This window comes from Hydractinia symbiolongicarpus, chromosome 8 (assembly GCF_029227915.1).
Source record: "Hydractinia symbiolongicarpus strain clone_291-10 chromosome 8, HSymV2.1, whole genome shotgun sequence".
NCBI lineage: Eukaryota > Metazoa > Cnidaria > Hydrozoa > Anthoathecata > Hydractiniidae > Hydractinia > Hydractinia symbiolongicarpus.
Window position 1 is genome coordinate 22,035,825 of NC_079882.1, and position 225,700 is coordinate 22,261,524.

Sequence of the window (225,700 nt, forward strand, 5' to 3'; positions counted from 1 at the left end):
ACGTCCTCTATATAGCGGGAAAGAGGATCAATATACTACGTCGATCGGTACATAACGGGCGTACCAAGGTGGTGACCCTACTGCACATCACCGATGATGAAAAGACCCACTATACGGCGTTCAAAAGCATTATAGATATTGCATCGATCATGAGGCAGTCAAGATCACAATGCCAACGGAGGCTGAAAAATGGCTATAGTATAAGGATGGCCAACAGCAATTCAAGGTACCCTTTGCCATCTATGCGGATTTCGAGAGCCTGCTAGTACCGGTAGAGGATGCAAGGGACACCAAGACGAAAAGGCTAAGCAAGCACATACCGTCCGGCTGGTGTACCTATAGTACATTTGCCTACGGCGACGTACCAGATCCCCTAACAGTATACAGGGGTGGGGACTGCGTAACGAAGTTCGTGAACCACCTAGAGGATGAGGTGAAACGTCTATACAATACCTACACGCAGCAGGACATGAAGCCCCTAACAGGGGTCCTAAAAAGAGAACATGACAAGGCATCGAAATGTCATCTATGTTTGAAACACTTCGATGACAGCAAGAATAACGGTAAAGTCAGGAACAATTGCCACTATAGGGCAATATAGAAGTGCAGCGCATAACAGCTGTAACCTCAATTACAAGATACCAAGTCACATCCCCGTCATATTCCACAACTCTTTGGGGTATGATGCTCACCTGTTTATCCGGGAACTGGGTGCAAAATACGACACCCAGGACATCGGCTGCATAGCGGAAAATGTTGAAAAATATATCAGTTTCGTGAAAATCAAGATACCCCTTTGAGCCATGGGATATGGTGATAGTGACACCTATAAGATCATAGAGATTAGGTTCATCGATTCCTGTCGACTCATGCCCTCAAGCCTGGATAAGTTGGCAAGCAACCTCATTGGTATAAACGCTGCAGATATGAAATGTAAGCAGTGTGCAGATACATGTCTGGAATTCCATGGCATAGACGCTGAGTATATCGCAAGATTTTGGTGTAAAAATTGTGAATTGACGAGTACCACCAAGCAGCTTAATTGAGATCGGGTAAAGGCAAACGTACTGTCAATGGCCAATTTCATCGACAAAGATGATACCTTCAGGCTGATGCTTCGAAAAGGTGTGTATCCGTATGAATACATTGATGGATGGTAGCGATTTGAGGAGTTGGAGCTACCTTCCAAAAACGCCTTTTACAGCAAGCTGAATATGAATGGCATAAGTGACAGGGACTATGCATGTGCGAAAGAGGTATAGAATGTCATCCCAGAGGGTGATATCGTCACCATAGACGTACTGCTATAATTATAAGCTTGATCCTGCCCATTTTTACAGTGCACCTGGATTAGCTTGAAAGGCAGCCCTGAAATTAACAGGTAAAAAATTAGAGCTCCTTACGGACCCCGACATGCTCCTCATGTTCAAAAAAGGCATCCGTGGAGGTATAACCCAGGCTGTACACCGGTATGCCAAGGCCAATAACAAGTATATGGGGGATCAGTATAACCGGGATGAGGAGTCCTCCTACCTGCAATTTCTGAATGGTAACAACCTATACGGCTGGGCAATGCGTCAAGATCTCCCAACGGATGGTTTCAAATGGGTGCGGAATGTTGAGGCCTTTGCGGAAAGGCTGATCAGGAAGCTCGTTGAGGATAATAAGCATGGGTACGTTTTTGAGGTTGATATTAACTATCCCAAGGAGCTACACGACGAACATAACGAGCTGCCATTCTTGCCCGAACAAAGGACGGTCCACAAGGTAGAGAAATTAGTACCAAATTTGGAGGACAAGCTTAAATATGTGGTACACATTAGAGCCCTTCATGAGGCCATAAAACATGGGCTTGAGCTCAAGAAAGTGCGCAGGGTGATCCGATTCAACTAAAAGGCATGGTTGAGGGGGTACATTGATCACAACACGGGGCTGAGAACATACGCGAAGAACGAGTTGAGAAGGATTTCTACAAGCTCATGAACCTGTTGGTGTTCGGTAAGACTATGGAGAATATCAGAAACCAGCGCAGCATCCAATTGGTTACGAACGAGGACAAGTGTACGAAACTTGTGATGAAACCGAATTTCAAGGCTGGAAGCAGGTTCAGCAAAAGCCTGGTAGATGTATACATTGGTCAGGCCATCCTGAATATGTCAAAAATAATCATGTACGAGTTTCACTACGATTTCATGCAACCTAAATACGGTAGCAAATTGCAACTCTGCTACATGTCCATGTAGCAGAGTTGCAATTTGGACACGGACTCCTTTGTGTACCATATAAGGACGCATGATTTCTATGATGATATAGCCGACGATGTTGAGGCACGCTTGGACACAAGTGCCTATAATCCTAATGAAAGGCCCCTTCCTACAGGGAAAAACAAAAGGTGGTAGGACTCATGAAGGATGAGCTGGGTGGCAAAATTATGACTGAATTTATCACCCTGAGGGCCAAGCTATATGCCTATGAGAGCTTTACAAAGGAGGGCAGTGATTGCAAAGCAAAGGGCGTGAAAAAGTGCGTTACGAAGAAGTCGATCGCTTTTGACGACTATCAACGGTGCCTGGAAGAGGGCGTTCACAAATACAAAAGCCAGGTGTTCATTCGAAATATATACGCAAGAGGTTAACAAGTTGGCACTCAAAAGGGCGGATGACAAACGGATTGTATAACCCGATCAAATTACGACGCTTGCCAGAGGCCATTAACGCCTAGCGCCTACTTGTGAATAAAATGGAGGTGTACACACTAGTCGCTATAATCCTATCCTATGCCCTGATAAATAATAAAAAGAATGTTTGATATTGCACAAGTAAGGGCAAGGGACACCTTTTACCAAAGGAGTGCACGGAAGGGTTTGTCGATAAAGCCCCAGAGGAGGCCATCGAAAAGGTCCATGCCGAGTATGTGCTACGGAAAATTCAGGAGAAGGGGGAGAAGACCGCAAAGAGCACTGTCTACCCATGTTATAAGTCTCTATGCCGGCATGGTATCGAACTTCGTGGATATCGACAGCGTTGACGAGTTACGCAGAGATATCGAGGAAGACCCAATTATCAGGGACCCTATGACAGATTTGGGAATTCTCGTATACTGCACCATTGGGTGCCTAGCCCCCCCCCCCCTACTTGTAGCGGATCATACAGCCCGGCATATGAGCAAAAAGAAAAAGAACGCGGAGAAGGCCGAAGAAAAGAAAGATGAGCAGTGCGTGTAGCATTATCATCAATCAACAGCAGCCTGAGGCCGCAGAAAAAGTTGTTGAGGTACACAAAAAGCATCCAGGAAGGGTTGCTGCCGGCAAGAGGCTTGCCGAATGGAACCGGCTTCGGAAGCCGCAAAAGAATGAACCCATGACGTTTAGGGAGTTCTTGAGATATTTCGAGAGAGATTTAAGCACCTCCGAAGCCATAATCAGGGGGATAAAAGAGACCACGGAGATCCTTGAGGACCAGGGCCTTACTATCTCTCTTGTAGTAAAAAAAAAGTAATTTGTTGTAAGTTTTAGGACTTATAACAAATGAGTGAAGGGGAAAAACAAGAAGAAAGAGTCATTACTAAACCACCAAAGCATCTGGGGAGGGTTGCACAGGGGCATAAGTTTGTGGCACTGATGAAGAAGAGGAAGGAAGAAATGAAGCAACAAGAGGGTACTGTAGAGCCCGCGGTCAATGCCTCTTCTGGGGACAGTACCGTACGGCCGATGGACAGTGTCCACATCTATCGAATTGGAGCGATAGCTGTGGTTTCTATAGGAGTAGGCGTCTGGTATATGTTTAGCAGGGGTGAAAACAAACCCCAAAACCCCGCACCGGAGCCTCAGCAACAGGGCAAAACCCAGCCAAATATCGATTTTTCCAAAATGCTGTAATATAATAAATGGCCACAAGCAACGTAACACCGAAGGAAAATGAGATTTTGGATATGCTGTACGAGACAGTCGTGGACCTTGGTTTCACTTTTGCCTATGCTATGGCAGGTAAAAATGTTTTGAATATAACAAGGCCCTCTACAAAAATGGATACCGAAGACGTTCTCAAAATGGTTGCGTACTTCGCAGCAGGGAGAGCAAGTCGTGAAATGGCCGTCTCCAAAGGATGGTTGCCGGCAAGTATCGTGCCGAAGCCTAAATAGACTGTTCGATAATATTTATACTTGCCCCCGGGGCAAATAGAAATAGGGAAGAGAAAAAATGTTCTGGATGTTCAAAGTCCGTCCTATTGAATCAGTTTAAGGCAAAGGGTAAAGGTCAACTAACAAAAACATGCATTCCCTGCCTTGATCTTAGGAAAATTTCAAAGGGCCACACCGAACGTCGTATCTACATGCAGCCCCTATACGAGTTGATAATCATTCTCCAGGACCATATTCAGGCTCAGTTTTCTGATGGGTACACGTGGGAGAACTTCGAGAGGCATGTAAATAACAGGATACGATTCAGATACAACGAAACGTTTATTTCTCCGACGCTTGCTAAGGTGACCAATGCATTACGGCGGGCTCAGTATGCTATAACAAATGGAGATCAGATATTGTAGGACATGCAGGGAGATATTGCCACCACATAAGTTTAAAATCAGAGGTAATACCCTAACGAAAAGTTGCATGGCCTGCTTGGCTAAGGCGAAGGAGAGGCGGGCTGTAGCAAATAGAGATACCGAAGACGTTGAAATAGACCCCCTTACTATTGATGGTGAGATTCGAGGTGCTCAACAGGATGAAAACTACCTAATCCTGTATGACCTACTCACAAACAAAATTATAAAACAATATATCGAATTCATTGTGGATAGCCCTGAGAAGGAACTACTTGTTAAAAGGTACTGCAAGGCATTGCAGTGTCTTCAGGGCAAATTAATATACGCCCCGCTACCCCTCGAAAACAAGGCTCGAAATACTAAGCTCTGCCATGCATGTCGTGGGCCCTTGGTGAATAACCATGGGGTGTGTTACTGTGTTCGGCATGTGCGGCAATATACCCCAAAATTCACAATCGAAAGTGGTCGAATTATTGAAATAAAATGTTAGACATTGTGGGTGACCCTCACACAGCAATTTCCACAGGGCCTAAAAGCTGTGAAAAAACACAACGTGTATTGGAACTACTGGAAAATGAGTATAAGAAGCACTTCCATAATAATGTCATCCTATGTCCTACCTTGGGGTGGAACAGTACCTATCTCGAAAGGGCACTGCTATGGAAGGACCCTTACGTGGGTTACGTAGACCCAGGAAATGCTGTTTGAATGGATCCAAAAACTATCCTCGTTTCTGGCAGGGGAGGACACGTTGTTTGTCGTGGACGACGTCATAGCTGACGAGAGCCTCGATAAAAAAGGCAGCCCTTGCTTGAATTAGCTATTTCAGGTAGGCATCGCAAACACAGCTTGTGGCTACTCACGCAGTCGTATACTGCCCTCCCTAAAAATTTGAGGAGGCAGAAAAAAGCCCTTTTTTTATGGTATCCCCATGAGAAGAGTGGAATTTGATCAATGATTGGGACGATATCAAGGCTGAGCTGAAAAAATCCAAGCATGCACGTCTATACGTAAGCCTTGAGCACCCCAGAACTTTTAAGGTTCTCGAATGAGCATACAAACAATCTACTTGAATAAATGACGAAAAAAGATGTCATCTCAAAAGATTGTTATGGTGCTTCCCCCACATGTAGAAATTATATACGACAATTGTGAGGCTCCATGGTTTAAAAGAGCTGATCTTGCTAGGTTTTTGGGTATTGCAAATGTTAGGCAGTATGGCCTTGATCGCCATATGACAATATCAAGGGCGGAAATAGAGGGTATGCTGGGGATCATCGCCGACCGCACACACCAGGGAATGGTAGGAGGAGGGAAAAATGGGCATGATATATTTATTTCCGCCGAGGCTGTCACGGAAATGGTTCGATTTTAATGGATGCCATTAAAATTGCTGAGCGTTGTGGTATGGAAATCACAAACATAAAGCTTTTATCCAAGGAGGAGGGCACCCTTTGTAACATCCGCACCGCTTTTGATGGTGAAATATGGTGACGCAGATATAAGATCGACCTGTACTTTCCAAGGTACAGATTGGCTATCGAATGCGATGAGTTTGACATGCCGATAGGGATATAGGCTATGAGGTAAGGAGACAAAAACAAATTGAGCAAGCCTTGCGATGCACCTTTATACCATATAACCCCGGTGCCCCAAACTTCTTCATCTTTCGCGTCATTAACAAGATTTATCGCCATGTGTTTGCTGAAATTAACCTAGAGGACTATGACTTAAACAGGCACTAATTTTAATACTCCACGTGAGTTATAAGATGAGCACGTTGAAATCCTCCGGCCAAGCATTAGTATATAGAAAGATGTCGTCGCATATTAAGTTCAACGCAGAGACTATCGAAACCCTGTTCGGCAATCAAAATCAACCTATGTTTAAACGTGCCGATATTGGACGTTTTTTAGGCATTGTTGACATAGTGCGCAGATTTCAATATTTGGCTGGAGAAACCATAACAAGGCAAGAAATTGCGGGTCTGAAGGCCCAGGGTGCTACCCTGGGCCTTGGAAGAGGGAAAAATCCGCATGATGTATTTGTAACATTAAATCAAGCATTAGAAATCATACGTCGTTCCCGAAAACTAAAGGCTGAAGGGCTAATCAAATGGCTTGCCAGGGCAGGCGTGAAGAGCTACAAGGCGTGGACAGATTTTTACTACCAGCAGATAGTAAAAATTATATGCAAAAGTGGTGGGTTCCCAACCACTTCTATGAAATATACCTTTTGGACCCTTTCTGCTGTATGTTAAAAGGTACTGAAATATCAAAAAAAAAAAATGGAAGCCTATCTACAAAAAAAGCAAGTAAGGGATTATGATATTCGGGTACCTGTGCTGCATTGTTGTATAAAGGCAGGATCAGTAACTGGTTATTGTCCTGCTTGCTTTGAAAATTTTAGGTATCGAGGCGGGGTATACTACGAAGGTTTTGAATACCCCAGCGAACCGGACTTTTTACACAGGGTAGCGTCGGGCAGGAAAGCGTGGGCACATTTGCAAGGAGCGAGGTCGATGATGATCTCGAGGATGATATTGAACGTCTAGGGCTCCATATCGTCTCGGTTAAAGAGAATAAGTATGGGGCACTCTGTTATAATGTTATCAAGGATAGGGCGTTGAAGTTGTCGGATTTGGCTGATATAGAAACAATAAGCAATATCCTCAATTTTCCTATACCAGATAGACGTCTATTTGATATTGATTTGGGTATTGAGCATGATGTCATCAAAGGTATCGTTTATGGGTACCCATTCTATACCGAGCTTCCTTTGCTGTATATAAAAAATCCGAGTAAAGAGTTGGAAGATGAACCTTTAGACGTACTTCTGAAAATACTCTTTACCAATCCTTCACATGTTCCAGTGGTGCCTGAACATCGTCTGGAATAAGCATGAGTTTTCCGAAACAAAGCTGCGATCGGGACCATCCTTTAAATAGTATAAAATAAGACTACCCGCTACAATATGATCCAACCTGTAAGTATGTTTGCTGTAAAAGGCGTCAGTTGCGCGTCTTTTAGAGTCACCATGCTCTTCCCCGGGTTGTAGCAGATACAAGTACAGCCCATCCTCGGGTAATGGTTTCTCCTCGGAATATCTTTTTGCGAGTGGTACCTCCTCCAATTTGATCGCCTTGTTAGGTTTCATACAAATCATGGTAGTCTTGGTATTGTTGAGACCCTTCACGATGGTATACAAATGCTTGACCCAAGTGCTACTAGTCTTATCAAAAGCCAACTCTTGGGTATCTTGAGAAGAGTCTCTCCGCAAGGACCTTATTGTACGATTCGACGAAGGCCGTGAATGTATGATATTTGGTAGTAGCCCGTTTTATCTCAACCCCTTTCCCTTCTAAGAGCTTAGTTACATCCGATTTGATCTCAGAGCCATTGTCACATTGGAAGGTTTTTAGGATATCGTAAAGGTCCCGCCTTGTAGATATCTTGGATCATACTCGCGACTTTGCTAGCTTTCTTTGTGCGCAAGGGTCTCGCTACTTTGTAAGGTGAGGCTACATCAATGCCTGTCAGGATATATTTATAGGTGTTTCCATATACTCTGTTGTGAGGCATGTACAGTAGATCGAATTGGGGCATCTCATTCGGTGTCGTAATGGCAAAATGCGGATAATCGATCTTTTTAGGACCTCGAATGTGCCTGAGCTAGAGCAGCTGCCTACTAAGCCAATGAGTAACCTTCCTTTTGGATAAACTGCTCTCATTAGCAAGGCCACGAATCCCAGCAGGGATAAGGAGCCAAGAATTAACGTCAACTCACCATCTTGTTGGGTTTTTGAAGGGGTATAAAAATCCTTCAATTGTGGTGCCTCCTTCTCTGAGGCAATGTAATACTGATACATAGTATCGTCCAATTCTCTGAAGCTTTTTCCGGCTTTGAGCGGCATCTCCCACTGTTCAGCGAACCAGTCCACTTTAGCCTGCCTTTTTCTAACCAATTGGGCCTGAGCTTCATTTAGTCGTTCTATCGCACAGCCATGACGCCTGCGATCGGTCTCCCCGTGTCCCGAAATTTTGCTGAATAGATAATTTGATCCGGATAAAGCGTTGATTGCCGCGCCTCCCACGATCACGGCTATGGTTGCCATGTCTCTTTATTCTGAGACATATCGGTTACCCTGGGCTATATTTTCGCCTGCCCACATATGTTGTGTGTTGGTGTAGTGTAGTCTTTTCGCTACCTCGGCAAGCAATGGGGCAACGCCATTCTCTCGATACCGGAGCGGGATTTTGTGATCGATATGTCACTCTCCATAATTGTCCCAGGTAATACCCACGGAAAACTGGGCTTTAATATGGGCCCACAGCGTAGGCATATCACACCCGATATACTCCTGGGAGCTGAGCTCCTTGTTTCCCTTCAGCTGAGCTCCTTGTTTCCCTACATTCGTTACAGCAGGCCCTCAGTTTTTCATGGTGACAAATCTGACTGCCTTTGCACTCTTAACAGGAGGACCTCAACCTTTCATGTCCACAGATTTCAACTCCCCCACAGTCCCTGCAGCGAGATCTCTGCCTTTGATGGGGGCACATTTGACTCCACTTGCAGTCCTTACAGTAAGCCCTCTGTATCTCATAGGGACAAATCTGACCGCCCTTACATTTGATACACGTTGATCTTTTTTTTCATGCGGGCACCTATTACAGGCATTTTATGCACCATTTCGTTCGTTGACCGTTTCCTTTGATTCTAAAATTGTCCAAAGATAAAAAGTGTTTACAGTTTAAACACTTACATTTCCCTTGCATGTTGACTCGCTTTTGTCCTTAGGGACAAACATGAGTTGTGGTCATTTAATACTCCACAGAATGGAACCTACCGTCCAAGATGTTCAACTGGGCATCCTGTAAGAGGTAGACGTAAGCCCTGAAATCTCCGGTTTTGTCTGCTTTTTTGTGATATGTAGGGTAATCCCATCGGATAGACGTTGTGGAGGCCTTCCCCTACCATGTAGCGCATTATCGTTGGCTACTCTGAAGTCGATGAACAACGCGTACCGTTCGTTAAAGAATTGGCCAATCGTGACATTTGAGTCGTGGCTTCCAAAGATGTTGGAGCATCGCGTGAGTGTATAACTCATTAGGCTCTCCCTTTACAGTGACGCTGATCTTCTCAATTTTTGTATTGTAAAAGACCTTGTTAACACCAGCGTAAGCATTCACTTTCTCGGGGACCATGAAGCGTATTAAGATACCCGTAAAGGACTTCGAGGGAGTATCAATCTGTAAATTGTATGAGGTATCAGCCTTTTTTATAGTGATAACCTTGCTACAGAGTATACGTTCGTAAAGCAAAGCGAGTCTTGAATACTTTGACATCATAGCGCTCGCGAGACCTTCGTGAGTGATCTTGTCAAATTCTAGCCTAATGTTGTTAATCTTATAGGTGGCATCAGCTGCCTTGGCTGCTGCGGACCCCGAGGCTGCTGTCCCGGCATCCTTGATGACGTGACTATACGCCGCAAAATGTATTATGAATTGGAGGCGGTCATATAAACCCGCCGCATAAAAAGGTAAATCTCTCGTCAACTCGAACATTTTTCCTAATGGAATGCAGAAGGTGTTACCATACGCCGCAACAATCGCCTTTTCTTCATCGGTACCCACGTGATTGCTGGCACTGACCTGCAGGGCCCTGATGACCCCGTTGTTGAGATTGATGCCTTCAAGAATAAGGTTGTTGTCCCTATCAAATTTTGGTAGCCAGAGGTCTCTATACACCGCCAGGGTATTGTAGTCGCCTATATTCTGAATTGCGTTACCCTTTACAGTGATGCGTAGGCTTCGTACCAGGCTTTTGCCAATATTCGACACGATCGTACGTTTTGTATTGGTCCCCGTCAGCGTCAGGTCAAATAAGAGTTTGATGGATCCTGAAAAGATGACATCATTCTGCGGCATATTAGGCACATCCACATACAGATCCTCGTTTTTTTGCCTTTCACTATCTCCTTAACGATTAGTTGATTCCTCTTGTCTTCCTTCAGGGAAGACAAGAGGAATCAACTAATCGTTAAGGAGATAGTGAAAGACAAAAAAACGTTCAAGGAAATAGTTGTCACAAATCAAGATGGTAGCCTTAAAGCCGTTGGTCAGATACAAACGCTACTGGGTAGTAATCAACTGCAGGCCCTGGGTTTTGTCGACTATGTTACACCCAACAAAGGTGGTAAATTCAGGGCCCAGAACTTCTTGAAAAGGTATAATAAAATAAAGGAGGAGGCCGAGGCTGAACATATTGGGATGGAATCGTTGCAGGAGATCGATGAATTTGTATATGCCATGGAGAGGTGGCATCACCCCCCGTGAAAGAAGAGGACTTGACCTCGAACTTCAGACATTAAGGGGCAATTTGAAAAGCCTGAAAAATAAGATGATCCTATACGACAGCGAGATTAACAAGGCAGAAGGCAGGGTGAAAGAACTTGAGAAGCAGAAGGTTGGGGCAGACGAAGGACAGCAAGCTAACCTTGAAAGTGAAATAGAAAAGGCAAAGAAAGATATTAAGTATTTGAATGATAAAAAAAAGGCTATAGGGGAAGCTCATGGCCTATTATCCACCGACATACCCCCAACTTAGACACATTAAAGACACGCTGCTTAAAATCGCCAAAGATAACACAACTCTGCTTGAAAAGCTAAGGATACTCTTCAAGGAGCAGGGTATAACTATAGTGAGCATCGTCTCGACTATTGATCTATTGATAAGCGCCATTGTACTCTCCGTTACAGGGGGAAGCGCCGGGAGGAGGCTTTGTGGAGAAGCAGCTGGAAAGGCTCGAAAATTTTCTCAAATACCTAGCAGGCAAGGCAGGTGTTGCGTTACCCGGGATCATCGGTACGGTAGTCTTGTTCTTTCTTAGGGTAGCGTCAACCATCGTGAAATATACGGCAAAACATCGTACATGGCCATCACGGGACCTGCCGGGCTTGTCGTGCTTTACGTGAAATAGTAGGCTTATTTCAACCATATATAGGCCAGGATGATACCTACTCCTATGGTGATTAATGAGGCCTTGCCTAGGGGGTGATTTGGCAAATGCCAAATGCCTGGTAGCATGCTTTGGGGGTGTAGGTGGTATGGTATATATAGGAGGTGTGGCATGCCGCACGATAGGCTTGTTATTCAGATCAAGCCGTATGCCGATCATTGCATTGGCCGGCTCAATCAAAATATTGTTGTTATGGCAGCATATACACGTGGTGCATGACGGCAAAGTTTACTGGGAACCGCGCATAATGAAGTACTTTTTGGAACTCCGCAATATCCCGACTTACATTTTCCTGACGTTCTACCATAGCCTCAAATTTCTGTACTAGAATTTGCCTTGCTGTGTAGTTGTCCGCACTGGTCCCTAGAAAGGATACTTTGGCACCTGCCTGGAACCCCGGCAATAGAACCATGTAAACCCGGATACTGTCGTTTAGCTTGGCCAGACCCTCCGACGTTAAGCCTTGGCTTGTTGGCATGATGAATTTGGCTCAATCCCGATCAACCTGCGGCCACTATCTACCATCCGTCAACGACGACATGACTGCCTTGAATTTATACAGGGCATTAGCATCTGCACCGTACTCGCGGCATACCTGTGCATGCCCGGAGCTCGAGTATGGGTTTTTATACTGTGAGAAGCCATCATGGTAAGGCATGGGTGCCTTCATTCTTGCCAGAATACGACGCATGTAGTAATAGACGTGGAATTTAAAAATTATAGTTTATAAGGGGTACCGAACCCGTCATTAGCTTGGTACAGATGCCTAATGCCGTGGTCGCACAATGGGTGGCAAAATTTACCTGAATGTTCCAGTAGTCCAACGCTTGCCCTTTCCAATTCACACTAACGGGGTCATCAAGGTATGTTGTTGGAACCCTCATTGCATATTTGGCGAACTCGGGGAATACCACAGAAATATGTGATTCTGTAGACACGTAGAGGTCCTAGTGCTCCAAGTTGGTTACACCAAGTGCCCATTCCCCCCTGTTACTTTTATACTTTGCCTTGGGGTTGTATTGGTAGATGTTCATTTCTTAAAACAAAAGGATATGAAACAACTGTACATCACCGATATCGATAAACCTGCCATATTCGAAGACTATCTTGGGCAAGACACTCGAATTGATCTGAATTGATCTGAAATCGATATCTATTAAGCCCGGATGGCTGAATCTATATAGCAACAATGACATTACGATCAGGAAAGTGGGACCCGATTAGAGGGTGACTCGTATCGATATTATGAATGGTTTGTAAAAGATCGAGGACATCGCGGCCATTGTCAACAGCCAAGCAGAGGACAAGATTAAACTCTTCATATTGAAAAAATGGATATTGTAGGCTTCGTCAGTGACGGGTACTCGGTGGTGATTCATCGACCATTGCAGGAGGTGTTGGGGCTGCCCTACGACCCTTTTAAAAAGTATTATATGAAGGGCGACTACGACAGTTTATATAGGACCGATACATACCACAAATTGAGACTTATTTGTCTGCAATTGGATAAAGACGACTACCTTTTGGGTGGCAAAAAATCTAAGGTTCCGCCTTGCTTCCTACCAAAGAACTGAATGCTTGGGGAGATATGTTGACTGGAGTTTTGATAGCTCTGTATACTTTCTACTGAAGGGCTCCACGGACTGTCTAGAGTTTATGCTAACGGACGTCTACCATCACGAGAAGAACATCACATTTTTCAATATAACCATGTGCATTCTGATAAAATAAAGATGAGCGATAAACTTTACCTGAGTTTGCCTTGTGCACCCGCGCAAGGCTCTAATCAGGATAAGGGACAGGTCTTCAGACTCAACAAGATTGAGGAAATAGAACAATATCTCCGGGATGAAATAAAGAAACGGAATAGATTGGAAAAAAATTCAAGATGCACTACACGTGGGTACGCTTTTGTGACCATGGACTGCTTGGCATTGGCGTAATCATGCCGGGGCTTCGCATTGGAGCTATGGCCTCGGATTTGGGGGTTCCTTGGCCTGTGCCATGGGAGGACTCACGATTGCCGCCTGATTAGGTCAGGCCGGTCTCCGGAACGCCTCCAAACGGCTACGTGTCAAATCCAAGAAGCATAAAGGTATAAGGCTGCTCGCGGAAGCGAAATTAAACCTGATCAGCAAGGCAATGGAGAATGGTGTTATCAGCGACTACGAGTATAGCTTAACCAGCAGGGAGAAGGAGAAGTATATGTTGTTAAAGGAACAAATGCGACAGCAATTCAATAGGATCGTGAACAGTATTAACGAGCAAGAGCGTAGCCAGCTAGCTGCCAGGGGCAGGGAAGAAGGGAGACAGGACGTTTTAAAAAAAACTTCATTCTGTGCAATATGCAAGCACTATGTAGACACACCTCCTGCTTACAGGCCTTAATTTGTATTATATTTTATAGGCCTTTTGGACCTATAAAATATTATATGGTTTTTTAATCCTCGCTTAGCAACCATTCTTTCTTAAAGTCCTTATATCGGCATTCCGTTAAATGTACCTGTGGGTAGTAGTTTTTACCTTGTACATATACTCCTGAAATGGCCAGAATTGCAATCTTGCCAGGGTTCATCATATGGTACCGGCATACCATAAAATTTGGTGGTAATTGCATCCTTGTAGTATTTGAGTTTGGCGTTCACGTAACAGTCCTTTTTCATAGGTCCTGTCGTCAATTTCTCGGATATTAACTCTTCGATTTTTTGCCATATTTGTCGATACTTTTCAACCCAAATTAGTATTCCTCAAAATCGAGACTCATTGCCGGTACTGCATTGGCGTTATACCGGATCACCCCATGTGCGGACCTTATTTTTGGTGTTTTTACTCTAAGAGCCACCACGAGATCTCGTGTATGGTACATTACTTTATAACGATTATCCTTACCCCCATTAGCAGGGATAGGATATGAGACTCTTATATAATCTACATTGATATCATCGATATCTGTGAAGGTGGCGGCAAATGAATAGAATAGTTTAGTGCTAACAAGCTCATTCTCAAATTTCAGCATCTTGTTTATTGTATTTTGAAAGACTGCAGAGAATTGCATGTCATCGTACATACGCAACCTCCTCCGTTATATGTGATATGTTCATTGTGGTAATACTAACATAACTATATACCCCTACCACAAACCTCATTCATTTATTAAAACGTCAAGACGGTCCTACAGGTCCTCTGTTCATGGGACCCCTCCTTCTCCGATTCTTGTACTAATGCCAGGGCCATGAGAGGTAAGAAGCCAGCCATAAATGCAATCAATGTTGCGGTTCTGAAGATATCGAATTTTGATTGACAGTTAACGCACATTTATTATGGTATCTTACAACCATGTTGTAAGATAACGTTTCACACCAACCCCAAAAATTAGACTAGGTCTTGGCCATGCTGTGATTATTAGGGATATAACATCACCAAACACTGCATGGTATTGCATATTGGGGATTTGTTGTGTTTGAACGTGGGCGTGCGCGTGCGCGTTTTAGGGGCTGCGCCAGAAGGAACATTTCTCTATCTCTTGGTGGAATTTTTGTTGAATTGAAATAGTGAAACTCCTCCAGGAACTGATTGTCATCAACCACCTCCATAATATTTTTTTAAGATGATATTTATCAAAAAATAACATTTTGTAAACATTTTATTAAATTTCAATGCGCTATCCGAAAATGTACAATCCTGTTCATAATTTTTTTTGGACAATGACAGTTTTGGCTATTTCCTGAATTGGTAAAACGTCATCGCCTGACGAATGCTTCGTGGCCGAAAGACGTAGGATGGGTGAGAAAAATTAGCCGCAGTTTCTGTAATGTTCGCATTATGGAACATTTATGCTTGGTGTTCCGCGGAGGTCAAGGAAATGGAGAAAATAGACGATGCTGACGTTAGCAAGAAATATTAAGTTTGAGTTTTCACATTTAACCAAATAACGCAGTGTTTATTCCAATAATTTTTGAAACACGATTGCAGATGTGTAATTTTCAAGATCTCAACCTCGGTCAAAACCGGTTTTCCCAAATAGAGACAATAAATTTAAGATATCTCCCTGCTTGACACGACGCTGATATTCTATGGCAAAAAAACTGTACCTAAAATTATTGTAGTTTTAGTTGTTGTCTTTTTCGTGATGGCCAGCATAACACAATACATGGAAACTGATTTGTTTCTTTACATTTCTACGGAAGAAAATTTTTCTTTGGAATCTTTAAAGTATAAATCTTTTCAATAAACAATATGGTGCCCATCGATATGTTTTTAAAAATTTGCCATCAAATACGATGAACACACTATGCTAACACTTGGAGGAAGTTAGGACAATTTTAATACAGTTTCACCTAAAAATTATGTTTCTACAAATTTTCTTCAAATTGGTATTTAAATTTAGTATTAAAAAGTTAAACTTTCAATGTAACGTGATGTTTTTTTGTTCACTGTCTGCAGTGCTCTTCCACGCGTAATGTATTTTTAACAATATAAGTCAGTGTTACTTTTGGACCCTCCCAAAAACATCTGTATTGGAGTAATTTGGTATCCTAGTGGTATATTGGTATATGGTGGAGTGGTACATCGCATGACATATTTTATGAAACAAATTTCATATTCATCAAATATCCTTCTATTAGACATCAACCGGGTTGTGATCAGCAACTGGAATAAAAACTTTCTCAGTATCCACGGCAAAATGTGGATTTCATCTTTTCTACGTAGATCCTGACAAAGAAAACTGTGAAGCTGGTCGCTGTACAGTTTGTCGATGTTCGTCTGTTTTTCTCACACAAACATTTTCTTGATATTTGCGCCGTTGAGGTACATAAAACAAAAATTACAGTTCCACACGACCAAAGACCAAGACCAACCAAAGCTTGCCCGAGGTTACGACGCGTGCATCTATTCTAATGCGCATGCGCATTATCCAAAAAGTCGTGTTACATTATAGTGCAGAATCTGAAAAGAAACTGCGTTCCCGACTTATCGCAGAACGCCGGAAAAAGCGCGTCTCATGGAAATTTTGATTTCCACCATTGACGTGGTAAAGTTTTTTGGCCAAATTTTAGCTATTGCTAAGTCACTTTTTATCTTGTTCTGAAGTTAAAAACTAATAGGAAGAATTAGTATTATAGAAATAAAATAAAAGCTATAGCTAATTATCTAATAGTGTTAACAATATCGTGCCTGTTTTCTTTCGCCTTATTCCTGCCATCTAAACTTTCAATAGATGGTAGATCCCAGGTTGGCATGTTGTCCCCAAAACTGTACTCATTGTCAACTTCCCCGTTTTTTTGCAGTATTTTTAAGTACTGGCTTGTCACCATGTTTATAGGAGCAACTTAAGAGATATTCCATGTCAAATTAAAAACGTTTCGCTTTTTGTACGAATATCTATTTTTTTTTCAAATAGAGACAACAATGCCACGCAACGCTTCACCCTCTATTGTGTTATTGTAGCTCCAGTTGATTCTCGATACCATTTTCGTTTGAGTGATGACACACCATATGGAATCGATCACGTTATTCGCAGCATCATTCTTAAATATGACATTAAAAATAAAGGGCTGTGGATTTAGATGACACCCCTCTCGTTATATAAAAAGAAACAATCTTTCTATCATCTCAAAGACGTGCTGTTGATCACGGAAAAAGGGCCATTGATGGAATGTTTAGTTTTATTCTACGAAAAGATATTGTAACAAATAACATATTTTTTAATAAAAGTGAAGATTTTGTAGATTATCTTGTAATAAAATGACCACAGTTTATTTATAGCCATTTGCCAAGAAAGGATATAGTCAAGTAAGCTGCGCAAGTGAATTTAATGGTTGTCCTACTGCATGTTGATTTTCACACCAAATGAACCAGTAGTTTGCATGCAATGCCTGTGTTAATGCTTGCAATTTTACTTTAAAGAATGCTTGGGAGGGAATGCTGAATAACAATGTGACGATAGTATTGAGGGTGATGATGGCGATGATCACAGTAATAAAAATACAAAATAGATATAAATATTATGTAGTTCTTAATCTCACGGTCACACAACCGTAACGAAACTCAAGTTTTGATACATTTTTAAATTTTACTAGATCCTAATGCAATTAAACAAGCTAATCGCCAACAACATCAATTATTCCCCTTCACCTGCTTATTGTTATCGAATCTTATGAAATTTATCACGTCTTAAGATGCAAGACCCTCCAAGAAGACCTGAGAAAGAAATAGAAAAGAGGCGCCTATTCAATAAAAAGAAGGACAAAAAAATCGTAATTTCACGAGAACTTTCTGATTTTCTAAAATGTATTGAAAATAAATAATATGGGGGAAGGGGGTGAATGGAAACAATGGTTTGGAAAATAGAAAGAATGAATGTTTCAAAAAAAACCTTTGTGGTTGCTCAACTCAGTTAAATGACATTTCACTGCATTTTTTTTAAATTTCTTGCATCACACCTTGGAGGATTACACTGAGGCAAAACTTACCAGCCGCAATACTTTGCTCATATTAATTAAATAAATTAATTGGGGATTGGATTGACTGCGAGAGGGGGCAGGGTGGAATAAAATCCTCAAACTAACAATCAGGAGGGGAGGGGGGTTATTTAACCCTATTCGGTCCGGGGTTTTTCGAACATACTATGACCGGGGGGGCGGATTCCACCCCCCCTCAATAACTTTTCATAGGATTGTTCAAATTGAATCAAACTTGGCACACTTATAGTACGTCATAAAAGGAACAAAATGGTGGCAATAAATTTTTGCTTGCGTCAGCACATTTCTGTGACGTCATCAGAAGCTTGAAAATAGTTAGAAATGCCACTATCTGCTTAAAATATAATTACTTTTGTTCTAGAGCGAATTTTTACATTCTGCTTGAAGTTTCTGAAAGCTAAATAAAATTTTTTTAACATATCTTCCGGTTTTCACATGGATCGAATAAAAAATCGCCAAAAATTGCCCGCAAAATCTTTTTTTTCCCGATTTTCGGGTAAAATCCGACAAAATCGGGAAATCGGATTAGTCACGTGTCAAAAATTTTCAAAATGATTTTTCTTGATGAAACAAAGTTGTGTTGCAAGTTTCAAGTTCTAAGGATAATCCTAACAGGAGTTATTATATTTTCCCCATTATAAGGATTTCATAGAGATTTTAGGGGTAGTTTCGAGTAATGACCAATATCAAAGCCTCTGAAAGGTATGGAACCTAAAAATTTAGCATGCAGGTGTCTGATAGATAAATGTTGAAACTCAGTAAGTATCATAGCCATATAAGAAAGCAATCAGGAGTTATTATAAAAAAACCGTCAGGGGGGGGGCGGAATCCGCCCCCCCCCCGGACCGAATAGGGTTAATACTCTAAAGTAGTATGTATTAAATGAATTTTAATTCAAATATTACCTAATTACACGCTTACCGACTATTCCTTTAAGTAAAATTATTTCCTTACACTTTTTCAAAGTGTAATGATTCATTCGAACCTTATGGCAAGTAATATGTTATAAATTTCACTTGTAAAATGTTGTAAAAATGTTACTGTAACGATTCGATCAAACGCCCTTCCTTTCAATGACCTTTTCTAATTAACTAATAACGCAGATGTTGAGTTGCACCGATAAAGATCTTCATAAATACCCATACGAAATATGAGAAAAGTATATGGTCGACGCTGTATTATATCTTAATATAATTGACGATGACAACGTTGATGATGATGTACATACTATGTGAAAATATATGTATTAGATCGGCAAAAAAAAATAGAAAAAAATCAAAAAATCATTGAATGCCCCCCCCCCCCTCCTTTAAACGCCTCCCTTACTAGACGCCCTAGGTATCTAAAGAAATAATAAACACCTTGGAGGTCTCTAAGGTGCACCAAAATAAGAAAAATAACTGTTCTAGGCTTTCATCGAAGTAGTACCGTAGCTGCATAAACATGAGTGTTTTTATTAACAATATCTAAAGTCCCAATCCTGATAAAAGAAAAGGTATCTTATTCTTCTACTAAATCTTTAAATGTCTTTATATGAAAGTAAAAGTAGCCAAAATGTTCAAAAAAGACAAGATTGTCTTCTGGCGCATTAAACTCACCCGGTGGGCCATCTTACGTACCGTAAAATTATACACAACTCCTTCCCGATTTTTATTACTGTTAACGCCACTGTAGTTATTCTGCATCTATATTATAATACCCGTATACGTCTGTCCGTTTGTCACGCAAAATGGTAGCTTAGCTGTGCAAGTAGCGAGACGCTCACAGTACGGTATAAAATAGGCGGGCGAACCCGTGGATTTTTCCACGGGCTAACGACTAGTCTACTTAAATAGGTGCTCCGGCGAGAGAAAAACTCCTAGTTAAAAGAGTGCCATAACTTTTTCTCCTTTATTAACCTTTTAAATTCACTCTTTTCTTTGACGTTCAAAATCAAAAAAATTCTTCTATATCATACATAAGACCTACATGGAAAAGCTGTTAGGAATAGAAACTTTTCGAATATTTAAGCTCTACCTTGTTGCTACTCGAAACACGGTAAAGTAAATGTTTGAATGGCAACTAAACACAAAAGCTCTATTTTGACATGTTGTTAAAAATGGGTGCTAAATTATAAAAAATGAAGAAACGCATATTAACTACGGCTCTTTCATTATATGAACAACAGCTATTTCTTTACTAAGAAATGCTTTCTTTCAACAGGCTGCGTAGAAAACAAAAGAGACTTAGTCTAGTGATAAAAATAACATTGCAAATTGCGCAAGTAGGCAAACAAAAGCGAGAAGTAACAACATTATAGCTTTGTTAAGTTTGTTACCTTGGGCCCACTTAGTAAATGCGACTAGAAGATTTTAAATGCTGACGTATTGGCAAAAGTATCGACTTTATAGTCTGTCGGCTGTAGATTATTGACCATATGACGCGTTATAAGTTCAGCCTTATTTGTAAAATGACCAAAAATGTCGTCATTTCAATACTGTTGATTAAAATTAGTTACATTTGTTTATTTTTTATTCATACTTGTAATGATGTTTCCTAAGCTATATGTTTCTTGTTACATATTCTAGTCATTTACTTCAAATGTTAGGTGCTATGAATTTACTCTGTGAAGTCGGAATAAACAAATAAATAAATAAATAAATTTCTCTGTACACAAGAAGTTTTATTCTCGTTTATCTAATTAATATATACTTAAAAATAGTTTAGTTTTGCATTACTGTTTCCGTGTAATTTTCACTGCATGTGAATTTTTGTCGTTTTAAAAATTTAAATCTATCGGATTATGACATTTAGGTTACTATAAAATTAGTCAGTAAATCGTTGTTGATTAGTCCTCATCTAATGCAGTGTTAACAATACCGTGCCCGTTTTCTTTTGACTTATTCTTGGCATCTGGACTTTCAATAGGTGGTAGATCCCAGGCTAGCATGTCGTCACCAAAACTGTACTCATTGTGAACTTTCCCGTTTGGTTCTGCAGCATTTTTAAGTACTGGCTCATCACCATACATATTAACAATCTTGGCACGTGGAAGGGATTGAAAATTTCCGAGCTCATAATCCAAATCTGATGATAATTTAAACTTGCCGGTTGTTTCGTTCCGCCGGCAACCGACGATAATAACAGCAATTATGACGATGATAACGAACCCAACGACACTAAATATAGTGACATATAAAATCAAAAGACTTTTCTTTTTAGGCTCTGCTGTTGTAGTTGTAGTTGGAGTGGATGGAAGGTCTGTTGTCGGAGTGGCAGTAATAATTCTGGTTGTCGTCGATGTTATTGTCGATACTGTAGCTGGAGGAACTGTGATCGATTTGAACGATTTAGCTTGGAAGGTAGTACCATTTACAGTGAAATTTCCACCATCTGCTTTTATCGAGTTGTTCAATTTTGTCACTATTTGTTCATCTGAGAGGGACGATTTAATGGTGTACTTCACAATGATGGAGCCACACGAAATCGGATTCTCTGGGTAGGATATAACAGATTTATCAATTTCAAGTGTGTTGGCGAGAAACTCAGTATGTTTATCTAGAAATAACTTTTGCAAAGTTGTATTTGACAGAAGTATACTACAGTTTCCTCCTTCGAATGTAGATTGGCCATTGTGTTTCCTTTGGATGCCGATGGATGACGAACTCGGTACTGAGGAAGGACTCGCCTTTATTTGTGTACTTAGTGCCGTGAACACACTTGTACTAACTGTAGATATAAGAGTTGGGCTAAAAGTGATCAAGGTTATAAGTTCTGACGATTTAGAAACATGGGGAGAAAGAGAGGAGGTTTTGCTTGACAGAACATTAAACGAGCTAGATGGTGTAACCATCGTTTTTACAGAAATTGTAGATGTAGTCTTGTGCAAACCAATAGATGTAAAAGATGAAGTTTTACTTGTCTGTGGACCTATTTCCGATGTGGATACCAACATTGTTGAACTTTCTTTCGTTGATGAAGGTATAAGAGAGGATGTTTTGCTTGACAAAACATTAAACGAGCTAGATAATGTAACCATAGTTTTCACAGAAGTTGTAGAAATGGTGTGTAAATAAATAGAGGTAAAAGATGAAGTCTGTGATTTTATTTCAGATAACACCATTGTTGCAGTATCTTTCGTTGATGAAGGTATTTTTGTGTTTGTCCGATAAGGAAGTGATTTTGTTGCTGATACAGAAGAGATAGATGGTTTTAACGTTTTAGAGGCAGAATTTACCAATGTTGTTGTTATTGATACAGAAGGAAAGGTAGCGGTAGGGAAGGTAGTGTTTGCTGTTTTGCTTTTCGTTGCTGAAGTCGGCGACAATTTGAACGTCGCGGTATTAGATTTTGTTGGATTAGTGGATGATGTTGCAGAAGGTATTGTTTGAGTAATTATTAGACTGGTTGCTTTTTCCACTATTGAAGTTAAAGTTGAAGTTGAATTTTGGGTAATACGTAATGTGAACGTATTGGGGACACTTATTACAGTCGACATTTTTTTCGTTTGACCTGTATTTAAGGAACTGTGATAATTTGTTGTATGAGTTGTTGGTGACATTAGAGGTTTTGTAAATGAACCTGAGGAATTTACAGAAAGTGTACTGAGTTGAGTCGTTAATGCTAATGACCATATTGAACTCGATGCAATCGTTTCGTTCTTGTTCGAAGTTTCATTGTCGTACATTATCGCCCTTCTCTTCACGGAGTGGTGCTGACAATACTTTTGAACGAGTTCAGATTCATCATTTGTTGGATCCTGCAAATAAAAAGCTTTTTTTACTGAACAGCAGACTTGATAAAGTATAAGAAATAACAATTTCTTTTAAATAATTATAGAACAAAAGTGATAAATATTTAATTAATAAATATCACTTTTAACTAAGTTGTTCAAAAGTACAGTTTGGTTTTTAAATGAATTATCTCTTATTATTATCAAGGCTGGCCGCTCAGCATGTTGAATCTTTTATTGCACAAACCATACTTTATAGAATTTTGATTGCTTTTCGAAAAAATATTGTTCATCGCAAACGCTTTAAACGCTAAATTGTTTTAATTTTCAAGGCTGCGACCGGAAAAAATCATCTAATTTGCCATGCAGAATTAGTGTAACAATTCAAAAGAAATATATTTTCCGATTACAAACCTCCCTTATATATGCAAATTGTATCTGCGCAGTGGATCATTATTGATATTGTTCGTTTAATTGTCTTAAGTTTTTTTGGATTAGGAGTACGGCACGTAAGGCAGCGTGTCCCATCCAAGACATCATTGTTGAATGTCAATAGAGAAAAGTTTACAAACTTGCTGCAAGCTAAAGACTGTGGCATGCTTTTTTAATGCATATTTCTTTCGCCTTATTTTTTTTTATTGTATGCAAAATGATGATTTTAAAAAAAAAACGGATGTTGATTATGGACATCTTTTATGCTTATTATTGAAAAGAAAAACATTATAACAACATGGCATGCTTATTTCATCTTTAACTTTCATCTCTTTATTTTCTAGGGCGTTCTTTTGACCTATCCTCTGAAATCGAATGACATAGGTAACCAAAGGTTACAAATGTTACAGCCTTCTGGACTTTTTTGACAAGCTGTCATTATCCAGTGCATTTTCCTGACTGTAGCCAACGCCCACATTCCTAGTTTTCCAACGTACTTTCTTTTAGTTTTCCCATATACAGCCTCCTATTATTCACAGCTCCTCAAATGTTCTTATTTGTGTTCTTTCGAGAAATAAGGAAGTCATCTAATTGACACAGAACTGAAATTATTTTTTTTCACTATGACGAGCTACGTTTTTGTAATCTGTCGTCCTTCTCCTAGGCCAAGCTAGCCATAGAAAAACATAAATAATAGGGCTATTATCTAGCTGATCACAGAGTAGAACAATTTCAACCTATAGTGGTTCATTGGCGAGTGCAAATCAGATATGTACAGTGCATTTATATAATCATTCAGTGAATGTATATTACTTTTCTTGTTATAATTTGATTGGTTCTTTCAATTTATCTTACCTGTCCAGCTCTTGTTAATACGTTTAGTAATCTTTCATACTCTTCTTGATCTAAATAATATTTGCAAACAAAATTAAAAAACACAAACAGCACTCAACAAAGAAGTTGTTAAACCTTTACCTTGTGCTGGTGTGTTGAAAGTGTCATCATCGCTACGAAAAAATTGGAAAGATATATGCGACACGCAACAGATGTATGGCATGAGACGGAAAACTAATTTAACAACCAGGAAACTGTGCACTAACAGTTTTCTTAACCTGAATTAAGCAATTTTTGATTATGATGGCGAGACAATATATCGACATTTAAAGGAATAATCTGAAAGGCTAATGTACTTTGTACGTGTTTTAGTTGTTTAAAAAAGCACTATTTTTGCTAATTATTAATTTATTTTACGTTGTGGTTTAAGTTGTACGAGGTATTTATGAAGAGTTTGTTACAGAAATTAGCATGCTATTTTGGTTTCGCTATCACATCATCAGTAAGATATTCGATGACATCCAAAAAGCACTTCGCAGTTTAAAGAAGGTTTAAACAGCGTGAAAAAACATAAGGAGATTAACCACTTCACATTGTGAGAAAATCAGATCCAAAATAATTATTTTGAAATTTGTATGTTTACTATATATATATTTATATGTATATATATGGTATAGTTTTCTACCCTAAAAAGTAGTTCTTTGCTTAAGGTCATTTGTTATTTAGGTGTTGGGGTTTTTATGTGCATCGTCGCAATGGTGATAAATACGAAACAATACAATGAAAAAAATTGAAAGAAATAACCATACTTTACTTCTGTATCTAGGAGACGTTGCAAACATTCTAAATGTTCATCAAGACATCGTATCTCTAAAAACACACGTGGTTATCATAAATAAAATATTGTGAATGCACAGAAGTAAATCTAAAACTCACGATAGACAAGTCGAATTTTGTTCTTCAAGAACCATTACTTTCGGCAACCGTAACTCTCGAAGACCAAATTTAAATCCCACAATCGAAAGCTAAATCGGTAGATCCGAAAAATACTTTTTTCTTGTCGACTAAATTTTAAGAGTAAGAAAAAAGAGGTCTAAATATTGGATATTCTTAGCTTATAATTTTAGTTAAAATTTGTTAAATTCCTTGGTTATATTTTATATTTATACCTCTTTTTATAAAAAAGTATTTTTAAAAATTAGTCGGTAAAACTTGACCGACGTTTTTTTTTACCGATAAGCAACAAGAAAAATTGCCGTCTTTCAAAATCGAAAGAGACCTGAAAGAATAAAGCTGAAGGCCGATTGTCTGATGGCATTTATAGGATAGAACATCTCGTTAGTTGACATTTAAATACTTATTAATGTTATGATAAATGTGTAATTTTAGCTATAGATTCCAGCTCACGTGTTTTACTTTGCAAGCAACAACACAAAAACTAAAATAAAATGTCATGCAAGCAAAAAACAACAACAATAAAAAAAAACTTACCCGCGATGAGTAAACAAAACAGAAATAGTTTGGTGACCATGTTTTCTAATTTTCTTTATGTTGCGTCGTTGAAAGAAATTCTCTTGTAACTTTAGTTGTATTTGAGAAGAGAACTCTGAATAAACTTTGGCGTATCAAAAATTCAAAAAATAATAAACAAGAAAGGCTTTGTTGATTTTACAAGATGGTAGAATTTTAACCTCAATACACGCACTTCATATGAACTAATCTTTTCTCAGTATAAACATAATGTTATTTTTGTGTTACGTTATTGACACGGTTTTAAAGTTATATTATCACCTCTCTGTTTCTAGCATTCCATTTCTCATATCGTTAAAAATACTTTGTTAGCAACATTTCATATACGTAATTGTTTACAAAATCTTCTCAAATATTTATTAGTGTTATTAAAATTCATATTTTCTTATTAGATTTTTTTCACCTAGTATGATATAATGAAGAATATATGTCTAGTTTTGTCTTCTTTATGAGAAATATTGTCGTAGGTCAAAAGCATAAATCGAGCTTAATACTATATTGTAGACTATCGCTGTTACGAAACAACATTTCAAAATGTTACTTTGCAGTTTTTTAATATACTAACCCATTCTACGGCATCGCTGTTCGGATGTCAGAAAGATACAAGATACCCTGGGGACGAGGTTGAATTCTTTTTATCATGACTGCTATATAGCATCTAAATACTTCTAGTATCGCAATAAATTCCCAGTTTTTACACGGGCGTTTGTTAGAGGGGCGTACGTTCAGGGGTCATAGAGAGGCGTATATACCAAACCGTAACTGTACACTCCTGCTCATTCAAAAAATGTATTTTCATTTTTTTTTTATTTCAAGTGGACACTTATGAAAACATCTATATATATATGAAAAAGGGATGTGATTTTTTGATTCCATAGTCTAAAATGGAAGCTAGTAAGACCACAGACCAAAATTTTTATATGTGGTCGGTTTTGATAGCATTTAAAATAGACATGTTGTCAAAAAAAATATTTAGGGGACCTTCTTAACTTAGTTTCAAGGGTGTTTTGCCGACGCTGTGCTTGTTGACAGCTTATATTTCGTCGGTGAGAGACAGTCTTGGAAAAATGTTGATTCCTTTGCCAAGTATGTTCAACTTCTCTTGTGAATATACAATGTCTGTCCGCAGGGGTTCTTTCGCTGTCTATTATGTGGCTGTCGCGACATTTGAATAATGCAGTAAAGCTGAGGTTCGGCAAGTCAATGATATAATCTAACTTATGACAAGAATCAATTATGCTTATTCCGATCTTAACTTTAAACTCATGCCAGATGACTATATCTTTGAATTGCTTTTATTACTCTTGGTCCAGAGAATACACAAGCTTGGTCTGTAGCTTTAGTTGTGTAGATAATTTGCTCTTAAATAGTAGTTTCCCTTGTTATATACCAACGCTTCTTCGTCATCTTCAGCACAATCTTTATATTTTATACATCACTTACCAAAAATACTAAGTTGCTCGCCGCCAATGTTTAACGTGATTAATATATACGTCGCTGAAATGCCTTGTAAACAGGAATCGGTACAGGTGGAGAGTCTTGAAAGCAGGCAGGGAGCGCGAGGAAATCAAATAAAGGGTCTCGCATGCTAGGCACTAACTTCGTGAGTTACCACCATCACTGGTGTCCAATGAATAATTTTGTAATTTGCAGTCAATATATTGTAGGAAAAAGCTTTTCCCGAATAAATCTATCCTATGCATAAATTCACAACACAGTTTTGCTAAATATCTATAAGCTTATGAACACATTACTATATATTTGAAAAATGCAAAAGAGCTAAAAATTGAGCTTCACAACCACGTACCCAAGATCTTTTTTTCCTTTTGAAGATACGGAAGGGCGCGACTTTTTACTTGAGAAACATCGATTATTTGTGAAGGTACGGGGTAAGTACCAAGTCTACGGGCTTCTGTATACTAGGCACCTTAACTATCATTATTTAAAAAAGTGGCACTTATGTTGGTTAGCTATATTGGCTATACAATTTTTATTTATTTAGTACAATTATTTACCCAAGATAAACTTTTTAATTCCTATTGGTACTGTTATCAACGAGGTTCCTCTCATTTTCAGTTATATTTGGATGTATGATATTTAAGATGATTTAAATTGTTGTTTTTGGCCTCCTTTTCCACCGCCATCACCCCCACTTTCGTGTATGTCACTAAAATCTATAGCAGTCGTTTTGTATTCACATCAACATTTTTCAATTCTATCCTTAAAAACTTATTTATAGTAGACTTTAGTGTGAATAGTTGATGTGGATACTGTGTATATTTTTTAAGATAAATTTTAATCTGTTTTTATTTATTTTAGCTGATAATGATTTATGTTGAATCGAAATATATTCTGAAATTAATTAATATAATCCATTGTTGTATGAAAAAAAAAAACGTCAGCACATTTCGCTGCATACCAGTTTATTGAATAAAAAATAACTACTACTCTAAATTATGATGCAGATTTGGGAGAGAAATGGAATAACAAAAAAGTCTGCTTATTTACAATTGATCAGAGTTAACTTCATTTGAGATGTTGTTGCGAGGCTGGAAGTGCGTCTGCTGTATAGAATGTTTGGTTTATACTGATAGGTTTTCTTTAGTTGTTATTATATTCGATTCTGTTAGTCCCCAGTCCTCTTCACGTTTCTCACGCCTTAAGCTTTCTTGTGGCAGTTCGTTCTTAACTTTTATCGCAATCAGTCGTTTTTCTGTGCAAAGGACAGAAAAATACGCCCTTCAAGGGTAAAAGAAGTCCGCTTTTAAAAGATGAGAATATACTGTTTTTTTAGAAACCTCCCATTCAAGAGGATTCATCAGATATTGTTATTTTTTGTCGCGTGTGCTCTTAACGAAATATTTAAGACCGACCAAATTTTGTTGTTGCATTGAAGAAAAAGTAGCATTATACAAAAGAGCCTGGTTGCTTGCGAATAATTGAAGAAAGGATAAACTGCAATGCCGGACAATCTGTTTTGGAAGTTAGGGGGTGGGGCAACATTTAAAATAAAGTACAACATTATCAATCTGCGTTGTTCTTATAGGTCCAAAGTTATTTCAAGGAAAAGTCTGCGTGTAGTGGAAGGGGGGGGGGGATCCCGATGACAAGGGCGAAGAAATTGCTTAAACTAAAACTACATGACACATATCTTTACATTGGAGTTAAACCAGGACAATGTGAAGATGAGGCCATTATTTTAAAAAGTAAAGGTTGACAAAAGTCAACACCATAACATTATTTTATCGGTAAACAAAAAGTCGATAAAAAAAAGTCGGCAAAAAATAAAAGTCAGCAAAAATTTTTTTGAATTTAGTAATTTTTTTTAAGGACCACAAGAGTTTGAATTTTCAACTGCAACAAAAAGACAAAGAAAACTTTAAAAACTGGTCAATTTCAACGATTATATTTTCTTTCTCTTTCATTTGAACATTTTCTCTGCTTTGGTTCTTCACCTCATGCGTCTCGTTCTTTTCTTCTCAGCTCTCCTTTTCCTCTGTTGCGCTTACTTGAATAGCCCAGTTAACTAAGCTTTCTTCGAGGACATCAAAATTCAGTTTTTTTATACTAAAGCTTAGACGCAAACAATGTGTCAGAGCAAACCACCAAGTAACACAAAATAATTAATTATATTTTTTCGGGTAAATTAGGCCATTTTGTTTTTCATTTATTTATTTATTTATTTTTATTCATTTATTTCACGAATATTTTACAAGGTAGCTATTTTAAATTTATGCAAATCTGTTATAAAAATATTACGGTATGAAAATTTTCTATACATAAAATTTAGTAAAAACAGTGAGCATGGTTTGAGATGATCAAAGCTAAAAAAAACATGAAAAGTCTAGTGAAAACGTACTAAGAAGACTAAAGAGGTCAGAAGCGATTACAAGACACCAAATTACAAAATACTAAATGAAACAAGTTCTCAAAACTAAAAATAATAAATGTTATTATAATAAAATGTGTATATCAACAAACAACGAAAAACAAAAAACAAACAAAAGGCTGTAAAAACGCAAGCCCAGAACGTTAAACAGGTGAAGAAGACGTAGCACAGAAAACAATCTCGTGCCCAGAGCTCTGAAGTTTAAGATTGCAAAGAATCAATTGAAAAAGATCCTCGTGATGATAATAAGTTATATTCCAGTGGAAGTTTATTGTACATCGCTTCAATATATGAAAACGATCCACGAACATATTCCAAACGAGGGTGGGGTAATTTCAAGCAGTTGTGATTGCGAGATGTACAAATGCACATTAGGTTAAAACTGGTTAGATCTTTGTTTGGAAAATAGGCAATGTAGCTCTATATGCAATGAAAGGTGTAGGTGACGTAGTAAATTCAACATTCCAGATGCTCTGCGATAGGTTAAATCGAAATTACTATTCAGATTTAACGACGGTTCGATGAGTAAACCAAGATACAGTTTGGAAGCACAGGTTATATTCAATAAGCTGCTCCTGTTTTAAAAGATTATTTCTAAACCAAACAACATAGCTATAGTTTTTCAGGCTTCAAGATTTAAAATTAGTTCCTCCTCTATACGCCATTTTAAAATACAATTCATTTCAGATAAGAGACGAGTTTCAATGATACACGAGTCTCTCCCAGCAACAAATAATACGATATCGTCTGTGTACTTTACTGCTTCAGAATATTTTACAATGGTAGAAAGATCATAGAAGAATATTATAAACAGCAGCGGGCCTAAAATTGACCCCTGTGGTATTCCACTAATGATTGGCTATTCATTAGATGAAATTACTATTACTATTATTACCGTATGGTTTTGAATTAAAAAAAGAAGAAAAAGTCAGCAAAAATATTTAATCGGATAAAAAAACGTTAGTCAGCAAAAAATATTAATCACTTAACAAAAATTTTCACTTTTTGCCCAAAGACCAAAAGAAAAAAAGGCCACAGCCATAACATATAAATTGCCCAACTTTATCCAGACCCAAATAAAAGTCAATGCAGTTTGAACTTCTATCACATTGAGGAAAAAAAGGCCTGGGACCAAGGTTATACAGTGTTTTTTCAAGGAAAAGAAAGTTTAATGTTATTTGTAAAATCAGAAAAATTATTTGTTTGTTTATTTGCAGATAAACTGCTGGGCAATGTTGTCATCAGTTAAAAGAAAAATTTATATTTATATTTTAAAAACCACGGGTTTATGTTAACACGTTGATGCTAAACACGGCTACTACTGAAATCATTTGTAACAAAAGAAAATCCTGATAGGTTTGGCAGTAAATATAATCCAAATTGTATCTTTTTTTTAAATTTATGATAATGAAAATATAGCTAATGAAATATCATTCTTTATTTAAGATCATGATTCGTCCTCATATAGTTTGACAAAACACGGTTATTTCTAAATTATAATTCCTCGCAATACAGTTTCTTATATATTCTTAACCAAAACACGGTCATTTCCAAATTATGATTCACCCCGGTATGATTACAATGCATTTGTTGACGATGTCAGCAGATTCGTCATTTATCACTCATTCTCATGACAACACTGTAATTAAAAATTTTGTCAGCAAATGATGATGTAACTTAGATGACGTAATTAAGCTGACGCAGACAAAATTCTCTTAAAACCTCTTCCCTTTTATCTGATAAGGTTCTTAACAGTTTTTTAACTCGAGGCTGAGATTATAATAGGTACCTGATAAAATATTGAGAAGATTAAACAAGTGTAGACAAGGATCTTTCTAAAAAGCATCTTAAAAATATAAAACAGGAAATCTGACCCTGAACCCTGTTTCTAAATTGTTTAAAAAATCCCTAAGTTAAAAAACACGCATGCAAAACCTCCAAAGTGTGGTTCCTATAAAAAAACGTGTTTTTAAGCTTAAATGGAATAGCTTAGGGGAAACAAGAATATTTGACAAATCTAAATTTTATTCAGATCGATTTTATTACAACTCTTGTACGATTTTTAAGAAACATGTATTCTTGCGACCACAAAAAATCACGCTCTATTTGAGCATTATTATCATTACTATATTTACCCAGGATAGCGTCTTTAAATTCTATAGGTACTGTTACGGAAGGCGTGCAAGCACCACAACCGCTTAACTAGACAACCACCTAAGATATCAATCCTATTTTCATGTTGAACGTTAAGCAGAAAGAATCGATTCGCACTTTTATCGCCTCTGGCATGACTCGTAGGGGTATGAACCCAAGATCTTCCGCACTGGAGGCGAAAGAACTACCACAAGGCCGCCAGTCCACCACAAAAAAACAAACAAAAATAAACAACATATACGACATAAGAGTTTTTTTCATCATCCATCAATTTACATTTAATAAGTTCATAAAAGTAGTGGTAATGATGTCATTAAAAGCTAACGAACACAACAAAGTATCACATATTACTTCAGGTTAGAATCATCAAATTTTAAGAAACTTTTTAATTTTTTTTTTTTAAGTCGTCATGTCAGTAAAACTAAGAGTTCTTCCTCCATCACCATTATACAGTTCTGCTAAGAACTCCTTTATAAAAATATGCGAGCTATTTACAAAGTCTTTTATTTTCTATTTTCTTATTTCTTCTTTTTTTAACGGAACAGTGACGGTGTTTACAAGTTATTCCGGATCTTTATAAATCTGGAATCGAGTGGTCCATCTTCTTTTTGACAAGACTGTCTGACATGCTAAAAAAAATTGAAATATTTCCTTTAGAACACAATTCGTTTGGAAACAAAGGTTTAAACTTCCTTAATTTAAACCTTGATTGACACAAGGACATTTAACAATAAAGGAAATGAAAGTTCATACCATTTGACCATATGTTCATAAATGAATGATGGCATAATAGTAATAGTTATTGTGCGATCGCTGCTTTTAAGGATTTCTGATATTTCTTTGTCCTGTGAAAGTCAGATTCAGATAATATAATGATAATATTTTATTAAAAAGGGGACCAATCTTTATATTTGTGATAACTAACCTTTAATCCAACAACGTTTTGACCATGAACTTCAAGCAGATTGTGCTCGATCAACAGTCCATTTCTAGAGAAAAAACAAAAAACTTGTTTATAACAAACTCAGTTCTCCTACTTGCAATAATGTTTATTTTCAAATTTGTTCTATTTTTTTTTACTTGCTATTATTTACCTGGCTGCAGATGAGTCTTTCACAATAGAAGTGATTTTTCCATTCTTAAATACAAAACCAACATGACCAGCACTGTCCTTTTGTAGTGTGATAGCTCTTTCAAAAGGCCTAAAAAAACAGTGACAATAGAAGGTAAAAAAAAGCCAGCATAAGCTTGGAGTTAATTGCATATATTTAATTGTATGTTACCGATCCCTAACAGCTATCTCAATTCGTTCAGGAGATGATTTCTTGATCAAATTCATAACCTTTTCACGATCAAATCCAGCAATTGTTGTACCATTGATTTGCAAAATTTGATCACCGAAGCGGAGGCCTAATATTAAACATGAATTGTGACTTACAGATAGATTCAAACTATTAATGAGACAAAGTAAGCTCAAGAAAAACTTACCAGCCAAAGCAGCAGGTGAATCTCTTTGTACAAATGATACAAAAACTCCTTTGTTGATGTGTTGAACACGAAGACCAAGTTTTCCCTTAGCATCTTTACATGTAACAACTGGTCGAATACCTTGTTTGATTTCTGAACGCATTAATCCAACATTTTGTTGGCCCGTTACAGGTGCAACCATAGAACTAGATGCCGGTTGATATTGAACAACTTGCTAAATTGATTTTAAAAATCATTTACATTATGTGACCTGCACATTTCATTCTTATGATATTTTTTTACTTTACAAAGGTCAGCTACACACAAAACTAATGGTAAAGAATTAACTTGTCTTCATCTAGAAACAGCCTATACAAAACCACAGTAAGCAATCCACAATTTTGAGTTCTCTATATCAAACTGTACTTCATCATGCCATGTTAGACTAAATATTTGTTCTTTGTTGATTCTCAACAGGTAACACAACAACTTGCGATATAACAAAATATAAGCAAGAAATATATATACCTGTCCAGTTTCTGGCATGTGTGATCTAATACTTTCTTGTGTAAGTTGCAGACCCATAAAATCGTTAAGAGAAGGATATAACCCACCAGATGGCATTGGCTACACAGAATAAATATATACCATATATTTATATATGTATTATTTTCGTTACTAATGAATTATAAATATATACAACTTTTACATAAACAATGCTAAATTTAAACAATTTAACAATTTAAACAGTTCTTCCCTAAGTACCTAAACAATGTTTGAATAAACAAAATGTGTAAATTTTTGTGAAAACTGACATTGTACCTATTCGCATAAATTAGTCTTTGCAAAATCATGAAAAAATTCCTTTAATCTGTATGGTACTCGTACTGGTAATCTGTATGAGGCCAGAAAAAGCAAAAATCATATAAAAATGCATTTGGTCAATTTACCTTAATTTATGGATTTTTTAGGAATACAGAACATTGAAATTAATTTCTTAGCTGTTTTCTTCTCTTTTTAAGAACGAGTTTCAGGAATTTTAGCACAGCCTTTTTTTCATTAGATTTCCTCGATTAGGGTAGTCAATATTTTCTGCCCCCTGTGTATGTGCACTAATGCCTATTGTTCTCAACGGAAATTCACAGAAACTTGTCTACAGCTACCTAGCTATACAACCTTATCAGTAAAACGTTTAGTAGTCAGTCTTTTGTAAAAGTTGATTATGAAATGTAGCTAGAAGAAAAGAAGAATTATAAAATGTAGCTAGCTAGAAGGAACCAAAAACATTTTTAAAAAAGTCTTACCATAGCCTGTGCCTGTGCTCCTGGTTGTGCTGCTATAGCATGCTGTTGTTGCTGTTGCTGTTGGGCAACATGCGCCTGGGCCTAAATGTTAAATTTTAAGTAATATATTTAGCTAAGTTTTCTTAAAGCACTACTAACTGGTTACCTTAAAAACGAAAGTCCAACCAGAATAAAAAGTACATATAAAAAAGCACACTTACCTTAGCCATATGATCAACTTTCATATCTTCAAGAGAAGGATAAAGAGACATTTTGTTAAGTTGTTTATAAAATAATTGTTAGAATTTAAGAAATATTATAAAACTTTAACTGCCCTTTAGTTGTAGCTACAAACTTCCAGCTATATTTGATTGGAAGAAAAAGTTCGTCTTGTTTTGTTGATTTTTCTCAAAAGAGACTGGGAAACAGTCATGTGATTCTAAAAAAAGTAACATTACGACATTATAACACACGGCATATTTCCCTCGGTCCTGACTCACGTCACACGAGAAAAATAAAATTGCTGACTTATCAAAACAATGATTACAAATGAACGCACAAATCCAGTGAAGGCTTGTCAACAGGCAACTGAAAACAAACAGTATGCCACGCGTTTTAAAGGAACTGTATATTCGTACGCACTTTAATATGACATAAAGTGCGTATTAATAGTGCGTAGCGCTATTCATACGTAGAAAAAAGGAAAAAGAATCCTAACCCTAACCCTAAAGCACTTTACGTACGAATAGCGGATGAACATATACATACGCAAAAATGGGCAAAAGTGCGTACGAATATACACTACGCGTTTTAAAAGAAGCATTATGGAAGATAAATTTAGTAAACTCATGTGTAACTAGCTGACACATGTCCATAGTCTCATACTGTGAGCTATAACGATCCCCAAAGTTAAAGCTTGCAATTAGTAGCTGACTGAATAACCTGTCTGTACTAATTATTTATAGCGTAGTTACAAGCTATCTAGAGATACATAGCTTATTATGGTTTTCATTTACAGTCTTTTAGTAAAATATTGTAGACCTCTTGAGGGATACACATTCAAAATATATCAATGCATAGATTTATTATAAAGTTGATTTGAATAACATAAATGTTTTAGCCAAAATGACACTCGTTTGCTTGTGCCAGGCCTCCTAATTTTTTGACCAAATAACTCAGGATCTGTAACCTGGTTTTCAATGAGATTTTCTGGGTAAGCTTGTATTAGCTCTGTATGCTTACTCTACCATAACTCCCCATAAATAAGAAACTCTTTGTTTAAATCCATAAATTACACATCCTTTACCATGTTTACAACCATCCACCTTACCCTCTGTAAAAACTAAATGTTTATTGATTTTTCGCTAGGAGCTTTTAATTTTAGAGGCATTTGAACTACACTGTAGAAAACAATTTCTTTTTTTCGTAGTTATATTGTCAGCTTTTTTTTTGAGTCTTCATTCATTGTTTTTCGTCTTCATTCCAATGTTTTGCGTCTTCATTCCTTGCACATAAGAAGTTCTATATGTGGGCAATTACATATGAAAATGCCGATTGTCCTTGTAAAGGCCATATATACAATGTTATATTAAAAAATTTGCAGAATTCCAGATTTGTCAATAAAATGTCAGACTCAACAGTATTAAACGCTTCTGCAGTCTAAAAAAATTTCAAAGCAAACAATCTAAAAAGCTCTCAGCATTTGCAATTAAATTTACAACTGATTAATATGCTTTTTATTTTAAAAATTGTCTGATATATTAAATAAAACATTTCTCTGTTTTTTTTTTTCATTTTTAGCAAGAGCTTTAGCATTTAAAGTGCAGGTACAGTTTTATGTAAAGAAATATTTGGTTATTAGCAACTTGTCATGGTGATTTGTGATGTTCACTGTGGCCCATTAACCTTTTCATCAAATTTTGACTCTGGAAATTTGGCATTTGTTGAACAGGTATATCTTTAAATCAGTTTAACTAGTCCTTCTTAATAAAGGTTTCTATATGACATTACTAGGAAGTCAATCCCTGTCCAAAACATTCTCTGCTTGTAATGTAAATACAAATGTGTGCAATGAAGGGTAGTAAACTAAAAGTAGCCAGCTTTTCACTATTTTTTCGTGGCATTTAGGGTTGTGGATAACCGTTTTCTTAAAAGTATACAGAAACTTAATATTTTACAAACAGCAATGTGGTGGTAAATACAAGATTGCAGCAAAACATATTTGTAAAACATTGAACCAAATTTTGTACAGATGTGGTATATTCTGCCCTACCTGGTTAAAGATGCACTGCATCTTTATCCAGAAAATTGCCAAATATTTTCTGGTTGCATTTCTGGGGTATGCAATAAAAAAGTGATACCATTGGAGCTTTTTCTCACTGCTATGAAACTGTTATATATTGTCAGCACAATTTATATACATTTTATAGGATGTAGAAGAGATGGGTCAAAAATCAAACTACTGACTTTAAGTTATGTTTCTGGTTAAAGTATAATACCATACAATATAAGGATTTTAAATACTTTTACTGTTACTTGGGTTCTAAAAAACAATGACAACTAGTTATTTGAAAGCCGTGAAAGAACCCACTAAAATGTGCTTATCACAAACGGGTTTGTTGTTTCATTTAATAATTAAAATGATTTAAACAGAATTGGCAACAACAATAACAATGTTTAATTGCCAATGACTTCGCGCGTACATTAATTTATAACAAAATAATTTTATTCTCCCTCAGTTTTTAAACTCTTGTGGTAAACTTTAATTAGAATACAATTGAATGAAAATACAGAACAATTTTTTTAAGAATGTTTTATAGACACTTTTAAATAAAATTGCGCACAATATAGCCAGCACAGTTACATGTATTTTTTTTTTGATTTTTTTAATACTGAATATATATACCATTTTGTACTCAAATTGTTTCATGCTTTTCTATGAATTTGCAGGTTATTAAACCAAATGAGGACACAAAAGAAAATGGATATGCTGGTTCTGAATTGGCAGATTATGATTACAAACTATGGACATCTCCAGATGCTGCTGGAACAAGTTATGAAAGTGGCAATCGTACGTGGTTTCATTTCTCTGTAAAAGGCCACATATCAGGAAAAACTGTCAAATTTCACATTATGAACATGAACAAACAAAACAAATTATATAACCAAGGAATGAGTCCTGTCTTTAAAGTTGTTCCTGGAAAAAATTCTTGGAAAAGGATAAAAGAGAAGCCTGCGTTTGAGGTAGGATAGACAACTGATTTTTTTTGTTTTGTTTGTAATTTTTATTAGCATCTTGAATCATTTCTATTTCAGCAAAATTACATGATTTAAATTTTTACCTAGTTTGTGGAAGGTCAATTTATATTGTCTTTTATGCATCGTTTTGACGAGGTGACAAAACATACAACAACATATTTCGCTTTTTGTTATCCATTCTCCTATCAAGAATGTCAGGATTCGTTGGAAAAGCTTGAAGTTCAATTTGGAAGCTCAATAGACCACCCACATCCGTCAGGTAAAGTTTTACTGCTCTCTTTCAGTGTTAGAATACGAGAAAGAATTTTACTTATGATTGTAAATGTTAATTGTGGCATGTACTGTTGGATGACAGGTGTACCTTATTATAAAAAATTACCGCGGTTGGCGAAAAGGTTACGTAAGAAGAGGGTAGGAAATGATAAAAATAACGAAAACACAACCATAAAAGTCAACTTTTTTATGTGCATTTGTCGAACAGGTTAGACTAAGAAGGTTGCCAGTTCAAACAGTTCATGCAAGAGAAAGTAAAAACACATTTTTTGTATATATTTTTGTGTTTGAATGTTCTTTTGTAGTGTGGGGATAGGTAGGTAGTGAAGAGTATTGACATGCAAGCATCATTTTAAAGGCGCTTTTTAGTTTCTTAGTGAATTTTAGGTGTTTTATCATTGTAGGCATCTATTTTCATCGCGACACATTATGTTTTTCGAACGATGGATTAAAAGTTGATTTAATAACAATTTCCTCAATGAAAGGAATCACAGATAGCGAAGAAGAGAATATAAAAAACCTTTTTCCGGATAAAACAAAGAGAAGAGCTTTACAGTTCACTAAAAAGAAGGTACTGGTAATTTTAAGATGCCATTTTTGCAAATGGTTTTTAGTCGGATAATTAAAAAATCTATTATGCTTTCTCTCATTTAGATCTTTTTCTTAACAAGTCGTGTCCATCCTGGTGAAACACCGTCAAGCTTCGTATTTAACGGTTTTCTTGAGTTTGTTCTTCGCACAGGTGACGAAAGAGCAGCTGTTCTGCGAGATATGTTCGTGTTCAAAATGGTACCAATGTTAAATCCAGACGGAGTAAAACGCGGCCATTATCGTACTGACGTGTTTGGACTTAATCTAAATCGAACGTATTTAACTCCTGATCCTATACTGCAGCCGTCTATTTACGCTATCAAGAAGTTGATGTTGTATCATCACTTTTACGATGAAATCAAACCAGAAAACCGGGATGAAATGTTATCCAGGCTCACCTCTGAAGTTAACCAATCACAAACTCCGTCACAAAGTGAAATAAAAAAACTAGATTGCTCCTTAAGAAAAAGCTTTACAATGCCAAATATTCGTCTTACATTTTCTAAAACTGAGACCAGTTGTAAAAAATGTTGTGATGATCTTGTTTTGGAAAAAAGATTTTCAGACGAAGTTTCTAAGACAGGTTTTTCTTTCGGCAAAGATTTTGATACAATGAAGAATGTTGTAAAAGAAAACTGCGCTCGTAATATGAACAGAACAAAATCAGAAACTATCATTGGTGAATTTTTTAAATCTGACTCCAGTTGTGTACAAACCGAAAATCGATTAGCTTCTCCCGTTACGTGCAATCAACAGAAACAGCCGACAGAAGGTGGCGTTTCAATATATGTTGATTTACATGCTCATGCATCGAAACGAGGCTGTTTTATGTATGGAAATTATTTTGAAACAGAGCAGAAGATGATTGATTGCATGTTATTTCCTAAATTAATCTCAATGAATTCATCACATTTTGATTTCCTAGCCTGCAATTTCAGTGAGAAAAATATGTACCATAAAGACAAGAGAGGTGGATTCTCGAAAGAAGGTAGCGGAAGAGTGGCAATGTTCAAAAGTATGGGAATCGTACAGTGGTATGTGGTGTTTTGTTATTTTTTTTTATAATTCATTCTTATTTCTTTTCCCTATATTTTAACTCTAGCCATTTTTTTTATGTAAAACATCAATTTTGAGCCTGGTAACGTTTCCATTAAATATTTTTAGATTATTTTGTCGACAAATAAATAAATATTAACAATTTATATGATTATTTCCAACTCGCGAAAGCTTAGGCCGGGGAATTATTTCATTTTCTTTTATTCGCAAAAGTTTGTTTTCTTAAAATAAACGAAATTGATTTCTTTCATTTTAACAGTCGACTGTGCTTTGATAGTTAATAGATTAGTAGTGAGACACTTAATCAACCATTACCGTAATTTTTAAATTATATGAGATATATCCGTGATTTTTCTTCATCATCTTTATTCTAGCTACACTTTAGAATGCAATTACAACAGTGGTAGATGTACAAATTCAATTGCGACCGCAACATGTGATGATGGCCGCGCTACACCACCACCTTTACCAGGTTTCCCGCCAAAATATACACCAGAACATTACGAAGAGGTTAATTTATTATTATTTTTCCCGCTATGTCTATATCTTTGACACAATATTTTTAGGAGCGTTTCCAATGACGCATAAATTGATTATCACACAAGAAATTTTGAATTTTAGGTTGGAAGAGCTCTCGCTGTATCAATTCTTGACATGTATCAAAACAATCCTTGGTCTCGCTTGCCTCTGTCTGAGCATAAATCGCTTCATGGTGTTCGCGATTGGCTTTTAAAGTTTTTGAAAAATTCACGTAAAAAGCTACCCCGCTCTCCAAACGGAAAAATTGAAAAATGTAATATTGACAAAAGTAACAGGTATAAAAAATTTAATCATAAGAAGGCGTAAGTGTATTACCCATAATACAGTTCGTCATCATCGAATTAAATTATATTAATTTTTTTAAAGGAGAAAAGAGTCACTTGCGAAAAGCAGCAAGGTAACTATGGCAACGACTAAAAATGCGTCCAGAATTACAGTCAACTATTTTAAAGACGTTTCAGAGAAGAATCCTAAGTTGACATATAAAAAACAAACATCTGACGAATCTCCGATAAGCCTGGTTCCGGCATCATGTGATTCGAACAATAACATGTCACGGGTTAATGGTGTAAGAATTAAAAGTTGTTTCGTCAAAAAGAACAAACCAATAAAAAGTAAGCACACGTTTTTGCGGACGTACGAGAGATCACCTGGTTGAATTTACTCTTTTAATATTCGTTCTTCTGTGTTTTTTTTTTTTTTTTTTGACAGAAAAAGTAATGGCGCAAGATCAAGTTGAAAATTATTCACATGTAGGCGTGATCAAATCGTTGAAAACAAAATCTTTACTTAAGGAAGAAATCAATTCCAATCGAAAATCTTGCAAGAACAAGGCTCCTGGGCAAATTGACGCAAAGAAACTTGTATGTAATAATTTTTATTGTTTTATGTATCAGTATAATACAGGATATTTTTCTTGTGTACTTGACATTTTAAACGACACAATGTTAATTCATGGACCGCATTTTTGACGTAGGAATAATTTCAAACTGATTCTTTTATTTAAAGGGAAGAAACTTAAGGTTTTTGTCCTAATGTAATGGTAGATATTCAAAGTTTTCCAGCAGGGTAGATACTTGTTTAATTTTTTTATGTCAGGTCAATATGCACATGTGGACATTGTGACAGTTAGAATGCGCATGCGCGTCAAAACTATGTAGCTGTTAAAAATTATTTTTATTTTATTTCCAGGGCACTGTTTTATTTACTAAAATAACCGATATTTGTAATTTCGTTTAGCCTTTACCATTCATGAAAGTATCACATTTAAAACAAAAATCTTCTCACAACACGGCAGAGGAGGGAAAGAGGTATTTTTATTTATGTGGAAATAAAACGAAAACAAATTCGATTTTGATACTACCTTCAAGAAGTAATTTTTGCGATATTTTTTGATGAATAAGAAGAAGGAAAGATGACGAATGATACAAAGTAGCATAAACAAAAGTTTAACAGTGTAAACAGTGCTTGAATTATTTTACACGAGCGGCTAATTTTGTTCGCGCGAGAAATTTTCGCGGATCGAAACAGAATTATATTTCCGTAAAAATTACCTGAAATACTTTGTTTTTAGACTGGTCGATTTAAAATCAAGAAAATTTGGCGCTGGCGCTCGTAAGTTTCTTTTTAAAAAGATAAATAAAAAGAAAACACCATCAGGCAAGAATTTCTGAAAATAACTTGCGTAAAAAATCCCACAAAGTTATAAGTTTTGAAACATTTGAAACTTTACAGAGTAGTAGAGTACAAAACTTTTTTAGTGTCGATTTTCTTTTTACTTTTTTGGTTTCAAAATAATTTTTAGACGTTTTCTGCATAGGTTGGTACCATCGAGGTAGTCCCATTTTCAAAAATTGTTGTTTTTTATTTTTTCCTGTAGCACTGTTATTTTCGCTTTAGTTTGAAAGCATACACGTTAAATCAGGTTACCGCTATTCGATGTCAAACTTTAATTTATCGCCGTCAATTTTCTATAGTCAAATTATTACAAAATATAATGCAGTGACTGCGTGTTTGCAACGTCATTTTAAATATTTTATTTTTAGCCGATTCTCTTTCCACGAAGACCGCTAAGACGATCTCCAATAGAAAATGTCAGCACCTGACAACCGAGGTTGTGACAGTTAACGTAGAAAGTATTTGATGTTTTTGTTGAATGCACATGTTGTCGAGTGCACATAATAAACCTTGTGAGGAGACCTGGCATTACCATGGCGTTCTTCTAATGAAAATAAAAATTTTAAACAAACATGAGTTTGATTGAAGAAGTCCAGGTTTAGATCTTGAACGCACTAATTTTTTTTTCTAAATCAATCAAATTCCACTCGCCAAATTAAATACACGCCAAATATTACTCCTAGGCTCCTTCGAAACGTCCATTAACCCGTTTCGCCCCTATTAAAACAGGCAAGCAAACTCAAGAAATTAATTTCTATACAAATCTGTTAATTTTTAACACGTCACGGTTGTGTATATTATTTTAATAAATTATTTGGAAAAAAAATATGTGGTGTAGAGAAAATTTTAGAAAACTTTTTAAATATAGTTTAGGATATTTTTGATAAGCTGAATAGATATGTAATATATGTTTCCAAACAATACAAGCGAAATATTTTTGTCTAAATACGAATTGCTCAACGCTATCAGTAACTAAAAATATATTAAATCGTATGTACAATTATAAAAAGGTGATCAGATGCGTTGATATGACACAGCTTCTGGCGACCCTGATGTCATTAACTGACCAGGATTGTGCATCAAATCAACCACAAAGATCTTCGGTGGAAAAATTATTTCACCATTCTAAAAAAAAGAATATGTTTAAAAATATATAAAAGTTGACCTCGACTCAAGGGGGGTGAGGTGAAGCAATGTTGACGCAGATGGAGGGGCGAGGGTAAAAAACCTTGAAAAAAGGGTTGACGTCATTGATACACAATCGTACGCACTTCTTCTCAAATAATTTGCATCAATTATTTTGTTGGTAACCATTTTGGTAGACAATGTAATCATGGCAACAATGTAATGTTACTCTTACACAAACAAATTATTCATTCAGCTTGTCAATAAAAAATTCTGTTTTAGATGAAAGTTTATTGTCCCCATGCGATTAATTATCTGTTAAAACTGATGTGTGAATAATTGAGATGAGAAAGAAATTATTAGTTTTGAGAATAAAAAAATAAGAAATTATCGAACGATTAATGGTTATGTTGACAAGTATGTCAAGTTTAAAACGTAGTAATTTTTATTGACGTAACTTTGACAGGCAGGTGAGAAAGCAAAGCCGTGCTTTAATGTTTTGAAGGCTCGCGTTAATATCAACAGAAAGGCCACCTCCCCATTAAGGTAACTAAAATGACCTCTGAAAGGTATGGAGCGAACGAGTTTGAAATTATTTCATTTGTGGAGAACGGTGTTGGGAGCAAGATATACGATGTTGTTCAAAAACGAAAAGGACGCAAGTTCAACATGGAGGTGGCAGCACGCAAACCGCTACACAACGAAATTACAAACACGAAGCTAAAAAAACACAAAACAGAAGAAAAACCATTTCTTGTGTGTTTAAAGTATTCTTTTCAAACGAAAAGTCGAAATTATATCATTCTTACGCATCATAATCAATGCACCAGCTTCGTTTCCATGTTGTCCAACGATGTAGTTTTAGATGAAGACGAGGTTCGATTTATCCTAGCGGAGTTAGTGGTTGCATTATCAAGCTTGCATAGTATGGCAGTGTCTTACAATGGCGTGTCTATGAAAGATATCTCATTTGACAATTCCGGTCATGTACTTTTGAGAAGAACATTTTATGGCCAGACTTACTGGAGCAAAGATGAAATACCGGTGTTTGACCAACACAATCGAGTTACGAAAAAACCGTCAGCCGACGATAAGAAAAATGACTGGCTCAGTTTATCAAGACTTTTAGTAACTTTATCAACGAATGAAAATTGTCGCCAACAAAATCTTGGATTACATACCATGTCAAAAGCTGCCACGGATTTCGCGCTCAATTCTACATACGGTAAAGATTGTGAAGTTAGCATAAAAACACACCCATTTTTCGCAAAAATAAATTGGGATGAAGTCAAAAATAAACAACTTGCTGTACCCAACAGAATCGTACATTTTGTAACAGAATCTTTAAAAATCAATCGAGACATAAAACCTGTTAACATCGAGAAAACAACTGAAACTTTATTCAGTACATACCAAAGACCTTCAGCTATGAGAAGATCGAGCGAATCCTTCGAAATAACAGATCGCGTGGAAGGAATTCGAAAAAGCAGACGGTTCCTAAACAGATCAGTATCAGGTTTTGCGCACTGTCTCGAGCCCGTATCGCAACCAGCAGTTTCTCGTACGTTATCCGCTGGTTCAATTTTCCTAAAATCTTACAGTAATGGTATAAGCCCGCCACCTGAGATCACTGGATTATCTTTTAACCGGAGATCAAGCATTGAACTGTACAGAAAGCGTTTGGATGAAATTACAAAAGTGTTGGACAATAATAAGAACATGATGGAAAATTTCAAAAAAAAAGATGCAGTAACCGATAGTGCAGCATTTCCTAGCAACCACGACGACGTACACAAACAGAAAAAAGTAACGAATAAAATTTATGCCGAAAACGATTTAATAAGAAATATATTATCAAAGTACGGTTTACTAAGGGACAATGTCGTGTCGATGTCGCAATGTAACAATGTTGTGTCGGCATCGCAAAGTAACAATGTCCTGCCGACTTCGCAAAGTGGCAATGTCGTGTCGACGTCGCAAAGTAATGATGTCGTGCTGACGTCGCGCAGTCATAACAGTGTCGTGCCGACGTCGCGCAGTCATGACAATAAGGAAGATACCAGGAACAGCACTAATTTAAAACAAATAAAACACACAGACAGAGCGCCGACAAAGTTACCAAACAAACCAAACGGTGTTCTAAGTCCTCAAATACAGCTAAATGGGGCTGATTTGGCGAAAGATGGCGACGAAATACAGGGCTTAGTTTTGAATGTTAAAGCAAAACTGTTTCAGAACGAAAAACTACAAACCAAAGAAGCGCCTCAGAACGATACCACAGAGCTTGAGATCGCTGACAAGCACGAAGCGAGAGTTGTAAGTTAATTATGTGCAGATTTTTGATTCTTTGTTTTGCTATTTTATTTGTCTTTATCTTTGAGTTGTTTACTTAGCATGCAGGTAATAATGAAGAGCATGAAACAGACGAAGGGAGTAAAATATCTGCGGTCACACCACCTAAGAAAACCAGCATCGCAGGTATTCTTATGAACAAGCTAAACGATATAAGCACTAAAAACAGTCACAAGAATAAAGCACTTCAGCAATTCAATAGTCAAGTGATACGGCACAATTCTGAAATCACAGTAGCTCGACACTCGACAATAAGAAGAGAGCGTGGTTACACTCTCCCAATTAACTTACATAGATCCTCCACAGCACCTGCTGTCACTCATACGAAATATAGCAGTGGCTCCAGGTCATTTGAAGATATTAACTGGATACAAGACTCCACCAGTGTGTGTGATGAGTACAACTCACATTTACACACGGAAGATGATGGTTTTAACGAAGATCGTGCTTCATGGCCGCAAGAACAGGAGGATGAGAGGGAAAACCTTGCCCGTGTGTGGAAACCAGGAAAACCAAATAAACAATTCTTAGCAGAAGAAGAACTAAAAATGAGTTTAAACACGGCTGAAAATTGTGATGATTGCGGAAAGAATATTTCTACAGAAACGCGTCAAAACGAGAACATTTGCTTAAGCTGTTTGAGATCAAGGAACGAAAGAAAAGAGGCAATTATCGAACTTATCGAGACAGAAGTGAATTACGGAAACGACCTACGCATACTGAAAGAAGAGTTTTACGCGCCTATCAAAGGGAATGGTATATGCACGCAGGATGAATTATCAAAGGTTTTTTTGAACTTACAAGAATTAGTAGATGCCAACTCAAAATTATGCACTGCTTTAAAAGAAGGATTACAAGCAAGTTTAGAACAAGATGATAATGATTTTATTTACTTATCAGTGGGTGAAGTTTTTTCGAACTGTGTCGAGTTTTTCGACGCTTACGATGTATTCTGCGCGCAGCAGCGCTACTCTTTGGAGCTCCTGGAAAATTTGATAAAGAAAAACGACATGTTACGAATCTTTTTGAACGTGTCCAGAGAAGAAAATAATAAGCTTCGTAAGTTGGACTTGAAATCTTTTCTAGTAATGCCAGTCCAACGCATAATGAAGTATCCATTACTACTACACAGAATTTACAAAACCACACCGAAAAGCAACTACGACAAACAACACATTAAAGAAGCGTTAAATAAAATCGAAAAGCAGATTTACAATATCAACTTGAGCTCAAGAAAAGATGATACATCCAATTGGGAAATTCGTCCTCGGGCAAGCACCAGCTTTTTATCTTTACATAATATTGATACCAGCAACAAAGGTGACTTGAAACTAGTAGCAAACCTGTTAAACTGGAAATATGAGGATACCTTGTTACTTTTAAATGATGACTTTAAGTTAGCTAATGAAGATTTGGTTGGTTTAACAGAGTGGGACATGAAAAACTACAAAAAACATGTGCAAGTGATTCTATGCGTGAATGGCGCCTCAGATGATTTCGAAAGAGAGGCTCGAAAGGTTGATTTTAACAGGATTGATTGCGATGTAAACGAGGCTATGATTATAATGCTGAAAAAGAAATCTTTTGAAAAGCGTTTACTTTTCAAGAAACCGCTTGATTTAAAACAACTCGTTACGACAAATTTGGGTGTTTCGATAGCTTTTCAACTGACGGAAATGTATGGCGACACGTTTGCGCTCATCGCAAATAACGAAACAAAACGTAACGTGTGGATATCGTATCTTAATTTCACGTTGAAATGTTTAAAAACAAAATGGCGCAGAAGACGTTACGGTATGTCCAATATCATGATAACTACATTGGTGTAAAATAATGATGCGATAACAAAAGACAAATTTAAGTTGTTAAGTTAAAAAAATAAAAGTTCTTTTATGTGAATTGATATTTTGATTGGACAAAAAGATTAATCTTATACCTATTTTTAACTTGAAACCACCCCTCTGGCGACACGCCTACATAACTTGATGTAAAAAATTACCTCATCTACGTCAAATATTTGCACTTCATTCCATGCCCTTCCATAGTCACCGCGTACTAGCGAACAAGGCAGCGATATCTTGTCAGCGAGGACCTAAAATTGGTAATTTTAGTTGTTGAGAATTTTCAAGCTTTTTTGAGAAGTCGATATTTTCATAAAAAAAAATGAAGAGATTTGAGATTTTAAAGATAACGCCACGAGGAAAAAACAAATTATTTTTACGCCCAATTGCATTTCTATGTATTTTGAAGGAAACACATGACAGACAATACAGATTTGTAAAAGGAAAAATGAGGAGATTTAAGAAGAAAGTTGTGAAAACATCTTGTGCAGAAGATTTGAGGAGTTTTAAAGACTTTTCAAAATTTAAGACAATTTTAGGACGTTCTTACTTAATCTAATTCGGGTTATTAATTTAAAGGAAATCTTCCCTTTTGTCAGGAGAAATAGATGACCACGGAGAAGCCGAAAACTGTAATTTTTCCCTACAATAGAATCATGTGGTAAAAAAGTATTTTGATATCGCCGTCATGTTTACCTTTTTTGTTTTGTCTTTGTGACGATTTTATCAAAAATATATTTGTCAACAAAGTTACATTTTAACGTCTGACATTGACACGTCAATTTATGCAATAAGTGACCAAAGACGCAAAAACAATCAAAACAACTCACTTTAAACAACAAGGCACGATGGTAATATATTCCATGTTCGATTTTTCCAATCGGAATGATGTTTGAGTCGAATTCAGTTTTCAACTCACTAATGTGATGTTCGTAAAAAAAATTGGTGATGTCAACTTTACCAATCGGTCCACCCATTTTGTCGCATACATAACTGAATTGGAAATATATTTTTACAGATTTTCGTTAAGGAAGAAGGTAGCTAATTACTAACATATTAAAAAAACTGTAATTGGATATAAGAGATATAAAGTGTTTAATATATTTGGTGAAGAATTAATATGAATACAAGAAGTTGTTACCATGCCAACTCTTGTGCTTGTTCTTCGGCAGACAAACTGCGTTTTATAGTTAACCTCGTCTCTTTAACATAAGATATGAACGTTTTGTCTACCGGTAATTTATATCTTGTTAAACGACTTTTTGATTGTTTGTCAACAGATTCAACGAACTCTTTCGATGCAGGTTCGCTCTGACTAAAATATATATACAAAATATTTCCAAAAAAGCTTTTATTAATTGTACACAATGCAAGGGAAAACGAAACGAGCTGTTGGTTTTTGATTTCAATGGCTTACACAATAGCCGAACGGTAAAAAAATATATATTAAATGTCACACTGGAGAACCATCGCGAATTGCCCAATTTGAGAAAAATTCCGTCTGTTAAAATTTCTGCACCTACAGTATATTTAAAACGTTTTTTAAATTTGGAGAATGAAAAATGCTTTTTACATTGTTAGGGATTTTAGCCTACATCTTGCGTCCCTATCTTATGTCAGATCTACATTTTGACAGCATTACATTTTCCAGCACCTTAGAATGCACGTAGAAGAGGTGTTGACAGCTTTGGAAGAGAAGAGGAGCTTTTTTCCATAGTGTTCACAGCGAACATCTTTTTTAACAACCAAACAAATTTCCGAAAACGTTGCCATTTAAGTATCACGGAGAAATATTGACTCTATATGAGACATGCGGATACCAATGGCAAAACTTTGGATGCAATGTCCAAGAAGCTTTAAGGTCGGTTTACATTAAACATAAAAAGTGTTGAGCAATTGTTATACAACAGTCACTGTTACGACTTTATTGGAAACACATGTAAAGTAGATCTCTATAACATGTACAACAAAGCGATGTAAGGAATGTTATAAAGATCTATTTTAATACGTGATTGTTTACTACGTAACTACCTTGTGTCTTCGCGTGATTTCTCTTTTATCATTTTTTCCGCCTGATCTTGTTGATGCGTTGGCTTCATTCTGAAGTAAAATAAAAAAAAGTCTTCACTTTTCTACTTTTCCGATCAAAGTAAAGAAATAGAAAAAATAGAAAATCAATTTCTGCAACTGACAAAAAGGAAATGAAATAACGAAGAGTGTTATACAATTTTTATTTTAAAAAACATCTATATTATTGCTGTTTGTCTGTGTGTGAGCCAAGATGGTAGCTGCAGCTTGCGTTGGGCAAATTTTTTTCGATGGGTGAATTTTCCTGGATTTTTTTCACAAGCTTACTGATGCTTGAAAAAATTGTATTGTTTAATTGTCACTTCGACAATTATTTAAATGCAAAGTTGGGTTAGAGATAAATTTTTCAAAACATAAAAAACTCACCGAACACTATGCGTGTTGAAATTGATCAACAGAATAGGTCTACTTTGATCAATCGGTCGATTCTGTAATTTGTTAAGCGAGGGAAATGTCTCTCCTGGTGCAATCTAGAAATATGTTTTTAATATGAATTTTTTTTTCACGATTCTTAAATTTGCTAAAATAAATGAAAGCACATGTTTCTTACGCGTAAGCACGCGTACGAAACATGTACGTGTTCAGACTTCCTTTCCTTGGTTAAAACATGACACAAAGATAATACAATCTTTTACACGATGTAACCTGCACTGAATATGATCATACATCGTTTTTGAATTTTGTCGATAAATTTAGAATTTTCGCGAAAATTTAGAATTTTCGTGAATTTCGCGAATTTTATCCATATCCACAAAATTTCGTAAAGTTTCTTACAAAAAAAGGATATTATCGGTTTATTTTCGGAAATTGCCGCACACTTCATGAGCTTTAAGTCTATTCACATTCGTTTTTGTAGTTTATAGAAATAAATGCCAGCCCTGATAGTTGCAAGTTCAACGGCTGCTCTATCCATCTTCCATATTCTCTATAATAGCCGTATTCTGTCTGTCTCCGCGCGGACCCCCGCTGAGTTAGGAAATCATGCTACACAAACACGAATATCAAATGCGATATATAAATAATAGCCGCATTCTGTCTGTGTGTCCGCGAAAGCCGCGTCCCGTAACGGAAACACAAATTTTTTGAAATGCACACCAATACCAAATTCGATATATTTTTGTCCACTTTGTTGCGACGGGTAAATTTAAAGGACGGGTGATCCCGTGCATTTATCCACGGGCCACCGGCTAGTCACCTTAATAATTGCCGTATTCCGCTTGTTTGTGCTCCAGAAAGACCTTGTGCTACGGAAACACGAAGTGCGATATATAAAAAACGAGCGGGCTACCGACTAGTCTTAATAAATAGACCCGTAATTAAGTTAATATGAGACGTCTTATTCGCAAAATTTAATCTTCGCGAAATGGTTTTTTTTTTCTCTTGCAAAAATAATTCTTTAAGTAAGTTAAAATAAGTCATTTATGTTAAGGAAATTTGATAAACATTGCGGTCTGCGGTTTTGGTATAGTTAGAGTCACAATTTACATCTGTTATTACAACCAGTGATGACGAAAAAACAATTTTTTTGCCACGACCAAATGTTTGTCACACCGACTTCGGCCAACACAGATTTTGTAAGATTTGAACTTTCAATCAATTAAAACATCTTACCCTTCCGGTGTCGTAAAATACGTCATTTATTTTGTTATCAAAGTCCAGTTTCCCCATCAAAGCATATTTAGCAGGTAAATTGGAATTAAGGAGTCGTTCGAACGCTGTTACAGTAAATTTGCTGCGCCTTGAGGATAAGTTGATATTTTGTAAAACCATTAACCCTCTAAAATTGTAGAACAGATTTAAAATTCTGTCTGACGAAACCAAACACGTTGATATTTTAACAAAAACAAACCCGCATCGTGTGACTTCTTCGGCTACTGCTTGATCGACCGCGCATAACACGATAACCCAGGATGCATTTCTTCGAACTTGCTCATTATTGGATTGGATAAGCGAGACAAGTTGATTAATAGCGTCCTCTTCTTCTAACAACTACAAATTTACAAAATGCGTTTGTGAATTATCTGTGATAGCTTATCGGGAGAAAAGAGAAATAGTTAGAGTCGCTGATTAAGTTTTCTCCAACAAACTTTAATCCGAATAAAAATCCTCTAAAACTGGTCTATTTTCTTATAAAATATCCCAATTTTGTTTCCACTTGGAATTAATCAAACACTTTTTTCATACAAACTAATGATCTTTGATGATTACAAAGGAGAGTAAAAGATAACAAGGAAAAGAAGATATATTTATTTTTTACCTGAGATTCAACTTTAGCACGTGAAAGCAACTCATTTTATCCATTAATAAGTGAAATTTTTACCAACTATTACCTCTTATCTCCCCCGACTAACCTAAACCCCGTTTTTTCCCCGATAAGGTATCCAAATTTTGAGTGTCACTCACACTTTTTAAACATTTTTATATTTTAACAGTTCCTTCTAACTTTTCGATGAAAAAGCAAAAAAAGAAGAAATATGCAAACGTGAATAAACGAATGTCAGCCAAAATTTTAGAAGTGTTGTTGAACCATTAAAAGTGTATACAAACTTATTTGAATGGAAACATAATGATTTCATCTTTTTTTTAAGTTCTTGCTTAAACGAAAAAGCAAGGAAACTTCATTGTTGTGATAAAAAAATACAATTTGTGCGAGATACCTGCGCTCTGGATTGCTGGTCGTATAAATATGAAGCCAATGCTTGACACCCATGTATCTGTACATTCGTATCTCTAAAAATAATCAAATGTGTTAACAGAAATCATCCATGTGGAAAAGAACAAACAAAAAAATTCGGCCTACTCGGATTTGATAGCACATGTAAGACCTTTAATAACACCATGTTGGATGATCTCTGTTCTCAAAGTTTCTAAAACAAAAAGATTTCTTACTATAAGAATAAACGCGAAAAATATAATCAACAATAAGAAAAACACAATAACATACCATTCATAGAGAGGTTGGACAAACATATTGCTGTATTTGATTGCGTCTCAAAGTTTGCATCTGAAAGCAAGTCAATCAAAATATCAATCGTATTTTTCTCCATCACAATAGCACAGTTGGATGGGTTATTTTTAGTAAAATTAGCTAAAGCTAAGCTAGCAGTTTGTCTCGCTTCTTCGTTTTCGTTCTTTAATAATTGAACAATCGGTGGAATCCCGTCTAAAAAAAAGTACGGGGAAATTACACCGCATACAACATCATGACATCATGATCAAAAAAGAACTATATTTACTCTTTTTTTTCTTCATAACTTACCTAATTTTCCAATTTTATCACGACTTGTTAAGTTTTCTGAAATTGCAGCTAATCCTTTCGCAGCAGCAGTAACAACAAGGACGTTCTAAAGGATAATGGTACAAAGAGTTTGAAAAATAATCTTGCATAACCACAGTGGTGGCCTTGTGGTTATTGAGTTCGCTTCGTAATCAAAAGGTCCGTGGTTCGGTCCACAGCGCGGACATGTTCAGCAATTGTCTTTACCACAGCTACAGGTCAACCCATGTCATGTGACGGAAATTGGGTGGGCAATGATGGTGTAAACCTAATGTATACATTCAGAACGCAGGAGCCACATTGATAACAGTATAAATATTCGGAATAATAATAATAATATTCAATATTAATTCAGCCAGCTTGCAAAGAGGACAAGGACATAGAAACTAGCTACTTACGTCACTGCTCAGCAATGTAATCAATGTTTTCTCAGTATCCTGTTCACTGAATATTTGACGATTTTCATCTACCAAAGAAAAAATATAATATAAAACAGATTAATATTGCCTTAAATAATAAAAATATCACATTTCAAACCATCCCCAAAACTATTACTGCCAGATGAATACAAAATATTTTATTGTTAACTAAATTAATTGTTAACTAAGTTAAAAAAAATACAAAATCCATTAGAAGGAAAATTTTTTTAAACAGAAGTAAATTGAAATGCAAGTCATTTTTTCATGCATTTTTTACAAAAATTTATATCTTTTGTGTAAAAAAAAAAATACTTACCAATCCTGCAAGCAACAGAAATTACTGTGGCCTAAAATAAAAAATGTGTAAGGTATCATGCACAAAAAAATCGTTCGAATAGAAAGATAGCTATAAGGACTTTTACCGTGAACTGTTGCATTTCGGGATTACTTGATTCAGCAACAAAAGCCAGAAGTTTTTGGAAAACACCACTGCTTTGTATTTGCTAAAATAATAAATAAAAAAGTGTTTTCAGAAAGAACCTGCAAATAATTATTTAGAAACAAAAACTTCCAACTAAATAAAGAACAAGAATTAACTATTAAACTGAGTATTTCATCGATCTACGAAGAGTGCACTCTGTGCTCCCCCACCCTCGACCTATACCAAAAAATATATTTTAATGCTTTGTACAACTTCGAAATGACTGGACACAATATTTGACTGTTAAAAAATATTAAATATTAAAAAGAAATATTTTTTTTAAAATTAGCATTGTGTTGGCAAATTTCCATTCCTAACTATTCTCAATTCCTAACTATTCTCAATTCCTAAACATCACCAATTCCTAAATATCCCAAATTCCTAAATATTTAGCGAGCACATAATTTTTAAAACTTGTGCAGTACTACCCTTTTAAATCTCTCTTACATCATTTAGTAGCAGTACATACATCCTATTTGCTATAACAAAAACAACAGCTTACCTTTAAACTATCAATATCTTCCAAACAGTTAGCGAGACATTTCAAACAAGGTAAATGCAAATCACTCATACTCTGGAAATAAAATAAGTTCGCAAAGATGTACAAGCAGAATAGAAAAATGGTAAAAGGTATAAACTTCAGTAGAATACCTCTGCACCAATAATATCAACAAGTTTTGCCAGTCCATTTAATTCTCGTATCGCACTTCTGTTTTCAGCTAAAATAATTACATAGGTATGCAAGAAATACTATTGTGCTTTTAAGCATATCTGGCAAAATTTATGATTATTAAAATCACGCCTCTTAAAAATATATTTGTCACTTGCACATTTATTATTTTCTAAGAATTTTTTTAAAAATAAAATTTAATTTTCGCGAAGTTGGCAAGTTCTAATATTTGGCAAGGATTTCGTAAAAAAAAGAATTTAATGACAAATTTGTTTTTTAAAAATTAATCCCTTAAAGCAGTCAACCATTTCTTCAAAAGGGTGGAAAACTGACATTTCTCTTAATATTCACATATCGTAAGAGGAAAGAAGATGACGAAAAAGAAGAAATTATGAACATACGATCTTGAGAGCAGATGATCAAAGCAGTCAGCGAAAGTCTTTGTATTGCTGGATAGTCCGAATCCAAAAGTTTTAATAATGGTTCAACACCTGAAGAAAATAAAATAAAATTTATTTAAATGACACAGATGTGATGATAGAAAAGTTTGAAATTACTCCTACCATTAAGTTCTTTAAACGCAGCTCTACATTGAAAATCTTCCAATAGAAGACCAATCGCGCGGGCTGAATTATGCTACAACATGAAAATTATTTATAAAGTGGTGGTGGTTAATAACAGTGCCACTTTTCCAGTTTACTTCATTGTGCTGACTTAACAAAGAAAAATATTCAGGAGACATAAAGATATTCACTTGGTAACACTTTCTTACCTGCACATCACAATCTGGTGACATCAAATGATTTATAAGAAGTGGGAGTCCTTGATTTTCAAATATTTCCACTTTGCTGGTATACTCCTCTAAACATATAACATAGGCTTTTTTACAAATTCTCCCATTAAGTTTTATTAGTTCATGTGTCTGTCTTTTGCATATAAAGGCAAATAATGCACCAAAATTATTTCCTTTAATTTTATACTCCATTCCTCCATTCCTATTTCAACCTAGTCATAAAAGAATTGATTGTTTTATAGCTTTGTAGAAGATTTTGTAGAAGATAGAGACGTCAAATATTTTTTAAAGTTGTTGTATTTTGTTATTTGGTTTTTAGTTTAAATTGTTTAACTGTTTGTAATTTCGATTTTAGACGGACTTGAAGTTTTTCAAAAATTGTCAAAAGATTTTCATTAAAACAGAAATTTTTGTATTAACTTTAAACAATTATTCTTGTGATGGTGTTTTCACCATATACAAGATGACTTTTTATACAAAGAGAGTAAACCAAAAACTACTGTAAATTAAATGAAAATCACTATACCATGAAAAATATTATTATTTGAAGAGTATGGGTTTTAAGGGGGATGGAAACCCTGCTTAAGATGAAAAATTATTTCATCTTACCTGCCAGCCAGGACAAAGCTAGACTTCCAAATTCATGACAAACCATTTCCTCTACAAATATAAATACAATATAGATACACATAGTAACACAATCTTATTTAGTAGAAAAATTCACGCATGAATGTGCTATGACAAATTTTCGTTTACCCAAACAAATGGATATCATTGTTGAAAATAACAGCCATAGTATTAATTAAAAAAAATGAAAAACAAGGTTAGAAAAGTGAAAATATTTATCAGTTAAGCTTTCTGTACACTAAGTAAATCATCAGACTTTAAGGTTTTGAAAAAAGCACGAGAGGCCCCACGTTACACCATTTCCAAATAAGCATAAAAACTTAATATTTAATTCATCGTTAATTGTAGGTGTGAACTGGATATCAAAACGAATGAGGTGGATATCAACAGTATTAAATTATACAACTAACCTTCAGGAGATAATAATGTCAGCAGTGGTACAACACATCCTAGTTTTCTCATCAACCTTCGTGCCGTTGCTATGAAAAAATTTCGTATTATATATATATATATATATAAAATATATGACATAGAAAGGGACAGACTTGATACAGAGGAAGTTGAGTTTAGATCTAACATATTCTAGATCCGATTGGAAGAAGGTCATTAATATACCCTGTCCAACCCATGCTAGCATGAAAAACAGAAATTAAGCTAAGAATGATGACAGAAAAGACTTTGATGTTTGTATTATTCTAACTTCAGATTAGAGGAACATACACACCTTCGCTTGCAACTGTTCCAATACACATCACTGCATTCCTCCTAACAAGTTTATTTTCATGGCCAATTAATTTTATCAAATAATCCAATGCACCAAAATTTAACAGCTGAAGTTTGTTCTCTGGTGCTAAAGTAGAAACATTAACGAATAATATTGTATTATGTTTAAAATTAGCAAAACAATGTAAAAAATCAACTAATTTTATATGTTCCTTACATTTGTCAGCAAATTTGTATAAGGCTTCACAAACTTTTTGTAACACAGTTTCTTCATCAGATTGCAGAACAAGAACAACTGTCTGAGGTCTTTTTGAGATTAATTCCACAGCATCAAACTTAATGTAAAATGAAATTATCAGCCAACAATTCAGTGATGTATGCAGTGATAAATCAACAACAGTACAATAGTGTGAACTCTTAATCCTGGTGCTTGAAATTATAACTTTTTCCACTTGTGCAACTTCTACATCCATCAGAGATTCATGGTTTTTATAATATTAGGATTTTTCAATGTTTCTTAGGTTCGGCAAATTTTCAGTTTCTCTGCAGTTTTAAGAAAGATCTGAATTTTTTTCTTATTTAAGCATTCTGATAAAAGAATGAATGTCCTGGCAATAGTTGCAAAATGTAAACCATACCTCTTCCTTAGGTAAGAATTCTGATAAAAGAATGAGTGTCCTGACAATAGTTGCAAAATGTAAACCATACCTCTTCCTTAGGTGGAACATCAGGTGTTTTTGTTTTCTTTTTACCCATGTTTTAATGATCTAGGATTTTTTATTTAAGCGTAATTCATCATAGGGTAGGTTTATTCTAGTAAAAATGCATTTTTTAACAATGAAATTACATAATTAAATATTATTACAAGTACAGTGCATTATTATTATTATTATTATTATTATTATTATTATTATTATTATTATTATTATTATTATTATTATTACTATTATTATTATTATTATTATTATTATTCCGAATATTTATACAGGATACAGCCACAGTGCACAGCTATAAATTTCCACCTTTATATGTTGGCACTTAACAATTGCCAACACAGATACCAAAATGGTAACAAAACAGGCATACAAATAAAAAGATTAAATGAACAAATTAAAAAGATTAAATTAAAAAGGGCCAAATTTATCATACTTACTGTGATTGCAATTGCGATGTTTTTAATAAAAAGCCAAATAGGAAGAGGACCTTGTTTCATAGAGTCTAAAGTTATGTTTTGTTGCCATTATATATATACAATATCTTACAACACATAGAGAATATGGCATTTTGTGGCAAAAACCACACATTTTTATTCTCTTTGTTTCAGTTAAATCGAAAAATAAAATTGTTTTGGTAACAAGCCTTTTTAAAAACACAGCATATTTTACTTAAAAAATTCTATTTTTATTTACGCAGAAAATTTTACCTTTGACATACACGCACCCACGTTAGGATTAAATTGGACTAAAAACAACTTTTTTTTATAGATGTATACTTAGGTAGCAAAAATGTGTTGGTTACAATTTTAAATATGGAAATATTATCTTTTAGTGTATATACCAAAACATATATAAAATCTTGCAATAACACGATCTTATATGTATCTATATATATCTTATGCTTTGCAAATGTAATTTTTATCTTGTCTCAGCAACTTTCTTTGTAGAATGAATTTAAAATCAAATTTTGTTATTGTTGGACATGGAATATGGGATTAACTGACATTTTACAAAGGGAAGCTAAAGAGAAATTTTAGGCTTAACCGAGTTATTGTGTATTTCAAGGAATCAAAATTTTCGATCCTCAGATGCAACCAAATTTGAATCATTACAAAAACTAAATGTACTCATTTATTTATTTATAATGAATATTTATACAGGAAAAAAAATTATCAGTAATAAATTACTGCTATTAAAAGTGGCCTGTAAATATTAGTAAAATTAGTAAATATACAAATATGATACAAAAAGTAAAATATTTAAAAACAGCAAACGCAATGCAAGAAATATAAAAGTTTACAAAGAATAAAAAGCAAAATCACCACAGCAAGAGCAAACAAAAAAAAGAAGAAGTTGACTACAAGGTAAGAAAACCTCAGAAAGGAACACTAAAATTGATTTTTACACAATCTTGTGTTCTTCGCTGTATCTGTTATATTTTCTGTTTAAATTTGTACCCTGGAAAATCACTCAGGCCACCCTTAAGAAATTGTTTGCTTGTTGTAACCCGACTCGAAAAAAATAACTCAAGTCGGTGGTCGGGGAAATTATTTTTGTTGGTCCTCTTTCCAGACAACAAAATTTCCTAAAAGTCCCCATCAAAGCAAAATTTTGTCCAATTTGGATGTAATAGAGTTACTAACAGTTTTTCTTAGTTGTTCATGTTCCCCAAACCTACTCGAAACCACTTTTTTAAGATAACATAGTACAAAAGTAGTTCGCATACCCTATTAGTGTTGCACAAGACATCTGTAAACGAATGAAGATATTTCGTGTAAGTATACCTCAAGCATAACAACAACGGCAAAAAAACAAAAAAATCAGTCGACAATTTACGTAAAATCGACTTGGGGGTCGGTTAAAAGGTCTAAAAAACCCCGCAAACTCATCTATTCTTCTTATCCAAGAATTATTAATAATTATGCAACCATAAAGTATAGCTATTTTACCCCTTTATCTACATTTACTGATGCGAGACGATATAATTTTAGCCAGCTAGCTACCGAATAAAAATGTTAATAATGTGGTAAAATGTGTAGCAAATCCCCGCTTAGAACTTCTATTTTGTATTTCCACTTCTACGTCCACCATTTACTGTAAACATTGCTGTTGTCAAAAAGATCATTCGGCAATTTATACAAAATGTATTATAAGAACTGATATGTACAAGCTTCTTCGGTACGCTTATCGCACGGAACTGTTACTGAATAAACCCTCCTGTTGATAGCAATTTCACATGTTACACTTTCGATTTTAAAGGGCCATTTTTTACTCTTTTTAAGATACATAGGTGGACGTTGAATTGCGCTTGGTTTTACTTTGTTTTAGACCTCTGAAATCTTTGCTTATCCCCATTATTGCCTGACTATCCTCATTGCCTGGTTATCCCCATAAAATTGATTGTTAGCTAATTTACTTGATTTTAGGAATCTTTGTTTTTGCATTAAACCATAAAAACACCATTGCTATAAGAAACACAGAACTTTGAAAGAGAATTTCTTAAATAACAACAATGGTGGCCAATTGCAGTCCCATCTTAAGCATTTTGAGCAATGACTAGAAGGAAATGAAGAAATTTTACACTAAATATGTGCATTTAGTAGCTCCATATTGCATGTACTCATTGAAGGTTTGCTGCAAAGGTTTCACATTGTAGCATGCTGTGCTGAACTGAAATTAACTAGCTGGCTATAGGCATGATTTTCTGTGTGTGACAATGTTTAGATTTGCGTTGAGAATAAACAAGGACAAATTAATCTATATTATAATACCTGTATACGTTTGTCTGTCACGCAAAATGGTAGCTTAGCTGCGTAAGTAGCGAGACGCACGCAATGCGGTATAAAAAGGACGGGCGAACCCATGGATTTTTCCATGGGCTAACAACTAAAACAATATATACTGTGTAATTAAACCATTACAGTGATGTTTTAATAATCTGTGGAATATGGCTATTATTATAGAGATCAGTAATATAACAAGTAATATAATTTATAACATTCAACTAGAATTTTATTTTAGCAGATAGATGAGATATAAATTTGTGGATTGATTTTGTGTAGCAGTGAAATATATTTTAAAGATATTATACCAACAACGTTACTTTGTAACAGGTGCTCTGAATTATACTAATTATATAATTTGCTAAAAATGAAAGATAGAAATATATACAATATAGTTCTATAATGGAAGATTGGGATGCTGAAATAGAAGGTAATGCAACACCAAAGCTTAACTGCTTAAATATAAACACGGACAGTAACTCCCCTGCATCAAAATATTTTGATGATGATTACAACGATAAAGATGACTCTGCAAAAGGATTTCGAAGTACCAGAGGATATGGTGGACCAGGAAGAAGTAGAAACCACAGAGGTTTTGGCAGGTTAGTAGGAATGCTTTTGTTTTTAAATTTTGACTTTGGTTTTAGTATAAATTAAGTCTGTTGATTTGTACAAAAATTAATGTGTGCAAGGTTTTACTAAAGGCCTGTTGCACAAAATATTAATATGCATAATGTTACAAAAAATAATATGCATAAGGTAAGCACCATATTTATATAAATATATATACAGGCCTGGTCAGGAGACGCGTGTGTCACACGCGCACACGGCCACACACGCGCAAAAAAATTTACACGAGCAATTTATCGCTCACGTAAGAGAATTTATCAGAATTTTATAGAGATCCTACGATATATTTTTCTCACATTTTAAGAGAATCTACTAAATAAGCACCACCAAAAACGCAAAGCTTGTGAAGAACAATCGTGTTATTATGAAGAACATGAGCTAAAGAGAACATTAAGGTCGGCCCCTTTTATTCATGCTGACACTCTTATGCTTGGCTGGTGCATTACACTGAGACTCGAACGAAAGACGGAAGACCATTTGGAACCATGCCACAAGTCATTCCGACCTTCATCATCACAGAAAATACTGCGAGAAAAGTGCGCACCCATGCAAGTTAAATATAACCACAACATGGGAGAGGTTAGGTGCCCTGTACTTTAATACAGCCTTCAGACGAATGTTCTCGTGATGTAATACCAAAGAAAAAACATGTTTAATAAAGTTTTAAAAATATAGCAAATCTGCCAACACATTGTCGCGTTCTATTCGATTCGTAATAATAATAAAAAAAATTGTATATTGTATTAAAAAGAAGTCCAGAAGTTCTTTCTCCCACACGACACAGCAGGCAATAAGTCAGCCCTACCCTCGGTTTTGTAAGAAAAGATGTTCTGGAAAGACTCTAACAATTGAGTCTCCTGTACAGTTTTTCTTCATGTTAAACTGTACTGCTGGCAAGCATTTTCGAAGCATGCCACCTGCGACTTCTGTGATATACAACCTAATGATGCCCTAATCTAATAAGTTCATCTAGAAACAAAAAAGCCAGTTGGCAGTGAACTATTAACCTAACGAAGTTCACCATCCAGAAGGTATGTCAATAAGACTTGCACTCCATTTTCATTTGTCATCGTCTTAGGAGATCAGTGCATCGAATTTATAAGAGGTCTAGCCCTGATAAAAGGTGAATGACGAAAGATATTGCCAGCTGAACAATTTCACTACAAAAAAATATTGCCGAAACAATGCCAACGCAAATCAGTTGTAAAAAAATTCTAATTTTAAGGGCTCGATCAAGCATTTTCGTAGATTTTTTTGATCAGTGACGACTGGATTATTTTAAGTTTTATTTTACAGATCAAGCATGTGCATGTCATAACTTTTTGTTTCATTGACCACTCACTCAAACTAATTTGCACGAGCTTTTGTGATCGCACGTGGATCGCTCACGCAGATTAATATACGTGAACGATTTAGCGCTCGCGGGGGTACATTTTCCCGACCGGGCCTGTATATATATAACTTTATTAACGGAAATGTAAAAAAATTACTATGTTGCCTTATTGACTGTGTGTGTGTATAGTTACATATGCCTTACAGTTAGCCAATCACATATAATATTTTTAACAATATAGCATTTTGAAATAATGTTTTAATCAAGTCATAAGTCAGGCTGATAAAAATATTTATACCCTTTTATCTTCACAGAGGGAGAGGAGCAAATTTAGATTGGAGAGCAAATAACTCAAATAGCACTTACAGTCCTGAAAGTCAAAGCTTCAATAGTTCACTGAGAAGCAGAAGAGAAAACGGATTTGATCGTCAGACAGAAACTAAGCAAGGTTTTAACTCCTCAAATAGCAGAAGAAATGATGTATTACGAATTGAAGTCTTAAACGATAATGTTGGGAAAATGATAGGTGATACAATGTTCTGATTTTATGCTATTATGTAAATCATAGTCATTAGGCCATGAAAAAATCCTAAAGTAAATATACCAGGCATTTTAAAAAAATTGTAGTTTAAATTGATAATGAATATGCGTTAAATATTATTATTTTTTTGTAGGTAGAGGTGGTTGTAAAATAAAAGAGATTCAAGCAACAAGTGGCGCTAGAGTTCGAGTATATACATTTTGTAGTTTGTTCAAAAATTATATTTTAATAAGTGAGATGAGCCTTCACTGGGATTTTTCTAATGTGGTTTATACCTGATAAAATTCACCTTTTTTTACTGTACGCCTTGCCTGTGAGTAAAATCTATGCAAAAAGCAAGTGAGAGAGTTATCTCATTAGTTTAAACTTGGCTGTATGATCTTCAAGCTCTCATACCTACGTATACATTTATTTATTGTAATAGGTCTTACAAGATGAAGCTTCATTATCTGTCACACCTGTTGAGATTACTGGCACTACAGAGCAAAAAACTAAAGCGAAACAACTAATTGAAGACTGTACTATATCAGCCGGTGATATACAATCTTGGGCAGACAGAGAAAATAGAAATTTTGAACAAAAGTCTTTGTCAACGCCGAAGATTGACTGGGCTATGTTAAAAAAGAAGGCAGAAACTTTTGAAAAAATGAAATGGGCTGATTGCCCAGATGTCAAGAAAAACTTTTATACAGAGAAGAAAAAAATTGCTAATATGGATCCATTAGAAGTAGCAGAGATAAGGTGAAGGTAGAATAGTTTGTGTGCTACAAACCATTCATTTATTTATTCAAAGAGTAAATAGAAAAATAGGTGTGGTAGCATTTTAGTTTGACTTTGTTAAAGGAAAGATCTTTTTCTATTATCAGCATGTTCTTAAATTTCGACAAAATCAAGAGAAGGAAGTCTTTCTAAAAATAGCTTTAAACAAAGATGAGCCAAAATGTAATTTTTTTATTTGTCAGTTTATATTTTTATTTTTTCTCAATGCATACAATTCTGTTTAGGAAAAATAAGAACAGTATAACGGTGCAAGATCTTAGTAAAGAACAGAATCAAAAGATACCTAATCCTGTGTTGTCGTTTGAAGATGCATTTGATCCTTTTCGTAAGTTGTAACTGCTTCTAATGTTTCTGCTATATAATTTTTTTCTTTTAACTTTTTCTTATTTTCCACAATACCAGGTATGTTGATGTGTATGCTTGTAAATTTTTTGTAACTTTTTAGCGGAAATATTAGAGACCATTAGAGCTAATAAATTTACCGAACCGTCGCCAATTCAGGTAGATGGAATAATGTTTGCTTGCTTTTATGTTACACCCTCTCCTGATGACAATGTTATGTTAACAAAATTTCATTGTAGTGTCAAGCTTGGCCTGTCCTTCTCTCAGGTTCAGACTGTATTGGAATCGCACAGGTAATTGAAATTATTCCAAGTTTAGTTACTCTTTTTTGTTTTCTTTATTTTATTGGGCAAACAACGTTCGGAAACTTTTCAACAAACATCTGTTTAGACTGGAACTGGAAAGACACTCGCCTTTCTTCTACCAGCATTCATACATATTGACCAACAACCAGTGTGAGTAAAATGTATTATTGTGATGGCACGGTAATATAGGTGAAAACAAGAATTGTATAAGACCTATTTTTGCTTTATATAGGGAAAGAAATGCTCGAGGTGGGCCATCCTGCTTGGTTTTATCACCCACGCGAGAGTTGGCACAACAAATCGAAATGGAGGTGAAAAAGTTTCATTATCGTGGAATTAAAAGGTTTGTTCTAAAGCGTTTCGTCTTTCTTTATTAAGATTATGTTTAAAACATGTTAATACATCTTTTTGTAGTGTTTGTATATATGGTGGTGGTGATCGTAACTCTCAGATCAGTCAGATTAAAAAAGGAGTTGAGATTGTCATCGGTAAGTCGCTAGTTATCGTCGAACTGTTAAATTGCTTACAAGAATTATCTCCCTCACAGTGCTGATATTTTTTTTTGTTAAGGTACTCCTGGTAGACTGAATGATTTACTTATGAACAATTTTTTTTCTGTAAAAAGTGTCACATATTTGGTAAGTGTAGCAATTTATTGTTATTGTTTTTTTTATTGTTGATTGTGATGATGATTTCGCTTGTTTTCTTTTTTGTAAATTCTTTTTGATAATTTTGTCACTTAATTACTCTACCAGGTTCTCGACGAGGCAGACCGTATGTTGGACATGGGGTTCGAGCCTGAAATAAAAAAGATATTACTTGACATTCGACCAGACCGTCAGACTGTCATGACAAGGTATACAACTCGCTTACCACCTTTCTTTTCATGATCCTGGGAACGAAATGTTAATGGTGTATTTTTTTTTTATTTGCAGTGCCACTTGGCCATCTGATGTCCAAAGAATGGCGGATAAATACCTGCGAAATCCAATACGTGTAAATGTCGGTTCATTAGATTTGCAAGCTTGTCATTCCGTCACGCAACTGATCGAATTTATCAACACTGAAGATAAACAAGAACGAGTATGAAATTTTCCATTTTATTTTTCTTGTGTTACACTTTTTTTTGAGCTAATTTAAAATTTAGAATGATCCCTGTGTAAGGAAACAATCATACTAAGGGTGTCGAACACTTTCGAAGCACATGGGAAACGGCTAAAATAGGGAAGACGTAATTTAGGATGTAATTTTCCATTTCTTTTCAAAACATTATTCGATGTGGTAGGTACTACAGTTTATAACATCAATGGACAAAGATGACAAACTTCTTATTTTCGTTGGCCGTAAAATCACAGCTGATGATATTTCATCAAACTTTGCCATGCGTGAAGATCTCGATATAGGTATACAATGTATCCATGGCGACAGAGACCAATCAGATCGTGAACAAGCGTTGGAGGATATGAAGACAGGTAGAGCGCGTGTGTTGATTGCAACTGATGTCGCCTCAAGAGGTCTGGATATAAAGGATTTGACGTAAGTAGTACGACCTGTTCAAACAATGTACAAATTTTAATTTTGTTCTGTAATGTACTATTATTGCTTAAATTTCTTTCAATGTATTTGGCATGTTCCTGACTTTATGTAATATGTACCTGGCTTTATTCTGACTTTATTGTATGTGTCGGAACTAACTTAGTGCGTTTCTGGCTTTATATGGTATATCTCTGATTTCATTTGCCTGAAATTCTACATTTATTTTTATAGACATGTATTAAATTATGATTTTCCTCGCCACATCGAAGATTATGTTCATCGAATCGGTCGAACTGGCCGTGCGGGCCGATCAGGCTGCGCACTGACGTTTGTCACGCGTGAAGACTGGATGCACGTGGGCAAGCTAATTCCAATCATGGAGGAAGCAGGGCAGGACATACCTGATGAATTAGTTGAGATGGCTGAACGTTGGCAGAAAAATCGAGATAGAATGGCAGAAGAGAGAAACGCATGCGGTATGTCTTGTTTTATAGTTGCGAAGGGTTGGTTAATTGGTTGATATTAACTGCCTTGTTTTTCTTTTAGGTGGTGGGCGTGGTGGTGATGGAAGAGGTTGTTTTAAATGTGGCAAAGAAGGTCATTTTTCTCGTGAATGTCCTGAAGGTGGTGGATTTGGTGGCAGAGGACGGAGAGGTGGTGGAAGAGGGAGGAGAGATCGTGGTGGGATAACCATTCCTTTGTATGGTGCAATATAAATATGTTTTATCAAGTTTAATGCTAGTCTGGAATGTCTGAAATGGAAATGTCTGGAATGGAATGGAAGTTTAAAGTTTGGCGTTTCGGAGATTTCATGTGGCCGTACCACTGTATCGGCTAAAGTTTTATTTAAAGAGAAGGCCATACAGTTTTATATTTTGTTAATTTTCGAGTTTTTTAAAAAAGAAAATTTCGTTTAACAAAGTTGTGTTTTTTTCGGAAGAATTTATTTTTGTAATTACTTCTTTTCCGCGTAAAAACGAGAATAAGTCACCCTGTGACCTCTTCAAAAATATTTATAAAGTGCTCTTAATAAAAAGCACATTTTTAAAACGATTTCTTGACAGGAAGATGCTAATTACCCTTGCTATTATTTTTAGGTCTCGGGTGTCGCTCTGTATGTGTGAAAGTAAGACTAACCACCTCAACTCTATACTTCAAGGCACCAAAATCATGTTTGGGTAAACCTTCGCCGTTAAATCTTTTGACAATTTTTCGAAATTATAAACTTTGCGAATTCGAGATTTTTATTTATTTCGCAGGAATAAACTTTCGCGTTCCCATACAATATTTTGAGCATATTACCTTTTCGTTGCTGTCAAATTAATCAAATCGATTATTTATTTGCGTTGGACACTAAAAGAATTCTCGTGTAGTTCCAGAGCCAATTTCCTGGTCGACCAGCAAAGTAAAATAAATCTGGCGAGATGGTTTTTAACGGAGACAGGGCATATTCTAAGCAAACAAAAAACGATCAAAAACAAAACAATATATAGTTTTCGGGGTGATGTTACTATGGATCAGCAGTCATAAGAACCGGTAATAGTCTGAAAGCGCGGCCCGATTGGATCGCTGTTTCACGTGAACTTCAACATAAGCGACCCTTGTAAAAGAGAAATGACTAAATTACCGTGTTTTGCGGAAGAAATTTTTGCGTAAATCGAGGTTAAATTACCGCAACAGTTAACAGCGAATACTCCACAGTAGCACATTACCAACCTCCCTGTACAATCCTGAATTATTTAAGTCATCATTGTGGTGATTAAAATAGCTACGACGTCAATGTGACATGAAATTAAACGAACGAGGACACCAAATGAATCCCTTGTGTATAAACGTCACCAAGAGTATACCTACCTATTTCCCATACCACATAAGAATGTAAGCTCAAGGGTGTACTGTTGATAAATCTAGTTTTTCTGAAATTACACGGTACTTCAACTTCTTGTCCGGGAAGCATGATACTGACGAGAAGCGAATCTGAATGAGCTGGTAGCCAAATACGTCAGAAAAAAACACTTGCGCTATACTCAGTTGGATCATCGCGCAATAATTACAAATAAATTTCGACTCATATCGTCTGCAGTTGATTACTAGGATCTCTTTATGAGAATCTTCTACGCCAATGATATTCTGACGGGACGTGTCCGTAATATTACAGGCGTAGGGGACAAAGGTTGAATACCACCCTAGACACGATACGATCACTTCTCCATGTGCACAGTGGATTAGGACTTAGGTTATTTGGTTACATCCTAATTCCTACATACGGTTCTAATTTTTGTGTGACCTGTCCACCTGCCGTGGAACGCATTTAAAGGGCAGTCACAGTGCATTGTTGACGATGTTTACTTGTCCTGAAACATTGTTAAAATGAAACTCTTGGGGTCAATTCCAGGAATAGCTAACTAAAAAAAAAACTTCCAAAAATGTTTTTTGGATATAGGAAATAAAACAGCGATGTTAATTTAAAAAATGACCTATTTATTTCTAGCAATTACGTATCTATAGTAATTAATTTTTAATTATGTGTGGAAAGGTTGGAAAAAATGATGACGAACGTAGCAGTTCGAAAAGCTTTTGTATGTTGTTTCGTAATTAATTTTGGTAAAGTAGTTAAGACGCTGCTTTTGAGGATAAGCCAAATGCTATATACTAAAGTGAAAAATTAAAGAAGAAACACTGCAATGAGCGCGCATGCTTATTGTCTGGTCTCTATCCCTGCAAGTGGCACCTCTGCAGCCTGTCGGTTGAAAATTTTAAGTCAATAACTGTCGTATCTCCATTTTGCAAAGTAACCGGAAATGTCAAATTATTTTGTTTTCAGGCCAAGATGAGTTGCGCAAGCAATAGACATTCTATTCCCATTCGAATTAAAAATCTATTATTTTAATCTGCTAAGTTATTGTGGAAACACTACAATAATTTGGAAAAGAAAAGAAAACACCAGTTGGATCACTGAAAAATGTGAAAATAATAAGAGCAACCTCGTCACCAGGGCCTCTTTTCGCTTTTTTGATACGGGTGTGCAGTAGGCATATTTTTCCTCGTATCATAAGCCCTCAAACCCATTCACCGGACTTCTTGCTTCTCAGCAGCATCAGCTTACACTTTCGAGTCATCGCTAGTTATAAACCGCATGTGTAATGGTGTTGTTCTTCTCCACCACGACGTCTAAGCTACCAAAGCACCAAAAGAACCTTTCTGGAAGGAATTTGTTCGTTGATTAACCACTTACTCCTTCTTTGAAACAACAGAGATAAATGAGACAAAATTTTATTTGTTAAATTATATTTTCAATTCTTATTTCCCTAAATGTTTACAAATATTTACACAACACAAACACAAATATTACAAAAAAAACAGATTCTTTTTTTCCTATCCTAATTTCTAAGAACCCTATATTAAAACGAGGCTAAACAGGCCAAGATGTAATATATAAAAAGCCTCGCTTTCAAGTAACATTTCAAAAGACTTATACAGGCCATGATAAATCTCCTAAAATGTTACTTTCCTGAAGAATGACTTCAACACAGGCCGAATTGAAGTCACTCTAAAGTTTGTTATTTTAATAGGGTTTGTCCGTACAAAAAAACATAAAGAAATTCCACGTGCGTATCGTTGTGAAGTCTATCGAAAAATAAGTTATTAAAGTTACAGATAGACAAGCGTAGATAAGGTGCATCATTTACAATGTAGGCATCCATAAAAGTGCTGACTATATACAAAAAAAAGTACAAAAGTTAATAAATTGTCAAAAAAATAATTTTACGAAATTGTAAACAACTAAATTTGAAACACAACGTAAGTATGAACTAACAGAATTTTTTCATTCATGGCGACCAAGGATTGGCTGCACTTTTGTTTGTTTTAAAAAAAACTAAATTGAAATCTGTTTCAAAGACTAAGTTTTAAAAATATCCTAAGAAGTTACAAATGAATGTAAATTTCGTTTATAATATTGTTATTTTTTGTTGTCTTTTAATGTTTATTTTCGTCCTTCTTTTTCTTCAGAAAGACTCGTTTAGTTTTGTAGCGCGTTTACGTAACTCGCGCGTTCACGTAACTTGCGAATCTATTTTTTGGTCGACGTCCTTCTCTTCGTTGCTCCGTCTGTTTTTGTGGAAGCGTCAGTTCCTTTCTTCGCTACTCCTTTCTTGGTGGCTGTACCTTGAGTGGTTAACCGTTCGAAAACACCTCCTGTACGGGGTTTGGTGGTTGCACCTTTTGGTGGACTAGAAGAACCATCTGTTCCTGTCACGGAGACACGTGGTACAGCTGGTTCCTTGGTGGAAGTGCTTTTCTTGGTTTCTTTGTCAGTACTAGAAGATGACGTTCTTCTTGGGACAGCGGATTTTGTAGGCGTTTTTGCACTAGAAGTTCTTGGGGTAGCGCTTTTTGATGCGGTACTGGTAGAGGTTCGAGGCGTGGCTGTAGTTTTTCCTGCTGTTGTTTTGGGTGTTCCATACAACCTAGAGTAGACGTCACCAGATCGTTCACGACTGATTTTAGGTTGTGAAGGTGTTCTAGTCATAGGCGAATCTGCACTTGGACTCTTTTTCTTTGGAGACGTGCCATATCCACTACCTCTCACACCAGAGTAATCCTTAGATTTGTAAGTTGGTATATTCCTGCCTTCCCTATCTAAATCAGATTTCTTTCTCGTCATGCCTGGTACAGAAAGACGACCACCTTTTATATCACCACCAGATTTCTCTCGGGTAATTCTTCTAGGAATACCTGAGCTTGAGCCCTCTCTTGATACGGAAGGACGATCTCGTGTCATGGAAGGTTCTTTCTTTCCGAAATTTGATTTGAAGGCTTGCATACCCTGACTGGCGTGCTCAGGCATGATAAATTTCTCTCGAAGCTCGTAGTTTGTTCGTCCTTCAGCTACAAAAACAAAAGAGGGATAACATATGAAAATACAATTAAGTTTTTTAATGCTTACCTTAGAAAGCAAAAAAGAATAAGAAAACATACCTCTGCAGGGATCATTTTTATCTAAGAATTCAGCTAGGGTTTCCCATCCACCGCCAACACGAACCATCACCACACTTCGCAATATACGTACCAAACGTAATTTCTGCATGTCTCCAAACTTGTATTTTCCTTCTCCAACCTTTTCCATCTTGTACATCTCCGCGCAACAACATTTGGAGACTTCTGCGCCAATGATGTCGTGAATTTGTTCAGCTTCAGTCAGCGGTTTATCAGGCTTGCGTTTTCGTCCTTTCAGAGCATCCATGAAGTCTTGATACGTAATGAGAATATGACGTTTGTGTTGATCGAACACAAGTTCAATCTCCCATCGTTCCGCAGGGAAAGAAGTATCGTCTATTGCATGCACAAACTGATCGCGAGTAAGTTTGTTATCCTTATCGTTGTCATTCTTTCGCCACATGTCAAGAACTCTTGATTTAGATTCACGCAACCAGCCATTAAAGCGGTCTTTCCATTCATCCCAGCTAAACTCCGCAGCGGCTTTGCGAATGCGGATTTGGTCTAGTTTTTCTTGAAGACGTCTGTTGCGGTCCATAAGCACTAACCAATAGCGTTGCAACCTTTCGACAGCTGTGAAACCATTGGGTTGAAAAAATCTCTCTTTGAAGCATTTGGATCTTGTCGTCCACGAGAAGCAGCTGACATTGCTCGACGTTGACGGTCAGTTAACGGTTTTCTTCTGGCGTTTTTAGTGATCTTGTTGTAGTCTGGTTGTTTCTGCTCAGCACCATCTTGAGTTAACTTATGTTCTTCAAGCAGTTCTGTGAGTACATTATAATCATCAGGAAGTGGAATTTTTTCCCGCTGATCTAAAATATCCTCCTGTTCAGTAAGCCATTCTAAAAGCAACGCCGACAACTTCTCCTCTTCCAGTAGTTGCTCAAGAGCTTCATCGAGTCTAGTTTTGCGTTGTTTCGCCCAACCAGATATGTCATTCCATCGCTTTTTAACAACTGCTATGTGATGTCGAATTGTGGTTAATGCTGACGGGTGACAGAACCTGAGAATAACTTCTCCTTTCTTTAACAAAGTATTAACACGCACTTCTTCTTCTTCCAATGTTTCCATAAAAACAATAAATTCTTCTTGCTGCTTCTTAATGCCAGGAGCATCTTCTGCAATAGGACCTTGTCCCTTTAGTTCATCTTCCAAAGAATTTATGTTATCTAAGCATGATTTTGCACCAGTTTGGAATTCCTTCGCAAGAGTGAAAGCGTTTTGCAAGCGCTCCTGTTTAGTTACAGAAGCTTGTCCTACATTTTCCCATCGGTTCTTTAGATTGTCTAGTTCCTCCTTTAAAGCTTCAACATCATCGACTTTTCCTTCCTCCAACATCGCTTCTCCAGTCTTTACAATAGACTCATAGTTCTTCTCTCGTTTTGCAAGATCACGTTGGAAAGCTTTGTGGTTATCGATTAACAACTTTACGGTGTTAACATCTCCCATAACAGCTGTCTCGCTAAGCAAACTTGGCTCGACTGTGTCGATCCAATCCACAAGGGCTTGCACAGCGTCGTGAAACATTCCATGGAAGAGCAATGCTTCTTCAAGTTGATGTTGCCTATCGACAGAAACATGACACACAACGTCCCAGCGAGAAGATAAAACAGTGATTTTTTCTTCAATGATGGTCACTTCATGCGGTTGACTCTTATCAACAAGAGTTTTGCCGGCTTTAACAGTTGCGTTAAATTTGGATTGTTTCTTTCCAAGCTCGTTTTGATATTCCTTGTGTTTTCTCATCTGAGCTTTTACGGATGGAGCATCTTTTCCGACTGATAAATCGCTATTGATCTTATTCTCAACGTCATCAAGGAACGTCATTAATTGTTCGTGACCTTCAAAGAATATTTTAGATTCGTTGTAGTTATCGTCCAAAATCTTCTTGCGCGTCTTGAGTTTACCGTTGACCCCCTTCCATTTCTCAGTGAGGTCATCGATCTCGTGGTTGACCTCCTTCGCTTCTTCTGCTGTACAATTCTCAATCACCTTATCAGCTGTTTTTCTGACGGTACGGAAATCTTCTCGTTTGTCTGAAACTTCCTGGTAAATCTCGTCAAAATCTTTCATTTCCACAACGATGGTTTCATAGATGGTGCTGACATCAGAAAACAAGGTTATATTTCCTTCCACCCTCACAACCCATACCTCCAGTTCTGAAATCAAACTTTCCAAAAGACGAGAATTTTCAAGTGCGTCTTCAAGTTTGTCCGACTTCTCTTGAGACAATTTTGAGACAACAGACCATGATGTTTTACTCTCCTCTTGGGCTTTCTCCAGAACTCGTGCGCCACTGATGTCGCTAGATTTAATAAGGATTTCAAATGTCTCGATGATATATATGTACACCTCTTCTCGTACCTCAATAACTTTTACAAACTCCCTATGTTTATCCAGTTGTTTTTCCACGGTTTCGGATTTCGCGCCGATCGGAGCTTTTGATTTCAAGAAGGTTTTAGCTTCACTTAACCAGATGTTTAACTCACGAACTTGTCCTTGGAACTTTCTCGATTCATCAAAAGCATTTTGAAGGCCATCTTCTTTTTCTTTTAACAATTCTTGGATTTCATCCCAACCTTTAGTCAGGTCTTCAAGTTTGGATTTTAGTTCAGGTTGAGCCTTGTCTTCGTCTACCAACTTTTGTGCGGCTTCTTGACAACTGGTCACACTGGGTTTATGCGACTTGACATCGTTTGCAATTATCTTCAGTTTCGACAGTTCGACTTCAATCAACTTCTTGTCTTTTGGTACTTCTTCTTCTGAGGTCAGGTTTGTTTTTGTCTCATCAACCCAGACTAACAGTTCGTCAATAGCAACACCGAATTGACCACGCTCGATTAAAGCGTCTTCAAGTTTCTGTTGTTCATCATATGACTTATCGAGTAAATCTTCCCAACGTTTCTCAATTTCATCTACCTTGTCACGAACATTCTGTGAATCGTCTTCGTTGACTTTCTCAGCCAAAGTTTCACCTTTCTGGTTTAATTTTGTGATCTCGTGCTGAACAATTTCACTACAAAAAAATATTGCCGAAACAATGCCAACGCAAATCAGTTGTAAAAAAATTCTAATTTTAAGGGGTCGATCAAGCATTTTTGTAGATATTTTTGATCAGTGACCGGGCCTGTATATATATAACTTTATTAACGGAAATGTAAAAAAATAACTATGTTGCCTTATTGACTGTGTGTGTGTATAGTTACATATGCCTTACAGTTAGCCAATCACATATAATATTTTTAACAATATAGCATTTTGAAATAATGTTTTAATCAAGTCATAAGTCAGGCTGATAAAAATATTTATACCCTTTTATCTTCACAGAGGGAGAGGAGCAAATTTAGATTGGAGAGCAAATAACTCAAATAGCACTTACAGTCCTGAAAGTCAAAGCTTCAATAGTTCACTGAGAAGCAGAAGAGAAAACGGATTTGATCGTCAGACAGAAACTAAGCAAGGTTTTAACTCCTCAAATAGCAGAAGAAATGATGTATTACGAATTGAAGTCTTAAACGATAATGTTGGGAAAATGATAGGTGATACAATGTTCTGATTTTATGCTATTATATAAATCATAGTCATTAGGCCATGAAAAAATCCTAAAGTAAATATACCAGGCATTTTAAAAAAATTGTAGTTAAAATTGATAATGAATATGCGTTAAATTATTATTTTTTTGTAGGTAGAGGTGGTTGTAAAATAAAAGAGATTCAAGCAACAAGTGGCGCTAGAGTTCGAGTATATACATTTTGTAGTTTGTTCAAAAATTATATTTTAATAAGTGAGATGAGCCTTCACTGGGATTTTTCTAATGTGGTTTATACCTGATAAAATTCACCTTTTTTTACTGTACGCCTTGCCTGTGAGTAAAATCTATGCAAAAAGCAAGTGAGAGAGTTATCTCATTAGTTTAAACTTGGCTGTATGATCTTCAAGCTCTCATACCTACGTATACATTTATTTATTGTAATAGGTCTTACAAGATGAAGCTTCATTATCTGTCACACCTGTTGAGATTACTGGCACTACAGAGCAAAAAACTAAAGCGAAACAACTAATTGAAGACTGTACTATATCAGCCGGTGATATACAATCTTGGGCAGACAGAGAAAATAGAAATTTTGAACAAAAGTCTTTGTCAACGCCGAAGATTGACTGGGCTATGTTAAAAAAGAAGGCAGAAACTTTTGAAAAAATGAAATGGGCTGATTGCCCAGATGTCAAGAAAAACTTTTATACAGAGAAGAAAAAAATTGCTAATATGGATCCATTAGAAGTAGCAGAGATAAGGTGAAGGTAGAATAGTTTGTGTGCTACAAACCATTCATTTATTTATTCAAAGAGTAAATAGAAAAATAGGTGTGGTAGCATTTTAGTTTGACTTTGTTAAAGGAAAGATCTTTTTCTATTATCAGCATGTTCTTAAATTTCGACAAAATCAAGAGAAGGAAGTCTTTCTAAAAATAGCTTTAAACAAAGATGAGCCAAAATGTAATTTTTTTATTTGTCAGTTTATATTTTTATTTTTTCTCAATGCATACAATTCTGTTTAGGAAAAATAAGAACAGTATAACGGTGCAAGATCTTAGTAAAGAACAGAATCAAAAGATACCTAATCCTGTGTTGTCGTTTGAAGATGCATTTGATCCTTTTCGTAAGTTGTAACTGCTTCTAATGTTTCTGCTATATAATTTTTTTCTTTTAACTTTTTCTTATTTTCCACAATACCAGGTATGTTGATGTGTATGCTTGTAAATTTTTTGTAACTTTTTAGCGGAAATATTAGAGACCATTAGAGCTAATAAATTTACCGAACCGTCGCCAATTCAGGTAGATGGAATAATGTTTGCTTGCTTTTATGTTACACCCTCTCCTGATGACAATGTTATGTTAACAAAATTTCATTGTAGTGTCAAGCTTGGCCTGTCCTTCTCTCAGGTTCAGACTGTATTGGAATCGCACAGGTAATTGAAATTATTCCAAGTTTAGTTACTCTTTTTTGTTTTCTTTATTTTATTGGGCAAACAACGTTCGGAAACTTTTCAACAAACATCTGTTTAGACTGGAACTGGAAAGACACTCGCCTTTCTTCTACCAGCATTCATACATATTGACCAACAACCAGTGTGAGTAAAATGTATTATTGTGATGGCACGGTAATATAGGTGAAAACAAGAATTGTATAAGACCTATTTTTGCTTTATATAGGGAAAGAAATGCTCGAGGTGGGCCATCCTGCTTGGTTTTATCACCCACGCGAGAGTTGGCACAACAAATCGAAATGGAGGTGAAAAAGTTTCATTATCGTGGAATTAAAAGGTTTGTTCTAAAGCGTTTCGTCTTTCTTTATTAAGATTATGTTTAAAACATGTTAATACATCTTTTTGTAGTGTTTGTATATATGGTGGTGGTGATCGTAACTCTCAGATCAGTCAGATTAAAAAAGGAGTTGAGATTGTCATCGGTAAGTCGCTAGTTATCGTCGAACTGTTAAATTGCTTACAAGAATTATCTCCCTCACAGTGCTGATATTTTTTTTTGTTAAGGTACTCCTGGTAGACTGAATGATTTACTTATGAACAATTTTTTTTCTGTAAAAAGTGTCACATATTTGGTAAGTGTAGCAATTTATTGTTATTGTTGTTTTTATTGTTGATTGTGATGATGATTTCGCTTGTTTTCTTTTTTGTAAATTCTTTTTGATAATTTTGTCACTTAATTACTCTACCAGGTTTTCGACGAGGCAGACCGTATGTTGGACATGGGGTTCGAGCCTGAAATAAAAAAGATATTACTTGACATTCGACCAGACCGTCAGACTGTCATGACAAGGTATACAACTCGCTTACCACCTTTCTTTTCATGATCCTGGGAACGAAATGTTAATGGTGTATTTTTTTTTTATTTGCAGTGCCACTTGGCCATCTGATGTCCAAAGAATGGCGGATAAATACCTGCGAAATCCAATACGTGTAAATGTCGGTTCATTAGATTTGCAAGCTTGTCATTCCGTCACGCAACTGATCGAATTTATCAACACTGAAGATAAACAAGAACGAGTATGAAATTTTCCATTTTATTTTTCTTGTGTTACACTTTTTTTTGAGCTAATTTAAAATTTAGAATGATCCCTGTGTAAGGAAACAATCATACTAAGGGTGTCGAACACTTTCGAAGCACATGGGAAACGGCTAAAATAGGGAAGACGTAATTTAGGATGTAATTTTCCATTTCTTTTCAAAACATTATTCGATGTGGTAGGTACTACAGTTTATAACATCAATGGACAAAGATGACAAACTTCTTATTTTCGTTGGCCGTAAAATCACAGCTGATGATATTTCATCAAACTTTGCCATGCGTGAAGATCTCGATATAGGTATACAATGTATCCATGGCGACAGAGACCAATCAGATCGTGAACAAGCGTTGGAGGATATGAAGACAGGTAGAGCGCGTGTGTTGATTGCAACTGATGTCGCCTCAAGAGGTCTGGATATAAAGGATTTGACGTAAGTAGTACGACCTGTTCAAACAATGTACAAATTTTAATTTTGTTCTGTAATGTACTATTATTGCTTAAATTTCTTTCAATGTATTTGGCATGTTCCTGACTTTATGTAATATGTACCTGGCTTTATTCTGACTTTATTGTATGTGTCGGAACTAACTTAGTGCGTTTCTGGCTTTATATGGTATATCTCTGATTTCATTTGCCTGAAATTCTACATTTATTTTTATAGACATGTATTAAATTATGATTTTCCTCGCCACATCGAAGATTATGTTCATCGAATCGGTCGAACTGGCCGTGCGGGCCGATCAGGCTGCGCACTGACGTTTGTCACGCGTGAAGACTGGATGCACGTGGGCAAGCTAATTCCAATCATGGAGGAAGCAGGGCAGGACATACCTGATGAATTAGTTGAGATGGCTGAACGTTGGCAGAAAAATCGAGATAGAATGGCAGAAGAGAGAAACGCATGCGGTATGTCTTGTTTTATAGTTGCGAAGGGTTGGTTAATTGGTTGATATTAACTGCCTTGTTTTTCTTTTAGGTGGTGGGCGTGGTGGTGATGGAAGAGGTTGTTTTAAATGTGGCAAAGAAGGTCATTTTTCTCGTGAATGTCCTGAAGGTGGTGGATTTGGTGGCAGAGGACGGAGAGGTGGTGGAAGAGGGAGGAGAGATCGTGGTGGGATAACCATTCCTTTGTATGGTGCAATATAAATATGTTTTATCAAGTTTAATGCTAGTCTGGAATGTCTGAAATGGAAATGTCTGGAATGGAATGGAAGTTTAAAGTTTGGCGTTTCGGAGATTTCATGTGGCCGTACCACTGTATCGGCTAAAGTTTTATTTAAAGAGAAGGCCATACAGTTTTATATTTTGTTAATTTTCGAGTTTTTTAAAAAAGAAAATTTCGTTTAACAAAGTTGTGTTTTTTTCGGAAGAATTTATTTTTGTAATTACTTCTTTTCCGCGTAAAAACGAGAATAAGTCACCCTGTGACCTCTTCAAAAATATTTATAAAGTGCTCTTAATAAAAAGCACATTTTTAAAACGATTTCTTGACAGGAAGATGCTAATTACCCTTGCTATTATTTTTAGGTCTCGGGTGTCGCTCTGTATGTGTGAAAGTAAGACTAACCACCTCAACTCTATACTTCAAGGCACCAAAATCATGTTTGGGTAAACCTTCGCCGTTAAATCTTTTGACAATTTTTCGAAATTATAAACTTTGCGAATTCGAGATTTTTATTTATTTCGCAGGAATAAACTTTCGCGTTCCCATACAATATTTTGAGCATATTACCTTTTTGTTGCTGTCAAATTAATCAAATCGATTATTTATTTGCGTTGGACACTAAAAGAATTCTCGTGTAGTTCCAGAGCCAATTTCCTGGTCGACCAGCAAAGTAAAATAAATCTGGCGAGATGGTTTTTAACGGAGACAGGGCATATTCTAAGCAAACAAAAAACGATCAAAAACAAAACAATATATAGTTTTCGGGGTGATGTTACTATGGATCAGCAGTCATAAGAACCGGTAATAGTCTGAAAGCGCGGCCCGATTGGATCGCTGTTTCACGTGAACTTCAACATAAGCGACCCTTGTAAAAGAGAAATGACTAAATTACCGTGTTTTGCGGAAGAAATTTTTGCGTAAATCGAGGTTAAATTACCGCAACAGTTAACAGCGAATACTCCACAGTAGCACATTACCAACCTCCCTGTACAATCCTGAATTATTTAAGTCATCATTGTGGTGATTAAAATAGCTACGACGTCAATGTGACATGAAATTAAACGAACGAGGACACCAAATGAATCCCTTGTGTATAAACGTCACCAAGAGTATACCTACCTATTTCCCATACCACATAAGAATGTAAGCTCAAGGGTGTACTGTTGATAAATCTAGTTTTTCTGAAATTACACGGTACTTCAACTTCTTGTCCGGGAAGCATGATACTGACGAGAAGCGAATCTGAATGAGCTGGTAGCCAAATACGTCAGAAAAAAACACTTGCGCTATACTCAGTTGGATCATCGCGCAATAATTACAAATAAATTTCGACTCATATCGTCTGCAGTTGATTACTAGGATCTCTTTATGAGAATCTTCTACGCCAATGATATTCTGACGGGACGTGTCCGTAATATTACAGGCGTAGGGGACAAAGGTTGAATACCACCCTAGACACGATACGATCACTTCTCCATGTGCACAGTGGATTAGGACTTAGGTTATTTGGTTACATCCTAATTCCTACATACGGTTCTAATTTTTGTGTGACCTGTCCACCTGCCGTGGAACGCATTTAAAGGGCAGTCACAGTGCATTGTTGACGATGTTTACTTGTCCTGAAACATTGTTAAAATGAAACTCTTGGGGTCAATTCCAGGAATAGCTAACTAAAAAAAAAACTTCCAAAAATGTTTTTTGGATATAGGAAATAAAACAGCGATGTTAATTTAAAAAATGACCTATTTATTTCTAGCAATTACGTATCTATAGTAATTAATTTTTAATTATGTGTGGAAAGGTTGGAAAAAATGATGACGAACGTAGCAGTTCGAAAAGCTTTTGTATGTTGTTTCGTAATTAATTTTGGTAAAGTAGTTAAGACGCTGCTTTTGAGGATAAGCCAAATGCTATATACTAAAGTGAAAAATTAAAGAAGAAACACTGCAATGAGCGCGCATGCTTATTGTCTGGTCTCTATCCCTGCAAGTGGCACCTCTGCAGCCTGTCGGTTGAAAATTTTAAGTCAATAACTGTCGTATCTCCATTTTGCAAAGTAACCGGAAATGTCAAATTATTTTGTTTTCAGGCCAAGATGAGTTGCGCAAGCAATAGACATTCTATTCCCATTCGAATTAAAAATCTATTATTTTAATCTGCTAAGTTATTGTGGAAACACTACAATAATTTGGAAAAGAAAAGAAAACACCAGTTGGATCACTGAAAAATGTGAAAATAATAAGAGCAACCTCGTCACCAGGGCCTCTTTTCGCTTTTTTGATACGGGTGTGCAGTAGGCATATTTTTCCTCGTATCATAAGCCCTCAAACCCATTCACCGGACTTCTTGCTTCTCAGCAGCATCAGCTTACACTTTCGAGTCATCGCTAGTTATAAACCGCATGTGTAATGGTGTTGTTCTTCTCCACCACGACGTCTAAGCTACCAAAGCACCAAAAGAACCTTTCTGGAAGGAATTTGTTCGTTGATTAACCACTTACTCCTTCTTTGAAACAACAGAGATAAATGAGACAAAATTTTATTTGTTAAATTATATTTTCAATTCTTATTTCCCTAAATGTTTACAAATATTTACACAACACAAACACAAATATTACAAAAAAAACAGATTCTTTTTTTCCTATCCTAATTTCTAAGAACCCTATATTAAAACGAGGCTAAACAGGCCAAGATGTAATATATAAAAAGCCTCGCTTTCAAGTAACATTTCAAAAGACTCATACAGGCCATGATAAATCTCCTAAAATGTTACTTTCCTGAAGAATGACTTCAACACAGGCCGAATTGAAGTCACTCTAAAGTTTGTTATTTTAATAGGGTTTGTCCGTACAAAAAAACATAAAGAAATTCCACGTGCGTATCGTTGTGAAGTCTATCGAAAAATAAGTTATTAAAGTTACAGATAGACAAGCGTAGATAAGGTGCATCATTTACAATGTAGGCATCCATAAAAGTGCTGACTATATACAAAAAAAAGTACAAAAGTTAATAAATTGTCAAAAAAATAATTTTACGAAATTGTAAACAACTAAATTTGAAACACAACGTAAGTATGAACTAACAGAATTTTTTCATTCATGGCGACCAAGGATTGGCTGCACTTTTGTTTGTTTTAAAAAAAACTAAATTGAAATCTGTTTCAAAGACTAAGTTTTAAAAATATCCTAAGAAGTTACAAATGAATGTAAATTTCGTTTATAATATTGTTATTTTTTGTTGTCTTTTAATGTTTATTTTCGTCCTTCTTTTTCTTCAGAAAGACTCGTTTAGTTTTGTAGCGCGTTTACGTAACTCGCGCGTTCACGTAACTCGCGAATCTATTTTTTGGTCGACGTCCTTCTCTTCGTTGCTCCGTCTGTTTTTGTGGAAGCGTCAGTTCCTTTCTTCGCTACTCCTTTCTTGGTGGCTGTACCTTGAGTGGTTAACCGTTCGAAAACACCTCCTGTACGGGGTTTGGTGGTTGCACCTTTTGGTGGACTAGAAGAACCATCTGTTCCTGTCACGGAGACACGTGGTACAGCTGGTTCCTTGGTGGAAGTGCTTTTCTTGGTTTCTTTGTCAGTACTAGAAGATGACGTTCTTCTTGGGACAGCGGATTTTGTAGGCGTTTTTGCACTAGAAGTTCTTGGGGTAGCGCTTTTTGATGCGGTACTGGTAGAGGTTCGAGGCGTGGCTGTAGTTTTTCCTGCTGTTGTTTTGGGTGTTCCATACAACCTAGAGTAGACGTCACCAGATCGTTCACGACTGATTTTAGGTTGTGAAGGTGTTCTAGTCATAGGCGAATCTGCACTTGGACTCTTTTTCTTTGGAGACGTGCCATATCCACTACCTCTCACACCAGAGTAATCCTTAGATTTGTAAGTTGGTATATTCCTGCCTTCCCTATCTAAATCAGATTTCTTTCTCGTCATGCCTGGTACAGAAAGACGACCACCTTTTATATCACCACCAGATTTCTCTCGGGTAATTCTTCTAGGAATACCTGAGCTTGAGCCCTCTCTTGATACGGAAGGACGATCTCGTGTCATGGAAGGTTCTTTCTTTCCGAAATTTGATTTGAAGGCTTGCATACCCTGACTGGCGTGCTCAGGCATGATAAATTTCTCTCGAAGCTCGTAGTTTGTTCGTCCTTCAGCTACAAAAACAAAAGAGGGATAACATATGAAAATACAATTAAGTTTTTTAATGCTTACCTTAGAAAGCAAAAAAGAATAAGAAAACATACCTCTGCAGGGATCATTTTTATCTAAGAATTCAGCTAGGGTTTCCCATCCACCGCCAACACGAACCATCACCACACTTCGCAATATACGTACCAAACGTAATTTCTGCATGTCTCCAAACTTGTATTTTCCTTCTCCAACCTTTTCCATCTTGTACATCTCCGCGCAACAACATTTGGAGACTTCTGCGCCAATGATGTCGTGAATTTGTTCAGCTTCAGTCAGCGGTTTATCAGGCTTGCGTTTTCGTCCTTTCAGAGCATCCATGAAGTCTTGATACGTAATGAGAATATGACGTTTGTGTTGATCGAACACAAGTTCAATCTCCCATCGTTCCGCAGTGAAAGAAGTATCGTCTATTGCATGCACAAACTGATCGCGAGTAAGTTTGTTATCCTTATCGTTGTCATTCTTTCGCCACATGTCAAGAACTCTTGATTTAGATTCACGCAACCAGCCATTAAAGCGGTCTTTCCATTCATCCCAGCTAAACTCCGCAGCGGCTTTGCGAATGCGGATTTGGTCTAGTTTTTCTTGAAGACGTCTGTTGCGGTCCATAAGCACTAACCAATAGCGTTGCCAACCTTTCGACAGCTGTGAAACCATTGGGTTGAAAAAATCTCTCTTTGAAGCATTTGGATCTTGTCGTCCACGAGAAGCAGCTGACATTGCTCGACGTTGACGGTCAGTTAACGGTTTTCTTCTGGCGTTTTTAGTGATCTTGTTGTAGTCTGGTTGTTTCTGCTCAGCACCATCTTGAGTTAACTTATGTTCTTCAAGCAGTTCTGTGAGTACATTATAATCATCAGGAAGTGGAATTTTTTCCCGCTGATCTAAAATATCCTCCTGTTCAGTAAGCCATTCTAAAAGCAACGCCGACAACTTCTCCTCTTCCAGTAGTTGCTCAAGAGCTTCATCGAGTCTAGTTTTGCGTTGTTTCGCCCAACCAGATATGTCATTCCATCGCTTTTTAACAACTGCTATGTGATGTCGAATTGTGGTTAATGCTGACGGGTGACAGAACCTGAGAATAACTTCTCCTTTCTTTAACAAAGTATTAACACGCACTTCTTCTTCTTCCAATGTTTCCATAAAAACAATAAATTCTTCTTGCTGCTTCTTAATGCCAGGAGCATCTTCTGCAATAGGACCTTGTCCCTTTAGTTCATCTTCCAAAGAATTTATGTTATCTAAGCATGATTTTGCACCAGTTTGGAATTCCTTCGCAAGAGTGAAAGCGTTTTGCAAGCGCTCCTGTTTAGTTACAGAAGCTTGTCCTACATTTTCCCATCGGTTCTTTAGATTGTCTAGTTCCTCCTTTAAAGCTTCAACATCATCGACTTTTCCTTCCTCCAACATCGCTTCTCCAGTCTTTACAATAGACTCATAGTTCTTCTCTCGTTTTGCAAGATCACGTTGGAAAGCTTTGTGGTAATCGATTAACAACTTTACGGTGTTAACATCTCCCATAACAGCTGTCTCGCTAAGCAAACTTGGCTCGACTGTGTCGATCCAATCCACAAGGGCTTGCACAGCGTCGTGAAACATTCCATGGAAGAGCAATGCTTCTTCAAGTTGATGTTGCCTATCGACAGAAACATGACACACAACGTCCCAGCGAGAAGATAAAACAGTGATTTTTTCTTCAATGATGGTCACTTCATGCGGTTGACTCTTATCAACAAGAGTTTTGCCGGCTTTAACAGTTGCGTTAAATTTGGATTGTTTCTTTCCAAGCTCGTTTTGATATTCCTTGTGTTTTCTCATCTGAGCTTTTACGGATGGAGCATCTTTTCCGACTGATAAATCGCTATTGATCTTATTCTCAACGTCATCAAGGAACGTCATTAATTGTTCGTGACCTTCAAAGAATATTTTAGATTCGTTGTAGTTATCGTCCAAAATCTTCTTGCGCGTCTTGAGTTTACCGTTGACCCCCTTCCATTTCTCAGTGAGGTCATCGATCTCGTGGTTGACCTCCTTCGCTTCTTCTGCTGTACAATTCTCAATCACCTTATCAGCTGTTTTTCTGACGGTACGGAAATCTTCTCGTTTGTCTGAAACTTCCTGGTAAATCTCGTCAAAATCTTTCATTTCCACAACGATGGTTTCATAGATGGTGCTGACATCAGAAAACAAGGTTATATTTCCTTCCACCCTCACAACCCATACCTCCAGTTCTGAAATCAAACTTTCCAAAAGACGAGAATTTTCAAGTGCGTCTTCAAGTTTGTCCGACTTCTCTTGAGACAATTTTGAGACAACAGACCATGATGTTTTAATCTCCTCTTGGGCTTTCTCCAGAACTCGTGCGCCACTGATGTCGCTAGATTTAATAAGGATTTCAAATGTCTCGATGATATATATGTACACCTCTTCTCGTACCTCAATAACTTTTACAAACTCCCTATGTTTATCCAGTTGTTTTTCCACGGTTTCGGATTTCGCGCCGATCGGAGCTTTTGATTTCAAGAAGGTTTTAGCTTCACTTAACCAGATGTTTAACTCACGAACTTGTCCTTGGAACTTTCTCGATTCATCAAAAGCATTTTGAAGGCCATCTTCTTTTTCTTTTAACAATTCTTGGATTTCATCCCAACCTTTAGTCAGGTCTTCAAGTTTGGATTTTAGTTCAGGTTGAGCCTTGTCTTCGTCTACCAACTTTTGTGCGGCTTCTTGACAACTGGTCACACTGGGTTTATGCGACTTGACATCGTTTGCAATTATCTTCAGTTTCGACAGTTCGACTTCAATCAACTTCTTGTCTTTTGGTAATTCTTCTTCTGAGGTCAGGTTTGTTTTTGTCTCATCAACCCAGACTAACAGTTCGTCAATAGCAACACCGAATTGACCACGCTCGATTAAAGCGTCTTCAAGTTTCTGTTGTTCATCATATGACTTATCGAGTAAATCTTCCCAACGTTTCTCAATTTCATCTACCTTGTCACGAACATTCTGTGAATCGTCTTCGTTGACTTTCTCAGCCAAAGTTTCACCTTTCTGGTTTAATTTTGTGATCTCGTGCTGAACAATTTCACTACAAAAAAATATTGCCGAAACAATGCCAACGCAAATCAGTTGTAAAAAAATTCTAATTTTAAGGGGTCGATCAAGCATTTTTGTAGATATTTTTGATCAGTGACCGGGCCTGTATATATATAACTTTATTAACGGAAATGTAAAAAAATAACTATGTTGCCTTATTGACTGTGTGTGTGTATAGTTACATATGCCTTACAGTTAGCCAATCACATATAATATTTTTAACAATATAGCATTTTGAAATAATGTTTTAATCAAGTCATAAGTCAGGCTGATAAAAATATTTATACCCTTTTATCTTCACAGAGGGAGAGGAGCAAATTTAGATTGGAGAGCAAATAACTCAAATAGCACTTACAGTCCTGAAAGTCAAAGCTTCAATAGTTCACTGAGAAGCAGAAGAGAAAACGGATTTGATCGTCAGACAGAAACTAAGCAAGGTTTTAACTCCTCAAATAGCAGAAGAAATGATGTATTACGAATTGAAGTCTTAAACGATAATGTTGGGAAAATGATAGGTGATACAATGTTCTGATTTTATGCTATTATATAAATCATAGTCATTAGGCCATGAAAAAATCCTAAAGTAAATATACCAGGCATTTTAAAAAAATTGTAGTTAAAATTGATAATGAATATGCGTTAAATTATTATTTTTTTGTAGGTAGAGGTGGTTGTAAAATAAAAGAGATTCAAGCAACAAGTGGCGCTAGAGTTCGAGTATATACATTTTGTAGTTTGTTCAAAAATTATATTTTAATAAGTGAGATGAGCCTTCACTGGGATTTTTCTAATGTGGTTTATACCTGATAAAATTCACCTTTTTTTACTGTACGCCTTGCCTGTGAGTAAAATCTATGCAAAAAGCAAGTGAGAGAGTTATCTCATTAGTTTAAACTTGGCAGTATGATCTTCAAGCTCTCATACCTACGTATAAATTTATTTATTGTAATAGGTCTTACAAGATGAAGCTTCATTATCTGTCACACCTGTTGAGATTACTGGCACTACAGAGCAAAAAACTAAAGCGAAACAACTAATTGAAGACTGTACTATATCAGCCGGTGATATACAATCTTGGGCAGACAGAGAAAATAGAAATTTTGAACAAAAGTCTTTGTCAACGCCGAAGATTGACTGGGCTATGTTAAAAAAGAAGGCAGAAACTTTTGAAAAAATGAAATGGGCTGATTGCCCAGATGTCAAGAAAAACTTTTATACAGAGAAGAAAAAAATTGCTAATATGGATCCATTAGAAGTAGCAGAGATAAGGTGAAGGTAGAATAGTTTGTGTGCTACAAACCATTCATTTATTTATTCAAAGAGTAAATAGAAAAATAGGTGTGGTAGCATTTTAGTTTGACTTTGTTAAAGGAAAGATCTTTTTCTATTATCAGCATGTTCTTAAATTTCGACAAAATCAAGAGAAGGAAGTCTTTCTAAAAATAGCTTGAAGATGAGCCAAAATGTAATTTTTTTATTTGTCAGTTTATATTTTTATTTTTTCTCAATGCATACAATTATGTTTAGGAAAAATAAGAACAGTATAACGGTGCAAGATCTTAGTAAAGAACAGAATCAAAAGATACCTAATCCTGTGTTGTCGTTTGAAGATGCATTTGATCCTTTTCGTAAGTTGTAACTGCTTCTAATGTTTCTGCTATATAATTTTTTTCTTTTAACTTTTTCTTATTTTCCACAATACCAGGTATGTTGATGTGTATGCTTGTAAATTTTTTGTAACTTTTTAGCGGAAATATTAGAGACCATTAGAGCTAATAAATTTACCGAACCGTCGCCAATTCAGGTAGATGGAATAATGTTTGCTTGCTTTTATGTTACACCCTCTCCTGATGACAATGTTATGTTAACAAAATTTCATTGTAGTGTCAAGCTTGGCCTGTCCTTCTCTCAGGTTCAGACTGTATTGGAATCGCACAGGTAATTGAAATTATTCCAAGTTTAGTTACTCTTTTTTGTTTTCTTTATTTTATTGGGCAAACAACGTTCGGAAACTTTTCAACAAACATCTGTTTAGACTGGAACTGGAAAGACACTCGCCTTTCTTCTACCAGCATTCATACATATTGACCAACAACCAGTGTGAGTAAAATGTATTATTGTGATGGCACGGTAATATAGGTGAAAACAAGAATTGTATAAGACCTATTTTTGCTTTATATAGGGAAAGAAATGCTCGAGGTGGGCCATCCTGCTTGGTTTTATCACCCACGCGAGAGTTGGCACAACAAATCGAAATGGAGGTGAAAAAGTTTCATTATCGTGGAATTAAAAGGTTTGTTCTAAAGCGTTTCGTCTTTCTTTATTAAGATTATGTTTAAAACATGTTAATACATCTTTTTGTAGTGTTTGTATATATGGTGGTGGTGATCGTAACTCTCAGATCAGTCAGATTAAAAAAGGAGTTGAGATTGTCATCGGTAAGTCGCTAGTTATCGTCGAACTGTTAAATTGCTTACAAGAATTATCTCCCTCACAGTGCCGATATTTTTTTTTGTTAAGGTACTCCTGGTAGACTGAATGATTTACTTATGAACAATTTTTTTTCTGTAAAAAGTGTCACATATTTGGTAATTGTAGCAATTTATTGTTATTGTTGTTTTTATTGTTGATTGTGATGATGATTTCGCTTGTTTTCTTTTTTGTAAATTCTTTTTGATAATTTTGTCACTTAATTACTCTACCAGGTTCTCGACGAGGCAGACCGTATGTTGGACATGGGGTTCGAGCCTGAAATAAAAAAGATATTACTTGACATTCGACCAGACCGTCAGACTGTCATGACAAGGTATACAACTCGCTTACCACCTTTCTATTCATGATCCTGGGAACGAAATGTTAATGGTGTATTTTTTTTATTTGCAGTGCCACTTGGCCATCTGATGTTCAAAGAATGGCGGATAAATACCTGCGAAATCCAATACGTGTAAATGTTGGTTCATTAGATTTGCAAGCATGTCATTCAGTCACGCAACTGATCGAATTTATCAACACTGAAGATAAACAAGAACGAGTATGAAATTTTCCATTTTATTTTTCTTGTGTTACACTTTTTTTGGAGCTAATTTAAAATTTAGAATGATCCCTGTGTAAGGAAACAATCATACTAAGGGTGTCGAACACTTTGGAAGCACATGGGAAACGGCTAAAATAGGGAAGACGTAATTTAGGATGTAATTTTCCATTTCTTTTCAAAACATTATTCGATGTGGTAGGTACTACAGTTTATAACATCAATGGACAAAGATGACAAACTTCTTATTTTCGTTGGCCGTAAAATCACAGCTGATGATATTTCATCAAACTTTGCCATGCGTGAAGATCTCGATATAGGTATACAATGTATCCATGGCGATAGAGACCAATCAGATCGTGAACAAGCGTTGGAGGATATGAAGACAGGTAGAGCGCGTGTGTTGATTGCAACTGATGTCGCCTCAAGAGGTCTGGATATAAAGGATTTGACGTAAGTAGTACGACCTGTTCAAACAATGTACAAATTTTAATTTTGTTCTGTAATGTACTATTATTGCTTAAATTTCTTTCAATGTATTTGGCATGTTCCTGACTTTATGTAATATGTACCTGGCTTTATTCTGGCTTTATATTATGTGTCGGAACTAACTTAGTGCGTTTCTGGCTTTATATGGTATATCTCTGATTTCATTTGCCTGAAATTCTACATTTATTTTTATAGACATGTATTAAATTATGATTTTCCTCGCCACATCGAAGATTATGTTCATCGAATCGGTCGAACTGGCCGTGCGGGCCGATCAGGCTGCGCACTGACGTTTGTCACGCGTGAAGACTGGATGCACGTGGGCAAGCTAATTCCAATCATGGAGGAAGCAGGGCAGGACATACCTGATGAATTAGTTGAGATGGCTGAACGTTGGCAGAAAAATCGAGATAGAATGGCAGAAGAGAGAAACGCATGCGGTATGTCTTGTTTTATAGTTGCGAAGGGTTGGTTAATTGGTTGATATTAACTGCCGTGTTTTTCTTTTAGGTGGTGGGCGTGGTGGTGATGGAAGAGGTTGTTTTAAATGTGGCAAAGAAGGTCATTTTTCTCGTGAATGTCCTGAAGGTGGTGGATTTGGTGGCAGAGGACGGAGAGGTGGTGGAAGAGGGAGGAGAGATCGTGGTGGGATAACCATTCCTTTGTATGGTGCAATATAAATATGTTTTATCAAGTTTAATGCTAGTCTGAAATGTCTGAAATGGAAATGTCTGGAATGGAATGGAAGTTTAAAGTTTGGCGTTTCGGAGATTTCATGTGGCCGTACCACTGTATCGGCTAAAGTTTTATTTAAAGAGAAGGCCATACAGTTTTATATTTTGTTAATTTTCGAGTTTTTTAAAAAAGAAAATTTCGTTTAACAAAGTTGTGTTTTTTTTGGAAGAATTTATTTTTGTAATTACTTCTTTTCCGCGTAAAAACGAGAATAGTCACCCTGTGACCTCTTCAAAAATATTTATAAAGTGCTCTTAATAAAAAGCACATTTTTAAAACGATTTCTTGACAGGAAGATGCTAATTACCCTTACTATTATTATTTTAGGTCTCGGGTGTCGCTCTGTATGTGTGAAAGTAAGACTAACCACCTTAGCTCTATACTTCAAGGCACCAAAATCATGTTTGGGTAAACCTTCGCAGTTAAATCTTTTGACAATTTTTCGAAATTATAAACTTTGCGAATTCGAGATTTTTATTTATTTCGCAGGAATAAACTTTCGCGTTCCCATACAATATTTTGAGCATATAAACCTTTTTGTTGCTGTCAAATTAATCCAATCGATTATTTATTTGCGTAGGACACTAAAAGAATTCTCATGTAGTTCCAGAGCCAATTTCCTGGTCGACCAGCAAAGTAAAATAAATCTGGCGAGATGGTTTTTAACAGAGACAGGGCATATTCTAAGCAAACAAAAAACGATGAAAAACAAAACAATATATAGTTTTGGGGGTGATGTTACTATGGATCAGCAGTCATAAGAACCGGTAATAGTCTGAAAGCGCGGCCCGATATGATCGCTGTTTCACGTGAACTTCAACATAAGCGACCCTTGTAAAAGAGAAATGACTAAATTACCGTGTTTTGCGGAAGAAATTTTTGCGTAAATCGAGGTTAAATTACCGCAACAGTTTACAGCGAATACTCCACAGTAGCACATTACCAACCTCCCTGTACAATCCTGAATTATTTAAGTCATCATTGTGGTGATTAAAATAGCTACGACGTCAATGTGACATGAAATTAAACGAACGAGGACACCAAATGAATCCCTTGTGTATAAACGTCACCAAGAGTATACCTACCTATTTCCCATACCACATAAGAATGTAAGCTCAAGGGTGTACTGTTGATAAATCTAGTTTTTCTGAAATTACACGGTACTTCAACTTCTTGTCCGGGAAGCATGATACTGACGAGAAGCGAATCTGAATGAGCTGGTAGCCAAATACGTCAGAAAAAAACACTTGCGCTATACTCAGTTGGATCATCGCGCAATAATTACAGATAAATTTCGACTCATATCGTCTGCAGTTGATTACTAGGATCTCTTTATGAGAATCTTCTACGCCAATGATATTCTGACGGGACGTGTCCGTAATATTACAGGCGTAGGGGACAAAGGTTGAATACCACCCTAGACACGACACGATCACTTCTCCATGTGCACAGTGGATTAGGACTTAGGTTATTTGGTTACATCCTAATTCCTACATACGGTTCTAATTTTTGTGTGACCTGTCCACTTGCCGTGGAACGCATTCAAAGGGCAGTCACAGTGCATTGTTGACGATGTTTACTTGTCCTGAAACATTGTTAAAATGAAACTCTTGTGGCCAATTCAGCTAACTAAAAAAAAACTTCCAAAAATGTTGTAGTCTTAAACGCGAATTTTTAAGTCCAAGTTTGAGGTGAAGATCTTGAAAAAGATAATATTTTGGATATAGGAAATAAAACAGCGATGTTAATTTAAAAAATGACCTATTTATTTCTAGCAAATACGTATCTATAGTAGTTAATTTTTAATTATGTGTGGAAAGGTTGGAAAAAATGATGACGAACGTAGCAGTTCGAAAAGCTTTTGTATGTTGTTTCGTAATTAATTTTGGTAAAGTAGTTAAGACGCTGCTTTTGAGGATAAGCCAAATGCTATATACTAAAGTGAAAAATTAAAGAAGAAACACTGCAATGAGCGCGCCATGCTTATTGTCTGGTCTCTATCCCTGCAAGTGGCACCTCTGCAGCCTGCCGGTTGAAAAGTTTAAGTCAATAACTGTCGTATCTCCATTTCGCAAAGTAACCGGAAATGTCAAATTATTTAGTTTTCAGGCCAAGATGAGTTGTGCAAGCAATAGACATTCTATTCCCATTCGAATTAAAAATCTATTATTTTAATCTGCTAAGTTATTGTGGAAACACTACAATAATTTGGAAAAGAAAAGAAAACACCAGTTGGATCACTGAAAAATGTGAAAATAATAAGAGCAACCTCGTCACCAGGGCCTCTTTTCGCTTTTTTGATACGGGTGTGCAGTAGGCATATTTTTCCTCGTATCATAAGCCCTCAAACCCATTCACCGGACTTCTTGCTTCTCAGCAGCATCAGCTTACACTTTCGAGTCATCGCTAGTTATAAACCGCATGTGTAATGGTGTTGTTCTTCTCCACCACGACGTCTAAGCTACCAAAGCACCAAAAGAACCTTTCTGGAAGGAATTTGTTCGTTGATTAACCACTTACTCCTTCTTTGAAACAACAGAGATAAATGAGACAAAATTTTATTTGTTAAATTATATTTTCAATTCTTATTTCCCTAAATGTTTACAAATATTTACACAACACAAACACAAATATTACAAAAAAACAGATTTTTTTTTTCCTATCCTAATTTCTAAGAACCCTATATTAAAACGAGGCTAAACAGGCCAAGATGTAATATATAAAAAGCCTCGCTTTCAAGTAACATTTCAAAAGACTTATACAGGCCATGATAAATCTCCTAAAATGTTACTTTCCTGAAGAATGACTTCAACACAGGCCGAATTGAAGTCACTCTAAAGTTTGTTATTTTAATAGGGTTTGTCCGTACAAAAAAACATAAAGAAATTCCACGTGCGTATCGTTGTGAAGTCTATCGAAAAATAAGTTATTAAAGTTACAGATAGACAAGCGTAGATGAGGTGCATCATTTACAATGTAGGCATCCATAAAAGTGCTGACTATATACAAAAAAAAGTACAAAAGTTAATAAATTGTCAAAAAAATAATTTTACGAAATTGTAAACAACTAAATTTGAAACACAACGTAAGTATGAACTAACAGAATTTTTTCATTCATGGCGACCAAGGATTGGCTGCACTTTTGTTTGTTTTAAAAAAAACTAAATTGAAATCTGTTTCAAAGACTAAGTTTTAAAAATATCCTAAGAAGTTACAAATGAATGTAAATTTCGTTTATAATATTGTTATTTTTTGTTGTCTTTTAATGTTTATTTTCGTCCTTCTTTTTCTTCAGAAAGACTCGTTTAGTTTTGTAGCGCGTTTACGTAACTCGCGCGTTCACGTAACTCGCGAATCTATTTTTTGGTCGACGTCCTTCTCTTCGTTGCTCCGTCTGTTTTTGTAGAAGCGTCAGTTCCTTTCTTTGCTACTCCTTTCTTGGTGGCTGTACCTTGAGTGGTTAACCGTTCGAAAACACCTCCTGTACGGGGTTTGGTGGTTGCACCTTTTGGTGGACTAGAAGAACCATCTGTTCCTGTCACGGAGACACGTGGTACAGCTGGTTCCTTGGTGGAAGTGCTTTTCTTGGTTTCTTTGTCAGTACTAGAAGATGACGTTCTTCTTGGGACGGCGGATTTTGTAGGCGTTTTTGCACTAGAAGTTCTTGGGGTAGCGCTTTTTGATGCGGTACTGGTAGAGGTTCGAGGCGTGGCTGTAGTTTTTCCAGCTGTTGTTTTGGGTGTTCCATACAACCTAGAGTAGACGTCACCAGATCGTTCACGACTTATTTTAGGTTGTGAAGGTGTTCTAGTCATAGGCGAATCTGCACTTGGACTCTTTTTCTTTGGAGACGCGCCATATCCACTACCTCTCACACCAGAGTAATCCTTAGATTTGTAAGTTGGTATATTCCTGCCTTCCCTATCTAAATCAGATTTCTTTCTCGTCATGCCTGGTACAGAAAGACGACCACCTTTTATATCACCACCAGATTTCTCTCGGGTAATTCTTCTAGGAATACCTGAGCTTGAGCCCTCTCTTGATACGGAAGGACGATCTCGTGTCATGGAAGGTTCTTTCTTTCCGAAATTTGATTTGAAGGCTTGCATACCCTGACTGGCGTGCTCAGGCATGATAAATTTCTCTCGAAGCTCGTAGTTTGTTCGTCCTTCAGCTACAAAAACAAAAGAGGGATAACATATGAAAATACAATTAAGTTTTTTAATGCTTACCTTAGAAAGCAAAAAAGAATAAGAAAACATACCTCTGCAGGGATCATTTTTATCTAAGAATTCAGCTAGGGTTTCCCATCCACCGCCAACACGAACCATCACCACACTTCGCAATATACGTACCAAACGTAATTTTTGCATGTCTCCAAACTTGTATTTTCCTTCTCCAACCTTTTCCATCTTGTACATCTCCGCGCAACAACATTTGGAGACTTCTGCGCCAATGATGTCGTGAATTTGTTCAGCTTCGGTCAGCGGTTTATCAGGCTTGCGTTTTCGTCCTTTCAGAGCATCCATGAAGTCTTGATACGTAATAAGAATATGACGTTTGTGTTGATCGAACACAAGTTCAATCTCCCATCGTTCCGCAGGGAAAGAAGTATCGTCTATTGCATGCACAAACTGATCGCGAGTAAGTTTGTTATCCTTATCGTTGTCATTCTTTCGCCACATGTCAAGAACTCTTGATTTAGATTCACGCAACCAGCCATTAAAGCGGTCTTTCCATTCATCCCAGCTAAACTCCGCAGCGGCTTTGCGAATGCGGATTTGGTCTAGTTTTTCTTGAAGACGTCTGTTGCGGTCCATAAGCACTAACCAATAGCGTTGCCAACCTTTCGACAGCTGTGAAACCATTGGGTTGAAAAAATCTCTCTTTGAAGCATTTGGATCTTGTCGTCCACGAGAAGCAGCTGACATTGCTCGACGTTGACGGTCAGTTAACGGTTTTCTTCTGGCGTTTTTAGTGATCTTGTTGTAGTCTGGTTGTTTCTGCTCAGCACCATCTTGAGTTAACTTATGTTCTTCAAGCAGTTCTGTGAGTACATTATAATCATCAGGAAGTGGAATTTTTTCCCGCTGATCTAAAATATCCTCCTGTTCAGTAAGCCATTCTAAAAGCAACGCCGACAACTTCTCCTCTTCCAGTAGTTGCTCAAGAGCTTCATCGAGTCTAGTTTTGCGTTGTTTCGCCCAACCAGATATGTCATTCCATCGCTTTTTAACAACTGCTATGTGATGTCGAATTGTGGTTAATGCTGACGGGTGACAGAACCTGAGAATAACTTCTCCTTTCTTTAACAAAGTATTAACACGCACTTCTTCTTCTTCCAATGTTTCCATAAAAACAATAAATTCTTCTTGCTGCTTCTTAATGCCAGGAGCATCTTCTGCAATAGGACCTTGTCCCTTTAGTTCATCTTCCAAAGAATTTATGTTATCTAAGCATGATTTTGCACCAGTTTGGAATTCCTTCGCAAGAGTGAAAGCGTTTTGCAAGCGCTCCTGTTTAGTTACAGAAGCTTGTCCTACATTTTCCCATCGGTTCTTTAGATTGTCTAGTTCCTCCTTTAAAGCTTCAACATCATCGACTTTTCCTTCTTCCAACATCGCTTCTCCAGTCTTTACAATAGACTCATAGTTCTTCTCTCGTTTTGCAAGATCACGTTGGAAAGCTTTGTGGTTATCGATTAACAACTTTACGGTGTTAACGTCTCCCATAACAGCTGTCTCGCTAAGCAAACTTGGCTCGACTGTGTCGATCCAATCCACAAGGGCTTGCACAGCGTCGTGAAACATTCCATGGAAGAGCAATGCTTCTTCAAGTTGATGTTGCCTATCGACAGAAACATGACACACAACGTCCCAGCGAGAAGATAAAACAGTGATTTTTTCTTCAATGATGGTCACTTCATGCGGTTGACTCTTATCAACAAGAGTTTTGCCGGCTTTAACAGTTGCGTTAAATTTGGATTGTTTCTTTCCAAGCTCGTTTTGATATTCCTTGTGTTTTCTCATCTGAGCTTTTACGGATGGAGCATCTTTTCCGACTGATAAATCGCTATTGATCTTATTCTCAACGTCATCAAGGAACGTCATTAATTGTTCGTGACCTTCAAAGAATATTTTAGATTCGTTGTAGTTATCGTCCAAAATCTTCTTGCGCGTCTTGAGTTTACCGTTGACCCCCTTCCATTTCTCAGTGAGGTCATCGATCTCGTGGTTGACCTCCTTCGCTTCTTCTGCTGTACAATTCTCAATCACCTTATCAGCTGTTTTTCTGACGGTACGGAAATCTTCTCGTTTGTCAGAAACTTCCTGGTAAATCTCGTCAAAATCTTTCATTTCCACAACGATGGTTTCATAGATGGTGCTGACATCAGAAAACAAGGTTATATTTCCTTCCACCCTCACAACCCATACCTCCAGTTCTGAAATCAAACTTTCCAAAAGACGAGAATTTTCAAGTGCGTCTTCAAGTTTGTCCGACTTCTCTTGAGACAATTTTGAGACAACAGACCATGATGTTTTAATCTCCTCTTGGGCTTTCTCCAGAACTCGTGCGCCACTGATGTCGCTAGATTTAATAAGGATTTCAAATGTCTCGATGATATATATGTACACCTCTTCTCGTACCTCAATAACTTTTACAAACTCCCTATGTTTATCCAGTTGTTTTTCCACGGTTTCGGATTTCGCGCCGATCGGAGCTTTTGATTTCAAGAAGGTTTTGGCTTCACTTAACCAGATGTTTAACTCACGAACTTGTCCTTGGAACTTTCTCGATTCATCAAAAGCATTTTGAAGGCCATCTTCTTTTTCTTTTAACAATTCTTGGATTTCATCCCAACCTTTAGTCAGGTCTTCAAGTTTGGATTTTAGTTCAGGTTGAGCCTTGTCTTCGTCTACCAACTTTTGTGCGGCTTCTTGACAACTGGTCACACTGGGTTTATGCGACTTGACATCGTTTGCAATTATCTTCAGTTTCGACAATTCGACTTCAATCAACTTCTTGTCTTTTGGTACTTCTTCTTCTGAGGTCAGGTTTGTTTTTGTCTCATCAACCCAGACTAACAGTTCGTCAATAGCAACACCGAATTGACCACGCTCGATTAAAGCGTCTTCAAGTTTCTGTTGTTCATCATATGACTTATCGAGTAAATCTTCCCAACGTTTCTCAATTTCATCTACCTTGTCACGAACATTCTGTGAATCGTCTTCGTTGACTTTCTCAGCCAAAGTTTCACCTTTCTGGTTTAATTTTGTGATCTCGTGCTGTCGTTTCGACAAATCGCGATGATAAGTTCTTAACTTCCGTAAGTTGTCTCTTAATTCTCCGACGTCAGCCGGTACCTCAGCGTAAGGCTTCAACGTTTCTTCAGCTTCTGTTAACCATTCTTCAACGTGATCTTTGTCTTTAGTGAATTCTTCTGCGAGATCTTTAACTTGTTGCAGATCATCTCTTCTCTTCTTCCATGCATTCTCCAAATTATCCCATTGGTCAGTAACTTCAGACAGCTCCTTGTGTACCTTAATCTTGTCTTCTTGTGCTGCTTGAGACACAAGAACAGGCGTGCATTCAGCCAAAGTAGCGATCACATCTTCATTGCTTTCCAACTCGGTATGTAAGTCGTCATGTTCTTTGATCATTTCAGCAATGGCTTCAGGCTCGATACCTGGTTCTCCCTGGTCGTCCATTTTAGCTTGAACATCAATTAAAGTGTCTTTCAGTTTTTCAACTCCTGGCCAGAATTTCTTCGCAGCATCATCACTGCTTTCTAAAGCCTTACGACGATCGGTGGAAGCACCAACATTGAACTTGGATAAGTTGTTAAGCTTACGTTGTTTATCCTTTAATGCAGTGGATGTTGGTGATTTCGGATCTTCTTCTAAAAGATTGTCGATCGATTTGTTGACAGCATTTATCGGCTCCTCAAGATCTTTAAGTTTGTTCTCTTGTTCTTCAAGCGTCTTGAATTCTTCGGCAATTGGTTCTTCTGTTACTGGTACAGGTTTTTGCTGCTTAAACTCTTCCTTTATAGCTTGACTCTTTTCTATAAGGCTTTCAACATCGCCCCACACAGCTTCCACTTGTTCAGCTGCAGCACCTACAGTGATGCCTTTATCTTCACTAGCTACTTTCAAAGCTTCCCATCTTTCCTTGCAATCGTCCATTTTCTTTTGCACACTATCTGGACCTTGTCCAGTACCACAGATACCGATTAAATCAGTGCCAGTTTTCTCTAACGTAGCCATCTGCGGTTGTAATTGTTTGATGTTATCTTCAATGTTTTGAAGTTTCTCCTTTTGAAGTTCTACACCTCGACCTTTCTCTTCGTCAACTTGTTTCAACAGGTTTTCAGTGTTGGTAAGTCTGCCTTCAACATCTTTATGTACGTCAGAGAACTGTAGAGCAAGTATTAATCCCTCTACTAACTGAGTGTTTCTATGGTCAGTCGCCTTATCCAATTTTTGTTTGTTAAACTTTAAGTTGCTGATCTTATCTTTGACTTCAGGCGCTTCCTCTTCATTGCATCCCATCAAGATTGTTTCACCTAAAGAATACACTTCTTTAAATTCTGGTTCTTTACCATTAAGTTCAGCGGTGAATGTCTTGTGTTCGTTCATTTGTTCTTTGATTTTCTCTGGTTCAACAGAGACAGGTTCCATTACGCGTTGTTCATTCAGTTTGTCATTAGTCCATTTGTTCAAATCATCAAGATTGTTATCGAACGCGTCAACTTTCTCCTTCGCCATGAACATATCACGTGCTTTCTCATCGACATCAGCTTTCAGTTTCTTGTACTTCTCTTCTACAGCTTCGACAACTTTTTTCAATTCTGGATATTCGTCAGACTTTACTACTTTCTTCAATTCTTTAGCAATCTCTTTCAATTTTTCAACATCAGGTTTATGTGCTACAACATCCTTCTGGATTTTCTTAATCTTTTCTGCCTCGGCACCATTAGGTTGTTTTTCAGCGAGATCCTTTTCAACAGTATCCATCCAATCATCCAATTCTTTTTCCTTATTGTAGAAGTCTTCCAATAAATCGTGTGCTTGTTCTAATGTCTGTTCTTTGTCTTGCACGTCGTCGTTCAAACGGTCGAACTTTTGGTTGAGCTTAGCAAATTTATCTTGTACCACGGCTTGTTCTTCTGGTGTGCAGAAAGGCTCCAAATGTTGCAGATCTTCAAGCACGGCTTGAATAGGTTCTTCAATTTGTTTTGCTTCATCATTCAACCCCTTCATCTTTTGAACCTGTTCATCAACCTTGGCTTTGTCAGCTGATGGAACATTCTCGTCTGAATTCACTTTCTTGTCAAGGTCATCAAGCTTGCTCAAAACGTCATCCAGATCTGTATTAAATTTCTCTGCTGCAACAAGGGTATCATCAAGTTTTTCTCGCCTATCATTGACACGATCTTTCAGTGAATCCCACAACGCTGTTACTTTGTCAAGGTCTTCTTGAATTTCAGCCTTTTTGTCTTCATCTTCAGTTGTAGCGAGAAGTTCTTCACCACTCTTTTTAAGATTCTCGACGCTTGGTTCACGATCGGCGAACATTCTTGTTAGAAGCTACAAAATGGAAATTTGAAATCATAGTACACTGAGTTGAGTACAATTAAAAATGTAATACAATACAACCCAATCTGCGTGCAGTGGCATACTACACAACCCAATCAGGACGCAGTTGCAAAATACTTGTACTTACTTTTTGCTCCTGTATTTGAGCTTTCAATACATTTTGATCCGCAGCAGAAACAGGCTTTTGATTGTCGAGCAGCTCTTCAGTCTCTCCAAGCCATCCCAGTAGAGATTGAACAGCATCATTAAACTGACCACAGTTTACCAACGCATCGTCTAATTTGCCTTGTCTGTCAGATATTTTTTGATTGACATCTGCCAATCTTTCGTTCAGCTTATCTAATGGCTCATCAACCTTACTGCTATCTGCTTCAGGGTATTTAGATTTCAGATCAGATCTGACATCATTCAAAGCTGTTACTTTTTCTTGCAGCTTGTCTAATTCAGCAACCAGGTCTTTCAAATCACCAATTTGAGCATCGATAGTTTCCTTATCTCCACCAACAGGCTTCTGTTCTTCCACTTTCTTCTCCACAACGTCCATATCACCCTCCGCATCTTTTAATTTTTCATTGAAGTCGTTTAGTTGATCTTTTAATTTCTCTAGTTCGTCTGTACGGCTTGGAATATCGCGTTGTACGTTTCGCAACCGATTATCTACTGTTGACAATTGATCACCGAACGTGTCTGCACCAATACCCTTCTCTCGTAATTTACGACCACGTTTTTGAATGTCGTCAAACAGTGGAGAGCTTTCATCTAGGGTAGCTTCGACAGCCTTTATGTTCTCAACTTGACAAGCTAACTCTTCAGGATCGAATTTGTCTGGTTTGTTATTTTCGACGTCATCGTTTGCTTTCTTGACTGTTTCAACAGCTTTCTTTACATCGTTTTCAAGTTCGTCCCAATCACGGATGACACCATCCACTTCGTCGGTCTTTTCACTGAGTTGCTTCTTCAATTTATCAAGTCTTTCTTTTACCTCATCAGCTTCGTTGCGCAAGTGTTTGGAATCAGTAGTGGGGTGATGCTCTTGGAGATCTTTCGCAATACCTTCGAGATCGTCAACTTTAGCTTGAAGATCATCAACCAATTTCATTTGCTTTTGTAATTCCGTTTGAACTTCCAAACTCTTTGGTTTGTCTGCTCCATACAAGGAAAGTTCTGGTAGAGTTTTTTCAATCTTCGAAATCTTTTCTTTTGTTGGTCTTGCAACACTGTCAAACTTTTCCACCTTCTTTTGAACATCTGATATCTCGGACTGACGATCATCCCCAAGCTTTTCGACTTCATTAAAGTGTTTCTTCAAGTTATCAAGCCGTTCTAACACTTCAGGTGCATTCTCAGTGCATTCTGGTTGTAATTCTTTTATCAGTTCCTCGATCTCCTCTAAACTTGGTTTCTTAGATTTTGTGTCGTTTTGTAAGCTCTAAAATTATACAACGTGTACAAAAATTAAACGAAAGGAAAGCAGAAGCAGAGCAAACAAACAAACAAACAAACAAACAAACAAACAAACAAACAAACAAACAAACAAACAAACAAACAAACAAACAAACAAACTTACATTGATTTCTTTTTGTTGTTGATCTAATTTTTCAGGTGAACAGGCGACTGGCTCTAAATCTCGAAGTTTCTTTTCTTGATCATCCAAGAATTTCTCAAGATCAGACATCTTATCGTCCAGTTTTTTTGTTTTGTCTAAGACATCACCTTCTTTAGCGTTCTCTTTGTTGAATTTATCACCAGTGTCATCCCACAACTTTGTAAGCTCATCGAGTTTCGCTTGTAGGGCATCCTTCTCCATTGGTGACTCAATGGAATCTAGCAACTTCTTGCCATTTTCTAGGATACCTTCAAACACTGGTTTCTCATCCCCAATGTCTTTCTCGATATTCTACAACACGCAAATAAATAAATAAATAAATCACGATTAAAAAAAATTAGAAGTAAGACAACTCTAAAAGGCAAGGGATTCTGGGACACCATACCTCTAAATCACCCATGATAACACTCATTTGACCAGGTTTCATCGAACACGGTTTCTTTTCCTGTTCATCGATACGATCATCAAGATTTTTAACACGTCGAACGAAATCATCGATTTGATCTTGCAACGCTCCACATTCTTGCAATTTCTCCTTCAATTTTTCTTCACGGGCATTTAACTCTTCTGCAAGTTTATCGAGCGGTTTCTTCCTCTCAGCAAGTTTGTCTTGGATATCCTTCTTTACATCTGGGTCATCTTCGTTAAAGTCGATTATTTCGTTGCCATACATTTCAGCTTCATTGAAGAGATTATTCGCTTGTTGCAATTCAGCTTGCAATTTTTCTAATTCAATGAGTTGTTCTTTCACTTTTTCTGGAGTGGCACCGATCGGTTCAAGCTGTCCAGCTTTCTCCTCGATAGGAGATGTTTTATCTTTAGTTTCCATTACTTTATCGTTAAAGTTCTTGACAGAATCATTAGCTTTATCAGATTTATCGATTTTCTCTTTCAATTTATCGATCAGGTCCTCGTGTTTTTTCGCTAAAGCATCCGTTATTTGACTAACTGCTGTCACGTTGTCGGGTTTGTCTTCGACAATAATCAGCTCATTGCCAGCTTTCTTAACGTCTTCGACGCCTGGTTTATTAGCAACAAGCTCGTCTAAAAGTTTCTTCAACTTATCTACTTCTTCTTGAGCTTTCACTGGATCGTCTCCAACAGGTTGTTGCTCGTCAACAGCAAACTGAGCTTGTTCACAAATTTCTTCAACCGGTTTTCGTTTTTCTTCAAAGCTTTCAATTCCCTTCTTCATCTTTTCAGACTTGTCATCTGCTTCTTTGAGTTTTTTCTGCAACTCATCAAACCTAGATTTTACGTCATCTACACATTCTTTGACAGGTTCCTTGTCTGTATCAGGTTTCTCTGATAAGGGTTTGCCGCAGGATGTGAAGTCCTCGTAAACAGGCTTTTGTTTGGCTAGCTCGTCCAGTAATTCAAGGATGATGTCTTGCTGTTTCGAAAGCTCTTCAGGATCAACAGAGATGCAATCAAGGGGCTCTGCTTTCTTCTCCATATCTTCCAACCAAGGAAGCATTTTGGATTTGTTGTCATCAAACTTTGTTGCAAGATCCTCAACTTCATCCAGCTTGTCTTTTCGGTCGTTCGTTTTCTTTTTCACATCTTCCCATCGTTTCTTAATATCATCAATTTTATCCTCCAAAGCCTTCTTCTCGTCGCCTGGTTCGGCTTGCTTAAGCAGGTCTTGTCCTTCCTCCAATAGTTTCTCTAACTTAGGTTGACGTGCAGTAACCTCCTCAACGACGTACTTGTGATCGTTAACTTGACGCGCGTTCGTGTCTTTGTCGGCAGAGATTGGTTTTTCTTCTTCTAGTGTTTTCTCCATTTTCGTCAACCAACGTTCGATCTCATCAGTGTCATCAACAAATTGTTTGGAAGACGCAAGAGAATCTTTCAGTTTCTTCTCCAGTTCATCTAACTTAGTTGGAATTTCTTCTTCCATCGGTACTTGTACTTTTTCCATACGTTCATCGACCATCTCGAGCACCTTTGGATGTTCTTTAAGGTTTTCGTGACACCAGTCCTTGATATCACCCGCCTCTTTAAGTTCGGGTGAATGTTTTCGAAGATCATCTCGCATTTCCTAAAAGTTAAAACAATAAAGATTAGGGAAAATATTCAACTGACTACGCATGCGTGGTAAATAGCGCCAACAAGAATACTTACATCAACTTTTTCTAGTTGCTTCTTCACAGCCTCTGGTTCTGTTCCAGATACATCGAATTTTTCAATTACAATGATTGTTTCTTCAATGTAAACTTCTAAGATAACGATTATTTCGAGGAAATGTTTTACTTTCTGCAAGTTTTCTTTCTTATTATTTTGCTTCTCTTTAACCTTGTCCACAACCTCATAGTACTTATCGCTAAGTTGATCCAGTTCTTTTTCGATCTCGTCTGGGCTATCAAGTTGTCTTATCAACGTCTGACCAGCTCTGTTAACAGCCCTTAATTCAGGTTTTCTCTTTTCGAGGGTACCAACAAGATCCTAAGCAAAACGCGAATGTTAAAGGAATTCATCACTTGTAAATATTTATGAGAAGTGATTGCAAAAATAAGATAAACTTACATCTAATTCAGCAAGTTGTTCGTCGCCCTTTTCCACATCTAATCCGAAAGGTTCAAGTTGATCAACTTTCTGTTCGGTAGCAGTTATGAACTCCTCTAGAGGTTGTTTTTCTTTGTTGTAAGTATCTAAAGCTTTCTTGATCGTCGACAGTTTCTTCTGTTTATCTTCTAATTTGTTGACAAGATCAGAGAAGGGGAGAGTTACGCTATTTAATTGTTCAACAATAGCGGCAGAAGCTTCGGGATCGTTCTTGTTCGCCTCCAGCAACTCTGCAGCTGTCTTCTGAGCAGTTTCCAATTGTGGTCGACGTTTTACAATTTCTTCCTCCAGAGCCTGAGCAAAATATGTTGTTTTTTATAGGCTGCTATGATCGTAGAAACAACAACAACATAACAAAACAAAAAATACAGAAATATCCTACCTTAATTTCGTCTATTTGTTTCAAAATATCGTTTGGTTCAGATGAAACGGGATCTTTTATAGCAGGTGACTCTTGAGCTTCTGGTAGCCATGTTTTTAAATCCTCACAAGCATCATTGAACTCCTTGGCTTTGTCTAACTGATCATCAACTAGTTTGTCCAAGTCGTCCAAATTAAGAGCACACTCATCTACCTGTTGAGTTAAAGCAGTTATCTTTTCCTCAATAGGTTCAGGCGCAGCTCCACTTTCACGAACAAGTTTAGGAATATCTTCCTTTAGCTTTTTAAGTTCTGGTTTCTTCTTTTCTAAATCATCTTTCAATCCCTAGAAAAGACAAAAGCAATCGATAAAATGCTGAACTCGCAAGAATTTAACTGGAGCGATAATTAGCCATTAGGAATTTAGAGTCAAGAGTTATAAATACGTTGCATAATGTTTACCTTGATTTTTTCTTTAGCTTCTTTTCCTTTCTCCAAATCTGCTCCAAACAATACTGGTGACTTCACAAGGTTTTGTGTGTTTTCGACTAATTCTTCAAGTGGTTTCAACTGATCGGAACAGTCTGCTAATTTCTTTAGAACGTCCTCACAATTCTTCTCTCTTTCATCAAGATCGGAATTTAACTTCTTCCAACGTTCATCAACGGCATCCACTTCGTCTTGCTGCTCAGGTAACCCATTTGTGATGTCAAGTTCTTTACAGGTCACGAAGACAGGATTGTTGACTTCTTTGAAATTTTCATACATTGGCTTGTGGTCGTCAACATCTTTTCGGAATTCCTAGTATAACCAGACCCTTATGTTAACTTTGGTGACTTAATTTTATCTTAATACAGGGAGTGAAGGTGTAGAGAAATAACACAGAACATAAATTTAACACATTGGTTGAAAGTAACACATTTGTTAAATAAAAACAAACCTTGATGTCTTCCAATTGTTTTAAAATTTCCTCCTGGTCAGCAGATACAGGCTTTAGATTGTCCTTTCGTTTTTCCGCATCCTGCAAATAAACGCTGAAAGTGACGTAATCGTCATTGTAAGCTTGCGCAAGTGGATATAGTTTGTCGATGTCATCTTTGCGCTTATATGATTTATCCTTGACTTCTTCCCATTTCTTTTTTGTGTCGTCAATTCGTTGTTGCAGAGCTTCCTTTTCGGCTCCCGGTTCGGTCTCATCTAACAAATGATTACCGTTCTCGACGATACGTTCAAACACAGGCTCCGTTTGCACTAAGTCTTGATGTACCAACTAAAAATAAATGTTTAGATTAGTACGTGAGGGCATGGTTCACATCACCGTTGGCATCAAGGATGTTTGATATAAAAAGCAAGTATTAATAAAGTTGTGGTTTTAATTGATGACCTAGCCGGAAAAAAAAATTTCATAGGAGTGTATAAAATATAAAGAAATTTTCCTTAGCAACGGCAAATATCACAACAGGAATTAAAATTTTTTGAAGGCTTTTTTTAAAGACAAAAAACATGTGATAACCGCTATTAATCACATCTTTTAAATTGGACTTAATAGCCCATTTAAATTCCCTTTTAATTAGAACAACAACAGTATCGTCTCCAGTGAGACATATTAACGGTTACGATTGAACATTTTGGGAATGTTGAATCATGTTTATGCGATTTCTACACACAATAACCAACTCCCCATACAGAACATAGTAAAAGCAAGCAGAAAAACTGGTAAACAATTGAGTATAATCGAATATATGAAGATTCCCTTGCAAAAGCATTTTATTTATTCAGGTTAACTGTAAAAACAAAAAAAATTCAATACGTTGTTTAATAATATTTATGTTTGCATTTCTCTTTTTTGCGGTGTTAAAAATTTTACTTGAGAAGAAGTTCAAGAGGAAATCATCGAGAATTCAGTAAAATACTTTATATTCATAATTTTTGGAGGAAAACACAATACAGTATAGCTACATATTCTGAATTCATACGTCGAGTAAAAGTGTTTTAAATAATTTATAATTCCTTACAACGATAAAGTTAACAAAAAATAAAAAACATCTCTCCTCCATTTTGGAAAGCAAATTTTACCATACCCTTTTAAATATCCAAAACTTGGGCTGATATCGAACTTTCGGTTTGACAAAACAAATGATATTTGATACATTTTTTCCAAGGTTAGTTACGAGAATTTCCGAAGAAGAAACCACGCTGTTGTTATCGGCTAATTTTACCATAACTTACTCTGTAGATTAAATACGAGATATACTTCTTTAAAAAATCCACATAATAACAAACTTTTTTTTTATTTTAATTCTTTTATAAATAAAGATTAAGCTCGAAACGGAACTATGGCTCTTCGAACGTGCTCTCGCCTTCGCCTCCGCTGTTTGAAAGTTTACGAACGAAACTTTTAGTCATCAGTTAAAACCGCATGATGACGTTTAGATGCACGATAAAAAGCAATTACGATATGACGATTTTAAAACGCGATAAAAGGATGTACTTGGACATATATGTAGAAAGCAATAGAGAATAAATCGAGCCGGAAGCTGGTAATAACAATTGAGTCAAAAGACCTTAAGACTACAGGCGGTTCATTAGACGTTGCTATGTTACTATGACATTAACTTAAAGGCAGGTGGAGAGCTAAAGTCTGATATTGACAATAACTTGTCAATAGTCGATGGTAATTTGCTTTTTAAACATTAAAAAAGAGATTTTGGTCAGTAATCTGTTTTCAACCTTGAGTTGACTGCGAGAAAGCTAATAAGTGTTGCTAGGTGACCAGTGAGACAGATAAAAAAAATGTCATTTTAAACAACTTTTTACCTCATGCTCTTCTTTTTGTTTCTTCAACGGTTCCAAACGAGCATTCAAAGGCTCTTCCTCGTCGAGTCGTTTTTCAAGATCATCAACGGTTTTGGTGAAGTCAGCAAAATTTGTTTGGAACTCTTGGCATTTTGAAAGGGCCTTCTGTAATCGGTCGCGCCGAATTTCAACTTTGGTGGCCAGCTTATCATACTTCTCCTGATTGTTGTCGGTTTTCTTGCCGATATCGTCTTTCAACGCATTATCTTGACGGTTATTTCGAACCAACCAATCACCGGCGTCTTTGATGTCTTCCAGCACAGGTTTCTTTCGAGTGATTTCATCCTGCGCAGCCTAAAACAAAGAAATCCGAAAATTAAATATTTCAAACATTAACGCTTGTAAAAAATAAATATATAAAACACACACTGGTTTCTTTTTCTTTCCCTTACAGCTAGCACATCCAGCACAGTTCAATTTTTTCAAGCCAGACCCCATGACGTGTACGCCATATTAGAAAGAATTAAGAATATCGGGGTTTGTATTTACGCTCCACTTCTTAGTTTTCACAAAGTGAGAAAGTTTTTTTTCACAGTTTAAAATGAACTGAAGCTCGGCAAATTGATTGAAATCTGAAACTTTTATTTACAAAAATGACGCTTTAGATAAGCTGGTTTTAAATTAATTCCAAATTTTAATTTTTTTTTTGAAAATAATCATGCGTCCTGTTATCCATTCCTGAATGAAATTTTTGATGAATGTTTCAACAAAATATATTTTTTGAAAGTTTCAACAAAATCTATTTTCTGAAAGTTTAAAAAATCCAGGGTGTTTGAAAATATTGATCAACTCAATATGACAAATGACACAATAGTCAGTGATTTTAGCATCGATAGGAAATCCTTTGATTACACCTCGTACAAAATTTTTAAATAATTCAGTAAAAAGCATAAAATCGTTACCTCCACTTCTCGAAGTTGTTTGCGAATCACCTCAGGTTCAGTTCCGATCGGTTCAACAATTGATGGCGTCTTGCTAATCTTGTCATACCAATTCCCAAAATCAACATTCTCAGAGTTGTACGTTTTCGCTTTGTTGGCGTAATCGTTCAGTTTGTCAGAGGTCTCGTGTAACTGATCACGAAGTTGTTTGTATCGATCGTTAGTATGTTCCACTTGTTTTTTCACTGCGGGTTGTTCAGGAGACTCTTCGTCGCCTTTATCTGTCAGTGTTTTACCAGTATCGTTAAATTCTTTCACCTTGGGTAAGACATCAGAGAACTCTTTCACAAGTTCGTTGACTTTATCCTGTTCTTTGGAGATCTTATCTTCGTCAATACCATACACCGGGGTGGAGCATGAAACGCAGTGTTGAACTTTATCAAACAATTCATCGATCGGCTTCAACTGTTCTTTGTACTTTTGTGCGACTGGTAGAAGTTCATTCAATTTGTCTTCGCGTTCTTTTAGATCAGCGTTCAGTTTGCGATACCTTTCTTTTGTGTCTTCCAACTCATCCTTGACAACTGCTTGATCGACATCAGCATTTTCAATGGCGGAATTACCAACTTTCTCAATTTCATCCAATTTCGGTTTCTTTTCTTCAATTTCACGTTGTAAGTCTTTCAAATCTTTAAGCTGGCGCGCAATCGTGCTCTCCTCACAACCCACTGGATCCATGCTGGAAATTTTAGCTTCTGTTGTGTCTAACCATGACTTGAATGGCTTCTCCTCATCTTCGAACTTTTGTGTGGAAGTCACCTCATCTGCGAGTTTCTTTTGTCGATCTGTAGACTTCTTCTTCATTTCTTCAAAAGTTTTCTTAAAGTCGTCCACTCGCTTCTTCAAATTCTCCTTGTCTTCGCCTGGTTCCGACGTTTCAATCAGTTCATCCGCTGCTTTTGTGATTCGTTCAAACACCGGCTGCAATTGCATGACGTCATTATGGACTTGCGCATGCTCTTTTTTCTGTTCTTTCACAGTATCCAATTTAGCTGAAACAGGCTTTTCTTTATCAATTCTTTCCTCAAGGTGTGTTAGGCTATCTAAGAAATCATCAAACGAATCTTGGAACTTCTGCGATGTAGCTAAAGCTTCTTGCAATCGTTTCAAACGCGAGTCAATCTTGGTTTCGATCTCTTCCATAGGTTTTCGCGCGTTTTCGAAAGTAGTCGAAACTTCAGTGCAGACAGTGAAATCATCTTTACACTCTTCGACGATCTCTTCCATAATTTCTTTGGCACGATCGACCTTAGGTTTCTTCTCGATGAGCTCATCTTGTATGCCCTGGGTAAGAAAAAAATTGCGTTCGAACATAAAAGAAGCAAAATAAGTGTTAAATTCAATTAACAAGTTAAAGAAAACAAATAAATAATAACAAATATAAATAAATTACTTCTATTTTTTCTTTCTGCTTTTTCAATGTGTCTGGATCAGTACTGATAGGTTCTGTGAAAGCTGGATTTTTCTTGGTTAGTACAACCCACTCCGTGATCTCTTCGATGATAATATAATACTCTTCGATGTAGATGATATAATCACCCAGTTTTTTCTTCTTGTCTTTCACATTGTCCTTTACGTTAGCATGTTTATCTTTCAAATCACTGACTTTTTTCTTCAATCTTTCAGTGTCGACGCCTGGTTGTTGCATTAACTCTTCGTTGACAGCTTCTACCTTCTTGATGTCGTCTTCTTTATCATCCAGATTCTTCAGGAGATCCTAAACAGATAATTGGATTGTATAGTTATAACCAAAATAGAAAATTCGAGAAGATGTTAACATCAGAAAAACTTTATGTTAATAATTGCAACAAGACATAGGGGACTTACATCAAGTTCCGACAGTTGTTCATTCGCTCTATCTTTATCCAAACCTACAGGTTCCTGATTATCCAAAGCTTGCTCACAACAGGTTATAGTCTCCTCAACAGGTGCTATTTGCTCTTCAACTGTATTCAATTTGTCTTTTAATGCAGAGTATTTATCCCATCTTTCATCAATATCGGCTTTCAGTTTGTTATATCTCTCGGTGATGGAGTCTACTTCATCTTTCACATCATCAGTATCGTCTTCAGCTGCTTCCACGAGAGGTTTGTGCGTGTCATCAACGGATTTCATGCCAGGCTTGTGATTCTCAATGTCTTTCTTGATTGCCTATTACAAAACAATGAAAAAAAATTATAAAAAATTTAAAACAGCTATTATGAGAACAAAACAAGATGTATAAAGTTTAAACGTAAAACTTTCAACTTACCTTTAGTTTATCAAGTTCCTCTTCAAGCACATCTCCATCCATGACAATATCATCAGTGATTGGTGTCAAAAGCTTCTCAGTCTCACCCACCCATTCAGCCAAGGGTTGTTCACGCTCATCATAATCCTGCGCAAGAGGGACAACCTTCTCAATCAGGTTTTTACGATCTGTGACTTTATCCTTAGATTCTTCCCAACGATTCTTCAAGTCATTAATCTTCTTTTCCAATTGTTCACGTTCTTTCGGTTCAGAATCCTTTAAAACTTTATTAGCTGTCTTCTCAAGAAGGTCAAAGCTTGGTTTTAGATGAGAAACTTCATCATAAAGTTGATCGGTTGCAAGTTGTTGTTTCTTCACAGTGTTAATGCGGGCAGAAACTGGTTTGAATTTTGAAAGAGTTTTCTCAATGTTCTTCAATTTGTCATCAAAATCATCCAACGTTTCTTGGACTTCTTGCGAACTAACTAGTCTTTTTTGAAGTTTATCTTTTCTTTCGACTAATTTCGCGTTGATACGATCCAACGGTTCCTTTACTTTATTTACTTTGAATTTCACGTCAGATTTGATGGAGAAATCGTCTGGGTTGTTTCGACAAACCTTTTCACTCAAATTATCAACATCTTGAAGATTAGGTTTTTGACTAGCAACATCATCAAGTAAGGCTTCAACTTCTGCAAGCTGTTCCTTGACAACCTCAGGTTCCACACTGACAGGTTCCAATTGATCACACTTATCGGTAAGGTCCTGAAGGGAGTCCTCAGCAGATTTTATGTCATCTAAGAACTGATCAACGGTTTTCACTTGGTCGACTACATCTTCCTTGCGATCTTGCAATTGCTTCTTCACGTCGTCATATCTTCTGTTCAAATCTGACAGCTGGGCATTGACTGGCCATGGGTCAGCATGAGAAGCTTCTAATTGGTCAGCTAAATCTTTACCGCACCTATTTGTGTCCGACATCTTTCGACCACATTTCTCTACATCACGAAGTAGCTCATCTACTTTATTTAGTGTGTTTTTACCCTCTTCAGGATCCAAACCAAATGGTTGCTCCTGAGCTAGGAACTCTTCATATTTCTTGATCTCCTCTTCTAATGGTTTTTCTTGTTCGTGATATTTCACAAAGCTGTAGTGGAGTTTGGTGACTTCATCTTGCTTGTCTTTTACATTAGCTTGAAGAGCATCCCAGCGTTTGTTTAAATCCTCAATTTCCTCTGCTAGGACAGATTCGTCAGCCACTTCCTCGGGTAGTTTCTTCGCCACATCGATTTCTTTGTCATACTTGACATTAAGATCCTTGTGTTTTGGTTTAGCAGATTCGATATCGTCTTTAACTTCCTTAACTTGTGCGAGTTGTTTCTCACACTCTTGTAGCGTTTCAGGAACACTCTTTAAATCATCGCATGCTTCTTCAAGATCTTTTAAAACGGGTTTAAAGGTATCTTGACTAACATCCTCTTCTTTAGCAACTGGCGATAATTTGTCGATGTTTTCACGCCTGTCTTTGATATTCTTTTCAAGGTCATCGTACCGTTTTAGCAGATCTTTCACTTTGTGATCTATGTCATCACGCTCTGGCTTGTCTTCTGTAGCTTCCTTTACTTTCTTTCCAGCTTTTTCAACCTGTTCGATAATAGGTTTTAATTGCGCAACGTCACTTTCATAAGCTTTGAAGTTTTCATCCTGTTTCCACAAGACGTCGTATCTTACAGACAACGGTTCCTCTTTTTTCAAGCGCACCTCAGCCTCGGCTAGTTTGTCCAGACAAGTATTATACGTGTCTTCAAACTCTTGCGTTTGCAACAGAGAAGCGCGAAGAGTGTTCTGTTTCTCGTTGATTTTATCAGCACATTCATTGAATGGATTCAAGACACTTGCAAGCTTGTTTTTAATTTCGCTGGATGCAACACGATCATCTGCATTGTTTTCGAGTAGCCAATCAGCAGCGTCTTGTAAAGCTTGCACACGGGGGCGAGTACGTTTGAGATCTTCCTCTATACCCTATAAAAGAATTAAAGTAGATAATTTCCCAAAATGAAGAAGAAAATATTGGCCTTAAGAAAATAACACTTACATCAACTGTTTCTATTTGTTGTTGAACTTGCTCGGGTGTTGGTTTGACAGACCCGACAGAAACAAGTTTCTGCGTCGTGCCCATATTCCATTGTCCCAAATCTTCGAGAGAAGTTAAATATTGCGCTAAAACCTTGTTCGTTTTTTCAACGTCAGCCTTTCGCTTGTTCAAATCATCCTGCACGTCTTTCAATCGTTTAGTAAGTTTCTTTGTAGATTCCTTAACCGGAGAATTATCACCGTCCAATTCATCCACGGTTTTTTCAAGATCTTTTGAGTCATCACACGTCTTGTCTACCTTCTCCTTCGCTTGTTCAACTGCTTTGAGAAGTTCATCTAAACGGTCCACCTCCTTTTTACCTTGCTCAGCATCAACTCCAAACGTTGGTTTGTACTTCAATGCATTCTCAACATCTTCGATAACTTTTTCAGCGTTGCTGTAGTCGTCATGGTATGGAACGATGACTGCTTGTAACTTGTCAACTTTTTCTTTCAAGTCCTGCGTGTGTGCATCCAACTTGTCCCAACGTTTGTTCAAACGAGTAACATCTTCCTCGACATCGCTCATGCTTCCTGTATCATCAGGGTGTTCTTTGATTACATTAGCAAGCTTACTTAAGGTATCGTTCAAAAGTTCGTGTTTAGGTACGTGATTTTCGACATCAACCGAAAAGTCTTTTACTGCTTTCTTGTAAGCAAAATGCTCCTCTCTTGTTGTTGGCACTTGTTCAAGCTCTTTCATTGTTTTCTCAGGTTGCACAATCCATTCGTTGAAGGATTGCTTTTCGTTGTTATGAGCGCGAGCGAGAGGTTCGACCTCATCAATCAGATCGTCGCGTTTTTGCACGTTCTCGGAGATTTCTTTCCACTGCTTCTTGATATCGTCCACTTTACGTTCTGTCACATCCTTCTCTTCTCCAGGTTCAAGAGCGCTAATAACATTATCAGCAGAATTGATTAACTGATCATATAACGGTTTTAATAATGCAACTTCTTTCACCATTGTCTTCTGTTCTTGCTGTTGTTTAGCAACTTCTTCCCATACAGGTGAAACTGGTTTTTGTCGCTGTGCGCGGAATTCTAATGAGCTAATGCGGTCATTAATATCGTTGAATGACTTGTCGAATTCCTGACCACGCATCATCGCATTCTGTAGTTTGGATTTGCGCTCATTAAGCTTTGCTTCTAGAGAATCCAAGGGAGTATAAACTTTCGATAGAGCAGTTCGTACGTCTGGTCTCATGTTTCGATCATCAAGGCAGTTATCAGTTAACCATTTACCATTTTCTTCAGCAGGTACCACTGACGTTCTTTGTCGAGCCAGGTTTTCAAGCAGATTCTAAATTAAAATAATAAAATAATTTAAAAAGAAACTATATACATAAAAAGCAGCCGAATCAGGTATGAAAAGCAGTCGAGCTAAGGAGGAAGCAGGTAACGGGAAATATAAAACAATTTAAAACTTACGTCAATCTTTTTGATTTGCTTCTGAGCTTCTTCAGGATCTTTACTTACAGGCGCTAATGTATCAACTTGTTCATTCGTATCCACACACCAATCTCCAATTTCTTTAGTGATGTCGTTAAACTGGACCAAAACACGTGACGTTTTTTCAAGTGCATTCTTACGCTCGTCCAAAGCCGACTTAATTTTCTTAAATCGGTCATTAATGTTATCTGTTTGGAATTGGATGCGAGATGGATCTCCTTTGTCAGTTTCAACAAGATCCACAAAGTCGTCGTTCGTTTTATCAACCGACTTTAATTGTGGTTCATGGGTGTCTAACTTTCTAATAAGATCATCAATTCTTTGCAGTTCGTCCACTGCTTTTTTAGTGTCAGTTCCAAATGTTGGTCTTTTGTCTAGCGCGTCTTCAAACTGTGCCAAAGCATCTTTAAGCGGATCAGCAGTGTCATTGTAGTTCTGGATTAGTGTCTTGTACTTCAGGGTTCGGTCTTTCTTATTCGTCTTTTCAGTTTTCAATTTCTCCCATCTATCTGTTACCCTATCCATGCGTTTCTCTGTTTCTGGAACATCGCGTACCACGTTTTCATTGGCAGCACTTGCTAACAAATCTTTAGAGCTTCCTGCAGTACTCTTGTAAACCGGTTCTTTCTTTGCTATTACCTTATCCAGCTCATCTATCTTTTTGTCCAGCTTGGTAGCTTCATCTAAAGTTACTGGAACAACATTCAACTCCAGTAAAACTTTCTCGTTGACATCCAACCAATCACAAATATCATCTTCGTCATTAAAGAACTTCTCAGATTTAGGAATAATCTTGTCCATAATATCTCGTCTCTCAGTTGACTTCTTAACAATACCTTCGAAACGTTTCTTCGCGTCTTCAAGATCTGACTCCAAAGCATCCCGTTCGGGGGACTTTTCGGATTCTTTGACCAGCTTGTCACCGGAAGCCATCAATTTCTCGTACATTGGTTTCACCACTTCAATTTCCTTTTCGACAGCTTTTTGTTCTTCATCCTGCAACTTCAATGTCTTCCAGTCAACACTGATTGGTTTTTGCTTGGTTTGCTTGTTGTCCAGCTTATCAAGTTCGGAAACAAAGTCATCGAAAGCCACTTTAAAGTCTTGACTAGCAACAAGTACGTTGTGGAGTCGTGTTTTACGGTCAGACAACACGGAAAGTAGTTCATCTAGTGGTTTCTTTACTTTGTTTAACTTATTCTGCACATTGGCGCAAAACTGAGGTTTGTCTTTACTTTCATCACACAACCAATCCCCGATTTCTTCAGCTTCTGCTAATTTAGCCTGCTGGCCAGCGATTTCATCTTTGAGAATATCAATTTGTTCCAACTGCTTTTTAACACCTTCGGGTGTGGCACTGGCTGGTCCCAAATTAGTAACAGTAGTGGTGCTCACATTTACCCAATTATCTAAATCATCAACAGCTTCAACAAACTGCGCCATTTGCTTCAAGAACATTTGCGATTTATCTCTCTTATCAGTGACTTTCTCTTTGGCGTCGTTCCATTGCTTGTTAGTGTCTGCACATTTCTGTTTGACATCACTAGGATCGCCTCCTCTCTGTTCTATGAAAGCTGAAATGTCATCACTCTTCTTGTTAACATCTTTCACCTCAGGTTCCTTTTCTTGCATAGTTTCTAAGTTAGCATTCATTTCGTTAACAAAGAATTCTAAGCCATCCAGATCGAAGTTTGCAGGAGTTTCATGATCTGCAGCAACAGTCATGGCTTGGATACACTCTTCAACAGGTTCACGAGCTTTCTGCAAGTCTTTCATTGATTTGTTCAGTTTGGCTGAATCGCTATTTACGTCATCAATGCCAGCTCGTAATTTGTCCCAGCGATCATTAGTGTGTTGCACTTCATCTTTGATGAAGGGAACATCTGTAGTGACATCCACTTCGCCACACCTCTTCAACAGGTTGGTTGCGCTTGTATTGTAGTCTTGATGAACTGGTTGGTTCTTTACCACGTCTTGTTGGAAACTCTTAATTTGCTTTGGCAGTTCATTTTCATCCATCTTAGTGGCATCTCGTTTTAAGTCCGTCAGCTTCTTTTCGGCATCTTCTAACCAGGGGACGAATTTCAACAAAGTGTAATGGTAATTGCCTTCGGTAGGCATTACAGACGTCAACTGATTATTGTATTTAGTGACTGTGTTTAAAACGTCGTCCCAGTGTTGCGTGACTTCTGGCAGTTTCTTTTCAACAACCTCATCTTCCTCGTCTTCTGGTTTTGGATCTTTAGAGACTTCATTGGCTTCAGTTGTGATCGAATCATACAACGGTTTCAATGCCATTACATCGTGGAAGATAGGCTTAAAAAGCAAACACAAAAACAACGTAAACACACATATGAAAATTTAAAATAATTTAACGGTACAATAGTAATAATATCTTACCTTAAACTGTTCTTGTTGACCTCTAGCAACAGTAAATTTAGCAGAGACGGGTTTCACATAAACTAATCTATCGTCGATATCTTGAAGTTTAGAATCCAAATCATCGACCTTCTCTTTAAGAGCTTGGCGCTGATGCAAGTCGTTGACAAGCTGTCCCTTGTAGTCGTTTAATTTCTTAATTAATTGATCTGTTGGCTTCTGTACTTCATCCAATCGTGATTGTACCTCATGTACTGTCAACGGATCTCGCTTACTTCTCTCGATTAACCAATCTCCAGTAGCATAATCTCCTTGTAGGTCGGTCTTCTTTTGCGCAAGATCGGAAAGTGTTTTCTCTACCTCTTCTATAACATCCTTAACCTTTTTCTCGTCCTTGGGTATTGGCTTTTTAAATCGTGGCTCCCACTTTTTATCAAGATCCTTGACGGCTTTCTGTGTCTTTTTCAAATCACCATTGAATTCTTCTGCCTTTTCGCCAATTTCCTCCAATTCTGCTTGTCGTTCGGTTAGCTTCGAACGAATCTTTTTGTACTTTTCGTTCGCCTGTGATTGTTTTTTCTCGATCACTTCTTTGTCGCCATTATACTGATCTAATAATTTTTGAGCATTGTCGGCCGAGGTATTTAATGCTTTTAAGTCCTCTTCTTTTTTGTCAACCTCAGTTATCAAATTCTAAGAAAAATTATCATTTAATCTTACTTAATATAAAAATAAATTAGAGGTCGTTTACACGTGAGATCTCATCTCAGGATGAGTTTCGTCCCGGGATGAGTTCATCACTGTGTCTACTGAAAGTCCTTACAACGTTTACACATTTAAGACGGGATAAGATTTCATCCCAGGATAAGATTAAGAAAAAAGTGCGTGTGAATGCAATAATTCTTTTCATCCCGGGATGAGAATGCTGAATGTACACTTTTTGAACATGATTTTAAATAAAAGAGCTATAAAATCAATTCGCTCTTTCTTTTCGTGACGATCGACGCAAGGAAATCATTTGAAAAAAACATGAAGAGGATGGTTGTAACTTTTTTAATAATTTATATATCTTTTATACGAGTTCAATTATTATTCGACAGTTAATTATGGTGGTATGTAAAGTGTTTTAAAAATGCAAACCATTTTAATGTTATAAAAGGATGTTGTCCGTTTACTTTGGTAATTATTCATTTTTTTTATCTATTTTTATATCTATATCTATGTTTGGTTTCTAGCAAAAACAGCTTCTCTCGCGAAAAATTACATTGTTTCTATGTTGCTCTGCTAGTTGTATTAATAATACTATATGCCAATCTAGTTCCCCAGAGCTTCTTTTTTCACTTTGTGATCAACAATATTACACATCTCTCAGGCTCCATCGTTCTACGTTTCTCGTTTGACCTTTCTACTCACAAATTGAAAAATATCACTTCGAATTATCACACACAAAGTTAACAAAATTAATGTTTTATGCTGGGGTGAGATAACTTATCCCAGGATGAAAATATGCTAATTTCATCCCGGGATGAGGCTCACGTGTAAACACTTTTCGTTTCATCCCGGGATGAGATTTCATCCCGCCTGCGTGTAAACGTGGTATTTTGGGCTCTTATGGATATAAGACATGAAAAACGTGTCTTATGAAATGGATAAAGAACAATACCTTGATACGGTCACATTCTTTCTTGCATGTAGCAGGATTAGTGCTGACAGGTTTCTGTGTATCTAAGACTTTCTCAACCTCCTTAAAGAGATCTTCCAGAACTTTTTCTTTTTCTGTAGCTTTAACTACTTCTTTCTCTACGTTTTCCAATTGTTTTGTAAGCTCTTTCACATTAGCAGTAAGGTTGTTCCATCGAGTGTTTAGATGTTCAACCTCAGCTTGAACTTGTTCTATTTCAGACACTGGCTCGTCTTCAGGTTCTTTCTGGCAAACACTGAAGTGTTTTGTGGATGTGTCGTTGACTTTCTTGTGGTTTGGTGAATGTAGGTTAATCTCTCGAGTTAAATCCTATACGTACGATAAAAAGGAGTTTAGATTATTAAAAAATACAACCGGTATTGAAAAAGATAAATAAACATGCGACTTCTCATTACCTCAAGGTCACGCTTGCGTTGTGTTAGATCTTCTGGATTGCTACTGATGACAGGGAGAGCTTTCACTTGTTTTTCTGCGTCCTCAAGCCACGGCTCGAAGTGATCAACTTCATTGCTATACACATGAGCTTGTGGCATAATTCTTTGAATTTGCTGATGTCTCTGTCGTACTTTATCATTCACGTAATTCCATCGTCGTTGAAGTTCATCAGTGGCTTTCTCCAATACATCACGTTCTGGACCTGGTTTCTTGTCCTTTAAGATATCTTGAGAGGTTTTCAGGATGTGTTTAACCGTAGGCTCGTGCTGAATTACATCTTGATACAATGGCTAAACAAAACGATACGTTCAAAATAAAATTTAAAAATAAAGAACAAGTTGAGATATTTGCAAATGAAAAGAAGCTCAACCAACCTGGTTTTCTTCCTGTTGTTTCTTCAGAATGTCATAATTCGCGGAGACTGGCGTTCGTTTCACTATCTCACTTTCTACATTAGGCAACCAGCTGTTGATGTCTTGTACATGCGTGTCTAATTCTTTATTATTTTGCTGCAAGGCCAGCATTTTCTTCTGCTCGTCATTAACTGCTTTCAACGTTTGGTTGGCTTTCTTCTTTTCAGCATTTACTTGATTTGCTTTACCATCAATTTCTTTTAAAACTGGTGGATGACCCTTGGCTCGACCCTTCAAAATAACGATGATTTGCTCGATAACTATAATGATTTCCAGTATCTCTTCTATAATGACAATTACATATTTCGTCTTTTGCAATGCTTCATCAATTGAATCAGGATCTTTGCCAGCCTTCTTGATCTCCTTGAACAGAACTTCTACTTGTGTCTGTTTAACTTCCATAGAATAAATCAACTCCACAAATCGTTCAGAATCAACAAGTTCTTGGGTTAACGCAACATCTTTTTCTTTTAACTTCACGCGCAGGCTGTCGTATTTATCGGCATTCGTCTTGGTTAATTTTTTCAAAGGAGCCAATTGTTTTTCTGGTATACTTTGTTCTAAGTTGGTGGCAGCTCTTTTAATGTAGGATACTGAGGGTTCGTTCAGGTCAAGTAAGTCGATTGCATTCTACAAAAGACAAAAAAAGAATGTTAAATAGAAAAAATGTTTGGTAGCATGCACAAACTTAGAAAAAGAAAATTGATGTATTTGTTTACCTTTACTTTCCTTCCTTGTTCACTACCTTTCACGGGTTGGATACCAACAGGTTGTATTGATTGCAAGACGGGTTCGCTTTGCTTGATGACGTCTTCAACGATCTTGTTGTTATTATTATGGTCGCGAACATCGGGAAGCACCTTCTCAATTTTATCAAGTCGGTCCTTGGCACGTTCACAAACCTTATTGTATCGATCAGTATAATCTTTTACTTTCTTGGTGAAGTTGTTTTTCTCTTTTCCCGTGGTACCATCTATCAGAAGTTGGCCTGAATGCACTAACGATCTGTACATAGGCTCGTGTTGCAAAATGTCTTCGTACAGCGGCTAAAAAACAATAAGAAGTGACAGACATGTGACGATATGTTCGTAGACAGTGAAGACTAAATCAATCTAACACAAACAGATGTTTTAAAATTACTCACCTCGTGCTTGAGCGCTTGATTCTTTAGTTCGTCAGGATTGATCGAAACAGGTTTTTGCGAGTCCAAGGTTTTTTCTACAGGTGTCAACCATTTATCAAATTGAGAAGCAGAATCTTCAAAGGTGAGGGCATCGGCCAAAATAGCATTGATTCGACTTCTTCGAGAGTTTAACTCTTCGTTGAGCTGGTGCACAAGATTGGTTATTTCAGCAAGGCGCTGCTGTACTTCACTTGCAGTAGACTTTCGTCTTCCTGTTTTATCGGTCACATAGAGGTTTTGGAGCAACCACTGACCATTTTCATCGATAACAAACAACATTGGTCTCTTCTTTTCAATCTCGCTTTTAATTGCCTGCATAAAAAAGCATAAAAATGTCATAAAAACAATGGAAATTTACTGATAAAACATTTCGTTAGCCTGTAAAAAAAACACGAGAATTTGCCTGTCACGGCAAAATCGATAAAAATATATCGCATTTGTTATTTGTAGCTTCAAGATTCCATGTGGTAAAAACCGTCACAAACAGATAGACGGACAACGGCTATTATCAATATAGAGATTACTTACATCCAAACGCTTTAACTCTTGTTTTAAATCTTGTGGCTCTTTGGATTTAGGTTCTGATTGCTTTATTTTTTCTTCTACCTTTGGCGCCCAATCTTTAATATCATTAACATCGTCGAAAAACTTCTTCGCTTTCTGCTGCTGCCGTTCAAGCGTGTCAAGATATTGAGCGACATCATGGCACAACTCGTCGTGTTTTTCGATAGCTTTTGTTGCTTCTTCTTCCACAGGTTCTTTATCTACCTCGTCGGTACGATGTTTTTGGACCTCTGTAAGAGATTTTTTCAATTTCCTCACCGTAGGTTTATTGTCTTCTAATTTCTTTTTTAATCCCTACAAAAGAAAATAATTAATTACACATAACAAAAAGTTAAAATGATATACATGATGGTTATATAAATGTTTGCCTAGATACCTTTACACGATCAATTTCTTGCTCAATACGTTTTAAATCAACGCCAGTTCTTGGTTTCACCTGAAGTCCCTCCTCCACTGCATCATTGACTTCCGTGACAGGAACAACTTGATTCTCGTGTTCTTCAGATAGTGGCTCCATTTCATCAATTGCTTTCTTTCTATTTTCAGAGCGATCAAATACCTTTTTAAAGCGTGCGGTCAGCTCGTTTAGTTCTTGCGTCACCTGTTCCCGATCTGGGCCTTCTTCAACAACATCAAGAAGAAGTGGACGAATCTTTTCAACTTGATCAACAATTTTCTTATTCTTTAATAAATCTTTATGGACACCCTATAAACAGTGTCAAAATTAAAATGTTAAAAACATGCAATGAAACAAACGCTGAATTGCATTGAAATTGACGTGACACTTACCTCATGAAATTCTTTATGTTTCATTAGTGGCTCGTATTTACCAGGAACCAGCTTTGATCCTGCAGTCTCACGTTCAACAAAGCTCAACCAAGTAACAAATTCATCATATTCAACGTGTTCACCTGGAATATCAGATAAAATAGTTTGCCATATTCCTCTCACACCACTATCATGGCGTCCAAGTTTAATAAACAATTCTTGCAAGGGAATAGAACCACGTTTGAATTCAACAGATTGTCTTTTCTTCTCGTCATATGGCACACTTTTCACAACTTCTGAACGACGTGGAACAAGAGTGTCTCGTGAAGGTTTTAATTCATCAAATTTGTCCTCTTCATCATCTGGTACAGATGGCACTCTGAACAGCTCCTCACTAACACGCTTTTTATCATCTTCCGTCATCAGTGGTGAGAAGGTTAGATCCCATTCTGGAGCACCAGCTTGTACTTCCTCTACCTCTAGTGGTTTTACTTCATCCTCCAGTGGTTGAGGTTTCTTTTTACCATCCTTTGGTTTGCTAGATGTTTTAGTTGAAATAGGTTTTCTTTCCGGTGATCGCTGAGGCGAAATGTTTTTGCCAGCGGATGATGCGCGAGCTGTTGTCCGCGTATCTCCTTTCTTAGGTTTACCTTTAGGCTCCTCTTCATCCGCCTTTTTAGTTGAAATAGATTTTCTTTCCGGTGATCGCTGCGGCGAAATGTTTTTGCCAGCGGATGTTGCGCGAGCTGTTGGCCGCGTGTCTCCTTTCTTAGGTTTACCTTTAGGCTCCTCTTCATCAGCCTTTTTAGTTGAAATAGGTTTTCGTTCCGGTGATCGCTGAGGCGAAATGTTTTTGCCAGGGGATTTTTCACGAGCCGTTGGCCGCGTATCTCCTTTCTTAGGTTTACCTTTAGGCTCCACTTCAGATTTTTTAGTTGAAATAGGTTTTCTTTCCGGTGATCGCTGAGGCGAAATGTTTTTGCCTGGTGTTTCTCCACGTGTTGTTGGGCGTGTGTCTCCTTTCTTAGGTTCAACTTTAGGTTCCTCTTCGCGGGGAAACTCTGGTATCGATTGCACATCATCTACAGCAGTTGGCTCTAACATTTCTTCTACAGGTTGTTTTTCAGTTGGATGTTGACCAGTTTCTTCAGGCTTCTTATCGTCCTTGCTGGATTTTGGTTTTCTTGGTTTTATTTCATCTCCTGACATAGGTTCTTCGTTATCTGGAAGATCTGGTATCGATTGCACACCATCCACAGCAGTTGGCTCTAACATTTCTTCTACAGGTTGTTTTTCAGTTGGATGTTGACCAGTTTCTTCAGGCTTCTTATCGTCCTTGCTGGATTTTGGTTTTCTTGGTTTTATTTCATCTCCTGACATAGGTTCTTCGTAATCTGGAAGATCTGGTATCGATTGCACATCATCCACAGCAGTTGGCTCTAATATCTCTTCCACAGGTTTCCTTTTGGATCTTGGATCTTCTGTTCGCGGACTAGTTTCTTTGGCCTGCATGGGTGATTCTTTATCATCTTTGTTAGTTCCCTTCTTCTTTGGCTTCTGACGAATGCCTGGCGCAAGCTCTTCCCCATCTGGGAAATCCGGCACTGACTGTATATCATTTACAGCAGTGGGTTCCACAATTTCTTTCGCTGGTTTTTTCTCGTCTCTCTTGTCAGTAGGTGGCTTAGGACGTCCAATGATTTTCTTTTTTGCATCTGGAGATTTCTTTGTAGTATCTGGTCGACCTTTGGTTTTCCGTTCAGGTGACGTGCTTTTCTCTGGTTCCTTTTTACCTTTAGATTTTTTCTCCGGATTCTTTTCATCTGGCCGCTTTGGTCGCTTAATTACACCTTTTGCCCCTTTCTTGTCAGGAGATTTATCTTTCATCTGGGGAACATCATCTTCTACAGATGGTTTTAATTCTTTAGCTTCTTCTGGTGTGTATACAATCTTTTTATAAACCATTCTTCTAGTTTGAACAGGCTTCGGTTTTTGTATAACACGTTTAACAATATTACCCCTAGGATCTTTAATTTCTTCCACACTGTCAGTAAGAGGGGTGGAACCAACTTCATATGGCACTTCGTAGATGTCTTCCTCCGGCTCCCTCTTTTTTGTAGTGGTGGGGTATTCTACTGTTTTTCTGGTAATTAGCTTTTTAGACGTGACCTCGCTTTTATGTTTAACAACCTTTTCAACACCACCATCTGGTAATTTATTTTCTGACAAAACTTCACGATCGTCACCGACTTTTAAAGACGATTCTAAAGGAGAAATCTCCTCTATTTCTTCAATGACTTTTGGATCATCCTCTGGGGTAAGACGATGAGTAACTGATGATTCGGTTGAGGGAGGTTCTTCGAACTTGCTATCAGGAAGTTCTTCATAACTTTTTTCTATTTCAGATTCTGTTCCATCTGGATTTTCAACAACCTTTCTTACCACCACAGTTTTAACTGTGACATACACTTTCCTAATCACGACCGTTTTAACAACTCTGCCCTTTGAATCAGTAACACGTTGAGTCTCTGGCTCAGTTCTAACTTTCGGGGAATCAAGAGAGTTAATTAATTCGTACTGGTCAATAAGTTCTTCCCTACCATCCTCATGAAGAATAACACGATCTGTAACTCGTCTTTCAACTTCTTCCACTTCTTTATCTTCAGCTTTTTTATCACTTTTAGGTTTTAGAACACTGGATACCAATCGATCAAGTATACCACCCGATTCACCTTTTCTAACAGGAGGCTCTTCCTGACTAGCTTCCAGCTCACTTTCCTGTCCTTGGTCTGTAACCACTAACGTGCGATAAACTGTTCGGCGTGTGATTACAGGAACAGGTCGTCTTACAACTCTACGTATAATTTCGCCATCATTGTTTTGTTCTTCCCTAACAACAGAAGGAGCCTCGAATTCTAGATGCATTGACAGAGGCTTCACCTGTTCTTCTAAGCCAATTTTCTTTTCAAGAGGTTTTTCAGTGACAACAGGTTTCTGTTCAACTGGATAATTAATAATATCAATAACAACTGGTTCTTTGCTGCCTCTTCTAACAATATTTCTCTCAAATTCTGTTACCAAAGATACCTTTTCCTTTCGCAGACTAATTTTCACAGGGACACCTTTATCCAATTCCTCCCTTTCAATCTCTGATGGTTCGTGCTCAGACAGAGAATGCTCGAGAGGGCTAATCTCCAAAGGCTCTTCAACAATGGGTTTACTACTGGGAGAATCAGGAACTCTCAGGATAAAAGATTTTTCAGAAGTAGGCGTTTTTTCTACATTTTTCTGTTCACTTTCCACTGTCTCATCAATACATCGCTCCTTCCCATCAGGGAATTGCACAAACCTTCGTGTGAACACTTTCTCAGATACAACAGCAACCTTTGTTTTCTCCACATCATCCAATTCTACTGTGTCTGAAATCTCCTCCAAAGGCACCAACAATTCCTCTTCACTTATTAATTCATCCTTACCATCAGGCAACCTCATTAACTTACGAGTAATTCTCCTTTCAACAGGAGTCACCTTTTTAATAACGGCTTCACGTAACACTTTACGAACAACAACAACAGACTCCTCAGGAAAACCCTTGAACGAAAGTTGATCTTTCGGCTCGTCTGGGAACATGTCGGGAACACTCTCCTGCTCGTCTACAACCATGGGCGCGGCAACGATGTCGTCATCGACGGGTGCCTCAGGCCTGGAAGGCTCTTCCACCTTCTCCTCGACTCCTTTCTCCGTGCCATCTGGCGCCAGGATAACTTTTCGGTACACTCGTCGACGGGTCACAACAGGAACTGGCCTCCTCACGACCCTTCTGGTTACAACACCACGTCTGTCCTTCTCTTCCTCTACGGTTGGCACAGCCTCCACGGGCATTTCGTACTCTGGCTCCTCCACAGTCTCCGTTGTGCCGTCGCTCCTGATCACTGTCCTCCTGACCATAGTCACCTTGGTGGGTTCCACAGGCTCCTCGATGGTGTCTTCCACGGGCTCAGATGCGTCCGGTGTGCCGTCTTTGCGTTCCACGACTCTTCTCACCACCCTCTTCTGGCTGGTGGTGACAGATCTCCTGCGAACGGTACGCACCACAACGCCTCTCACCTTCTTCTCCTCCACTTCAGGTTCGGACTCCTCAGTTGTGGAGCTTTCAAGCGGACTCACATCTTCAGGCTCCTCGACCACCTTCTCCTGGCCATCGGGTTGTTCCACCACCTTGCGCACCATGCGTCTGCTCGTCTTTGGCTTCTCCTCCGTTCCGGGACTTTCCTCCACACTCTTTTCGATTTCCTTCTCTTTTCCGTCCGGCAACACTTCAGATCTCCGTACCACGGTTCTCTTGCTTGTCACTATCACCGGCCTCCTGACAACTCGCCGAATGACCACGCCTCTAGGGTCCTTCTCCTCCTTCTCCACGACTTCAGGCTCGTGCTCTTCCGGCGCAACTTCCATTGGATAGACCGTCTCGGACTCGTCAATAACGCTCTCTATGCCGTCGGGCCTTCTAACCACCCTGGTGACGTACACGCGTTCCACGGGCTTGGGTTGCTTCTTCTTCTTCTCCTTGGAGGGGTCGGGCAAATAAGCACGGTGAACTTCCCTTCGTGTGACTACCTCCTCTCGGGGCTCCTCTTCGACAGGCACCTCCTCTTCCACCTCCTTTCTCGTGCCATCAGGCAACACGATGATCTTACGAACGATTCTCTTTCTTATGGTGATGGTCTTTCTCACCACTCTGCCGTCTGGCATGGTAACAACTTCCACTGGCTCCTCTTCGTCGGGACGTGTCTCTCCAGGTCGGTCACTCGGGACAGCATGTCTGTGCACCTGCCTTCTGGTGACCGTTTCCGTGGGTTCTTCCGGCTCGTCTGGGAACATGTCGGGAACACTCTCCTGCTCGTCTACAACCATGGGCGCGGCAACGATGTCGTCATCGACGGGTGCCTCAGGCCTGGAAGGCTCTTCCACCTTCTCCTCGACTCCTTTCTCCGTGCCATCTGGCGCCAGGATAACTTTTCGGTACACTCGTCGACGGGTCACAACAGGAACTGGCCTCCTCACGACCCTTCTGGTTACAACACCACGTCTGTCCTTCTCTTCCTCTACGGTTGGCACAGCCTCCACGGGCATTTCGTACTCTGGCTCCTCCACAGTCTCCGTTGTGCCGTCGCTCTTGATCACTGTCCTCCTAACCATAGTCACCTTGGTGGGTTCCACAGGCTCCTCGATGGTGTCTTCCACGGGCTCAGATGCGTCCGGTGTGCCGTCTTTGCGTTCCACGACTCTTCTCACCACCCTCTTCTGGCTGGTGGTGACAGATCTCCTGCGAACGGTACGCACCACAACGCCTCTCACCTTCTTCTCCTCCACTTCAGGTTCGGACTCCTCAGTTGTGGAGCTTTCAAGCGGACTCACATCTTCAGGCTCCTCGACCACCTTCTCCTGGCCATCGGGTTGTTCCACCACCTTGCGCACCATGCGTCTGCTCGTCTTTGGCTTCTCCTCTGTTCCGGGACTTTCCTCCACACTCTTTTCGATTTCCTTCTCTTTTCCGTCCGGCAACACTTCAGATCTCCGCACCACGGTTCTCTTGCTTGTCACTATCACCGGCCTCCTGACAACTCGCCGAATGACCACGCCTCTAGGGTCCTTCTCCTCCTTCTCCACGACTTCAGGCTCGTGCTCTTCCGGCGCAACTTCCATTGGATAGACCGTCTCGGACTCGTCAATAACGCTCTCTATGCCGTCGGGCCTTCTAACCACCCTGGTGACGTACACGCGTTCCACGGGCTTGGGTTGCTTCTTCTTCTTCTCCTTGGAGGGGTCGGGCAGGTAAGCACGGTGAACTTCCCTTCGTGTGACTACCTCCTCTCGGGGCTCCTCTTCGACAGGCACCTCCTCTTCCACCTCCTTTCTCGTGCCATCAGGCAACACGATGATCTTACGAACGATTCTCTTTCTTATGGTGATGGTCTTTCTCACCACTCTGCCGTCTGGCATGGTAACAACTTCCACTGGCTCCTCTTCGTCGGGACGTGTCTCTCCAGGTCGGTCACTCGGGACAGCATGTCTGTGCACCTGCCTTCTGGTGACCGTTTCCGTGGGTTCTTCCGGCTCGTCTGGGAACATGTCGGGAACACTCTCCTGCTCGTCTACAACCATGGGCGCGGCAACGATGTCGTCATCGACGGGTGCCTCAGGCCTGGAAGGCTCTTCCACCTTCTCCTCGACTCCTTTCTCCGTGCCATCTGGCGCCAGGATAACTTTTCGGTACACTCGTCGACGGGTCACAACAGGAACTGGCCTCCTCACGACCCTTCTGGTTACAACACCACGTCTGTCCTTCTCTTCCTCTACGGTTGGCACAGCCTCCACGGGCATTTCGTACTCTGGCTCCTCCACAGTCTCCGTTGTGCCGTCGCTCTTGATCACTGTCCTCCTGACCATAGTCACCTTGGTGGGTTCCACAGGCTCCTCGATGGTGTCTTCCACGGGCTCAGATGCGTCCGGTGTGCCGTCTTTGCGTTCCACGACTCTTCTCACCACCCTCTTCTGGCTGGTGGTGACAGATCTCCTGCGAACGGTACGCACCACAACGCCTCTCACCTTCTTCTCCTCCACTTCAGGTTCGGACTCCTCAGTTGTGGAGCTTTCAAGCGGACTCACATCTTCAGGCTCCTCGACCACCTTCTCCTGGCCATCGGGTTGTTCCACCACCTTGCGCACCATGCGTCTGCTCGTCTTTGGCTTCTCCTCTGTTCCGGGACTTTCCTCCACACTCTTTTCGATTTCCTTCTCTTTTCCGTCCGGCAACACTTCAGATCTCCGCACCACGGTTCTCTTGCTTGTCACTATCACCGGCCTCCTGACAACTCGCCGAATGACCACGCCTCTAGGGTCCTTCTCCTCCTTCTCCACGACTTCAGGCTCGTGCTCTTCCGGCGCAACTTCCATTGGATAGACCGTCTCGGACTCGTCAATAACGCTCTCTATGCCGTCGGGCCTTCTAACCACCCTGGTGACGTACACGCGTTCCACGGGTTTGGGTTGCTTCTTCTTCTTCTCCTTGGAGGGGTCGGGCAGGTAAGCACGGTGAACTTCCCTTCGTGTGACTACCTCCTCTCGGGGCTCCTCTTCGACAGGCACCTCCTCTTCCACCTCCTTTCTCGTGCCATCAGGCAACACGATGATCTTACGAACGATTCTCTTTCTTATGGTGATGGTCTTTCTCACCACTCTGCCGTCTGGCATGGTAACAACTTCCACTGGCTCCTCTTCGTCGGGACGTGTCTCTCCAGGTCGGTCACTCGGGACAGCATGTCTGTGCACCTGCCTTCTGGTGACCGTTTCCGTGGGTTCTTCCGGCTCGTCTGGGAACATGTCGGGAACACTCTCCTGCTCGTCTACAACCATGGGCGCGGCAACGATGTCGTCATCGACGGGTGCCTCAGGCCTGGAAGGCTCTTCCACCTTCTCCTCGACTCCTTTCTCCGTGCCATCTGGCGCCAGGATAACTTTTCGGTACACTCGTCGACGGGTCACAACAGGAACTGGCCTCCTCACGACCCTTCTGGTTACAACACCACGTCTGTCCTTCTCTTCCTCTACGGTTGGCACAGCCTCCACGGGCATTTCGTACTCTGGCTCCTCCACAGTCTCCGTTGTGCCGTCGCTCTTGATCACTGTCCTCCTGACCATAGTCACCTTGGTGGGTTCCACAGGCTCCTCGATGGTGTCTTCCACGGGCTCAGATGCGTCCGGTGTGCCGTCTTTGCGTTCCACGACTCTTCTCACCACCCTCTTCTGGCTGGTGGTGACAGATCTCCTGCGAACGGTACGCACCACAACGCCTCTCACCTTCTTCTCCTCCACTTCAGGTTCGGACTCCTCAGTTGTGGAGCTTTCAAGCGGACTCACATCTTCAGGCTCCTCGACCACCTTCTCCTGGCCATCGGGTTGTTCCACCACCTTGCGCACCATGCGTCTGCTCGTCTTTGGCTTCTCCTCTGTTCCGGGACTTTCCTCCACACTCTTTTCGATTTCCTTCTCTTTTCCGTCCGGCAACACTTCAGATCTCCGCACCACGGTTCTCTTGCTTGTCACTATCACCGGCCTCCTGACAACTCGCCGAATGACCACGCCTCTAGGGTCCTTCTCCTCCTTCTCCACGACTTCAGGCTCGTGCTCTTCCGGCGCAACTTCCATTGGATAGACCGTCTCGGACTCGTCAATAACGCTCTCTATGCCGTCGGGCCTTCTAACCACCCTGGTGACGTACACGCGTTCCACGGGTTTGGGTTGCTTCTTCTTCTTCTCCTTGGAGGGGTCGGGCAGGTAAGCACGGTGAACTTCCCTTCGTGTGACTACCTCCTCTCGGGGCTCCTCTTCGACAGGCACCTCCTCTTCCACCTCCTTTCTCGTGCCATCAGGCAACACGATGATCTTACGAACGATTCTCTTTCTTATGGTGATGGTCTTTCTCACCACTCTGCCGTCTGGCATGGTAACAACTTCCACTGGCTCCTCTTCGTCGGGACGTGTCTCTCCAGGTCGGTCACTCGGGACAGCATGTCTGTGCACCTGCCTTCTGGTGACCGTTTCCGTGGGTTCTTCCGGCTCGTCTGGGAACATGTCGGGAACACTCTCCTGCTCGTCTACAACCATGGGCGCGGCAACGATGTCGTCATCGACGGGTGCCTCAGGCCTGGAAGGCTCTTCCACCTCCTCCTCGACTCCTTTCTCCGTGCCATCTGGCGCCAGGATAACTTTTCGGTACACTCGTCGACGGGTCACAACAGGAACTGGCCTCCTCACGACCCTTCTGGTTACAACACCACGTCTGTCCTTCTCTTCCTCTACGGTTGGCACAGCCTCCACGGGCATTTCGTACTCTGGCTCCTCCACAGTCTCCGTTGTGCCGTCGCTCTTGATCACTGTCCTCCTGACCATAGTCACCTTGGTGGGTTCCACAGGCTCCTCGATGGTGTCTTCCACGGGCTCAGATGCGTCCGGTGTGCCGTCTTTGCGTTCCACGACTCTTCTCACCACCCTCTTCTGGCTGGTGGTGACAGATCTCCTGCGAACGGTACGCACCACAACGCCTCTCACCTTCTTCTCCTCCACTTCAGGTTCGGACTCCTCAGTTGTGGAGCTTTCAAGCGGACTCACATCTTCAGGCTCCTCGACCACCTTCTCCTGGCCATCGGGTTGTTCCACCACCTTGCGCACCATGCGTCTGCTCGTCTTTGGCTTCTCCTCTGTTCCGGGACTTTCCTCCACACTCTTTTCGATTTCCTTCTCTTTTCCGTCCGGCAACACTTCAGATCTCCGCACCACGGTTCTCTTGCTTGTCACTATCACCGGCCTCCTGACAACTCGCCGAATGACCACGCCTCTAGGGTCCTTCTCCTCCTTCTCCACGACTTCAGGCTCGTGCTCTTCCGGCGCAACTTCCATTGGATAGACCGTCTCGGACTCGTCAATAACGCTCTCTATGCCGTCGGGCCTTCTAACCACCCTGGTGACGTACACGCGTTCCACGGGTTTGGGTTGCTTCTTCTTCTTCTCCTTGGAGGGGTCGGGCAGGTAAGCACGGTGAACTTCCCTTCGTGTGACTACCTCCTCTCGGGGCTCCTCTTCGACAGGCACCTCCTCTTCCACCTCCTTTCTCGTGCCATCAGGCAACACGATGATCTTACGAACGATTCTCTTTCTTATGGTGATGGTCTTTCTCACCACTCTGCCGTCTGGCATGGTAACAACTTCCACTGGCTCCTCTTCGTCGGGACGTGTCTCTCCAGGTCGGTCACTCGGGACAGCATGTCTGTGCACCTGCCTTCTGGTGACCGTTTCCGTGGGTTCTTCCGGCTCGTCTGGGAACATGTCGGGAACACTCTCCTGCTCGTCTACAACCATGGGCGCGGCAACGATGTCGTCATCGACGGGTGCCTCAGGCCTGGAAGGCTCTTCCACCTTCTCCTCGACTCCTTTCTCCGTGCCATCTGGCGCCAGGATAACTTTTCGGTACACTCGTCGACGGGTCACAACAGGAACTGGCCTCCTCACGACCCTTCTGGTTACAACACCACGTCTGTCCTTCTCTTCCTCTACGGTTGGCACAGCCTCCACGGGCATTTCGTACTCTGGCTCCTCCACAGTCTCCGTTGTGCCGTCGCTCTTGATCACTGTCCTCCTGACCATAGTCACCTTGGTGGGTTCCACAGGCTCCTCGATGGTGTCTTCCACGGGCTCAGATGCGTCCGGTGTGCCGTCTTTGCGTTCCACGACTCTTCTCACCACCCTCTTCTGGCTGGTGGTGACAGATCTCCTGCGAACGGTACGCACCACAACGCCTCTCACCTTCTTCTCCTCCACTTCAGGTTCGGACTCCTCAGTTGTGGAGCTTTCAAGCGGACTCACATCTTCAGGCTCCTCGACCACCTTCTCCTGGCCATCGGGTTGTTCCACCACCTTGCGCACCATGCGTCTGCTCGTCTTTGGCTTCTCCTCTGTTCCGGGACTTTCCTCCACACTCTTTTCGATTTCCTTCTCTTTTCCGTCCGGCAACACTTCAGATCTCCGCACCACGGTTCTCTTGCTTGTCACTATCACCGGCCTCCTGACAACTCGCCGAATGACCACGCCTCTAGGGTCCTTCTCCTCCTTCTCCACGACTTCAGGCTCGTGCTCTTCCGGCGCAACTTCCATTGGATAGACCGTCTCGGACTCGTCAATAACGCTCTCTATGCCGTCGGGCCTTCTAACCACCCTGGTGACGTACACGCGTTCCACGGGCTTGGGTTGCTTCTTCTTCTTCTCCTTGGAGGGGTCGGGCAGGTAAGCACGGTGAACTTCCCTTCGTGTGACTACCTCCTCTCGGGGCTCCTCTTCGACAGGCACCTCCTCTTCCACCTCCTTTCTCGTGCCATCAGGCAACACGATGATCTTACGAACGATTCTCTTTCTTATGGTGATGGTCTTTCTCACCACTCTGCCGTCTGGCATGGTAACAACTTCCACTGGCTCCTCTTCGTCGGGACGTGTCTCTCCAGGTCGGTCACTCGGGACAGCATGTCTGTGCACCTGCCTTCTGGTGACCGTTTCCGTGGGTTCTTCCGGCTCGTCTGGGAACATGTCGGGAACACTCTCCTGCTCGTCTACAACCATGGGCGCGGCAACGATGTCGTCATCGACGGGTGCCTCAGGCCTGGAAGGCTCTTCCACCTTCTCCTCGACTCCTTTCTCCGTGCCATCTGGCGCCAGGATAACTTTTCGGTACACTCGTCGACGGGTCACAACAGGAACTGGCCTCCTCACGACCCTTCTGGTTACAACACCACGTCTGTCCTTCTCTTCCTCTACGGTTGGCACAGCCTCCACGGGCATTTCGTACTCTGGCTCCTCCACAGTCTCCGTTGTGCCGTCGCTCTTGATCACTGTCCTCCTGACCATAGTCACCTTGGTGGGTTCCACAGGCTCCTCGATGGTGTCTTCCACGGGCTCAGATGCGTCCGGTGTGCCGTCTTTGCGTTCCACGACTCTTCTCACCACCCTCTTCTGGCTGGTGGTGACAGATCTCCTGCGAACGGTACGCACCACAACGCCTCTCACCTTCTTCTCCTCCACTTCAGGTTCGGACTCCTCAGTTGTGGAGCTTTCAAGCGGACTCACATCTTCAGGCTCCTCGACCACCTTCTCCTGGCCATCGGGTTGTTCCACCACCTTGCGCACCATGCGTCTGCTCGTCTTTGGCTTCTCCTCTGTTCCGGGACTTTCCTCCACACTCTTTTCGATTTCCTTCTCTTTTCCGTCCGGCAACACTTCAGATCTCCGCACCACGGTTCTCTTGCTTGTCACTATCACCGGCCTCCTGACAACTCGCCGAATGACCACGCCTCTAGGGTCCTTCTCCTCCTTCTCCACGACTTCAGGCTCGTGCTCTTCCGGCGCAACTTCCATTGGATAGACCGTCTCGGACTCGTCAATAACGCTCTCTATGCCGTCGGGCCTTCTAACCACCCTGGTGACGTACACGCGTTCCACGGGTTTGGGTTGCTTCTTCTTCTTCTCCTTGGAGGGGTCGGGCAGGTAAGCACGGTGAACTTCCCTTCGTGTGACTACCTCCTCTCGGGGCTCCTCTTCGACAGGCACCTCCTCTTCCACCTCCTTTCTCGTGCCATCAGGCAACACGATGATCTTACGAACGATTCTCTTTCTTATGGTGATGGTCTTTCTCACCACTCTGCCGTCTGGCATGGTAACAACTTCCACTGGCTCCTCTTCGTCGGGACGTGTCTCTCCAGGTCGGTCACTCGGGACAGCATGTCTGTGCACCTGCCTTCTGGTGACCGTTTCCGTGGGTTCTTCCGGCTCGTCTGGGAACATGTCGGGAACACTCTCCTGCTCGTCTACAACCATGGGCGCGGCAACGATGTCGTCATCGACGGGTGCCTCAGGCCTGGAAGGCTCTTCCACCTTCTCCTCGACTCCTTTCTCCGTGCCATCTGGCGCCAGGATAACTTTTCGGTACACTCGTCGACGGGTCACAACAGGAACTGGCCTCCTCACGACCCTTCTGGTTACAACACCACGTCTGTCCTTCTCTTCCTCTACGGTTGGCACAGCCTCCACGGGCATTTCGTACTCTGGCTCCTCCACAGTCTCCGTTGTGCCGTCGCTCTTGATCACTGTCCTCCTGACCATAGTCACCTTGGTGGGTTCCACAGGCTCCTCGATGGTGTCTTCCACGGGCTCAGATGCGTCCGGTGTGCCGTCTTTGCGTTCCACGACTCTTCTCACCACCCTCTTCTGGCTGGTGGTGACAGATCTCCTGCGAACGGTACGCACCACAACGCCTCTCACCTTCTTCTCCTCCACTTCAGGTTCGGACTCCTCAGTTGTGGAGCTTTCAAGCGGACTCACATCTTCAGGCTCCTCGACCACCTTCTCCTGGCCATCGGGTTGTTCCACCACCTTGCGCACCATGCGTCTGCTCGTCTTTGGCTTCTCCTCTGTTCCGGGACTTTCCTCCACACTCTTTTCGATTTCCTTCTCTTTTCCGTCCGGCAACACTTCAGATCTCCGCACCACGGTTCTCTTGCTTGTCACTATCACCGGCCTCCTGACAACTCGCCGAATGACCACGCCTCTAGGGTCCTTCTCCTCCTTCTCCACGACTTCAGGCTCGTGCTCTTCCGGCGCAACTTCCATTGGATAGACCGTCTCGGACTCGTCAATAACGCTCTCTATGCCGTCGGGCCTTCTAACCACCCTGGTGACGTACACGCGTTCCACGGGTTTGGGTTGCTTCTTCTTCTTCTCCTTGGAGGGGTCGGGCAGGTAAGCACGGTGAACTTCCCTTCGTGTGACTACCTCCTCTCGGGGCTCCTCTTCGACAGGCACCTCCTCTTCCACCTCCTTTCTCGTGCCATCAGGCAACACGATGATCTTACGAACGATTCTCTTTCTTATGGTGATGGTCTTTCTCACCACTCTGCCGTCTGGCATGGTAACAACTTCCACTGGCTCCTCTTCGTCGGGACGTGTCTCTCCAGGTCGGTCACTCGGGACAGCATGTCTGTGCACCTGCCTTCTGGTGACCGTTTCCGTGGGTTCTTCCGGCTCGTCTGGGAACATGTCGGGAACACTCTCCTGCTCGTCTACAACCATGGGCGCGGCAACGATGTCGTCATCGACGGGTGCCTCAGGCCTGGAAGGCTCTTCCACCTCCTCCTCGACTCCTTTCTCCGTGCCATCTGGCGCCAGGATAACTTTTCGGTACACTCGTCGACGGGTCACAACAGGAACTGGCCTCCTCACGACCCTTCTGGTTACAACACCACGTCTGTCCTTCTCTTCCTCTACGGTTGGCACAGCCTCCACGGGCATTTCGTACTCTGGCTCCTCCACAGTCTCCGTTGTGCCGTCGCTCTTGATCACTGTCCTCCTGACCATAGTCACCTTGGTGGGTTCCACAGGCTCCTCGATGGTGTCTTCCACGGGCTCAGATGCGTCCGGTGTGCCGTCTTTGCGTTCCACGACTCTTCTCACCACCCTCTTCTGGCTGGTGGTGACAGATCTCCTGCGAACGGTACGCACCACAACGCCTCTCACCTTCTTCTCCTCCACTTCAGGTTCGGACTCCTCAGTTGTGGAGCTTTCAAGCGGACTCACATCTTCAGGCTCCTCGACCACCTTCTCCTGGCCATCGGGTTGTTCCACCACCTTGCGCACCATGCGTCTGCTCGTCTTTGGCTTCTCCTCTGTTCCGGGACTTTCCTCCACACTCTTTTCGATTTCCTTCTCTTTTCCGTCCGGCAACACTTCAGATCTCCGCACCACGGTTCTCTTGCTTGTCACTATCACCGGCCTCCTGACAACTCGCCGAATGACCACGCCTCTAGGGTCCTTCTCCTCCTTCTCCACGACTTCAGGCTCGTGCTCTTCCGGCGCAACTTCCATTGGATAGACCGTCTCGGACTCGTCAATAACGCTCTCTATGCCGTCGGGCCTTCTAACCACCCTGGTGACGTACACGCGTTCCACGGGTTTGGGTTGCTTCTTCTTCTTCTCCTTGGAGGGGTCGGGCAGGTAAGCACGGTGAACTTCCCTTCGTGTGACTACCTCCTCTCGGGGCTCCTCTTCGACAGGCACCTCCTCTTCCACCTCCTTTCTCGTGCCATCAGGCAACACGATGATCTTACGAACGATTCTCTTTCTTATGGTGATGGTCTTTCTCACCACTCTGCCGTCTGGCATGGTAACAACTTCCACTGGCTCCTCTTCGTCGGGACGTGTCTCTCCAGGTCGGTCACTCGGGACAGCATGTCTGTGCACCTGCCTTCTGGTGACCGTTTCCGTGGGTTCTTCCGGCTCGTCTGGGAACATGTCGGGAACACTCTCCTGCTCGTCTACAACCATGGGCGCGGCAACGATGTCGTCATCGACGGGTGCCTCAGGCCTGGAAGGCTCTTCCACCTTCTCCTCGACTCCTTTCTCCGTGCCATCTGGCGCCAGGATAACTTTTCGGTACACTCGTCGACGGGTCACAACAGGAACTGGCCTCCTCACGACCCTTCTGGTTACAACACCACGTCTGTCCTTCTCTTCCTCTACGGTTGGCACAGCCTCCACGGGCATTTCGTACTCTGGCTCCTCCACAGTCTCCGTTGTGCCGTCGCTCTTGATCACTGTCCTCCTGACCATAGTCACCTTGGTGGGTTCCACAGGCTCCTCGATGGTGTCTTCCACGGGCTCAGATGCGTCCGGTGTGCCGTCTTTGCGTTCCACGACTCTTCTCACCACCCTCTTCTGGCTGGTGGTGACAGATCTCCTGCGAACGGTACGCACCACAACGCCTCTCACCTTCTTCTCCTCCACTTCAGGTTCGGACTCCTCAGTTGTGGAGCTTTCAAGCGGACTCACATCTTCAGGCTCCTCGACCACCTTCTCCTGGCCATCGGGTTGTTCCACCACCTTGCGCACCATGCGTCTGCTCGTCTTTGGCTTCTCCTCTGTTCCGGGACTTTCCTCCACACTCTTTTCGATTTCCTTCTCTTTTCCGTCCGGCAACACTTCAGATCTCCGCACCACGGTTCTCTTGCTTGTCACTATCACCGGCCTCCTGACAACTCGCCGAATGACCACGCCTCTAGGGTCCTTCTCCTCCTTCTCCACGACTTCAGGCTCGTGCTCTTCCGGCGCAACTTCCATTGGATAGACCGTCTCGGACTCGTCAATAACGCTCTCTATGCCGTCGGGCCTTCTAACCACCCTGGTGACGTACACGCGTTCCACGGGCTTGGGTTGCTTCTTCTTCTTCTCCTTGGAGGGGTCGGGCAGGTAAGCACGGTGAACTTCCCTTCGTGTGACTACCTCCTCTCGGGGCTCCTCTTCGACAGGCACCTCCTCTTCCACCTCCTTTCTCGTGCCATCAGGCAACACGATGATCTTACGAACGATTCTCTTTCTTATGGTGATGGTCTTTCTCACCACTCTGCCGTCTGGCATGGTAACAACTTCCACTGGCTCCTCTTCGTCGGGACGTGTCTCTCCAGGTCGGTCACTCGGGACAGCATGTCTGTGCACCTGCCTTCTGGTGACCGTTTCCGTGGGTTCTTCCGGCTCGTCTGGGAACATGTCGGGAACACTCTCCTGCTCGTCTACAACCATGGGCGCGGCAACGATGTCGTCATCGACGGGTGCCTCAGGCCTGGAAGGCTCTTCCACCTTCTCCTCGACTCCTTTCTCCGTGCCATCTGGCGCCAGGATAACTTTTCGGTACACTCGTCGACGGGTCACAACAGGAACTGGCCTCCTCACGACCCTTCTGGTTACAACACCACGTCTGTCCTTCTCTTCCTCTACGGTTGGCACAGCCTCCACGGGCATTTCGTACTCTGGCTCCTCCACAGTCTCCGTTGTGCCGTCGCTCTTGATCACTGTCCTCCTGACCATAGTCACCTTGGTGGGTTCCACAGGCTCCTCGATGGTGTCTTCCACGGGCTCAGATGCGTCCGGTGTGCCGTCTTTGCGTTCCACGACTCTTCTCACCACCCTCTTCTGGCTGGTGGTGACAGATCTCCTGCGAACGGTACGCACCACAACGCCTCTCACCTTCTTCTCCTCCACTTCAGGTTCGGACTCCTCAGTTGTGGAGCTTTCAAGCGGACTCACATCTTCAGGCTCCTCGACCACCTTCTCCTGGCCATCGGGTTGTTCCACCACCTTGCGCACCATGCGTCTGCTCGTCTTTGGCTTCTCCTCTGTTCCGGGACTTTCCTCCACACTCTTTTCGATTTCCTTCTCTTTTCCGTCCGGCAACACTTCAGATCTCCGCACCACGGTTCTCTTGCTTGTCACTATCACCGGCCTCCTGACAACTCGTTGAATGACCACGCCTCTAGGGTCCTTCTCCTCCTTCTCCACGACTTCAGGCTCGTGCTCTTCCGGCGCAACTTCCATTGGATAGACCGTCTCGGACTCGTCAATAACGCTCTCTATGCCGTCGGGCCTTCTAACCACCCTGGTGACGTACACGCGTTCCACGGGCTTGGGTTGCTTCTTCTTCTTCTCCTTGGAGGGGTCGGGCAGGTAAGCACGGTGAACTTCCCTTCGTGTGACTACCTCCTCTCGGGGCTCCTCTTCGACAGGCACCTCCTCTTCCACCTCCTTTCTCGTGCCATCAGGCAACACGATGATCTTACGAACGATTCTCTTTCTTATGGTGATGGTCTTTCTCACCACTCTGCCGTCTGGCATGGTAACAACTTCCACTGGCTCCTCTTCGTCGGGACGTGTCTCTCCAGGTCGGTCACTCGGGACAGCATGTCTGTGCACCTGCCTTCTGGTGACCGTTTCCGTGGGTTCTTCCGGCTCGTCTGGGAACATGTCGGGAACACTCTCCTGCTCGTCTACAACCATGGGCGCGGCAACGATGTCGTCATCGACGGGTGCCTCAGGCCTGGAAGGCTCTTCCACCTTCTCCTCGACTCCTTTCTCCGTGCCATCTGGCGCCAGGATAACTTTTCGGTACACTCGTCGACGGGTCACAACAGGAACTGGCCTCCTCACGACCCTTCTGGTTACAACACCACGTCTGTCCTTCTCTTCCTCTACGGTTGGCACAGCCTCCACGGGCATTTCGTACTCTGGCTCCTCCACAGTCTCCGTTGTGCCGTCGCTCTTGATCACTGTCCTCCTGACCATAGTCACCTTGGTGGGTTCCACAGGCTCCTCGATGGTGTCTTCCACGGGCTCAGATGCGTCCGGTGTGCCGTCTTTGCGTTCCACGACTCTTCTCACCACCCTCTTCTGGCTGGTGGTGACAGATCTCCTGCGAACGGTACGCACCACAACGCCTCTCACCTTCTTCTCCTCCACTTCAGGTTCGGACTCCTCAGTTGTGGAGCTTTCAAGCGGACTCACATCTTCAGGCTCCTCGACCACCTTCTCCTGGCCATCGGGTTGTTCCACCACCTTGCGCACCATGCGTCTGCTCGTCTTTGGCTTCTCCTCTGTTCCGGGACTTTCCTCCACACTCTTTTCGATTTCCTTCTCTTTTCCGTCCGGCAACACTTCAGATCTCCGCACCACGGTTCTCTTGCTTGTCACTATCACCGGCCTCCTGACAACTCGCCGAATGACCACGCCTCTAGGGTCCTTCTCCTCCTTCTCCACGACTTCAGGCTCGTGCTCTTCCGGCGCAACTTCCATTGGATAGACCGTCTCGGACTCGTCAATAACGCTCTCTATGCCGTCGGGCCTTCTAACCACCCTGGTGACGTACACGCGTTCCACGGGCTTGGGTTGCTTCTTCTTCTTCTCCTTGGAGGGGTCGGGCAGGTAAGCACGGTGAACTTCCCTTCGTGTGACTACCTCCTCTCGGGGCTCCTCTTCGACAGGCACCTCCTCTTCCACCTCCTTTCTCGTGCCATCAGGCAACACGATGATCTTACGAACGATTCTCTTTCTTATGGTGATGGTCTTTCTCACCACTCTGCCGTCTGGCATGGTAACAACTTCCACTGGCTCCTCTTCGTCGGGACGTGTCTCTCCAGGTCGGTCACTCGGGACAGCATGTCTGTGCACCTGCCTTCTGGTGACCGTTTCCGTGGGTTCTTCCGGCTCGTCTGGGAACATGTCGGGAACACTCTCCTGCTCGTCTACAACCATGGGCGCGGCAACGATGTCGTCATCGACGGGTGCCTCAGGCCTGGAAGGCTCTTCCACCTTCTCCTCGACTCCTTTCTCCGTGCCATCTGGCGCCAGGATAACTTTTCGGTACACTCGTCGACGGGTCACAACAGGAACTGGCCTCCTCACGACCCTTCTGGTTACAACACCACGTCTGTCCTTCTCTTCCTCTACGGTTGGCACAGCCTCCACGGGCATTTCGTACTCTGGCTCCTCCACAGTCTCCGTTGTGCCGTCGCTCTTGATCACTGTCCTCCTGACCATAGTCACCTTGGTGGGTTCCACAGGCTCCTCGATGGTGTCTTCCACGGGCTCAGATGCGTCCGGTGTGCCGTCTTTGCGTTCCACGACTCTTCTCACCACCCTCTTCTGGCTGGTGGTGACAGATCTCCTGCGAACGGTACGCACCACAACGCCTCTCACCTTCTTCTCCTCCACTTCAGGTTCGGACTCCTCAGTTGTGGAGCTTTCAAGCGGACTCACATCTTCAGGCTCCTCGACCACCTTCTCCTGGCCATCGGGTTGTTCCACCACCTTGCGCACCATGCGTCTGCTCGTCTTTGGCTTCTCCTCTGTTCCGGGACTTTCCTCCACACTCTTTTCGATTTCCTTCTCTTTTCCGTCCGGCAACACTTCAGATCTCCGCACCACGGTTCTCTTGCTTGTCACTATCACCGGCCTCCTGACAACTCGCCGAATGACCACGCCTCTAGGGTCCTTCTCCTCCTTCTCCACGACTTCAGGCTCGTGCTCTTCCGGCGCAACTTCCATTGGATAGACCGTCTCGGACTCGTCAATAACGCTCTCTATGCCGTCGGGCCTTCTAACCACCCTGGTGACGTACACGCGTTCCACGGGCTTGGGTTGCTTCTTCTTCTTCTCCTTGGAGGGGTCGGGCAGGTAAGCACGGTGAACTTCCCTTCGTGTGACTACCTCCTCTCGGGGCTCCTCTTCGACAGGCACCTCCTCTTCCACCTCCTTTCTCGTGCCATCAGGCAACACGATGATCTTACGAACGATTCTCTTTCTTATGGTGATGGTCTTTCTCACCACTCTGCCGTCTGGCATGGTAACAACTTCCACTGGCTCCTCTTCGTCGGGACGTGTCTCTCCAGGTCGGTCACTCGGGACAGCATGTCTGTGCACCTGCCTTCTGGTGACCGTTTCCGTGGGTTCTTCCGGCTCGTCTGGGAACATGTCGGGAACACTCTCCTGCTCGTCTACAACCATGGGCGCGGCAACGATGTCGTCATCGACGGGTGCCTCAGGCCTGGAAGGCTCTTCCACCTTCTCCTCGACTCCTTTCTCCGTGCCATCTGGCGCCAGGATAACTTTTCGGTACACTCGTCGACGGGTCACAACAGGAACTGGCCTCCTCACGACCCTTCTGGTTACAACACCACGTCTGTCCTTCTCTTCCTCTACGGTTGGCACAGCCTCCACGGGCATTTCGTACTCTGGCTCCTCCACAGTCTCCGTTGTGCCGTCGCTCTTGATCACTGTCCTCCTGACCATAGTCACCTTGGTGGGTTCCACAGGCTCCTCGATGGTGTCTTCCACGGGCTCAGATGCGTCCGGTGTGCCGTCTTTGCGTTCCACGACTCTTCTCACCACCCTCTTCTGGCTGGTGGTGACAGATCTCCTGCGAACGGTACGCACCACAACGCCTCTCACCTTCTTCTCCTCCACTTCAGGTTCGGACTCCTCAGTTGTGGAGCTTTCAAGCGGACTCACATCTTCAGGCTCCTCGACCACCTTCTCCTGGCCATCGGGTTGTTCCACCACCTTGCGCACCATGCGTCTGCTCGTCTTTGGCTTCTCCTCTGTTCCGGGACTTTCCTCCACACTCTTTTCGATTTCCTTCTCTTTTCCGTCCGGCAACACTTCAGATCTCCGCACCACGGTTCTCTTGCTTGTCACTATCACCGGCCTCCTGACAACTCGCCGAATGACCACGCCTCTAGGGTCCTTCTCCTCCTTCTCCACGACTTCAGGCTCGTGCTCTTCCGGCGCAACTTCCATTGGATAGACCGTCTCGGACTCGTCAATAACGCTCTCTATGCCGTCGGGCCTTCTAACCACCCTGGTGACATACACGCGTTCCACGGGCTTGGGTTGCTTCTTCTTCTTCTCCTTGGAGGGGTCGGGCAGGTAAGCACGGTGAACTTCCCTTCGTGTGACTACCTCCTCTCGGGGCTCCTCTTCGACAGGCACCTCCTCTTCCACCTCCTTTCTCGTGCCATCAGGCAACACGATGATCTTACGAACGATTCTCTTTCTTATGGTGATGGTCTTTCTCACCACTCTGCCGTCTGGCATGGTAACAACTTCCACTGGCTCCTCTTCGTCGGGACGTGTCTCTCCAGGTCGGTCACTCGGGACAGCATGTCTGTGCACCTGCCTTCTGGTGACCGTTTCCGTGGGTTCTTCCGGCTCGTCTGGGAACATGTCGGGAACACTCTCCTGCTCGTCTACAACCATGGGCGCGGCAACGATGTCGTCATCGACGGGTGCCTCAGGCCTGGAAGGCTCTTCCACCTTCTCCTCGACTCCTTTCTCCGTGCCATCTGGCGCCAGGATAACTTTTCGGTACACTCGTCGACGGGTCACAACAGGAACTGGCCTCCTCACGACCCTTCTGGTTACAACACCACGTCTGTCCTTCTCTTCCTCTACGGTTGGCACAGCCTCCACGGGCATTTCGTACTCTGGCTCCTCCACAGTCTCCGTTGTGCCGTCGCTCTTGATCACTGTCCTCCTGACCATAGTCACCTTGGTGGGTTCCACAGGCTCCTCGATGGTGTCTTCCACGGGCTCAGATGCGTCCGGTGTGCCGTCTTTGCGTTCCACGACTCTTCTCACCACCCTCTTCTGGCTGGTGGTGACAGATCTCCTGCGAACGGTACGCACCACAACGCCTCTCACCTTCTTCTCCTCCACTTCAGGTACGGACTCCTCAGTTGTGGAGCTTTCAAGCGGACTCACATCTTCAGGCTCCTCGACCACCTTCTCCTGGCCATCGGGTTGTTCCACCACCTTGCGCACCATGCGTCTGCTCGTCTTTGGCTTCTCCTCTGTTCCGGGACTTTCCTCCACACTCTTTTCGATTTCCTTCTCTTTTCCGTCCGGCAACACTTCAGATCTCCGCACCACGGTTCTCTTGCTTGTCACTATCACCGGCCTCCTGACAACTCGCCGAATGACCACGCCTCTAGGGTCCTTCTCCTCCTTCTCCACGACTTCAGGCTCGTGCTCTTCCGGCGCAACTTCCATTGGATAGACCGTCTCGGACTCGTCAATAACGCTCTCTATGCCGTCGGGCCTTCTAACCACCCTGGTGACGTACACGCGTTCCACGGGCTTGGGTTGCTTCTTCTTCTTCTCCTTGGAGGGGTCTGGCAGGTAAGCACGGTGAACTTCCCTTCGTGTGACTACCTCCTCTCGGGGCTCCTCTTCGACAGGCACCTCCTCTTCCACCTCCTTTCTCGTGCCATCAGGCAACACGATGATTTTACGAACGATTCTCTTTCTTATGGTGATGGTCTTTCTCACCACTCTGCCGTCTGGCATGGTAACAACTTCCACTGGCTCCTCTTCGTCGGGACGTGTCTCTCCAGGTCGGTCACTCGGGACAGCATGTCTGTGCACCTGCCTTCTGGTGACCGTTTCCGTGGGTTCTTCCGGCTCGTCTGGGAACATGTCGGGAACACTCTCCTGCTCGTCTACAACCATGGGCGCGGCAATGATGTCGTCTTCCACTGCTTGAACTTTGTAGGCTTGTGAAGCTTTCACTGGATCTAATTTGCTGTGTTCTTCATATGGAACTTCCTCTTCAAATTCTCTAGTAGTTCCATCAGGCATATGCACAATTTTGCGCAAAATTTTTTTCCTGATTGTTACTGTTCTGCGTACTGTGCGACCATCAGGACTTGTCTCAATTTGTTCTGGTGATACATCTTTTTCAACAATTGGTTGTTCCTCTTCTATTACTTGTCTGGTACCATCTGGTAAAATGATAATCTTTTTTATAGTTTTTCTTGTGACTTTAATTTTTCTCTGAAGAATTTCTTGATCAGAGCTCCCTTGAAACATAACTGAAGGCTCTTCTACCCTCTCCTCTATATCCCTTTCTTGTCCTTCTGGAGAAACTACAACTTTTCTGATAACAGTCCTTCTTGTTTTCACTGGAACTGGTCTTCTCACGACTCTTCTTATAATCTCACCTTGTTTATTCTTTTCCACACGCTCTAATATTGGTGTGATATTTTCTTGAAACACATCTTGAGTTTCAACTGGTTCAGTAATTTCATCCTCTTCTATTTGCTTGTTTTTTGGATGGAGAATTACAGAGGTACTTATTGGTCGTTTGGTGGTTATTTCCTTCATTCTTTTAAAAATTTTAGTTACCAATCCAAACTTATCTCTTTCTTCAGATAAAAGTACATCTGGCTTCTCCTCTGTAGATGATTCTTCCAAGGGTGAAATATCAGATTCTGATTTTTCGAGAGGTACTTCTTCGTCAGGTATTACTTCAATGCTTTGATCAAGTTCTTCTTCAGTTCCATCAGGCTTTTGACGAACAGTTATATTAACTACAGTTTTGGTTTTTATAGAGCGTGTTTGCCTATATATTTTTTTTATTCTGTTGCCAAACTCATCAGTACATTCCACTACTTGAGGTGTTTCTTCATTCACAAGAGGCAAAATAGATTCTTTATGATCCAAAACTGTTTCATCTCCACTGGAAGATCTTAGTACACGGGTGACAACAAGCCTATCTACAGAGCGTGGGTGAATTCTCATTACAGCCTTCGGTTCCTCTTTAACTACTTTTTCAGTTCCATCAGGCATAATAAGAATTTTACCAATTTCCTTACGTTCAGTAGTTACAATGTTGTGTCTCTTTGTAACTCTAGTGACAACATTTCCATGTTCATCAATGAACCTATCAGTATGTTCTGGTTCCCTTTCTACACTTGAGATTTGCGTGGGAACAAAATCAGTGGATGTTCTCTCCTTTGATGGGGTAATTCTGCCTATTTTATACTGTGTTCCATCCACATCATCACTTATTGTTCTGTGTGGTGTCGATACAAGTGTGAATGTTCCTGGGGACTTTTCATCCCGACCCACACTTTCAACAGGCACTTCCTCTTCTATAACTTTTTTTCGACCAAATTCGTCTACTATGGTTCGCTTTATTATACGTGTTCTTTTTGTAACATGAGTGACTTTCTTTACAATGCGTTTCACTATATTTCCCTGGTCATCACGAACAAGTTCTTCCTCAGTTGCTGTATCGGTTTCATCAGGAGAATGGATAATAACAGCACCTTCTTCCAGTGGCTGTTTTTCTTGGCGAATATATTCTGGTTCTTCCCCTTCTGGAACTTCAATTTCTTCAATGTGTTCTTCACCATTCTCATCGATATATTTTCTTCTCACTATCCTTCTTTGGGTTCTTGTTACTTTCTTAGTGATTATCTTCCTAACTTTTCTGCCATATTCATCTGTTGTTAATATTTCTTCAGAAGTAGAATTTGGATCAACAGGGCCAGCTTCAGGAGAAGATTGGTCATCCATACTAAACTGTGGGACAATGATGTCTTCGGAACTCGGAGATGGTGGTGCATGACCCAAATGAGTTCTTCTAACAACAGTTGTTTTAAATGAAGTGTGTTGATCAGGAGAATGCAAATTAAACGCCAGTGGCTGATTACTCTTTTGCAAAAGGAACACTTGTTCTGGGACATCCTCATCTTCATTGATTTGCAGAGATGGAATTTTACTTTCTGTTTGGTCATCATAAGATCCATCAGTCATTCTCCGTTTACGACTATCAGCTAAAAAGCTTGACACCTAAATAGTTAAAAGTTAAATTTATTAATTATTGAACATTTCTGTATGTCAAACAAACCATGGGAATCTAAAATTTATGGCAACAACAACTTGCAACCGCTGCAATGAGAGACTAGAAATATTATTTTTAAGCAAATTCTTATAAAATACATAGTAAACATAACAAAACATCAGCATATTACAAATAATTTTGTGTATAAATGTAACATTGAAGAACATTGAAATATTTAAGACGTTTTTCCTTTTTTAAAAAAGACCTCCCTGGGAAGTCTAAAAATTCTTGTTTTATGTAACCAGAACATAAAACAATGTTTTATTCGATTTAAACTGACAGAAAAAAAAAGATGAAGCAACTGACTCTGATAGTGATTATAGCAAGAAGAGATAATAATTTTTATCTAACACAGTCAATAGAAAAGTTTACAAAAAGTGACAGTAGTACATTTTTGCCGTTGTCAGTACAAATGCTGCGGTCAATTCCCATGGCTGCACACCATCAAAGAAACTTAAGAAACTTACATCATCAGACTTTCCTTTTTCTCGCTCCAGCTCATCTGGACTCTTTAATTTAACCCGTCCAGCAAAATGGGGAGAACTCTGAAACGATTTATCTAAAGTCGCCCACTTCTCATCTACTTCAGCTAACAATTGATACACAGAAATTTGATTACTTTGCCCTGATTCCATTAGTTGTTTTGCAGCACAATGAATGACAAAAATGATAGTTTCATATATTGTTACTTCAATGCAAAGTTCCTAGTAAAGAACAGTTAAGTTTGTAAAAAATAATTACCACAAAAGTTCCATGTTAAGAGTTTTAAAAAAAAGAAAACCACCTAGCCCATACCTGTATGTACTTAGGAAATTCCTTTGGTGTTTCTTTCTTGCGACCAACCTTTTCAATTTCGTGTTGTTTTTGGTTGATCCAAATAGTTATTCTTTTTATTTCCTCTTGATACTTATTTCCCAATGCATTTTCTAAAAGGCTTTGACGTGTGCTTGTTGTTTTTGTTATACCTTCCCAACGCAAATTAACACTTTCCAGTTGGGATTTAATAACTGGCGCACCACGCACATTTTCTCTCAATTTGATTAAGTCATTTCCATACTCCAACACACGCTTGACATCATAGGAGCCTTTATTTAAATCCCTTTGGAAGACCTTTAAAACAAATATTTTCACAGTTAAAGGTTGGTTCTAATTAATGAAACAATCAAAAGAATATAAGAATCACGGATTTACCTTAAGCTCTATATACTGCATCCTTACAGTTTCCAGATCACTACCAACAGGACCCCATTTCACTTGAATTTCCTCTGCACAATCCAACCAGGAAGTCAAGTCGTTATAAGACACTTGATATTGCTCAGATTGTGTTAATGTTGACTCTAAATTTACACCTCTTGCTTCCAATACACTAACAATATCATCAAATCTGTCTCTAGCAGATTTAACTTCTAGTTCAATTGGTGTAGGTTCCCTGTCATCTAAACATATGAATATTGCAATAGTTATCTTAAGTGGAAAAATGCCCAAATATGTATTTGCTTAAAATTCTGCAAAACAAAACCATACCAGAAACATTTTGATCTTGAATATACACAACATGAATCAAAGATTCAGCAACATTTGTTAGAATTTCAATAGTTCCTTTATGATTGTAAGAATCGTTTAGTAGAGCCTAGAAAAATATTTTAGATTATAATGTCTCCACATGTGTCTTCATACATGTTATATGTTACAAGTAAAAACTTTAAGGTTTTTTTTTTAATTACCTTCTGTTCTCTTAATTGTTCCAGTAAAACTTGGGGTTGGACAGCAACAGGGGCAAGAGTTGTTACTCTTCCTTCCATTTTCTCAAACCACTGCAATAATGGTTGTAATGTACCATGATACTTTTCTGAACACTTAACAACTTCATCAAATTTTCGAGTATGGTTAATAAGTTGAATTGCAATTGCTTGCCAGTTTTTGTTTACTCTGTCAAGGACTGGTAACAAGTCTGAAGCATGACGATTTCTATCCATGGATATTAATTCATGTCCACATTGATTTATAAACTGGAAAGCTTGGCGATGAAGCTCCACATCTTCTGTTATCTTCTGCAATGTGAATAATAATTGAAAATGTTATAGCTACTTACTATAAAGATGAAAGAACGGGGCTTTCAAAATTAGAAATATTGTGCCTCTTTTAAGGGACAGTGTGTACTTAGAAATGGAAAACTCTTTACGCAAAAGCCTGGTTTCCACTAAAGATATCACAACATTCTTATCCTATCCTGATGAGAATAAAACTAAAACTATATGCCCCATTTTGTGGGGAAATGGTAATTCTAACACCTTCAATTTATTTTTGGTAACATTTAATCTAAATGAAGCTAATGTAAGGTAGAACTTCCTTTTACTACAACAGAAGTGGCGGATGAATGGTAGATGCATGCTAACAAAACTAAATATTTATTTCTAAGGCTCTGACATTAAAAAGTTGCAAAAGACTTACCATCAAATGCTCTTCAAATACCAAAATATCTGTTGTCAACAGTTCTCCTGATTGTAATCTGTTTAATACTTTGGTTTGCCAGTCTTCAAAATTAACAACAAACTTCTTGTATGCTGAAACACACTCATCCTTTCTTTTCTCAGATTTAATTTGCAATTCATGAAATAATTTTTGAACTGCATTCAAGCGTTCTAATTGCTTTTGAGTGGAACTGTCTTTCTTGCTTTGTTCAAAGCTGCTGCTTAATGATGAAAGACTTGGACGACGACCATCTAATTCCAAGATGATGATCTACAGAGAAGCAGATTCAAAAATTTATTTTCGTTGGCCACAGCTTATAGCTAAAAACAAAGAAATATCCAAAACAAAAAGAAAATAAAACTTTAAAAACTTATTATTCACCTTAATTTCTCTGATCTGTCGAATGAGAATATGAATTTCATAAGATACAATTGTCATCTTATCCATTGATTGATACGTAGCTTCCGCCCACCTATACATTAAATCAACACCTTCTTTGAAATTTTGCACAGTCATATAAAGTGATTGTAAGCGACTTTCAAAATTCACAACATTGATACTAAGTTCCTCATATCGGCGGATTATTGCAGTTGTGGTGCGTATCCACAAACCTAAAAATGCAATGGTTATTTGAAAAGTCTTTATAAGTTCGACAATAACAGTAATTATGTTTAGTTATACGTACCAGGGGAGACTCTAATGGCCTGTTCTCCCTCAGTTTGATCTGCATCACGCTTGTCTAATCCAGACAATACATCTGAAGCCATTTGAATAAGCACAAGGTCATTGTGATGGGCCTGTACATCACTGTGGAAGTGCTAAAAGAATGATATGTCCACATAAAATGTGCCATTATTGATCGAAGTAACCCTGGGGTCTCAGGGGACAAAGTACTTTAAAAATTTCTTGACATTCGTATTTACTGCTACAAGATCTCGGGTGCACATGATCGAGATCCTACTTACTTTTCCACACAAACAGATGTTTACTAAGGGGAAAAGTTTTCTTGCTTTTGCCAATGAACATAAAGCAAAAATGTTTCACAAAATATATCACTTTGACAAATGTAGTCATCTTAATTTTGTGCCATCAAAAAATCCCTAATGCTTTAACACCAAATCAAATCAAAATTGTGTTAAAAAAAGATCATAGACATTTGTTGTTTCCAGGAATTTAGGTACATTAAAAATCACATCCAAATATTATAGGGCAGGTTTTATTTGAACTCATGATATAAAAATTGTGTTGAATGTTTCATGCATGCACTCACTAATATATAAACTTTTTAAAATTAAACTTAATTTGTCAAAAGAAAATCAATAATTATTTTTGTTCAGAAAATAACTTAATGGCTATCAATAATTTCATTTTAGATTAGTAAATACACAAGCAGTGGAATATTTGCACTTATTGTTCTACTAACAAATGTTAAACAACTAAACCAACACACTCCTCTGTAAATGGCAGAGTGTAACGATTGAGAAGATACTAAAGTTTAGAAGTAAAACATTAATTAAGATGAAGAAAATAATTTTTAGTTCTAAATACCTTTATTATTTCTATTCTTTTGTATAGCTTCTTTGGATCTGATGGCATCTGTTCTTGAATTTCTCGTGCAAGTTGTCGTTCTGCTTCTGCAAGCCATGGCAGGAAAGCTTCTATTTTTTGAACATAATCCTGATGTTTTTGGATGGATTCATTTATCAAGTTGCCTTTAAATGCTAATGCTCTGAGTAATCTCTTGTAGCGTTCATTTATCTCATGTAGCTTTTGTTCTAGCACCCATGTCTGACTGGTTGCACTCACAGTAGTTGACAATGAATCTGGAATGCTTGCCAAATAATTCTCCAACTCTTTTTGAAAAGCCTACATGACAAAAAAAAATGCAGGATATCAAGACATGTCAATGCAAAATGATATGGTTAATAGTGACAGATCTGCCTTAAATGTGACATTTTCATACAAAGAATCAACTCAAGGTGTACACAAAATAAAGGAGAGATCGTGCTACATACATTTGCATCTGAAATTTTGTTTACTTTGAAGGAAATTAGACTTTGGTAAGCATAAGGTCATAAGTAATATTATTCAGCCTCAAATAGTGTTTTTAAATTCATTTAATGGAAAAGTTACTTCTATATCATAATACCTGTATACGTCTGTCTGTCTGTCTGTAACGCAAAATGGTAGCTTAGCTGCGCATGTAGCGAGACGCACGCAATGCGATATAAAAAGGACGGGCAAACCTGTGGAATTTGCCATGGGCTAACGACTAGTCTTGCAAAATTGATATGAGGTGCTTACAAATGCTATAAACCCTAATATTTAACTATGAGATCAAATCTAAAATGTAAAGCATACGTAAAGACATAACTATTGACGCCAAGCAACAGATCTATAGAATTGGGTTGTACTATAAACACAAAAACAATACTCCACTGAGGAGAAAATTTAACATAAATAAAATAGCTATTCACCTTAGCTTCTGCTAAAAATGCTTCTCCATGATGGTTTACTCTTTGAAGATCTGCTTCTTTTTTACGAACTTCCGCAACGAAATGCTACACAAAATAAATAGTATACAATAGAAACAATATCGCCAAATCTAAACAAACAGCCACACTTTTATTTGCTCGCATATACAAGTGTCTGAACTTTTCGTGACTAGTATTTAAAAAGATGTTCATAAAATTCGGGATTTATCCATTTTTAAAATGTTTGTTTTTCCTCTCTTCAGATCAGCATGTCTCTGAATAAACAGCAACATTCAGTTTTTTCAGTCAAAAAGCTTTAAGTTCTAAATTCATAGCAGCAATGATTCGTCACCACAAGAAGGACTAGCGTTCACGTAAATATGTTTATTCTATTAGATGGTCTTTGCACTGATGAATTGAGCTGTGATGATAATGTGCACCCATTAACCCTATTTGATATGGCCTTATAAGAAAGTATGGAGGTGGACATAAAAAGCCCGTGGTCCATAACTTTTGACAGGGTTAAAGTAAAACTTATCACAATTGCGGTATAAGACAAAGGGAATAAATTAGCATATTTATTTTTTTGATGACGTCAGCTTTTTTTCAAGTGATGTCATCAAAATTTTAAAATCTTAAAAAAAAACTTGTATCATGACATATTTATATTAACATAAACACTTCTGAAATCTTCATGTTCATATTATCATTGGGTCAGATTTTATAGCATTTTAGGGAGTTAACTATGGTGGTTTTAACCAATGTCTTGTAATTTGTGATGTCATCGACAGGTGGAGTTAAAATGTTTTGGAAAGGTGCCACTCAAAAATATATTAATAATTAAGCAAGTAATTCATGTCCTTACCGCACATGCCTTAATTTTTGGATAATTATTGCAGACATGTTGTCCATTGTGAAGGTCCAAAAGCATTAAGTCTTCTGGTTTTATAATACTTGTTTTTACCTGTTTTGCACTTAGTGATAATGTAAAAGAATATAAGTTTTTTTCTAACATGACTTTCATTAAACAGATATAATTGTTAACATTAATTTTTTTTTAATTATAAGGTCTGAGTTTAGACAATCTCATTTTCAGTTATTTCAGGTGCACATTCTCTATTAAATTTTGTTATCTTTAAATAAGGATGAATTAAGAGAGTCACAGTTTTTTTGGAATATAAACAGTTTTTATCTTAGATTTAAATAAGCAAATTCAGTAACAAATTTAACTAACAGTGTTTTAATTATCAAGAAAGAATATCTGATTTTAATATGTCCCTAGCCTGTCATATATAAGTTAACACTTCACTTAACAATTATATTTACTCCAGGGACTGTGAAATATATGCATTGTTTAGGCTAATTATAACAATAATGGAAATTGATTAACTTTTTTAAATCAGATAAACTAACTCAAGATTCAATAAAATTTAATCTAATAAAAGAAGTACATAATAATGGGTAAAGTTTAGTGGATTTCAAAAAAGAAAACAAAGATAAAAATATAACAAAGAATAACAAACATTCATAAAATCTTTAAAGTGATGAATTGCATTACCTGGTGTCTACGAAACAAATCTTGCACACCTTCAAGATCAGGTGCATTTACATGAAATGATTCTGCTTGTAATTCTGCTTTTTGAAGCCACACCTAAAACAGACATTTAAAGTAAAAAAGCTACCAACCTAGGTAGTAAAATTTCCACAGATTTCATTATGCAGAACATCCAAAACATTTTTTTTACATAATTTATATAAAATTGGAAATAAAATTAAAAATCACTTAACAGAACATTTCTTAGTTTTAATAATAATTTTTTGCAGTTATTTTATCGCGGGGCATGTCGCTGCGACCTACTTTCGTTTTTGCAAAAACATGAATAATCGAGGCAAAAGCAACATTTGAAGCACGATTTTCTTAAAAAAAAAAGAAAACTTTCAAAAGGAAATCGCTCGGAGGTGAATTTATATTTCTTTTTACAATAGAAACTTAAAAGTTTTACAGCATAGTCAAGCACAAAACTTATTTGCAAAAACTATATTTATTAGTAGCTTGCTAGCTAGTTAAAATATGTTATCTAAATAATCGTTGTAAAACATTCAAAACAATTTGTTATTAAAGTTACCTGAAAAGATATAACTGGACGAAGTGGAGGTACGTGAATTGTATAAGTTTCCATAACTAAACATTCATTCCCAACACCTCAAGCTAGTCAACTTCAAATGCGAAAAAGCATGATCAATAATAAATATGGGGCGTATATCTTCCATGTTGAAAATCGATTTCACGCTCCGTTGAAATTTAAACAAATCTTAAAACCTAATCGTGCCAGAACACAAAGAGAAAAATCTTTTGAGTATTGAGCGCAATCAATTGTGATAATAACACAAGGGAATCACCTTTGTTTCTATAGCTAAAGATTGTTTTATTGTTTTGTGTAATAATACATGGCGAGATTAAAGGTAAGCGCGGTTGATAAATAAACTTTTTTTATGCAAACTTTTTTTTGTCCAGAGACAGATAAGAAACAACAAGAACAAATAAGAACGCATTTTCTCTTTTTAAAGTATTAATTTCACATCAGTGCCAATTCTGCCAAATTGTTTATACCGAACGTTGCTATATGATGAGCATACAGCGGCGGCTTTTGATGTGTATTACGCTGAACTGGTTTTTAGCTTGTAATTTTGTACAAAAAAAAATATTTTGCTGCATACTTTTTCCAAGCACTTCTGTATAATACATTCCTAATTTTTTTCCGAAAGGTTCAAATAAAAGAATTTTAATGCACTATAAAAATGAAATTCTTGCATGAATTGTTTTAATCGTGAACCAGTTCGGGAGAAAATTAACATTAATTTACAGAACGTTATAAAAACAAATCAAGGTGTGCCTGGGAATCCCCAAACTCCCAGATCAGACACAAAGAAATAGTCAACAAACAATATAAATAAACTGTCAAAATAAAGTAAATAAATAAATACGTCTTTATTTGTTAAACCGCACCTTAGAATCTGCATAGCAACTCAAGCAAGACAATCGCAATACATAAAAACTTGACAAAGAGCGCTGATGTGTGCACTTGACATTTGGACAGCCTCGCTTACCTGTGACGAGTTGTCATAGGAGAAAAACATGGCAACTACGCTTTAATAAGCCGAAAAAATATCTTCCCATGTCATTCTTATTCGATTGCTTTTTGTGTAGTTGTTTTGTTGCATAGATTAACACGCCTTTGTCAGCCCAATTTATTACAATTTTTACGAAGTTACCTAACTTCTTTCATACCAGTGTGATAATACACAGGTTTATATGCTATTGAAGACGTAACATGGCCTTTCACCTGGTGTAACCACAACATTTTCTTTCTCACAATATGTCCTCCCTAATAATATCGCAATTTCTTATTATAACAGGAGATATTGGAGTTACGGTTAGTTAGCAAATGTAGCTAGCGCTTGTTAACACTAAAACCAAGAATTTAATGTGTGCTTATAATCCTTAGTTGCATTTGTAAAAAAGTGAAGGCAAAGGCTTGCATTTGTAAAAAAGTGAAGGCAAAGGCGGAATAATTTTAAATGATTTTCTTAAGGATAACTTTCTTAAAAAAACAACAACAAAAAAGCGAAAAAATCTTAATAGAAACAAAACATTCAATGTCTTCCAATATCCGCTTGTCTTAGATACTGGTGATTCTGAATGGATGCTCTTAAGGTCGGGTCGGCATATCAAAGGTACAAATTTTCGGTAAAAATTGGAGGAAGGGACACGAGGTGAGCCTAACTTTGACATTTTACGTTATAAGAAGATGTATCTACGTACCATAAAGGGTTGAACCGACTTTTCGTAATTTCTCAGCATCTCATGAATAGTTATCAAACGTGTGTTACGTCCTTCGCACTCCCATTGCAGTTTAGCCCATCCCATCTCTAGAGATGACAACTTTTCTTGTACTCGTTGTCGAGCTTCAGATGATAAATTTGCACTTGCTGTCTGTAAGAAGGCTCTAGTTGAAGTCAATCTCTGATCCATTGCAGCCTCTTCGTTCTGTACATCGCTGCCAAGGTTCTAAAAAAATAGTATCTTATTGTAACTTTGACGTGTTTTTTTTTTACTTTTGTGTAGTTAAAAGCTTGTTCCGCATTTTGTTATATCTGCCGAAGCCAGTAGTATTCAACTAGGCGAGGAAAAGTACACGATTTTTTTTCTAAGAAACCATAAGCAAGCGATAATTAGTACTAGAATACCCCAAGTTTTTTTTGTTTTTTTTGCGAAGAAAAAAAAATATAGAGCGTAATTGGTTACAAAATTTTATTTTAATGAACCCTAGAAGAATAAAAATACATGAACTGCAGCAAAAATTGCCGACACTTAGAATTGTAAGAATATATGGTGGAGAAGTGCTTTGTTGTTGCACTAAGCGAAAAAGCGAGAATACTTAAATGTACTTGGAAGTTGATCATAAAATACACTGCTAGCATTAGCATTCCAACAATATTGTCGCAAGAAAACTGTAATTTGTTGCAATTTTATTTTTTTTGCGAATAGGAAAATAAAATGATTTTTGGGGAGTGGTAACCTAATTATCAAAAAAAGGAAACTTCAACTATTCGTTGAAGAAAAATATGACTCCTTTAAACGTCAAGAGCATTGAAGCGAAAAATGTTGCGAGAAACAATTAAATCACCGTAAAAACAAGTCGGAAAGATTTGCACTGTCCAAAAAGCATTGGTCAAAAATGCAGAAAAGAGTTAAGAAAATTATTTTAGGGATTTAAATAAGGCCCATTCTGAGGACGTCGAAAAGCAAAAGATTTGCTTTTTGGTTAGTTATTTTGTGATTTCCTAAGTACTTTTTAGGGTTTTTAAGGACATTTTAGCGCTTTTATTAGGAACATTTTTAGGCTTTTATTAAGAATATTTTTAGGTTTTTCTTAAGAACACTTTTAGACTTTTCTTAAGAACATATTTAGGCTTTCATTATAAACATTTTAAGGCATTCATTAAGAGCATTTGTAGACTTTTCTGAAGAACATTTCCAGTTTCACACGAATATTTTTTTTAGACTTTTTAAAAAACGGAAGATTAAGACAGATAATTTTTTTGTGTAGCTATTCAGAATATCCACGCTAACAAGATTAAACATTCTAAGCAGAAATACTTCATCGATCAATCAAAAAATAACGTGAGAGATGTTGTGAAGATATGTTATGAAGATCGGTTGTGAAGGAGTGCTCACAGAAACAATTATAACAGAACAAGTAAAAGAAAACCATAGCAAACGATAATCTTTATTTTAATAGTCAAAATAAACGATCTCTACACATAATAACCCACCCCTACGTGCACTCGCTTAATATATAAAAGCATTATGAAAATGAGATCTACTGCATCAATATTTTTTTTCAGCTTGATTTTTAATTATTTATATTATAAAAAGTCAGGGGATGCTTTTTGTTTCCAGGAAGTTCCATGCACCTAGACACAGCTAAAAAAAATTGTCTGATACTCATACGATTATTTCACAGCACCAAACCAATGATGGAAATAATAATAAAGCGATTGAAAAGCATAGACATGCTAAAAATTTTCCAGACAGAAAAAGCGCATGAGATTACTTCAAAAAAGAGCCTGGAACTAATTTTGTATTTGTCACAAAAGGTGACTATGTATGTCACTGGTTGTGCTGAGTCTTAACCACGCACATATCTTTATAAACATCTTAGCCTAACCCATCGCAAGCCTCAGTAATCGCACCTTACCTTTTTAAAAGCAGCAATGTAACCAAAATTTTGTCGTTTACTATTACGATTGCGACTATTATAACCAGCATATTCAGGTTGTGATCTCATATACTGATGTCCGTCCATACTACCTAACTCAGGTGTAGAATCATAATGGAAATGTCTCCGTCTGTCTGTGGAACCCGAACTAATATCACTACCTGTAGACAGCCGAGGGTTGAGCGCTGCAAAATAGTCAGTTGAATTGGAGCTCGGTGTGCGTCGAGGTGAATTTCTTCGAACTCGCCGATCTAGGCTACTGTATGGCTCACTACCAAAAGACTCCTTGCTACTCGCAGATGCACCATATGCACGTGCGGGTGGTGTTTGCATAGATGATTCCTTGTGCTCATAATTAGCTCTTGTTCTACCCTGTGCACTATTGGACTGCGCAGCTGTGCGTCGAAGTTCAGGAGACGGCTGGTGTCCTCTTCCTTCCGTCACGTCATGATACGTAAACTCACTTGAGCTGTCAGAATTTCGACGTCGGTTTTTACGACGTTTAAACATGGCCAAGATAAATTTTTGACGTTTCACTAATCAATTTCAAAACCGTTTACTCAATATTAGCCAGACTGTGTGATAAAGCCACAACTACACCTATATTCTATATCTCTTATAGAAGGGTATCGCATATATGTTTTATTACACTAAAAATAAATGGTATCACAGTTCACAGAACACAATTCTATCTATCTCTACATCGCGACAAATTAATGAACAAATAAGTGATTAATTTATATCTTTACTACAACATGAAATTTCCGCGTTCACACAAAAAATATCGATTTTGTATTTTCCAAGCTTTCCATACAGTAAAAATATTATGCAGTAAAACTTTCTAAAAATATTTTCTTTACTTAACTTATTTACAATCGTTGTTTTGAAGCGATTTAATGTCAAACATTTGATTATTTTGTACGTATTATGTTTTCATGACACGCTCAACCGCTTCCCTTTGTTTTCTTTGATTTGACATGATTGGGCTTTCTACTTTACGATTACCACGAAGTAAAACAAAAAATACTTCACATATTTAAAATATTAATATAGAATCTGGAAACCTCGCGTTTATACATATCTTTAGCAACTAACTTCTTTTTTTAAGCATCTTGTAAATACGACACAAAATAAGCTTCGATAACAGGAAAAATTTTGAAGCACGTGCTTGAAAGCGTAATTGGAAGCAAAAAAATAGAAGAAAGATATAGACAAGAACATGATTGACGAGACTTCTAAAAACAAGGAGTCACTTCTGGAACATACTATCGCTTTTAAAATCACTGCATATAACTTTGCTGATAAATCGTTGAAATATTTGATTAGAAATACACACAGAAGATTTGATATTTGCACGGTAGCATTATCACATGTAAACATCAACTATTCATCGAGTTGTTATCTTGCTTTGATCATGTGTTTATTCATAATATTTTGTTTGAAATTTTCTATGTAATGCTAAATTGTATATTTTTTTTTTTTAATTTAACTGGCATAACTTCATCCCACCTGCAGTTGATGTTCAACAACATGATAAAATAATTTTAACTTCGCAGGTTAAAAAATATCCACTTTTGAATAAAAATGAAAATTTTGTCGGTTCTAAATAACAGAAAAACAACATTTTTTAACACCGCAATTTCGTTTCGGTGATACAACATCTTTTTCATATCTGCGGCCTGCATAAGGTTGCATTTTCTTATACAACCTGTGCACAAAATTTTTTTTTCAAAACATTACCGTTATGGCATGAAATTTTGCGGGTGAACAGATTCATCCTGCACATAACATCAAAAAACAACAACTTTATGACCCGCTTATCTTTTCATGTTATATACAGGCCCTTATGTTCCATCCAGTTGATGGTTACGCGCAAGAGTGTCTAGCATCAGCTAATTAAAAAGGATTGATTGGTATTGACACTGAGCAAAACAAGGGGAATCATCTTTAATTGTTAAGGTTTTGTAGGCTATTAAAACAGAATTGGCTTCCAACTGCTGCGATTAAATTCATTATGATATTACCTACATAAAAGATCGTTTTAAAATGCAATCAAAAAAGTAAAGAAAGACGTATTACTACCCGCACAGGGAAACGCCGGAACCATATTAATTTGATTCCGTATTCAACTTAAAACAGCTTCCTCGACTTAGACTCCTTACCCTATAAAGATCTATAAAGTGCTCAAGTAGCTATTCAAAAGAAGTCAAGTGAAAACTATTAAAACCAGGATATTTCGTGCAACCTTTACAAGGTCGACTTTCGTGTATCGTGCATTATTTGAGAAGTTTTAACAAAAACTTCGATCTACTGAACATAAATAGGTGTCTAAACTTGTAGTAATATATAAAATAATAATAAACATATCCCAAAGCGCATAATCTTCATTTTCAAGTAAGGCCGTCGAGACATCTGATATTACATTTTGAAATTATTTAATCCAATATAAAGAGTAAGTGATTAAGCACTTCGTGGACCCGTCACATGAGATCACGAAGTACACACCCCTGTCTGACAGCGAAATTAAATTTATCGACTCGCTTATTTTGCTCACTTGCCTCGTGTTTCCAGCAGAGTAAACTTTAATGAGATATATGAGCAATAGTATTGACCCTGCAAGTCCTATATAACTATTATAATTCCTGCGTCTAAAGGAGTTTAAAGAGAATTTATTACAAGTACTTTGTTGTTTTATTTCTTTTGTTGAGCACCTCACGCTGAGTTAGTCAGTAATATCTTTTTGATAAATCACCAATTAACCAAGTCGTCGTTGAGGTGTGGAGATTTCACAACCTTATGGCTACCAATAGAAATAATTAACAGATTAAAATACCATACTGAGCGAGTAAACGAGGCAAACGCAATATAAAGTCAAACTTTCAACTTTCATTCAAGCGTTATCCAACAGAGATCTTAACGTTTGGTATCTGGGCATGCGCGTTAGTGCTTTCCTGTAACGGCGACTGCGAGTTAAAGCGTTCCAAAGCGATAATATGGCTCAAAATTGCGAAAAAGCTGTCATTTTTCAAACACCGAGATTTAATGGGCAGCGGCCGGTGTTAAAACGTTGAGAAGTGCGGCCAATAACGAAGTAAAGAGAACTGGTCTTGGACTCATTATAGGGATTTTGCACGCTTTTTCTTTTATAAGAATATGCTTTGTAAGAATATCAGGCTGGTATTTCAGGTAAAAAACAATATTGTTTATAACAATAGATAAATAAGAACAATGACCAATTTGATCAAAATGTTGATATTCTTATAAAAAGCGTGCAATCTCATCTCGTAATGGGATAAAGAACAAAAAGACACGATAAATGACAAGATTGAGTGATTCCACCAATGAATAAAAAGGGGTGTGTCAGTTGACACTAAGAATAGCAGATATGATAACTACATCAAAAGAATAAGAACGTGAGAAAATAAACAAGAGAAACCAAAGTTTGCTTGACAGTCCCACGATTAAAAAGATTACCTGAACTGACGCAATATAAATAAGACGCAAATTGCGTACGACATGCTAGAATAGGTGAAGCGTGAACAAACGTCTCTGGTAGGAGGGACCTAGTGCAACTTTTTATAATCCACTTAGTTGGAGTTTACAAAAACAAAATTAGTATAATTAATAGAATTTCATTAATTAATTGATAATTTTAAAAGCCGGTCACAGATCACTGCAAATGCGAATCCCTGAATTGCGCAAACAAAATACCGGTGTCCGATATTGCGCAAACAAAATACCGGTGTCCGATATTGCGCAAACAAAATACCGGTGTCCGATATTGCGCAAACAAAATACCGGTGTCCGATATTGCGCAAACAAAATACCGGTGTCCGATTTTGCAGTTTACTTACCATGTCTTTTTTGAGGTTTCATCCAGTTACGGATTAATGATTTTTATCGTACTGGTATGCCTATATGACGTTGACACAACATATCTTACGCAAAAACATGTCGCAAGAGAATGTTTTATTCGATAAGAATGGAATTAACCTTTGATTTTGCTACGAGAAAACAATTAAGTGGCAAGAAAGCATAAAAAACGTTAATTCGAGATCTTTGAAAGCCATCCATAGCTTCTCTTTTTAACCTACTTTTACTGTCGCAAACAAAAAGTTTCGCGAATGGAAAATTAGCAATATTCTTACGTAAACATAAATTTTGCAAATTAGCAATTTTAAAAGATTTTAGAAACATCAGTTTGCGAATCGATGTTGTCGGAAAATTTCGCGAGTACTAACTTTCGCAAATTACCAAAACGGTAATCTCAAAACGTATTTTTTTATTATTAAAGCATAAAATTAAAACTTAATAGACCATTTTTGACTAGATTTTTCTGCTCCTGAGAACCTTTTTTATGTTCAAATTTGTCGCTTTTAAAACATAAAAAAAATTCGCGAACATTGACTTTCACGAATCAAAAGAAAGAAATGTTCTTAAAAATTTGGTTGAAGCTCAGCATAATAATCTTACTTTTTGCCCAACAATTAGCTTAAATATTTTTATAAACTAACTTGTAATGTATAACATACTTTTTGCTCCTGGACTCCGCTTTTGTTATGTAAGAACATTATAAAAATAGTTCAGCCTTAATTCTCTCTCAAAAAATCAGGTAAATGTTATGAGTACCACAAATATCGTATGCGTATATTTGTTTTTAAGTAGAGCAGGCAAAATCAGAAAAAGTTGACTTACTTGATTTAAAAATTCTTTGTTGTACAAAAAAATACTTTTAGCTCAAACTCAAGACTTGCATAAGCAAAGTTAGAATTTTGGTCAGGCCTCATGTTGCTTATTAGTCAATATCTAGATCTATTTTTGGTAAAAAAATTTTATTGAAAATAAACTGAAGTATGCAGCAACAAGGAAGTTTTTGGAGTTTTATCTCCTTCGTTTTATTTTCGCAACAAATAATTTTTGTATTGGTTATGCTTTTATTTGCACGAACTTAAGTTGCTTAATAATTTTTCAAATTCAGTTTAGTTGCTTAAAAACGAGTTGCTTATAAAAAACATCGTGTATACTTTCTGAAACTGACTGCTGTCACTCCAATAACTAAATGGAGAGGATAATTGGATGTAAAAGCGGAAGTCCTCGTGTATGTCAAAGAAATCGAAATCATGTATAGAAAACGATTGAGAATGATAAAAAAGGTCGACATGTCTACCTGTAGTTCTTGTACGTAATTTGTGAGTTCTTCTGGTGCATTATATGGTGGCTCAGACTTCAGTAAAGCTGCTTCTTTTTCCTTAACCCACGCTAACTGCTGATTCAACAGCTCCTCCACAACTTTATATTCGTCTAAATAACAAAATAAGTCAACTTTAAGAACGTTATGACAGTGACACGGACAATGTGCTGATCAAAAGTTGCTACAATATACATGATCATGCAAAGCTTACCATCTGGCATCTCATCAACTTCCATTCCTGATTTCTGTTTTACTTCTCTTAAAATAATTGCAATGCGACGTGGGATGCTAGTCAGAACCAGTTCATAGAGTTGTGTAAGTTTGAGGACTTTAAGAGCTAACCATCTTCTTGCCTCGTATCCCAGTCTGTACCTGTTTCTTCTGTCCTCATGCTCCTCAACAAACTGACGATAATCATCGAGGTCTTTCTCGTACGCCTTAAAAAGAAAGTATATACATTTTCAGAATTAGCTTCACGTCAAATGTTAGAAAAACAGGTTGAAGTTAAAAGGGTTGGTGAGGTTACACAATTCACACAAAAATACTATACAATAATAACTACAGAAAAAAACATGTCAAGGAGCAACTGGAGTTGAATCACAAAAAGGGGAGATTTTTAAAAATAAGAAAGACCTTTGAATGAAGTATAAACTCCTCTGATTTGTAGAATATTTCTTGAATGGGTTTTCGATGCTGCGCAATCTCTTCATTTATCTTCTAGAAAATAAAACATTAAAGCATTTTATAAACCATGTCTAGCATACACAGCGTACGTTAGCATTGACCAGTAATTCCATAAAAACAGCTTACTGTATATAGGTCGAGTAATTTTTCCATCTCAGCAACATCTTCTGGTAGCTCTTCGTCTTGTTTCAACTGCGTGTGTACATTATTCAACCAATCTAATTGGCACTGCAAAGCTTTTCTTAACTTCACAATACTTTCCTTGGTTGACTTCAAGTTTGGAATTCGTCCTTGTAACTGCACGCCAGCTTTTTCCCAGTGCTCAATAACTCGATACGTCTCTGTGAGGTCAACATCGGGCAGGTTTATTAATGCCACACGAAGTTTATCTGCAGTGACTTTGGACAGATCATGTTCCTTTTGAAGAAGAAGAAGATCTTCATGTTGTTCGCTTACATCTTCTGGATCAGTTGTAATTCCATGCTGTTGTACTAAAGAATCTTCTACATTTGCCAGCCATTCATTTAAGTCAGTGGCAACAAGCAACACTACTCTTGAATGATCGAGTCTAAATACACAAAGGTAAATAAATGATCGACCCTAAATACATAGAGCTAAACTTCGAAAATCAAATTTTAGAACACTGTGCAGTTCTACTTGAACTCAATTCTGTTGCTACAAAATACTTAAAAATGCTTATGTAATAGTAAGACAGTAATTTATAATCAGATGAACCATCATTTTTGATATCTAGCTTCATCTAGTCCAGATAGCACAAGACGTTTGTAATGTTCTCACTAAAATGTTTGACCATTTATTTTTATTGTTCCCACACAGCGGCATGTGGAAATAATAACACTACACGTAAACACTAAACTACATCATATGAGAGGAGGATAATAAGAATTTGGTGTTTACAAAGAAGACATCAAAGTTTTATTTTACCTTTCAGACCATTTCTTTAAACGGTAGCTTACAACATTCCATTTCTCTATGAGGACAGTTATCTTAAAAGTCAGTTGAGTGTTTGTAATACGTGGCTTTTCCATCACCAGAGAATCGTATTTGGGCTGCAACTCAGTTTCTAGTTCTTTTAAAGTTTCCTAAAAATAAAAACATTAAAAAGATAAAAATAGTCTACCATTTAAACTTTGAATACATTGAATCTGAAGCGTTTAAAATAAGGACCAACCTTAGCTTGAGTCATCTCGGGTAAGATTGTATCTGCATCAACATTGATGTTCTTTTTACCGTTTAACATATTCTCAATACTGGTTAAGCATTGTAGCAGCTCTTCAATAGAGGTGTATATAATCTAAAATAAGTGAAATTATCTGTAAGCGGGTGTTTCATTTGTAAAGACGCACTTTAGATAAAACAATAAAATTAATGGACAGTAAACAAAAGGATATCGATCAAATCACGTGATAGTTTGCAAAGAGAAAAACCTACTTGTTCTTCTGTAGATAGGTCTTTTGGGATATCTTTTTCATCAGTTGGTGATGCAGAGTGTAAAGGTGTTTCTTCTAAGGGTACTTCCTGCAATGATCCTAATTGAATTTGCTCAACCGGCTCTTCTTCAAGAGGTTTGTCTTTTGTAGGGATAATATCTTCGCTTGGAATATCTTGTCGTTGCTACAAAACACAATTGAAAGTTTCACCAGGAACAGATTTTATATATATATATATAGTTTGAATGTGTACAAACAGTTGATGAAGTTAAGCAAAATGGACAGCAATAATCTAGTTTTACCGAACAAAATTAAAATACTAAAAAAAACTGAAATGTAAACAAATGGAATTGCTACATATCAAGAAAAAGTCATTTTAATCATGACAAAAAAATCAATCTCACAATTTAACTTTTACTGTAAAACATTCTTTAGACAGCAGTCTGGCGTGAAACACAATAACATTCAAATTCACATATATATCATCTGTAATAATGACATACCTGTGGAGGGAACTGTTCTTGCAAAAATTGTTCGGTGATTGCATTTAAGTCAGGTTCAATTGCTTCGTCGTCATTCGACGGATCAACCTCTTGCTCAAATTCTTTCAACAATTGATCAACATCTTGTTCTGCTGTCGACAACAATTCTGGGGCTTCAAGCTAAAATGTGAACATGACAATGTATGGTAAATTAAAATATTAACGTGCAATTCTTTAATACTTCAAAGAAATTTGAAAATGAAAAATACGCTCAAATACTCTTAGGGAATAAATTATTTTTAAATATACAAAAAAACATACAATTAACTGTGGCAATTACCTTTTCAGCTCCTGGTGTTTTTAAGATCTTCAAACTTGTGAAAACTTCTGATGAATCTAATGCTTGTTTTACATGCCAGTGACGGTTTTTCCAGAGTGTTAGTAAATGTTTGTACTGAATTTCGATCCTACACAACAATCAGGATATGAATTGCAGTAAGGCTTATGAGCGAAATTTTATTATCCATTCCTATTATTGTTCTTCCTATTAAAATCCTTAACAGAAAGTTATGAGTATAACTTTTTTATGTTTAAAACTTATTCACACCTTGTACGTTGTAAAGATTGCATATTAAAAAGTAACGTGCATTATTTATCATTTTTTGAGAAAATAGATGATGCTGAGACAAAGTGAATAATTAACAGTTATTGTCAATCGCTAGCCTTTATTTCTGACCTGCTGCTGCTACACAGGCTCTCAGGAGACAAATACCTGCAAAAAACTGGTCACCGTCTCTTAAGTACACAAAAAAATAATGATAAATTTGAAAGATTACACAATACTCCCTTAACGTTATATATTTCTGCGCAAGTTACCTTGTAGCAAGTTCTGTTGCTTCTGCATCAGGAGTGGGAATGATGAAACAGACAGATGGAACTTCTAATTCTAATCCAGATGGGGGAGAAACCTACAAAAAACAGTACATGAAATACAATGTTTTAATTTTTACTACAAGAAGATTTGATGTTTAAAACCAAGTCTGTGTTCTTCCTTAATCACCCAGGTATATTTAAAAAACTCTCTGCATTTCACTTCTTTTTCAAATACTACAAAACAAGTATAGTTACACAGTATGTCAAATGGACAATGGAATGGTATAATGAAAAATGTTTTTGCATTAAGTTAAAAGGTCTTAAAAAAATTGAGCAAATTTATCTGGATTACGAGTCAACATACTAAAACTATAAATTTATACGGATTGCATTTACACTAGATTTTGCAAATTTATACAGATTCAACATGAAAGCACAATAAAAATAAAAATAGAAAATTAAAACATGCAACACATACAAATTTCGGATTTTGGGTGTAGATTTATTGGAGGGTGGTATTTATGTTAGATTGGGGATGTCGAGTTTAAAAAATAAATAATTAGGATTATTCAGAACATAATGCAACACCTTTATGTATTTTTTGTCTTTAAATTCACTTCCAAGTGAAAGTTACAAAAAAACGTATTTTCTTACCAGTGTGTAAGTCTAATTTGTTGAAATCAAAATTACAAATGTTGGAGAATTTGTCCATAAAGACAATAAAAAATCAGTTTCCTCAAACTGTTATTCCTCCGAAATAAAATTAAATTTGACAAGTTAAATCAAAGAAAGGTGATACATAACCAAATGCATATATTGTGTCTCACCCCTAAATTTTTAACGCAACGTTCAAATTCAATGAAATGGGTAGAGTTTCACCCACTTGAGACAACAGTTTGATCGACACTGCGGCAAGTTTGGCAAACATTATGACCAAACACACCTTAATGCCAAAATTTCCGTAGAAAAACATTGATGAAAAAAGTTTAAAAGTTGTTTCAAAATTTGGTTAGAATAACATATTGACATTATTATAGTGAATAGTCAAATTCATCATTTTTGTCTGGATTTTGTACAATAATTTCAGAAAATAAATCTAAATTTTGTGTCAAAATATTAAGTTTTTCGAGCTAATACAAATTATTAATATTTATTTTAAACCTTTGGCAATTGATAATATTCTTATACACTTTTTTTAAAAGAAACATAATTTTAAGAAATATGGGGCTGAGATTACAGACTCAACTCTTAAGAAAATTAAATTATATAAATGGATAATGTTGGCAGGGCTTTTGTCAAAAAAGCATTGTTTTAAGTAATAAAATTATTAACTGTTAAAACATACTTCTACTTTAATTTCGACTTAGACTCATTGATTATTATTGATTATATGAAGTTATAATATGTAAAGTTAGTTATAAATCCTATATTTTAAATTATTATATTTTACCAAACAAGCAGGCTTTTTCAAGAACATCGGCACGTGTGCAGCAAGTGTAAGGAGGGGTAGGGGGGGAGGTGGGTGGGAGTGCCTGAACAAATGTTAAAAACAACTGTTTTTCACTGCCTTTATTACACATTTTGTTTTTAGCAATATAATTTAAATTTACTCTTATTCTCTTCTTTTTGTTATTTCAGGATGTTAGCATTTCTAGTGTCAAAATGTGGCATCAAAATAATTCAATATTTCTTCGGTAGATATAATTAACACTTAGAATTCAACAAAACATGTTAATGTCGAGCATAAACAAAGTTTATAATAAGACACTTACTTTCCATCTATAAGGATCACTATTATCTGTTAAATCTAATTGATCTCCACGACACACAACATCCTACCAAAGAGCAAATTAAATTAGAAAGTAATTCTATAACTCAGCAACACAAAACAAACAAAATCTTTTCACAAGTAAGTTTTATCTGATTCTAGCAGTTTATTGCTTAGAAACTGCTGTTTATTGCTTAGAAACTATGCTGCAAGCTGCAGCTGCAAAAATCCAGATAGCAGATATATATACAAAAGTTTTCTGTTTGGAAATTAATTTAACACTATATCATGTCAAAATATGTAAAGAATAAATAATTTTAAATACTTTTGTAGTCTTTTAAGTATAAACATATGCTGATAAAATTAAAAATTTAGAATAAAACATCAAAATATCAGTTTACAAATGCATAAAAAAACATTTTAAGTGCTGATAATGATACAAAATCATAAAGCTTCTATCAGAATTTAAACATTAAACAGTTCCACTTAACAATAACAAAAACAAGCATAAGCATAATCTTCATTATTAGAACAGCTTTCTGTCTTGTTATTTAAAAAAAGACTAGGCAAATTGCACACTTAAAATTGTTTTTACAGTGTCCGGGCAAGTGATTTTTAGTTCTCTGTCTACAAAAAATAAACTTTTGCATGTTCGATATTGGTTTTACGCGTGTAATTAAGAGCCGGAAAATTGAAGGCATGCAAGTGTGATTGCACACAAAAGTATTGCAAGACTGAGCATTTTTACACAATAGCACTTGCTTTTCTTCAAACAGAAAGTGATTTTTCATTTATTTTTTGGTTTAGAAGGAGGGACTTCTCCTGTCAATGTCATAAAAATATTATGGGTTTAATATCATTCTTAGAAAAACAAATATCTACGCTAGTAGTTGAAAACATACCTGTTCTTGACTATAGTCACACACTGTTAAAATGGACTTTGGTTCTTTAATCTTTTGCTTTCGTTGTCGCAACGGAGAAACATCTTTACTCAACTTTTGCAGTGAAGATGCTATACCCTGATGATCCATAAGTTGTTGACGAATTTCCTGAAAATTATATAAAAAGTGAAACTTTCAAAAAACGTCTGTTTATCTTTTTAAGCTAGGCACCACCTTGCAAAACCCTACCCCTGATTGATTAAATCGTTTTATCCATACTATTCTCACAGAGCGTAATGTAGAAATTTGAAACAGTGGCCATTAGTTCTAAATTTGATTTTCTCTCTTACAAGGTTGGCCAGGAGAGAAACAATAAGAACATCTTAGTATTCAAAAAGTTGAGGAAGTCAAATATTGGATTACTTCTGTTTCCATGTTGTCACAAATATAATTTTTTTTTTGAGTTTTTAGAACATTGCTAATATTTTGCAAAAAATTAAGAACATCTTAAGAATGTGAAAAATTAAGAACATCTTAAGAATGTGCTGAGCCTTGACCAAATTTAGAAGCCAAATAATTCTATCCACAATATTCAATTTAGGTCCGCAATTGAGCACATTTTTTATTGTTAGACCTGTGTTAAAAAAGTTGAACAAAAAACTAAGTATATCTATATATCTATCAAAACTGAAATCTTCCCATAAAAAACATGTATTCAATAAAAGTATTCAAAATCAGCAAAATAAAGTTAAATCTGGTTATATACTTCATTTTTGTAATTTTCCATTCTTCATCTTTTCAAATCAGTTTAACGTGGATTAACACCTTTAAGGGGACCCAAGGTATAAAATTGGCTTATATTATAGATCTTAAAAAGTTGTTTAACAAATTTTTTTAAAAGCTCTTTTCATTCTTAAGATATTTACATTTAAAAAAAAATTATATTTAATTATGCTGCATAAATTATGATGTCATATTTAAGTAATATCAAATTTTGACATTTTCTGTCATTATTAGTATTTTAGACCTGTTAAGGGATGTGTATTCAAGCTTTATCAATGTATTGATATTATAATTTTTTTTGCCCAAATGACACTTATTTTCTTGTCCCAGGCCTCCTAACTTTTTGCTGATAATCCTATAACTTGGAATCTGCATGTAGGTCCAGCATCTTTTTATAACTCAGGTTCCCTTTAAGTTTTTAATTTAAGTCCAAAAAGTTTCTATTTACTGTTTATAGTACTGGCCATTCTAAATAGCTAACAAAGTTTGTATATAGTTCTTAATTTATAGCTTTTACATTGCATATTATACAAAACATTGAAATTTAATTTCTGAAAGCTTTTCTGAAAGCTTTATAAACTAAATTTTTTTAATTATGTGAAAAATGAATCCAGCTTTATTAAGTAAACAAAAACTTTTACAGGGAAATAATTTTCTATATAAACGTTTATAGTTAAAACGAGGTCAAATATATTTAGTTATCATTCTATAATGTCTAGTGAGTTGGCGCTAGCTAGCAGGTGGTGTTAAAAGCATGATAAAGGTCATTCCCGTCCTTAACTAATAAAACATTTATAAGAAAAATCATTATTAGAATTAGAGTTTTTATTCATGTTTTTGAAAGTTGTTCATTTTACTTTTCAGATTAACATGTTAACTTCATTCACAACTGTACTAAAGCATTGTTACTGATATAAATTAAGATTAGTTATATGTTGTTTGAAGAGAGTTTACCTGACGAAACTCAAGCAAATCTTGCATAACGTTTGCAAACCTTCCCTGTGTTTCTTCAACACACCATGATTTTAACCCTTTGAATATAAACCCAAATTTTTCATTATTTCCGTCTTCAAGCCTCTCACTGAATGCTAGATTCCACAACGTCTTTTTGGAATAAACACAGTGAATTTTGCGTTCAGTTTTTGTAATTCTTAGCACTGGCTTTAAATCACTAACATTCAATTTCCTATCATTTGTTTGTGGTAGCCTCTCATGCTTACTAGCCCAGTATGTGTTGTAAAGGTAGTCATAAAAACATTTTTCTAAGTTTCTCCGATCTTCTTTGTTTACATGAGCGTTGCCATGTTTATATTCGTTTTCTATGTTTGATTCTGCCACGTGGTTTTTAAGACTTTTTAATGATTTGCAGCAACGTATTAACGTATGAAGAAGAACAACGAAAAGATATATTAAACAAGACTCTGCTAACAATATAATTCCATTGACAGTGAACGCTTCGTCAAAAATATCTATAAATTCGCTAAATACTCCCATCTTTTTCAGTTGTTCTTCGTTTTTATGATAGCTAAAACTCGTGTTATTTCCTTCACCGCACAAAGCAATAATTTGAAAAACAACTATTTTAGCGTAAAACAACTATTTCTTTTCTCCATACAAATTAAAATTATCACGTTTGGTTTACTTTGCTAAATATGCACAAGATTGATAGCTGGCGTAGCGCTTTCAAAAACTCGCGCTGTTTACCATTTACAGTACTCTCAACCTCAAGGAGTTTGTTGTTGAGTTGTAGGGGGGAATCCCCTTCTATTAAGGTCGCGCTAATATATATAAAGGAGAACGTTTTACCGATTTTACGCTGTAATAAAAATAAACAATGCACAGCAGGATTAAAGTGTATGATTGTGATAAAACGTGATTTCTTTGTGAAAAGGTGCCAACTTAAAAAAGTAATCTCTCCATTTATCAATAATGTATCAAAAATGTTAAAATATCTTACCAGCAAAATCTGAATAAGAGAGACCAGAGTATCTGCACTTCCAAAATCGACGCCATTTAGCATGGGCTGCAGACGATCAACTCGTTCAACCAGCCACTTTTCATATAAAGTTGCCTCTCGAAAGAACTAGAATAAAATAAAATAAATACAAAACTTTGTTTTTAGTGGCTACATTCGCGATTTGTTAGTCCCTGTTAAGCACAACTAAATATTCACAACCTCAACCCCAGGACTCTTTGCCTCTTTTTTATACCCCATATAGGGAAGAAGAAATACCCTGGAGTCGAGGTTAAATGAAGTAGTCATGATGTGTGAAAAAAAATTTACGAGATACTTTTAAACCAATCACAGATCAGTGTCTTATAAAGCGGCCTATTGTTGGAGGGGGGACTGTCGTAAATCAAGGTTGATTTTTGTCAGTTTTCTAGCTTCAAATCAACCTCGTACCCAACGGGCGTTGGGAACGAGGTTGCCTTGTACACGGCGCCTGTTGTCTTATTTTATATGGGAACGGCGATATAAAAGACAACCGGTGCTGGGAACGGGGTTAGCTTGAAATCAAAGTAATAAGGTAACTTGGTTTAGCTCTTGCGTTTTTTTCTTACATTATTGCTGTGAGAAATCCGTGTTCTCCCTCTCCATCCCACTGCAAATGCGGACATTCATTCTGCGCATGCGCAGTCTGAATGTCTGGCTGTGAACTACCGTGACGTGTGTTTCCGTTCATTTTTTAGAGAAGTATTATAAAGTTGCAAAATTACTAAGAAATTATCTATATTTGACCCTGAAGAGTAATATGATATCTAAAGTTGAGTATATCAGTCAAGTCTATCTTTTTCGTTTATTTTGTTTATATCCAAACATTTGTTATATATAAACATTGACTTATTTTGTAATCTGTTAGAAATAGACAGTTGGGCGGTTTATTTTTTATATGTCACAGCCTTTCTTGAACTCACTACATCAATCAACTAACAGAGAGCTCTGAGGTGGTTGTTATATTAGAAAACGTGTCCCCGGAGCATTTGATACCAACAGCTCCTACAATACTATGATGCATCTGTGTAATACATGAGATCACATAGCTGAGGCTACCTTTGACAGACCTATTGTTTTACTCCCATCCCTTCCCTCCCCTCCGGCCCTTAAAATTGATAATTCATCAGCAAAAATGTTTTTTATTACACCGAAAAATTATTGTCCGAAATTAATTTTGCCTCATAAGGTATCTTTGTGTCTCATTTTGTTAGTTTCGTTTAATTTTTAACTTTTTACACAAAAAGATAAGCAATCAAATGTCTCGATTACTACAAAATGTACCTTTTGATAGATAGAAGCATTCTTATGATGTGCTTTGTACGCAATCTGTAGCTGGCATATCCATGTCCATTGAGCTTCCAACACGGTGATGTAAGCCTAAAACAACATTTTTAGATAATAAAAAAAGAGCAGAATAGTCATAAAACTACTGTTTGTTTTAACTTTTACCTCGATTGCAGCAGGTGCTGGGTGGCCTTCTTGAATAAGGTCTTTTCCACGTTTGACAACATCATCAATTGTTTTTTCACGTGGTTTCATCTCTTTTTGTAGTTCCTATATCAATGTTTTTGATACAACAAATGGAAACATTTTCAATTTACTCAAGATGACTCTAAAAGCCGGGTTCGCGCCAAAAAAGAATGTCCATACATAATTGCGTGCGCTTGCGCAGTCAAATAAGTGAAACAGATTCAAGTTGTATCATATAAGATATTTTCCATGCTTTAGAACAACAACAAGTACAACCGAACTTGCTTTTCCATTTTTTATTTTTTTATTTTTATTATTTTTGCTTAAGCTTGTTCCGGTAATGAGAAAAATGGTAAATCATTTTAAAAGCAAAAGCAAAGACTAAGATTTGCTAGTCCGAAACCCGCTTCATTCAAAACATTAGAAGCGCATGATAGGTGCAATTTTTTTTATAAATTTCATCGTATGTTTTAACTGATTTCTTAGTACTGGTGACCTTTGTAAATGAACAAGGGATATTTTATTGTCTAACATATAGCAACGTCATTCCCTGGCTTCCTCGTCTCCTAACGACCCTGAGTAAAAGGTGTTTACATTACAATTTTTTAGTGATTTGTAGGCTATCTTCACTTTAAAGGTGAATCAGCCTTACTGTGCTTATGTAGCACTCATTAACTATCGACGTTCTCCATATACACATAGGCTACACTCAACAGAAAAAATTAAATTGGCGACGTAAGCGAAACATACATTACTACACATATCTTGCTATTTTTTTAATCTCAAAGAGCTCTGGGGACGAGAATGTTATCTGTCAGTTTAATCAAATAGATATCTATTAACAGGAAAAAGGTTGTGGTAGTAAATTCTGGCGACAACTGTTATTACACAAAAACTATTTTTAAAAGCAGAACACACCTTACTATACTTGTCAACTTTGTTGAGATCGATATCTTTGTCACTCCAGTCACGTGTCACTTCGATTTCTTCTTTTTGGTTCATCCAAATAAGTTGTTGCGTGGCGTCCTTCATAAAGCTGACAAGATCTGTCAAATACTTGTGACGTTTTGCTACAACGATCTGTAATGTAGAAAAATAGTTTAATTAGACGGAGTAGTGCTAAGAAACCAAGCCTTGGAACTATCAACGACATTTGGCAGTATTGTAGGAGTGTCGACAGTGTGTACAAATTTTTTAGTCATCCTAAATCAGTAGTAAGAAGTCAATGTTCTTCAAGACAATAAAAAAAAAACTGTTCGAAATTATATAGCAAGTTTCAAAATAAAGTGCCAACACAAAAGTTAATTAAAAGCTGTTTATATTAAGCAAGTTCGATTTGCGTAAAATCTACTGATCAAGATCCATCAATAAATTCTCATCTCGTCTGGTTTTCTTCATAAACAAGACCTCATGTGCACAATTTTAAATGGCAGTCAAACTTTTAAAAATATCCATTCTTGGAGAAATGTAGGCCAGGTAAACAACATCAACAAACGCGCGAAATACAGCATCTGCGATGTCCCCATGTCGGAAAAGTTAGAAACATGGGGCGTGCTGACGTCAGCAAACGTTAGGATCGTATGAAATTTTATATCTAAACGAATAACCTAAAACTCCAAGTTGCTTATGACCATCAAGTGCGTGTTTCCTTTACGAAGACAGTGTTTACAAAACAAAATTTCTTACCACTAGTAAAGAATAAGCATCTTCAAGTTCTGTTATCTTGTATTTAATTTCGTCGGGAGGATCTCGAAGCTAAATGAGAAGTAACAATAGGTAAAAATTCCTCCCACTGGTAAGCACGACTTCACTTCCCAGCTCTTTAGCCTATACAAGTGTTTTTTGCATAAAAACAAAAACAAAAAAACATCTTCGTCATCTGAAGTACCTCTAACTTGCACACCTTTTCCACTTCGATTTTAAACATTCGAATTTCTTGAAACTGTTTTTCATTTTCTACCAAATATGATTCGTTGGTGGGCAAGTCCATCCCGTATTCGCTATCTTCTAGTGTTTTCTAAAACAAAAATCATCACGTTCAAAAAATTAGTTCTGTAGAGAAAAAAAAAAAAAAAGCAAAACATATTTCTACGCAAAAGTTAAAATACATAGTTGCTATTTCCTGTCTAGGTTTTAACATCTGTATGTAATAAAAATCCAGAAATCACCATTCACCAAAACATTCAGCTTTTAAGAAATACACATACATCAACTTGTGTAGATTAGCGCACGAATGGTGTACCCTAAGATTCTCATTACACTTTTTTTCTAAAATAGTTTTTTACCTTTTTAAATTGTATCCAGTGATGTGCTACCCGTATTTCTTGTAATTTAGCATTCAACGTCATATCCGGCCATCCTTCAACTGGTTTTGTATCAGAAGTTTGACTCACATCTTCATCACTGGAATCCGTTTTAGCAACTTTACTTGCGCAATTCCATGGCGCTGTTAATGTCTTCTTGGATTTCTTCAGTTTCTTTTTCGGCACATCTGGCGTTTGCGCCGCTTCTCTTTTTGATGAAATTGTGATTTTGGTGGAGGTTGTGGTTTGTGGCGGTTTTTCATCCAACACCACAGGAGCTTCTTCAGCCACAGGAGCATTGGAGGGTTCAACTAGTGCTTCTTCAACAACTGGTATCGAAGGTGCTTCTTCAGCCATTGGAACTTGTACGGCTCCAATAGTTTCTTCATCGCCTGGCTTATCTGCTGTCACTTTTATTTTATAGCTTGTCCTTGGCTTACCAACCACAACTGTCCTCGATCCTCTTGACATTACCTTGGTAGAAATACTTGCATCTTCTTCATCCATTTCGAAAGCAGGCATCTCTTGATCGAATGTAATTGGAGTAGCTTCAACTGTCTGTTCTTCATCGACGATGATTGGTTCTTCTATAGGTAAATGATCGTCTTCAATTGACGATACTGATGTTCTGGTACCAATCAGGTTTTGAATGTTAATGTTGATGCGTTTCTGCAGTTGCTCCCAACGAATTGTGATATTATAAACCCTTGAAAGATATGAAAAACATTAATTACGAAGGTTTGGGCCTAATAAAGAATAACGAATGGAGATGTAAGCATTAATTATTTCTCAGTGTAGGAGTGTGGTTAGTTTACCTGGTTTTGAAACTTTCGCTGTCGTAGTAATTTCCTTCAATAAGAATTGCTACTGAAGTGGTCATAGTTTTGATACTCAAGTTGAACATCTAATACACAAAACATAATTTGGGTAGAATCAAACGAAGAAATCCATAAAGCATAAAAATTGGTGCCAACCAGTTTCGTGGATGAAAAAAATTGTTCAATTTTCGTTGGATTTTAATTTTGCGATAACGTAATTCTATGTTTCTATAATAATTTTTTTGCGGTATTGATTGGTGCAGACGAATTGTATCAAAAGTTAGAAAAGATAATTTCATTAGAAAAAGAAAAGATAATTTCATTAGCCAGCGTTTTCTCTCTTTCAAAAACTGAGAAATACTTGTTTTTGACAATATTTAACCTAAAATAATATGCTTTATGATATGTCATCGAAAAAGCAAAAAAAAGGAAAAAACGAAAAAAAAAAAGAAAACAAGAAAAAAAACAGAAAAATACAAATAAAAAAGAAAAAAAAAAGAAAAGAAAAATGAAAAAATCATTAAACTAGTTGAAATTCACTGCGATTTGTGGCCGTGTTAGATTTTTTATACAAAATGCGACTACAATAGATAGACAGAACAGATCTTCTTTGGCTCAATTTCTTAACAAGACACACAGTAATAGCGGATACTTAACCTTCTTTGATGTAGTCAATGTGGCAAGATCTTCATGTACTTACCATCAACGCTTTATTAATCTGGTTAAATTTCTGTAAATAGGTGACCTTCGTGTTATCATTAATTTGAGTTTTTTCCATTTTCTCTTCAACCTGAAAGTACGACACATTATATAATACATGTTATATCATTCACTGGTATAGAAGCGAAGCAATAATATAACAACTCACAACGTCTAGTTCTGCTTCGACATCGTTTAAAGAAGACTCTACTAAAGCAGCCTAAAAAATATTCAATTTAAAAAATAACTGATCATTCATGATAATGTTTTGTTAGCCCCAAAGGGTTTATGTGTAAAAAAGTTAAAAAAATGTATTGAGTGTGGTTAGGCATTAAATTTGCAAACGGTGTAAAAAGTGCATTTTCGAAAAAACAAAAAGCTTTTTTCCAACATACATCTGTCTCCACTTTTTCCGCAATGTGACTCAAATGTTCCAACCTAAAACAGAGAACAAGGTATATATCTTCCATACCTTCTTTCAAGCATACGCGTGTAAAAATAGTGTCTGAGGATATCCTACCAAGGCCCAAGTTTAATATCTAGTTTGTGTGACCACGGTCGCAAGATCAAATCTTCTAAACTAACATGGTTTTCACGTGCAACCTGTTGTGAATTTTGCGAATCGCTTGTTGATAATGTACAAGACATGATTTCAGTGCTGTTGTTCAAATGAACGTAGGATCATTGCAAATTTAATGTGGAAAGAAATCTTTCCAACCTGTGATAACAATACGTCCGACAGTTCTACACCAACAAAAATATCCAGCTATTTTTTTAAGTTATATAATCTTGATGCCGACAAAGCAATAACCAAATAGCTACTCAACTCGACGAATTTTCTCACTCTTTTTTTGTTACAAACATATGTATGTCTTCAAAAATAAAATAAAAAACTGCAACATCAAAAAAGTTAAAAAAAAAATCAAAAAAGTAGTAGAAAAAGTTTAATTTTTAATTCATCAAGGTATGTTATCTGTACCTTGGATATTTTATAAAGCTTGACTGGATGTATACAAAATGGATTAGAAACAGTAATTTTTATATAAAACGTAGCAGGAAAAATTAAAGCAAGGAACAACAAATTAACAGAGAATAAAGAAGAAATAGAATAAAAATAAATACAGTGTATACAAAAAGCTGAAAAATTAACAAACAGAGAATGAAGAAGAAAATGAAGATTTGATTCAAAGAAAATAAGGTAAAAGATGAAAACTTATGGATGGTAGAAAAAAATAGCATAACTCAAACCCGCCATGAAGAAAAACAACATTTAAATTTTAGCGATTGAAAAGCATGTTGATAACATCTGCACTATATAATAGTTCAACGAAAAGAAATAAATCATTTAAAATGTTTTTTTTATTTGTAACTTTTGTTCCATGTTTTAAAATGAAAATAATATTCGTAAACTGTTAAGAGATAATTTAAACGAACTTACACATTTTTTTAAAACTTAATATACAATAAATGAATTTATTTTTTCACACAAACACAACAAAAGAAAAAATTTACCTTTCGATTTCAGCCCTCAAATTTACGTGTTTGTTTTCATGAGACGTCAAAAGTTGGGCCCATAACTAACAGAGAAAAAAAAACGAAGGCATCTAAATTTAGCCACGCAAAAACCCACAACAAAGACTGCAAATATTATACAAAATACAACATCATTTCTTAAAGGATGGAATTCGACTTACAGCATCTATTTCATCAGGAGAAAGTCCGTCAGGTATTTCAATTTTCCTTTTCATTGGGTTTTCCATGGCCTAAATACAGAAGGGATCCAATTTAAAGGATATTTTAGAACATATTTCAAACATTATTGTTACAGTACAAACCTGTATGTCTTTGTACAAGACGTTAATTTGTCTTCTTTCTGCGTCCTTCTGTGGCAAAATATTGATCTTCAAAAACGTGTTCTGGTTGTATACATCCTAAAGAAAGGAAATTTTTCCTCAATTATCTCCAGGCTTTAAAGTATATGACTTCTTGAAGAAATCAAAACATATACCTGAACCATGAAAAGCTGATTTGGAATTTCTTTGTTGTCCAAAATAACAATGATGCTCCTTGCCCATTTAACCAACACAGTGGCTCGTTCACAATAAGTTTTATGAGCCATTTTAAGATCCTTTAAAAGAAAATCATCAAACATCAAATCATTAGGTGATTTTGCAAGCGTAAGTATTGTTGAAAAATTGGTTATATTTCATACAGGCTAAACAGAAAAAAAATCACCTCATCTAGTTGAGTTAATAGCACAGGTGGTTTGGATGGAAGAACTTTATGAATGGATGAGACATATGTCACGATTGATTTGTCGTCAGGACTGCGAATGACATCTAGCAATAAATTACGAATTAATAAAACACAGTCCCAAAGATGATTAATGTTGTACTAGAAAACCTTTTACTATCTTTGCTTACCTTCAGCGTCAAGAAGGCGATGTATTCCAAGTTCTTTTTCTGCAACACTAAATGCGTTTTCAAGTCGAACTGATGGACTGGCATTCTCCATTGATTCATAGTCGATTAATTCTGGCCTAGATAAGGAAAAGCAATTAAAGTCACAAAATTACAATTTTTTAAGACAAGTAGGTCTGGATCAGTATTTTTTTTTTCTATACAAAGATTTAAGAAAAAGAGAACTAATATTTATTTTTCTTCTTTTCCTTCCAAAAACCTGTCCACAAAATATAGAGTGCATACCTGTGTCTATGAATTATAGCATTGAATGCCAAACCATCTGACCAACTTGTTGTAAAATTGGTGATGTTTACATTAGGATATCTAAAGATGTAAATAAAAAAAACAACAAAGTGCAAATCAATAATCTTCATCTTTAGATTTATTTATATGTGTGCACGACATACCCATCGCAATATGCTTTGCACCATAACAAAAGTGTAGTTTTTGGAGAGACTTTTTCTTCGTCAAATAACACTTGAACTTGAGAAATCTAAAAAGATAATACCATTTTTAAGATTTTGCGTCGAAGTGCTTTAAAATTAAATAATATTTAATGCAATATATTTCGCGAATTTTCGACTCTACGAATAAGTATTAAAAAAAGTGAAGATTGAAAACTTGCTTGAAAATGTAGAATGATCGTCCAAACTAAACCAAGAGTTAATTTTGAATTTCCATCCACAATGTCATCATTCCGAATGTTGATGAGTTTTATCTAGAAAAAAAATCAACAATAAAAACATTTTTTTCTACAAATATTGATTTTGTGAATGATCATGAATATTTCAAACCTTTCGCGAGCGTAAGAAATCTAAAGCAGTTGAAACGTTCTGCAGAAGATGAAATCGAAGTGATCCTCTCTGACGCGGCTAAAATACGAGAGGGAAAAAGCAGTTAACGATAATGGTAATACTAATGACATAATAGAAGGAAGAGGATAACACAATTTTCTTAGGCTATTTCAAAATCACATTTTTTGTATATTTTTGTTATTCTCGAACGCCTTGAAAATTTCTAACTCTACCAGAAATTGTTAACCTTCTGGATTTTGCAAGCGGGCAATACGGGTTATTAGGCATTCTGATTTTGAAAATATCGCACTCAGTCATTGCACCGACCTCGCAAATCGGTCAGCACTTAGACCTCGGGCGATATTTTGCGGTACAGCCCGGGGTAATCGGTTATTATTGTATTAGTACTTTTTTTGTAGTATTCTTATCATGGTGAAAGCATTTGCAACCTTAAAGAATATCAGATTCAATCTAAAAGTGGTATAAACAATTAGATAAACATTTGTAACAGACTATTTGGCCTGTATGATCTAAAGTAAGTCAATTAAGGAAACGTTGATCGCCATGGTTACCAAGACAACAATTGAAGGATGAAGACATGGGACATACCAGTTTTTCATCTGTAAGAATCTCCAAAAGTAGGATCAATTTCTTGCCATCTCGAAAATCTTCAAACAAATCTTCAATTTCAGCATTTGCCTATAAAACAGATTAAGTGATACAAAATATGAATCGCATTTTTATTTGCTTTGTATTTTTTTTGCGCATTTTAACTATAACCAAAATCTATTTATTAAAACAAAATAGTGAAATAAAATAAAATAAAATAAAATAAAATAAAATAAAATAAAATAAAATAAAATAAAATAAAATAAAATAAAATAAAATAAAATAAAATAAAATAAAATAAAATAAAATAAAATAAAATAAAATAAAATAAAATAAAAAAATGAAATGAAATGAAATATAAAAAAAAAGATACAGAAAGTAAAAAAATAAATGAAATGAAATAAAATAAAACATAAAAAATATAAGAAATTGCAGCATCTAATATACCTTTGACAAGTGAATATTACACCATTTTGTGAAAACCTTTTTCTGGATATAATCCCTCTCATCTAAAGTAGCATAAATTAAAAGTTATAAAACTAAAAAAATGTTTTTGATACGGCAGTATTGTTCTGAATTTCCTTTTGTTATTGATGATATTCTTCAATATGTCTCATATAAACACCTTATTTTATTTAACATATTTTTATCCTAATGTGGATATTTCTTAATTTAAATATTTTTTATATAAATCTACTCATTTTAGTCCCGGGAAATGTCTTTCAGTAAATAAATTTTAGTACAAGACTTTCCAAAACACTTAGATGTAGGCAGTACCTTATGTACTTAGGAAGTTATATACGACAAGTGTCAATGACATCAATGACACTCAGCACATGTATGACTGGATAGCTTTTCTAATAATTCAATAATTTATTCTATTTTTTTCTTTGTTTGTTTCTGTAGCAACGGCCTGTGTGACGATCTATGCTATAATTTAAAAAATCTGCCAATTCAACATCCTAATATAGAAAGGTCATTGACAGAAAAATAATTTAATACAAATTCCATTCCAAAGTGAAAAACCTGAAACCACTTGTTATTGAAAGTTTAACAGCTTTTTCACTTAAAAAAAGCACAATTTTATTTTCACAATATTGGATAGAAAATTTAAAGCCATATAAACACCTCGAAGACTTTGTTGATGATTCTCAAACATTGTGGTGATTTCATTTTGTTCATCTGATAAACTACTCATGGTGGTATGTTGTTTCCACAATTTAAAAAGCAGTCGATCCAATATCCATTTTCAAAGCTTTCACGAGCACAATTCAAATGACAATTCTCTTGTTATTTTTAATATAAACTCGAACTCGCTTAGACTATACTTTTCTTGACACCATCAAATATATACTTTTATTGTTTAGATAAAGGCTTTGTGTAAGTCGTTCAAAGCAAATAACGTTAAAAAACAATACACTTCGTATTCACAATATCGAAACTATTTGGCATCTGATATCCGTTGTATTTATCCATCGATGGTCAATGTATGTTTACAATTTGCACTTAGGCTATAAATAATGGTCTGAAGATAGATGTACTTGATGCTTGATCATTTACACTGTTGCTTAATGAAAATAATTTTTTCCGAAAAAAATATTTACAAAGAAAAATTTTTTTCATCTGTCATACAAAAATCTCGAATGCATCTGTTATGTAGCTACTGTTGCTAATTACTATAGACAAAAACCCATTTAAAAGGGCTTAACCATTTATAGTGTTTAATCTTATTGTATTTCAAAAGATATTATTTTTTTAATAACATGATTAATAAAGATTAATTGACCAATCCAGACTTTCTTTAAAGATTGTTACAAAGTTGTTTTTAAACCTTTGTACCTTCGATTTTTATCTCTTTTTTTCATGTGGTCTCGTTTAAACGCAGAGAAATCGAAAGTGTTTTAGCTAACTCAACGGTCATTTCCTTCTTACTCGACAAAAGGGGGCGTTTCCCCCGTTTAAGATTTTTTTTACCTCGGAGAAATGATAGAGAATAAGACTGAAGACTGAACGAATAAGAATAAAATATTGTACCTGCAACTCTTGAAACAGCTTCGTCTGCTAGTGATGGCTGAGTCGCTGGGCTTCGAGATGGTTCTAGCCTTGGTGGAAGCTTTTTTGAATTAGACATCTCAAATTTTCTATACCTAACAAAGTTGCATGAGAAACTGTTATTCTTACTTCACATGGATAGGAAAAACGAAAGTAAAAACGGATAAATAAAAACAAAGAAAATAAAAATAAGTTGAAATAAATAATTTACCCTGTTCTCAGTTACCAGTTTATTTAATCCGCTGTTGTAAACATGTAGCTTTTAATATGCGTTATAAACAGAGAAGAAATGATGTGCATTAAGCGTAGAACTGTGTTTACAAGTATCCTCTTGCAAAATGAACAATCAATATTGACAAAGATAACAACCTTTTTATAATAGTCCCCAGTACACCTAACAACAATAAATTTCGTTTACATTTTAAACCGAAAATATTTGTGTCGTTATTGTTCTTTAATTACACACTAAACTATGAGGCTTAGAATTAATTACATTAACAATGAACAGAGGGATATCACCACGATGCCCTACCACGTTTCTTCTATTATACGATCACAAATCAAAAACGTCAAGGACTCTTGTCACGATCTAGATTGACGTGTAATTGTCACGTTTGAAGCAACTTCGTTCTGGTATCTTTGGCTAGGCGTATAACAGTTTTCGCCGTCTTTTCTCATATCAAAAAAAGGAAAAAGCCCTGGGACCAACTATGCCACTATTTTATTTTGATAGCATTGTTTTATCAAATTTCAAAGGTTTTTTTAAATTCATCCGCAGAAATGGCTTTTATTTGAACAAAAGCCATTTCTGCGGATGCGTTGTTTGTTCGGTTTGCAAATAATTTTTATGGTTATCAAATTATGTCTGGCCAAACCACTTCTAGTTATACAATGTTCGGACTGTCTACAGAACCGCATAAAGAAAAACCGTGTCTGTACTTTACTCTAAATATACTAGCCATTTTAAGATTCATTTTCGTTCAACGTTTTTAACTTTGTTCTTCGATCTGAAGCATTTATTTATCAACTTCTTAGGATTTATAACATTTATGGCAATTATATTATCTTTCATCGTATCTCTAAGTTTATGACTGGAAGTAAAGAATAAGTAAAATTTAACGTTGTAATTATAAAATGTAATGTTTGATTATCGTTAATCCCCGAAATCTTGTGTAGATAAAAAATCAATTTGAAATACGGACCACCCCTTAAAAAAGAATGTCTTGCTTATTAATGCCAGTATGACGTTTAACGTCTACATTTAAATTATCACACCCAAATGGTCCGGTACTCTTTATATTCAGTATTCCTCAATTATTGCAGAAGATGGCTATATTCAAAAATTTTTAAGTCATTCGGGCATTTAGTCTTTTCACTTTAATTGGGGTGCTTAACTAATTTAAACAAGGTAGGGTTCCGGTAAAAATTATCGATCTCGTATTTCGTAAGGTTTTATGCAAATTTTGTTCCCTGAAAACCTAGGGGGAGCATATTTGTTGGTCTCAGTTTTTCAGGGACTTTTCCACCATCTTTTATATTAATTCGACTAAGGATTTTTACCTCCTAAAGAATGCGCAAATTTAAAAAAACAAGTCTAATTTGTTTATCGGCTATCTAAACATTACGTCATTACAAAGAATTGAAATAACTTTCGTCTTTTTATTTGGGAAAGAATTTTGATACCAGGGCTTGTAGCGTTTTTCATATGAGGATTAAATGTGTATGCGTATGCATTTCACTCTCATATCAAAAACGCTACAGGCCCTGGGATCGAGGTTGTAGAGGAAGCACATTGTTTGCTTTTATAGTGTAAATTTTTGACAGTATAACACTCAATCAATGTAGACATTATACGTGGAAAGATTACACAAAACATTGAAAAGTTGACACTGCTATAACAACACAAACTAAAATAATGATTTAACAGATTTAATAATTTTCACGGATGATTGAGAACTCGTTTGTGATCAACACGTCGTTGTCGCCGTATTACGGACAGAAATTTTTTTGAACCACGTTGATATAAAGTTGTAGAAAATAAACAGAATTTTGCGCTTCAGTCACGCCACAAAACTCCCTTTGTTTCATTTCTTTTTTCTGCAATTAGGTCGGCTAGTTTAGATATGACAATGCTTGTTTCTTGTCCTGTATCCGACATGATGCGTCTGTTGTAAGCTCTTTTTTCTCTTTTTCTTGAAAAGCAAATAACGATGATATTGTTTTGCGTTGATGACTTAAGGCGATGGAATTAAAAATCCTTGCTTTTTAGTAGAGAGGATAATGAGATCTTCTCTAGCCAAAACTTTCTACATTAATGCTGCAGTAAGGTAGCTATTAAATCACGTGATTCGTTGTGGCGGATATTCACAAAACCATCAACATGACATGACAATGCATGCTCAATCGAATTTTGTTTGCCACATGCACAAAATAGAGACAATCTTTTTCAACTCCATCAATGACGTAGCAAACACTGTATTCAAATAGAACTCAAGTTCTTTAAATGGTGTTGTTGTTAGACATCTGGAAACTCCAGTCAATTCTGCAATTTCGTTCAATTTTGTTGTATCTTGGGATAACCGTGTAGTTACATCTTTCAGCTTTTTCAAATTGAATTTATTCCTTCCTTGGACACCTTTGCTTAACCCTATTCGGTCCGGGGTTTTTCGAACATACTATGACCGGGGGGGGAGGGGGGGGGGGCGGATTCCGCCCCCCCTCAATAACTTTTCATAGGGTTGATCATATTGAATCAAACTTGGCACACTTATAGTACGTCATAAAAGGAACAAAATGGCGCCAAAAAAAATTTTCTTGCGTCAGCACATTTTCTGTGACGTCATCAAAAGCTTAAAAATTTTTAAAAATGCCACAATCTGCTTAAAATATAATTACTTTTGTTCTAGAGCGAATTTTTACATTCTGTTTGAAGTTTCTGAAAGCTAAATAAAAGTTATTTAACATATCTTCCGGTTTTTACATGGATCGGATAAAAAATTGCCAAAAATTGCCCGAAAATCCGTTTTTTCCCGATTTTCGGGTAAAATCCGACAAAATCGGGAAATCGGATTAGTCACGTGTTCAAATTATTCAAAATGATTCTTCTTAATGAAACAAAGGTGTGTTGCAAGTTTCAAGTTCTAAGGATAATCCTAACAGGAGTTATTATATTTTCTCCATTATAAGGATTTCATAGAGATTTTTAGGGGTAGTTTCGAGTAATGGCCAATATCAAAGCCTCTGAAAGGTATGGGACCTAAAAAATTTACATGCAGGTGTCTAATAGATAAATGTTAAAACTCAGTAAGTATCATAGCCATATAACAAAGCAATCAGGAGTTATTAAAAAAAAACCGTCAGGGGGGGCGGAATCCGCCCCCCCCGGACCGAATAGGGTTAACTTGAAGCTGTTGTTGTTATCCTCAGATTGTGATGTTCTATCTCTGTTTTAAGTTCGTTCGTTACAAATTTTAAAAATTCATATTCCAGTTGTGAGATCTCGACAACGTTTTTCAAACCAAGACCTCCCAATTTTTCACTGGAAGGGACAAGAACACTCCCTCGTCATGTTACATGTCCTTCCATCACATAAGGCTTGAATCAATTTTGTGCGAATTATTTCTATTGGAATACCAGATATTGTTCATGAACTAGTTGAATTCATTCCTGTATCCAGGTTAGATAGAGTAGAGTAAGCAGCTTAATTTTCAGACTTGATTTCGTGAAAATAATCTAAGGCAGCCAAAAATTATTACGCAGCGAACTAGTTTTGCTATATCTAAAAGAGGACCACGTCTATGGAATGACTTTTTAGACAGAGATTTAAAAAAGTTAACATCATTGCATAAGCAGTGTGTGAAAAATTTTATTGCGAATTTTGAAAACGAAGTTACTTTCTTTTAAACAACAATAAGGAATAATAACTCTCTACTGTAACGAAACTTATGGTGGGGCTTGGTGATAAGGCAAAATTGCTTTCTTCAAGCTCCAGTCAGTCTTGTCTATATTTTCTATCTACTTTTAAACGAAACGAACTTGTGTATATAAACGAACTTGTAACTCTCTTTGACGAACGAAAATGCACACTACTAAGATTGAACTTCTGCAATTGCTGATAATCTCAGTAGAGTCCGTTCACCCATGTATTGACCAAATTTTCTACGTAACCTTTCTTGTATTCAAGCGAACCAATTAAGGCTCCAAAATGTTTTCTTTCTTCAGATGTTATGTTAATGCTGAAGTTTTTGAACACTTTTATAGCCACCTCCTGGTTGTCTGCTTTCACTGTCAGCCTTGATTTGGATGCTTCTGATAGTGGCCAAATAACGGGCCCATTTTCGACAAACCAGTAACAATTAACTCGCTTGAATCAGATAGCAGCTGGTACCATAAATTTCGGAATATAATTTTATACAATAATTTTAATAATTTATGCAATAATACTCTTCTGTTTAAACTGTTAAAAGCGTTCCATGCGTGTAATAAAAGCACAACTTCAGTTCCTTGATCTTCAAAAATATCCTTCATCGCATGAACCACTGCTTTGCATCCGGAGTCTTGCTTAGCACACAGTTGGAGGTTTACAGCTGCATCAATAACATTCGCGTTCAACAAGACACATTATAGATTTGCCAATGATTTGTCTAACACCTCACCAATACCAATGGTACTTACTCCAGGTGATTTGTCCAAAGATATGAGGCCAGCATAGCATTCTCACTGATTTCTTCTATATATTCGTATTGCATCACCGTTAAAATCATTGAATGCAGCACTATCGATCAATTCAACAGGTCCTTGAAAAAATTTTATCAAGACGTTCTTGCAATGCAGGGTGTTTTTTAAAGGGTTTTTTAGGAGCTGACGCCTCCTGCGTCGGTAACTAGCGAACACCCGGGACCAATTTCCTAAAGCAGGGTCAACCCCGCCTATTTGGAACAGAAGAGTTGATGACGTCATCAAAATACTTTTAATCCCCAATAGCTCTTCACAATTGTCAGAGTACATGATCATATACATTTTCTTGATCAGTATTTGAACGAGTTTGCAATTGCTAATTTCATCAAAATTTATATGGCATATCTATTTCATTGTTTTTCTGTAAGGTGTATTTCCACTCAAAAACTAATTGGAACGGATAGGAACGACAATTGCGATGTCTTAAAACAGATTAGTTGATAAAATTTTCCTTTCGCGAGTTTCGCGAATTATCCTCAAATTCGCGGAATGAAACTCTTGCATAAAATTTGATTTTCTATAATGCACAAACAAAATTAAATTCCGTAGAAAAACAACAACTTTTTTTATGTTAAATTTTTATTTAAACAATATTTTGATTTCTCCGAGATCGCAAAAATAAATTCTCGCCAATAAATTGATTTTTAGCAATTTGCGAAATTAAATTTCGCAAAAATCCGACGATGATCACTGTAGGAAATTTAGTGTCTTTAAAAGAAGTTAAAAATTTTTAATTTAACTAATCAGTGTTGACATCTCTTAAAAATAGCTTTTCTGTTCAAAGTTTGCACGCAGCTTAATTTCGGAATCACAGCAGAACCAGAAAATAAAAGCTCACGAAGGCCTTTTTGATTTGGGAGTTACAAAGACATTCACAAAAACCTATTTGCTTTTTCCACACAACGCTGTTCTTTCTCATACTTTTGATAACGGTAGAAGATTCGGGTATTAAACTTTGCAAGGGTGAAAATTTTATACGTGGAATTTGTTCTCGCATTTTGCAATGCTCGAGATCCTGTTCGCAAATTTTAATTCCGGCAATCTTATATTTTGCAACGATTTTTCTGTGAAAGTTATTCCTTTTAGATGTAAAGAAAGTTCTGAAAGCTTTTTTACTCTAAATCTCAAGGTGTTTCAGGAAAATCCCAGTGCGCACTCACCCTTTTATTCCGATAATAATTTCCCTTTTATTCCGATATTTTACAGAAAGGCAATTTTGCATATTTATGCAAATCAGGTTCCCAAAAAAACTTGGCAGCATAGAATAGGGCGGTTTCCAATCACTAAGTGTTGAACAACAGTCGCACAACAACCACCATTATCATTTTATTGGCAACACGTGCTGTACAACAAAGCAACGTAAGAGATGCTGCGCAACAATCTTGTAGAGACAATCTCTTCCATGGCTACAATATTTGCATGACAATGACTGACTTCAATGGAAACTGAGCTAAAGTCAGTAAAATGTCGTTATACATCATCCACTCGAAAAATCTAATCAGTGGAATTCTCACAAGTGTTAAAAAAAAAAATTAGGATACGGCATAAAAAAAACCACCCGAGGGTCAAGAAATTTGTGGCGAGGGGAACAGAAAGGAACCAAGCTTTTAACATGCTAGTAAAATATAGAAGAAATGCTCCGTTCATAAAAACTATTTCGAATTAAGATATAAATAAATAAATCCAACACAATTCAGACGAAAAAAAGTATGTAAAATTAAAATTAGCGTAGTAAAAATTTCACTCTTGTAAAAAGTAAACAAAACGCAATTTTTTCTTCTTTCAGTACTTAAATCTGAAGTTGTTTCATTTGAAAAAATTGTTGTGAAGGAATTTTTTATAGAAACGTGATAATAAAATAGTCAAAAAATATCTTTCTGGCGTATGTATAAGTTAACATAAATTCTATTATCATATAATACTCTTTCCCCATCCATCAACAATGGGGTAATTCATTTATTTTCCTACATTAAAGCAAGTAACTGAGTCCAACGATTTATTTATTTATTTTTATTCATGAGTTCACCGTATTATATTTTTTTTTTCATTACTGAGTCCAAATTTATTTACTCCTGTACGAAATTATGCGCCGAACTCTGGAGCATCGTCTTCGGTGAAATCTCCATATCGCCATAAGTTTACCTAAAAAAACAAAACAGTAATGGTTATCTCCTATACGCACTGTACGTAACACTTTAGATTCCAGGTAAAAAAATCAGGAAACAAAATATGGCAGAAAAGCTCACACTCTAAAAAAAGCAAACTTTGAAAGCAGATAATTTAGCGATGGTAGTTACAGATAAATGCGGTGGTATATGTGGTGGTATAGATAGGAAAGGGGGTATAGATGAAGGGGATAAAGAAAGGGAATATAAATGGAGAGGGTTTTAACATACATGAATAAATGAAGTCTACGTAAATATCAATACAAACTTACCCTATTTTTACGAGCTTTTTCTTGGGCAGCAACGTAATCATGGACAAGCTTCTGGAGACGTTTTTCTCTTCTTTTGTCAAGTAAAACAACACCGTTAGAAAGTAATGTACTTGCCAAATCTTGCTTCGTCTCAGGATTGCTCAAAGTTACAAATTCCTGCCCATTAAACTTATACTCCATGTTCAAAGAAAACTCTTTGTTCTAAATAAAAAAAAAAAAAAGTTGAAGAAATTAAATAAAAAAAGCAGACTTTCTCTTCAAAATATGGCAACAGTACAAAACGCAAATAACAAACCAGGGCTTCCTTGGCGAATGCATTGCTTAAATCATACATGTTCTCTTCCTAGAAAGGAGAAAGGAAAAAAGAATGAGTAAGTTTGATGGCCAGGATGGTTTAAATATGTTCGAGTAAACACATTAACAAAACCTGGATCCAATCGAAGATTTAAGTAACATCAAAAATTAGTAAAAATAAGTAAAGATCTTACATCCTTAGGTGATTTCAAACATGCTAGACTGTACAAACGCGCTTGAGGTGGAAAACTAAAAATAGAAAACGTTGCAACTTTTATCTGACAGCTCTCGAGTGTTTACAAAAAGAAACTTTAAAGAAAATTCTTAACAAACCTAGTGTAAGGTTGTGGTAGATTGGCTAACTTCGTGGAAGATACAACTTCACGCTAAAAAAAACAAAACATCAATATTATATAAAAAACATACATCCTCTCAGTTAAACACTTAACAAAGTAGATCCTTACGTTTCCATAGTCAACATAAAGAACATGAATCTTTCCATTTTGCTCAATCTTTTCTATTTTAGCACGGTACCTAAAAATAATTGGATGGCATATAAGAGCAAGATATGTTGTGCCAGATATATAAAAGCAACATATCGAACGTCACCATACCATAAGTTATCAACAAACAAGGATGCAACAAGATCTCCTCTTCTTGGTTTTAACGAACCAGGTAGTGGTGGACTGTCTGTCATCTCGGTTCTTAATTGTTGCTGCATTTGCTCAAATTGTGCAGCTAAAAAAAATATACGGTTGAATATAAACAACCAATAGGATGACTTAAAAATAAGTACCAATAAAATGCACGTTCAAACTTACCATTGTCAATATGTTGTGCCCAAAATTCTACACCGCCAACAATTTCAGTAACAATGACCTGAAATAAAGGATTGGATATAGTTTCAACTAAACACTAAAAAGGGAAATCGCAAAACACTTCGTAGTTTAACATCCAGACTACTTTTACTCAATATTTTTCAGTATTTACCTTTTTGAAATTAGTCTTTCGTTCACTGTCTTCAATCACAACAGCTTCGTGGGTTTCTTCCACATAATCTTTCCATACACCAAGCTTCTTAGATTTCGCACGTTCTTCAGCTGCTGACAATTCCTTATAATAAGATGTTCTCTCTGCTGTGAAATGTACTTTAGACAAACCTTGTTCAACCAAGGCGAGAGATAAATTGACATTGTCTACGAAAAGAAAACCAATGAAGTTTCCACCTTTGTCAATGTTTTCCACTTGAAACTCCACCTAAATTACGAAGGATAAGAATAGCAATAAAAACACGTCATTCATCATAATCTAATCGAAACATAATATAAAATTGGAATGAAATTTAAGAGAGAATCGCAATATTATTTTAACATTTTAACGCAAAACATCATAAACAGTACTATGTTATACACTTACATCACGCTGCATGGTGTGTTCCTTGCTGTAGTCGTATGCTTCTTTGCCCATTAATTCATCTTCAGATATTTGAGCACCAGCAGGATTAAACGCTTTCATACGTGGGCAGGAAATACCAGCTAATAAGAACGTAAAGAGGCAGCTTTGGCTTGGTACAAAAAATCTGAATCTTGAGCCACTTGCAACAAATTCAACAATAGCTTGTGATCTTCCTGCTCGTTGCATGAATGGAAGGTATTGCCTTGATTTGCCAGCATCACCTGACAAATCAGCAATTCTATGAGCTGGCGGATCTTTTTTGTTGTGGAGGCCTTTGTTGTTTTTGAGAGCTCGACTTTCAGCAGACAGCAATTCATCATAGCATGAAGAACGAAGATCATCGTCTGCTCTATGACGAAGACAGGTGGCAAGACCTTTGCTGATTAGCATTTCTGCTATGTTGATTTCACCAACAGTTACAGTAGCACACTGACGTTCTGGATATCCATCATTAGCTGGCTTCACATAGTCAATATGCACATTAACCTTTTTACCAATTAATTTTTTACGAAGGAATTCACGAGCCTCAAACATATATGGAATGTCATATAATGGGCGACCCCTTTTTCCATCTCTGGACGGTCCATTCTCTACAACACCATCATCTTTGGGTTGTGCTCTTGGTGGACGCAGACTACTTAAAAATATCTTTCTGATATCCCCACTAGCTAATTTCACCATAAGGGCATCAGCATTGATGACTTCAGTGACCTAAAACAGATCATCGATTTGTTTATAAGTAAGGACGTGCATTAAATACTCAACAGAAGCATCAAAGGTAAAAAGTCTCATACCTTGCCAGTAAATTCATCAATGGATGTCACTGTAGCAACATAATCTTTCCACAGTCGTAACTTTTTGTCTTTGGCAGACCTAAAGAAAGAAACAATTTTGAATTCTGGGTGTTAAAACGAAAGGCGAACAAAAATTATTTCGTGGCAGCCAGAAAATATATTTTAAGCAAGAAATTTTTTTTTATAGATTTCTAAATCCTAAAATCCACTAAGATAACTACTATAATAACAAATAAATAACTAAATATCTTCCTGGCAACATTTTAACAGAATTTTTATGGCTGCATGGGGTGAAAATAAGTTGGTTTTGGATGAACTCACCAGTAAACATAAAAAATAAGATCCTTGACTTGAAAAAATATTTTACGTAAAATAAGAGCATTTTATAACCTTTGTTTAAACTTTTTCGAACTTAAGAAATATCTGTCATGACCAACAACAATATTTTTTTATGTTTTGAGACACTTTCTACAACATATTAAGAGTCTTTGAACGACGAAGTATGTTATGAGATGATTACAATTTTAATAAATACACAGGCCGTTAACATTCAACAGTAAATCCAATGTGCAATATAGAGGCTTTATCTATGTTTTTCCTATTCTGATCTTCAACTTTCAACTTGTTTAATTATATTGTCATATTGACCCATGATCATCACAATAAGGAGAAATATATTCCAATGTTTTTAATTTAGCCACCCGTTTAAGTAAATGTGTAAAATACTGAATTATAAATAATTGAGCACTTATTAAGATGTAAACAAAACAATATGTAAACAAAACAACATCAAAACATTCTCAGTCTTATTTTTTTTGTTATGATGGCTGTAACATGTAAGTTGATTTATAATGGAGCAAACCAAGTCAGACAGTCTTGTCTTCAAAATAACACTGTCTGAACTTTTATTCAGCAGCCGTGCTACATCCAATACTTCTTTCCTTTACGCTAAATGACTTTTGCATTTTTTGATCACATTAAATTTTACTTAAATTTTTTTTTTGTATGAATAGAGATTACAGTTGATTCCAGAATAACAATGAAAAATGCATATTTCAGCACGCAGCAAGTTTGAATTCGATCACTGCCAGCAGGTTTGGATTCAATTGAAATTTGCTGCAGGATCAAACGGAAAGTGAGTCTAAATCATTTAGAAGCTACTATACATTTTAAAAACGCTACGCATAACATTTTTTCAGTGCGTACTTAGCATAACAAAGTGTATAATGATAAAATAAAAAAGATCATCCCCGAGAAACGTTATATTGTGCGTATTTTTGAAAACATCAAAAATCAGTTTAGACAATTTATTCTGCTGTTAAAACATCATTGTATTTAGATAGTTTATCCTTTAATTCTTTCCTACCAGATCTGTTTTCATGTTGTTTGCAATCAATAAGGTACATGAACCAAAATTAAGAACTAATATCTTCGCTGAATAAACACTATTAGCCTTACTTTTCTATGCTTATTAAACTATGCACCTTTATTTTAAAACTCTGCAATTTTTGTTAATTCAATTTATAAGGTGGCAACATTTTTATGCAAAAGAGAAAGGTTTCAGCACCCATATGTAGAAAGACCTAGATAGAGTTTTTTTAAGTAGTTACCTAACACAGGTTAGAAAGCAATTTACAAACTAACCTTTCTGCTAGTCTGTATTTTTTGTGACCATTCGTTAAAACCCCCATGCTCCAATCAACACATTTAGCAAATCCTTCTTTTAAAAGCAACTCAGCAATATTTCCAGCTGGATGTAGGACAGTGCCCAACAGGTTTTGGTTTGACACTCCTTCAAGAATAATTTGAACTTCACGCTGCAATATTCTGATTTCAGTGAAATATTTTGCTTCTTCTGCAAACATTTCAGGAACCATTTCTTCCTTGCCAGTTTCTTTGCTAAGTTCTCGTCTGTATGAAGGACACTACAAACACAAATTATTTTGTACTAATAATAATTTTAGGGTGGTAAAATAATCAAATTGTAAAAGGCTTTATTATATATATACACCTATCACCCAATAAATGGGCATAACATAGATAAATAGAGATAAAAGTACAACTTTAGACCTAGTCAAAATAAAATAAAATATATTATATAAGTTAAATATATGAAATAGAAAAATAAATAAATAAATCAATTCATGATACTCTAGCTCTCTTCTCCCTTCTTCGCTCATACCGAATAATTCTTAACTCATTATTATTCAGAAACACCTGCGATACTAGATCCTTCCAAAGAGATCTATTGGCAAAAGTTTCTTGCCATTCATTAAAACCAACCCATGTTTCAAACTACTTTTCCACGTGTGTTTATACCTTAATTTTGGTCGACTAATAGCATGTGTTCCTTCCACAAACTCACCATAGAGAAGTTCCTTAACATGACTTTCACTTCTCATTCTTGATACATGGCCGAGCCATCGTAGCTGGTTTCTCGAGAGCGTCAGTTCGATGTCTTCAACGTCAGCATGAAGTAGAACATCCTCGTTGCTAATGTAATCATCCCATTTGAGTGACGCTGTTGTACAGTACGCAATTGATTGATGCTTTTGCGATACAGTGTCCAAGTCTCATTGCCATAGAGAAAAAAAGGCAATAAACATTGCTTCCACTCTTTGATTTTTGTAAAGGTAGTAAGGTCATGCGAATCAAAAACTCTATTTCGCAAACGACCATATGCAGATGAGACCTGAGCCTGAATACGAACAGTCAGTTTATTTTTCATCGAGCAGTCTCTGGCTACAAAACTATCAAGATACTTGAATTGCTTGACGTTAATAAGTTCTGTACCGTCAATAAAGAATTTACACTCTTCTCCGATGCACATAGTTTCAGTCTTACTGATGTTAATTGAAAGACCCATCTTTTCTGACATTTCATTGTAAGCTGTCAAAAGAGCCAGCAAACCAAAGGATGAATTGCTGAAAATAGCTATATCATCTCCATATTGTGCTTCCCTGATAAATTCAAGATAGCATTTTGACGTTTCTCTCTAGCCTTTTCCATAAGTTTTCCGAGGGTGAAAATACCATCAACCGTACTTCTACCATCTTGATAGCCTGATTGGGACTGAGGATATATTCTTTCTGCAATGTTTTTCAGTCTCTACAAAAGGATGTCAGCAAAAACTTTCCTTACAACACTGAGTAGGGAGATTCCTCTGTAGTTGCCACAAAGACTGTGATCCCCCTTTTTTAAGGGGAAAAAAGATATTGGGGTCTGTTAAGTTGGATGGTATGGATTCAGTATTCCAAAATAACGTGATGGAGAATGGGAATGCTCTTAAGCGAACTCCTCCATGGGCAAGGATTTTAGGTAAGATACCGTCAGGTTCTGGACTTTTTATAAGTCTGGAGTCTTATAGTGCTTTTTCTAGCTCAGCTTCGCTAATTGGTGCATCAAGGGATTCATCAATTGGGAGTTGTTCAATTTCATCCAAAATTGTTGAGTCGACTGCAGATGGTTGATTAAGAAGATCACTGAAGTGGTCAAACCATTGTTCTGTTATGGCAACAGATGATGTTATAAGTGATCCTTCTCTAGATCTTACAGGATGGGAATTGTTGCTTTTGGGACCGTAGATTTTATCGATACTTGTGTTCAGCTTCATCAGGTTTTTTCTGAAAACATTGATTATTCAACATCCTGATACGAGCTCTCAGTTCATTCCGATGAAGTCTCTTATTTTTCACAAGTTGTCATATTTCTTTGTTGTGGTCATCAACGAAGTCACCAGATTGCTTCATTTTTTTACCAAAAGTATGTTTCACAGCGTCTTGGACGAGAGTTTTAAATTCTTTCCATTTCACTGTGCATTCTGGTAGTTTTTCATCAAGATATTGGTTTAGCATTTGTTCCTTCTCATTAGACATATGGGTATCTAACTTCTTTGGTGGCCTTGTACCTTTTTCTATTTTGCTTATTCTGAAATTACATTTACAGATTAGAAGTTTGTGGTCAGTGAAAAAATCAGCTATAGGACATACTTTAGTAACTGTGATATTTTGCTTTGCACTCCTGTTGGCTAGTATGTGGTCGATTTGGTGCCAGTATTTTAAGTGTAACTTGTTTATGTTCATTACCGCTGCAAAAGATTGTGTGACTTTTTTCAATTGCATTGCCAATTCCTGTACAACGTACTTCACTCAAAGCACATATATCAATATCAGCTGCATCAATTTCACTGCATATTATTGCGGTTGCGCGCTCCGGTCTGACAGATTCAATACTGTCATTAGTTGTCTGTAGTTCCATGCACCAAGATTAATCTTTTTAAAGTTTCTAACACTTGCTTTATTAGAGCACAGATATAAGAAGAAAGCCTTTTAACCAGTATATATTATAAACAAAGTATTATTAGACCTTCCAAAGACACCATAACAAAATTAATTGGCTCAATTAAGGGTGAATTGTGAATAAAGGCTTTAAATGAAGTCATGACAATGTAATAGACTTACTTTGATGCCAGTCAGCATTACAGTGACATGTTCAAAAGTGGGAAGTAAAAATGCTCTGACTGTGCTTCCATCACGAACCATTTCAATAATAGCTGCAAGAGAGAATTAAAAGGTAGTAACAAAGAATTTCATAATTGACAAAGTTGACAGGGGAGCTGGAATTCTAACCATTGACAGGCTTTCCTTTCTTTTGATCAACAAAAAGCTTTGGATCCTCTATGTTCCATGTGACTGCACGAACATGATTCTATAAAAACACAAGGTGTAAATAAAAAATAAACCAAACAGTTATCAACAACAAAATCAATAAAAAGATAAACAGGCTACCTTAGCATCATCTGACCACAGTCCCTTCTTAGCAGCTTTAGCAGCATCTTCAAGTTCAATTAATTTTGTACCCCTGAAACAGTAATTATAAAAAGTAAGAAAATATTCTATATATAACCTGAAGAATCTTTTTGATCCAACACAGCATAAAAAAATTGAAATAATAGCAAAAATATATATTGACATGTACCACTTATATATATATGGGCAACTTACTCTGAAGGTGGTCTGATTGCAAGCCGTTGTACAGTGACTAAACCTTCTGCCACTAAGTCTTCGGAAATATTCTTCAATTCACCATTGCCTACAAAAATTGTTTAGTTTTATATAGGTTTATTGCTTTAAAGAACATCATACAAAGCTAGCTATTAATGCTCTTGCGTAACACAAAAAATAAGTTGAAAAAAACTAAAGCACTTACTGTTTCGTACAAAAACTGATCCATATTCTCGTCTTGCACCGGGAGGATTATATTCAGAATGGAACTGAACCTCTTTTCCAACTAACCTCTTGCGCAAATACTCACGACTTTCCCATGAATAAGGCTAAATATTAAATTGTTGCATGAGCATCTCACAAGGCAAATTTTATACTTACAAAGTAAAGTACAAGCAAGGTATGTACAATTTTTTAAGAAATGTGGACATAATGTTAATGACCTAAACAGTGAATCCAACTAACACCTAGTATTCTTATATGCTAATGACTATAAAAACTATGGTTGCTGGGAAATAACAATTCTGTAAGTCCACATTCAGGTAGGCTGAAAATATCTCATCATAAGCAGCTTATAACACATCTGAAGAATAAATAACCTTTTAAAATGAAAAAGCAAAAAAGGCAGTTTTTCTATCATTTGCCTGTGTGAGATAAAAGAAAATCTGTCCCTAAAGTCATTGAACTCAAAGCACATTAAATTTTCTGATATTTGTAAAAAAGGTATAAAAAATAATTACTGCATCATCAGAGCTTTTTGTTTCTCCAGTTCCACGTCTTGCTAATCTTGGTGCAGCCACATTAGATAAGGCAACTTGTTTTTCTGGAGGAGGACCACCTTTAGGTTGGCCACGAATGACAAGATTGTCACCAGATAAGACCTATAAAAATATATGCATGCAACAATCATTTGTGGTTCCTTTATAGCTTAGCAAAAGGATAAATAAAATTGAAGCATGATAGCTTATCAAGTATATTGATCTACAATAGCTTAGTTTTTTCAATGAAAAATACTACACGTCTGTGTACTGAAATATTTTTTTATGTGTATCAGGGTAAAAATTTAATACTTCTACACCCAGTTTTTTTGTGACAAAGGTTGAAAATCTTCAGCTCGCAAGTACTTATGTTGCAAACCCGGATATGAAAAAATCGCAAGTGAAACCAGCCGTAAATATGCATAATAAAACAATAATATTCTAGGATTTGGATTAACATGTTTAAAATGTTAAAAAAAGATTGACTAACGTACTTGACTTCAGCATGAAAATTTATGGAAACATGCAAGTTTTTAAGTTTATACACTAAGTACAACTGACTGTATTAGTAACCAAACTTTTTATGTTTGATAAAGAAATGAGTATCAACTGCAGTTGATCAAGTATTTCTCACTTATTTTCCTAAAAAGTTTCTTGTTTCCTTTAAACTTGATGCTGTTAACCCGGATCCATAAATTAATGATAAGTACGCATCTTGTTTAAATAGTTTTTACAATCCATTCTAAACTTGTTCTCAAAATCTATCATACTCAATGACTGTTTTTTAAAGTCACAAAATAACATATGTGGGAAGATAACATGGATATGTATATTATTATTATTTTCTCAATCCATAGCTTTACTGGCTAAATGTGAAAAATTTAGTTGAAAAATAGGGTCTGTCAGGTAATTCTAACGCCAAATAATTGCCATCTAAAAGAGGAAACAAATTAGTTTTGAGGAAAATGAGTGGCATATTTTGATTTATCACATAAAATTATATATGATTGAAAATTTGGAATACCAGACCAATATCAGAACAGCATTTATTGAAAGTTAAAGTTATTACATTTTATAAGAGTTTTAACGTGATATTCAACCGCAGTGAAACATTCACGGTGGTTGAATATCACACAGGTCCCAAAAAATTAAAAATGAGAGTTTGTGGTAAGGACTTGGTACTTATTATCAGTACTATGTTCTCTATCGGTTATGCACTACCTACTGCTCTAGTGTCTATGAATATTTTGTACCTGGAAAAGGACAAAGAATGGGATTCTGAAGGACAGAATAATAAGCAGAATAATAAATAAGGATGAAAGAAATGATAAGCAAAACTATTTATTAAAAAAAACAGACCACCGCAACAATTAATCATAGAAACCATCCCCACAGCTGCAGTTCATACATATGTAAATTATGAAACCTGTCGATATTTGCAATGTTGAACTTAGTGCATGTTCAAGGACTTACATGAACACACAAGACATTATTGGTGTACTTCTTGAGGAAAGTGCATCTTTATCTCATTTAACATGTCTCACCGACAACATATTTATTTTTTTATGCTTACAATCAAAATTTCAACCAATCAGCCATGTGAATTCAGATTGTAAATTCAAATTTTAAGGAGAGTCTACCTGATGCTCTTCTGTTTAATTCCTACTTTGGATTTTTGCTACTTTCCACAGCCTTGTACCGTAGTCGGCGTAATGCTGATAAGAGCATCAGGAATTTGTGTGGTCTTTTCTTCATAAATTAATAAAAGCAGTTGTACTCAGTGCATAAACTTGAAAATTTACATGTTTTCATGAATTTTGATGGTGAACTTAAATATGCTTGTCATTTTTGTTAAAAACGATCAAAAATTTTTAAGCATGCTAACCAGATTCGAGAATACTATGAATGCTGCCCCACAAACTCATAAGCAAAGTTAAATTTCAAATGTTAGCTAGTCATAAATATGTTGCATTTTTTGTTTTATATCTTAAAAAAAGAGTAAAATTTGTCAATTTACCAGAAAGAAAGAAAGAAGGAAACTCTGGCTAGATATTAAAATTAGAACGAATCGAAATCCTTTACACTGGTTTTTCAACTAAACACCTATAATTTAACTAATTTTTACCATACCTGTTTTACAATGCCAGTAAATATTAATCCAGGTTGTGAAGGCTGAGCCATTGTTTTGCTGATTGACTTTTCTAGTTGAAGGTCTTTAAATCTACCAAGCTGGATAATTTTTAAATTAAAGTCTTCCCCTTCTTCTTCTTCAGATCAGATGTTTTGAACAAAAGAACGATTAACCATTATGGAAATCGTGTACAGGAACACTGGGGCGAGCATTAATGTTTACGTGTTGTTCTCGGTATCACAGATATCCCCAAATGAGCATGGTGGATTATCGTAGGAAATATTAGCAAAAGCTAAAAAAAATTTAGCTTTAAATGTAGAGTAAAATAAATATATGTGAAATATTAGTCAAAGTAATAGATGTAAAACATAAATACGGGCTAGTAGATGCAAATAGCCCTTTTAATGACGTCATTTAGGTGATCTCACCACGGTGACTTTGACTCTTATTGTCTCGATTATCCCTAACACATTGTTAACCGTGTGGCGCCCGTTTGGAGCTCAAGTGATAAAGGAATGCGTTTTGATTCCCGATCAAACGATCATAAACTAAACTTACACTCAGTACACTCCTAACACTGCATTTTCACCAATTAGCATCAGGCCGAAGCTAACACTTTAAAGAAACTAGAGTCATGTTAGTCCTAGATTTCAAAAGAAAACTTTTTAATCAAAACTCGATGAAATAGGTTTTGCTGGACTTATTTTATATAGGTCTTCCAAGGTGCATTTACTTTTGTGGAATTACTAATCTAGTCATTCAAAAAGCGGCTGGAAGGTCAAAAATATTTGGTGACTTTTCGAATCCACTTAAAATTGAGGGCCATGCAGGTTTGTTTGAATACAAGGATCTGTACGTGCACGCATTTCATCTTCATATATCATATATAGGCCAGGATCAAAGTTGGACTATCCCAAATCTGAAGAAGTATGATACCACTACCCGAAAACTCGTGTAGCTTTATCCATCCGATTTAACTATGTGAAATGTTATAACTAATCAAATTCGTTACTCTACGAGCCAGGACCAAGGCATTCTTCAGATTTCCTATAAAAAAAATAAAAATAAAAATAGAATTAAATTTTTTTGGGACGTTGTTCGCCTACAAAAAAATTGAAGTTTTAAGAATATTTTCTAACCTTTATGTTAGACACAAAATTAAGAATATAGCAAATCGTGTTTTCGATCAAATATGTTCAGGAGGCGGCATTGCAGCATTAGCTGCGAGGGTAATTGCATGGCAACACCCGAAGCGACTATTTCAACTGATTTTAAATAGCTTTTTGACAAATTTACCTTTTTTCACCACCGTGCATGGAATTTTCTAGGGTCTTAAAATAAGATTCTATTCTCAGGAATGTTAAAGTCGTGAGATAAAAATCTCACACTATTTTTAGGTCCTTGGTTTTAGGTTTTAGGTTTAAGAGTATATAATTATATGTAGACAAAGTAAACGGTTAAGGCTGCCAAATCAGGTTATTGCAGTCCAAACAGCTAACCACTTGCTGTGAAAGTGTTGACACGGCCAAAAGACTGTTGGTGCCAATTATCAGTCTTACCAGCTTGACACTTGTTGTAACTCTAGCGTAGTTGGAAAGTGTTGATTTTACTAGTGGTTGAATTTTGTGTAATTGGCTTTTACTCAAGATCTTACTTATAATGGATGTGGATCTTACAAAGATAAACATCGATCACAAACACTTATCTACTTGAAAAAACTGGATTCCCAACATGGGTATTGTTCATGATCAACTGGTTGGAAATTTTTCTGGTTCCAATGGTGTACTTATTGGTCATATAAATATAAATGGACTGCAAAGAAAACTTCATGAAGTTGGAATTTTATTAAATGAAGTTAACTTTGACATTCTTGCCATAACTGGGACGCATTTATCAACGGAAATAAGTGATTCAGAAATCTCAACAGCAAGGATCGGAACAACGGCAAAGACCACTGAGGAGATTGTCTAATGTACATTTCCAATGTTTTAAATGTATCAGAATCTTTGGCGATGAAATTGTAAATTTTTTTTTTGAATTCATCTGGTTAAATGTTATTGTGAATTCTCAAAAGACATTAGTAGCTTGTATTTATCGACCTCCAAGTGAAAAGAAATTCTTAAATAAATGGGTGCCAATATTGGAATCAATGTGTTCAAAACGTAAACACATGGTCTTACTCAAACAAAACTGACAATGTGGTAACTAACAGTTTTGCAAAGCTCTTGTATAATTTTAATTTAGTGAACTTGATTAAACAACCAACACGTATAACAGATACATCAAGCAGTCTAATACATCTCATTATAACAACGCAACTTTTCAGCAAACCTCATATTTGTCTGACTGGATGTTACGATCCATGTATCTCCGACCATCACTTGGTTTATACATCACTTAATTTTAAAAAACCAAAGCGAACACCAAAATTCATCGAAGTGTCAAAGTGCCTTGATGAATCAAAATTAATAAAAGATTTTGAGAATGTTCCTTGGCAGATTTGTTCTATTTTCGTAATGTCGACGATTCACTTTGGTGTTGGAAACACCTTTGTAAATCGACTGTAACAAAACATGTAACTTTCAGAAAAGTTAAGGTGAGACAGAATTCAAAACCATGGATAAATGATGAAATACGAACAGAACTAAACAACAAACACAAGTTGCTTTTAAAAGCTCGTAAAACATCAAAAGGCTCAACAGAATGGAAGGCATATAAGAAGTTGAAGGACAAATGTACAAAATGGGAACGTTTCACCTGACCATAGCAATGTATTAACACCATCGATTGTTCGTAGGAGTTGTATGAAAAATCATTTAAAAACAGCGTAAGAAAGTAAAGCCTTTGGTGCTGATCAGATATCTGCAAAACATTTAAAACTTATTGGACCTCAAAACTGTGGCCTGTATAAAGTAATTAAAGGAAGTATAAACTCAGTTAAATATCCATCTAGTTGGAAAACAGGGAAAGTAAAATGTTTATTTAAGAAAGGTTCGAAACAAGACTGTGATAATTATCGCCCTGTAACACTGTTAAGCATCCCTAGTAAGATCTTTGAGAATATGCTTTCAGCTCAAATAGACAATCATCTTAACCAATTCAACCTCATAAGTGAACACCAGTGCGGTTTTCGGCCAAATAGATCAACAGAATATGCCCTATTACACATGACTAATATATGGCAACAAGCCATTGATCAAGGAAAGATTGTTGCTGCTCTGTTCATCGATTTTAGGAAAGCATTTGACTGTGTTTCACACGATATCTTGAAAAAGAAATTAATAGCTTCTGGAATTTTAGGAAATATGTATTCTTTGCTTAGTGACTACCTTAGTGAACGGAATCAGTTTACAGAGGAAGTGGAGTTTAGAGCACCTCAAGGCAATTGTCACCATCTCCTTTAGCATCTCTGGTTGAAAAACAATCGACCACTTGCTGTACTTCAAAAAATATGCTCATCAAACAGCCACAATTTAAAATTATTTGATATGAAACATCATTTCGTTATAGAGCCTCGGCATTGTGGAACAAGAAAAGACTTGGACAATGAAAGACTTGAAACAATGATATACATAGATCTTGGGGTAAAAAAGAAATTACAGACTCGCTTATCAAATCGATAGGTCAGAACTATATGCGTTGTTGTTGTTTATTTGTTTTTTCTAAGCAAGCACTCTGTTAAGTAACGGCAACCTCGAACCCAACACCTTTTGTCCTTTTTTGCACATCGGACGGCGAGAAAAACATTAATAAGCGCAGTGCGGATGAGAGACAAAAAGCCATGGGGAAGAGGTGAAGTAACGAGTTTGTTTGTTTTTTCGCACTTAATAAATTTTTTTTCGCTGATTCTGCTTCTATAATAATCATGAGAAAGTACTGTTAACGAGGTTGCTACTAAGCAAACAGTAAATGAAAAGCTCAAAGAAGTTCAGACGAAAAGGCGAGTTTCAGCTACTCTAAATGTGTAATTTTTCTCATTTCAAATGACGGGTTACATGGCGTAAATAAAGCATCGTTTAAATAATTTCTGCAGCGTATTAATATAAAGGGACCAAGGGACCAAAAAAATAGTTCGAGTTATCGAATGTTCGACTTACCGGGGCATTCGATAACTCGAACTTTGGCCGATAAGTAAAATAGTTCGAGTTATTAAAAGTTTACGGGAGAAAAAAAGTCAACTTTGGAACAACAATTTATATTATTGAAAGAAAAGTAGTCAATTTTTACTGAGACTGAGATTGTTTTCATTTTTCCTCTGAAGTTCGAGTTATCGGGGAAATTTCTGTCCAGGAGACATGAAAAATGGTTCGACTTAAAGTGTGCTTAAGTTATTGGGCGTTCGGTTATCGAATGATTTTTGTAAAGGCCGTTTCACATTACAGAAATATATTGAATCCAATATATTGGAAATTATTGATAACTATTGAAAAATATTGCCTCAATTAATTGACATAATGTGAAACCAACTTTTGAGACACGTTCGAAAAAACATTACGCAATCGCTTTCAATACTTGTCAAGACTTTTTAATTCAAACACGGTTTGAATTAAAAAATATTGCAAGGGAAATTCTTTTGTTGTGAGAAGACTCAATTGTTCTCCGAACAATAGAAAAATCGAATCAGCAAAGTATTCGAAATTTGTCTGTCTGAAATAAACAGTAAATGAAACATACGATCGAAGATAAAAGATGGAGCAAAATAACATTTATTATTTTGAAAGTCAGCCACACGATTTTGCTACGAATGATCAAATACTATTTCCTCAAGCTACGACGCAACAGCAACATGCCGCACATGTCTTCACTCAGAGCTCACCAAAACCAACCTCGTCAATCTTGAGCCAAAACACACAAATATTCGGTCGGAGCGTGCCACAGCAACTTCAACCTTCACCTTTTCGTTTTTTCATCCACTCCTTCACCCAAATTCTACGCGTAACCTTAGGTTTGGAAAAGTTTGTCGGAAGTAAAGTTGTAGCAATAATAATCGCAGCAACCGCTTTTCTCTGTTCCTCAGACATTTTGAATTACAACAAAATTTAAATGGACATTTAAAGAGACATTTAAAGAGACAATTTGCAATAATTCGAAATATTTTCCAATATAATGAATTCAATAATTTTCAATTGATATCATTATTCATAAATATATTGCTGTCAATATTTTTCTATATATTGCTGTAATGTGAAACGGCCTTAAGAAAGTATTAGTGAATAGGTTCAAAGGGAATTCAAAAACAGTTCGAGTTACTGAAAGTTCGAGTTATTGGGGGTTCGAGTTATCGGGAGTGTACTGTACTTGCAAGTTCTGATTTTCTATGTTTTCCTTCAAGTCAGTAATGCATTTCCATATAAAAAAGGAATCCTGGAGATGAGATTGACACGCAAATGGTTATTGAGTATTCCTGATTTTTTGAAGTGAGTATCTCTGGTTATAAGAGTAAACTAACTTCGTGGAATCTTGCGAATGTTTAAAGCTTATCCAAACAATTGTTGGACGTGAACTATTTTTGTTGACACAGTGTGAATGAATGTGAAGAGCAATGCCTGAGCTCACGTTGTATGAATGGAAAGTTAACGATGTCAAGTTTATTGAAACACGTTATTTTTTAAAGCGAACTGTTAAACTGCTTGGAAACGTTTAAATTACTGAACGTACTCACACACACGCAAATAAATGTTAAATAATGTTCATCATATTTCACGCAACATCATTGTGATAGACCTCTCGTGGTTGTTGTGTAAAACTGTCCATATTTTTTTTAAAAAAAAGAAGGTGCATGTATTTTATACATTCATCTAAAAGACAGTAGAGTTCAAAGAACTTACCTTAATTTGATTTCTTCACTACCTTATGCAATATCCGTCCGGTTTATTGCGTCATAAAGAAGACGTGCTAATTGTCTGTCATTTTAAAACGCTTCGATAGAACAGATCAAAAGTGCAAAAAACCTTTTTTCAAACTTGGAATTTACAAATATTCTTCTAAGTTTTTCCTTCTTCTTTTTGTGGAACAAAAGAACAGGAGTTTTCAGCGAGTATTTACAAGTATGTAAAATCAATATCGCCATTTTTTTTTTCAAGAAAGCAAGTATATCCATTTTCTAAGAATACAACGGTTATGATTGCAAACTCGTTGTTATCAAAAAAAGAAAAAAAATACGAAAAATTGAGACATGGTCGGAGAAATCAGATACGAAAGATACGCTGAAAATGTTAAGTATTGTGGTTTTATGTGAAACCAATTGTTTTTCTAAGAACAAAAACATGTAAAAATGGAAAATAACGTAGATGGAATCGCAAACATGATGCTTGAAGATTGAAGTTGCTTGGATGGAAATTATCTGTTGTTTTCTCATTGATGTTTTAAATTTTTAAATATTTATGCGAATAATAGTCAAGCTTGGGATTGTATCGATTATGTTGAGATATCCTTATGGATTTAATAAGTTTGTATATCTAGACTAATCTTATTCACGTAAACAAATTTGTTCTTCTGGAGGAATTGAGGGAGGCTGAGGGCTGTTATCAAGAGTTTAAAATATAGAAACACTTGTTAAATTTTACAAAGAACTTCTTTGATCATACGTCAATTGACATACGAACAAATAAATGTCAGTGGTGATAAATAATTCTAAAGAAATATAACACTTATACACCCGATTATTTTTAAGGTCGTTTTCTTTTTTATTGTGATTATCATTGGGTTTATTTTACGATTTCATGACAATACGATAATCACAAATGGAAAAACCTTTTATAATAAAGATCTGTTGGCTACTTTCGCTCGCAGATTTTAAGATAGTTATAAGGTGATATGTCATTACAAGCTCGTGAGCTTGTATTAAAACGCAAATGTGTCCTACAAGAATGGAAATTTTTGCCTCTCTGAGCACCGACACGGAAGTAGTCGTGTGTTCGAATCTCATCTTGGTAACTATTTTTACTTTTTTTTTCTTTTTACTATCTCGCCCGCGAGGACGTGTTTACAGACTGACCTAACGAAAATTGAAAATTCGAGAAATTTTTTATCAATATTATTACCTATCCGAATAGCAAAATATGTCGTGTCTATCTTCAGCTTTTTATACACTTTTTTGGCGAGGTTGTTTGCGTATATCATACGTCTTGTTCATTTTCAAAAGAACATGTTGTTTTGAAGTATATAAAGGAAGAAAAACGCGTGATTGTTATTGTGCAAATATTCCTTCATCAAAATCAACATTTGTTAATCCAAACATCAAACCATTTAAGATGACAGGAAAAATTTTATTTTATTTTTTTGACTATCTGGTGTAGATCATAATCTGTCTTTTATTCTAATTTTTCCTTTTACCAAGAAGGTACGGATAGGAGTTTAATGATTGGAGATTTATCAGAATTGAAAGCTACCTCCTTGCATCAAGGGAAGCTTTAGGGTTTCTTATCAAATTTTCTAATAAAACAGTCACAATATTTTTGTTCACAACCCATCAAATTTGTTTTGTTTTAAATTTTAAAACGGCATTTACGTTGCAAGTTGTTTTAAGAAGATATACTATAGAATTGAACACGCTGACTTATAGACTTGTGGTCAGCTGAGTTTATGTAACATTTCAAGTCTCCTTTGTCCATGCATTTGACACCCACACCAAGGACAATGTATCTCTCGGAAATGTTGTCATGTTCTTTGATGACAAAATCATTGAGGTTTGACACAACTTTTAAAAACCACAGCCTGAGACAGCTTAGAAGGGTTTATTATTGCGTTGTTTAAGAGCACTGTGATTATATCTTTCTTGGCGCGAAGTTTATTTTTCTGGCGAGAAGTTAATCAGATTGTTGGAAATATATCCCTTTGTAATCTGATTAGCAAAAAATATGAACGTCATAAAATCCCGAGAGAATTGAAATGGACTTTGTTTGCATATAAATGTAAAAATTTGTAAACATATCATCGCAAAAGTGTTTATCTGTTGCTGACATGTCTTGTTTCAACGTGACATTTAAAGTCAGCATAAAATGTTTCAAAACGTGGTAAGCACAAAGGTGGTACATTACAAACTTGCAAATACTTTTCGTTATTACAAGTCAACAAGATCTGCAGGTGGCTTCCAGAAATTACATTTATAGCAGAATACAGACAGGATAAATGTTTCAAGGACCAACTTAATTGGAACTTAAATTATTGTTTCTTCTAAAAATATAATTTTTATGGTAAAGTTATTTTAAAAAACAGTTTGTTTATCTGAACTGTTTCATGAAGCTTGTAAACAAACATAAAAATAAGTGAGCATGTTTATTTTTGCATTTGTAAAAATCATGTCGTTGTCGTGTTGTTTTTTTGTTGGATTTCTATTATATGCTGGGTATCTGGATATATTAGATTTTTAAATTCAATAATAATGATAACAATTTCTTGACTATTTTAGACCATTTAAATATAAATATAAAAGTAAAAAAATTTTTCAAGGCAAGCATGCGAGATTTAAAAGAACAAGATATACGACTCGCATTGGCAGGTGCAAAGAATTGTGGGAAATCTGGTAAGTTGTTGTGGTAATTTTAAATCCAGAAAAGTTCACACAAGAAATTAATTTTTTGTATCACGAGATTCTACGTATGCCATGTTAGAACAGAGAAGAAAAAATTCTTACAGTTTTTGAAAAATAAAATGCAAATATATACGACTACACGCTATATATTCACGATAGCAAATCGTGAAAACAAAAAAATGCTTCATTCCAACTATTATTTTTCCCATGGTGATATTTTTAGATGTTATTTTTAAACTTGCGGTCGTGAAACTTTAAATAGTTCTTACATTTTAGAAATACATACACGCTTTCTCGTTTTCAATCCTTTATTTTGATATTTATTTATTTATTTCCTTATTTAATTACTTATTCATTTTGTTACAGTATCCACAAAATTGGTTTGTTAACAACACCCTTTTCAAAATTAAGGTCCTGGTTTTTCATTCCCTTTCAGTTTTTTCATCGACTGTTCAAAGATAATTAACAAACCGAAAAGTATACACTGAACGTAAGGCGAAAGGGGGAAACTTTAAAATATCGATGTTTTGGAGAATAAAGGCTTAGACTCGATTACCTTAGATGTACTACTTTGTACGTGGTGATAAAAGGCTTAGACTCGATTACCTTAGATGTACTATTTTGTACGTGGTGGTAACTTTGTGCTAAAATTGCTACACAAAGACACAGAGAAAAAAGCTGAATGAAATATGTGAATGAAAAAAACAAAAACAAATAGCATTGAATTTGCTAGTAAATATATACAAAAAAAATAAAGTAGGAATGTTTTTATGTGAGTACATGTGATTTACAACATTACAACATTAATTTATTTGATTTTAAAGTTTAAAAAAAAGGAAAGGGAGTTGAAATTAAATGACGGGTTGACGTTCGGTGTGTATCTTGCGATTTGTGAGCCAGTAAATTCTGGTTTGTTTTATGGATAAATTTCAAAAGCTTCGGGTGATTGCTTAAATTGTCGATTGTTCAAAAAAGATATTAATGTTGTTATAATTTTTTTTTTGTTTAGCACTAGCAGTTCGATTTTTAACTCGAAGATTTATCGGCGAGTACGATTCGCACAAAGGTATGTCTGAAACCACTCCTCTTCCAGTTCTTTGCATTCGTTATTTAGATTCGATTCTGTCATAATAGTGCAATTTCGTTCCCAGGGCAGTTTGCCTTTTCAATTAGCATCGTAATAACGGCTCAGGGGCCAAGAGTACGAGGATGATAACAGTGAAGTTTTTGTCATTTTTTAAAAAACTGATTAAACGAAATCAATTGTTGAAAACATTGCTTTCGACTACAATTTCTCCTTTTCGATATTTAAGAAAAACTTCCCATTTTTATATTTAGACACCACAATCACTCGAAGCATTGAAATTGCCGACCGTGCAATTAATTTGCATCTTAGAGATACAACAGGAACGGTATGCTTTACACATAACTACAAGAACAACCTACAAATAATTATTATGGGCTGGAGTTTCTTTCGCGGTGTTAATAGATCATTTAAGAAATTATATAGCTCAAACATTTTAACCCACTCCGTTCTAAATTCTAATGCGAAAATTTTTTTTTAGTGATTTGTCACCCATCTTTTCCGTTACGTCATTTTGGATATCCCCTACCAGGAGTCGAAAATTTTTATAAATTCTTAAAATTGAATGTTTTTTTTAGGATTGGATGAAATCTGCTACCAATGTTGTCAACTGGTCTTCTGCTCTTATTATTGTATACTCCATCACAGACCGTGGAAGTTTCTTAGTAGCCAATCATATTTTAGAAATCATACATAAACTGAAGCCTTTAAACTCTGGTTGCACCTTGTTACTAGGCAACAAAAATGATTTAAAACATTTAAGACAAGTTGAAAAGAAGGAAGCTAAAAGATTAGCGTTGGATTTCGGTGTGCGTTTTATAGAATGTTCTGCGTCAGAATCGTATGATGAAATACATAGTTCCTTTACACGGTTAATTCTAGAGGCGTTACTCGTGCAAAATGCTAAAAGGTTGTCCTTTGAATCGTCTGAAGACGAGAAATCGAAACCAGCTAAAGAAGTTGTTCGAACACGACGTCGTTCGTCTTCTCAACCGCAACCTCACTATGTTCCTTCGTGTAATAAATCTCCTGTTATTGAAGAGAAAAAAGACACTTTTCATCCATTCAAATCTATGGATTTAATTCGAACTCCCAGCCCAGCGGAGCGCCGACGTGAGCAACTTCGCGATATGCCACGACAAGCTAGAAAGCAATCATTACGGAGAAAAATATCTGGCATTGGGTCGAGAATAGTGGGCTCGCAAAATACAAGATAGCACCGGGTTCGCAAAATACAAGATAGCACCAGGTTCGCAAAATACACAATAGCACTAGCGCTTGCACAATACGAGATAGTAGTGGGTTCCCTAGTTTCGAGACATGCGTACGCATGATTATTTTTCAAAATGGTAGCAAATTTTTCTACTAAAAGTTACTTTGACAGAGTTGGCATGTTGTAACTGAAAAATAATTTTTATGGTTTGAGAATAAAACTAGATGTTTATACTGACAGGTAATTTATTTTTAACGAATTTTGTTTTTTAAACGAATTTTATTTTTAACAAAGTTTATGTGTGATTTTGTCAAAATCTTGCGTAACAACAAAACACTTTTTTAGGATATCTGTTATCAGCACGAGACTGATTTGTCTGTGCGTGTAGAAATGAAAAAAATAATATTTTGAAAATCTCTTCAGCCTTTCTTAAGAGAGATTCAATGAATTTTACAATGTTCATACTGTAGTAAAAATTAAAGAATTATAAAGTGTAAAGTATAAAATTACAGAGTAAAATTGAAAAGTTTTTTGTTGGACATAAAATCAAAAAGGAAAATCAATCGTCGTAGTTTTCTCTCTCCATCATGTCACCCCTTAGTCTATACCGCTGCTTTTGAAGTTAAAACTCTGTTAAGTTTTAAATAATCTTGTGATGAAAAGCGAAAAATTGCAAAAATTATGAGAACTTTTTAAATTACGCAAACTTTGAAGTGTCTTGAAGAGGCGAAAATGAGTGAAATACTTAACAACATTTTCCCGTTCTCACGACGAATGACAGCTAGAGCATTAAAACGTGTACACAAACACGTTTAACAAGCGCGCATGCGCGCTATTAAATCAGCTAAACAATTAATAAAACAAAGATTTTGAGAATAAAGCCACGATTTATATTTTATTTTTAAAGAAATTTCACATAGGTAAATAAATACTAGGCTAGATAAATACGGCAAATTTAATTTTCTATCTACTTTATATTTCAACTGAACGAAGGGAGTCATGATAAAGACTGACCTCTAATTGTTGAAATAATTCCCGGATAAGAAAAATTCTAACATGGGCGTGCACATTAAAATATGTTTACAGCAGTATCCGGAAATTTTTCATGGAATAGGCGGAATTTTGAAATTTTCTCCGAAAATAATCTTATCTAGGTAATAAAAATGCGAGAAATATATCACGTGTGTAAACATTGGAGGAAATTGTAAAAAGCATTGCATTCAAGATGGCGGCTGATATGAAAAAAAATTTTTTGTCCGGGATTGGAAATAAGCCTTTACACTAACCTAAAAAAGAAAATTAAACATAGATCAAAGCAAGGGAATTTATTTGTGACCAAGCACGTAAAAAAAACTTAAAAGAAACGTTTTGCATCAGATTCCTATGTACCTATTCTTCAATTTTAAGTAGCTAGGCAAGACCGTGACCGATGTATTTTAAAAAATCTTTCTAAAATTTAAAATATTATAAACCATTCTAATTGTCTATTTGCTTCCGTTTTCTAAAATTTGATGTTCGCTCGAAAATATTCTCCGCCAGGCCGAAAAAATATACCATCTGTGCAATGCCAAAAAGCGGCGCAACTGCTATCATCCGAGGTACTGCACCTTTAAAGAAGGCTGGAATACCTTCATTCTTATAGATCTTTATAGCTGCGTCAATAATTCCATTATAGACTGGTTCTCCTTCCATTCGTTTAAGAACTTGCAGTCTAGTTTTAATGACGTCTAAGGGAGTAACAAGTCCAGAACTAAACATAGCAGAAAACAGACCACATGCCATCGAGTGAAGAGGGTGTGGCTTCTTGCCATCATCACCATATCCCTAGGGAGAAAAGAACAGTCACAGAAATCTGTATAGCATATTGTACTATTTCACGCAATACTATAAAAAGGGACACGCAATACTGGCAGTAATTTATTAGTGAAGTGTTCAACTTGATTGTAAATATTCATGATGAATAAAAATGAATGAATAAATGAATGAATGAATAAACGAATGAATGAATGATTAAACATCACGAACAATAAGGAGGCACAAAGAAGAGTACCACTTGTAACAACATACCTTCGAATTAAGAAAAGCGAAAAGTGGAAAATATACGCTTGAGAACGGTATATCCCTATAAATATTAAAAATATAAATATGTGATGGACAATAATCATATCTAACTGGGTTGTGGTTATTTTCTGCTTGATTAGGTAAACCTGATTGGTTAACAAATTTTTATGTTAAGGTCTAGTAGTTTAGTTATACTTTCCACAGAAACGAAATCTATATAGCGAACTGAAAGCATTAACAAGAAAATATAATTAAAACCCTACTGAAAAACCTTAGCTACATACATGTCTAAGTTTTGGATATCATGCATGGTAACTGTTTAGAAATTACACAGATACAAGAATATAGAATTGTCAGCATTTTAGAACTTGTGTTTCTCCATTGTTTAGGCTGTAAGACATTGTGTGATTTAAAATGTTTTGCTGAAAAAATGGGGATAAAAATCAAAAACGAACGGTACATTATAAACACTTGGGCTTTAAAAGAGAAAAAAATCTTGCCCATTCGCTTAAGGATTTTGTTTTGTAGCATATTAGGAAGTTATAGTTTCTTTTACAGTTACAAGAGTTCATAAAAGGCAAACTTGTACTAAAAATATGATATTACCTCGCTAAGGTGGCACCAAGTCCCTTGTATATTCCACCTATTCCCTTTTCACGTATCAAATTCATAGCTACTTGTGTTGCACTAACTGACGCTTCCCCTGATGTGTCTGCAAACAAAATTAAAATCATACAAGATGCTTTTACGTTATCACAACATGTGTATTACATAAGAATCTTTATGAATACTTAAATCACACACTTCTTCCAGCTACTTGCATCTGAATTTTTAAAAACTCCATGGGCGTGGTCACAGTTACCTATAAAAAAAATCAACAAATATTCGTTTAAAATAGTTAGGCGATAACTACAACATCCATTTTTCACAATTTTTATTACATACCTGACAAATGCCAGCAATAGCGCCAGCCATTGTTTCATAGTGCAGCGGTAAGAAGGACCTAAAAAGGATGTATCAATTAAATACCAACACATCCCAGGCCTTTTTTATGATTAAAAAAATTTAAAATCTTAATATGAACAAGTTTTGATTGGTTTGACAATTCTTATTTGGCTTCAAAAAAATTAGACCTTTTACCCCTTTGTTGCACCAAAGTATTGTCTAGCTTGATCATTTACTGCTAGTTTGATTGCTTTCTCTGGATTGACTAGGACTAAATTAACACCAAGTCCTAAAAGAAAGAGGTGTCATTTGCATACTCTTTAGCATTTTTTAAGTCTGTAATCCACAAAAGTGTAAGCTGTTGCGACAAAATACAAAAAACAAAAATAGGCACAAAAAAAGAACCTGTTACCTTTGTATAAACCACGAATGCCTTCAGTTTTGCCAACAACATACATGCAATGAAATCTAACACAAAATTTAAATAACTAAATAATTGAAAAGTGTTTCCCAAGACGTCACTGTTTTTGTAAACAAAGTCACTTCAATGAATTGTGGTGGTTTTGAAAGTGTACTAGGTTTTTTTAATTCTAGTATTTTGTTAGTTTTAATAGAAGAAAGATGCAACAGTAAATCTAGAAGAGAATGGTAGAAAGTAGTTAGCATTGAAACAAAAATTTAAAACAATGATAAATATTAATCTCATATAGTCAGTGCTGAGGTGAATCTTTAATAAAATACCAGTCTCTGGTTACTTAACCTTTTCATATTTGACATAAAAATATAAAGATAAACCATTACCATATTTAGATAAAATTAGGCCACATATTAAGTAAGTCTAAATGCTCATAACTTATAAAAAATAGTATTAATCACATGATTTATGATGTTGATCAAATTATTTATGAAATTTTATCTTGTTGCAGTTTTCCTTAATTATTATTCTCTATTTTTTATGTAGTGCAAAAGATTGTGAGGTTTATTAGAGTTTGGGTAATTGATTGCAATTACAGTAAGCTTATTACATTCCAGTATTGACGACTTAGTCTCTTCAATTGCTTCTGACGCTTTCCTTATATCTATTTGTAGGGATTGTGAAATAGTATGTTAGGAATGTTAGACCATAAACCATTGCAACTGAGGTAACAGGTTCAACAAATAAGGCAATCTTTAAACGATGTATAGTATGTAATATTACTACAAAATATTTTTCTTGCCAAAAAAGTACAAAACTTACAAATTTTTGTAAAGTCTTTTCACTACCTGGCCACCAGCTCTGGAAACAGTACGCTGATCCTGCAGTCTTGTTTTTGCAAGATCCAATGGAAATACACAGCATGTACCAACTGATCCAGCAATAGCGCCATTCAGCAATTTTGCTGAGAAACTAAATAAAAACAATCTACAGTTAAAATTTTAAGGCTCTTAACGAGTGAGTATGCGAAAAAGGTGCGATATTTTAAAAAAACCATAAATTCACCAAAATTTTTAGATAGCTTGTATGACTTCATATATTATAGCTAAAAATTTTAAGAAAAAATTAAGTTTGACTGTTCAATAGACACGTTCAATAAAAAACAACCCCATTTACAAAACTACTTGGTTCTCATGTTTGCTGGGTTTTTTTTGTGACCACAAAACATTAATTTACAGTAAAAACGATTTTTAAAATCTTCTTAACATTCTTTACTTTTGGAGATATTTAGTATTACAATTTTTTCCACAATTTTTAACCTGCAAAAACTCGCGTTCTGCTTAAACTCATGAAACAAAAAAAATCGTTTTTGGATTAAACACTCTAAGCATGCTTCAAACCCCAGAGCTTTTATAGTTCATAAAATAGGTTTTAAGGTACTCTCTTAAAAAATAACATGGTGAAAAAGAGCTTTAAAGGTTTTAACAGAAAATACTTCTGGTTCGATTGGTCCCTATGGTAACGAGCATTAGCTAACACGTTTTTTGAAGGTTTTTTTATGCTGCATGTTTTTTTTCACATAATTGAGTAGCAAAAACTGATACCTAAGATGATTATGTGGAAACAAATATTTGATCTTCCTCACATAGCAAAAAGTTATTTATTAATTTTTTCAGAAAAGGATTTTGATATGTACAAAAAGGAATAGGTGAAATATACAAGGACTTGGTGTCACCTTAGTGAGGTAATATCATATTTCCAGTCAAGATTGTTCTCCTGCTAAAGTGGATTTCTCTATGGGCCAGTATCTACTAGTATATACATAATAAAATTGAAATTAATCTTCTTTACTGTGATTGCAGTATATAACAAAAAAACTTAGCCTAATTCCAACAGACATTTTCCGCAGTTAAAATTTTAGGCTATTATTAGCATTATCAAATTTTGAAAAAGAAGAAAAGGAAACTTTTGAGAAAAATGAATCGCATATATGGATTTATCAGCAAAAATTGTACAACATAGGAAATTTAGAATAGATTATTAGAACAGGATTTATTGTAATTTAAAGTTTTTAAATCTTATAAGAGTTTGACCATAATATCTAACTGCAGTGAACACTTTTCACTGCAGTTAATTTTTGTTTATATATAAAACATCAAAAGTTTGGTTACTAAAAGAGGCAGTTGTACTTATATAGTGTAAAAAATTTGCATGTTCATGACTTTTGGTGCCGAAATTAAATATGTTGGTCATTTTTGTTGAAAATGATCAGAAAATTTCAAGCATGTTAACCCGGATCAGAGATTTATAGCTATATTTTTCTCATAAATCAGGGCTTGAATAGTGTCCCTAGCTAACTCTTTTATGATCGTCAGTATGACACAGATCACATTTGGGAGATTTATCTATTTCCAGAGATTTCTATCTTAGTTAAAGACCTTTTGCTCTTTACAGAAATTTTTGTCCCTCTAAACGAAAACGTGCTTTTGTTTCAAGAAACAAATATTATCTCCCAACAAGAGGCAATAAAATGTCTATTTTTGACAAGAAAATCTTTCATTTTAGAAACAATCTCCTAAAATAAATAACAACATAGCTATAATCTTCCTTAAAACATCTGTCTGTTCTCTGTGCCGTACTGATCTTTGAATCTTTGATGTTGCAAAAAAAGCTAAGCTACCTTGAAGTGCGATCACTCATGATACCTTTCGCATTTGTTATTTAAATCCAACGTTCAGTAGAAGGGATTTACTTTAACTAGGTACAAACTTATTTTGCAGTTCAATTCTGTTCGCATGAGAAAGAAGAAAAAAGCAACCAAATTCGCCATTATTATTGCCTCGCTCATCCAAGATAAAATGATTTGCCCAGGTTGTTATTCGTAGCCGTCACCACATCAATGGATCACACATGAAACTGTTGAAAAACATCTCATTTTCTTATGACTATGATTAAAATGATTATTTGCAAAAATTTAGTCAGTGCAAACTTTTTAAATCGAAGAAAGTACATCACTTATTTTTTTTTTAAAACAATCTTATAAAATGTTTTACTTTTTAAATAGATAAGAAATTAATCCAATAAGACCCTGGGGACGAGGTTGACAAGTTTTCTGGGATTTCATATACGTTTTCCCCTTTTCTATCATTAACAATATAGGCCACCCTGCATACACACAAAAAAGAAGTTGTTGCATTGCTTAATTATTACCATAGGGTAAATACAAAGTGTCCATCTTCTGCAGGACATTTATTTCAAAAATGAACTTCTTTTCTCAGCGAGCAATTTGAAAAGGAATCGGGAAAGTTTATCTATTTCCACTTTCAGAAGTCGCAGAACTTTCAATTTGTAGGATTACCAAAAGGTTACCTAAAAATCTTGCGAGTTTTTGTATTCGCGAAAGTTTCCCTGAAGTAATTGATAGCAAACGCAACCTCGTTTTTAGGACTTTTCTAGTCTCATTATAACAAAATCTTAACGGACACTTTTTTATAAGCAGCTTTTATAAATGAGAAACGTGCGTCTTTAATTCTTTATAAACGACGCAACTTGTAGGCAGGACCAACCTAAAACTAGCTAAGGTAAGTACATTAATGTCATAAGCTCCGTAGCAGGACTAGACGTAATTATAACAGAAGTTTAAATTTGATTGACGCACCAGCCTACAACAAGCAAACACGTGCATTGAGTCTTTCGAAGGGGGCTATCACATGAGATAAACCAACCGGGCAAAACAGGCTGGCTCGATTTGTCGAGATCTCATCTTTATTAACAAACCTTTACAAAGCACAACGTGCTATCACTTAAGAAACGCACTGGTCCGGTTAACCGATAACTTGCTTTGTCAAAGCAAGATCCCGGCAACGCGGCTGAAAAATTTCATGTGATAGCTCCAGCCCGGAGCTATCACATGAAACCAGAGTTTTTTTGTTTTTGCGTATAATACAAACGCAACAAGAACGAGAAGAAATGATTGTACAGCCAACAATTTCTCCAAGAAAACTTTTAAGCCATTAGTATTTACATATTACGAAGAGATAAGCCGAATGTAGTCGTTTTTTCCACAAATATTAAAAGATTTAGCGGGAAAACAAAAGTAATCCAAAAGTATTGTTAGTGTGTAAATAAAAATTTAGAACATGGTCTCACTGCATTCGTGGGTAGAGTAGTGTTAACCAGCCGGTTTAGTGGTACACAAAGGCCTGTTAAATTTAAACTATACTTTACCATTATTGCGCATGTGTACCGGACTATGACCCCTGCAACAAATTCTATTACTTCGCCCACACTCTTCGTGTTATTTTTTGACTTATGTCAAGTATTTTTTGACCCTTCCTACTGCATGTTTGAGTCAATACACTATTTTAAACATGTAATTTATTCTCTATATTCAAATTTTTTATATCCTTACGCGAACACTACTGATTTTTTCTGAAACGGTATCAAAAAGGAAAAGAGAAACTTTTAGGGTGACGCAGCTCTTTGTTATAAGATACGCTAAAGAATATAAATGGGAGCTTTTGCAGTAATTTACAATTCCTTCAAAGTACTGGAGTATTTATAAAAAGCAAATGATTTATTAAGCAGGACCAGTATTTTTTTGAAGCTCTGCTTTTTTACGTCAAGCCAGCGTATATTTGATTACATTACGCATGCGTCTTTTAATATTTCAAATATTTTCCGTATAAGCAAGAAAAATGAAGCTGAATCGAATAAAGCATCGCATAATAAATCTTTTGTTATGAAATTCGCCAAAAGGTTGGATAAGGTCACGTGGCATGTTGGTGACGACATTTTACTTACAGGCTAGTCACGTGTTAAATATAGTAACCGTCAACTTTCAAAATTGGGGAAAAATTTATTGCGTATATCTCTCATTGAACGCTGACACAATTCGTGTCTCATGTTACATTGCAACGAAACAATAAGGATATCACCATAATGTATTTTTGACGTCAAAATACAGTCAGCATCAGACGATTATGATTTAAATGGCATTCTTTACTTCCAATCTATTTTTAGTTATGATGGAACAGTTCCAATTGTCTCACCTCGTTTAATCAAGAACAATGCTATTTTCATTAGATGGATTCATTACTTCATTAATAGCTGATAATTACAAAACCTGTCTAAAGTGAACTTTACTGAATAGGCATTCATCATCCACATGCGAGGACATTTCGCGTGTGTATTTAGTAAGCTAGTTACATCCCGTTGCAAGTGCTGTAAATTATATTTTGACATGGAAATCCTGTTGCAACATTATTCTTATAAAAATTGGTTTAGCAGAAGCCGCTTTGTTTTATGTTCCAATACTCCAACGCTTCCTATGATAGATTTATAACCGACTAACATTAATTAGACATTTGATGTATAAAAAGAAAGAAAATTGAGACGTCCAGCATTAGCAAGTAACACACACAAGCAACATACATCTTTCTAAAAAGGTGAGCATATACATATTTTCATTGAGCATGAATCGAAACATCTGATTGTGACGTAGCGGCGGTATCATGACAAAAAATTTCGGTTATTTGTAATGTAATATTTGCATCTGGTTCGCAGAAAAGGCTCAAATTTATAATGTAATCAACCTTCTCGTAAAATCTTTTGCTTATAAAACAAGATATTGCTAAAGATCACCTGTGAATTTATCAAATTACAAAATTCTCTGTGTCTCATATTCTCATTACGATTGACATTTCATTATCTGGTACGCATAGTCATATGAAATTAGATTCTCAAGAATTTAAGTGAAAAAATATATAACTATCTTTTTCCTTCTTTATTTTAGTTAACAAGAAAATTCGAATTATCAAGACAGCGTAAATTCAGAACACTCTAAAGATTATCTCTAAAGGTAAGCTTCTCATTTATGTAGGTATGGTTTGCTAATTCTTGCTGAATCTGCTGTATCTCATTTTGGGTCATTACAATCGCTTTATTTGAAAATATTAAAATCTTTATTTACCGCAACAAACGAGTTTAAAAAATTGCCTAGTTCCGTCTTTAATAATCTGTAATTAACTACCCCGCAAAAAAAAGAATTAACAACCTGAGTGACAGTTAATACGTGTGTAGTAATTGCTATTAATTTTCACATTAATTAGTAACATCCTTTTCAACCGTTATGTCTTTACCGTCTGGTAAATGTATTTATTTATTTATTTTTTTAGTATCACGCTGAAAATGACCAAATCTTTGATTTTCATCATCGCGATGTTTATAGCTGTGCTTGGTCTTACGCTATGTAGGCCACCACGACGTGTTTTAGTGCTTAAAAAAGCAATTGAACCAGCATCCAGTGTATTACATACCACTAGCAAAAAGGATAGTTCGGAAGTTATGTTTATATCACCATTACAAACAACTGGGTTCTCAAGTCCTACAAATAATGAAAGACTTCGTTCGAGACGATCTGCTAAAAATTTTGTCTTTAAATTATGTGTTGCAAAAACAAAGGATCAAAAAAAATGTTTGCGATTTAAGAAGTTTGGGATGTGGCACCAACCTGACGGCAACTGACTCTTTGAGAATTTCAATTTTACTTGATTAGTCTGGAACTAACTGCTGAAAAGTAAAAAGAAGAAAAAAATGAAAATAAAAATCAAATATGGACTACTTTTAACTTTATATATATGTTAATATTGTTAAAAAAGAAAATTTATATTTGTATATATTGAAATAAATTTACGTTATTTAAATCTACGTTATTTAAAAATCCTTCTTTTTTAATGTTATTTTCTTAATTAAGTAAAAATGGTTGGTTTGTAACCATGGTGGTTAGGAGTCAAGGTGGTAAAATATATAACTGTGAGATACCCAGACAGTGTTTAAGCTACTCATCCGTAAAGGCTCGTTTCCATTGGACTGCATTCGCGAAAAGCTCACAAGTTTTTTTGTACGCGCGTGCGACAAAATAAGAGATTTGAGCAAGTTGCATAAAGAAAAAAAAATTTTTTTGCAAGACATATGCAAGTTAAAACCCTTGAAAATTCCCTACCATCCTCAGTTCTTTTGAAAAAATTAAACTAAGCTTTTCGGTTTTGCTTTTCACGTTAGGATATATTTTGAAATCCCGATTTATTTCTTTGGATGGGGATATATATTTCCTCCATACTGTTTTTTCTTTTCTCCTAAATTTCTTGTCTAATAATATTGTATGGATATTGTACTTTGTGAGGTCTCAATTCCTAACTCCCTTAAAAAAAATCATAAGTTGGTTTGCTCGCTGAATGATTCAGTATATAAAAAAGAAAGAGTTTAATTATTATCATAAATACATAGAAATAAAAATAAATGAAAAGATAAGACAAGTAAAAAGACGGAATATTTATCTAAGCTTTTATGTTAAATGAAAATCAACATATAATCTTGCTGGCAATTAATTTTTTCTAGAACTGTCCTTGTTGTAGATATTGAATAAAAAATTCCATAAAATTGAGTATATGTTCCCTTAGCATTCATAGTGGCCTTGTAGTTACGAAGTTCGCTTCGCAATCACAAGGTCCGTGGTTCGGTCCACAGCGCAGGCACGTTTAGCAAGTGTCTTTATCACAGCTACGGGTCAATCCATGCCATTTGAGGGAAAGTGGGTAGGCAGTGCGGCTGTATACTTAATGTATGCATTCAGAACACAGGACCCACGTTATAACAGTGTTTTCAACACTGAAGTGGCTATATCATATATAAATATTCGGAATAATAATAATAATAACAGGAACATTAGATTCTTTTTTTTTTCTTTACAGTGAAATGTGTCTTTTTTTCCTGTATGATAGAAGAACTGGTAACGATACGTTACATATGCTACAAGTTATCAAATCGATACTATATCTCAATAGTGACCGACATGAGAACTCATGTTGGTGAAAAATGATATGAATCATACAATATTGCTTTAACGAATGTGAACAAAGCCAATACGAGTGTTGCAATTGAAGTTTTACATCTTGTTAAGATTTTGTGCATATATCACATGCCACTTACAATTTATATTTCTTAGATACGAAATAAAGAACCTCTCTTTAATTGTTGTTTTTGCAAAATTGATCCAAATAAGTACTCTTTTCAATTTAAACTCTGCTGACGTGTTTATATTACTTCTCACGACGACGCCTCTTTCAATCATGTACATGTGCACATAGATTGTGAGCGAAGATACATTGTATCATGTTTTGTCAGGATAAGCAAATTTTTTATAACGACTTCACTTGTGAAATACAAAACAATAAACTTACGTTATCACTTATAATAACTGTTTCCTTATATATGATTTGATTTCAAAAATGTTCTCCGCCCATTTTTTTTTCAATTGATCAAAGAAAGGAAGGAAAAACTAACAGGATTTCTTCTGATTTCGAAATGATACAAGAATGTTTGAATAAGCGAGGTATTTTAGAGACGAACATGTCAGTCATATTATCATCACAAAATTGAAGTTATCTTACAAAATGTTGGCTTTCGCTTTTCGTGTCTCTGTTTACACGAATCATATATCTACATCAAAGTTTAATGATAAAATGTGAAGAAATTTCCTTTGTGTCTCAGACATGGGTCTTTTTTCTTGAAGGAAAAGATTCTTCTATGAAATACAATTTCAATTTTATTTCGTGTAAATTGTACATTGCTCCATGGCTGGACATACGAAAGCAAAAGTGGAACAAAGTCGTTTACGACATCAGCATTTATTGAAATTTTGGAAAGCAAAAAATGTAATTTAAAGGGCAAGAAGAGCAAAATGATAAAGATGTATATACTTAATAGAAAAGCATAAACAGAGTAACGCCCTAAATCACGTGATATTCTTTCTTATTTACCCGCAAATTATTTTTCCCAACTAAGAAAAGAAATTAGACTTTGAGCGTACTCTCCCACTCTCCCTCTCGAGGTTTTTTAACTATTGTCTAGATTTTTAATCCACATTAAAAATGTCAGGTGAGACAGTTGATCACTGATTTTGTAATCCAAAAAAACTTGATTAAAGCAATTCATCATAGTCTATTTTTCCATAGGGGAAATCCGAGTTAAAGTTTCATGTTTTATATACAAAACAACACGAAAAAAAGCGGAAATTTGAAAATCCGTCTAGTTTTAAAATATTTTTATTCAGTTATAAAATTTATTATATACCTTTTTTTGCCAAAGCTTCAAGATCTATAAAATATCTATAAAAGACTGAAAGGAAAGCCTGACTAACAAATTAAATGACTAAACGAGAAAGCATTTGTCTCATTTATTGCAAACATTTTTTGTTAAGAAGTATTAGAAGTAGATCTTCTTCAATTCCACTGATGGACACGAATAGTATGACATCAAAGGTTATATCATCTCTGGATGGTGATAATGATAGTAATGTAACGGTAGAGAACTTAAAATGTGAATAATTTTTATTGTTCTTAATGTCTATATAATGTGCGGAAAAGATATATGGTTATGGAAAAGATATATGGTTGACCATATATGGTTGACCATATATCTTTTCCTCACATTATATATTCTCGAATATTACGTCAATGTCTGTTCTAACAGAAGTAAGGAGGAACCAGAAGAATTCGTATCATTTTAGAACAATAATTACAAAAAATTACATCCCAAATCATTATTATCTATTGAGCAACTCAACTATTTTAAAAATGAACAAAATTGTGCCAAGATCGTTAAAAATTTTGGTATTTCCTCAAGCACATATCGATTGCAAAGTAACTTTACAGAAACATTATTTGAGCAAATCAGCATGACCTAGCATTTAAAATTAGAAAAGATATTTTTTATCCAGCATATTTTAGAAAAGGCTCAGAATAGCTGACATAACACACTTCAATCGATTCAGAACAGTGCGAGGAACAACGAACTTCATATTAACATTTTTTAACGTGACTTACATTATAATTTGACAATAAAAACATGTAGATTCATTCTTTTTAAAACCAAATTACCAAGGTAGTTTCCAGGTTCATCCAATTGATATTCTAATGTTAAACATAGTATAGACCACTTTCTGCGTGACGTAGTAGTTTTGATTTTATTTTAAGAACAATGGGCATGCGCGCACTTTTGTGTAGGTAAAAAAGCAGGACTCACGCAGGGATTGTTATTAATGAAGATTAAAAATTTATTGTGGTAGTGTCAGATCTAAGAGGAACTGGAAATAAATTTTAGTATATTTTTTTAACTCTTTTTAAAAATTTCACTACTTTTAAGCGAATATTTCTTCTTTTGGATGGATATCTGTGATTATTGTGGTCTGTTGTTTATATTTTCTACCTACTGAAATGATCGCGCATGTGTAAAAAAAACATGATCTTATGAAGACGAACAAAATCTTCGGCTTTGTCCAAGGTATTAAAAAGAGGAAAAATGCTTGATCACAATATGGATTTAGCAAAAAGGCACTACATGCCATGAAATGCACGACCTTAACTAACTTAAACTAACTTAAATTAACTAAAAGTATCTGTCGAACGTTAACAAATGTTTGCTAAGATAGCCAAGAAGCTTTGTTTTGCTTCGCTGCTGCAATGATTATGATGTGCCGAAATCCAATAGCTTTCTCGTTCTGTTGTGAAAAAAAGCTAACCAATCATCTGGGGTTATCATTTTTCTACAGTAACCCAACAATTAACAACAGCGGGGGAGATATCGGTAAATAAATAGAGGGGGAGCTGAAAGAAGTATTGGAAATTACCAATTGGGCGGAGTTGGGGTGAAGTAATGAGGGAGGACGGGTCTTGAAAAATAGAAAACATGGATATCTCTAGAAAAAGTGCTTGCTTTATTCATTTAGATAACATGTGAGCACAATGTAACATTGTTCTTGAAACTTTTCCTCAGACTACTGGCATTCTAATATACTGTTCCAAATTGATTACAGGCAAAGGTGGATTTACTGCATGTTTTCAAGCATTAAATTCGAGCACCTAACAATAAATTAATATGAACAGTGCAGGGGGGCACAGTCATGGTGGGGATATTATTTGATGCTCTATAATAGAAACAGTATGAGAACACAAAGAATCAACGAAATAATATTGAGGGTACTTACTAGCCTCCCTCTACTTTGACTACATTTTAAACAACTCCAAAAATGGACACACGACCAATGTAATTTAAAAGCAAGAGTTCCTGTCTCTTCACAAGTTTGGGAAAATAATATTTGGATAATTTAGGCATAGATATACTTCCTTATTTTAGTGTATGATATGCATATTGAATTTGTTTCTTGCTTCTAGACTTACGCAAAAATACCAAAAATGTTATCTTGTGTGCTAAATGAATTGAGTTTTTGACCCTTTTTTGGCGAAAGATTTTGCCTTTACAAATTTCAAAACGCAAAAGTTTTTTCACGCGAAAAATTATTATATTAATACGTATACAATTTCTCCATTTTCAGTTTATTATTCTATTACAACTTTAGTCTCTTTCTTTCTCTTTGCTATGTTAAACATTTCTCTAATATCTTTACTTCTGCCAGTACTTGTCGCAGCATTCTCCTTTTTTCTATTTTACTCTGAAACAAGTGGAGTGTTCACAACTGTAGGTGAAGTCATTAAAAAATTGAAAAGGTTGCCAACGGGTATGTCTTCTACATGCTCAATATAACACGGTAAAAGAATTTAAATTGTTATGTGATAGCAAAATTCAGCGGTACATTTGTGAAGATGAAGAAACTGATGACGGAACTGATTCGGAGTGGAAAGTTAAATAAATTTTTTTACTTTAAACAAAGCAAAAAAAATAATAAAAATTGAGAAAAAAATCCTATTTTTTTATCATTAGCGAAAGTTTTTTTACGCGAAAATAACCTTTTTCTTTGATTTGCGAAAGTTTTTCCCACGAAATTTGTTCAAAACACCACAAAACGTGAAAATTTATTCCATAAATTTTGCGTTTTTTTATACGCAAAATCTTCTTTCTCATATTAAAGTAGTAGTTTACCTGATTATATGTTACATGAAGGTTTTAGGTACTAAATAAATAGATAAGGTCTTAAGACTTGAAATATTGCCTAACAAGGGTGGGTGTTACTAGATTTGTTATGGTGCGCTACAAGGAGTAGGGGTGGTGAACAATGGCGAATTTGGGTGTTACATAATAAAATGACAGTAGCTGGCTAGATATCACAGATGATAAAGCTAACTGCATTCTAAGTTCCGAGTGTGGTTGCATTTTTACGTCATTTATTAGAAAACCACGTACCATGTACCTATGCAACGAAACCCGAAAACTCACTTTTATTGTCGCTCGTCGGGTTATTTTCGTAGTTTTTACTAAGAGTTTTATGTAAAGGAAACACTAATTAGTGAACTTTCCTTCCCAACAAAAACTGACTTTGCGTGTTAATACTCATAATCCTATAAGACTGATGTAATTATTTATTTTCAATAGAATGATTAAGCAACATTTTTAAGTCTCGATTCTCGCGGATTATTTCGTGGGAAGTGAATATAATTTAAAAAATTCTGATTGGCTTACGAAGCAAACTGCCCCAGTAAAAGTAGATATTTCCACCAGCCAACAGAAGTTCAAGATCATTTCGTTCTGTTGTGCCCCAAATTGTAATATTTACCCCATTTTGTAATACCTGCCTCAATTTGTAATACCTCCCTCAATTTGTAATAACACCTGCCCCAATTTGTAATAATAGAGTTGCCCCAATTTGTAATTATTCAAAGCTGCCTCAATTTGTAATAACACCTTGCCCCAATTTGAATAACATGAAAAATACCATAATAACTTTCCTGCAGTTTTAGCTCGCCGAATTGACAGGACACACTATCTACTAAGAATTTTTTATTAATCTAGCACAAGCGCTGTCACGGGTATAATAACGGAAAAAATGGTTGAAAGAACAAACCAAAGTTTCTTTTTCTTTTAAAAAATTAAATATACCAAAATATATTCAAAAGTAAAAATGTTCAATCAATTTGATAAGCAAGATTGCGTACCATACATACGTTAAGGGTTGCAACGGCTTGATCCCATTTTAACCATCTTCAATTAAATTTTTGGAACCTTTCCGCTATCATCTCCCTCATCAACCAATCTATTTTCATCAAACACCTCTTCGCTAACATCTCCCTCATCAACCAATTCACTTTCATCGAACAC

The 225,700-nt window shown here is 37.0% G+C and overlaps 14 protein-coding genes across 15 annotated transcripts; 6 read left to right on the plus strand and 8 right to left on the minus strand.

Annotated features, from left to right (window-relative positions):
• Window positions 1-20,685: 20,685 nt before the first annotated feature.
• On the minus strand, window positions 20,686-26,145 carry LOC130655186 (mucin-2-like). The gene is made up of 5 exons (XM_057457909.1): window positions 25,513-26,145; window positions 24,831-24,891; window positions 24,163-24,194; window positions 24,043-24,092; window positions 20,686-22,782 (listed from the first exon to the last, which is right to left on the minus strand). Exons 1-5 carry the CDS (start codon window positions 25,550-25,552, stop codon window positions 20,872-20,874), a joined length of 2,094 nt encoding a protein of 697 aa, XP_057313892.1. The 5' UTR covers window positions 25,553-26,145; the 3' UTR covers window positions 20,686-20,871.
• A 5,687-nt stretch (window positions 26,146-31,832) lies between these two features.
• On the minus strand, window positions 31,833-34,730 carry LOC130653946 (syntenin-1-like). The gene is made up of 9 exons (XM_057456442.1): window positions 34,566-34,730; window positions 34,366-34,446; window positions 33,590-33,688; window positions 33,083-33,296; window positions 32,878-33,004; window positions 32,689-32,796; window positions 32,520-32,583; window positions 32,348-32,439; window positions 31,833-32,223 (listed from the first exon to the last, which is right to left on the minus strand). Exons 1-9 carry the CDS (start codon window positions 34,614-34,616, stop codon window positions 32,169-32,171), a joined length of 891 nt encoding a protein of 296 aa, XP_057312425.1. The 5' UTR covers window positions 34,617-34,730; the 3' UTR covers window positions 31,833-32,168.
• Window positions 34,731-36,121: 1,391 nt separating this feature from the next.
• LOC130653942 (cytosolic carboxypeptidase-like protein 5) lies at window positions 36,122-42,685 on the plus strand. Its single transcript, XM_057456438.1, has 12 exons — window positions 36,122-36,295; window positions 37,294-37,587; window positions 37,690-37,861; window positions 38,280-38,446; window positions 38,530-39,500; window positions 39,897-40,032; window positions 40,144-40,337; window positions 40,429-40,676; window positions 40,774-40,925; window positions 41,302-41,372; window positions 41,636-41,676; window positions 42,108-42,685. Exons 1-12 carry the CDS (start codon window positions 36,215-36,217, stop codon window positions 42,203-42,205), a joined length of 2,625 nt encoding a protein of 874 aa, XP_057312421.1. The 5' UTR covers window positions 36,122-36,214; the 3' UTR covers window positions 42,206-42,685.
• Window positions 42,672-56,964, minus strand: LOC130653944 (armadillo repeat-containing protein 3-like). 2 transcript variants are annotated; one of them, XM_057456440.1, is made up of 25 exons: window positions 56,844-56,964; window positions 56,353-56,470; window positions 56,137-56,262; window positions 55,823-55,891; window positions 55,395-55,445; window positions 54,765-54,853; window positions 54,556-54,628; window positions 54,394-54,483; window positions 53,974-54,041; window positions 53,825-53,896; window positions 53,264-53,344; window positions 53,158-53,188; window positions 52,821-52,888; window positions 52,405-52,489; window positions 52,090-52,308; window positions 51,946-52,012; window positions 51,803-51,875; window positions 50,995-51,134; window positions 50,757-50,922; window positions 49,512-49,615; window positions 49,089-49,157; window positions 48,199-48,372; window positions 47,888-48,050; window positions 47,216-47,308; window positions 42,672-42,864 (listed from the first exon to the last, which is right to left on the minus strand). In XM_057456440.1, the coding sequence occupies exons 1-25, from the start codon at window positions 56,889-56,891 to the stop codon at window positions 42,754-42,756; spliced, it is 2,448 nt and encodes an 815-aa protein (XP_057312423.1). In that variant the 5' UTR covers window positions 56,892-56,964; the 3' UTR covers window positions 42,672-42,753. The 2 variants fall into 2 exon arrangements, with proteins under 2 accessions (XP_057312423.1, XP_057312422.1); XM_057456439.1 differs by having other exon boundaries at window positions 56,774-56,939.
• On the plus strand, window positions 42,874-47,121 carry LOC130653941 (uncharacterized). The gene is made up of 2 exons (XM_057456437.1): window positions 42,874-45,180; window positions 45,258-47,121. The coding sequence occupies exons 1-2, from the start codon at window positions 43,420-43,422 to the stop codon at window positions 47,043-47,045; spliced, it is 3,549 nt and encodes a 1,182-aa protein (XP_057312420.1). The 5' UTR covers window positions 42,874-43,419; the 3' UTR covers window positions 47,046-47,121.
• Window positions 56,965-59,856: 2,892 nt separating the features above from the next.
• LOC130653945 (probable ATP-dependent RNA helicase DDX43) lies at window positions 59,857-66,022 on the plus strand. Its single transcript, XM_057456441.1, has 16 exons — window positions 59,857-60,236; window positions 61,912-62,123; window positions 62,272-62,327; window positions 62,563-62,879; window positions 63,143-63,243; window positions 63,364-63,419; window positions 63,500-63,553; window positions 63,651-63,715; window positions 63,798-63,908; window positions 63,980-64,053; window positions 64,136-64,203; window positions 64,321-64,421; window positions 64,501-64,648; window positions 64,851-65,101; window positions 65,333-65,577; window positions 65,648-66,022. The coding sequence occupies exons 1-16, from the start codon at window positions 60,037-60,039 to the stop codon at window positions 65,815-65,817; spliced, it is 2,229 nt and encodes a 742-aa protein (XP_057312424.1). The 5' UTR covers window positions 59,857-60,036; the 3' UTR covers window positions 65,818-66,022.
• A 1,983-nt stretch (window positions 66,023-68,005) lies between these two features.
• LOC130653948 (microtubule-actin cross-linking factor 1, isoforms 6/7-like) lies at window positions 68,006-73,210 on the minus strand. The gene is given in 3 exon segments (XM_057456444.1): window positions 68,006-69,991; window positions 70,082-70,666; window positions 70,669-73,210. Coding segments are annotated over 3 exon segments (3,930 nt in total). The 5' UTR covers window positions 73,196-73,210; the 3' UTR covers window positions 68,006-69,173.
• Window positions 73,211-73,307: 97 nt separating this feature from the next.
• Window positions 73,308-77,535, plus strand: LOC130653845 (probable ATP-dependent RNA helicase DDX43). The gene is made up of 16 exons (XM_057456347.1): window positions 73,308-73,317; window positions 73,387-73,638; window positions 73,785-73,840; window positions 74,076-74,392; window positions 74,656-74,756; window positions 74,877-74,932; window positions 75,013-75,066; window positions 75,164-75,228; window positions 75,311-75,421; window positions 75,493-75,566; window positions 75,649-75,716; window positions 75,834-75,934; window positions 76,014-76,161; window positions 76,364-76,614; window positions 76,846-77,090; window positions 77,161-77,535. Exons 1-16 carry the CDS (start codon window positions 73,308-73,310, stop codon window positions 77,328-77,330), a joined length of 2,079 nt encoding a protein of 692 aa, XP_057312330.1. The 3' UTR covers window positions 77,331-77,535.
• Window positions 77,536-80,686: 3,151 nt separating this feature from the next.
• On the minus strand, window positions 80,687-84,709 carry LOC130653846 (microtubule-actin cross-linking factor 1, isoforms 6/7-like). The gene is made up of 2 exons (XM_057456348.1): window positions 81,595-84,709; window positions 80,687-81,504 (listed from the first exon to the last, which is right to left on the minus strand). The coding sequence occupies exons 1-2, from the start codon at window positions 84,707-84,709 to the stop codon at window positions 80,687-80,689; spliced, it is 3,933 nt and encodes a 1,310-aa protein (XP_057312331.1).
• A 112-nt stretch (window positions 84,710-84,821) lies between these two features.
• LOC130653847 (probable ATP-dependent RNA helicase DDX43) lies at window positions 84,822-89,042 on the plus strand. Its single transcript, XM_057456349.1, has 16 exons — window positions 84,822-84,831; window positions 84,901-85,152; window positions 85,299-85,354; window positions 85,590-85,906; window positions 86,165-86,265; window positions 86,386-86,441; window positions 86,522-86,575; window positions 86,673-86,737; window positions 86,820-86,930; window positions 87,002-87,075; window positions 87,158-87,225; window positions 87,343-87,443; window positions 87,521-87,668; window positions 87,871-88,121; window positions 88,353-88,597; window positions 88,668-89,042. The coding sequence occupies exons 1-16, from the start codon at window positions 84,822-84,824 to the stop codon at window positions 88,835-88,837; spliced, it is 2,079 nt and encodes a 692-aa protein (XP_057312332.1). The 3' UTR covers window positions 88,838-89,042.
• A 2,406-nt stretch (window positions 89,043-91,448) lies between these two features.
• LOC130653947 (uncharacterized) lies at window positions 91,449-181,056 on the minus strand. The gene is made up of 75 exons (XM_057456443.1): window positions 180,942-181,056; window positions 180,713-180,825; window positions 179,126-179,187; window positions 178,679-178,768; window positions 178,070-178,147; window positions 177,901-177,993; window positions 177,683-177,768; window positions 177,519-177,599; window positions 177,237-177,352; window positions 177,049-177,152; window positions 176,822-176,941; window positions 176,649-176,744; window positions 176,508-176,576; window positions 176,326-176,390; window positions 175,209-175,251; window positions 174,983-175,033; window positions 174,815-174,904; window positions 174,112-174,200; window positions 173,279-174,002; window positions 172,882-173,010; window positions 172,680-172,748; window positions 171,912-172,073; window positions 170,973-171,077; window positions 170,805-170,900; window positions 169,485-169,610; window positions 166,766-166,912; window positions 165,868-165,930; window positions 164,099-164,190; window positions 163,563-163,689; window positions 163,244-163,402; window positions 162,742-162,924; window positions 162,482-162,604; window positions 162,235-162,392; window positions 161,416-161,857; window positions 161,239-161,322; window positions 160,817-161,042; window positions 160,582-160,715; window positions 153,455-153,700; window positions 151,190-151,282; window positions 149,635-149,718; window positions 148,706-149,023; window positions 147,843-147,975; window positions 147,539-147,768; window positions 147,137-147,427; window positions 146,410-146,736; window positions 146,210-146,315; window positions 145,877-146,121; window positions 145,481-145,795; window positions 145,153-145,389; window positions 120,100-144,633; window positions 119,687-120,016; window positions 119,275-119,604; window positions 118,708-119,058; window positions 118,283-118,609; window positions 117,525-118,193; window positions 117,111-117,440; window positions 116,677-117,024; window positions 115,035-115,706; window positions 112,614-114,950; window positions 111,148-112,485; window positions 109,074-111,074; window positions 108,650-108,973; window positions 108,216-108,539; window positions 106,784-108,106; window positions 105,843-106,175; window positions 103,966-104,295; window positions 103,488-103,826; window positions 103,048-103,371; window positions 102,627-102,959; window positions 102,225-102,545; window positions 100,483-102,141; window positions 100,059-100,388; window positions 98,619-99,920; window positions 93,157-98,482; window positions 91,449-93,066 (listed from the first exon to the last, which is right to left on the minus strand). The coding sequence occupies exons 2-75, from the start codon at window positions 180,807-180,809 to the stop codon at window positions 92,249-92,251; spliced, it is 54,357 nt and encodes an 18,118-aa protein (XP_057312426.1). The 5' UTR covers window positions 180,810-180,825; window positions 180,942-181,056; the 3' UTR covers window positions 91,449-92,248.
• A 5,805-nt stretch (window positions 181,057-186,861) lies between these two features.
• LOC130654444 (staphylococcal nuclease domain-containing protein 1-like) lies at window positions 186,862-198,528 on the minus strand. Its single transcript, XM_057457023.1, has 19 exons — window positions 198,339-198,528; window positions 196,191-196,331; window positions 195,656-195,779; window positions 195,451-195,538; window positions 195,235-195,307; window positions 195,076-195,154; window positions 194,908-194,999; window positions 192,092-192,372; window positions 190,448-190,526; window positions 189,615-190,364; window positions 189,189-189,455; window positions 189,020-189,077; window positions 188,813-188,936; window positions 188,663-188,732; window positions 188,532-188,584; window positions 188,393-188,447; window positions 188,200-188,247; window positions 187,905-188,105; window positions 186,862-187,609 (listed from the first exon to the last, which is right to left on the minus strand). The coding sequence occupies exons 1-19, from the start codon at window positions 198,387-198,389 to the stop codon at window positions 187,550-187,552; spliced, it is 2,694 nt and encodes an 897-aa protein (XP_057313006.1). The 5' UTR covers window positions 198,390-198,528; the 3' UTR covers window positions 186,862-187,549.
• A 7,607-nt stretch (window positions 198,529-206,135) lies between these two features.
• Window positions 206,136-209,731, plus strand: LOC130655028 (ras-related and estrogen-regulated growth inhibitor-like protein). The gene is made up of 4 exons (XM_057457730.1): window positions 206,136-206,863; window positions 207,882-207,938; window positions 208,211-208,284; window positions 208,535-209,731. The coding sequence occupies exons 1-4, from the start codon at window positions 206,797-206,799 to the stop codon at window positions 209,171-209,173; spliced, it is 837 nt and encodes a 278-aa protein (XP_057313713.1). The 5' UTR covers window positions 206,136-206,796; the 3' UTR covers window positions 209,174-209,731.
• Window positions 209,732-210,036: 305 nt separating this feature from the next.
• LOC130655027 (mitochondrial glutamate carrier 2-like) lies at window positions 210,037-215,445 on the minus strand. Its single transcript, XM_057457729.1, has 9 exons — window positions 215,271-215,445; window positions 213,413-213,562; window positions 212,588-212,643; window positions 212,371-212,464; window positions 212,176-212,233; window positions 212,035-212,092; window positions 211,837-211,942; window positions 211,237-211,291; window positions 210,037-210,993 (listed from the first exon to the last, which is right to left on the minus strand). Exons 1-9 carry the CDS (start codon window positions 215,288-215,290, stop codon window positions 210,646-210,648), a joined length of 945 nt encoding a protein of 314 aa, XP_057313712.1. The 5' UTR covers window positions 215,291-215,445; the 3' UTR covers window positions 210,037-210,645.
• Window positions 215,446-225,700: the final 10,255 nt, after the last annotated feature.

Coding starts and splice junctions, on each gene's coding strand:
- LOC130655186 (XM_057457909.1), bottom strand. CDS start 25,552: ATGGTCACCAAACTATTTCTGTTTTGTTTACTCATCGCGG. Junction 24,892..25,512: donor GTTTTGTTTACTCATCGCGG/GTAAGTTTTTTT, acceptor GTGTGTTTTTAG/AGATACGATGTCTTGATGAA. Junction 22,783..24,042: donor TATTAACAAGAGCTGGACAG/GTAAGATAAATT, acceptor TTTTATTTGCAG/GATCCAACAAATGATGAATC.
- LOC130653946 (XM_057456442.1), bottom strand. CDS start 34,616: ATGTCTCTTTATCCTTCTCTTGAAGATATGAAAGTTGATCATATGGCT. Junction 33,689..34,365: donor GAGCACAGGCACAGGCTATG/GTAAGACTTTTT, acceptor TATTCTGTGTAG/CCAATGCCATCTGGTGGGTT. Junction 32,440..32,519: donor AAAACGTTGTTGGATTAAAG/GTTAGTTATCAC, acceptor TGACTTTCACAG/GACAAAGAAATATCAGAAAT.
- LOC130653942 (XM_057456438.1), top strand. CDS start 36,215: ATGGTGATTTGTGATGTTCACTGTGGCCCATTAACCTTTTCATCAAAT. Junction 40,677..40,773: donor AAAGAACAAACCAATAAAAA/GTAAGCACACGT, acceptor TTTTTTTGACAG/AAAAAGTAATGGCGCAAGAT. Junction 41,373..41,635: donor ACGGCAGAGGAGGGAAAGAG/GTATTTTTATTT, acceptor CTTTGTTTTTAG/ACTGGTCGATTTAAAATCAA.
- LOC130653941 (XM_057456437.1), top strand. CDS start 43,420: ATGACCTCTGAAAGGTATGGAGCGAACGAGTTTGAAATTATTTCATTT. Junction 45,181..45,257: donor ACAAGCACGAAGCGAGAGTT/GTAAGTTAATTA, acceptor TTGTTTACTTAG/CATGCAGGTAATAATGAAGA.
- LOC130653944 (XM_057456439.1), bottom strand. CDS start 56,863: ATGTTCCACCTAAGGAAGAGGTATGGTTTACATTTTGCAACTATTGTC. Junction 54,042..54,393: donor GATCATCTGCTCTCAAGATC/GTATGTTCATAA, acceptor TAATTATTTTAG/CTGAAAACAGAAGTGCGATA. Junction 53,897..53,973: donor TTGATATTATTGGTGCAGAG/GTATTCTACTGA, acceptor TTTTATTTCCAG/AGTATGAGTGATTTGCATTT.
- LOC130653945 (XM_057456441.1), top strand. CDS start 60,037: ATGGAAGATTGGGATGCTGAAATAGAAGGTAATGCAACACCAAAGCTT. Junction 62,124..62,271: donor TAATGTTGGGAAAATGATAG/GTGATACAATGT, acceptor ATTTTTTTGTAG/GTAGAGGTGGTTGTAAAATA. Junction 63,244..63,363: donor AGATGCATTTGATCCTTTTC/GTAAGTTGTAAC, acceptor GTAACTTTTTAG/CGGAAATATTAGAGACCATT.
- LOC130653845 (XM_057456347.1), top strand. Junction 75,229..75,310: donor CATATTGACCAACAACCAGT/GTGAGTAAAATG, acceptor TGCTTTATATAG/GGAAAGAAATGCTCGAGGTG. Junction 76,162..76,363: donor CTGAAGATAAACAAGAACGA/GTATGAAATTTT, acceptor TCGATGTGGTAG/GTACTACAGTTTATAACATC.
- LOC130653846 (XM_057456348.1), bottom strand. CDS start 84,709: ATGCTTGATCGACCCCTTAAAATTAGAATTTTTTTACAACTGATTTGC. Junction 81,505..81,594: donor TAAAAATGATCCCTGCAGAG/GTATGTTTTCTT, acceptor TTGTTTTTGTAG/CTGAAGGACGAACAAACTAC.
- LOC130653847 (XM_057456349.1), top strand. Junction 85,355..85,589: donor CAAGTGGCGCTAGAGTTCGA/GTATATACATTT, acceptor TTATTGTAATAG/GTCTTACAAGATGAAGCTTC. Junction 86,931..87,001: donor CATTATCGTGGAATTAAAAG/GTTTGTTCTAAA, acceptor ATCTTTTTGTAG/TGTTTGTATATATGGTGGTG.
- LOC130653947 (XM_057456443.1), bottom strand. CDS start 180,809: ATGTCTAATTCAAAAAAGCTTCCACCAAGGCTAGAACCATCTCGAAGC. Junction 147,428..147,538: donor GACAGATCAGAGAAATTAAG/GTGAATAATAAG, acceptor GCTTCTCTGTAG/ATCATCATCTTGGAATTAGA. Junction 104,296..105,842: donor AACAAAAAGAAGAGCATGAG/GTAAAAAGTTGT, acceptor ATTTATTTTTAG/TTGGTACATCAAGACTTAGT.
- LOC130654444 (XM_057457023.1), bottom strand. CDS start 198,389: ATGGCTCAGCCTTCACAACCTGGATTAATATTTACTGGCATTGTAAAA. Junction 196,332..198,338: donor TTACTGGCATTGTAAAACAG/GTATGGTAAAAA, acceptor ATATTTTTATAG/GTCTTATCTGGTGACAATCT. Junction 190,365..190,447: donor TTGATGAATTTACTGGCAAG/GTATGAGACTTT, acceptor GATCTGTTTTAG/GTCACTGAAGTCATCAATGC.
- LOC130655028 (XM_057457730.1), top strand. CDS start 206,797: ATGCGAGATTTAAAAGAACAAGATATACGACTCGCATTGGCAGGTGCA. Junction 206,864..207,881: donor AAAGAATTGTGGGAAATCTG/GTAAGTTGTTGT, acceptor TTTTTTGTTTAG/CACTAGCAGTTCGATTTTTA. Junction 208,285..208,534: donor TTAGAGATACAACAGGAACG/GTATGCTTTACA, acceptor TGTTTTTTTTAG/GATTGGATGAAATCTGCTAC.
- LOC130655027 (XM_057457729.1), bottom strand. CDS start 215,290: ATGAGTGATCGCACTTCAAG. Junction 211,943..212,034: donor GATGCAAGTAGCTGGAAGAA/GTGTGTGATTTA, acceptor TTTTGTTTGCAG/ACACATCAGGGGAAGCGTCA. Junction 210,994..211,236: donor TCGCTTTTCTTAATTCGAAG/GTATGTTGTTAC, acceptor TTTTCTCCCTAG/GGATATGGTGATGATGGCAA.